Source organism: Eurytemora carolleeae, unplaced genomic scaffold, assembly GCF_000591075.1.
Source record: "Eurytemora carolleeae unplaced genomic scaffold, Eaff_2.0 scaffold342, whole genome shotgun sequence".
NCBI classification, from domain to species: Eukaryota; Metazoa; Arthropoda; class Copepoda; order Calanoida; family Temoridae; genus Eurytemora; species Eurytemora carolleeae.
Window position 1 is genome coordinate 113 of NW_019396284.1, and position 288,358 is coordinate 288,470.

General features: G+C 31.8%; 13 protein-coding genes and 1 long non-coding RNA gene across 22 annotated transcripts in view; 7 read left to right on the forward strand and 7 right to left on the reverse strand.

The window, feature by feature from the left end:
• Nucleotides 1-1,815: 1,815 nt before the first annotated feature.
• LOC111700148 (uncharacterized) lies at nt 1,816-24,098 on the reverse strand. Its single transcript, XM_023470971.1, has 9 exons — nt 23,980-24,098; nt 7,807-7,846; nt 6,750-7,732; nt 6,137-6,187; nt 5,017-5,102; nt 4,586-4,694; nt 4,085-4,149; nt 3,727-3,961; nt 1,816-3,430 (listed from the first exon to the last, which is right to left on the reverse strand). The coding sequence occupies exons 1-9, from the start codon at nt 24,002-24,004 to the stop codon at nt 3,162-3,164; spliced, it is 1,863 nt and encodes a 620-aa protein (XP_023326739.1). The 5' UTR covers nt 24,005-24,098; the 3' UTR covers nt 1,816-3,161.
• Nucleotides 24,099-38,782: 14,684 nt separating this feature from the next.
• On the forward strand, nt 38,783-40,836 carry LOC111700154 (doublesex- and mab-3-related transcription factor 3). Its single transcript, XM_023470978.1, has 2 exons — nt 38,783-39,149; nt 40,162-40,836. The coding sequence occupies exons 1-2, from the start codon at nt 39,109-39,111 to the stop codon at nt 40,727-40,729; spliced, it is 609 nt and encodes a 202-aa protein (XP_023326746.1). The 5' UTR covers nt 38,783-39,108; the 3' UTR covers nt 40,730-40,836.
• A 929-nt stretch (nt 40,837-41,765) lies between these two features.
• Nucleotides 41,766-43,081, forward strand: LOC111700155 (fibroin heavy chain-like). Its single transcript, XM_023470979.1, has 3 exons — nt 41,766-41,988; nt 42,038-42,469; nt 42,519-43,081. The coding sequence occupies exons 1-3, from the start codon at nt 41,766-41,768 to the stop codon at nt 43,079-43,081; spliced, it is 1,218 nt and encodes a 405-aa protein (XP_023326747.1).
• An 18,052-nt stretch (nt 43,082-61,133) lies between these two features.
• LOC111700146 (uncharacterized) lies at nt 61,134-87,802 on the forward strand. Of its 3 annotated transcripts, none has more exons than XM_023470967.1 (31): nt 61,134-61,401; nt 66,274-66,329; nt 67,208-67,389; nt 67,879-68,164; nt 68,305-68,367; nt 68,947-69,135; nt 72,074-72,168; nt 73,901-74,021; nt 74,186-74,262; nt 74,335-74,629; nt 74,913-75,021; nt 75,417-75,507; nt 76,209-76,256; nt 76,621-76,817; nt 77,058-77,232; nt 77,702-77,844; nt 78,242-78,430; nt 78,906-78,961; nt 79,320-79,384; nt 79,927-80,042; nt 80,324-80,446; nt 80,595-80,727; nt 80,958-81,058; nt 82,317-82,402; nt 82,836-82,917; nt 83,799-83,887; nt 84,263-84,312; nt 84,964-85,088; nt 86,177-86,261; nt 86,626-86,710; nt 87,012-87,802. In XM_023470967.1, exons 1-31 carry the CDS (start codon nt 61,386-61,388, stop codon nt 87,126-87,128), a joined length of 3,645 nt encoding a protein of 1,214 aa, XP_023326735.1. In that variant the 5' UTR covers nt 61,134-61,385; the 3' UTR covers nt 87,129-87,802. The 3 variants fall into 3 exon arrangements, 2 of the variants coding, with proteins under 2 accessions (XP_023326735.1, XP_023326734.1); XM_023470966.1 differs by lacking the exon at nt 61,134-61,401 and adding an exon at nt 62,907-64,931; XR_002764924.1 differs by lacking the exons at nt 61,134-61,401; nt 82,836-82,917; nt 84,964-85,088; ... (1 more) ...; nt 86,626-86,710; nt 87,012-87,802 and adding an exon at nt 62,907-64,931.
• A 282-nt stretch (nt 87,803-88,084) lies between these two features.
• LOC111700147 (protein msta) lies at nt 88,085-100,813 on the reverse strand. Its single transcript, XM_023470970.1, has 15 exons — nt 100,783-100,813; nt 100,364-100,492; nt 98,676-98,774; nt 97,241-97,345; nt 95,648-95,725; nt 94,935-95,020; nt 94,296-94,360; nt 94,114-94,212; nt 93,570-93,691; nt 93,253-93,339; nt 92,199-92,287; nt 91,648-91,702; nt 90,498-90,547; nt 89,619-89,718; nt 88,085-88,947 (listed from the first exon to the last, which is right to left on the reverse strand). Exons 2-15 carry the CDS (start codon nt 100,373-100,375, stop codon nt 88,888-88,890), a joined length of 1,107 nt encoding a protein of 368 aa, XP_023326738.1. The 5' UTR covers nt 100,376-100,492; nt 100,783-100,813; the 3' UTR covers nt 88,085-88,887.
• Nucleotides 100,814-104,504: 3,691 nt separating this feature from the next.
• Nucleotides 104,505-114,873, reverse strand: LOC111700158 (SET and MYND domain-containing protein 4). 2 transcript variants are annotated; one of them, XM_023470985.1, is made up of 15 exons: nt 114,812-114,873; nt 113,098-113,450; nt 112,610-112,719; nt 112,447-112,536; nt 111,858-112,102; nt 111,485-111,547; nt 111,066-111,125; nt 110,560-110,664; nt 110,209-110,312; nt 109,443-109,496; nt 108,961-109,055; nt 107,218-107,279; nt 106,779-106,852; nt 106,540-106,625; nt 104,505-105,027 (listed from the first exon to the last, which is right to left on the reverse strand). In XM_023470985.1, the coding sequence occupies exons 1-15, from the start codon at nt 114,870-114,872 to the stop codon at nt 104,916-104,918; spliced, it is 1,674 nt and encodes a 557-aa protein (XP_023326753.1). In that variant the 5' UTR covers nt 114,873; the 3' UTR covers nt 104,505-104,915. The 2 variants fall into 2 exon arrangements, with proteins under 2 accessions (XP_023326753.1, XP_023326752.1); XM_023470984.1 differs by having other exon boundaries at nt 104,506-105,027; nt 111,485-111,571.
• A 3,902-nt stretch (nt 114,874-118,775) lies between these two features.
• On the forward strand, nt 118,776-138,471 carry LOC111700149 (glutamic acid-rich protein). 4 transcript variants are annotated; one of them, XM_023470972.1, is made up of 24 exons: nt 118,778-118,998; nt 119,396-120,166; nt 120,555-120,631; nt 121,110-121,434; nt 122,553-122,698; nt 123,523-123,611; nt 124,311-124,356; nt 124,426-124,475; nt 124,839-124,887; nt 125,487-125,578; nt 127,494-127,614; nt 127,926-127,991; nt 128,882-129,009; nt 129,064-129,124; nt 129,238-129,365; nt 129,779-129,865; nt 130,548-130,631; nt 131,901-131,961; nt 132,333-132,390; nt 132,712-132,830; nt 133,251-133,334; nt 133,991-134,099; nt 136,856-136,956; nt 138,172-138,471. In XM_023470972.1, exons 1-24 carry the CDS (start codon nt 118,812-118,814, stop codon nt 138,247-138,249), a joined length of 3,117 nt encoding a protein of 1,038 aa, XP_023326740.1. In that variant the 5' UTR covers nt 118,778-118,811; the 3' UTR covers nt 138,250-138,471. The 4 variants fall into 4 exon arrangements, with proteins under 4 accessions (XP_023326743.1, XP_023326740.1, XP_023326741.1 ...); XM_023470973.1 differs by having other exon boundaries at nt 118,778-118,986; XM_023470974.1 differs by lacking the exons at nt 136,856-136,956; nt 138,172-138,471 and adding an exon at nt 136,564-136,725.
• Nucleotides 138,472-141,344: 2,873 nt separating this feature from the next.
• Nucleotides 141,345-146,743, reverse strand: LOC111700159 (uncharacterized). Its single transcript, XM_023470986.1, has 7 exons — nt 146,586-146,743; nt 146,032-146,117; nt 144,958-145,033; nt 144,239-144,320; nt 143,898-144,094; nt 142,487-142,630; nt 141,345-141,960 (listed from the first exon to the last, which is right to left on the reverse strand). The coding sequence occupies exons 1-7, from the start codon at nt 146,676-146,678 to the stop codon at nt 141,868-141,870; spliced, it is 771 nt and encodes a 256-aa protein (XP_023326754.1). The 5' UTR covers nt 146,679-146,743; the 3' UTR covers nt 141,345-141,867.
• A 4,729-nt stretch (nt 146,744-151,472) lies between these two features.
• Nucleotides 151,473-191,961, forward strand: LOC111700153 (uncharacterized). The gene is made up of 4 exons (XR_002764925.1): nt 151,473-151,574; nt 151,825-151,898; nt 161,377-161,426; nt 191,870-191,961. It is a non-coding gene; the product is annotated as an uncharacterized LOC111700153 (long non-coding RNA).
• Nucleotides 158,397-179,820, reverse strand: LOC111700152 (uncharacterized). The gene is made up of 21 exons (XM_023470977.1): nt 179,737-179,820; nt 179,280-179,306; nt 178,965-179,038; nt 178,149-178,255; nt 177,100-177,156; nt 175,958-176,088; nt 175,277-175,358; nt 174,869-174,951; nt 173,671-173,778; nt 172,603-172,704; nt 171,381-171,494; nt 170,068-170,125; nt 169,371-169,529; nt 167,395-167,523; nt 166,513-166,603; nt 164,490-164,595; nt 164,186-164,251; nt 162,418-162,484; nt 161,160-161,240; nt 160,493-160,565; nt 158,397-158,604 (listed from the first exon to the last, which is right to left on the reverse strand). The coding sequence occupies exons 1-21, from the start codon at nt 179,769-179,771 to the stop codon at nt 158,462-158,464; spliced, it is 1,893 nt and encodes a 630-aa protein (XP_023326745.1). The 5' UTR covers nt 179,772-179,820; the 3' UTR covers nt 158,397-158,461.
• Nucleotides 191,962-202,467: 10,506 nt separating the features above from the next.
• On the reverse strand, nt 202,468-228,160 carry LOC111700150 (KH domain-containing, RNA-binding, signal transduction-associated protein 3). Its single transcript, XM_023470976.1, has 13 exons — nt 227,661-228,160; nt 225,008-225,071; nt 220,664-220,998; nt 217,216-217,246; nt 217,044-217,122; nt 214,991-215,057; nt 211,576-211,621; nt 210,312-210,399; nt 207,207-207,427; nt 206,410-206,505; nt 205,574-205,664; nt 204,126-204,250; nt 202,468-203,967 (listed from the first exon to the last, which is right to left on the reverse strand). The coding sequence occupies exons 1-13, from the start codon at nt 227,701-227,703 to the stop codon at nt 203,889-203,891; spliced, it is 1,365 nt and encodes a 454-aa protein (XP_023326744.1). The 5' UTR covers nt 227,704-228,160; the 3' UTR covers nt 202,468-203,888.
• Nucleotides 228,161-257,619: 29,459 nt separating this feature from the next.
• Nucleotides 257,620-269,952, forward strand: LOC111700156 (alpha-(1,3)-fucosyltransferase C). The gene is made up of 9 exons (XM_023470981.1): nt 257,620-258,427; nt 259,325-259,561; nt 262,000-262,091; nt 262,278-262,385; nt 265,309-265,504; nt 265,974-266,081; nt 266,669-266,729; nt 269,198-269,275; nt 269,700-269,952. The coding sequence occupies exons 1-9, from the start codon at nt 258,323-258,325 to the stop codon at nt 269,903-269,905; spliced, it is 1,191 nt and encodes a 396-aa protein (XP_023326749.1). The 5' UTR covers nt 257,620-258,322; the 3' UTR covers nt 269,906-269,952.
• Nucleotides 269,953-273,052: 3,100 nt separating this feature from the next.
• LOC111700145 (uncharacterized) lies at nt 273,053-276,197 on the forward strand. 2 transcript variants are annotated; one of them, XM_023470964.1, is made up of 4 exons: nt 273,063-273,219; nt 273,993-274,096; nt 275,394-275,506; nt 275,989-276,197. In XM_023470964.1, the coding sequence occupies exons 1-4, from the start codon at nt 273,119-273,121 to the stop codon at nt 276,064-276,066; spliced, it is 396 nt and encodes a 131-aa protein (XP_023326732.1). In that variant the 5' UTR covers nt 273,063-273,118; the 3' UTR covers nt 276,067-276,197. The 2 variants fall into 2 exon arrangements, with proteins under 2 accessions (XP_023326733.1, XP_023326732.1); XM_023470965.1 differs by lacking the exons at nt 275,394-275,506; nt 275,989-276,197 and adding an exon at nt 274,728-274,861 and having other exon boundaries at nt 273,053-273,219.
• Nucleotides 276,198-283,808: 7,611 nt separating this feature from the next.
• LOC111700157 (putative phospholipase B-like 2) overlaps nt 283,809-288,358 on the reverse strand; it is a gene marked incomplete at its 5' end in the record, with an annotated part of 6,502 nt that continues 1,952 nt past the window's right edge. Inside the window, 8 exon segments of one of the 2 annotated variants that reach the window (XM_023470982.1) lie at nt 283,809-284,221; nt 284,675-284,815; nt 285,023-285,102; nt 286,042-286,108; nt 286,394-286,459; nt 286,636-286,715; nt 287,302-287,503; nt 288,171-288,258. In XM_023470982.1, the coding sequence (XP_023326750.1) occupies nt 284,134-284,221; nt 284,675-284,815; nt 285,023-285,102; nt 286,042-286,108; nt 286,394-286,459; nt 286,636-286,715; nt 287,302-287,503; nt 288,171-288,258 (812 nt within the window). 2 annotated transcript variants of the gene reach the window in all.

A 288,358-nucleotide genomic window follows, 5' to 3' on the forward strand; every position in this document is an offset into this window, starting at 1 on the left:
ACAAAGAAAAAAGGGAAATCAGGTCTAAAGCATTTTCAACCAAACTTTAAAAAGACAGACTGCCAGTTCACGATATATATTTAGTTAAAACTATTATCATCTGTCCAAGAATGGGTGAAGATGTCAGAGTTTGAACAAAGGATGATACTGTAAAGACTAAAGACTACCTGAAGTTCCTTATATAATACGATTACAAGGTCAGGGTAAAATTAAATATTCTGTATGCAGCCTATTTATTAAAATAGTAACAAAAGAAACCAGTTGCAGAGATTCCTAATTAAAAGGAAAGAAATTCACTTAATCATTTTAAAGGTTATAATATTTAAAAAAAACTATTACTGAAGTAAAAGTACCCAGGATTCAATCCTGTAAAAAGGACAGAGTTTGCTCGAAAAATACATCCCGATCGTAATTGCTATGGGGTCGGTACCTCCCGGCTCAGCATGGTTAACAACTGGCTCAATCAAAGAGACACTCAGAAAACTTTCAATACTTTCCTAAAATGATCATCCTAGGTTTTACGTGTCTCATACTTCATATGGAATATATAATCTGAGAAAAACCAAAATTCAAAATATCAAATATAAAAAAAAACACAAAAAAAACAATAATAAACAAACAATTTTGTAAAAATTAAGTTTTAAATGAGCAATTGCTTTGCCATAAAAACACCTGGAAACTCGATATTATCAAATTTTAAATTTGCTTCCAGATAGGTAAAAAATACATCATGACTGGTTGAAATAGATCCACCTATACAAATTGCATTAGTTTGTTTTTTCCAAAGTCCAAAAAAGTGCCTTTGCTAAAAGGGGCACTGGACCCTTTATGCAAATTCCTGACAATAACGAAAACTATTATTAACCTATTGTTTCTATGCACAGTTTATTATTTCTTTGATGGACATTTAAAAAACTCGAAAAAAAATTAATTCAGGCAAGTGCAATTAAGTGGACATTAAGTATTTTCAATAGAGGACAGGAAAACTGGAAAACCTTTGAAATTAGTATCAGGTTCATTAGATAAATTCAGCTTTCAGAGCTGAAAACTTTAGAACGGTAGATACCAAGATTAATGCTTAAACTCCCATGGTTTTACTAGACCGAAGTTTATTTTAAAACGCATTCGATATCCAAGAAAGAAGATAAAAGTTTAACCAATCAGCGTGTCATGTTAAGATGTAATCTTTATTTTTTGAAAAACTGGTTTTGATTTCTGATGTCATATCAACTGAACTAAACATCGATTGAACGAACGTAAGTTTGGGATTAATGTTTATTAAGACTAAAGTTTACAATGACAATAGTCCTAAAATATGTTTTTGTAATAATTTCATGATTAAATTTATATTTGTTTAAATGCTCTAAAAGTCGGCTTGTGAACAACTGACTTAAATTCAATCGGATATTAGTTCAATCGATATAGCATTGTGTCTGTAATTGTTACCAAACGTAAATTAAATTAGAAATATCCAAAAGAGGATTAAGAAGAAAATCATAAGTGTGTACATAGGATAATCAGATTAAGTGATCGTAATTAAGGATAACTCATTCTAAAGTTTTCAGCTCGGGATACATTTTAATTTGAACCACAGAAATAGGGTCGTGACTTTCAGAAGGAGTCCATAGTCTTTGTGTAGAAAAGCAAACGTCTAGACTTAAGTTATGATTTTAAAGGGTGCACACAGACCCACACTTAATAAGTTTTATTCAAGGTATTATTGTAACTTTTTAATTTATACAACATGAAATTTGCATAAAATTGCTTAAATGTCGTCTTTATATTATAACTTTTCTCTGCACATTCAATATATCGTTAAATCTAAAATTTATTAATTGATTTGATTATCACGGTTGAACTGTACAATGTGTAGATACAATGTATATCGGATAATTAAGAAAAGAGTAAAGAAGGTGACTAATCTTTTCTAAGCAGCTGAACACCTATAGTTTGGGTGAGTCATTGATATCAAAGATCGCTGTAAATATTATTTAGACAAAGTTTTCTTGTGCATCAAATTATTTTTACATTTAAAATGTTTCCTTTAAAAACATAAACACAAATTATTATGAAGACTACCCAATTTGTGTTGTGATTTACAAGATTAGATAAAAGTATGTTCTCCTTTTTTAGTAAAAACGTTAAAGAATATTTTCAGCTGCAGGTTCTGCATTTACTATACTTCTAGAAAAATCTATGATAATCATTTTATCATAGATGCAATAGTTAAGCACATTTTAACATAATTGTATCTGAATTAATAAATACGAATAAGAAGCAAAAAACAAAAACTAGAGACATGTATTGTGTGTTTAAAACACTGAAAGCGCATGTGTGTGTACGTGTTCTGCATTGTTGACGTGGAATAATAAAGTCGATGATTTAAATAAATAAACATATATGTAATATATAATATATACATTTTTAAGGCATTTATAATGCAACCATATTCAGTTAAGTTTGTACTGCCTTATTTTCAGCACAAGGCACTTAGAAACAGTTTGGGAAAATTTTGAAATATATTGTTTAAACGTTTTTTTTAATGGAAGTTCTACTTTTTCAAGAAAATGGCTCTATAGAAACCTCATGAGTCATGATTGGTTTATAGTATTCAGAATACTTCTATAAGATCATAAAAATAAGGGCGTATGGGGGGGGGGGTACTGCACAAGTATTTTCTCATTTAAAACAAATTTTGTGCTTTACTATCAATTTGTTTAACAATTTTTGAGAGCGTAGTTTTAAAGTTATAAGAAGCTAAATTTAATGTGCGCTTCGCGCAAAATCTGACCCAATTGTGTAAAATTTCCGTAATTGTAATTTTTATGTTTGCACAAGTTTCCATTCAAATTTCATTGATCAACAATCATCACTGGATAAAAGAAAGACATGATACATTTGTTTTGACTTAAGAAATCTAGAGATGAGGAAAATCGTACTCAGGATCTAAACTGGTTTTCCAAAAACCAAAACACAAATCTAGTCATTGGTAAACCTTTAATATTGATTTTTAACATTGAATATAAAAAATTATGTTTAATGATATTTAGTACTTTTTAATTTTTTCTGAATAAATTCTCCATCTTTTTTCTGCATCGTTTTAGATTCCTTGAATGTTCCTTTACAATTATCACATTCACAAGTGTGGCACTGAGATAGTTTTAGTCGTAAACTTTAAACAAAGAAATCTCATTCTTGTTAACTGTAAGACCGGGATAAGAAAGAAAATGGCGGATTTGCGAGTTTTGCTCTCTACCACGTGGACCGGAAGTTTGCCGCGGCTGTTCACGAGGTCCAAGCAGGGAAAAGCTTGCTCCAGGTCTAGAGGTTTGATACGGTTGTAATCTGTCCGTATACATGTCTACAGGGGGAGATGCAGTCTCTTTAGCTCGCTTGGAGGATGGAGGTATGAATGAAATCCTGTCATTTTCTAAAACATTCACAAATATAAAGATAAATAAATACTTCAGGCAATCTTTTTCATTAATCCAGGTGTGCAAAGCTTTATTAAATAAGTCAACCACCGCCCCACAATATGATAGGAACATTTCTTCAATGTTTTCTAATGATAAATTCAAATTTTTAGAGAAACAAAATTAAATATTATAAAAAAAACTATAAAAACAGGTTAAAGATTACAAGTCTATCGCCGAAAACTCTTAAAATTGTTGGTTAAAAAATTATTTCAATATCACCCATTTAAAACTAATAAAAAGTTAATTTTACCTAGAAAAGTCGAATTTTCCTCTAAATGAGAAGGAAGTTGAGCTTTTGAAGAAGTCAAATGTGAAAATGAACTCGTTGGAGGTGAATTACGTTTAATTGGTGATGTACTAAGGTTTGTACTGATCACTGTTGATGTATTCTGAAGTGTACGATTAACTGGAAATGTACTTTTAACTGGTGACGAACTAGGTACTGAACAGGGTACTGAACTTGGTTCTTCCTTAAGCCCAAATTTCTAAAAATTAAAAATTAATTTAAATTCACAGAATCATAGTTATTATAAACACAAGACATATCATTATGATTTTTTTCGTTTTGTTTAGATTTTACAATTTATTTTCCAAAATTGATTTAATACCTGTTTGTGCAAAATAGTCAACTTATTCGAATATGCACTCACAAAATCCAGGAGAAGTTGGAGCTCTAAAGAAAAAAATCAAAACATTAAAATTTAAGTTGTAAAAAGTCTAAACTTGAAAGAAAACAGCAGGATATAGTTTTGACCAAAAATAACAATTTTTTAGCGGAACTGGGACCTGGTTCATCAAGCCTTTTTGTACTGTGAAAAAGTTAAGATTATCTTTTCAGTCGTTCACAACACAACCATTTTTAAGATTCTATTATTTTTTTTTAAATGGCCAAAAGTCGGAACCTTCGAGAGGAGACTCGTTAAACTTAAACACTTGATCTCGATATCCGAAGTGGTCAATTATATAATTTGAGGATAAATGCAATCAAAGACATCCCTGCAGGGTACGGCAATCAAGGGTTAACGAAGTAATCCTGCATAAAATAGAGATAAATGCTTGATCCTGAGTATCAAGACCTCAGGTCTTTTTACAAACACTTCTACACTTACTTTGATCCTTCTCATCTTCCTTCCGACGTTTCTCTTGAATTATCTGGAGCTTTTTTTCGTTCTTGTTCATCTGGTCTGCTTTCTTCTTTCTACAACTCTGTGCAGCCGACTAGAAAAAAACGTACTTGTAGTCCTGGGCATCGTTTAAAGGACCGATAACTTTCAATATGCAATATTTTACTCTGTCAAAACATCAACAAAAACCATTTTTTCAACGATTGATAAAAGTCTTTTAATGAATCGTTTTGGCTAATTTCTTTATCCGGAGATTTTTTTTACTTAATGTAATATTTTAATGTAATAATAAGAAAACTTAAAGAAAGTTGGATTTAAACAAATTATTTTATGTTTTTCTCGTTAAATTCTTACGTGGTTTTATAATTATTAATTCTAAAGTAAATAAACATTTTTTTATGAACAAATTTACCAACCTTATTTTTCCCTCGTCTTCTCACATCCCGGGCAGTAGTTCGCTGCAAATCCGTCATCTTCTCGTTTTCAAGCTTTTGATTAAATTCTAAAGAAAATAAATTTGATTCTTTAGGATAATAACACAATAACAAATAGAAGCCATCAATAAACATAAAAAATGAAATGAGAAAAAAGCAAACAATTTAGAATCAATTGGATATTTACTCACAAAGAATAATGATCATAATAATGATTTTATAATATTTTTTTCATGCATTTACTGAGTTCCGGCCAATTTCAATAATTTAACAATTTCCATTTTTTCAAATAAATGATAATTCTATTGCAATGACTATCATCAAAAATATTTGGCTTCAGTCTTGACCCGGCATTCAACCTGTTAGCAACCAGCTCTCTCCTCCCTGCCTGGTTTGGCCGCAAACCTGTGTTGGCCCCCAAATCAGCTGAAATGTTGGGAACAACCACTCTACCTGGTCAACCTGTTTCAACTTAACAAATAAACATGGGTTCAATACAGCGGGTCCTGGCTCTATACCAGGAATTTGTGAAGGCCGGTGAATCTGTGGAGCTGAGGTTATGGTCTAGAGGAGGTAAAGAATGTTTTTCCTTCTCCCAAACCCTCGAACTCTAACCCTGATTCTGAGCCTGAAGCTGAACCTGAAACTGAACCTCATCCTCACCCTGAACCTGAACCTAATCTTGTGCCTGTTCCCGAGCCTAAACGAAGACCTACAAAGGCGGAACTAGATTTAGAATTGAGGAAAATTATGAAAATGATGCAAATGTCTCCCTATCCTTACTCTAACCCTGATTCTGAGCCTGAAGCTGAACCTGAAACTGAACCTCATCCTCACTCTGAACCTGAACCTAATCCTGTGCCTGTTCCCGAGCCTAAACGAAGACCTACAAAGGCGGAACTAGATTTAGAATTGAGGAAAATTATGAAAACGATGCAAATGTAATCTTGTAATCTTGTAAATGCAAATGTATATCTTGTAATGTAATGTAAACCTGTTTAAATCTTTAAATGGATTAGCATAAAATAAATATTTAGATCTCAAAAAAAAATATTTGGCAAACGACATTTTTTTCATCTTTTTATTTTAAAAACATTCTTACCGTCCATTGGCAAGTTTATTATTTCCTCTAACGTCAAGAATTCGTCAATACCTAGAAATGAGATTGTTCGTTGACGATAAAAAAGCAATTCTTTTGTTAAAAGGGGGGTATAGGCTGAAAGCTAATCGCTTTAGCTTTTGATCGCAACCCATGAAAGTTATATGAGATGTTCATGTCTCGGGAAATTGATATAAAACTCACACCAAGTCACGCGTCTCGGTCTGTATCATGTGACCAGTACACTGCACTCTCATTGGTGGGAGTTCTTGTGGCGAAATATGGACTAAAAAATAATATTATCAATTATATCTATTAAAAACAAAAATAAAAATTATAAAATAATAATTGGAGAAAACCTGAGTTACTATTAGGGTTCTCCGGAATATCTTCTTTTTCAAATTGGTTTCATATTTGCTGAATAAGATCTGTTCAAACCTATTATTTCTAAACAAAATTTTAAACATATGAATTTTCGTATAAATTTGACACAGTTTTATATCAATTTCTCGAGACAGGAACATCAAATATAACTTTCATGGGTCGCGATCCTTTACAGTCCCTTTAAGGGTCACTTGTAATTACGCGTACAGTCCCTTTAATCCCTTTAATTAACCTGCTTCTCTGATACATTTCAGATCCTTGTTTTCTTTCTTCTTAATCCTTTTCGTTGGTTCAGACCCAATTGAACTCACGGTCTCCGTATCACCAGAACACTGAGGATCATCTGCATTCTCCGGGTACTCATTGGACTGGGAGGCGACACTAGAACTATGGTGAGAAGTATCATTAGATTCATCGCAATCTTGGAGGGATGGTCGGGATAATTCGTCCATTGGTTCTAGATTATGTGATGCTAGTCCTTGATTTCTAGTTTCAGAATACCTAGTACTAGTATCCACTAGTTGACTATACCTCATAATGGTTGAGTCTTCTACCGGAGAACTTTCACAGAGGAGTCGCCTTTCAGGGAGGGTTATGCATAGGTTTCTCTCTTTTGATTGTAAACTGCTAGAGAACGGATCATTTGACGAGATTGATCTGAGTTGAGAAGCAGGGACAAGGCTCACGTTCACATTTCTCATTGGCAAGTAATTATTTATATATTGAAGTGAGCTAATATGGGGGAATTCTTCATCTTTTTTGAAAATTTGTGTTGAACGATTAAAACTTCTTTCATTCAGAAATTTATTTGTTAACTGTGCTTGTGTATTAGTTTGGGAGGTAAATATTTCTTGTCTGTGAGACTGATCTTCTTGTTTTAGAATTGAAGGTTTCCAGTCCATTGTTTCGGGCTCAGGGTTGCTTCTTCTCCGGGCTCTATCAATCCTTAAATCAAGGAGAATATCCTCCTCACCCTTCTGTATTGGGCAGAGGATATCATCAGGATGAGGTTTGTAGTCTATATCCATACTATCCCTAGAGCTGGGGGAGATCGTTCCAGACCAGGATTCATCCAGAGCATTAGATCTGTTCTGCTCCTGGTGCAGCATCGACCTGGAGAGAACGGAGTTGAGTTGATCTAGTCCTCCTGTTGCTCTGGGAGGAGGAGAAGGAGGATCCAACCTCTCTACTTTACTCTCCGCGTGCAATCTCACACTAAAAATAAAAGTCAATTTATATATTATTTATTTTGTCAAAGTTAAATTTTTCTAAATTGTATAAATTCTTACATGGTCTTTTTCCAGTTCCCATTTGAATACATGGCCTTTCCTGCAACACAAGATACAATTAGATTAGATTAGATTAGATTAGGGATTGACAAGGAAATCTTAAGCCCTCTTGAAATAAAGCACGTGGTGCATAGTTTAAAATCTTGATCCTTTACACTAGGGCACACATAGATCCAGATTTTTATAAAAAGTTGCATCAACTTTAAAGACTGGGCCGTTTTTAAAGTATCGCAACGCCTTGGACTTTTATTCTCATTGATTGAGAGCTTACAACCTTTGGATCACACTGGTGGGTGTTGATGTTTTTTTGTCTGGATTAAACTAAAACAAAAATTCAATAACAACTCATTCTGGGATTAAGGTTTATTGAGATGCAATCTTCATATGAAGGGTTGATTACAAGTACGTTTGTAGTTTTTATCACTGTGATAGATGATATTTTGTCAATTACTTCTTTAAAATCTTAAAACAAGTCCTTTAAAGTTCTGAGTTAGTGGGATAAAATTAAAGGAGTTTCAACATTTTTTAAATTGGACCCAGTCTTAAAAAATATATGCAACTCGTCATATCATGATTTATAAGTTGAATTCAAGCATAAGAAATAAAACAGAATGGGATTAATGTTAATCTTGGACAAGACAATGCCTTGCAAGCATCATGAACTGCACAGTGCAATATTTTACAACTGACTATTGTAAAGAAAAAGAAATTAAAAATTGAAATGCAATTAATTTGCGTTATAGTCCTACTGGTACAAATAGCCTTAGAAGGCAATTAACCAGAAACCTAGTAAGCCCATTATATTGTTAAATGTTTAATGTTTCTTTTTAAAAAATTGGGTTTACAATGTCACGTGAAATCAAAGACGACTAAACTAAACATTATTGCATATTTATAATCTATGCAAATCAAATATTCCTTCCATTGTTAACAATAAGATAGACGGGCCGGACATCTTTAAATTAGTGTCAAGGAAAAAATACTTATTCAGCTAATGCTTAATTTAATTATTTTATGTATGGGTGTGTAAGAGGTTAAAGAAACGTAATATAATCTTTAAATTGCTACGTTGAATTGAGACGTTTTTGCAAAATCATTGCAAAATTTTAACTTTTGCACAGTTTTGCAATTTTGCAATTTGCAGTTAACAAATATATACTTGCAAAACCGGGCTCTATCTGGTGTATAATTTATAGGAGTTGTGCAATAAAATAACCTGTTTTTAAAGTTTAGTTAGTTTCTGCCTGGAGCAGTTAAACCAATGTATTTAGTATTTTTAAAGCATTTTTCATCAGGTTTGGCTTGGTGTGTATTTTATATATTAACAAATAATTTTATCACTGCGAAATAACTACATTGTCATGTAGCAAAAATGCTAACATATATCTAATCGTATGATCCTAGCTCAATCTATTTCTTATAGTTTCTGTCTAGTCATTGCATCTATTTTTGGTATCTAGTTCTAGTTTCTATCTAGTACTATATCTAGTATCTAGTTCTAGTTTCTATCTAGTACCATATTTAGTTTCTATCTAGTACTGTATTTAGTATCTAGTTCTAGCGTCTATCTAGTACTATCTTTAGTATCTACTTCTAGTTTCTATCTAGTACTATATTTAGTATTTAGTTCTAGTTTCTATCTAGTACTATATTTAGTATCTAGTTCTAGTTTCTATCTAGTACTATATTTAGTATCTAGTTCTAGTTTCTATCTAGTCCTAGTTTCTATCTAGTTCTAGTTTATATCCAGTCCTAGTTTCTATCTAGTCCTAGTTTATATCTAGTCCTAGTTTCTATTTAGTTCTAGTTTCTATCTTGTCCTAGTTTTTATATAGTCCTAGTTTCTATCTACTCCTAGTTTCTATGTAGTCCTAGTTTCTATCTTGGTCCTGGTTTCTATCTAGTCCTAGTTTCTATCTAGTCATAGTTTCTATCTTGGTCCTAGTTTCTATCTAATACTATTTTGTATCTAGTCATAGTTTCTATCTATTTCTAGTTTCTATCTAGTCCTAGTTTCTATCTAGTCCTAGTTAATATGTAGTCCTAGTTTCTATTTAGTCCTAGTTTCTATCTAGTCCTAGTTTCTATCTTGGTCCTTGTGTCTATCTAGTCCTAGTTTCTGTCTAGTTCTAGTTTCTATCTTGTCCTAGTTTTTATGTAGTCCTAGCCTCTATCAAGTCCTAGTTTCTATCTTGGTCCTAGTTTCTATCTAGTCCTAGTCTCTATCTAGTCCTAGTTTCTATCTTGGTCCTATTTTCTATCTAGTCCTAGTTTCTATTTAGTCCTAGTTTCTATCTAGTCCTAGTTTCTATCTTGGTCCTAGTTTCTATCTAGTTCTAGCTTCTATCCAGTCCTAGTTTCTATCTAGTCATTGTTTCTATCTAGTCCTAGTTTCTATTTAGTCCTAGTTTCTATCTAGTTCTAGTTTCTATCTAGTCCTAGTTTCTATCCAGTTAGTTTCTATCTAGTCCTAGTTTCTATCCAGTCCTAGTTTCTATCTAGTCCTAGTTTCTATCCAGTCCTAGTTTCTATCTAGTTCTAGTTTCTATCTAGTTATAGTTTCTATCTAGTCCTAGTTTCTATCCAGTCCCTAGTTTCTATCTAGTCCTAGTTTCTATTTAGTCCTAGTTTCTATCTAGTCCTAGTTTCTATCCAGTCCTAGTTTCTATCTAGTTCTAGTTTCTATCTAGTTATAGTTTCTATCTAGTCCTAGTTTCTATCCAGCCAAATGAATTTTCAGCTTCTATTTATATTTTTTGGTTTAATTTGGTTCTAGCTATCCAGTGCATGGTTCACCTTTACTTTATTATTTACTCATAGTCATCAATTATTTTGTAAAAGTACACATGTTGCAATTTTTTTTTGCAAGTTAGAATTTAGAACTTAATTCAAATCAAAACCTAAAAAGGGGTATCTTAAAATTATTCAATCAAAATATAAAGTCTCTATTTTAATTGTTTAGATTTAGCATGGAGCATATTTAACCCTTAAGCTGAGTGTACTTAGATAAGCATAATGCAGTAAACACTCGGCTTGCCGAGGCGGGAGGAACGCAAGGTGGTTAAAAGTATATATTTATGCGTAGTTTAATGCTTTATTTTTAGACAAGCAAAATATTATTAAACATTGCACGTCGTTGCAAAAAAATTGCAGAAAATTGAAAAATATAATTTGGCCAAATTTTTATTTCATCCACCCAAGGTGACTAGTCTATTTTTGCAACTGTTGCTACGTGTGCAAATCTAGGTTGCGCTCAACCTATCTATCTATCTATCTATCTATCTATCTATCTATCTATCTATCTATCTATCTATCTATCTATCTATCTATCTATCTATCTTTCTATCTATCTATCTATCTATCTATCTATCTGTCTATAAAAGTACAACACGAATTATCTCGATTAGAGATAGACCTTGCAATATTTGCAATTTTTGCACAAGTAAACAAACAGAAAAACTTGATTTTTTATTGCTTGTTTAATGGGACAACTTTTACATTTAGAAAAGTTTAAAAACTGGTTGGTTCGGCGTCTTTTCTTTAAAATATTCATTTAATTATTAATAAAACTCAAAAATACGTTTACATTCAGGAAATAATAAGTTATTTTTTAATCATAACAAGTCTTTTGTTAGGCAGAAAGTATATATTGAGACATATATCGTACATGGTTTTGTATTAAATAAATGTAATTGAATATGTGAGTATATTGTATAAAGTATATCTATAAATGATTATATACCCCTGGATATTCAGAAAGTATATCTGTAGCAAAAATCGTAGCAATATGTGTTAACTTGAGAATATTAAACATGAGCTACGTAATATGATTAAAACATGCATTGTGATTAGATTAAACTGCGATAATATCTATCCATGTTAATCTATATGTAAATTTGGCTTGTCTGTCGGTTTGTTTGTTTGTTTGTATCCAATAAACGTCAAAACGGCTGAACCGATCGGGCCCAAATTTTTTGTGAGACATCACGTGATCACAGGAAAGGTTTATGAATGATAAAAATTTTAGAAAATGTGTTTTAAAGGTTTTTAATTTTGTAAATAAATTTAAATTATTGAAAATCCGCGAATTTTTTTTTAAAATTCGCAAAATTTTTTCTTCTTTGTTTTAGAATGTAAACAAAAAGAATATGTTCACAATTTAAATAGAAGATGGGCGCGAAGCGCCCTAAAAGCCAAGAAAGAAGGGCGCGAAGCGCCTTGAATTTCTAGTCCTTTAAATATTCATTCAAATACATGCAAGGTAGAATTTGTACAAGCTCGGTACAGCAATATTCTTACGTCACAAGTGTCAAATCAGTCATTATGTCTGACAAAATTATCAATAATAGTGATGATTTTAAATTAAATACTTCTTTAGCAGTAAAATAAGTCAGAAAATTTTGCTTTCCTGTTATATTTTACACTTGTGATGTCGTGTATAATTGGTCCATTTCTCTGTTGTCACCTATTGTACTTGATAATCTATTTGCGTACATTGCATAAAATGAGATGTGCGAACTGGAAGTTGTTGTTAAAGAAGAGATACTTAAGTTCATCGGGAGTGCCCACAAATATAATGCTAAAATTTGGAAAATCACCCGATTGACTCTTCATGGCAAACAGTCCAAAATAAAGATGTGAAACAGATGCTGGGGTCCTGTATCACGGGACCAGCTAGGAGAGAGATAGTATATCTATATTCACCCTGTATATGTATAAAGTATATCTACATTTACCCTGTATATGTATAAAATATATCTATATTTACCCTGTATATATATAAAGTATATCTACATTTACCCTGTATATGTATAAAGTATATCTATATTTACCCTGTATATGTATAGAGTATATCTATATTTACCTTGTATATGTAAAAAGTATATCTATATTTACCCTGTATATGTATAAAGTATATCTATATTTACCCTGTATACGTATAGAGTATATCTATATTTACCCTGCATATGTATAAAGTATATCTATATTTACCCTGTATATGTAAAAAGTATATCTATATTTACCCTGTATATGTATAAAGTATATCTACATTTACCCTGTATATGTATAAAGTATATCTACATTTACCCTGTAAATGTATAAAGTATATCTATATTTACCCTGTATATGTATAAAGTATATCTATATTTACCCTGTATATGTATAAAGTATATACATATTTATCACCTATATGTATAAAGTAAATCTATATTTGTCTCTTATATGAATGAAGTATAACTATATTTACCCTGAATATGAATGAAGTATATCTATATTTACCCTATATGTGTATAAAGTATATCTATATTTACCCTGTATATGTATAAAGTATATCTATATTTACCCTGTATATGTATAAAGTATATCTATATTTACCCTGTATATGTATAAAGTATATCTATATTTACCCTGTATATGTATAAAGTATATCCATATTTACCTTGTATATGTATAAAGTATATCTATATTTACCCTGTATGTGTATATAGTATATATACACCCCTGGAAACGCATAAAATGCATTGCCTTAAGGAACAATTTATCATGTGTCAAACTTTCGCCACACTTGGTAGTTATATATAATATATAGTTATATGTACACATACAAATATATATACCTTTCCTGCCTTTAGAGTACTGAAAGTACAAATTATCTATATATTGCTTGTGACTCTATATTACCACAAGAACACCTTGTCCGATTTGCCTTAAATCGGACATTTTGGAACTCGGGAATGTTATTTGCTTGGTTTAAAAAATGTGAAGGTGATTTCGTTGATTTTTATTGAGAACTAGCAGGGAAACCCGGCTTTTCTGTAAACTAAACTTTCCCTATAGTCAATCCACTCAAATTAGAATTTTCAAACCAAGCCAAGAAAATTCCTGTGGTTATATCGAGTTTATCAATCAAATTTTTAAGTAAATTGGTCCATGGTTTTATAAGTTATGATCGGACATCCAAACAAAGAGAGGCAAACAAAGATTACTAATTTATATATTCTGTAACCATGTAACTAGTATGAGCTCAATAGCTCGGAATAAGGATAGGTCCATTGATGCAACCCCTTCAGTCCTCATATGGAACTGAGCTAAGCTCACATTGCAAGTAGTCCGGCCTACAAGCATGGCAGTTTGTTAGCTCTTTGTATAAAGTTATAGGTCGGACAAACAGTGGGGCAGATGATAAATTGCCTCGTGTATAACGTGTAGAAATATTTGTCTGTTAGAAAATGCCAGCCCAGAAAACATTCTTTGAACGCATGTTTGAACTTGTTGAAAACCGAAGCCACCGTTGCCCCGGAATTCTACTTTAAATTAAAGCCAATAGGCATGAACCACAGCTTGGAAGGAGAAAATATAATTAGTTGTCACAAAGAATCGGAAGAGAGAAGATAAAGTTGTCCTATGTGGTAAATGAAAGGTGGAGAGTCCGCCGTCAGAGGGAAGAGGTGGATTGTTCAAACCTCTCCTTCACCAAGAGTTCTCCGTTTCCTGAGTTCCCGAGGGGAAAGATTCCTGACAAGGAAGTAGAACTTGTGTCTAAACAAAATTCGGACGGTGATTGACTTCTCACGGATAGAAATCTCATAGTCTTCAACTGTTGTTCCACCAGCACGAAGCAGAGACTCCTCAGCATAGATCCCATTATACCTTTCTCGACTTATTACGTACAGACTACAGTGTGTCTTGTATGTATGTCCCCACCATATAGTCCTAGCGATAAAACAGATAAACCAAGGAGTGAGATAAGACTCATGAGAGCCACTTTTAAATGTAACAATAAAATTTTAGCTCGCAGAAAAAGCTGGTTTCTCAAGCTTTGAAAGTTCCTTTATTAAATGAAAACAATTTTCAAAACTTGATTAGTGTTTAAAATGACCTGTGGCCGAATTCAAAGAATTTGAGCGGCGGTTTAAATTTAAGCCGCGGTTTAAATATGGTTGGTTCCACTTAAAATTGTATCAAATGTTTCAAGATTTAAGCCGGCGCTTGATTTAAACCGGGTTTTGGCGAATTTAAACCGCAGCTCAAATTCTTTAAATTCCATCTCTGATAAATTAAAACTAAAATTCTATTAAATTTCATATTTTTATAATTGTTAAAATAAGTTGTGCCGTGTAAAATTGTTAAAGATTAAAGATGATCTGAAAACCATCTCTCAGCGTCTTTTTAAATAGGACACCCTGCATATTTCATTCTATTCGGTTGTTACACGTGGTTTGATGCTAATCTCAGCCCACGTAAAACTAAAATAAAATTAGCCAGATCGAAAATACAAATCAAAATCAGCTGTTAGACAACGACCTCAAGTCAGAATTTTTGCGTTGAAAATCTCGAGATCAAGCATTTATCTCCATCTTTTGCAGCCCTTCGGAATAATAAAGTTCCTCTTCGATACCCCAACTTTCATTGCGGGATCACACATTAAGCCACAAATTCAAAAGTGTCCACATAGGATATCAAGATCAAGTGTACAAGATTAACAATACTCCCTCCCAAAATTCTGACCCTTGAATAAAGTTTGTTTTCTCAACAAGTATCTTGAATTTTATTTTAAAACAAGACATCGATGTGAATTCTGTAGATCTAATTAGAGGTTTGCACTGTTAAAATGTCCTCAAACTGTGTATTAAATGCAATTTGTACATGATGCATTCTGCGGTTTTCAAAGTGTTATCTGGTATTTTTTTATCTTAATTTGGTTTATTGTATCTTGAGCATTCAAGGTTTATACACTTCAGACATACTTTTTCTTAATTTCCATCGTTTAGCTATAGGTTCTTCCCTCTTGTACCTCTCATTTCTTGTGAATAAAATTTAGCTGTGCATTCAAGTCTGTCTTAAAGGTAGACTCCCCCCCCCTCCTGGCATGCTAATACTTGGCATATAATACGAAACAAAAATTTGCTGTGAAATCTGTTTACCGATATAAAAACAGGTTTGGGACGTTTTTCAAGTTATATTACAGTACTTCACATAGAATCCGTCCTAATAAGCATGATACTCGTATTTGCAAGTATTCTGCAATGCATGCAATGTTTGTTATAGAAGGCCTATCCTGAAAATTAAAGTCATAAATACAATCTCACTGGAAAAATTGCCTAAGAGAATGCTTAAAGGGACTGCGAAAAGAAACTATTTAAAGTCACTACATTTGTTTCAAGCGGGCCGTTCATTTGAAGAGCTGCACCACACCCTGTCTTAAAAACTGATGAGAATCTTCATAAGCAGGCTTAATCTATGTGCCCCCCCCCCTAACTCTCCCCATCTAGACATCTCTGTCTGGAAAGGAGTCCCAAAATGCAATAGTGCATTTAGTTGTGAAATGTCTGTTTAATTTGATAGGGTGTCCCACAAACAATGAATCACTTATACTTCATTTACAGGGTGTCCCACAATATACTTCATTTACAGGGTGTCCCACAATCACTAGATCAATCATAATCATTTTACAGTGCATGTCCCACGTGCATTTCCTTATAAATACTTTCCCCAAATTGATCCAGACTGCTACGAAAAGTTGCATCACAACAAAAAGTTGCATTGGCCTTTGATTTTACCTGATACTTTTTTGTAGCCCTAAACATGTAAATTTTATATTGTAAGGCATTTGTAAATAGAGTTTTTAAGAAGTAACTGATTTATGGCCTATGTATGTTGTCCTAAACTTATATGTATTGTCCTAAACTCCACATTCCCTCATTCATTTATGGAAGGTGTAATGTATAAACATTGGTTTAATTTAATATATTTCAATCCTACAGGGTGCCTCTAACCAAATCTGCAATCTGCATGTCACATGTATATATCCTTATGCTGAGTTTGCTTATATAATCACAAGCAATGATTGGTGGTTTTCTCCCAATAGACCTCGTGTGTCCCAGTAGACTCCGGGTGTCTTAATAGACCAGGGTGTCCCAATAGACCTCGGGTTTCCCAATAGACCTCGGGTGTCCCAGTATAAATATGATTTTGCCTATATGTGTTCGCACGTAATTAATCGTTTCACGGACATCTAATTTTTACAAGAAAACTTAAATATTACAAGCTCCAGGATGAATTTTGCTATTTAATGGTCGATAAGATTCATAAAATGGTTGGACATTAACCAGGAATTTAGTACAGGGTGTGCCAGGGTTTATGGACAGCATGAGTTAGATAAATCTTCGTTTTCTAGCTTCACCTCTCCTGTCTGCAGGGGACAAGTGTAAAAGAAATTGCCTGTCATTTGTCTCACTCTAGATGAGAATGCAAACGTACTGTTTTACGAACAACGGGATTTTAAAATTATCCTTTATCTTTTTTCGAGGGTATGCATGCATGCTCTGAACATTAAACAGCCATTTTGAATTTCACATAAACTTAAAGTAATGGCCTAACAATTTTTGAGGTCTTCCGGGCCCTAACAATTCTTTTCAGGCCCAGGCCCAGGCTTTATCTATCGATCTTTACATCTCCAGATTTCACTTCATTTGCTGCACCTTCAAGCAGTGCCTAGTTTCCGGGAAAATATCCGGATCTATGGTTCCGGATTCTAATTTATTCTAATATCCGGATCTATGGTTCCGGATTCTAATTTATTCTAATATCCGGATCTATGGTTCCGGATTCTAATATTCTAATATCCGGATCTATGTTTCCGGATTCTAACAACTCCTGCCTGATCACTAAATGGTAAATCAAGTTTCTGCATACAAATTTGCAACTAAAAAAGAGGAATATTTAAAAATATTGTCTATGTTAAAAGAAATCCTTTTCTCTTTTAGTTTCCATGTTTTGGCATTACCCCCCCCCCCTTTTCCTCCTTATAACAGCAAATTAGAGGTCCTGACACAAGAATTTTACTTTAGACCAAATTTTCACATAAAAAGTACAAGAACGTGAATTTTTCATACTTTGCTGTTTGATTAACGTTTAAAACATTTATGTATATTAAACCTTTTACACTTTTTTAAAGGAATTTAGAATGGTGTAGATAACATCTTGAAAATGTACTTAGAATGTACTTAGCCCTAATAAGTCTCAATGACCCTCACCCTCCGGCCCTCCTCCCTTCTTCCAGTCTAGCTCGCATTTTAAAACAAAGATAATGCCTGCTAAATTATGGTATAGCTGAGATTAGTTAGGCCTGTTGACTGTATCCAGGCCTTTACAGCTGATGCCTGATTTTGTGCAAATAATTAAACAGCAACAACTGCACTAAATCTGCATAAATGCAAATATTAAGTACGGATGATTAAAATAAACATGAACTGTAAAATAAACAGAGATTGCAGAAAGAGCAAAATCCGAAAAATTTTCCTTTTAACAAAATGCATGTATAGACTGTACAGTGTACATTGTACATTGTACATATAAATTATATCTAAAGGAATTGAGTTTTAAAATCCATATATTTTTTAACCAAAATTTTTTAACCTTTAATATTTCAACCTTAGATTATTTGATTAAACAGAATTCATAGTTTGAAATATCAAAGGTCTACGACATTAAGCTGCAAAGATATAGGGATTAGAGAATCAGAGCTAGTGGCTAGGATTTAAGCTGAAAACCTCCTAATACGCGTGATTTCTATAAAAATAAATATTAAAATCTAAAATTGTTAAAAAATAGAAGTTCTGACAAATTTCCTAGTTCAATAATCGTAAATTAATGTTTAGAATGTTTAAAACTTTAGGTTTAAAACTCCTGTACTCTTGCCTGTTTTTTTTTGGGATTGAAAAGTATTCTTTAATGTTTTAAAAGATTAATTGTTGAGACAAATCAAAATCATGAGACTGTTTATTTTTTCCAAACACCTCTTTTGTATATATTATTAAAGATGCAAATTAAACAAGATATTTTGCATTTTTTAAAAGAGAAAAAACAATCGCCACTAATTCTTATTTTTTAACCATTTAATCTTAAAATTTAAAATAAAAAGTTTTTCACAATCAGAAAGCAAAGATATAGGGATTAGCAAATTATGGTTTGTGAGGAAAGTTTAGTTTCTTTGGATTGAAAATTTCATAAAAAAATTGTATATACTCTACTTTAAATGTTTGATCTCTGCAAAAAAGTATTGTTCTTGTTTGTAAAAACTCTTTGCATCTTTATTTTCTAACTCCAGTGTCTGCAGAAACATTTTGTAATGAGAAAAGCAAAACAGGAGTTAAGTTGCAAAATATTGCCACAGTAATGCAAAAACTAGGACTAAAAGACGGAAGCAAGGTTGCTAAAATTTCAGTGCCAAATATTTCTAAATCTTGCGGACTTAAGGGTGTACGATATGATCAGTTTAAGGTACATGCATGTAGGCCTGAAAGAAATACTTTCAGAGAAAGTTTATATCTATTTATGTCATTGTAATGGATTTTGTGAAGTGCGAAAAACATTTTTTAACACGATACCCATTTCAATAACATATTTAATTTTATTCAGTTTTACTCAAATTATTTAAAGCAGGTCGATAAAGTTACCTAATCACCCTGTTCTAGGGTAATTAAGTAACTTTATAACCCTACAATGAGACAAATTAGGTATGAAGTTTGAAATTTTAATAGCAGGGTGAAAAAGTTGCTTTTTCTCCCTGTTGTAGGACAATAAAGTCACCCTACAACCATAGAGAATAGAATATATATATTCTCTTTGCCTACAACGGGAAATATTAGGTGTAATAAATTCCATCAAAATTGAATAAAATCTTTATTTATCTATTTGCAAACTATAAGTTGTTAAATCTTACACTAAATTAATCCTTTAGGATGGGAATACAAATTTAATACTTATTTTACCTTATTTCAAATAAATTGATATAAAAAATTAGATTAAAAAATAGAAATGAATTTCTTGAATTTATTCATCCTTTATAAAGATTAACGTAGATAACATTTGACAGCTGCAATTTAAATTATGGATCATAAAGCTGTTTAAAAATATATAAAAAAAATATGTTTCTAGAGAGAAATAGTTTGCAAGATTTTTATGAATATTATTATTATTATTATTTTTATTATTATCATTCATTTTTTTAAATACTTTTTGAAAATCATATTGACTTTCACTTATATAAAAAAATTAGCATTTTTTGTTTGAAAACATTTTTTTGTATTATTTTCGGACGGCCCATTAATTCTACAGAACATGTGTGTTTTCTGGACATACCAACTTTATAGTTTCTTCAGTACTAAAATATATCGTTGCCATCCATTTAGAGCCAATTCAACCCTTTTTATTCGTGACATATATACCGGTGTAAAATCATGCCAATTTCTGTCCTTTTGAGACCTGGATTTGTAAACAGCTGATATCAGAAAAGTATTCGCGTGAATAAAAGTTTGGTTTATCACATTATCACTTACGCAAAAACCGATGAGAAGTTTGACTATTATTTCCTTTAAGCTTAAGATAAAACAATTAGAAAGATATAATCTAAAGTCAAGGCGTTGAGACACTTTACAGTTGACCCAGTCTTGAAAATTAAATCAACTTTTCTTGGGATATTAAACATCGTGTCCTGTATTAAACATCGTGTCCTGTATTAAACATCGTGTCCTGTATTAAACATCGTGTCCCGTATTTGAAAAAAAATCTTCTTTACGTTTTGCTTTACACACCAAAACATAAAAAAACGATTTTGAAAATATATTTTCTTTTTTATAATTTGGTAGTTAGTGACCGCAAATGTTGAAAAACTTGATTCAAGATCAAGATATTAAAGTATGCTAAATAATGTTGGAACATTTTAAACAAGGATATTTCATAAAAAGACATCTAAAAATAGGACATAGGACACTTCATAGACGCAGCATTTCATATCTAAACTAAATTAAATTCATAGAAATTATTTCATACGCCATGAAATGTTTGTATCATTAAATTTTCGATCTAAAAAAAATTTCATTTTTGAAATATTCAATTTTTAAAATATTGCATCTATGAAATATTCCTTTCATGAAATATTCCTTTAATGAAATATTCCTTTAATGAAATATTCCTTTAATGAAATATTCCTTTTATGAAATATTCCTTTCATGAAATATTCCTTTAATGAAATATTCCTTTAATGAAATATTCCTTTAATGAAATATTCCTTTAATGAAATATTTCTTAAATGAAATATTCCTTTCATGAAATATTCCTTTCATAAAATATTCCTTTAATGAAATATTCCTTTAATGAAATATTCCTTTAATGACATATTCCTTTAATGAAATATTCCTTTAATGAAATATTCCTTTCATGAAATATTCCTTTAATGAAATATTCCTTTAATGAAATATTTCTTTAATGAAATATTCCTTTCATGAAATATTCCTTTCATGAAATATTCCTTTAATGAAATATTCCTTTAATGAAATATTCTTTTAATGAAATATTCCTTTAATGAAATATTCCTTTAATGAAATATTCCTTTCATGAAATATTCCTTTCATGAAATATTCCTTTAATGAAATATTCCTTTAATGAAATATTCCTTTAATTAAATATTCCTTTCATGAAATATTCCTTTCATGAAATATTCCTTTTAATGAAATATCAATTGCTAAAGGAAATCAGATCAAGAAATAATTGAATCGAGAAATAGTTAATTCTAGAAATAGTTTAATAGAGAATTTGTTGAATCTAGAAAAAGTTGAATTTAGAAATAAAATTGAAACCAGAAATAGTTCAATCTAGAAATAGTTTAATCTAGAAATAGTTCAATCTAGAAATAGTTCAATCTAGAAATAGTTGAATCTAGAAATAGTTAAATCTAGAAATAGTTGAATATAGAAATAGTTGAATATAGAAATAGTTGAATCTAGTAAAAGTTAATTCTAGAAATAGTTGATTCTAGAAATAGAAAAATCAAGAAATAGTTAAATCTAGAAATGGTTGAATCAAAAAATAGTTAAATCAAGAATTAGTTGAACCTAGCTAAATCTTATTTTTATTTTTATTTATATTAACTGCTTTAATGTCTTTAACTAACAAAAGTCTCCATATGAATTGTAGATGTTTTCATATCCCTGTGTATATGAAGTTATAATCTCTGTTTGTTTTACCGATCCTAACTCAGGAACCTCTAGACCGATTTGCCTCTAACATTAATTGGGGAACTCGGGAGGCCCATAGGAATGTTCTTAGTTTGGTTTTAAGATACTACGTTGAGTGGGTCGACTTTAATAGCGAAAAGTAATTGAGTTTTTGCCTCAAACTCGCATTTTCTAACCTCTATATCTATGCAACCTGATGATTATTGATATTTCAAACTTAGACTATTTGATCAAACAGAATTAATAGTTTGAAATATCAAAGGTTTAGAAAACGGGTTGGAAAGGTATAGGAATTAGAAAATCAGAGTTTGTGGCAAAAACTCAATTCCTTTAGTTTCCTGGTAAAAATCGTTCAAGTGCGGGTAAACGGTGGAAGTAACTTTTAGTAACCTTGGCAGCGCTGGGTTCCCAAGCTAGTAGTAAATAATTATGAAATATTATAACCTTATACCAGATTTTTCAGAAAGGGAGAGTCGTAGTAATTTAAATTTAATTAGCATGCTCAATTCACAACGGCAATTTAAAACCTGAATCTGATTTACATATAATATGAGAGATACCGTAATTTTTCAGGCTTAAAAACTGCCTAATTCTAATAATTTCTCGATTGTTTCTGAAGAAGAAATGCGCAAGTGTGAATACCTTTTTCTCTACTGTTTGAGATATCAACTAAGGTATTTAATTCATATACTTGATCAGACAAAGCGTATACCTAAAAACGTATACCTATGTGGATCGTACATGTCACTTCGCCAGTTAAGAGTCGATTGAAATAACGGTTTATGTCCCTTTAAGGTGTTTAGAATAAAAAATCTTAAATGTTTAGAAACCATCTTGGAGATACAACTCATGCAAGTTGAATTGACGAGAACTGAAACCGTAAAATGTGAATATCAGATCTCAGAATTTATCAAACAATTGAACCTAAAATCGTGACCAGAAAACCCCACATCACGTAATTTATAAATATTTTATGTATTATGTTTCCATAGGGCGTATATACTTTATCAGGGCTAGATGAAAAAATGTTAGAATTTCATTTTGTAATTTAAGATTTGAAATATCTTTGTAATAAGATTTGAACTTAACCAATATAACTAATGAATATCAACGTAATTTTAAGTGAATTTTCATTAAAGAATTGCCATCAGAGATTCTCAACAAGGTGTAGAATTTAGATATCAACGCGCTTTTTTATAAGGTAAATATATTGTTGTTTTGGTATTAGCTGACTGTGATTCTTAATAAAAACAAAAAATCTCCTTCCGAAATTTTGAAGGAATTGTCCATTACAAAATTCGATAATATGATTAAAGAATTTGATAATATAGGAATTAGTCATTGTTTTATATAAAAGGAGTAACAAATGGGCCGGCGAAAGTATACAATTGAAAAAATAATTCACCTTATTTTTTAAAAGCAATAATATTCTTATCTGAATAAGGGAGGTCCAAAAATCGTTCTCTAGGAAGTTATCCGATATTCTAATAGTTGGTTATATCAAACAACAACTTTAATACCAACATTTTAATCAAATTCTCCTCAAATTGACAATTAAGTAAAATTATTTCTGTTCAAAAGTTATTATTATAAAGCTAATAAATTGCATGGCACTGGTTCAAAAGTTTTGTGAGTAATTCCCAGTAATTACAAGCTAAGTTGTTTTTGCAATTTAAATCTGATAAATTCAACATGGTTAAAAAGCTTTAAAAAGTTTAATAGCATGCCTCAATGGCAAATACTCTTTTGCAAAACTGTAATAATACTTTCATCAAGATTGTATCGTCATAGTCACAAATTGCATGATTTAATTAAATGTAAAAATAACAAGTTATGTTGATTTTTACAGAACTATTACTAAATATGTATACTCGAACATTAAATGATCAGATTAAAAAAGACAACTTCTACATTAAATCATATTTTTTTAAATAGTTAATTCTGAAATGTTTATATTGTGTGTAGTGTCCCTGGTCCCTAATACTAGGTCTGTCTTTAGATCCTTTGACTTGTGGAAAATTTAGCTTAGTTGTATATTACTGCACAAAATATCTACTTGAATCGTTATAATTTCACATTATATTCAACAGACAAATCCACATTTTAAACATTAATGATCCATAAAAAACATAGTTAAAAAAATTAATCAACTTACGTTTTTCTGAAGGTGAATCCTTCATTATTTTCTCACAATTTTCGAGCTGTGTATTGTTCACTGCTAAGGCTATAGTAGAAATATATTTGATCCTAAGAGCAGCGACGTGCCAGTACGGTGGAAACCGGCCCGTACCGTGCAATTCCTTCAACTCAATTTTGCATTAGCAAATGGAACAAAGAGCGTGGTTCAGAATTTTGAAAGGAGTATTTTTCGTACTTTGAAAATAAATACTTTTTAAAGCCTGTAAAGTATAAAACCGTTTTTACGACGAAAATTTTAAAATTTAGATTAGATGTTTAAAAAAGAGACCAGAAAATGTCTAAACTCTGCAAACTTTTGCAGTTCCCGGCCACGGAAATATGCTTAGTCAGTCTCCCGCTTGCACTGCTTAGAGTCAAGAGGATTGCGGTTTATATTTTTTGAACATTACATGTTTGAATCTAGAATATTAAAATCAAATATCTATAAACTTAGCTTGTTTGGGTGTCTGTTTGTTTGTATCCAATAAACGTCAAAACGGCAGAACCGATCAGGCCCTTTTGTGTGGGACCTCAAGTGACCCATGGGGAGGTTTATAAATGATCAAAATTTAAAAAATTCGTGTTTAAAAGTTTTTTATTTTTGTAAAATTTTGAGAATGCGCGAAAAAATATTTGAAATCTGCAAAAAAAAAAAATTTTGTTTTGTTTTATACTGTACAAAGAGAAGTTCCTCACAGATAAAGCCACGATTAAAAGTTGAAATAAAAGATGGGCACGAAGTGCCCAAAAAGCCTAGTATATATATATATATATATATATATATAATTCAGTTTTTAAACTTCACATCTTATTAAAAAATAATTATACTAAACATAATGTTTCACGTCTCATGACGATCCTCAGTTGTCAAAATTCTTTGAACAACAATGTATATATATATATGAATTAATATTTGTCTGGTTTAAGTGACCAAATTTAATCCTAATAATATTTTGTATGTTTTGATCTGAAAATTAACTTTTTAATCAGCCAAGGAACTGAGTTCTTGTAACAAACTCTGATTTTCTATTATCTCATATTTTTGCAAACCAATATTGTAGAACTAAGATATTAAAAAAAAAAAAATCAAAAATGGTTTTTTAACTTTTTTATCGTTTGAGCTACAGATCTAAAATGTGTCAAATTAGATCTAAAATGTGTATAGAATTAGATCTAAAATGTGTCAAATTTAAATATTTGTAAAAAAGTTAGACCATTAAAGTTACAGGTTTAATTTTTTTAAAGAAATAAACTTGAAAAGTTTGAATTGGGTCATGTATTACAGTCCCCTATCTCATCTCTAAGGGCAAAATTATAGAGGGATTGAGGGATGGAAAACACCTTCCCCCCCATTTATAAAAGCCAAAAAAAAATAGAAAAATATGGAAAAGGTTTAGACAAAATTTTGAAAATTTTAGTTGCAGGGAAAAAAACTAGATATGTTGCCCTCAAAAAAGTTAAAAATATTTCCATTGATTTTCTCAGAATTCGGTTTAAGATTTTTTATGTAAAAAATTTGGAGCAAAAAATGTGTACTGCAGTAAACATGAACTTTGTAACAGAGAGATACATTGTTTCAAAAGTAAGTTCAGTTTTAGGTTGCGGAAATACATTCTACTGTCTATTGTAATATAATCCTACACGAAAATTGTTTGTCCAGTAAAAAAACAATTCTTGTTTCAAAATCTTTTGGAAAGTTCATAAAAAAAACTATGCTTTTTTTAAAGTTTGTCCAAACAATCTTAAGTTTCTGTATCAGGGGCGGATACAGGATTTAAGGGGGGTGCTAGATTTTATTCGGAAAAAAGACATGCCGCAGGCAAAAATTTTGTTTCAGATAGATATTATTCCTGTTTTGTACTAGGTTTTCTTTCCCTTAAGTGCTATTGAGGAGCTATTCTGAAATCTCAGGGGGGTGGCTACGCCTCCCCTGAATCCGTCAGGGGGGTGTGAAGGTCCCAGTAGGTCCTGCCACCCCCCCTGTATCCACCCCTGCTCAGTATGTAAGCTGACCATGTCAAAATAATTGAGAATAATAGTTTGATATTTTCCAAGTGTTTGGAGACTGGCAAATTTGTTGTGAACATTTCTGGAAGGGGCAAAATGCTGCCACAAGAACCTTTTCTCCAGAAATTGACCAAAGCAAGTCAAGAAGGTTTGATAATTTGAGGAAATTCCTCACTTTTGTTACCTGGCTGAGCTAAAAACAGTTAATTGATGTACAAAGTATACAATCGTCAAACTAACATGTATGTATGTGGGTTTGGTGAAAATTTATTCCAAGAAATTTTTAATTTTCTGAAGTGTTCAAAATATATTCCTGAAAGGAATTGAATCTTTTTAACAAAATCAAATATTTAAACCCCAATATATCTTTGAACCCGATGTTGTAAACCTTTGATATTTCAAACTCTGATTATTTGATTTAACAGAATTCATAGTTTGAAATATCTAAGGTCTACAACATTTGGTTCCAAAGATATAGTGATTAGAAAATCAGAGTTTGTGGCAAAGACTCATTTCCTTTGGCCGTATCTTTGAAAAACAAAAATGATAAGTTGTGGCATCCGCACAAAATATTATTTAGTGTCCGAAATTTTCTTGATTTTTGTGATCAATCTACATTTAACTGTTTTTACAATAAAATCTATATGTCTAACTATTTATATTTTTTCTGAAGTTTGACTCGACAATGTAGAGGGAGAATCCGCCAGTCTCTATCAAACTTTATGACCCGGACTGCCTTAGCTAGACTGCGTCTTCAGGCAGCCCAGCCCGAGGACTGCAAGTCCTGCAAGTTGTCTCAACCCGTTTCTTTCTACACACAGATCCAAGCAAATATATGCCGGGCTCAGAGACAAACTAGTTTTAAGATCAAATCAGATTGAAAAGAGAAAATGGTGTTCTTTGTTTGTATTACTTTGTATCTCCCTTTCTTTGTTCATGTCTGAGTCTGAAGCTGCAGACATGCTGTAACTATGTATATATAATATCCCCTCTCAATCTCAACTTTCAAAACTCTAGTACCCCCCCTCCCCTTTCCCAACTTATCTTATATAAGACGTAATTTCAACCCCCACCCATTGAAAAAAATATAAAGAATCCTAAACCCATCGCTCCTCCCCCCCCCCCCATTCGTCCAAAAAATATTAACATTCTCCCCTTTTCTTGTCTGAGTTTGAAGAAGTACGAAGCTGCACTTTTACAAAGACGACATTTAAAATAATCCTCTCACCACCTGGTATTTCAGCATAAACTGAAATAGCCTAACAATTTGTATCTATTTTCTTTATAGATTTTCTATGAACACAATCAGTAGTTTTTTGTAAAGTCCTGTATATCGTCATCGATTTTTGCATAATTTTATCAGATGAAGGTGAGGGGGGGGGGCTTCAAGTAGAGTATTAATTAATGGTACACAGGCCTACAGGGCATAGAATATAGTAGGAATAATTGGACATGTAAGGAAGTGGTGGGTCTCAAAAGTACGAACGAGCACCCAGTTCCCATCGTTTCAAATATCTGAGTATTTATTGTATTTACTTTGTAATAACTTGGAATAATTAGGATTCTTGATACAGATGCATATACACATAGATTTTTGATACAGATATATATACACAAATCCAGATCTACACACATGAATTCTTGATACAGATACACAAATGCAGATATATAAAAACATGGATTCTTGGTACAGATACACAGTATTGATATTCATATAGAATGTGATAAAGATACACACTTATAGATTTACAGATACGGATACCCATATATAGATTTCCGACACAGATTAGCATAACGATTCTTAATACACATAGAATGTGAAATAAATAGACGTATAGATTTATATATACAGATATACATATAGATTTCAGATACAGATAAGCTTAACGATTCTTGATACAGATACACATATATATTTCAGATATAGAACAGCATATAGATTCTTGATACAGACACACAAATAGATTTCAGATACAGATAAGCATAAAAGATTCTTGATACAGACACACAAAAATAGATAAGCTTTTTCCGTTGGCTATCTAGATTTTCTTAAAGGGAGTGTTCGCGAAAAATACCCTCATAATACCCCCTTTCAGTTTTCGCGAACACTCCCTTTAATACAGATAAACATAAATTTAGATTTGAGTAATGTAATAGATTCTATGTGTATCTTTTTGTAAGGCTTATTTTTTCCTTGTCACAGATATATCTGAAATAGATTTTTAGATTTTTTCTAATACAGATATCGGTAGATTTTTCTTATTAGACTGATATAATTAGATTCTTAATTTTTTAGACATAAACATTTTTCTCTACTATGTGATAGCAGAATAAGAAACATTGATTCATTCAAGATAACAATGTGTTGTATTTTTTTTACTTTTAAAATATAAGTTTGCTTTTCGTGTCCTACTCTTTATTTTGTGACCACATTAGAATTCAATTAATCCTTTATCTGATCAATAATTTAGAAAATATCTTCGTTTTTCTAGATTGCTTTAATTGCGACAATTTCCTTCATATTGTTTCTGAAGTAGCAACGCGCAAGGTACTTTTTAGAGAAACCATAAGTTTAAAAAATCCACTTTCAATGAGAAGATGATTGATATCTCAGCCGTTCTTAATCATACAGAGCTTTAGAGGGGTTACCGTCACATGGCATTACGACAGTCCCTGAAAGAACTCACAAAAGAATATAAATTGTATAAATTGAATAAAGGGTGCAGGAAGTTTTAAAGGTCGCATAATTCTTGTCTTACAGTTAAGTGCAATAGTTTGCATAAATGCAGAAATTGTGCATATATATTATGGTTGATAAGACTAAAGTAGACACAGAGATAAGGAAATTATCAAGAATTTTATAAACAGAAGGTATCAAGTTTTAGATAAAAAAAAATTTTGAAACACGCAGAAACTAGCTTTCATAACCTTTCATCATAACCTGAAAACTTTGAAAATTTTGCACATTTTGAAAATATACGTAGTACGTACACAACTGCATGCAAGCACTCACGAAAAAAATCGATAAGAATTTTGTCAATTAATTAGTTGTTTGAAACTGAAACTAGAAACCAACGCAATATATGTTCTAAAATGTAACTGTATAACTGTAACTGTAACTGTATAACTATAAAATGAGGTAGTGATGTAAAATCAAAAGATAAAGCGTTAAAGTCAAGGAAACTGATGCTAAGGACTTGAGCCTTTGTCACCAAATCATATTCTGTAATCCCTGTATCTTTGTAACCTGATTCGATACTTCCAACTTAGATTATTTTATCATATATAATTCATTGTTTGAAATATCTAAGGTCTACGCCATTGAGTTGCAAAGCTAAAGGGATTAAAAGATAGAGTTTGTACCAAAGACTTAATTCCTTTTCCTAGCTGTCTGGATCTATGTGAACGGTACCCTTAAAACCTTTATTTGATCTCTAAACTTAACTTCCCTTTTAAGCTTGAACATTGTCTCTTTCTGATCATAACTCCATTGTTTCTAAAGCAAGAAATGTAGAAGTAACTTTTGCAGGAAAACCATGAATGAAAGTAAACAGATTAAAAATATATATATAATTCTATACCACACAACACTATAGTTTCAGTATCAGTAAATATTTCCATTTACTGATAGCGCAGATTGAAGGATCATAACTCTAATTGAATAATGAGATAGATAGAAAAATAGATGTTACCGCCATACTATTTCTATTGGTTCAGAATAGACAACAAACACATGACTGAACCCTAATTGGATCAGGCGCTAATGGACTCGGCATACAAGTGTGTCTGGGCAATATGCGTAATATTAGGGTTAAAGAGAAGCAGGAATATGTGTCAAATGCATTTTTCCCTTGTCTATAATTGGAATTAGAAAATAAATTCACTGCTCTTTTTCAAAATTTTGTTTAAAAAGATCAATGTTAAAAAATGTCAAGATTTTTTTTTAATTTTGAAATTGTTGGTGTCCACCGCCACTAAAATTGTTACAGACTGCAAATAAAGTTCTTAAATAATGTTTGCTTTGAATTTATATTTTTTTAAATTAACTCTGAAGGTTTACTGTATATCTTTTCAGTTTTAACAAATATGGACAAGTTGGAAATAAGTGTTTTTTTAATTATATATTTGTATTTTAGGGTTGGTAGGTCGTTGGAGGGGGGGGGGAGGAATCTTTTCTTTTTCCTACACTTAAAAAAAATTGATCTGAGACTTTTAAATGCTTACATCATAAATACATTATCATTAATACATGCCGAAATAAATCTCTGTTTAGACCAATTTTTGGTTTTTAGATTTAAATAATGTTTAGTTTTTTTTTATGACAAATGGAAGCAGACTGCAAGTTTTGCATTGATGTCAGCTACATAATTAAATGTCACCGAATAAGTCCGGCCTAGCTAGAAGGAGGGGTAAAAAGTTGTTACAAAGTGTTACAATGCCTTGTTCTTAATTTGATCTGTCTTAGACTATAATTGTACGTTTTTAAATCATAGAGCAATTTTCGGTTTAAGAAGTAATTGGCAAAATTCTCAAAGATTTTGCGTAAAAATAGATTGCAACCTTTAGATAATTTTAACAGAGGGATGGAAAAAATATGATTATAAGGATAGCCGGAGTTTGTATGGCCTTGACCCAAATCCTACACCTCTTATAACCCAAATCTTGTTTATCTCGTTTATGTGTGTGGTGTGAGACGTTAGATTTATTATGCCGCCATGGAACATTCATTCTTAACCAATGGGAGCTCGAAAATCAGTTCATTTGCCGCCAGCTGAAGAGAATTAATTATCACAAAAAAATGTATAATTAAGATTACATTTGTGAAAAAAGAAATTTTTTTAATTATTTGCTTATTATTATTATTGCTTATTTGCTTATTTGCTTATTTGCTTCCGATAAACTTTGATCTCATTGCGCGCAAGAAGAACGTTTTTAGTGTCTTTGTACGCGAAGTATTCAATGTCTAAAAATTAGCAAGACACGTCAAATTAAAGTAAATTTCATATACAACTAAAATATTAAATTTTTTACTCAAAACTTTTCTCATTGATGTTTTATAATAGTTGTGCATACAATCTAAACTAGAAAATCTACACGGTCGACACAAAGTCGCATTATTAATTCCCCGCATGAATTGGACTTTCTGTGAAACGTAATTATAATTAACACTCACTAACCCTATTATTATATTTATAGTTATAGTTATAGTTATAGTTATAGTTATAGTTATTATTATAGTTATAGTTATAGTTATAGTTATAGTTAACACTCACTTAACCCTATCCAGACCTTCTCCTCTTGTCTTGTTTGCATTGTTACATTGAGTATTTAATTAGTTCGTTTTGATTTGTACAACATTATGACTGCTTAGCTCATTTTGTTTTAAATTAAAAGCACATATACGTGTGAAAAAAGGTGTGTATAATTACACACTTTACAAAGTTGTAATGTATAATTTTATAATATTTAAAAATATCTATTTTTTACTCTTGCAAAATAACAATTGCAATGCCATTTTTCTTAAAGGGATCAATGTTAAAATTATGTTTGCTTATATCTTTACTCAGAAAAACGAACGAGGTTGTGTGATGTTTTGGAGTAATTTTCTTGATAGCCAAAATTGGTTATTAGTCTCTACGAAAACTTAGAAATGATATAAATAAGGATTCCTGGGGGGGCCCTCCTATACCCCCTGCTCCCCACTCCACCTTCCTCAAACCTGTAGTATAATTTTTCCCAGTGCATTTTGATAATAGCACGCACCCCTGACCCTTTAGTAAAAGTAAATTAAACCTAAAGTCTGACCGCGTCAACCTTGTTGCACCGGCTAGTCCTATTGAGTGTCTGCTTTATTAACCCAATGTCCATATATATGCGGTACAGTACAAACTGCAGGACCGGAAAGATTGACCCGGCTCGGAAATTCAAATGTACTACGGCTGCAATCTAAACAGATCTTCTGTAACATCAAAATTGACATGCAGTAAAAAAGTATTTTTAAAACATGTTAATCATATATGGCCATGTATCTATAGATGCGTGAGAGGCCGCTGCTGCATATTTTTACTTGGATTTTTTCTTCATATTTTGAAAATTGTCGGGTTTTGATAAATTCTACGTTTTTCAATATGGATCTTTTAGTATATTCAACTTTAAAAGTCACAAAAATCAGTTTCCGTTATTGTAATGTAGCAATGTTAAATGGTAAAAATCGTTAAAAAAATCAATTTATTTTCATTTAGATATTACAACCTATTAGAAAAAAATCGATGATTATAGGTTGTAATATCTGAATGATTTCTTTGGAAATAAACTTTCTGAATTTGTTCTTCGGTAAGAGTAGTTTTTAACAATTTTCTCCTTTCAGACGCAACAGAAAGAAGTAAGATTAGTAGCAATCACCATCGAATATTTTTGACGTAAGCCTATACCCCCTTTCATTTTTCGCGAACACACCCTTTAAAACAGAATATCGTCAGTATCGGAGACCCGGTTTCATGAATGGGGTCAGGCAGTTTTGTAGATATTAATATTTTAGTGAAGAAATATTGTTTCATATGGTTTCTTTACATTCTCTTTTTGTTTTCTGATTTGTTAAAGTAAAACCTACGCAAATGTATAGTCCCAAGAGCTTCATTCAACAATACTCTCTTAAATATGAGGCTCATGTCACCCACAACTATTTCATGTTAGGTGTCGACAAGGTTGTAATGCAAGGAAAGTTAATTGCAGTTGCGTATACTCTGCGTACATATTGGAACCAGTTCTCTCTGGGTGGAATTTGTAAACAAGAATAGATGCATCAGTGTTCATTTAGTATCCGAGGAGGTTAAAAGCATTAAATTTTGATAATTTTGATAGTTCACATAGTAGTTTCATATGACCTGAATATTTTATTGATTTTTTATGTGAAAGATGGATCGATCCCTTGTCAGGCTTCGACATCCCTCTTGTGTTTACATTACCGCCCAGAGAAATTACACTGTAGTACAAAAGATGCCTACAATGCATTACAACCTTGGGTTCAGATTAAGATACGTTATAATTAATCACGCAACCTTGAACACCTGGACAAAGGAGAGAGAGGGATCAGGATTACATGTAACTTTTTAAGCTCTCACGTGAAAAAATCGACGAGAATTTGACAATTACGTCTTTAAACTAGTTTCAAAACGCATATGAAGTGAGTTAAAATAAAAGCCAAAGACAGTTAAAGTTCGACCCAGTCTTGAAAATTGATGCAATATTTCTTAGATGAAATAAAGCTCTCTTAGTCCAGCGTGAATTGGTATCTTTGTCTGAATTAAATCAAATAAGAGTTTACGAATTTAAAGAAAACTGATATATTTGTTTACCCCCGGCTAGTCTACCGTTTATACAAGCTAGACGATAAAACATTAGACAAAAACTTGTTCAGAGAAGAAACCTTTTCTAATCAAGTTAAACCTTAGAACAGTAGCATACAAAGCATACTTTTTATACACTCATCACCACTCCTCACTTTCTATCTGTTTATCTATCTATCTAACTATCTATCTATGTACATATCTATCTATTTATCTAGCTATATATCTATCTATCGATCTATTTATCTATCTATTTATCTATCATCTATCTTTCTATATGTTTATCTATCTTTCTGATAATCTATAAATCTATTTATCTACCTATCTATATATCTATTGATCCGTCTATCTATCTATCTATCTATCTATCTATCTATCTATCTTCCTATCTCTCTATCTATCTATCTATCTATCTTTCTATCTATTTTTTTTATCTATCTATCTATCTATCTATCTATCTATCTATCTATCTATTAATAATCTATATATCTATCTATCTATCTATCTATCTATCTATCTATCTATCTATCTATCTATCTATCTATCTATCTATCTATCTTTCTATCTATCTGTCTATTTATCTATCTATCTTTCTATCTATCTATCTATCTATCTATCTATCTATCTATCTATCTATCTATCTATCTATCTATCTATCTATCTATCTATCTATCTATCTATCTATCTACCATCAAAAATGTATTTTACATCTAATCGAGCTGTAATCATGATTCTTATGAATCTAGTGACATTTGTTGACGATATCCGATTCCAAAAGATTTAAAAATATATATATTTTTAATTGAGACTTAATTGTTACTCCTAGAACATTACTTCTTACTAATCTTGTCAGCCCTAAAAGTATTTTAATTTTACCAAGATAATAAAATTATAATAGTCTACAGAATTTCAATTTTAACAATATATTATTAAAGAACAGCCATATAACCATATGGGGTGCAGAGCCGCGATGAGCCCCGCGAAATCACATCCATGCCGAGCAAATCCGTCTTCGTGCCTCTTGCTACGTCTCCAAGCCCACAAACTTCAAATATTAATTCAATTCATTTTAACTTGTTTTTTGGAGAAAAGTTTACACAAAGCATACAATAAAAGCACAAAATTAATTGCTTCACAGAAACTAATTTGTTTTTGTGAATTGGTTCTAATATAGTTTAATTCGTACAAAATACTCTTGTAAAATAATATAAATATTTTCTATCGTTTTAAAAACTGGAATAGTTATTCACAAGTTAAGGAATTTGTGAAATTAGAAGCCGTAATCTTAATTAAAATAGACTTTTCAAAACAAATTGTTCATGTATCATTAAAACAATTTTATTATGTTAAAATTATTTGATTTTTGTGGATGTAAAAGCCAAATATCTTTTATTGGAGACGAAAATGCAAGGTATGTAGACAGAATTGCGGAAGTTTGGAGAGGTAGCGAGAGGCGCAGAAACGGTTTCGCGGGGCTTGGGCTGCACCCCCTCCATTCCATGTAAATAATAATGAGATGCCTTAAACATTAAAAAAAGATAATTAATATTTCAGTCTAAAGTTTAAACCAAATGTTATGATTTTTTTGAGCGTTTTATTTAGAAACGTTTTATGAGATTACTCTACCCTACTCTACTCTACTCTACCCTACTCTACTCTACTCTACTATACTCTACTCTACTCTACTCTACTCTATTCTACTCTACTCTACTCAACTCTATTCTACTCTACTCTACTCTACTCTACTCAACTCTATTCTACTCTACTCTACTCTACTCTACTCTACTCTACAGGGTTTACATATTTACACTAATATTTACGTTGTTTATTTAGTCAATATGGAGCCCACAAACTATATTATATATATGCTTTTATTTATATTGATATATTGTATATTCGTAAACTCAGTAGATATATGTACTTTAGAATCTAAAATGCATAATATCAATTTAGGGGGCCTGCTCCTTTTTGTTGAACCAAATATAAACGCGATATTGTTTGATGACTTATTGACAAGCTCTGATTTTTGTAATCTCTAATTCTGTGCAACACGGTACCGTAGACTTTTGATATAACAAACTATTAATTCTTATAGATCAAATATTCTAAAGTTGAAATATTAAAGGCTAGGTGGCAGCAATATAGGGATTAGACATTTTGATTTTGTGACAAAAACTTAATTCACCTTTTTAAGCTCAATTTCAAGTGACCCTCCAGGCAAAGATGGCCAATTCCGATTCACAACGATACCCATGCATAAAACCGTAGTCTGATCCAAAATGTAGAAGATAACTTTGTTTTTTTTTACTCGTAAAGTGCTTCATTCGATAATTTCTCCATTTCTCAATTAATTGACCGGACAAAAGATTTTAAGGTTTGTAAATCAGGCATTGCCATCTTTACATAGAGGGTCACTTGAAATTACGCTTACAGTCCCTTTAGTTATGTGTTCAATTTACTACTTCTACTTTTTAAACCTTGCACCATAATTTCCTTCTTGTCTCTGCAGTTTTAATCTGGAAATCACTTTAGTAGAAACCTCTCAATTGAAAGTTGTTAGTTATTTCAACAATATGTATATTTCCATAATTGTATGATCTGACAAAGGTTGAAAGAGTGATATTGTGCACCAAGCATGAAATTTTCTAAATGAAAGGCCACTCGAGAATACCACTCGAGAATATGTTGAGAGTGAGAAATAAAATGAATGTAAAAATTTTTTATATGTACTTAGGTAAAGCCACTTTTTTATCTGCATTCTTTCAGATTTTAGTGTAGAAAACAATTTTGGCAGCACTTTAATCTGATTTCAGTTCAACATTTCTAACGATATACTAACCATCAAAATCGAAAAAAAAATTTGTTAAAAATCACAAGAAATTAAATAAACAAAAAGATTATTTCAAAAAAAATTGGGCTGTCAGATGGACAAAAGGGAGAGGAACTGCAGATCATGACAAACAAAACAAACTGTTTAGATGTATGTGTATAAAGCGGTGGTGGGGGTCGAGCTAATTAACGAACTTTTACGTAAATCGGGGGGAGGGGAGAGTGGGGGCAGCTTAGGGGTATTTAAATCTTTTTAAGAATTGGACATAAACAATACTCTTTTTTTAAAAATAAAATACTAAAATTGTGAATATTTTCTTGAGAAAGGTTTACATAGAGAAATTATTACTGCAGCGATTTTTTTTGGTTTAAAAGTCCAATTGTGCCAAGGTTATAATACAAGAAAAGTTATTTCAGAGGTGTACGCATCTTTTGTACGCAATGTACTGTCTCTGGGCGGTAATGTAAACACAAGACGGATGTCACAGCTTGACATGGGATCCATCTTTCACATAAAAATCAATGACATATTCTGGTCATAGGAAACTGTTATGTGAATTATCAAAATTTTAAAAATTCAATGCTTTTATCCTCCTCGGATACTAATTACGAACACTAATGCATCTATTCTTGTTTACGAATATGTTCGGAGAGTATACGCAACTGCAATTAACTTTCCTTGCATTATAACATTTAATTGTGCAGTCTAATAATTAGTAAAATTAAATATTTGTTCAATATTTAAGAACTCATTATAAACGAATCGTATAATATTGTTTTATTGATATATTTTCTCTCCGATATTTGGTGTATTTTGTGCTGTGCATACGGAGTGTGGTGTGTATATTAACCACTGATATGTTTAGTTTAAATTCATGGTTTGTTTGATAATGAAGATTGAATACAGTGATCTGGGTGTAACCTGATACTAGATACACTTCATCCTCAGCTGCAATTCTTCCATCTTTCCATCCTTTCATACTTTAATCCCTCCACTCTCTTCGATCTTTCTATTCTCTTCCATCCTTCTATTATCTTCAATCCTTTCATTCTCTTCAATCCTTCCATTCTCTTCAATCCTTCCATTCTCTTCAATCCTTTTATTCTCTTTAATTCTTTTCATTCTCTAGTCAATCCTTGTCTTATCTACCATTCTTCCATTTTCTTTCTTCAGTCATTTAATTTTCTTCAATTCTCTTCCATCCTTTCATTTTCTCCAATCTTTCATTATCTTCAATTCTATCGTTCTCTTTAATCCTTCCTCTTTCTTCCTTTTTCTTCAATCGTACTATTCTCTTCAATCCTTCCATCCATGTACTCTTCAATCCTTCTATTCTCGTCAATCCTTCCAATCTCTTCCAATCTTCCATTATCTTCAATCCTTCCTTTCTCTTCATTACTTCCATTCTCTTCAATCCTTTCATTCTCTCCAAAATCCTTCCATTCTCTACAATCATTCCATTCTCTTCAATTCTTCCATTCTATTCAATCCTACCATTCGCTTCAAAACCTTCCATTATCTGTAAACCATTCCTTCTCTTCAATCTTTTATTTTTCCTCCATCCTTAAATTCTCTTCCATTCTCTTTAATCCTTCCATTCTATTCAATCACGCCATTCTCTTCAATTCGTTCATCTCAAAGAAAATGATAATTTTTATGCGAAATAACTAGCACAACTTTTAGACCTCGCAGTTACTCTAGTTAGGATGTTAGCTCAAGTATAGAGAGAAGCAAATGAAATGAGTTTTTGCTACAAACTCTAAAGTTATGATTCATTTATCTTTGCAATCTGATGGCGGAAACCTTTTGCATTTAAAACTTGTATTACACTGCAAATCAAGATGTGCACGATCTCGCACAAAAATCGAGCAGTATTTTGCAAACTACTCCTTTTAAACTTTGGCTAGAAACAGACACGTATCATTTTATAATGTATATATGTCTAGTTCCGAAACAGACGCGTATCATTTTATAATGTATATATGTCTAGTTCCGAAACAGACGCGTATCATTTTATAATGTATATATGTCTAGTTCCGAAACAGACACGTATCATTTTATAATGTATATATGTCTAGTTCCGAAACAGACACGTATCATTTTATAATGTATATATGTCTAGTTCCGAAACAGACACGTATCATTTTATAATGCATATATGTCTAGTTCCGAAACTTCAAAGTCGCGACTGATGATGGTTTTGATGACTAAGTTTCAGTGTTGTCTATATCTTAGTGCTTATTTGATCTCACAGTTTGAAATATCTATAAGGTCAAATTTGAATGTTTATATATATTTGGTTGCGTCGTGTCTCAAATAAATTCAAACTGTTCATATCAATTGCTATTATGATTATAAACATGTCAGATATTAATCTGCTTTGATTTTACGAAAACTCTAAATTTTGAATGTAAAGATCAAGATTCCATGCAATAAATCGATATTTGCAAAGGGATCGAATAATTAAGATCAGTCGCTTTTATGAGCATTTAAACCAAATTCCTGACTGCCTTCAGGGCCGGAGGGGGATGAAAGGGAAGGGGATGGCGATATCTATAGAGGGAATCGCTAGCTAGCTAGGGGAGGGTAAGGGAGAGAGAAGGGGGATGAAAGGGGAGAGGCCAAAGATAAAGTATGGGTGGTGTACTGTATAGATAGTTTATTCAAGTGAGGGATGAATTCTGTTCCATCCCTGGACTAAATACACATAAATATACCCAAAAGCAACAAACTAACTTACTCAACTATAATTGAATCCTATTCTGTAACACCCGGTCATTGGACACACAGATACTTGAGTAAACAGAGTAGACCAATCAGAGGAGAGCAGCGGCAGGGTTTCACCCAATAGGAGAGGAGAACTGAGCGCCTGGTAGTATCCTAGAAGTATCTTGAGTTATCAGTCTGTAGGGAGTATCAAGGGATGATGCACGGTGAGGGTTCAAGAAGACCTAAGTGTGCTAGGTATGTAATTAATAATTTATATTTTTTTGTTTCAACCAACTTGATTGTCTTCCATTAAAAAAGGTAGTTTTGAAAGAAAATATTTTGTTCCAACTTCTTGAATTGATGGAACAAAAGTTTCTATTTATCTTAAAGGGAAAAATTAAAGGCGGTATAAGCTTACGGCGAAAAATAAGCAAAAAAAATAAGAAAAATAACTAATCTTACTTTTATCTGTTGCGTCTATCACGAGAAAAATGTTCAGAACATGCCGAAGAACGCAGCGTCCTTTCAAATTTAGAAAGTTGTAATATTCGACTCTGATCGTAAAATAATCAATTTAATTCCATAAAAAAACATTCAGATATTACAACCAATAATCATCGATTATTTTTCGACGTATTTTAGAACATTCCATGAATGTTCTAAAATCCAGCGCCAGCGAAATATCATTTAAAAAAGACAAACTCAAAAATATTATGAAGTATTAACTATATACGAATACGTCGAAAAATAATCGATAACTATTGGTTGTAATATCTGAATGATTTGTTTGGAATTAAATTTATTATTTTACGATCCGATTGAATTTTGCAACTTTCTGAATTTGTATGGACGCTACGTTCTTCAAGATGAGTCGTTTTTAACAATTTTCTCCTGATAGACGCAACAAGTAAGATTAGTAGTGATCAAAAGCGCTTATTTTTCGCCGTAAGCTTACACCCCCTTTCATTTTTCGCGAACACTCCCTTTAATGGCACTGTTTTAAATAGTTTTCCATGACTAATTTTCAGCAGTAACGGTCTGTAAATCTGAGCCAAAGCAAAAATTAGGAAGATTTCCATGTTTTTCTATTTAAAATATATATTATATAAAATAGTGACTTGAAGAATTATTTAGCAGAGGTAAAGAAGAACATTAGTAGAGTTTATCTTCCTCTTATTTACTCAGCTAGCTTAAGATTTTTTAAAGGATACGATTTTTATCTTACATTTTATCCCGAAAAATAGTTTAGATTTGTTTCTATTTTCAGATGCCGGAACCATGGATTTATCTCCTGGTTGAAGGGACACAAACGCCAGTGTGAGTTTAGAGATTGTTCCTGCGCCAAATGTAATCTGATCGCAGAGCGCCAGCGCGTCATGGCAGCTCAAGTTGCGCTTAAACGTCAGCAAGCTGCAGAGGATGCCATAGCCATTGGGATACGGGCTGTCACAACAGGAGAGAATATGTCAGCGCTGCCACAAGGTCCTATTATAGGGCTGCCAAGGTTAGCAGATCGTGAAACCAACGCTGACAGAAGAATACGAGATGTGGAAGAGTTTTCAAAGAGTAAACGGAAACTAGATTTAGAGGACTCCCATGAGACGTATCTCCCCCGCCTCCCCTCTCCTCCTCCCCCTCCCCAACCCTCAATATTTCGACCTCCAGGATTAGAGGACGATCCTCCAACTATGGATAAGATGTCCGTATGGAGGTTACTCCAGTATCCAGTAATGTATCGGCATCATCATCATCTTTCTTCTCCATATCTTCCTTTCCTTTCACCTTCATCTCTCTCCCTCTCATACCCTCCACTTGAATACTCAAAGAAACTTTAAATCATTTTAATTTTATTTTAACTTATACATATATGTTAACTATATTGATTAAACGAAATTTTAAGTGACCCACCTGCAAAGATGGCAATGTCAGATTCAGAACCGTATCCTTGAAACCTTTATCTGATTAATAATGTTGAAGATAATGTTGTTTTTCTAGGTTTAAAAGTGTTTATATTCTGATAATTCCTATATATTCTCCTGCACTAGAAATGCGCAAGTCACTTTTGCAGAGAACCCACAAATAAAAATTAACGGTTTAAAGTAACAAGAGTATTGATATCTAATTCATACTTGATCAGATAAAGCATGGAGGGTCACTTGAAATTACGCTTACAGTCCCTTTAAATTAATGTTGAATGTTCTCCACCCTACTCGAGTATAGAGACCAACAAAACAATCATCATAACTTCTGATTAAAAATGTTGATATTATGAATTCACTGTTTAACTCCAAACTTAGAATTTTGCACAAAACAGTTTACGTACGTATTTATCAGGAATATAAGACTAATAATTGATATTCAAGAAACAATAGTTTTTACCAATAATGCAACATTACGACAATTAATCTATAACATTTAAAATCATGTCGCCAACTATTATGTCATTTCAATGGATTAATTCTCGGAAATAATATATATTTTATCGCTTTTCATTGAAAATATGACTTAGAATGATCTACGACACACAAATTTAAAACGGAATCAAAAGTGTTTTAAGTTTTATTAATAATTTTTGTTTTATTAAATTAGTTTTTAATCAAAACGTTCAATTAAAAATATGTAATATTGTCAAGCAAATATGTTTTATATACAGCAGTTAAAGTTATCTAACTTAATCAGTTTGGTAAACTTCACTTCCTCAACATTGTGCAATAATTGATAAATGTATATTAGTGTTTTTTTTCACATATTATTCTAGTCTTAATAAATGTATTTTATATTCAAAATTATTCTGATTTTATGCTAAACAAGAGACAGATTCAGCTGGTATCGACGTTGATATTGAAGCTTATCTTAAAGGTCGTATTAAAGATGGTATTGAAGCTGGTATTAAAGCTAGCTGGTATTGAAGCTGGCATTGAAACTCGTATTAAATCTGGTTATAAAGCTGATATTGAAGCAGGCATTAAAGCTGGTATTGTAGCTAGTATTGAGGCTAGTATTAAAGCTGGTATTGAAGCTGGTATTGAAGTTGGTATTGAAGCAAGCATTGAAGCTGGTATTGTAGCTAGTATTGAAGCTGGTATTGAAGCTGGTATTTTAAGATGGTATTAAAAATGGTATTGAAGCTGGCATTGAAGCAGGTATTGAAGCTAGTATTGAAGCTGGTATTGAAGGTGGTATTAAGGCTGGGATTGAAACTGGTATTGAAGTTGGTATTGAAGCTAGTATTGAAGCTGGTATTGAAGTTGGTATTGTAGCTAGTATTAAAGCTAGTATTGAAGCTGATATTGTGGCTAGTATTGAAGCTGGTATTGTAGCTAGTATTGAAGCTGGTATTGTGGCTAATATTGAAGCTGGCATTGAAGCTTTTATTGTAGATATTATTCAAGCTGGTATTGGAGCTGGTATTGAAGCTGGTATTAAAGCTGATATAAAAACTGGTATTGTAGCTTGTATTGAAGCTGGTATTGAAGCAGGTATTGAAGCTGGTATTGTAGCTAGTATTGAGGCTGGCATCAAAGCTGGTATTGAAACTATTATTGAAGCTGGTATTGAAGCTGGTATTAAAGTTGGTATTTTAAGATGGTATTGACACTGGTATTGAAGCTGACATTGAAGCAGGTATTGGAGCTGATATTAAAGCTGGTATTGGAACTGGTATTGTAGCTAGTATGGAAGCTGGTATTGAAGCAGGTATTGAAGCAGGTATTGAAGCTGGTATTGAAATCGGTATTGTAGCTAGTATTGAAGCTAGTATTAACGCTGGTATAGAAGCTGGTATTGAAATCGGTATTGTAGCTAGTATTGAAGCTAGTATTAAAGCTGGTATTGAAGCTGGTATTGAAGCTGGCATTGAAGCTCGTATTAAATCTGGTTATAAAGCTGGTATTGAAGCAGGCATTGAAGCTAGTATTGTAGCTAGTATTGAAGCTGGCATTGAAGCAGGTATTGAAGCTAGTATTGAAGCTGGCATTGAAGCTGGTATTAAGGCTGGGATTGAAGCTGGTATTGAAGTTGGTATTGAAGCTAGTATTGAAGCTGGTATTGAAGTTGATATTGTAGCTAGTATTGAAGTTAGTATTGAAGCTGGTATTGTGGCTAGAATTGAAGCTGGTATTGAAGCTGGTATTGTAGCTAGTATTGAAGCTGGTATTGTGACTAGTATTAGGATATTAGGATATTAGGATGGATACTAGGATACTAGGATACTAGGATACTAGGATACTAGGATACTATAGGATTCTAGGATGGATACTATGATACTATGATACAAGGATGGATACTATGATACTGTGATACTAGGATGGATACTAGGATACTAGGATACTAGGAAGGATACTAAGATAATATGATGGATACTAGGATACTAGGATACTAGGATGCTAGGATGGATACAAGGATATTGGGATGGATACCTGGATAGTTGGATACTATTATGGATACTATGATACTATGATACTAGGATGGATACTAGGATACTAGGATGGATACTAAGATAATAGGATGGATACTAGGATTCTAGGATACTAGGATGCTAGGATGGATACAAGGACATTGGGATGGATACTAGGATAATAGGATGGATACTAGGATACTAGGATACTAGGATGGATACAAGGATATTGGGATGGATACTATATGACTGTGAGAACTGTATTCAAATATTGGATAAACAGAGAAAACTGATATTTCGACGGACAGGGGTTAAACCTTACATACGGATAGATAGATAGATAGTTACTAGATAGACAGATAGCTAGATACTAGTTAGACAGTCGGAAGATATTAAGAAAACAAAATTAATACACAACTGTTTTTCTAAGGTTGTCTCAATTAACTAACATATGTTATTTAAGGATATTGTCTGTAAATGTATATTATATACGTTGAGTGCAGAAGAGTAGCTAGCTAGATACAGGCCCAGGGTGAGATTTATAATGTAAAAATAAAGGATCCAACTTTTAAAGGTTCGGAGTTTCTGATCAATGCTTGAAATTGACCTTGCAGAAATTAACTATTGAGGCAACGCGAAAAAAGATTTTCCTACTTTTTTCAACATACTTTTGTTTTTGGATCGATAATGGTCTTTTTCTTTGGATGGGTAGCGTTTCTTCTTTTGGTTTTTAAAAAGGTGTGAATCAACAACAATTAGTACTAAAGATCCCGAGGGGGGGGGGGGCATTTCCCCCTTCAAGCCCGAGAATATCATCCCCCGGCTAAAATCATAAATGTAAACACCAGTTCTTTCATAGTTCCTTTAATTTTCCTGTTTAATCGATCATAATATCTGAACGCCTTAATCTATGATACAGGGTGTCCCACGAGACATGACAGTTGGTGAATAGTTTAGAATGTTTAGATATTAAAAACTTTTTGCAGTTCATTTCTTTTAAAAAATGTTTTACTCAAATATATTTTACGTTAAAACCAATTTACTATGATATTATTTGGTGTCAAATAACTTAATAAATTACGGAAGAAAACATTCTAAACAATATAAAGTAGCAATATCTGTTTGTTTGGCTGCTTATGCACGAACCTCTTGACTGATTTCTCTCAAATTTTGATTGGATAAGTGGGTCAACCAACGGAAATATTCTTGTCTAGTTCTAAGTTTCTAGATTCTAAGTTGAGTTGGTTGACCTTAGAGAAAGTGTAGTTACCAGGCAAAGCTGAGTTTTATATCTAGTATTTAAATATGTTTTTCTAACTTATTTTGATTCCAATGATTAAAATTTTAGTCTGAATTCCTTTTGAGGTAAATAATCCAACTAGCAAATATATAATCTTCAGCAGTAAGTAGTGGATGAATTTCAAAAGACTGTTGTAGACAATGTGGTCAAGGGTCTATATATATATATATATAAAGCAGATATTATATAATTTTGTTTGCCAGGGAGAGGAACTAACAAACACCAAGAAATGCAGACAAACATATATCATAAAAAGGAGTCTTAAAGGGAGTGTTCGCGAAAAATGAAAGTGGTTATAGGCTTACAGTGAAAAATAAGCGCTTTTGATCGCTGCAAAAGGAAAAAATTGTTAAAAACACTCACACCGATAGCGTCCATACAAGTTCAGAAAGTTGCATTTAACAACTCGGATCGTAAACAAACCAATTTAATTCCAAACAAATCATTCAGATATTACAACCAATAATCATCGATAATTTTTCGACGCATACGTATAAAGTTGATATTTTATAATAATTTTTTATTTATCATGATCTGAGAGTTACTTTTAAAAACATTTATTATTGTTTCTTGTACTTTTGATAATGAAGACGACATTTTCATATTTTCCAGGAATGTTCGAAAATCCAGCGCCAGCGAAATATTATTAAAAAAAAATATTATGAAATATTAACTATACGAATGCGTCGAAAAATAATCGATGACGACTGTTTGTAATATCTGAATGATTTGTTTGGAATTAAATTGATTATTTTACGATCCGAGTTGAATGTTGCAACTTTCTGAATTTGTATGAACACTACGTTTTTCGGTATGAGCCGTTTTTAACAATTTTCTCCTTATAGACTTACAGATAGAAATAAGATTATAGCGATCAAAAGCGCTTATTTTTCACCGTAAGCCTATATACCCCCTTTCATTTTTCGCATTAATGAAGGTACTTATACAGAGGGGAGGGGATTATACAGAGGGGAGGGGATTATACAGAGGGGAGGGGACTTATACGCTTCACGCAATTATTTAACTAAAAGAATCAGGGGTTTCGATTGCGCAATTGAAATGAATATTTCTAACAAAATCAAAAAAAAGATTATAAAAACTTACAAAATATGGAAGACATTTTTGTGCAGTTGCCAAATAAAAAGATACGACTTCGTCACTTCAGAGACGACTGTTAAAGGTCCTCATTAAAGTCTCATGCTCAGATATTGTGTTGAACCTCTTTTTTAGTTTTTAAATAGTTGAAGAAGTGTTCTATTCAGATCATCTGTTTCATCTGTTTAATGAGACTATTTGCGTAATTTCAAGTGACCCTTAATATTTTAAAACAGTACCGGACCCTTCAAATTTTTGGAGAATTTCAGTTTTTCAAGCCAAGAATTTTCAACTGCAGTTCTGTATTGAAGTCACTAGCAGATTTATGCAGCAGAGACAAGGAAAAAATGCGTGTAACACATGCGGCTGTGTGTATAATTTTATTTTATCATTCTCAATTCATCAAATTCCAAATATTGTCTGGCATATATTATTAAACAATGAGCCAAACATGGGAAATTTATAATTTTCGACAATTATTACACCAGGAGTGACAAAAATTAATAATTTATGATTTTTTTATTGTCATGCATTAACCCCCCCCCTCTCTCTCTGTAAATAACCATCAAAGAACAAATTTCTGGGACGACGACATTTAAACTCAACTTTTCGGAAGTTCAACCTGGTATTTCAATTATTAAGAAAGAAGACACATAATAATGATATGATATGAATGTATTGTATACATTAACATTACAATAACAAGGAGCAATAAAATGTTTAACAATCAGATTTTATAGATTCAACACTTTATGTTCTTGTAAGAATATTTATAAAATAAAATGATTATTATTTAGTATCATGATTTACAGAGCGTCCCATACCACCATATAAGATTATCTCTGCAAGTTTTAAACCCAAAATACCCGAAAAACCTAGCATTCAAGAATACTCTTACATTAGCCTTAATCAATTTTTTTAATTGATTCCTTCTTCTTAAATTTTCTGATTATTTCCGAAAACCGTAATTTAGACCGATTGACGATCTAATATGATATGGGACACCCTGTAGAGCAAATAGATTATCAAGTACAGGGTGTCCCAAAAACATGGGAATTAAGTAACGAATTGGAAATCGTCTTTGTTATGAATTAGCATTGTAATACCTAATTTCAAAAGCCATAATATTAATATGTCTGCTAGAGTTAATTTTATGAAAAGGGTAAAAGACTGTAAAGATGTGTCTAGAATGTCTCGGGTCTCTGCAAGATGAACAGTGAAGATGGACAAGTTTACTCTGTTTGTATACTGTAATTTTCTTGTTTTACTAAGTATAACCGTATACAGTCAAAACATAAACAAACAAAATGTGAACATAGCAGACGAAACTCTAACAGATTACAGCTTTCTCAGTAGGTATCACTATACTAAATCAAAGAATTATTTAAAAAGACGATATCGAATTCGTTACTGAATTCCCATGTTTTTTTTGGGACACCCTGTACAATAGGTGGCAACAGAGAAATGCACATTGTACTAAAGCATTTTTATCTATTTGATTTAGAGTAAATTAATTTTTTTAACTATTTCAGCTGTTTTTTTCTGCTTCTTAATCTTTTTAACATAATTCGGGAACAATTTATTATTCTCCTCCTAAAAAATAATATTTATTGACTAATAAGACACTGTAGAACAAAATTCCAGTGGTTTAAAATGAATTGATGAGATTAAAAGAGGAGGGGGTAAATTACACGACCCCCCCCCCCGGCCCCCATTCTAAAAACTGAACCAATATACAAAAATATTTATTGTAAAAATAATACATTCCGAAAAATGCATTGATTTCATTAATACTCAACCATAGATTTGTTTAATTTAGAAAAATAATTAAATAAAAATTATGATATTTGAAAAATTCTTTCTTTCATGACGTAAACAATCTTTATATTTATTATTTTTTGTTCGAAAAATTACCTGGCAGCACTCCAGTATACAAAGCTGGGTTAGAGATTCAAACGGTAGAAGTTGTTTGGTCCGACCGTCGCCATGTTGGATAAATCCTAGCCGTAGCTCATCCGTTTCATACTCATCAGATTCGGCAGATTCATCCCTCTCTACCTTCTCTTCTTCTCTCTCAGGTCTCTAATGATAAAATTATTATTTTAATTTCATGTCGCCAGGGGCGTTTTTTAGGAATTTGTCCGTGGGAAGCATGGGGGGTTAGTTTTTTCTTCTTATTGGGGGTTCAATACCAGTTGTGACCCAAAACCCCCATGAAAACCATAATTTCACTGATCCAGGTGGGGGGTTGGGTTGAGCCCCCATTGCCCCCCCCCTAAATACGCCTCTGCATGTCACACTTCTATTCCAATCTCAAAATGGAGCATCTTGTCCGACAAAAGACCACCAAAAATACAATTTTCCCCCTTTCTGCTATTCTGGTTCAAAATGCATGAGTATTGATGTGTGAAGAAAAATTATAGTCACTGATTTCTGCACAACATTTATTAGGATGTGTCTATATAAGTCGCTAAATACCGTAAATGTTTGTATTTCGATATCTTTAAAATTGTTAGATTTAAGGTTAAAAAAGTTCAAACACTTTGAAAAAAAACCGCATTGTCAATAAATGATTAGTTTAGATTTAGTAACAACGTCCACAAGCCCCGGTTTTTACAAAATAAATGTTAAAGTTGTTTGTGAATTAAAAAAATTGTGATTCATATTTAATGGGTAAAGTATTAGAAAAATTTAACCCTCCTATTTTTAAAGAGAAATATAGTGATAAAACCTCAATGTTCTGTTACCGGGTAGATCTGTTGTATTCCTCTAATTCTTTCCATTAACTCAACTGGTAGATTATACGATCTAAATATGGATTAACTCAACTGGTAGATTATACGATCTAAATATAGATTAACTCAACTGGTAGATTATACGATCTAAATCAAGATTAACTCAACTGGTAGATTATACGATCTAAATATAGATTAACTCAACTGGTAGATTATACGATCTAAATATAGATTAACTCAACTGGTAGATTACACGATCTAAATATAGATAAAGATAACATCTACTTATTAATTCGTTTCTTTAAATTTAATTTGTATGCCAACACATCTTAAAAGCAATATTCCATATAAAACAATTACCAGAGGAATCTCTTGAAATTATCAAAATTTACAGAAATATCAGGTGCCCAGCTTTATTAAAAAAAATTGTATTTTGAAATTTTCATTTATTTTAAAGATATTAATTTTTTATTTATTTTGAACGGTTGATAGACCATAATTATACTTTGACTTTTAAGTGATTAATCAATATTCAATATCAAAGACGATCTGACGTTAATGAGCACATCAAATGTGCGTGTACGGTAGGCCCCCTTGAAACTGTGGAATAGGAAGACGACATTTAAAAATTGACATGTGTAATGGAAGCTTATATACAGTCTTTTGTCATTGGTCAATTCAATATCATAACTTGAGTCTAACAGTCGTCTTCCTATTCCATAGTTTTTAAAGTTCCACTGTATGTACATGAATTGTTTACGTACACTGTTGTATTTCTGAATATTTGGCTTCCTGTGCTCTCCCCACTACAGATCTTACAGTACAATGGTCCTAAAGGAATTGAGTCTATGCCACAAACTCTAATTTTCTAATCTCATATCTTTGCAACCCAATTTCATAGACATTAGATATTTCAAAGTATGAAATCTGTTACATCAAATAGTTTAAGTTTAAAATATCAATTAGGTCAATGTCATCAGATACTGGAAAAAGAGAGATTAGAAAATTATAATTTGCGGTAAAGACTCAATTCAATTGCTTTTATATTAATAATTATAAAAAATTATAAAACAGAGTAACGTTCCAATGGTAAATCGTGTTGTTTTTGTAACAGCATGCCTTATTTTAAATGAGGATTTGCGTAAATAACCCCTCGCTGGATCAACCAATCCATATCTTTTACCGTCGATGCGATTAGGTTAAATCTTCTTGGATATCCTGATGGATTAAAACGATTAGATAAAATATTCTTGGATATCCTGATGGATTAAAGCGATTAGATAAAATATTCTTGGATATCCTGATGGATTGAAGCGATTAGATTAAATATTCTTGGATATCCTGATGGATTGAAGCGATTAGATTAAATCTTCTTGGATATCCTGATGGACTGAAGCGATTCGATTAAATCTTCTTCGATATCCTGATGGATTGAAGCGATTAGATTAAATATTCTTGGATATCCTGATGGATTGAAGCCATTAGATTAAATATTCTTGGATATCCTGATGGATTGAAGCGATTAGATAAAATATTCTTGGATATCCTGATGGATTGAAGCGATTAGATAAAATATTCTTGGATATCCTGATGGATTGAAGCGATTAGATTAAATCTTCTTGGATATCCTGATGGATTGAAGCAAGCAAAACACTATTTCACACACAAGTTTTCACCTCTATTTTAATATAAAACCAAATTAAAACTTAAAGGTGCACCTTTCCCAATTGAATTTTTTTTTCGCTATTATGTCATCTTCATCGTCATTAATAATTCGTTCACTGAATTAAAACTTTTTACACCTGTTTGTAGCCTTGTACAGCTTGGCATACTGGACTCCAACTCATCCTTAACATTTATACATGTACATTTTACATTCTGAATACGTTCCAAGGTTCTTTGTGGTTAATTTTAAAAACTATCCTTGTCGAGAGCTTTGAATTAAAGGTATTTTTGGGGCATTTTTACATTCTGAATAAGTTCTTATGAGTGAGTGAGTGAGTGAGTGAGTGAGTGAGGTGGTGAGTGAATTTTCCCCTTCATTTTCAAAAGTAATAAATGTGGCATATTATTCCAGACACAATTTTTCAAATTTCACCTTCAATAAACCTTCCCTAGGCCCTGAGGTCATATGAGTTGACACAAAAAAACTTTGGTCCAATCGGTTTAGCCGTTTTGACGTTTATTGAATTCAAAAAGATTAGAATAGAAGAGAAATAAGACTAATTTTTTCTGTCTCTTTGAGCCTGAAAAGAAGTTCAAAGTACAATTCATGTAAATGTTCACAAATTATTGGCAGCACATCACAAAAATACATTATTATGATTCCTGAACTGAAAACTTGAAAATGGGATATCTTTAATCCCAATTAGTTAATTAATCAGAGCTGGGAACTTTTGAATGGTGGATATCGGGATTAATGCTTGATCCACTCTTTTTCTTTATCTCCAGATTAAATAATGCTTGTTCTCCTCTTGTTATAAATATCCAGATTAAATAAGGCTTGTTCTCCTCTTGTTATAAATATCCAGATTAAATAATGCTTGTTCTCCTCTTGTTATAAATATCCAGATTAAATAATGCTTGTTCTCCTCTTGTTATTAATCTCCAGATTAATTAATCGATCGGTGTCCGAATTTAATGAATTTGAGCCGCGACAAAAATCCCCCAAAAACCGGTTTCAATTGAGCGCCAGCTTAAATCTTGAAGAAATGAATACAATTTCAAGTGAAACCAACCATATTTGAGCCGCGGCTGAAATTTAAGTTGCAGCTCAAATTCTTCAAATTCGGCCTCGGGATTAAGGATACCCCAATTCTAAAGTTTTGAGCTCTGGAGATTAATAACAAGAGAAGAACAAGCATTATTTAATCTGGATATTAAGAAAAAGAGGAGATCAAGCATTGATTTCGATATCCACCATTCTATGCAGACATATCCATTACAATTTCTTCTTTTTTAAGTTTATGAAAATAGAGATTAGAAAATCAGAGTTTATGAACTCGGGAATGTCAAGTAAATCTGAAATTCAACTCTGCAGGAATGCATACAGGTTGTCAGAAAATCGATTTATAGAAAATTAAATAATTTTAAAGAAATTATTTTTCTACACAAAGATGCTCTAGGGCCCAAAAGAATGTATAGCAAAAATGTGTGAAGTACACCTGCAGTATGAAATAGGTACAACAAAATGGCGGTTTTTACAATTTTTTCGACTTAATTTCACTCTATACTATCTATTCCATATTCTTTATGGTTCTAGATTCACAAGAACACATCTGAAACAAGGGTTTAACATTTGAGAGGTTGTGTGATTCTTTTTCTGTAAATTTTTAGATTACATTTGTAGGTTCTGATGTCAAAGGTTTTTACTTATAATATTCTATATGTAAATAAACCCCCCTATATGTAAATAAACCCCCCTATAAAAGTTGCATGATACGAGCCGGTACTTCGGCCACGTACTGTATATATACATTTAGTTGTACTACCCAGTCTGGACTACCCATTGCAGTGTATCGAGTCGACCAAGCACGTTTTATGCAATAAATGTAGCCTGGCAAGATAGATATTAAGAGGTATTTTCTTTTAAAAATATACGTTAAATTTACATACAGGGTGTCCCACGAAACATGACAGTATGCAGGACGACTTGGATGTCGTCTTGATTTTTGATATAATTTGCTGCGTTTATTTGTCAACCTAATTTTAGAAGTAAATTTCGAGAGATAATAATCACAAAATTTCCCTTGTCCTGCCATTTATATCCTGATGGATTGAAGCGATTAGATTAAATATTCTTGGATATTCAACTGGTAGATTATACGATCTAAATATAGATTATATCTCCGGTAATATTGAAAGCACAAAAAACGCAGACCACTTTTTGGAAATGCCAGGGCTAGGAGAATTATGTGATAATTGTTTCAAGAATCATACATGTTAAAGTAGATAGAAGACTAAATGTCACAAATAAATTCAAATACCAAAGACGACTTTCAAGTCGTCTTCCTATTGTCATGTTTCGTGGGACACCCTGTATATAATATCAAAATGATATTCGACTTTTACCTGTTTTTTAAGAACATGTTTGAGAATATTGTCCACAGCATCTATATAATCCTCCTCATTGTACACAATACTCAACTGCAGTAAATACAAAATTATAGAAAAAAAAACATATTTACAATTTTTTTTAGCTTTTACAAACATTAGATGAGAACTGTCTTCAGTATAGTACAATACTGGTATGAGTTCAAACATATCACCTGAGAACTGATCACAGTATAGTACTACAGACTGGTTCAAACATATTACCTGAGAACTGAAACTACAGTACTTAAGACCGGTTCAAACATATTACCTGAAAACTGACTACAGTACAGTACAACAGACAGGTTCAAACATATTAGCTGAAAACTGACTGCAGTACAGTACAACAGACCGGTTCAAACACATTACCTGAGAACTGACTACAGTACAGCACTCTGACCGGTTTAAACTAAGCAGACTGCTAAAGTCAAATGTTGATCTAAAAAGAAGGATATTATCAGGAAGTTTTACTTTTCATTAAATTCATTTTTAGCACAGAAAGATAAAGATGTATTTATCATTTTAAAATGTTACCATGCAAATGAAAAAACATACCACACATTGAAATCTATATATTCTTAAAGTACAGTAATCTCTATTTGTAATGGTGTTTGATGGTTTGTTTTAATGTCTAATCATAACTTAGGAACAACTTGATTGATTTGCCTCAGTTTTTGATTGGGGAACTTGGTAGAACCACGAAAAAAGTCTTAGTTTTGATTAAGCATTTTAAGTTCAGTGGGTTGACTTGTATATGGAAAACTTCAAAGCTGGTTTCCCAAACTAGTATTCTGAGACGACGGAACAGAATTTAGTCAATCTTTTTATTTAAACTTATGTTTATGGATTGTATCTATATATGACAAGGAGGCCATATTTCCCGTGCATTGAAGCGCATCTGAGTAACCAACCTCATCATACAACCTTGGTTCTACCTGATTTTCCGGCTTCTAAGTGGAGAGGCATAAATATTTACGGTTCTCTCTGTATCCTTTCTAAACTGTAGATAAAATACAAAGAGATGTATTTTCTGTTTTATTTTTATTTATTTTACAAAAACCAACCTCATTTTCATTGTCGGATTTTAGTAGATGGACCCTTAAATTAGTAGCATCCCTACTCATTATACTACCCTGGATAATACTGTATTAGTAGATTATAGCTATGATTAGTAGTATCCCTACTCATTATACGACCCTTGATAATACTGTTCTAGTAATTTTAGTAGTAGCATTTTCACTCTTTACAAAACCTTAAATTGAATTGAATAAGTAGCTGACGAAGTAGTATTTTTACTCCTCTCTGTAGCATCAACAAAAGTTCTTAACTCATCTACAAAAACGAATGCTATATAAATTATTCCTATTTTTATTAAACCTTTTTCTGATCTAACGATAATATTACACAAAAATAGAAAATTACTTTACAATCCATTTCTTTCCTTTTTCTTACCCTGTAAGAAAGTTTGTCGTCTGACATTTCAAAAAAATCTAAAATAATGAACTTAAAAAATATTTTTAATGTAAAAAGGAACTGAGTTTTTGCCACAAATTCTGATTTTAGAATCCCAATATCTTTGCAGTCTGATGGTGCAAGCCTTTGATGTTTCAAACTATCATTTTTTTGATCTAAAAGAATTCATGGTTCGACATTAAATTACAAAGAAATAGGAACTAGAAAATCAGAGCTTGTGGCAAAAACTCAATTCCTTTGTCACCAAAATTGCTTCTATTTTCAGTGCTAACCCCAAATTTTTCACAGACTTAGTCCAACATTTTTTGTTTCAGGTTGAATGATATTTTTTAGAATACAAAATCATCTCTTTTTTTACAAAATTTCCCGAATTAACAGATGATGGTTGGTATAACGAAAACAGTAACGAACTGATCTCTATAAATATACTTCCAAATTTGTATCAATAACCCGGTACTCCAGTACTGGACAAATTTTACAACAATTCAACGTAAAAAGAAATATTAAAAAATTAAATAAATTTTTAAACATTTCTGAACATATTTTTAGGTTGAGAACGGTAGTCTGTCAGTGTATTTGAGGCGTTTATGTTCTTTGTAGTATTGTACTGTGTACATGATATATTTAGATAAATACACATTCCCCCCCCCCTTCCCCCCATCACACCTCCACCTCCATTCAACAGAACAAATATTCCCTCCTCACGTCTTTAAATAGCTTGGTAAATACCTTTTCATAATGAGAACTGTATTTCTTATTAGAAGTGTTCCTAAAAAGAATTCTGTATTCAATAATAAAATTCTCATAAGAGCTGTACACTTAATAATAACTGTATTCTTAATGTGAAATGTATTCCGAATGAGAACTGTATTTCTTATTAAAAGTATTCCTAAAAAGAATTCTGTATTCTATAATAAGAAATATTCCTCATAAGAGCTGTATTCCTGATAATAACTGTATTCTTAATGTGAAATGTATTCCGAATGAGAACTGTATTTCTAATTAGAAGTATTCCTAAAAAGAATTCTGTATTCTATAATAAGAACTATTCCTCATAAGAGCTGTATTCCTAATAATAACTGTATTCTTAATGTGAAAAGTATTCCTAATGAGAACTGTATTCCTAACGACAACTGTATTCCTAATAAGAACCGTTTTTAAGGCAGCTAGAGAAAATTGTACCGTTTAATAAAAGACGATAAAATGGGGCAGAAAAATATATGAACCATATCTTTCTATGAACTGTATACCAAATTAAACTTTATTCTTAGTAAGGACTTTATTCCTAATTTGAATTGTATTCCTAAAAAATAATTAATACTACTAACATAAACTCTATTCCTAATGCAAACTGTATTCCTGATTAGCCTTTTATTCCAAGAAGAATAATATTCCTCAGAAGAAAACAACTTTAAAGCTGCATGCTAGAGAGAGTTGTGTTATACATACAGTACATCAGCCTATAATTCATACAATACAATTTGACAATAAAACAAATTAACCATCTCCTTCTAGGAACTGTATTGTTAATTAGAACTTAATTCCTAACATAAACTCTATTCCTAATGCGAACTGTATTCCTAATTAACACTTTATTCCAAAAAGAATAATATTCCTAAGAAGAGCTGTACTCCTAGGAAGAACTTTAATTATCAGGACAGTTGTATTTTAAAAAGAACTGTATTCTTAATGTAACTATTTATTGTAATAACTGTAAAAACTTGAAGGCTGCTAGAGAGAGTGTGTACAGTACATCATCCTATATTGGACAATACAATTAATTAATCAATAAAACAAATAAACCATCTCCTTCTAGGAACTGTATTCTTAATTAGAACTGTATTCGTTGTAAGGAATTCATTCCTAATTTGAATTGTATTCCTAATTTGAATTTTATTCCTAATTAAAACTTAATTCCTAACATAAACTCTATTCCTAATGTGAACTGTATTCCTAATTAGTACTTTATACCAATACTATAATATTCCTAATTGGAACTGTAATTCTAATATTAACAGCATTTTTAATAAGAACTGTATTCGTAATAAAAACAACAATGATAAAAGTAAAATGCACAGGGATTCTCTTTAAAAATACGGGGACTGCAGTCAATTTTAAGATGTGATCATTCCACAATGATTTTTAAAATTTCTCAGTGATTCATTTTTGCAATAAGATTAACATTATTGTAAAACTACAGGAATTTATCTATTCTATTCTTTACTGCAGTCCATATATGAAAGTTAATAGTGATTACGCGAGCCTGAAATGATGCACTCTAGTTGCATGTTTAAGGGCTTCAGGCTTAATAATCAATTTAGAGATGGGCACGTTTTGTAGATCTAGGTTTACATCGTAGAACTTATTTTTTTATCGGTAATTTGGTCTGAATTGAAAACTTCTAAATAAATAGATTTCGAGTTAACCCTATAAAGGCTGGGGGGTCTGAATCTATGTATATCTGTGGGGGCGGTTGGTGCCCCCCCCCTAGAAAAAGGCCTTAGAGAATAGGTATAGGGTTGAAATGCATGTGCATAGCCCAATTTGCCAATGCCAGCTTATTGAAGAAAAAATTAGACCGCTAACTTCAACAGTTTGGGCGCTTGGGTGGGTTGAAAAAAACGCCAAAAAAGGGTCAGACAAGTGAAAACAATTTTTTTTCAAAGTGATGTGACACATGTTTCTATATCCATTTTTTAAGGTTATTTCAAAAATATAAATTTTAGATCTGTAGCTTTAGTCACAAAAAAGTTATAGGCTATTTTAGATTTTTTTTTTACAAAGACCGGACTTTTTCTCATTTCACATGCATTTGTCTCAAATCTAACATAGTTTAAAACCTTCTTTTAGAGTGGAAGACATGAAATAAAACAGTAAATTAAAGAAAAGAAAGATCACGCTTTAAAATTTCCCAGCTCTGGCAATACGACTTTTTAAAAATATTACATTTTTACTGAGCAAATAATTTAAAAGAGCAAAATTTTTACAGGAATCGATTCGAAGGTCTGTCATCATGTATAATATTAAAGGACGGACTGTTTTTTTGAATCTGCTGAAACCATCCCAAGGGCGACAGATAACAAATTCATCGCGTACCCTGAGAAAAATTCCAAGAGCGAAATATTTGGAATTCCGTGATTTTTCTCCCGAAAGGTTCAATTACGAACTAAATTATGGCGCTGACGAGGTGTTATTATAAAACTTGTTTATCTAACGTCTGCAACATTCTGAACTATGTAGGAAATTATTTTATTGTATTTGTAACCCCTATCTACAGTGCTTAAAAATCCGCACAATTTTATTCACACTTTAAATAGTTCTGATAAGAGACAAAGACAAAAGAAAATGTTTTTCTAATTCTTCCATCAGAGAATAAAGACAGCCATTGTTGAGCGCGAAAATGCCGCGTTTAACTATGCACTGTGCGCACTGGGAAAGCGTGGGCTGTTTCTCAGGGTTTTAAACCATTGATGAAAAAATTTACGTAATGGCACTCTGTAGATGGAGTAAGGTTCAGTTGTAGATCTATCTCAAGGGGTTTACATCTTTTCATTGAATATTATTAAATCTACATTGTCAGAAATAAACTACCAATTTCTTCCCGATATCGAAATAACCTAAACATTTCGAAAGTTATCTTCAAAGACACGAATAGAATATTAGAGGTATGAACGTTATATGACATATCACTGTTCACATTTCGAAGAAAATATTCATAATTTTGAAATGATTCGGTAATTTGATATTAATAAAAAAGGAGAGTTTTTTTCTAACAATGTCTAATAGGCACAACTCAGGGAGTGGACGTTCATTTANAAGAATAAAGGAAATGAGTTTTTACCACAAGCTCAAATTTTTCAATACTCATATCTTTGCAACCCGATGTCGTATACTTTTGATGTTTCAAACTATTAATTTTGTTAGATCAAAGAATCTGAGTTTGAAATATTTAAGTATCAGGTTTCAAAGAAAAAGTGATAGAAAATTTGAGTTTGTGGTAAAAACTGAGTTCCTATAATAATAATAATATTTTAAGATAAAAGTGAATTATCTCCAGTGATACTATCGTGCATATTAAAGCGTGAAGCGACAGAACTTTAAAAAACAGGTTTTATATCTTTCATCATTTTTTAAAATTCTTATTTTTTGACAGTTTTTATCGAATCCTTTGTTTGACCCCACTCTGTAACATTAACCAAAATGAAAAAAGTATATATTTAGATACAAATTGCAAAATTTAAAATCTAAGTCGGATCATATTGAAATTTTCTAGAACTAAAATTCTTTTTAGTTCTAAAGCTCTTGTATCCGAAACTAATTGAACCACCTTTCGAAGCCTTTTAACGAAATATGTTCACCCTTTAAACTAATACGTTTAAGAAAAGAGTTACTAATACAAACTTACTCCCTTATAGCACCGCCAGTTTTTCATCACTGAAATTATGTTAGATATTATAATTTAGATATTATAAAGTTTTACAGTTTTTCTTATTTAGGGCCGCTTAAAATTAGTCTTTTTTTCAATTGGGTTTCCGATAAGGCCCAAATTTTTGTGGTAACTTACTTGATCCCAGCAAAGGTTTATGGCCGGTTAAAAAAAGACATTCAAAAATCTGCTAATGCAGGCAGAAGTTTATGTGAAAGGAAATGAGTTTTTGCCGCAAACTCAAATTTCTTTACACCTACAACTTTGCAACCCCATGTACACTGTAGTTTCAGTAGTAGTAAATATTTCCATTTACTGTTTAGCGCCGATTTAAGGATTCATAACTCTAATTGGATGATGAGATAGATAGAAAGATAGATGTTACTGCCATGCTATTTCTATTGGTTCAGAATTTACACAAAATACATTACTGAACCGTGATTGGATCAGGTGCTAATGGAATTAGCAGACAAGTGTGTGTAGACCTTCGATATTTCCAACTATGAATTCTTCAAGATCAAATAGTTTAAGTTTAAAATATGAAATGTAAACACCATATTCAGATTGAAAAGATGCAGGGATTAGAAAAATTTGAGGTAAAACTCAGTTCCTTTATTATTGTAGTTTTGTCATGAAAAAAAATGTACGAAGAAAAAAGGCTTTCAGACTCAACGAAGAGCTGAATTTAATAATCAAAAGATGGGCACGAAACCCCTGTAAGTCTAGCATAATATATTTTATGTAAATTACATTTTTGTTCAATGCAAAGAATAATCTGGGAGTGTAATCCTGACTCTAATTGCTGCTCTACTTTCTCACCAGTCCATTAATTTTACTCAATTTTTTGCATTCTCTTTGCGTAGGCGTCAGCATAACAGATTCATTGCTTTCTATCTTTCTATCATTAAGGTTAGATGCACTATTCTGCAGAGCACAAACCAAGTATTAACAAACATTGTTATCCAGGCATTAGAGGACAATGACAGATTTGATGCATAAAGAAAATTACATCGAGCATTAAATGATTAAGATTTGAAATTCAGATTTCAACGCCATCATTTTCGGTTTCTGATAATAGTTTTGTGTCAACATTTTCTGGATTTTTTTTTTTTGGGGGGGGGGCAGACATTTTTCTGTAACAAAATTACATTGGGACATTTTTTAACTTTAACAATCTTAGGGAAAGTTAATAGCAATAGTCTATTTTGTCTAGATAGGAAATCAAAGAAATAAGCAACCCACTTCCTCATGCTCCTATAGGCCTAATAGTTTTTTTACGGTTCAGTCGTTATAAATGCATATTACATGCATACATGTCAACATATATATTTCTTTTTAAAATTCGGTGATGGTGATGGACCAAACCTCTGTAGAGTAAAAAAGTAGATGTTAGTTCCACATTTATTGAAAATATATTTCGGTTTGGGTTGACCCTCGTCAGTTTAACGATATAATAACCATCAAAATCGATAAAAAATTTGTAAAAATTTGTAAAAAAAATCACAAGAAAATAAACAAACAAAAAAGATTATTCAAAATTAAAAATTTGGGGTGTCTATTTTAAATATTATTGCTTGGTATTCCCTGTTTAAGGAAGTATGTGTAGTGTTACCCCCCCCCCTCCCCCTCCTTCCTAACTAATGAGTGATCCCCCCTCAAAGAATTCTGTTTAAAGGGAAGTCTTAAAGTGGGGTTTTTAATCTTCGAGTGGGGTCATGATGATGCCACCGGGAATGTTTAGATTTTCTTTAATATGACAATTGAATTGTACAGGGATATATTTATCATTATTCAAAGGGATTTTTTAAACGTACATTTATTGCTTCTAGATATAAATACATAATGAATATCGAGTGTATTAAAGGAAAGGAAGATGAGTAGGTCTTCTCTCTGGTTCCAGAATCCGACGCTTCCGATTTGAGGATTTTAAAATCCCCTTTCGGAGATTTCATTCTCTACACTGAAGACTCTATTTCTCTTTCATGTATAGCATGTCCGATTTACAGAGATACCAATAGAATCTTTGTCTGGTTGTGGGGTTTCTAATTTTGTAGAAGTGATTTGTGGTTTTCTTTTGAGAAAAATGGAGAAATTGTGAGAATTAAACACTTTTTATGCTTTAAAAACGACGATATCTTCCTTATCAGTGATCAGAGAAAGTTCCTTCAAGGAATTAATAGTTTAACACAGAATTTTTTATATTAAAGTACATTTTGTAAAATAGATTTTTAAAGTGAGGGAAAATTAGACACCGTATCGTATGTCATTAAGGACAAAAAATAGTTTTAATCTTTGTGACAGAAACAATCTCAAGAACTGACGAGGGTCAACTCAGACGGAAATTTTTTTCTATAAATGTGGAACTAACATCTAGGTTTGGTCCATCACCATCACCGAATTTTAAATTAGTTTTAATTGAGGTATATAGGACAATTGTGAATGTATAGTGTAAACATAACTACATTTGGAGTTTTGTAAAATTGAGACTTCTCCCCAGGTTTTATCCCTACCCTGTATTTATGATCATTGAATATATTTGAGAATTATCTGTGGTATTGACAGAAGGCGTTTAAATAATAGGTTTACTATGAAATATTTACATAATCATAAATTTCATCATTGCTAAATTGTCTCACTGGAAAAAGAGTTGCCTCGGATAATAATGATAATGATTCATCGGCTCAACACTCCCAGGTTTAGGAGAGGGTCCTTAAACAGTCTTTTAAAGGGTTTACTAGCTTCATCATCTGTCAGAGCTGATGTTTTTTTTAATGTACATAAAGGGTTATTCACTGAGAGTAAGACTTCAGAGACGACTGTGCAGAATTCGTTTAATACCCTTGTTCCATTCATTGATTTGTTAACTTGTTTCTTTCTTTGGTGTCAAATAATTTAGTTTACCATCGATTTTTTTTTTGATTTTTCAGAGATATTCTTTCCTATACTCACTCCTATACCTAGTATTTTAGAACTAATGGAGGACAATAATGGTAGGCCATTCAAAACTCATATAATTCATACAGTAACAACCAGAAAACTCTGTAATAGAAAGACGACTTTTTTACTCAAGTTATGAATTTTAATAGTCCGATGAACATGAGACACATTAATTGTGCAGTGTACCAAGGCTAATTTTCATTAATGTGATTTAATAAGTTAAATAAGTAAAATATTGCTTTGTATCAACATCAAGTTCACTTTAGTATTTTTTTATTGTCGTCTTCATATTCTACAGTTTTCTGGTTCTTACTGTTTAATAATCAATAATCGATGGTTGATGGTTCGATACGATCGATTTTTGGAAAGTTGATAGTTGATAAATGATGATGGTGAAAGGTTGATTTCTAATAGTTTATAGTCGATGATTGGTAGTTTAAATATCGCTGATATTTGAAAGTTAAGGGTTAATGGTTGATAGTTGATTGAAAATTTTAGTTGATGTCTGATAGTTTACAGTTTATATGGATGATATTGGATGGTTTATAGTAAATGCTGATTGGTTTAAAGTTAATGTTAATTGTTAGGTAATGGTTGATAATTGATAATTGGTAGTTTATAATCGATAGCCTATGGTTGATATTTGACAATCAAGGGTTAATGGTAGATAGCTGATGATTGAGGGCTTGTTAAAGATCATTGATTGATGATTAGTAGTTGACAAGTTGACAACGGTTGACAAATTATTGATTAAGATGAATAAAGGTTAAAAGTTTTCCTATTCTTCTAAAATACTAAAGGGTGAATGCATAGAAAGTATTTTATTGACTCAAAGCAACAATTAGTACGCAGTACGCAGTACGCACCTTTAAAATGTTAATTCATTGAAAACCCTAAAATTCCCTAATTCAATCTGAAGAGTGAGACACGGAGATGCATTATGCAATTCTTACCCCAGGTGTCCAAAGTGCATACTCCAAACTGCACTTACTAATGCATCTGCAATGTCGGAACAGGATGCATTTAGATAAATCTGGAAAATTTGCCACAACAGGGTTGTTCCCAGAAACAGACACCAATTTTTATGATACATACAAAATTGTTGTCTTAACTTAAATTCTTTGGATGAAACCTGTTGGTTATGTAACGTGGAGAGTTGTTAAATAATTCAATTTTGAAAAAGAAGATAATTAAACGTGAAAAAATGTGTTTTTAAAGAATCCTCAATCTAGCTGCAAATCCAGGAAAGGAAAAAATTGTTTTTTTTCTCATTCATGAGTTAACTGAGCCGGGAATGGGAATAATTGTAACTGTCTTAAAAGTTTGTTGAGAGAGAAAAAATGAATTATAATTTCAACTTATATTTAAAAATATCAGATATAAAGGTGTAGCTTAAAGAGACCGTGGACTTAATTTCACATGATCTCAATTGTAAGTGCTTTTTTAAAGGGCGGGGGGATTTCTACTTGACAGAATTTACAAAACTAAACATTTTATAATCTATAAAACCGATGGGATGCAGGTATAAAAGGTATATTTCTGAATCGGGAAAATTGTTTCTCAGATAATATAAACCCTGTACTGTTCTAAACCATTGTTTCTCAGATAATGTAAACCCTGTACTGTTCTAACCCATTGTATCTCAGATAATTTAAACCCTGTACTGTTCTAAACCATTGTTTCTCAGATAATGTAAACCCTGTACTGTTCTTAACCATTGTTTCTCAGACAATGTTAACCCTGTACTGTTCTAAACCATTGTTTCTCAGATAATGTAAACCCTGTACTGTTCTAAACCATTGTTTCTCAGATAATGTAAACCCTGTACTGTTCTCACCCATTGTTTCTCAGATGATGTAAACCCTGTACTGTTCTAAACCATTGTTTCTTAGATAATGTAAACCCTGTACTGTTCTAAACCATTATTTCTCAGATACTGTACACCCATGTACTGTTCTAAACCATTGTTTCTCAGATAATGTAAACCCTGTACTGTTTTAAACCATTGTTTCTCAGATAATGTAAACCCATGTACTGTTCTAAACCATTGTTCTCAGATAATGTAAACCCTGTACTGTTCTAAACCATTGTTTCTCAGATAATGTAAACCTTGTACTGTTTTAAACCATTGTTTCTCAGATAATGTAAACCCTGTACTGTTTTAAACCATTGTTTCTCATATAATGTATCCCTGTACTGTCCTAAACGATTGTTTCTCATATAATGTAAACCCTGTACTGTTCTAAACCATTGTTTCTCATATAATGTAAACCCTGTACTGTTCTAAACCATTTTTTCTCATATAATGTAAACCCTGTACTGCTCTAAAACATTGTTTCTCAGATAATGTAAACCCTGTACTGTTCTAAACCATTGTTTCTCAGATAATGTAAACCCATGTACTGTTCTAAACCATTGTTTCTCAGATAATGTAAACCCTGCACTGTTCTAAACCATTGTTTCTAAGATAATGTAAACCCTGTACTGTTCTAAAACATTAATGGGACTTTTCAATCGATAATTACAATAGAATTGCAATCCCATTTTGCACTCATATCTAACGAATTAGAAAAGAAATTTTAAATACGACGGACAGAACCACATGTCTATACTAGAATAGAAATATATTCTCTGGTTTTAAAATAATTTCTCTTGTTAGGAGACAAAACATTCTTGAATAAATTTCACATTAGTTTGAATAGGTTTAGCAATTAAAAAATCTAGACACTCCTTTTCTAAAATATTTTTCAAAAAGATAAACGTAAAATAAGGTTTAGTTGATTAAAGATGATGGGATAGGAAAGGTAGATCACAAAGCTTATACAAAATCTTGTAATAATTCAAGGGACTGTTGTGTAAATTTCAAATGAATCTCCATTTAAAATTGGGCATGCACGATTAACAATTTGGTAGCCTTTTAAACTTCTTTCTGAGATATTGGCGTTTCTGTAAGATTGAAATGTTTTTAATTCTCTCAATATCCTCCTTTTTTAAAAAAAATCTCAATTGAAGATAATCAATTTTAAAAAAGATATAAAAGAATATCTCACTTATACGTGTTCAGACAAAGCTTTTTAAAGGCAACGTTGTAAATTGAAAATGCCATTCTTAAATTAAATGGGAGTAAATCCCCTGTATCTCCCCTCCCCTTGGTCAAATTGGTTACGCCTGTGATCCGACCCGAACGAACCCCGTCTTGGCGCAAACCACAACAGATATGACTCATCTATCCATCTATCTAACCATTTAAATTCAACTTATTCAATTCGAAATCATCAGAAATTTTTTACTTCTGAAATAAAGTTGTTTTTGTAGTTTTTTTAGCAATGTCAAAAAGCGTATATTTGGTGATTAATTTGTATCTTTGCCGCGTATGATGTATGTATGGCATCAGTGTGTACTCAGGTATAATCAGTTGTAAGTTGGTAGTGCCGGTGTTAACATTCCACAAAGTGCTCTGTGCGTTCTACGCAAAATATCTGTGCGTTCTGCACTGTATAGTGTATACGCATATTTTTCAACATGGCGAGATCTAAAAATATTGTTTTTAGTGAAGAAACTAATCCGGAAGCGATTAAGATTGGTAAATATAGAAGATTGTGTTTATTTTTATTTTGATAGATATTCACATTTTTATTTGTTTTTAAAGATTTTGTGGTTTAAGCAACATTATTAACGGTAAAACCAATAATATTTAAGCTGTTTATCTTTGCAAGTTGGCTTGCCAGACTGCTTGCCTTGTGGAGATTCTTGCTTGTAATTGTAAATGAAAGGGACTGTAAACGTAATTTTATGTGACCTTCATGCAAGAATGGCAATGCCCGATTCACAACGGTACCCTTGAAACCTTTTTCTGGTCATTAATGGGAAAATGTCGTCGTTTTTCTAGATTTAAAGGTCTTTATTTTCTGATAATTCCTGTATTTTTATAAAATTATAAACATAGATATCTTATTCATATCTACCTGATCAGACAAAGTATTTAAGGGTAACGCGCGTTGTGAATCTGGTATTGCCAACTTTGAATTGAGGGTCCCTTAACATTACGCTTACGGTCCCTTTAAGTAAAAACAGTTTAAAGTTTACATATTTAAAATGAATTGAAAAATACTAAATATTAGATAATATTTTATAATTACTGGTTTAAATTGAGTGGGTGGTCACCTTTCTGTTAGATGCACTTTAATAAAAAAGTCTTTAATGCACTTTGTTAATACCATTGACAAAGCATTTACAGTTCAAATGAATTAAAATTATCGTTTTATTTAAATCTTACATTTTTTCAATCATAACTCTTCTTATTAAAGAGCTATTGAGAAATATTTAAAATTTCTAGTATGCGACCAAATTGTGCTTCTTTTATCTGTGTGCGTAGTGCGTGTTAGATCACAAACCCGTACCAGTAATTTCGCATACATTTGTGCAGTTTCTCCTTCTGTCTTGTGGAATGTGATTTGCTCAGATTTATTAAAGACAACTTAAACTTGTATAATTATGAAATATTACCACACATGCGGTTTTTTAGGTCTTCTGAAAATTATTTTGTCTTCCTTTTTGCAATTTCTGTCATATCCTACTTGACTAATTTTAAACTTTAAAAAGAGGCAAAATGAGCAATCTCCTGTTGGAAAAGAAAAAACCCCTTAATCAAATATTAGAAATCTCCTGACTAAGTTTTTTTGAGAAAAATAAATTAAATTTTGAGGCCAATTCGTTTCATGCTAATACATCATGATACATTGTGCATAATTTTACATCTTTAAGTTGGGTTGGGCGAAACAAGAAAAATACTTTCTTTTTGTGGTTTTGCTTTGGTATTCTCAAGCACATAGAAACATAAGAGATTAAAGGTCAAGCATGCACTGAGCTTGGTTTAAATTTTAAACAACTTTTTATGAATTGATTTTTTAAATTAATATTTTTAGAATTGTACCCTGACACCAATGAAGATGAAGAAGTTGAATTAAAAAATAAACTTCAGGTATAATGAAATCAAGAATTTAATAATATTGAAATTGTGTCATTAGAAAACGTACGATGCCTGGCTAAAGCTTTAAAACCTGAAACCACCATGATCACTGCAAGTTTTTATTTTTACTTAAACTCTTTTCTTAATGAGTCATCCTCCCAGCAATATATCTCAAAGAAAATTAGGAAGATTATACAATTACACGCCTACGCCGAAAAGTATTTATGGCGTACAAAAGCAATAATCGTAACTTGCCTCAGGGTTATTGTGAACGAAAAACCCCTAAATCTTGAAAAGACGACATCTAGTGTTCTATCTGTTTTTGTTATTAATCTATGCGCTAAGCTATATGCTTTTTAGCGATGTAAAATGTCTGAAATCAGAGTAAACTCCTGCATATTGCAACATTTTATGAAATGGTTTTTGTGTTTTGGTCACGTGATCACGAAATATTTTTTGTCCAATCTTTTAAGTACTCGCATATCTTTCTATCATTAGTTTATCTTTAGTTAAACATCCTTTCGCAGAGAGCTTAACCTAATCAAAGATAGAATTTAATGAATTTGAACCATGTCGCTGAAATACTTTCTACATATGTGATCTGTGGTGATGATGTGGAGTTTACATCTGTAGAACATGGTTAAATCCTGAATCACCTAGTTCAAATTCATTAAATCCAGTTCCTGTAAGAAAGAATATTTTACGTTACATACAGGGTGTCCCACAATATATGAAAGTTGATAAAATCTTTGAAAATGATTTGTTTTAAAACTTTCAGTTATTGGTAAGTTTTATAATGTTGTGTACCTTTAACACTTTTGCCGATAAACCTTTTTTTATTCACACTTTTTTATTAGAAAGCTATCAAAGACGATCAAAAATTAATTTAGGTTCCAGCAGTTCGACACCTCAGTTGGAGAGAATCCTTAACAGTCCCTTTAGATGTCCTTCTACCTAGCCCTACCAGTCCTACTGGTCCTTCAGGCCCTTTAGACGAGGAGATACGGACATCTTGGAACAGACAGGGTACATCTGTTTATACGGCTTGTATACAGTGTCCTTGTACATCCAGGTATAGTGCACTACAATGTTTCCAGATGGAGGGGGGGGGGGGTAATGTTTATTATTTAGAAGAACTTCTATAGACGAAACTTTTAACCAGATAAATTTGCTTTTCTCATACTTCCACATAAAATCAAAACTAAAGGAGCTACGAGGTCACAAAGTCATATTACTAATGTCGCACAAATTTTACATTCTGTATAAAGTTACAGTGTAATGTAAAATATCGCATTATCTCCATTATCTTCATCTCATGACCATAAAATGCTTCGATGCTTTTGAGTTTAAATCGACTTAAACTTAAAGGCTATTTATTATCAAGTATAGTTTTTAAAAAATGTTGTTTTTATAAAAATACATTAATTATTTTTCCTACAGCATTAATATTTAGGTTTTAGATATTTTCAGACAAGCTTATATAAATATCTGGTTCGGAAAATAACTGCATATCAAAAATTTTTGTAAAATGTGTCATTTTCTTAAAAAGATAATTTTCTAGACCCTCGAACAATAGCAAGAGAAGACGAAGAAATATGTCCGAAGATTCTCAAAATTCCAACAAATCTCTGAGAGTCCAGTTTGATACAAATTCTGAGGAACGTAGAGAAGACAGAAGAAATGAGAGAAGAGGAGCAGATGAAGTGGACGGGCAGGGAAGAAGCTCTGACAGACAGAAAAGAAGCTCGGAAGGATTTGACCGGGAAGCGAGAATATCCGAGAGATATGACCGGAAGGTTGGAGAAAGTGACAGAAGAATAATTCAACAGGACTACAGAGAGCTTCAGGTAAAATTAGTGTTGTCTTTTCTTGTTATAAAACGGTCAAACAAAACCGAAGCATTGTAAATCAAGGAATTTAATCGCTGTCTAAAAATGTTTTTTTTCTGGTAAGATTTAAAAATTTTATTGTGTTTACTATCATATAGGTGGCAGAGCTAAGCGAAAAGATGGATAAAGGGTCTGAAACCTGGTGCTTTTCTTGTAAAAAGGTAGGCATTACTTTTCCTCCATCTTATATTTATAATTGCTCCTCCAACTTGTGTTTAAAATTGATTTTCATCTTGTATTTATAATTCATCCTTCATATTGTATTTATAATTGATCCTCAATCTTGTATTTATAATTGATCCTCAAACTTGTAATTACAATTGATTTTCATCTTGTATTTATGATTGATCCTCCATCTTGTATTTATAATTGATCCTCCATCTTGTATTTATAATTGATCCTCAAACTTGTAATTACAATTGATTTTCATCTTGTATTTATGATTAATCCTCCATCTTGTATTTACAATTGATTCTCATCTTGTATTTATAATTGATCCTCCATCTAGTATTTATAATTGATCCTCCATCTTGTATTTATAACGAATCCTCCATCTTGTATTTAAAATTGTTCCTCAAACTTGTAATTACAATTGATTTTCATCTTGTATTTATAATTGATCCTACATCTTGTATTTACAATTGATTTTCATCTTGTATTATAATTGATATTCCATCTTGTATTTATAATTGATCCTCCATCTTGTATTTATTATTGATCCTCCATTTTGTTTTGTACAGGCTGTACACGATGAACCTGATGGAATTATGTCAAAGAGCAAATCTTCCAACTTAGAACTAACACAGGACAAACTACTAAGAAGAGAAGGACTGCAAGTAGAGGAAAGAAGTGGGAAAAGGGGGAATTCGCGTAAATCTAGCTTCACGGCCCCGATTATAGATGCATTTATCAGGCTCATATTTCTAAAGGTAAACTATTGGCTATCAATTTAAAATGATGATGACCCTAGGTTTATTGAGTTTTTAAAATTCTTTACTCATTTTAGGGCCGCCCATACTTTTCCAATTATCCTTTCAACCCAGTTCAGTGAACGTTAAAAAGTGTAACCAATTGAATCTTCTGCAGGCCTTATATCACCTTTGCGGTTTAATTTTATCATCACGGCAATCTAATCAATTTTATACCCCACCCCCTCCCCCCTCCGGCACATCTTATTCTTTGTTGCATTTCTGGTTCGTACGTAGGCGTATTTCATATTAGGGCGTGTCTATTTTTTGCTAATCTTCCCAAAACTAGGTCAAGATTAGGGTTTTTTTTTTAATTACAAAATTCCTACCATTTTTGAATAAATTCTCTACAAAATAACAAATCCAGTTTTGGAACCTCACTAGTACAGGAGACATTAGACTAATTCAGCTGGCCCATTTCTAACACTGAGTGTGAGAAATGGGCATACATTGAAAGATTGGGTTTTTAAGATCCCGGCCCATCGAGAGTAAAAGTCGTTAATAAAAACATGCATGTTACGTTTTGAATTTTTGAACATATCCTGAATTAGAATCATTGTCGCGTTTTCAAGACAAAACCTGATTTTGCGTTTTTTTAGTGTAATCCACAATTCAAAACAAAACTCATTATGATTATTCACTGAAAACAAAAATTATCTTATGAAGACTAAATAAACTGCTGAATAATTTCTAGAATCTAAGTTTCCACATTTGTAAGAGAAAATAGATGATTTATTTTCCAGCATTCTAAACAAACAATTTCCAGCATTTCTTTCTAATTTGTGACCGGATGTATTTGCCTTCCATATACTTTGTACTTAAGCTGAAAATCAAAACTAAATTATCTGGTTTCGCGTGATTAAATATAAATTGTTGCATAAAAAAAGCTTTTCATAAAGGAATGATTATTTTTCCAGGAAAAGAGAAGAAAATCAATATTTTTGTTTCACCCTTTATTTGAGCATTTTTCCTCTTGATCTATTCATGAACACTAAATTAAATTATTCTTGGTTCAATGAAAAAAACAAAAAGATTAAAAAAACAAAGTTAGAAAAGTTTAGATATTGTTTCTTTGTTCTGACCAATACACAAAGAATGTGCATTTAGCAGCTCTTTCATCCTAATTTTATTGATATCTGTTCATTATAAAATAATTTTTTGTTTTGTTTAAATCGCAGTTATACTTCTAGACACAATTTTTACTCTAACTGAATAGGCATTAGATATGCACATTGCACTCCCAAAATGAGATTAGAACTTCTTGTTATTGAGTTGGAAATATTTAATGAGATATTAGAACGTCTTGTTATTGAGTTTGAAATATTTAATGAGATATTAGAACTTCTTGTTATTGAGTTTGAAATATTTAATGAGATATTAGAACTTCTAGAACTTCTTGTTATTGAGTTTAAAATATTTTGTTGACGTCTAAAGTCAAGATTAAGTTTTATCAAAAGAAATGCAGTTTTAGCACATTTAAATCAGTTATTTAATAACTAAAAAAAAATAATTCTGAAAACGTATCTACCCCCAAAGTAGGAGTTTTGAACTTCGAATTTGCGCTCAAACTCAGGATTTGCAGATCTTTAAAAAATTTAATATGTCTAAAATGAATCCGAAAGAAGTTTGCCACAACACTGCATACTCAGTTCAACTACCTTACATAGCTGGTCACTCCCTTTAAATCTGATTAAGTTGGAAGCACTGACTCAAAAAGACAGTTTTCGGATATTTTGATTACAATTTTTAGTTTTTAAAACGAAAAGCTAAGATAAGAGTGTTAATAAGAATAAGGGTGCCCCACAATCTTCTAAAAAACATTTTATTCGTACATATATATATATATATATATATGAATAACATAAAAAATATATATATATTTTTAAAAAATGTTAAGTTTAAATACTGATATATATATATCAAGGTCTGCCTGTAAGTTAGGCCTGGATTAAAGGTTGATGGTAGATCACATATCTAGGATTCAGTTTATATATTGATAAGGATTGTAACTCTATATATACACATACCTATACACATACATGTGTATGCATATACAACTTTTTATCAAAATATAAAAAATGAAATGTATCATTCACTCTCAGAATATTTGAAAAATCATTGAATCCAGAGAGGGTTTAAATTGACATGACATTCCATTGCGAAGAGATGGTTTTAATTAGGGTTTCCACCGGAATTCCGGGTTACGGTTTACGTACGGAAATGATCCGGAAATTTTTTCCATTTCCATTATGGAAAAGGTTCCGGAAATCCGGAATTCCGGAACGATTTTTTCTCGTAAATTGGAAATTTCCGGAACGTTGTTCCGGAATTACGGAATAGTCCGGAAATCCGGAACTTCCGGAAATTTCCGGAATGTTCCGAAATTTCGTTCCGGAAAGTTTTCGGAAAAATCGTTCCGGAATTTTCCAGAACAAGGTACCAGAATTACATGAAAGCCTATTAAACCTATGTAAAGACAACAGTTTCCAATTGACATGACATTTCTTTGTAAAGAGATGGTTTTAAAGGGACTGTTCATAGTTTTAAGTGAGCACTCCATTTATTAATTGGCATGTCCGACTTACAACGGTATCCTTGAAAGCTTTGTCTGATCAGAACGAAGGACTTATCCATGAACAAATGGGTTATTTTAACAAATGTTTCTTTGTAATAGTAACTTGCAGATTTCACGCTACAGAAAAATTGAAGCTCTGAAAATGACGATTTCTTCCCCAATATTGATCAAATAATGATTTAAAGGGTACCATTGTGAATGGTGCATGTTCCTCTTTAAATGAAGGGTTACTTGAAATACCAACGACAGTTCCTTTAACAAAATTACCTCGAGAACCTGCAAGGTATCTTTCAATAATTTAATTTAATTAATTTATTTAATTAGATTCTATTTGTTGATATTGGTATCAGTCTGGGGGATGTAGTCATGGATTTTATACAAGCTATTAATCTTATCCTAGAGGGACCTAGCTCTGTCAGGTATAGTTTTTTATACAAGCTATTAATCTTATCCTAGAGGGACCTAGCTCTGTCAGGTATAGTTTTTATACAAGCTATTAATCTTATCCTAGAGGGACCTAGCTCTGTCAGGTATAGTTTTTTACAAGCTATTAATCTTATCCTAGAGGGACCTAACTCTGTTAGGTATAGTTTTATACAAGCTATTAATCTTATCCTAGAGGGACCAACTCTGTCAGGTATAGTTTTATACAAGCTATTAATCTTATCCTAGAGGGACCTAACTCTGTCAGGTATAGTTTTACAAGCTATTAATCTTATCCTAGAGGGACCTAACTCTGTCAGGTATAGTTTTATACAAGCTATTAATCTTATCCTAGAGGGACCTAGCTCTGTCAGGTATAGTTTTATACAAGCTATTAATCTTATCCTAGAGGGACCTAACTCTGTCAGGTATAGTTTTATACAAGCTATTAATCTTATCCTAGAGGGACCTAGCTCTGTCAGGTATAGTTTTATACAAGCTATTAATCTTATCCTAGATGGACCTAGCTCTGTCAGGTATAGTTTTTCAGAAACATCTTTGATAAAACTTGAAAAACTCCCCAAGCCAAAAAAATGCATGGCTTTAAGCTTTACGCACTTACTAAATTTTGGGGTTTTAATAATATAACAATAATGTTGACAATTTCAATATTCAGATAAAGTAATTTTCTTTCGACAAATTGTTGAATAGGAACTGCGCCTCATGCCATGATTTTGATAATCCAATATACATGAAACAATTGTTCAGTGTCCACAGACGTATTTCACTCAATAAATTGATTTCCCAGTTACCAGTTAAACTACTGTGTTTTCAACATCATCATATGCACAAAGGATAGGCTTAAACAATGTTACGTAAAAGTAAATTCAACCTAATGCCTGACCGCGTCAACCCTGTTGCACCGGCTAGTCCTATGGAGTGTCTGTTTTATTAACCCAATGTCTGGACCGGATAGGTTGACCCGGCTCGGAAATTCAAATGTACTACGGCTGCCCGTGCGTTGTATTGTATACACTATTTATACAAACATAGAACATTTGTTTTATTATTTGACCTATTTTGTGTTATGAAATAAACGCTATTGAAGGGACTGAAAGTGTAATTTCAAGAGACCATCCAAATGTAAACATGAAAATGCCTGATTCACAGCGATAAGCTTAAAACCTTTATCTGATCAATAATGTTGAATAATATTGTCGTTTTTATAGTTTATAACGTGTTTTAATTTAATAATTTGCATACAGTTAAACCCTAAATGAACCATACATCGAAAGAACTTATCAAATGTCGTCTCGACAATTTTTCAATGGGTTTTATACTATTTTACGTAATCCTCAGTATTTGCGAAAGTAAATAAGTAGCCATGAATATGCAGGAACAGTTTTAAAGAGCTCCATATAATCATTTTATTAAAAAACTAAATATCTGCAATATTCCATTATCAGAAAGTGAAGAATACGACATTTGATAATTTCTTTCGATGTATGGCTTATGTAGGGTTTAACTGTATGCTTTCCTGCAATAGAAATGCGCAAGTCTCTTTTGCAAAGAAACCACAATTAAAAACAATCAGCTTTCTAAATTATAAATGTTGATATCAGACAAAGCTTTTCAGTTTTCCGTTTTGAATCAGCATGGCCATCTTTTATTGGAGGGTCACTTTAAATTACAATTCTAGTCCCTTTGAACATATAATATTATTTCTAGTTTCCCGTATGGAATATGTTTGCTTGTAACCTGCTGGATTCCTAGTATATCTGTTCCATTACACTTAGGCCTAGGCACTTACAAGGATATTTTCAAAACAAGGGGAACCTTTGAAGCTCTGGTATTATTATTATTATTATTATTATTTTATTATTATATTTGTTGTTGTTATTATTATTATTATTATTATTTTTTTTGACTGCAATAATTATTATTATCATTATTATTTTGCAGATATCATTTATCATAATTATTATTAGTTATAAAATTTTTAATTATAACTAGGTTTTGATTCTGTTGTATATCTGTTTGTTCCCCCTTATTCCAACCCTATGCTATATCCTACTACTGATCACTCCAAGGTATTTTTTTTTAGACTAAAGCAAAAAAAAAAATGAAAAAATGTTTTATTCCAATGATTTTTTTCAATTAAGGAGTTCCTGGGAACAGCGGCGACGGTATCGTGAAGTTGAAAGAAAGGCACATGAGATAAAATCCATCACTGCGTCTATTGAGGCGCCATTGCAGCTGATAATTATCCTTTATTTAATGTTACGGGGCATTCTTACACTACCGTGGAACGAGTCCACGTCGTCTTCCTGTATAGAGGATAATCTGGGCAGAGTAGCTTGCCTTCCCTCAATACCAATGCTAGCGATCACATTTTCAATCTTGTCAATTATAAAATCAATGTTTGATCTTAACATTCATCCTCTTCTAGCTAATCAGGTTAATAAAAACACTTTAATTGAAAAGAATTTGATTACTCGCTACAAATTAATTTTCTAATCCCAATATCTTTGAAAACTGATGGTGCAAACCTTTTGTATTTCAAACTATTTGATCGAGCAGAATTTAAATTTTGAAATAAGATTTCAACGATAAAATAACATTTAGGCGAGTAAACATTTGCTTTCTGTTTTTTTTATTTAAGAAAAATGTATTTTTGCTTTTCAAATAAGCGATGAGAATTTTTTTTCAGTCCAAAAAAATGCTAATAATTTGCTTTTAGGAATGTGGTTTAGGTTTCCTAAACTCATCTCTTCAGCTATTTCTGTGTTATCTTCCATTTTCCCTCTCCAACATTATATTTAGAATATTTGCATATTCGTTTATACTAGGTAGGTACAATTATTTTAATAGACACTAGCTCAAGTGCCGGCTTTTACCCGTTAGACAAATTTTCGAATTAATTTTAGCAAAGCATGAGTTTCCACAAACAATTTCCACAAATTTGGTCCAGCCGTTTGGTCAGCTATAGCTAACATAAAAATATAAATATATGAATCAAGAGCTTTATTATACATACAGATTTCTTTAATTTACTATTTTTTTTGCCTCCTTTTAGAGGAAGAGACATGCATGGCTTGTTAACGTAGTTGAAATAAAACTGTACACAGTATTGCAGAGAATATATTATAGTTTTCATTTAATACCGATGAAACGTTTTTTTGCGGTGCATATTTTCTGTGCAAAATGGAAAAATACGATAAAATTCTGAATTTATATTATTCAGTTTACTTGGATTACTGGTCCTGTATACCTTTCACTATCCTACTACTCTGTAACCTTGTAACGTTTGGATTCTCATTTACTAGACTTTACAGGTAAATATTTAAATATTCCTTGATAAAAGGGGAAGGGGGCCCGTCCTTTTAGTCCCTTTTAAGTTTTATGAAACTATTGTGTACCTTATCATTCTTAATCACTTCGTCGTGAAATAAACGTGCTAAAGCTCAGGACAAAATTAAATCCAAAAAGGCTTGAACCTTCTCGATAAAGAGATAATTTCTGTCCAAAGACTGCGAACCAAAATAACAGTGTTATAAATAGTTATTATGAACTACCCCAAACCTAAATTTCATTTTACAAAATTTGATGAATGATGCTGCTAATTGTTGAATTTGGCTCCGATACTCCAACAGTGATGAAGTCTTTGCCTCAAACTCTGAATTTCTAATCCCTATATCTTTTCAAGCAAATAGACCTTAGATATTTCAATTCCGTTGGATCGAATAATCTGAGTTTGAAACATCAAAGGTTTACATCGTCGGATTTAAAAGATAAAGGATTAGAAAAATTGAGCATGTGGCAAAAACTTAATTCCATTTGTTAGATGAAACTTTTACATTCCTTATATAGTGCTGTCATCACATTTTTTTTATAATTCAACAATCTTTAATCTTACCTTATAGTTTTTTTTTAATATATTTTATTAAAAACGAAACAGCCACTACAAAGTAGAATAGAGAAAAAGTCAAATTGTGATCGAAAGTCCTAGTTTTCTGTTAAATCCGAGTGCGTTTAGATCAACTTCTGGCAGTAGACCGTCAGGGACTCCAGAAAGAGAAATTAGGTAAAGTAAAAATTTTAATGCAAAAATAATAATGTCGTTAATATCTAAATCATGGAAGATTGATACAGTGAAACCCTTAATAACGAATACATCGAAAGAATTCATCAAATGTCGTATTCTTCACTTTCTGATAATGGAATGTTGCAGATATTTAGTTTTTTAATTAAATGATTATATGGAACTCTTTAAAACTGTTCTTGCATATTCATGGATATTTATTTATTTTCGCTAATACTAAAATTTACGTAGTATAGTATAATACTCATTGAAAAATTGTCAAGACGACATTTGATAAATTCTTCCGATGTATTCGTTATTAGGGGGTCTCACTGTATAAAGTTTCAGCCTTTAACTATTTTATTAGATTGGCTTATTTTACATCTGGGTTCAACACTGTGGATAATCAGCAACATGAGGAGATAGGTTGGAACCAGACTATACTCAACGCAGTACCTGGAGAAGAAATAGGTTGGGATCGAACCATCCTAGCTCCGCAAAATCTTAAATCTTTCAATACTGCAGATTTGGTCAAGAATTCGGATTCTAGAAAGGATAAAGATGGTAGGTCCGAAATTATATTGTATATCTATAAAATTACTTTAGCATTCAATTCAATGATTTCATTACAAGGTTTTCCAGCAAACTAAGCTGTAAATTTTAAAAGAGGATAACCATATCACATTCATCAAATCCATAATCCAGAACTTAGATTGGTTTATTGTGATTTAAAGGTTGCAATTATTTCATAGCAGACTGAATCTTTGTAAGCTGTGATAAATTTTAAATTCTTTTAACTTTAAGGTTCTCCTTCCCCGAAGTCCTTAAAGATGCAAGGATCAGAGATAAGTAAGAATATATTTGTATTCTCTGAACCCGGCAGTCCATGTATTGAAGGACCGGATGAGAAGGATGGAATCCGTCCTGATGGTCCTCTACAGCTCTTCAATAGATACATCTCTCAGATTAGTTATGCCAGGTGATTATTAAATATTATTTTTGAAAACTATTGTTTTCATTTGAAATTAACAAACTTATTTGTCGACTATTCAGTCTTATAGAAAACCAACAGACAGACTCCACTTGAGATTGTCGCAACGCCTTTCACTTTGGTTTAACTTACTCTTACTTTTTTGTAGCCCTTGACATATTTATTTAAAAAATGCAACGAGTTTGTTTCACTAGAAGTAATTGTCAAAATACTGCTCGATTTTTTAGTGAGAGCGTACACATCTTGGTTTGCAGTGCCCTCTAGCTTTCAGTTTATGTAGTAAACCTAATTTATTAAGTTGCATAATTTAAATAAAAAAACTTAAAATGTTCTCTCCGGAAAAAAATGAGCTCTCATTGAAAACATGTAGAATTTCTATCAGTCAAGTCAGGGATTAAAACTATAAATTTTAACTTGTAAATTGAGGTTTATAATTAACCATACTTTTAAAATTCAGGAGTGAGAATTCGTCCCTCCCTCGCGCGATTAACGAGACAAACACGTCAATATTTTTCAATTCTCTTTCCGGTCTATTCTTCCCATCCTGCCATTCTCATATCAAACCATTCTGCTCAACCCTCCAACCTCTTCCAGCAATAGGTAAACAAGTTTTAAATCTAAATAATTTTGTTCTTCTAAAAAACTTGTATCTAACATCAAAATATATTATTCCAATTTCAAATTTAATCATTCGAAGTGGAAAACAAGTATTTAATTAAATAAAATAAAATAAAATAAAATAAAACAAAATAAAATAAAATGCTATAGAATTAAAAAAGTAAATGAATCTCGAACTTTTAATAAAAGTTTATATAAGTGTAATTTGGACAGGAATTTATGAATTGCGAGAAGTCGTTGAACTACGTACCGCCAGTTCAAATCATGAATCGCCGCTTCACTCTCCATTTAATCGTTAACTTTGAATCGGTGATTTATGGATTTAAAACGTCGGTTGGTAATTCATTAAATTAGGTCTCTGATATTTTTTCTCATTTAGACCCTGAGATAAATATAAAAAGTTTGCTGTCCTGGCAGAATAGAGTTTTAGGACGTCAAGTCCTCCTGTACAACTCCGTCCTACTCCTGGTCCTAGTCCTGGTCTGGATTCTGGTCACATTCACCGAGTTCAACTACAACAGCAATGTGTTGGACCCTTTTTGGTTTTCTATAGTTTTCTCAATACTAGGTGAATATATCTAGCTTTCTGGTTTACTATAGTTTTCTCAATACTAGGTGAATATATCTAGTTTTCTGGTTTTCTATAGTTTCTCAACATTAGGTGAATATATCTAGCTTTCTGTCCGTTATTATTAATTAAAACAGTGCTTTTTTAGGGTTTGCGCATAGAAAAAGAGATAAAACAAAGACGACATTCAAAAGAAAGAAAACACATTCATTCCCCCCACCCCGCAAATTAACAGTTTTGTTCTTAGTTCAGCAAGATGTGACTTTCGATCCCAATTTGACCCATCAAACATAAATTTTCCGCTTTTTGCTGTGTACATTTTTTTACAAATTTAAATAAAAAAATATCAAAAGACAGCTCTGCAAATTTAAAGATTGTTGAATACAAATTAAAGACACCCTTCCTACTTATTCCAACTCCTTGAAAATGAATTTTTTAACTGTCAACTTTGTTGGCTGTATTGTCTACTGTTTAGTATGTATGTGGTTGCTAACTGTTCTTCTATCTTATGAGCTCAAACATCCACTGAAGGTAAAAATATTTAAAAATCTTTTTTAATGTATGAGGCAATGCATTTACCATTTGCCATTATTAACCTTTTTTAAACTGTACTGGGAGGGGGTGTCTCCCACTAACAACAACAACTAGCTTTATAATCCCAATCTCTGAAATTGTTGAATTGTAGAACTACTGTCAAGTGAACAAGACAAGCTACTGTAGAATACTGTATTTCATAGAATATACAATGAGTTCATATAGTAAGGTGGATTGTTCTAGAACCAGGCTGCAGTACACACAGTACTGCAGTATGCAGATCAGGGGCTCCACAGAATATCAATTTAGAATTTTAACAGACAAAATCATAATATAAAATAAAATTCTTCTCCAGGATACGCTTTGGAGCCTGTTCTCTCCTCTCTGCTCGGATTCGGAAGAAAATTCGGAAAAAAATAGGTTTGAAAAAAAAATATAAAAATTATAATTTTAACATAAGAAAATAATGAATATTTGTTGCATTATCGTTAATATTGTCAAATAAAACCAAAAAACTAATCATGAGTTTAATTTTAAATAGTTGAACTTTCTGTTTTAACTTTACTTACTATATACAACTGTGACACGATAGTCGTTTTCATTCTATTTATTATGAAAAGGTTTGTATTGGAATTTGTAAGATGAATGGATAAATTTCTGATAGTTTTCCACGCACGCTTAGAAATAAATCAGTTATAAATTACAATATCCTTTGCAACATAACAAATAACTTGACATACATCTTTTCACAGTTGAATCTTTGCCACAAATTCTGATTTTATAATCTCTATATCATTGAAACCCAATGTTGTAGACCTTAGATATTTCAAACTATAATTTCTGTTAAATCATTTAGCCTATGTTTGAAATATCAAGGGTTTACAGTTACACCATCATGTTGCGAATATACATTTATGGATTAGACGATTTGAGTTCGTGTCAAAGACTTCATCTCTGTTTAGGAATGATGTAGCTGAACGCGCTGGGTTTGGAATAAGTAGTTCACTAACAGGACGGGTTGGAATATTCTTTATCCTCTCCGCACTTCTAGCTCTTCCCCCACTTATAGCTCTTGTAGGTAGGAGTCAATATATTTAGTTTGTATATATGCCTCCTTAATATGTTACTTGGATAGAAACATTTGTTTGCTGGACCTCATGTGACACTAAGGGAGGTCAAAAAACAGAAAATTGTGTGTCACTTTTTATTTAAATTGCTCCCCAGTAATTTACATTATTTAACTGTCAGACAATCTTCTGATTGTTTAAACTCCCCATTTTTTTTTCATCAAATGTTTAAGTAAAGAAATAAGAAAAAATCATAAATTGTTTGGTCAAAAAAACAATTTTTATCATTTAGGTTTCAAGTTAAACAATTCAACGCAGCCGTATATATTCTTATTGCAAGACGACTCAACACAAGTAGATCTAGGAATCCTTGCCGCGTTTCCAGTTCACGATACAGGAAGACGACAATTCATAGGTAATTTATCCGCCATTTTGGGTTTAAACACGTGGTTTTGATTCTGCAATCAAAAGGTTTGAACTTGACGTTAAAAAAGAAGATATTATTTACTATTTACCAATTAAAATTTAAAAAATCGTTTTTAATCATTTAATGATAATTTTAGTGGGACGAGTAGAGACTAGTTGTAGTATAGACGAAAACTCTGATTTCACCGGACGAATTCTAGTTGTAAACTCTAGTAGTCCTCTTTGTAGAATTCTTCTCAGTAGGACACATTTCTATAATATCACTCAGAGGTAAAGTTTTAAAACATTTCTATGTTTCTCAAAAACGTATAAATGGCTTTACTAAATGTTCAACAATTTTGCGCGGAATCATGAAAATGTATTATTGTTTATAGCTAAAAATATATTGAAAACGAAATAAGCAACAAAAATCCATTTTTGTTTTTAAAAAAAAGATTTGAATAAGAAATTCACGTCAAAAAATGGAAACAAAGCTCTCTGAATGTCAAATTATATTTCAGCACTGGATCATCTGGTATTGTGATACTAGACTCAACACCAGTCAATAGATGGAGGGTATCCTCTCCATACAATATCAACTCTTCAAAATATCAACAAACTTGTAAGTTTTTCTCTTAATTCAAGATTATAAACAACTAACGAAGTTCCCGGCGTTGTCCGTGGAATTTTTAAAATTTCGGATTTAGATTTCTATGTCACCCCCGATGACCCTTGAGTTTCCTGAAAAAAATTTCATCCAATTCGGTCCAGCCGTTTGACCAGCCAGAGCTAAAATAAGAAATAAAAAAGATCTTCAATTACTTTACCGTCGAGCATAAAAAAGTAAGATTAGATTTCATTTTATTATTCAGTTCATTATTTCACACAATAAAGTTTGATTTCAAAAAACCAAGAAAAAAAAACAGTGCTATGATTCACACACAACTAAAGTTTTAGTAATTGTGAATTGGTGGTAATAAGTTTAGGTCCACACTGTATGATTAGGTCCACACAGGACAAATTTCTTACTTTTATTTTAAAGTAGGGAGCGGTCACAGTATCTCACTATTTCACTGACCAGAATTTTCTAGTTTTACGAAACACTAAACAGAATGGAATAGTTTATCTCTGACGTAATCTCCACATTCTTCGTGGATTTTTTTTTTCAATTTCTTGGCGGCGTACGTCTTAAAGGGACTGTAGGCGTGATTTCAATATATTTAAATTAGCAATGTTACCCTTAAACCCTTCGTATTATCTAGAATATAGAGATGTCCAGATTTCTAATGTATTCTTTATAAAAGGGATTTGAGAATATTTTCTAAAGCAATAAAGAAAGAAATTAAACACTTTTCTAGCTGTAAAACTTCCACTTATTTTAACAGATAAAGGTTTAAAGGGTACAGCTGTGAATTAGACATGCCCGTGTTTAAATGAAGGGTGACCTAAAATATCTACGTCAGTCTCTTCATTTAATGATATTGTACTTACTTAATAGGAACTTGATTTTTTTTTTTGGGGATAATAATATTCACAATTGATCTTGAATATTTTGAAAATTTATAGGATTTGAAATGTCATTTTATAAAAATATTTTTTTAAATTTTAAAGTCTCCTCTCAGTGATCAGGTTTTGTTTCTTCTTCTGAGTCTTCTTTATGAACTTAACTGATCTAAAGTACTCTTGGGCGCACCTTCAAGTCTAGTTTGTAAATCACAGTGTACCACACTGTTTTGTCTTGTAAACCTAGTTGGCAGATAAATACAATAATTACATCAAATACAGGGACTCTCCCTTACACAGTTTTAATCAACTCTTTTGCATTTTTTTGTTGCAAAATTGTATTTTTCATTTTCTACTTTTAATTATTATCTGTATAGATGGAGTAGAAAATATCCCTGTTTTAATGGTCCGGGAACCTGATTGGAGAAAATATGATGCTTTTCTACAAAATAAGAACAACAAGGGAGGCATTTTATTTAAAAGAAACTATAAACAAATTGAGCCGAAAAAAAAAATTTTTGTGGCGTACTTCACTTAGATTAACTTGATATGTTTCAGGCAAGAACTCAGTTCCTAGCTTTACGTATGAAAAAAAACAATGATTTTATCTATATATACTTTTTTATTTTATCAATATTATATTCAACTTTATTTTATTTTTAGATTGAAGTCCAAATTTTTTATGTTGAGAGAATTTCCAAAACCATTCGCGCTCGAGAGCTTATTCTAAAAATTGGGTTTCTCAACAACCATATATTGCTTAAAGAAGGTTTTACCCAATCTTTATTTTTACCCTTTTTTCAGAGAATACCATTCCAATTAAAATCTTGGTCTTTATATGTCAATCTCAATAAAGAGATTCATTTTTAAAAGTTAAATGTTTCTATTCCTGGCAGATATCAATAGTGTACGAGGAATCAGTTCCAGACTTTAAGAAATTATTTTCCTGTAGCAGGAGAAAGGATTTGAACCTAGGAGGTCAAAAATATTAAAAATTTATATATTTTTAAATGTCGGGCATTGCTATTTTTTGCCTAAAAAGAACATAAATCACTCTGTACTTATTGTTTAGTGTTCACAGAAATTATTTTGGCAAACTTTATCTGTTTTTGGAATTCTTCATTATTCAATTTTGTTATGTCATTGAAACCATTTGAACAAATGTACAGTGTCCACTGTTTAGTAAAAAAGTCAAAAACTAATGTTTTAGTAAAAAGCTTTTGCAAAATAGTCAAAAAAAAAACTGCGCATGGTATAGCGTTATGTTAAAATTCGTTTGAAGGTTTAACATTTTTTTCTCTCGATACTTACATAGTTGCATGCAGATTTTTTAGACTTGCTTGCAGAATAATTGCAATACTGCAAATTACAATTACATTGATGGTATACCTTCTAAAACATCTAACCAAGAGAATCACAATTTTTATCCTGCTTGCCACTGCCAAGCCTTATCAAAGGAATTTATGATTCAGCTAAAACCATTTTCTACGCACAAAACGTGAAATTATATTTTGAAAAAAAGGATCGTCAATGGTTTGTTCTCATGAGCAGTAGCTGAATACACATTCTTCAGATTCCTCAACTTTATTAGATTTTATTATTTATTACGTAAATTAGTGATGTAATTAACGAGGCATGAGTAATGAGTTCATATTTAAAGTGACTGTAGACATAATTTAAAGTGCCCCTATACTTAATCTAATGAGTTGCATTTCCCATCACAATGATACACTTAAATTAAACCTTTTTTTGTGAATTGTACTTCTTATGTTATATCCTTAAAACCTATAATTATTGTTGTGTGCATTCTGAATTTAAATTGAAAAAACATTTTGAATATTTTTCTTTTTATTGTTTAGGTGAATACAGTTTTGGTGTAGAGGGACCCTGTTCTGGTGGAAAATATTTATCTAACAACGGATCCATTCTTGAGAATATTTGTGTAAAGGTAAGTAAAGAAAATTTTCTTGAAATTGATTTTTTCGTTTAATTTAACTCTAAAAGAAGTAAAATCTAAAGAATAAGGACAAAGCGGTTACGTCTACGTTCAATATACTGACTTTTGAAAAATAAAAATAAAATAAGAATTAATTTCTGTTTGTTTGTCTGTTTGCATGTCCGATTATTATACCTACTTATGAACCCAGAGACCAATTTTGACTGGGGAAATTGGGATAACCACGGGAATGTTCTTAGCTTGGTTTAAAGATTCTAAGCTGAGGTGCATTTTTCAGGGAAAACTCAGGCAAAGCTGGGTTCCCAAGTCAGTTTATAGAATAGAATTTGAGTAACGAAAATGAAATGAAAATTTATTTTATTTTAGGGAGAATGTACACAGTATGGTCGACGATGTATTTCTTCATTTTTCTCAAAGTAAGAAACCTCATTTACAAGATAAAATATCTTGGAAAGAAATTGAGTCTTTGCCACAAACTATGATTTCATAAACCCTTTATCTTTGCAACACAATGTGTTTGTTTTTAACTTTGTGACAGAAAAAATCTCAAGAACTGACGAGGGTCAACCCAGACCGAAATATATTTTCAATAAATGTGGAACTAACATCTACTTTTTTCACTCTACAGAGGTTTGGTCCATCACCATCACCGAATTTTAAATAATTTCTTATTATGAATTTAATTATATCAAATAAATATCAAAAGTTTCACAATCAGGTTGTAAAGATTTAGGGATAAGAAAATTTGAGTCTGTTAGCAAAGACTCAATTCCTTTCAATGCTATTTTTAACTAATATTTAACATAAGAGTAATATTAACGTGCTCAATTGCATCGGGGCCTTTTTTATCTTGGTATATATTTTTATAGTTTATTTTCCGTTTATCCTTTTAAAATTCATCAGTAATTTTAGAAAATCCTCCAAAATATATCCAATATTTATGTTTAAATAAAATATAGATCTCTGTAAAGAATCGTTGGGACACTTTTAAATTGTCGACTTACTCAATAATACAGAACACAGAGGAACTCAACTCATGGTCAGAAATAAAAACATTATTTATTTAGGTTTGAAGATTTGACCCTGACCTTAGAATGTCGCGCTGAAGATATGAGAGGTTTAGATCTGTTGTTCAAACTCCAGGGTCAAACCATAGATACTACATCTATACTTACCCTAACTAAACCACAAGGTAAACTTCAGGGTCAAACCATAGATACTACAGCTGTACTTACCCTAACTAAACCGCAAGGTAAACTTCAGGGTCAAACCATAGATACTACATCTGTACTTACCCTAACTAAACCACAAGGTAAACTTCAGGGTCAAACCATAGATACAACATCTGTACTTACCCTAACTAAACCACAAGGTAAACTTCAGGGTCAAACCATAGATACTACAACTATACTTACCCTAACTAAACCACAAGGTAAACTCCAGGGTCAAACCATAGATACTACATCTTACCCTAACTAAACCACAAGGTAAACTCCTGTGTAAACCATAGATACAACCTATACTTACCCTAACTAAACCACAAGGTAAACTCCAGGGTCAAACCATAGATACTACATCTGTACTTACCCTAACTAAACCACAAGGTAGACTCCAGGGTCAAACCATAGATACTACATCTGTACTTACCCTAACTAAACCACAAGGTAAACTCCAGGGTCAAACCATTGATACTACATCTATACTTACCCTAGCTAAACCAAAAGGTAAACTCCAGGGTCAAACCATAAATACTACAACTATACTTACCCTAACTAAACCACAAGGTAAACTCCAGGGTCAAACCATAGATACTACATCTATACTTACCCTAACTAAACCACAAGGTAAACTTCAGGGTCAAACCATAGATACTACATTTGTACTTACGCTAACTAAACCACAAGGTAAACTTCAGGGTAAACCATTGATACAACATTTATACTTACCCTAACTAAACCACAAGGTAAACTCCTGTGTAAACCAGAGATACAAACATCTGTACTTACACTAACTAAACCACAAGGTAAACTCTAGGGTAAACCAGAGATACAAAATCTGTACTTACCCTAACTAAACCACAAGGTAAACTCCTGTGTAAACCATAGATACAACATATGTACTTACCATAACTAAACCACAAGGTAAACTCCAGGGTAAACCATTGATACAACATCAACTGCACTTGCCCTGACTAAACCTTGTCGAATATTTTAAAATACCTCTAAACCGGTATTTATATATTTTCAAAAAATCCACATTTAATTTTTTTTTCAATTTAAGGATTGGATGAGAACTATTGTTGTAGAAGTAGTGAGTATAACAGCACATTCCTTCAAGTATACCAGGAACAAAGCTGTTTTACCAGGTTAATAATAATTTTTTATCTCCACTTTACAGGGAAGTCATTTTTTTAGTTTTCTAAACTATTCAGAGCTGGGAACTCTTCCATTGTGGGTATCGAGATCAATGCTTGATTTTGATCTTTTATATTCAGAATAATTTAATATTACTCGATATCCTACATGGTAATTTTACCTAGTCAGGGATTGAAGAGAGGAGGAGGAATAACTAAAATGAAGATATTTTGAAAAGATCGTAGTTTTTATAAATCCTCAAATCAAAAGTGCCCAAATGGATATCGAAATCAAGCAATCAAAATTATAATATCCGACATAAAAGTTCCCAGCTCCGTTCAATATGTGACTCTCAATTATTCTAAATTTGTTTAGCTGGCGTGAAGTTGACCTTCGTGCTGTACAGGGTTGCCAGTGGACGGATTGGATGAAAACTAAGTGTACTGCAGCTGGTGTAAATGTAAGATTTTATTAATACAATGAAAACGACTTTTCTATTTGATTTTTGAATTCTAGGAAGCTTTTTTTAAATTGCAAGCTTGCAAAAAAAGAGAAGCTGTTAATTGACAACTTCTTTTTGTTCCACGACGTGAATCCATAATGTTGAGAGATTGGTAAAAATCAAAATTGAAATCGAATTTCGTCGTTGTATTGATATATACGACGATGAATCGACTAAAAATATGACAGATTTTGATAAAAAAAATAGTTATTTTATATTTTTGTTAAACTTTTTGAAACATACCAGGAATTGTTTTAAGGTTGTACGGTACTGTCTTGTTGAGTACAGTTGTGTGATAAAAGAGTACTACAGTACACGAGGTTGTACAAGCGATGAACAAATTCAGCATTGTCAAACTAATCAAAACAAATGCTAACATATAATTATTTTTTTCTTTCAAAAATCAAAATTTTTTTGATTTTTATATAGTAAACAAGATAATTTTTAAGAAATATTATGAGATGCCATTTACCCATTGTCAGAATATCTATCAAGTATATAATGTTCTTTATTCATTACTTTCATATAATTGTTAACATGTAGTAAATTTATGTAAACAATTGCTTAATATCAGACAACATTTTGAAATGTTACTTATTTTTTACATGCAAGTAATATTTCTTTTGATTTTTACAGTTTTGATTTTAAACCAAACATTAATTAACAATCCAAAAACGTAAATGTAGAGTACAAAATAACAAATTTTGCTTATAGTTGAAAAATTTCACGGAAAGAGTGTTTTGAAGAGAGTCCTTTAAAAAAGTCATAATTTTTATAATAATGTTTTTGCATAGAAGGTTTTTGCTGAAGTCAAAGACGTGAAAAATGGAATGAAATCAAAAATAGTTACGATCCCCCCCCCCCAAAAAAAAAAACATATTTACATAATCTATTTCAAAAATATTCCTTACTGCACGTCGTTGGTTTTAAAATTCAGTATATGTGATCTCAACCAAACCTGTGATATTTAAACCTGTTTTTTGCATAACATAAATTTAGTAGAATATTTATCTTCTGGTGATAACATAAATAAACATATTTTTTTCTGCAGTAAACTTGATTTCCTCTCACCAAAAAATGGCAAGCTAGAATAAATTAAATTAAAAAAAAGATTGACAGCTTTATATGTAATAATTGAAGAAAATGAAATAGATTGATCCAAAGTGCAGACTGGTAAAACTGCTGTATAATAAAATCAAATACACATCAGGGTGTGCAAATGTCATCTTTCACAGTTTTATGAGTCTCACTGTATCTCTCCGTCTCGTATAGTTATTTTAAAACAAAATGATATTTATTTTGAAAAAGTTTAAAAACAATAAAATATGATACTATTCAAATATTAGGTTTTCAGGATTGTACAAAAAATCTGATCATTAAATGTTTTAACTTGACCAAATATTGGTTATTTCACATTGAGAACCAAATTTAACATGTGTATACATCCAACAAACATAAATGCAAAAGCAAAAATTGGCTTGATTTGTAAGTTATACTTTAATATAGCTTTATTTTCTTAGAGAAATATCAGCTTCGCCCACGGTAAGTATTATTGCTATATAGCACTTTCAATTTCATTACTTCTGTAAATTATCTTGAAATCATGATAAACAAAATCAACATTTAGATCAGCATAATTCTTTAATGGGTTTTTGAATGAGAGGCAAGAATAAAAGTATTTTTTTCTAATTTTAGCCTGAAAAAGACATTATTTCAACAATTATGCTAACCTTTGGAGAAAATAGTAGAAACTCATACCGGAACAGTTAATAAACAAAATATCAAATTTGTTTATCACAATTGTAAGAAAATTCATAGATATTTTAAAAGCTCTATCTCTATATTTGACTATTGGGAAAAACTGAAATGTTCTTTTTTGCCTTTATTTCTCTATACTCACGTACAGATCTATTCAATGTACATAACCTACAAATCAAGCCAATTGGTTACTTTTGTAGTTTTCTTCTTGGATGTACATGTATAAGATTTATCTATGTGAATTAACTAATAGTTGGTCAAGTATAACAATAAACAATAGTCGGATCTTTGTACAATTTGATAAACCAAAAAAATTATGAGCAAATTCTTCTAAGTATTGAATTTTATAACAATTTGAGTATTGATCGATTGATTGATTAGAACTGGCATCCAACTGTCTTCATGAATCCTTCTAACTGAGTCAACGTATCACGAGCCTAAAATGTTTAATTTTCAATAAACCACAGTGGCACAATCAATAGGGAACGCTTAACACTAATAAATTTTAGTCTCTGCGGGATTCGCAAAATGTGGGGTTTCGTTTCAGCAATTTAAAAAATAATGACGATATTTATCCACGTCCAGATTCCGGTTTTTCAAAAACAACACAATTTATTGAATGTTTAATATCCCAGTCCATTTTAGAGGAAGTAAGACCACATTTTTGAAAGCTCAAAAAACGTTCTTATGACTTTGTCAATTATTAAATATAGGAAATTAAGTATTGGATTAGTTTGCGTAAGGGGAAAAAAGTACAACGCTTTTTAAATCCGATATTTTGAGTTATTACTATATTTGTTTTTGTCAGCTTCAAGCATGTAAAAAAAGCTAAGAGTTGTTTAAACCCTTGGGTTTTATAAATGTACTATCAGAAACCGATCCATTTAAAGGGGAACATTACCGATTCACAACGGTTCCCTTTAAACCTTTATCTGATCAATATTGTGGAAGATATCGTTGTTTTTCCAGCTTGAACAGTATTTATCTTTGACAATTTTCTACATTGTTTGTTTATCTCATTCATTTTCAAAGGTACCGTAATGAATCGGACATGCCACTCTATAAATGGAGGATCACACGAAATATTTCTTTTTAAATGTATTTCTACCTGTAACAGGAGTTGACCTTCAGGAAGAAGATCATTTCCTTCCTCCTTCAACAGTTCAATAGCTTTCAGTACAGAGCTATGTGGTTCCTTCAGACGTTCCCTGAACGATTTAGATTTTAATCTACAGTGAGAGCCAGAAAACCATGGAATAAAAAGACGACATTAACGAAAAATTAAGCGCATGCGTATCTGATGTTGTTTGTTACAAAACAAATAAAGTTTTACTAGACATTTAATAAATCACTAATTTAGTGAAGTGTGCCTGTTTACACTGCACAATTGCTGTGTCTCATGCTCAAAATACTTCTATAACTTATTTGTAAAAGTCGTCTTCCTATTTCAGAGTTTTCTGGAACAAAACTTTGTTGGAAATCTTAACTTTCTTTTTGAAAGTTCTGAATATTCAGATTAGTGAAGAAATTTTTCGTAGTTTTACCGAGTTCCCAAACCAAAAATTTGAAGCCTGCATAGAAAAATAGTTTTTAATGAAATTTGTATCACAAATGATGAAGAACTTAGAATCAGAACATTTTTAGTTATATAGCTCGTCTATTAAGAAATTTAAACGACTCAAAGTAACGAATTAGTATTAGTATTTGTAATATTTGAAATCGGGTTTTTAAACCACTGTGCACTAGTCAATGATGTTTGCAAGGTGTCCCAGTCCTCTCACCATTTTCTGCATTGGCTTTGTTTCTTTCATTACTCCTTTAGAAACCTCGTTGAAAATGTGTATCAGACTTTTGGCACACCTCATCAAATCTTATTAAAGATTAAATATTAAAAAAAATTTTCTCTTTTCATGTGAGTTTATTAATACCAATCATCTAAAATGTCTTTGTGGAAGACGACATTAGGGTCCAGCCCAATTATTTTTACCTGAATTCCTCTGTAGAAAGCTTTCCAGTTTCCCAACTTCTTTTAGCAAGCTAAACAATAATACCCAATGCAGGTTCATTCTCGCGTTTTTTTTATTATTTTGTAACTTAAGTTCATGTCTCGAGAAATTGATGTAAAACTGTGTCAAAATTATACCAAAACTCATATATGTGAGATTTGGTATAAGATTCTAAGTTTTAAACAGATCATATTCAGCAAATACACAACCAATCTGAAAACGACGATATCCCAGAGGAGCCTTAAAAATTCAGGTTTGCTCTTTTTATAATTTGAATTTAATAATTTTTAATACATATAATTGATAATAGAGTTGACATATCAATTATATTACCAATTATATCTAGAACTGAAAAGTGATTAAATTAAAATCATAAAAAGAGCCAACCTAAGTTTTTCAAGTTTCAGCCTATACCCTCTTTCATTTTTCCTTTACAATCCCTGTAAAGATGAAAAATAATGATTTTCGAAAAAGAAATTTACATGTTTACTCAACTGAAAACTCAAATTCATTTAAAGTACCGTCATGACTTTCAAGCAGCTAGAATATAGTGTTTAGTATAAAAAAATACAGCGTACAGACGGTAAAACGGGACAGTACACAAAATATACCGTCCTGACTTTCAGGGAGCTAGAATATAGTGTTTAGTATAAATAAATACAGCGTACAGATGGTTAAACGGGACAGTACACAAGATATACCGTCCTGACTTTCAAGCAGCTAGAATATAGTGTTTAGCATAAATAAATACAGCGTACAGACGGTAAAACGGGACAGTACACAAGATATACCATCCTGACCTTCAGGGAGCTAGAATATAGTGTTTAGTATAAATAAATACAGCGTACAGACGGTAAAACGGGACGGTACACAAAATATACCGTCCTGACTTTCAAACAGCTAGAATATAGTGTTTAGTATAAATAAATACAGCGTACAGACGGTAAAACGGGACAGTACACAAAATATACCATCCTGAAGCTATGAAATTTATTTTTTTGTCTTAAGCATGATATTTTATGATAGATACACCGTACAAGAAATGATATAGAAAAGAAAGGAAAAAAATATATTCTAAATGTCGTCCTTAAAGTCTTATTTATGTGTAACCCTGTATATTGTATGTCCAACCTGTAGTTGAGGAAGATGAAGTTCAAAGTGTGCTGCTGCACTGTAAACTTCCAACCTAAAACAAGTTAATAAGTTAATCATATATAAAATGAAATCACAAAATATTCTAATAAGAGAAAAAAAATGAAAAACCCTATTTTGAAAATATTTTGAAAAATTTTTAGTGAAGGAATTGCAACAAACTCTGACTTGCTAATCCCTATATCTTTGCAACCCAATCTCATAGACCTTAGATTATTTAAATTATGTTAGATCAACTAATCAAAGTTTGAAATATAAAAGGTTTTCATCGTTAGGTAGCAAACATATAAGGATTATAAAATTTGAGTTTGTGACAAAGGCTTAATTCCTTTCCTTTATCACAGAAACTGAGTTCTTTCCAAAAATTCAAATTTTCTTATCAACCTTTTATATATAAAATTTAGACTATTTGGTCAAAAAAAGAATTTATAAGTTGCATCATAGGTCTATTTCAACGGATTGAAAAAATATAGAGATTTAAAAATCAGAGTTTGTGGCAAGAACTCAGTTCTTTTTTTTTGATTATTGACCTGATCATATGAGGATCTATTTTACTCAAGATCTCTAGATTCTCTTTACATAGATCAATCTTTCGGTTCAGTTGTTCCTCAGTCATATCCTAAAACAATTCATTTTTGATTTATAATATTAAAACTAAATCTTATTTTTTGTTTTTAATTCAAAAAACTTTAGACTCTTCAAACCGATTTTTAATAACGTTTAATTCCGTTTTTAACAAGCAAGTTTAAAAATGTTATTTTTCTTCGCCATTAGAAAAATTATTGTGAATTCAGTCTATTTTTAAATTATTTTACTTTAACTACCTTTAAACTAATACCTCTGGGCTTCTTGGCAGGATTTCATCAATATTTCTGTTTGGTTGTGTTTACCTGGATTAGATATCCCTCTGTTCTACCATACATCTGGAGTAGGTTGCGTTTACCTGGATACAGGTCTACCATACATCTGGACTAGGTTGTGTTTATCTGGATACAGGTTTACCATACATCTGGAGAAGGTTGTGTTTACCTGGATACAGGTCTACCATACATCTGGAGTAGGTTGTGTTTACCTGGATACAGGTTTACCATACATCTGGAGAAGGTTGTGTTTACCTGGATACAGGTCTACCATACATCTGGAGAAGGTTGTGTTTACCTGGATACAGTTCTACAAAACATCTGGAGTAGGTTGTGTTTACCTGGATACAGTTCTACAATACATCTGGAGAAGGTTGTGTTTACCTAGATACAGTTCTATCATACATCGGAGAAGGTTGTGTTTACCTGGATAAGATATCCATCTGTTCTACAATACAAATGGAGAAGGTTGTGCTTACCTGGATACAGTTCTACCATACATCTGGAGAAGGTTGTGTTTACCTAGATACAGTTCTACCAAACATCTGGAGAAGATTGTGTTTACCTGGATACGATATCCCTCTGTTCTACCATACATCTGGAGAAGGTTGTGTTTACCTGGATAAGATATTCCTCTGTTCTACCATACATCTGGAGAAGGTTCTGTTTACCTGGATAAGATATCCCTCAGTTCTACCTTACATCTGGAGAAGGTTCTGTTTACCTGGATAAGATATCCCTCAGTTCTGCCATACATCTGGAGAAGGTTGTGCTTAGCTGTCACCATATGGTAATGATTAGGATGCAGCTCCTAAAATACAGACAAACAAAATGAAAATTCAAGAAAAGTTAAAACATTTTAAAAAATTTTAGTTATTTAAACTGAACTACATTTTAGTAAGTCAGACTTATTTTTAAATTAAAGTTAATGTTTGTTATGGGGCAGAGTAAATTGTTTATGCTCCAAACTTATTTCACTCAAGTATGATTTTCTAATATTGGTCAAATAATTTGGCGCATTTTTAAGATTTATTTCTGTACCTTAGAATGTGACTCAATAAACTGTTCAATATCATCAACAATTCCCTTGGTTTGAATCATCTCTAACTCTTGTCCAATCTTAGTGAGCTCTATCTTAACTTCCTGGGCAGTCTTCACTTTTCCTAAACATTATTTCAGATAATTCAGGTAGTTATAAGTTCAAAATCCTTTTCACAACTGTCCCTTTTTTGAGGAAGATAACTTTGTTTTTCTATCCTAAAATGACATTTTTTAAGATAACAAGGACACCTTCATAATTGTGCTCAAAAGATACCGCCGTGAATCCGACATGCCCCGCTAAAATATGTTTTAAAACGCAATTTGAATTTAGAAGCTAAAAAAAAGTGGTTAAAAAATCTAGTTTAAAACCAAACTAGCTGTATTCCACTGTTTTAATAGAACTTCAAACAGTTTCTGTAAACCGACCTGTTTTTTCACAGATCCAGTCTGGTTCTGTAAACCGATCTGTTTTTTCACAGATCCAGTCTGATTCTGTAAACCGACCTGTTTTTTTCACAGATCCAATCTAATTCTGTAAACCGACCTGTTTTTTCACAGATCCAGTCGGATTCTGAGTTGAGGGGATCTTCCGGAAGCATTGGATGACCGTTATCGAGAAGAGTTGAAAAGTTGGTTCCAAACTCTGAAAATACATAAAAAATCCTTGCTTGTTTAATTAATGAATTAAAGTTAAAAAATTAAATCTTTTAAGAACACTTGTCTCACCTGTTGGATCCGCACACCTCTTGCATGTACACCAAAACTGTTTATACAGATGAAGATGATCACGCCTTCACAAATAAAATGTAAGCACAAAACCAAATTTTAAATCAATTGCAAAAAAATACTAATTTAAAGGGACTGGTGTTGTTATTCAAAGTAAGTCACGACTTTGTTCCGCGTTGCATTATTATATAAAAACCATTTTTGTTGTGTTCTAGTTAAAAAAGTTAATTATTAAGATTACTAGTCTTGAGAATTCCAAAAGGTGGTTTGCCATATTTTCACTTTCAAATTTGAAAGAGATATTAATAAATCTGTTAAAATTTTAATTCATCTAATAACAACGAAATCTAACAAAAAAACAGGCCACATTTTCAAAAGCTCAAAAGACGTTATTTAGATACACTATTTGTCATTTTTCAACTATCGGAAATCAAATCACTTAATTCCCATGTGTATTGGGACACCCGGTGTAGATTGAAAAAGTCTTTTTATCTTCAAATCACTTAAAGAATTGATATAAATAGTGGATGATCATATTAATTAAAATGATTAAATAATATTAACCCCAAGAAAGTATAGTTTAAAACATAAACGTTTAAAAATGATTTGTTTTAATATTTTTATCTTATGAAAGTTTACCTAGCAATGGTTCCCCAGAGTGCATGAGTGTACATAGTTGAAATATGCTCTCCTTCAGCAATATCACGGCCTGCTACTACAGTTATCTAATACAAGTACATAATATAGATATGTACAATGTACAGTACACTATAAGCAATATCACGGCCTGCTACTAAAGTTATCTAATACAAGTACATAATATACATATGTACACTGTACAGTACATGTTCAGCAATATCACGGCCTGCTACTACAGTTATCTAGTAAAAGTACATAATAGATATATGTACACTGTACAGTACACTTTCAGCAATATTAATGCCTGCTAGTACACAAGTACACAATAGAGATATGTACACTGTACAGTTAATTTTCAGCAATATCACGGCCTGCTACTACAGTTATCTAGACACGAGTACATGATAGAGATATGTACACTGTACAGTGAATTTTCAGCAATATCACGGCCTGCTACTACAGTTATCTAGACACAAGTACATAATAGATATATGTACACTGTACATCAAACTCTCAGCGATATTACGGTCTGCTACTACAGTTATATCAACACAAGTAGATAGAAGATATATTTTGCATAATTTCGTGCAAACTTGCTTGCAAAGTAACTTTCGGGCGGAATTCCACTGTTTTGCGCAAAAATTTATTTGGCAGACTGCAAGCGCAAAAGATGCAAAATTCTTTTAAAAAAATAGTATGAATAAAAAATTTACCATGAAATCCTTTGCAAAATTTAATTTCACATTTGGTTGGCAATTATGCTCCATGAGACATGCAGTTGCATACACAGCCTACAAATAGATAAAAACATTAGATTTTCCATATAATTAGAAAAAAATGTTAATTGCGTACAAACACATTGCGTAATGCGGAGACATGTTTCGTTAACAAGCAGAAATATTTGAATTTAACGAATATTCCGTTAACGAAGAGGAAATTCTTTACAAACTAAGTGTTAGAAACATTAAAAAGGAACTGGTTCTTAAAAAAACCGGCCGATATTGTTAATTGTATGCCCGACCTAAAACATTAAAAAGGAACTGGTTCTTAAAAAAACCGGCCAATATTGTTAATTGTATGCCCGACCTAAAACATTAAAAAGGAACGGGTTCTTAAAAAAAACGGCCAATATTGTTAATTGTATGCCCGACCTAAAACATTAAAAAGAAACTGGTTCTTAAAAAACCGGCCAATATTGTTAATTGTATGCCCGACCTAAACATTAAAAAGGAACTGGTTCTTAAAAAAACAGCCAATATTGTTAATTGTATGCCCGACCTAAAACATTAAAAAGGAACGGGTTCTTAAATAAAACGGCCAATATTGTTAATTGTATGCCCGACCTAAAACAAAAATAAAATACGTATTTTATAAAAAAAAATCCTGTAATAATTTAATAAAATTTAACTATATGGAAAAGAAAATTCCTGAAAACAAACCGTTATTTAATGGACCTTTTCGTTATCTAATTTAACTAATCAATAACTCGAAACAATGAAACAATATCAAATATAATTTTTTATTTAATTTTGATTTTGCTAATATTTTCCTCTAAAACTAGTAAAATCTACAAAGCGGAAGGGGAGGGGTTTTGTCCCCCCCCCCCCCACCGAGGTAGACTAGAAACCATCTGCAGTGCTGTAAAGGGTAATGAGATGACAGAATTAGAAGGAGGAGAAGGTTCTTAATGAAAGGTGGAGGAGGGGGTGTAGTGTATAGATACAGAGAAAATGGTATTTTTGAAAATGAAGGAACTCATTTTTTGTCACAAACTCAAATGTTCTAATCCCTAAACCTTTGCAACCTAGTGGTGTACACTTTTAATGTTTCAAACTTGGAGTATTTGATCTAACAGAATTCATAGTTTGAAATGTCTACATAATTTCTATGAAAAAAGTTTAAAAGATAAAAAAAAACATCTGAAGAACCCTTTTTTAGTCATATTTTTTTATACATCAAACATTTTTTAGTGTTTTTGTTTTTCGAATCTGAATTCTGCAATTAGATTTCTATTTATTTGCTTACTGTCCAATTTTTAAGAAAGAACATTTTTAAAAAAAACTCTTTCATATCAGTCAGGCACGGGCAGCCGTAGTACATTTGAATTTCCGAGCCGGGTCAACCTTTCCGGTCCCAGTTTGTACTGTACCGAGCTCTTTGGACAGGACTAGACAAGGTTGACGCGGTCAAACTTTATGCTTCAAATAGGTTGAACTTACTTTAAGTAACGGGGCAGAGGGGCGTGCAGGGGATATAAATATTGAATGAAATAAATATAGAAAATAAGAAATACAGATAAAGAATACCTCTACATCAGTGAATGCAAGCCTAATCTCTTTCTTATTAGTATCCAGGATACCAACTATAGTCTGGATTGTTTCATCAGAAAAATCATACTCAGGACAAATTGCCTAAATATAATCATGCTTAGAATATATTGCCTAAATATATGTTCATAAACAGGACAGATTGCCTAAATATTTAATAATACTAAAGTTACATTGCCTAAATATATATTTATACGTGGGACAAATTGCCTAAATATAGTAATGCTTTGGACAGATTGCCTGAATATATAATCATACTCAGGATATATTCCTTAAATATATAATCATACTCAGGACAGATTGTCTAAATATATAATCATATTCAGAACAGATTGCCTAAACATATATTCATACTCAGGACAGATTGCCTAAATATATAATCATACTCAGGACAGATTGCCTAAATATATTTTCATAATGAGGACAGATTTCCTAAATATATATTCATACTCAGGACAGATTGCCTAAATATATAATCATACTCAGGACAGATTGCCTAAATATATATTATTACTTAGGACAGACTGCCTAAATATATAATCATATTCAGGACAGATTGCATAAATATATATTCACACTCAGGGCAGATTGCCTAAATATATAATCATATTCAGGACAGATTTTCTAAATATATAATCACACTCAGGGCAGATTGCCTAAATATATATTCACACTCAGGGCAGATTGCCCTGAAAATATAATCATATTCAGAACAGATTGCCTAATATATAATCATATTCAGGACAGATTGCCTAAATATATAATCATACTCAGGACAGGTTGCCATATCATACTCAGGGCAGATTGCCTGAATATATAATCATATTCAGAACAGATTGCCTAAATATATAATAATACTCAAGACAGGTTGCCTAAATATATAATCATATTCAGGACAGATTGCCTAAATATATAAACATACTCAGGACAGATTGCCGAAATATATATTCATACTCAGGACAGATTGTCTAAATATATATTCATACTCAGGACAGATTGCCGAAACATATAATCATACTGAGGACAGATTGCTTAAATATATATTCATACTCAGGACAGATTGCCTAAATATATATTCATATTCAGGACATATTGCCTAAATATATATTCATACTCAGGACAGATTGCCTAAATATATATCCATACTCAGGACAGATTGCCTAAATATATATTCATACTTAGGACAGATTTTCTAAATATATATCCATACTCAGGACAGATTGCCTAAATATATATTCCTACTCAGGACAGATTGCCTAAATATATAAACATACTCAGGACAGATTGCCTAAATATATATATTTATACTTGATAGGACAGATTGCCTAAATATAATCATGCGATTATACAATTTTATGCAGAAGTGTTAAATTTGTATAATATCAACATATTTATAAACTAATTATTTTTTTACCTCGAATACCATAATTCCTAGAGTTTTCTTGAGAACATCCACAATCCGCTCTTGTACTTTCTCCCAAACAATTGTACCTCTTCTATCTTCTATATGACTCTAAACATATAAAGATTAAGAACATGTTCTTGTACTTTCTCCCAAACAACTGTACCCCTTCTATCCTCTATATGAATCTAAACATATAAAGATTAAAAATATGTTCTTGTACTTTCTCCCAAACAATTGTACCCCTTCTATCCTTTATATGACTCTAAACATATAAAGATGAAGAATATGTTCTTGTACTTTCTCCCAAACGATTGTTACCCTTCTATCCTCTATATGACTCTAAACATATAAAGATTAAAAATATGTTCCTGTACTTTCTCCCAAACAATTGTACCCCTTCAATCCTTTATATGACTGTAAACATATAAAGATCAAAAATATGTTCTTGTACTTTCTCCCAAACAATTGTACCCCTTCTATCCTCTTAATGACTCTAAGCATAAAAAGATTAAGAACATGTTCCTGTACTTTCTCCCAAACAATTGTACCCCTTCTATTCTCTATATGACTCTAAACATATAAAGATTAAGAATATGTTCTTGTACTGTCTCCCAAACAATTGTACCCCTTCTATCCTCTATATGACTCTAAACATATAAAGATTAAGAATATGTTCTTGTACTGTCTCCCAAACAATTGTACCCCTTCTATCCTCTATATGACTCTAAACATATAAAGATTAAGAATATGTTCTTGTACTGTCTCCCAAACAATTTTACCTGGTGTTTCCATATGCAGAATATTTTTTTTATTTAATTTCTGGAAAGTTTGACAAAATTATGTTAAAAATTGTAAATTATGATATTTTACACATTTACTGCTTAATCTAGCAGAACTTTTACTCTATAAAGTCAACGGACATCAGGTTGCAAAGATATAAGGATGAAAAATTATAGTTTGAGGAGAGTAATCAGCTCAGGTAAAAAATTATTGTTAGTCTTATAATTACCAATCTCTTATTATCCAAATATTTAACCAATCCCTTAGAAATTAAAGTTTATCATTTCTTTGGAGCAGATTCTTTACCTGCATAGACATTAACGTTTTAAATTTGTTTGAAGCAGCATATTTACGTGCATAGACATTAACGTTTTAAATTTGTTTGGAGCAGCTTATTTACCTGCATAGACATTAAAGTTTTAAATTTGTTTGGAGCAGCGTATTTACCTGCATAGACATTAACGTTTTAAATTGGTTTGGAGCAGCATATTTACGTGCATAGACATTAACGTTTTACATTTGCTTGGAGCAGCTTATTTACCTGCATAGACATTAAATTTTTAAATTTGTTTGGAGCAGCTTATTTACCTGCATAGACATTAGCGTTTCAAATTTGTTTGGAGCAGCGTATTTCCCTGCATAGATATTAACATTTTAAATTTGTTTGGAGCAGCGTATTTACCTGCATAGACATTAAAGTTTTAAATTTGTTTGGAGCAGCGTATTTACCTGCATAGACATTAAATTTTTAAATTTGTTTGGAGCAGCTTATTTACCTGCATAGACATTAGCGTTTTAAATTTGGTTGGAGCAGCGTATTTCCCTGCATAGACATTAAAGTTTTAAATTTGTTAGGAGCAGCTTATTTACCTGCATAGACATTAAAGTTTTAAATTTGTTTGGAGCAGCGTATTTACCTGCATAGACATTAACGTTTTAAATTTGTTTGGAGCAGCTTTCTGGAGCAGAAGAGCTTTAAGAACCAGGATACCTTCGTACAGATAATTCGGCTCAGTGTACGAGTCTATCTCAAACTTTGCATCACACTGCAGAAAATCTTATGTTAATCTCTACTATTTTTTTCCTTTTTTTCTTCAAAAATCTACTCTTTAAAGGAACTGAAAATATACCACAAACTCTAAATTTTTAATCGCAATAACTGATGGTGTATACTGTATATCTTTAATATTTCAAGCTTTGAAATTTGATATAACAGAATTTATGTTATAATGTTTTATCAAAAATAATACTTTCCCGAAGAATAACATTTTCTTGCATTGGAAAAAATACTATTATTATTTTTGGTTTGCTTGATATTTAGATTAACAAGATATTCCTGTGCTGGGACCAAAACTTCAGGATTATGCTGAACAAGACTGGCGGGGTGACACTAGCTGGTCCAACGACTAAGGGTAGCTCAGAGAATATCACTTCACCAGCCTTGATACAATTATTTTAGGAGATATTATTATATCACGCGGATTTAACGGTTCGGTCTTTATTCAAGAACTATGACTTCCGAACATAATTTGTCCAATTTTTAGATTTTTTCTTTTATAATTGTTTTGTTTAAATATTGTTGAATAATAGAGCCGGCCACATGTGATTGAATTCAACTAAATTAGTAATTTTACCTTGAAAATCAAAACTTTATATGAACAGCAAATTACTTACTGTAAACCTATGGTATGTATTGTACAGGGTACGATAGGATAAGGGTTATTTGCCTATTCGACCTGAGCTGAAAACTTTAGAATTGTGGATATCGAGATCAATGCTTAATCTCCTCTTTTATTAATCTAAAGACTAATTTAATCTTACTTTGATACCAGAAAATTTTCTAAAATGCAACCAATCAGGCGTCGATTGTAGAAACTAAACAGCCAATCAGAAACAGAGAAATTTCAAAATTTTGGCGCGTGATAAATTTAAAAACTCTTATTGGTTCGAAGAAATCAGGATTAGGAGTATACAATACAAAAGTGTTTAGCTCTGGCACTAGTTTCAGTAGAAGTACATATTTCCATTTACTGTTATAGCGCCGATATAAGGATTTATCTCTAATTGGATAATAAGATAGATAGAAGGATAGATGTTACCGCCATGCAGTTTCTATTGGTTCAGAATAGACACCAAACACATGACTGAACCCTGATTTTATCAGGCGCTAATGGACTCGGCATACTAGAGTGCTGGGCGTATTAGGACTATTTTGGAAATAGTTATATCAAAACAATGAAAAAAAATTAAAACTAAAATTAGAATTTTCCTATTTAGCAAAACTAACCTTTATCTTGGTGCTTGCAACCAGATAATTCCCCAGGTCTGGAGAATTGCAAATCTAAAAAAGGAAAAATATTTTCTTTGCAGATTTGTATATTTAAATGTTATAGGACCGAAAACTTTAGACGCAAAAAGTTGGATTTGAGCTGAAATCTTTCTTGTGCTGATCTAAAACAATTGCTAATTAGGGTTTTAACTGATTTTTTAAAATATATTTTGCATCATTCATAATTATATACTATTCTAAAGTGAGTGTTCGTGAAAATAAAAAGGGGTTTCATTTAATTTTAAGATTAATAAGGAACTTAGTCTTTGCCACAAAACTAAAATTTTCCAATCCCTATATCTTTGCAACCTAATAATATAAACCTATGATATTTTAAACTTAGATTATTTGGTCTAACAGAATCCATTGTTTGAAATATCCAATGCAAAGATATAGGGATAAGAAAATCAGAATTTGTGGAAAAGCCTCAATTCCTTTCTATGAACTTTTAACAAGCATGGTTTTCCTTTTTTTGGTTTATGACCTAAAAACAATTTAAGACAAATAATATTATAACTGGGCTACTATTCTGGAGTTATTTCAAAAGTTATAAAGTTATTTTTGCACTAAAAACTTCTAAAGCTTTGTTGACAAAAAAAGTGAAAGCAATCTCAGCTGATACAGCATGCACTGGGTGTTTATTTATCCATTTATACAGGGGCATGTCGGATTCACAGTTTGAGGTAGTGCATTCCAAGGTAGTGCATTTTAAGGTAGTGCATTTTAAGGTAGTGCATTCCAAGGTAGTGCGTTCCAAGGTAGTGCATTCTAAGGTAGTGCATTCCAAGGTTGTGCATTCCAAGGAAGTGCATTCCAAGGTAGTGCATTCCAAGGTAGTGCATTCCAAGGTAGTGCATTCCAAGGTAGTGCATTCCAAGGTAGTGCATTCCAAGGAAGTGCATTCCAAGGTAGTGCATTCCAAGGTAGTGCATTCCAAGGTAGTGCATTCCAAGCAGCTTTAAGCTTACCTTGTATTTTAAAGCTTTACAAACAGGTTTATGTAACTTCCAGTGCTTCTTCTGACAATCTTTATTACAGTAATAAACCTAGAGATTTTATTATTATTATTATTTTATTATTATTATTATTTGTTATTATTATTATTATTATTATTATTATACTTATTTTTTGTATTGCCTGTTTGCATCCAGTACACTTGGTAGTAGCAGCATTGTTGCAATGTTCACAGCTGCCAGCATCGTCAGGTAGCTCCTCAAGAACTCCCATTTTATATCTGAAATATACAATCTGCAAAACCAATTTCCTTTTTGTTAGTTTTCATCTCAGGTTTATTAGTTTGCTTTGTTTTAACTTAACTTCTAAAATTTGATGCATTTCTACCATTTAGGCAGGAGCTACAGGAGGGCCGAGGGAGGTAATCAAAGGAAAAGTAAGGAAAAAGAAATATACATATATATATATATATATAATTCCGCTCTCTCAAGGTTCAAACCTGGTTTTAAATTAGGAAAAATAGATTCTGGTTCTATTCTAGGGTATAAATCTAATTCTGATTCTATTATAGGATATATATATAAATCTGGCTCTATACTAGAAAATATTTCTCTAATTTTGGTTCAATGATAGGAAATATATCTAATTCTGGTTCTATACAAGGATATATTTATGTAAGTATGGTTTAATGATAGGAAATATATTTAATTCTGGTTCTATACTAGGATATATTTATCTAATTATGGTTTAATGATAGGAAATATATCTAATTCTGGTTCTATACTAGGATATATTTATGTAATTATTGTTTAATTATGGGAAATATATCTAATTCTGGTTCTAGGATATATTTATCTAATTATGGTTTAATGCGAGGAAATATATATAATTCTGGTTCTATACTAGGATATATTTATCTAATTATGGTTCAATGATAGGAAATATATCTAATTCTGGTTCTATACTAGGATATATTTATGTAAGTATCGTTCAATGATAGGATATATTTATCTAATTATGGTTCAATGATAGGAAATATATCTAATTCTGGTTCTATACTAGGATATATTTATGTAAGTATCGTTCAATGATGGGAAATATATCTAATTCTGGTTCTATACTAGGATATATTTATGTAAGTATCGTTCAATGATGGGAAATATATCTAATTCTGGTTCTATACTATGATATATTTATGTAAGTATCGTTCAATGATGGGAAATATATCTAATTCTGGTTCTATACTAGGATATATTTATGTAAGTATCGTTCAATGATGGGAAATATATCTAATTCTGGTTCTATACTAGGATATATTTATGTAAGTATCGTTCAATGATAGGAAATATATCTAATTCTGGTTCTATACTAGGATATATATATGTAAGTATCGTTCAATGATGGGAAATATATCTAATTCTGGTTCTATACTAGGATATATTTATCTAATTATGGTTTAATTATGGGAAATATATCTAATTCTGGTTCTAGGATATATTTATCTAATTATGGTTTAATGATAGGAAATATATATAATTCTGGTTCTAGGATATATTTATCTAATTATGCTTCAATGATAGGAAATATATCTAATTCTTGTTCTATACTAGGATATATATGGTTCAAAAAAAATTCGTGGATTTTCAAGAATTTAAATTTTTAACAAAATTAAAAACCTTTAAAACACATTTTTAAAAAATTTTTATCATTCGTAAACTTTCCCTGTGGTCACGTGATGTCCCACAAAAAATTTGGGCCTGATCGGTTCAGCCGTTTTGACGTTTATTGGATACAAACAAACAAACAGACACCCAGACAGACAAGCTAAATTTACATATAGATTTCAATCTTCCGTGAAATAAACTTTAGTTTGACTTTTGTGAATCATTAGGTTTTAAATATTTATTGATATTTTCTTTTTGATGAACATTCTACGTGAACAATTTAAATGTTAAAATTAAAGTTAAAGTGGGAATGGGGGAGGTAGATAGTATGGTATTAAAAGGACATAATATATGCCATAAGATAATCATTTCATTTCATTTATCTATATACTGTAGGGATTTTATAGTTATCATTTGAAATAAACACTATTTTTGATTTTTTGTACTTTTCAAAATCAATAAAAAGTCAAGCAGTCTTTTACGTTAAAGAAATGTTTCAATCAATAATTTGAATGAATATTTTTAGAAGAATAATTCAAGCTTTGGCTTGAAAGCCTTTGATTTTCTGCCGAATAGAATCCAGGCATATCTAACCAGGCTTATCATACCCACCACAAGCAGGGCATGCGGACTTCTGATCAAACAAATCAATCAAATTTCAAAACTAACCAATCGATTAGATCAAATTGAAAAGATAATTGATCAAAATGTAAAAATATCTAATAAATTGAATTAAGTTTGAAATCAATCAATTAACCACGCTACTAACCGATTAACAGATGAAATTGTTTTTAATCTATAATCAATCAATATCAAAATAATACCGCAACCTTACTGATAATTTTGCAAACACTTGAATGTGAATGTGAATTACAATACAGCGAGCTTTAGTCATTTGCCATGTGACTGGTAATTATATTAGATAATATTTTGGATATTTTATTACCATGGGTACTGAGCTGGGAACTTTTGAATGGTGGATATCGGGATTAATGCTTGATCCACTCCTTTTCTTAATCTCAAGACTAAATAATGTTTGTTCTCCTTTTATTATTAATCTCAAGATTAATTAACCAATCTGGATTAAGGATATCACAATCTTAAGTTTTTAGCTCTGGTCTCCAACTTATGCAATGTGAACAATGTCCGGTTGATTTATAGTAAATTCTTTAGTTTACTTTTCAGACACCAAGTTGTGTTAGTGTAAGATAAAGGAGTTTAGTAAACTTTTTAAATTTATCATTCTTTCTTTCATAAACCGTCACCAGCTACGGGCTAACATACAGTTCCATTTATAAGATTAATAACAGTTCAAAATAATTTGTTTTTCCCCTTTCAATCTTTTTTGACAAATAGCTTCATTCATATAAAAAGGCTCTGTTTTAAAAAAAATTATAAATTATTCAAAAAAGATATTTCTGTGAGAAATTTTAAAGTCGGATAAGTAATAAAACATGCTTTACCAATTTTTTTTTTAGATTCATATGAGCACACTATTTTTCATATTATACAGAGTCGGAAAGAGCATATAATCAAACTTACTCAACATGTGACCAAAAGATACCCTGTACTTAACAAAAATGCTGTAAGCCCACATAAAAATACATGTTTGTGCTGTTTCACATAAAGTGAATTAGAAGAGTAATTGCGTATTAAGATCAAGTAATTAGAATCAATGGAAATTTGTCTGAGAGTAAATGATTCATTTTACATTCCAGTTCATTACACGTACCATGTATCGGGCCGAATTTCAACCACCCAGAGAAAGTTATATAGTTCGAATACATACTGTAGAAGGCAAAACTGGATAGTACGCCAAATAAATTATCCCCTTCTAGTGAAATTTATATGGCTATTACACTACACTGTATATCCACCAAAACCGAACTTCTTCATAAGTATTTCTGATTTGAAAAGGCAGTTTAACTTCCTTGTGGGTTGATTTATTTCTCTTTAATGAAGTTCAGGTTAGGGCAGGTAAAATAATACTTTTAACATAAAATCTACTTAGAAATGGTTATACCATTTGATGACCTCGGATTTTTCTTACTCCAGGAATACTATTTATTTAAATGGTTTAATAGAATTGGTTCTTTGATTTATTAGTTGATTAATTAATTAAAATTTGGGATTGATTGGTTGATTCCTGATGTTGTCTGAGATAAGCTTTAATCTATCTTTGGTAATAGCCAGGGCTTGTTTTAGATTCTTGTTCTGCAAACACTCAGATATCTAAAAATCGAAAGTTGTCTTCATTATATTGATATAATCGCCTACCTCCATATTCAAAAATAAAACGAATATTTCTCCCAAATTATGAGTATTTTGAGTGCCATGAGTATAAAGCACGTGCACTGCGCAGTGCCGCTGAAAATATGACTTTACCTGATCACGAAACCTCGAGTTCTGATTATCCAATAGAGTCAGCTGTTCAACCGTCAAGGGGGATTTCAACTTTTCTAGAATATTCCAAATGTGTTCTTTTCATCTCAATTCATTGCAAAAAAGTACAATAACTTTTCAACTTTTATTCTTAAAGAAACTGTCTTTGTAATTTCTAGCAACACGTAAAAATAAAGGGGGGGCATGCCCGATTCACAACGGTACCCTTTAACGTTATCTAATCAATAATGAATCTTGAGAAGTGTTTAGGGCTAACAATTGCATCCACAATTTCAGAAATAGAAATCCGTCATTTTTTATAGAGAAACTACAATTGAAGAGAACAATACAAAGCCATTAAAGGTACCATTGATAATCAAACATGCCACTTATCTGAAAGCGTCATTTGTATAGAGTTTCAGATCGTCATCTTTTTTCATACCTGGCGAAGTGTTCAAAAACGTAGTCTCTGAGAGTAGTTCAGCTGAAGTTGGATAATCAAACCTGAAAACATATAATTATATTATATAATAATAAAACTTATAGGAATTTTGAACACAAGAATTTCTTCAAAATTCAAAAAGCTTTAAATGAATGCATTGGTAATATGTTTTTGTTTTGCTTTTAAATTAAAGCATTTAGGACGGAGGCTCCAAATTATCGGATGCAAAGCACTCATGAAAAAAGTAATATACCACTCCTTGCTAAGTCCATTAGCGCCTGATCCAATCAGGGTTTAGTCATGTGTTTGTTGTCTATTCTGAACCAATTAAAATAGTATGACGGAAAAATCTATCTTTCTATCTATCTCATTATTCAATTAGAGTTATGAATCCTTCAATCAGCGCTATTATTAAATGGAAATATTTACTTCTACTGAAACTATAGTGACTTATATAAATTAATCTGAATTCTTGAAAATGGAACAATTCTTTGCCCACCTTTTACCGCTCAAAGATATCAAGCCTTGAGGAATCTTGTGGATTTAAATACATTTTAAATATAATATGTGTAATGTTTAAAAAATACAATTTCTTAATTTCAAATTAATTGTTTATCATATTGGATGGAGAGTATTTATAAAATAAAGGAATTGATTCTTTGCCACGAACTCAAATTCTATAAATGACGCAAATTTAAATTTTTTTTATACTGTGATTATTTGATCTACTAATATTAATAGTTTGAAATATGGGCTTCCACATTGGGTTGCAAAGGTATAGGAATCATGACTCACTTCCTATACACTTTCAACGGGTTTGCTGGTAAAAACGCGATGGTAATTCTATTTGGACACAAATTTAATCTTATTTGTCGCTAACGTTGTTGCACTTACTACAAAATGTACCAGAAAGTAAAAAAACCTGCAGCAGTATACTTGAATGAAACTTGAGAAATATCTACAATATGTAGATTTGGAAATATGAACTAATGCGGGCATGCGTAACGTAAATGGCGACATTTGCAATATCTAAAATAAAAAGAAAATAGGAAAAAATGCAATTTTTCTTTTCGCAACAGTCAGCAACATTTCTAGAATGTATGAAATATATTCTAACACAAAAAGTTTTGCAGTTAAACTATAAAGTTTTAGAGATGCACAACTTCTCAGTACAATCGATGCAGAAATGAATGCTGGAAATATGATCGTTAGAAACAAATTTACAAGATAAATGTAATTTTTTTAATTATGGTTTCCAAAGCAAGTGGATTTTACTTGTGCGCAATGGCGAGTCCTTTAGCGCAAGTGAATTTAATTTCGCGCAATTCCGTAATAATTGTGCACAATAAACGCAAAGGAGTTGCGTGCAATTGTGCGCTTTAGCTCGCAATTCCGTCAAACTTTCTTGGCGTTCAAACTTCAAAATGACTGTTGCCAAACATAACATGACTTATGGAACACTCTACTTTAGTTTCAATGTTACTTACCAGTATGAACAAACTATTTTATTTGATTTTTTATCAGAAATTTAAAAGATTTTTGATTCTTTTAAGAACTTTTTCTTCTTTAGTAAAATATTTTGAAATTATGTGAAATTTACTTTAGTTTAATGTAATGGTGAAGATGTAGCATGATATGTTGGAAAGCCAATTATTTTAAGCACTCTTTGCTTCTTCTTCAGTTTGAAAATTTTAACAGGAAAACGCGATGAAGTAAATTTTATGAAAAATTTGAATTACTTACTGACAAGCCAGACATGTGCAGATAAAGTTATATTTCTTCTCCAGTTTCTCTTGTCTTTCTCCTTTATCTGTATCTGCATAGTATCCGTAGTACACCTACAGCACACACAAACTAAATAACTTGACAAAACTGAAACGCTAAAAATATGTTATGAAAAATATAGGTGAAAAACTATCGGGCAGAAATATGCCCTGTTGAAAAATCTTACGATGTTCTGATAAAAAAAATAATCATAAATCGTTTTTAAGACTCAAAATAAAAATCAATCCTTTAAATGTGCGATTTAAAAAAGTCCCCAACGGAAAATTCTAAATTATTTGTTATATATTATTTGTTATATGATGAAATCATCTTGAATTTTGCCTTATTTTTTCGTGGAATAAATATTTAAATTAGGACTTATAAAACGCCTTTGACGATTGTATTTTTTGTGAATAATTGGAAATTAATGATTTCTAAAAAACTCATGTTTTTTATCCAACCTGTGTTATCTCCTCTCCTTCTTCAATACAGCGTGAAGTTATAGTTAACTGTTCCTAGGCCGGCAACAAAATGCAAATAATTATATATACAAGATGTAATTTAAGAACGGCATTAGAATTTTGATGGTCGTAAGCATTTATATATATATTATGTAATTGTGGAATAGAAAGATGAAATTCACAGTACTATTTAAGATGTAGAGCAAATAGTTTTAACAATAGCTTAAAAATCAGCTTATTTGGAGAAATGGGTCTGTTGCACTGCACAATTACTGTGTCTCATATTCATTTGGACTATTTAAATGTATTAGTAATTAATAATCACATAACTGTATGAATACTTGGCTTAAATATACCACAATTATATAAGGATCACATGAATGTATGATTACCTGTCCTACATCTACCACAAATGTATTAGGATCACATGAATGTATGAATACCTGTCCTACATCTACCACAAATGTATTATGATCACATGAATGTATGAATACCTGTCCTACATCTACCCCAAATGTATTAGGATCACATGAATGTATGAATACTTGTCCTACATATACCACAAATGTATTATGATCACATAAATGTACTAATACCTGTCCTACATAAACCACAAATGTATTATAATCTCATGTTTGTATGAAAACCTGTCATATATCTACTTCAAATGTACATATACCACACATGTATTATGATCACATGAATGTATGAATACCTACCCAACATGTACCACAACTATATTAGGATGACAAGAAGGTATGAATACCTGTCCTACATCTACCACAAATGTATTAGGATCACAGGAATGGTTAAAGGTTGAAGCCACATCTGGAAACAAAGCTAGTCCAACCATACTCATGGAGCTAGCATCTAAAATAAAAAAATACTGGATATTATTGCAACACATAAAAATGAATAATGACATTTTTTATCATCTTTTAATCTGAATTTCTAATGTTGTATAGATCTTTCACATTTACAACTAGGTGTCGTATAGACCCTTCACTATGAATTTTGTAAACAAATCTAGATTTGTACTATTAAAGGTTAACACCATGAAGTTGCAATTTTTTAAATCTTTTCAGGACAAAAAAATGGGACTGTTTATAGAAATGACCTGTGTTTGAGGATTCAAGTTGGAATGTAGCATGACAGTTAGGAATAATAATCCCCAGGTATTGGATGCAAAGGTGTAGGTAGTCACTTGATATAACAGATTCCTCTTTATTAATATATATTCAAAACTAAAGCTAATTAATAACTGTCACACGCAGTATCTATATGTATTTTTTACGACATAGATTTTAAAAACAGAATAAAAAGAGAAAAAGATGATTTGATCACTTAAACTTTTCTGGCGCTAAGCTTTGAAATCTTTAGATAATAATAGTGTACATTACTATTTGATTCATGGCATCTGGGAAATCATTAAAGAATGCATTTAAATATTTTAAACTTTGAACTGGTTATAAAGGCATGAGATAGCAAAATCTCATAAGTTCAAGTTTGAAGAATCATTTTATTTGACAAAAAGTTTCTGCCTACTTTTCCAAATAAACAAATTGAAATGTCAAAGTTTCTGAAAAGATAATTTTGATCAAATTATTTGAATATATTTAATTCCTGAATACCCAGATACAAGAATCCAATGCAGTAAAGTAAGACCAGAACTCAGTAGATCCTCTACAGTAAACAAAACGTTAAGAAAGGGATAGTTTAATATATTAGACAATGGATTTATGGATTTATTCTGCAGAGCCAATGAAGGGAATTGTAGACTTAAAACTTTTAAACTAAAAATGTAAAATGATGATATCTTCCTTATTGTTTCTCAGATAAAGATTTTAATAATCCTCCGTTTAAAAATGGCAAACTTTGAAATGGAAATCCACTTGTAACTACGTCAGAGTTCCTTCCGAAAAAGCTAATCGTTGATAACTTATAAAAGGTTTATTTGATAAATCAATATAATCGGTGATTACTGTTAATTTTATTATAACAGAAAATTGTTTGGACCAAACGAAAAAATGTGGAATTTTTACCTTGATTCATAGAATCTATATGTTCTTGAAGATTGTGGATCTTGTTATAGGTTTCCTTTAATTCTTCGGAATGTATTTCAACAGTTTCTGTGTAATATTCAGAATATCAATTGTACTGCAGTATCCGGGAGAAATATAAACAAACAAACAAATTAAACTTCTTTGTACATAAAAGATCATATCGGAACTTCGTTTCAGAATAAACATATTTAGCTTTTTTAACATTAATACACTTCTTTAAAAGTTTGAAGATTGGCCCCAATAATAGAACAAAACACGATTGAATTAAGATTGAAGAAACCATGGTTACTCCAGGGCAAAAAATGATCATTTAAAAAGAATGAAAAATATTACAAAGAAATTTCTGGAATACCCTTTGGTCCTGTACTAATCACTAGTTCAGTTTCTTCTATTTTGTTTAATACTTCTCTTTCATGTGCTCTTTTTTGTACATCTTCATGTACTTGGTTATGTACTAGTTTGTCATCTTCTTGTACTTGAATATGTACTGGTTTGCCATCTTCTTGTACTTGATTATGTACTGGTTCGTCTCCTGGCTCCTTCAGTAGGCCTGCTAGAACCCCTGCGTGCTGGTCAGGACTCACACCGGTTATTAAACTAAAATTATAAACCGATTAAACAACAATTAGAAATCAGATATTAAACTCAAATAAAAAACCTGTTATTGAACTAGAATAAAAACCTGACCTAAAAGTTAACTAAAAGTTAGAAGCTAACTGACCTAAAAACTAACTAAAGGTTAGAAGCTAACTGACCTAAAAACTTACTGCAGGTAAGAAGCTAACTGTCCTAAAAGCTAGCTGAAGGTTTTAAGCTGCCTGACCTAAAAGCTAGCCTAAAGTTTGTAGCTAACTGACCTAAAAGAGAGCTGAAGGTTTGAAGCTAACTGACCTAAAAGCTATCAGACCTGAAAGCTAGCTGAAGGTTTGAAGCTAACTGACCTGAAAGCTAGCTGAAGGTTTGAGGCTAACTGACATTCTTTAACTCCAACAACATCTAATATTCCAGAACATACCAGCTGGCATTCAAATCTAAACACTAAAGTAGATAGGTTACAGTAATCGACTAATTTTAAACAAAAATCGAATATTTGGTATGTTCTACCTATTCCTAGGTTTATTGAAGCATGCCAGGGAACAGTAAATGGCTGGACAGTCTGTGCAGGGATAGGGTACCATGGTGTAGTTTTGGCAAATCCAGCAGTGTGTATTTATCTAAAGAGTGTATCATGTCAAATAATAGTAAAATTTGCATTAGTTTAAAATGTTCTCAATCACCATGTTTTCAATCATGCAGTGCAGAAAGGATAAATAAGTTTCGAATTTCTCATCTGCAACTAGAATTTGCATTTTTTTTTATACTTGGATGTAAAATAGAGTACAATTTTTTTCATGAACGATTTATAATGGTCCATTTAAACCATGATGTGCCAAAAGATGTGTGAAAGAAATGAGAATAAATTGTGAAGTAGATAAATGTAAGCAAGTTTATGTTGTGAATCACAGACGGTATTCTTTAAACTAAGGTTTACTTGAAACTATGGATCGATAGATCCTTTTAATTTGTGTACATATCTATTTTTTAAAGTTTACCTTCGGAATATAAAGAACTGAAGCTGCAGCTTCCTCTTGTGCTACGAGAGTACCTGGAGCTAACCTAGTTCTAGATATTGCACATCTTCCCTTACCCTCAACCTTCTCAACCCTGACACTCCCACAAAGGGAGGAGAACTCAGGGTGTCTCGTGTCTAGTTCATACCCGGAGAAGGAGTATGGTTTGGGTTGAGTATCAGGAAGGGATTGCAGATATGTAATCTTAGTCTGGATTTCTTTCCTCATCTTTATTCTCAAGTCTGGAGTAAGGTTTGAGGTTTGGATTGAGCTGAGAAGGTTTTGAAGAGAGAGAATTGCATTCTTCCAATCTTTCATGTTCTCATATACTCCAGCTAGATAATATACAGGTCAATTAAATCTTACTTAGATCCTAGTGAGTCCCAAAAATAACTTTTTTTTAACTTACATATATGTACTCTAAAATTGATCATAAATATCAACATATACTTTTTATAAACATTACTATTTAAAAAGTCAGCTAATTTTGAAATTTCAAAAAATTTTAAAATACAAGGATTAGAATATTTAAGTTTTTGGCAAGACCAAGAACTTGGTTTCTTCGTTATAGCCAGTGGCGTAAATACGGGGGGTTATCGGGTAATTACCCCCCCCCCGAATTTGTTTTTAAAAAAAGGTTGATTTTAAAGTTGAATAAATTAAAAAGTAATTGAATTTTTGCAACAAACTCGGATTTTCTAATCATTATATCTTTTTATCCCTATGTAGTAGACCTTTAATATTTCAAACTATGAATTCTGTTAGATCAAATAATCAATGTTTGAAATATTAAAGGTTTAAATCATCCGGTTACAGAAATATAGAGATTAGAAAATTTGAGTTTGTGACAAAAACTCAATTTCTTTGCACGAAAATAATTTAAATGTGAAGATACTTCAGATAATTCAGATTTTAAGTCAACTTATACTCTAAATGATTTCCTAAAGTAATATTTATTAATGTCATCATAATTAGATGTTTTTTAATAGAAAAAACGGGTATGGGCAATGAAAAATACATTTTTACTTCTAAATAATGTCATTTCTATATTAGATTTACTTAAGATATTAACATACTACATTGACAAGAAAATTTTAGAAATTGAAATTAGAATAAAAACAAAGACAATATTTTTTCAAAGTTTTGCAGAGTAGCTTTTCTAAAGATTTAAGAAAGTAAAATCTTTTTCCTCTTAGAGTAAAACTATTTTTACGTTACTTAAAATAAATTCAATTTTTCTACAGATCTTTGTAGTTAATGTAAAATGAATGACTATAATGAAGGATATAAAACAAGGTGAAAGCTGAAAGGTAGGAAATGAAGCCTTTATTTGATGGAGTTTGTAAATGCCAGAAATGAGTGGAAAATGCAAATCAAACCCAACTAAAACCAATAATTTGATTTACATCATGATATTTTTCTAGGGAGGAATAAAAAAATTCTAGGGGGGGTAAAAAATATTCGGCGCGCTTCGTGCGCCACATTACAAAAATTTACCCCACCCCCTACAGAATCCTTATTTACGCCCCTGGTTATAACGCTTTAGTTTTCTTTAAGGGAAAACAATATTTCCGTAAATATGATTTAAACTATTTATTTAAAATTTAATTTAACAAATTCTGTTCAAGAATCATGACTAGCGAAAGTAGAAGAATAACAATTGAAAAGTTTGTTTTCATAACAATGTTTTGTTTACCTAGTCGTTGGTGAATCTTAAACCGGTTTTCCTCAGGGTAACCGTACAATAAGCATAGCATCAAATCCTAGAATAAAATCTCTGGAATATTGCAGAAGATTAAGTTTACTGAGGACCACTGCTCTGTTAGCCAAACACATTGATAATATTTTAGATCCGGAATTCTCCTAAAAATACTGAATTATAAGAATCCGATTTTTTTAGACTTTTAATTTTATTATTATAATCATCATTATTATTATGAAATTACCGCTTTAATATCAGAAGGTTTTGCAATAATATACAGGAAGGCTTGAAAGACCTCAAGTTATGATATTTATTTTTTTAAAATAAAATTTAAACTGTTTGCTATATCATTTTCCGTCAAGGATGCATATGATCAAAGATTTAAAACAAAAACAAAATCTTTTTGGAAATTGAAAAATGAATAAATTTTAATTCTATTCTGAAGTGTTCAAGCAAGTAATATGACAATTATATAACAATGTGTTTGCGTAATTACACTAAATGTGTGTTTCTTCAAAAAACAAGAATAACGAAAAATGTTAAAGAATATTTATCTTGTAAATAAACTTATAAGTGTTAAGTTGGCAAAGTGTAAGAAAATTAAATGATTTTAAAATTGTTTATTTTAAAATTTGCTGACTTTATGCCAAATTTTGACCCCGAGAAAAAATATCTGCAAAAAACAAACCAAAAACAAACGTGTTTAAACAATCACTTTTTTGCGATTTTTTCCTTTTTATTTTAGGATAAATTATATAGAAAATATTTTAGTACAAGCAAACTGTACATGTCAAAATAATACAGTTCCGAAGTATGGGGCACACGGGCAGCCGTAGCCCGTTCCCGTAGTACATTTGAATTTTCCGAGCCGGGTCAACCTTTCAGGTCTCAGTTTGTACTGTACATAGCTCTAGGAACATGACTAGCCGGTGCAACATGGTTGAAACAGTCAGACTTTATGCTTCATTTAGGTTGAATTTACTTTTACTAAAGGGGTAGAGGAGCGTGGATATTTTATTATATATGTGTTAAAAAAAGAAAAGGATTAACAACCCTTACCGATTCTGGGTGTGGAGCTAACTTTATTGATTGATTATAGAACTGAAGTGCTTCAACCAGTTTTCCTTCCTTCATCTTCTTGTTTCCCTCATCCTTCAACCCTTCACTAAACCTACTATCCTAAAAAGATTCACTATTGACCAGGGTTTAAAGTGGAGTAGTAGTCGTCTTTGTCCGATCTCTTGGTAGTGATAGCTGATAACATTTTGATAATAAATGTAGCTTATGTGTATATAGAAATTTTGTCACGTTAATCTATATGTATACTTTGTTTCTTAGTCTCTCTGTCTGTCTGTTTCTTTGTGTCACCTATACGTCAAAACGGCTAAACCGATTGGGTTCCAAATTTTTTTTCTTTGGTACCTCACAAAACCCCAGAGAAGGTATATGGATGCTCAAAATTACAAAAATTTGTGTCCGAAAGTTTTTGGTCTTTGTAAAAGTTTGAAAATGAGCGAAAATTAGTAAATCCGCAAACGTTTCAAATTTAGTTTCATGCGATTTACTAGAAGATATTAGAAATCCCCGGACAACGCCGTAAAAATTTGTTAATACCAAAAAAATGTACATCTGTACATAAATCTGTAAATAATAATAAGAATCCATATTGTAATATTAAACAGATTAACCAGTCAAATATTACATATTGTACTATGCGCATATATAGTATATATGCGCATAGTATATATGCGCGCATGTATAAATAAGTAAATGTTAAATGGGAAGAGATGTTTATATAAATAAATGCATTAACCATCATTATATAAAGTATGTAATGCGCGGAAGTTCGTTCATTTAATAATTAAAAAATAGGACAAAATAGTTATTTTTACTTTGCTTCAAAAAAGCATAATTCAAGTAGGAAGAGAATTAAAAACATATTTATCCATAAAACTGGTTTTGATTTTGCCTCAGAATATATTGTTTGTAAAAAGTCGTATAAATAGTTGATTATGAAAACAATATGCCAGTTTTTATCATCAAACCATGGAAACAACATGCCAGTTTTTATCATCAAACCATGGAAACAATTTGCCAGTTTTTATCATCAAACCATGGAAAACCATGGAAACAACATGCCAGTTTTAATCATCAAACCATGGAAACAACATGCCAGTTTTTATCATCAAACCATGGAAACAACATGCCAGTTTTTATCATCAAACCATGGAAACAACATGCCAGTTTTTATCATCAAAACATGGAAACAACATGCCAGTTTTTAATATCAAACCATGGAAACAATTTGCCAGTTTTTATCATCAAACCATGGAAACAAAACGTAAAAGGAACTGATTACTCGCCTGAAACTCTAAAACGTTAATTCCTCCATCTGCGTAACCTGATGGTGAATGCCTTTTATATTTAAAAACTTTGATTATTTAATCTTGTAAAGTTTATAGTTTGAAATATTAAAGACCCTAAACGACATCAGGTTGCAGAGATATAAGTATATGAGGCGAGTTATCAGTTCCTTTCCTGATTTATGCTTTTGCGATTTCGGAGTTGAGTTTCTTGATTTGAAATTTAAACTCATAATTCTGACCTTACAGTCAAGTTTCTGCTGCGACCTGGAGCGAAGGATATCTTGTATCTCCGGTAGAGAGAGGAGAAACTCAACCTTACTCCGGAGATCCAACCCGTCCCACTCTAATCTATACTGGAGTAGAACTTCTTTAAACTTGGCTCTAGTTCCAACAAAGCTAGTTTCACTTTCCATTCTTCTAGAACCTTCTGCAATATTATGCAAAAACAAATGTTTTTCTTAAATTTTATTTTTAAATGTTGTTCAACTCCACTATTTGTTAATTTACTTTAGAGAGATCCATTTTTTTTTAATTCTAAAAAATCTTTTAATTCTTGCGGTTTTTCAAGAAACATCTAGAATGTTCTTAAGCATGAATGTTTACATAAACCTGAAACTCTTGTAAATGTGTAAAAAACATTGAATCCTTGAAGAAAGGAGCAGTTTGCACAAAGTTTTGATTTAACAAGACTAAACTCGAATACATAATATAAACTCTGCAGGGTTTGGACTGGGAGGAGAAAACAGAAGAAAGGTGGAGAATTTAGAAGGTTTAAAAGGGGATATAGTTTCTGGACCCCTGCCAATACTACAGGGGGATACAGGAGATTCTCACGAGGGATATTTCAGGGGGGGGGAGATATATTGCAAAACGACTAAAAGATTATAGCGAACAATCAAGAGCAGATAAAAATGGAATAAAAATGTAGAGTAGGTTAAAATACATTTATAAGAGCCTTTTAAAAACTGTACCATCTAACTACACACACAAATTACAATAAAAACGATATTCTATGCTTATTTTTCTCTACAATATACTCAACACACTCAATACAGAATGTTTAAACTAAGTTAAGAACATTCCCGTGGTTCTAACGAGTTCCCCAATACAAATTTCAGACAAATCAGTCGAGGGGTTTCTGTGTTATGATCGTACATGCAAACAAACAAACCAAGATTACTACTTTATTTATAGATAAAATACAAAGTAAATTTTAAACTTTAAAACATTAAGAAAGGTTATCTGTGCTGTGGGTTGCACTAAACAACCCAAATTAAAATGTATTGCACTAATACACAGTAAGGTTTGACGCAGTTTCTAGAATTTATAGATCCTTCCAACATTTTTATATTGGGTGTCATCTCCCGTATAATAGAGCAAACCCTGCACTGTAACATAGGTGCTTAAATTAACCCCCGGTATATTGACAATTGTAAGTGAAAGCAGGAAACAAGTATTTTTCAGATTCAACAAAATTTAAATTTTTTGTTATTTTTAAATTATGCCGTTCTTTAAAAATGCTAAAATATAGATAAATAAATGCTAGATCTACAAAACTACCCCCCCCCCCTCTGAATTTCTAAGTTTATACTCCGCATTTTCTCCGTGTGATTATAGGTATAAACAAGATGGGAAAGAAGACGAAATCCTCAGAGTTTGTCTCCTGTGTTTCCTGTTTCTACTGCAGTAAAGTCTCCTTCGAGTCCAATGATTCAGCTGCATATGCTGCTCATCTCCGTGCTGCTCATAATATTGTGAAGAATGTAGAAGCTCTTCTCAGGCTGACAAAACAGCTCCAAGGAGGTGATAGTAGCGGTAAATATATTAAACTATTACCTAAAATTTTGTTGTCGGTGATTTTTACCTTAATGTGCCTTGCACCCCCCTTTTATCTATAAAAGGGCATCCTCTTAATACTATCTATCTAATATTAAAATCACGGTTGGTTCCTCTTCTCCAGAAGAATGAAAAATTATTTGTGGCAATTTAGTATTTTTACCAGAACATTAATTTACAGGTTGTGCAGATTCGACACATTTGTAATATTTTCAAAAACTATGAAGTAAATAGTGTGCTTACACCATACCTAAATCAATTAGTATCAAAGCAACTCTTAAAATAAAATAAAATAAAGCAAATATACTTGGTTTAAAAAGGTGAAATGGCAATCATGTATAAAAATGGAGAAAGAAGTTGGATTTTCTTTCTTTAGATGAAGAACAGGGGAAAGCTCAAGAACAGGAGAGTGTTCCTGATCCAGTTCAGATCCAAACTGAGATCCAAGCTGTTCAGCAGGTTCAAGCTGACCAGCAAGTCAAAGCTGTTCTAGCTATTACCAAACCTAAGGTTGATGTAGATAATGGAGAACTATTCCAAGAAGTTGGAAAATCAAAAAAGAAAAATAAGAGAAGAACTAGTCAGCCTGTAATAGATACTAAAGAGGTTGAGAAAAATGATACTGAAGAGTCATTAAAAGAAAGCAAAGCCAAATCTCCCGAAAGAGAAATGAAAGAAAAGGAAACCCCGGCCCAAGTGCATGCCAAGAAAAATGAAAAACCTTCGAACCTCGAAATGAAAGAAAATGTGACAGCGGATAATGAAAAGGATTCTGCAGTAAAAAAAGAAAAGAAAAAGAAGGAAAAATCACCGAAAAAAGAAACAAAAGATAATGTTCTGGAAGTTAAAGAGAAAGAAAATCCTAAAAAGAAGGAATCTAAGAAAAAGGAAATCAAAGAAATTGAAAAGACAATTCCTGAAATAGAACATCTTCCAAAGAAGGAAACCAAGAAAAAAGAAAATAAACCAGAAAGGGAAGAAGAGAAAGATGAAAATAATCCTAAAAATATCTCCCCTGAACCTGAGAATAAAGGAGCTGAAAAAATAGCGGAGTTAACCAAAGCAAAACAGGGGAAAGCTAAAAATAACAAAAAGAAAGGAAAAAATGAAAAGCCCGGTATTCCTCAAGGAGGTGTTTCTGATATAGGTAATGTTTATAGTTTTTGTTTTTAATCTTTTGTTATTTAATTTAATATTAGTCCAAAGACAACAATTGATAATAATTAATTGTTTAAAGAAAAATTATAAATGTAAGATCACCTGAAATTACGTTTACAGTCCCTTTAAGGGGAGAGAGATCAGCTAGATATGGTAGTTGAGCGTGCTGTATTGTAAATAAAGACTTTTGGGTTCATTTGAATATACCAATGAGCCATTTTTACTCTGGACAATTTTTCAATAAGAGCGTAAAGTCGTTTGTAATATTTATCCAGTTGTTTCAGTCAGCAGAAGAAACGTTTTTCTATACAATATTGCACTTTCAGTTCAACTACCATGTCCAGCCAGTCTCTCCCTTTAGTCAGATTTATATTTAGCGTGTGGCGCAGTATCGGGAATAGTAGAGAAGGAGGCCATGAAGGAGGTTGACAATATCCTAGATCAATGGTTCAAGGCAAACATATAAAAAATGAATATTTTTTGGGGGATACAATAAATAATAAAGGGGGTGTGGGAAAATAGCTGGGTGGGTGGAGAATAAAAAGGGGCGGGATAAAGGATTAGATTAAGGATTAGAAAAAAGTAGATTTCCTATTCAGAAGATTCCATTAATACACGAATCAATGGATATCTTAAAAAGGGGATTAAGAATAAAAGGGGCTAAGAATATGGGATAAAAGGTAGGGTGTTTTTTTAGAATAAAAATTTCCTATTGAGAAGATTCCATCAAAACACAAATTGGATGATATCTGTAATGAACCAAGTTGGTTCCACAATATATTTCTAGACATCTTTTCTACCTAAACTCAAGTTTGAGCTTTGGCGGTTTTTAATAATCTTTTTGAGGCCTTTTTTGTGAAAACACTGAAACTTTTACAAAAAAGTTTTTTTGAAAAAAAACTTTAATTCAAATATATATGTTTGCTCAAAAGGGAGGTAGGGAGGAGGTTGATGATGATGATGACATTCCTGATGATCTTCCTGACATTGATGATGCCCCTGAAATAAAACCAAAACCACAATCAAAGTCAAAATTAGTTCTAAACCCGAACACTGAGTCAAAGCCAAAAGCCGAAACAAAGCCTAAAATGGCAACTAAAGCAAAGGAAGAACCTGAACCAATTTTGATCCCGGAAACTAAAATTAAAACAGCCAAAAATCTCGGAAGTAAAAAGGTTGAATCTCGTATAGAAGAACTTCCGGATGATGTGGAAGTTCTTCCGGAGATATCAAAACCAAACCAAACTTCAAACACAGGTAAAAATACTTTATTATTTCATATAACTGAAACTAAAATAAATTCTTTAACAATAAATGAATATTTAAAACAATTTTCCTGAAAATTTTTTCCAAATAAATGTTTCCCCAAACATAAAATATTTTCTATCACAAAACATATTCTTCTATGGCTGCAACATATTACAAATTACAATGTTTTGTAAATGAAAAGAATCAGGCGAAAAATAAACATTTTGTGGCATGAAAAACTTCTACGAAATTTAAAAATGGTTACAAAAACCTTTTTTTTTGGTAGAAATGAAAATTTTTGAAACCGTTTGTGGTAAATCATTTACCTCAGTAAAGTTGTTGTTGAGGAAATAATGTCTGTGGAAACATTTTGCTGAGGAAATGTTGTCTGTGGAAACATTTCGATGAGGAAATGTTGTCTGTGTTTAACATTTCGCTGAGGAAATGTTGTCCGTCGAAACATTTCGCTAAGGAACTGTTGTCTGTGGAAACATAATGCTGAGGAAATGTTGTCTGTGGAAAAATTTCGCTGAGGAAATGTTGTCAGTGGAACATTTTGCTGAGGAAATGTTTCCACTGACAACATTTCCCTGAGAAAATGTTGTCTGTGGAAAAAATTTTGCTGAGAAAATGTTGTCTGTGGAAACATATCGCTGAGGAAATATTGTCTGTGGAAACATTTTACTGAGGAAATGTTGTCAGCGGAAACATTTTTCTGAGAAAATGTTGTCTGTGGAAACATTTCGCTGAGGAAATGTTGTCTGTGGAAACATTTTGCTGAGGACATGTTGTCTGCGGAAACATTTCGCTGAGGAAATGTTGTCTGTGGAAACATTTCGCTAAAGAAATATCTTGTGGGAAAACACTTGACGGAGGAAACATTTTTGTGGGGAAACATTTTCCTGCGGAAATGTTTTAAATGTTTTGGGGAAACATTTTACTGGGGAAATATTGTGTTCGGAAAGATTTGTTCAAGGCAATACATTGTTGGAAAACATTTGAAAGAGGAAATATTTTTGTTAGGAAGCATTCAGCTTCAGCAGAGAAATTGGTCGAACGGAAACATTTTCCTGTTAAAAAAATATTTTTCGGGAAATTTGTTTGGAATACCATTTGTTTGTTTTTAGACCGAACTGATCTGGATGAGGTGAATGATATCCTTGATGAATGGTTTGCCAGTGAAGGGTTGGATGAAGATGAGAATGATGAGAAAATTACTGAAATCACAGAACCTGAACCTGAACCAGTTGTTGAGGAGGAAATCATTGAAAAGGTTAAGATTAATAAATGAGGGTGCGTCGCAAAAATTGGAAACGGAATTAAATTGATACTTTTTAAATATCATTATTTAGTAATTCAAACATTAATGCTGTACCTTACCGCAATTATTTAGAATTATTTTTTTTGCATCAAAGAATACACTTTCAAATTATCAATAGCCAAATATTAAAATCTTTGACTTGTACAAACATTTAAAAAAGTAACAAATCATGCCTAAACCATCTTATTTTTTTATTATACCATGATATCAACCCTAAACAGGCTGGGGGGAGGGGGCGTTCGGCGTAGTTTTTTTGTCCTAGCACTCTCATTTTTGACACGATCACCATGACATTTGGTGACTTGTAATGATTAGTAATTTAAAAATTTTTTTGTTTATTTTTTTTAAATTTATGTGGTAGGGTACAGGGCGGAAAAAAGTCCGATCTGTGAAAAAAAATCAAAAATACCCATAACTTTTTTTGTGACTAAGTTACAGATCTAAAAACTATGTTTTTGAAAAGCCCTTCAAAAATGCGTGTAGAAACATGTGTCACACTTGGAGATTTGTTTAAAACAAAATAAATATTTTTTTTCCTTTTTTTGACCCTTTTTAGGCATTTTTTTCAACCCTTTATAGCACCCGAACTATTATTGTTAACGGTATAATCTTTTTTCTATGACCTGGCCATGAAAAACTAGGCTATGCACATGCATTTCAATCCTATACCTATTCTCTAATGCCCCCCTATACTTAGATTCAGACCCCCCAGCCTTTATAGGGTTAAAAAAACAAGATTTTGTTTTAACTGTAATTATATTTCGAATGTCTCCTAGGATCAGGTTCCTTGCGGAGATTGCGTTGTTTGTGGTAGACTGGCTAAAGCAGCATGCTCGGGGTGTAAACATGTATTCTACTGTACAAGGTTAGTTTCTGTTTGCTCAGGGAGTGAAAACAGGTATTTTGGTGCACAAGGTTAGTGTACTGCATTCTCGGGGTGTAAACATGTATTCTACTGTACAAGGTTAGTTTCTGTATACTCGGGGTGTAAACATGTATTCTACAGTACAAGGTTAATTTCTGTATGCTCTGGGTGTAAACATGTATTCTACTGTACAAGGTTAGTTTACTGTATGCTCTGGGTGTAAACATGTATTCTACTGTACAAGGTTAGTTTCTGTATGCTCGGGGTCTAAACATGTATTTTACTGTACAAGGTTAGTTTGCTGTATGCTCGGGGTCTAAACATGTATTCTACTGTACAAGGTTAGTTTCTGTATGCTCGGGGTGTAAACAGGTATTCTACTGCACAAGGTTAGTTTACTGTATGCTTGGGGTGTAAACATGTATTCTACTGTACAAGGATAGTTTACTGTATATGCTCTGGGTGTAAACAGGTATTCTACTGTACAAGGTTAGTGTACTGCATGCTCTAAATTCTACTGTACAATTCAGTGCTCTGTATGCTCAAAATTAAACAAATTAATGATATATCATTTCTGGTCAAGATTAAAAAATAATATTTTGATGTCAAATTTCAAGCGTAAAGTTAAAGTTAAACTAGGCTTTGCTTTTTTATTAATCTTATTTCAAGAATCATGTTTTAATTTAATTTCTTTCCTAGAGAACATCAAAAGAAGGATTGGACAAGTCACAAGGATTCCTGCAAGGTAATTTTCTCAAAAAAAATTTAAAATTAAACATTTCTTAAGAAATTAAAGATTATATTTTTTTGTCAGGAATTCTTCAAACTTCCTTACAGAGTAGAACGAAGTAAAAAGTTAGGAAGGTAAACATGTTTTGTATGCATTATAATAATTTCAAATGGACCAGAGGTCTGATTTTTTTTATGCACTGTAAAAATATGAAATGGACCAGAGGTCTGATTTTTTGTATGCACTGTAATAATATGAAATGGACCAGAGGTCTGTTTTTTTGTAAGAGTTAGAGTTAATCTACAATGCATGAAACAGATTAACAAAGTGCAAAACCATATATTCGGAGTCTCTCCTTGCCAAAAATACGATCACTGTTTACTAAACTTCAAATAATTTAAGTGCATCCGTCAGAGTTAACAGAATGGCATATATTTTAATGATTCAGATTATAAAAATTCAAGATTTAAATTTTTTTTTTAACTAAAATTTGTTAGGTTTCTTGCAGCCACAAAGGATTTGGCTGAGGGGGAGCTCATTTTACAGGTTATATCTTAACCAGTGTCGATGACTTAAACAACAAATTTTATGTAGTAAATCTAAATGTTTTTTGAACTCATGTTACCAATCCAATTATCAATTGTTGACATGAAATAGTTTTTGAAAATCTTATTTCCAAATCCAATGATTGGTAATTGTTCAAAAATATTTATTAATCGCATGAAAAGGATAAAGTACTTTTCTCAGACCCCCCCCCATTTTTAGGATTTGATATTTCAGATAGTTTTAGTTTTATTTATCAAACTCTTCAAATCTCAATATCTGTTGGGCATGATAAATTGGTGTAATTGGTATTTTCCCAAAGACATTTTCCCAAGGGCGACTTCCCAAGTGGAAACTTCCCAAATGCGCAATTTGTAAAGCGGCAACTTCCCAAAGGCAGGTTAGGCCATCTGAGGCGCCACAGGCTGCAATGAAGGCCAAGAGCTACGGCTAGGATGTGCCAGAACCTACTAGGAGGCCGAGCGCTGCGGTAAGGATAGTCTTGGAAGTTTCAACGTGGGAAATTGCACATTTGGGAAGTTGCAACTTGGAAAAATACCCTTGGGAAGTTTGAATCCTTATGAAAAATTCTGTATTTTTAGGAAAGTCCTATGGTGATAGGACCAAGGCAGTTAACCAAACCAGTATGCCTCGGATGCCATAAAGAGATTGCTTCATCATCAGAAATGATCAAGTAACAATTATTACCTCCTCTTTATAGTCAGCCAAGATTCAAATTCTTGACCGGCATGTTGTTAACTATTGTATCATGCTAGGTGTATCCGATGTAACTGGCCGGTATGTAGTTAACAATTGTATCATGCTAGGTGTATCCGATGTAACTGGCCGGTACGTAGTTAACTATTGTATCATGCTAGGTGTATCCGATGTAACTGACCGGTATGTTGTTAACTATTGTATCATGCTAGGTGTATTTGATGTAACTGGCTGGAATGTAGTTAACTATTTTATCATGATAGGTGTATCCGATGTAACTGGCCGGTATGTAGTTAACTATTGTATCATGCTAGGTGTATCCGATGTAACTCGCTGGTATGTAGTTAACTATTGTATCATTCTAGGTGTATCCGATGTAACTGGCCGGTATGTAGTTAACTATTGTATCATGCTAGGCTAGGTGTATCCGATGTAACTGGCCGGTATGTAGTTAACAATTGTATCATGCTAGGTGTATCCGATGTAACTGGCCGGTATGTAGTTAACTATTGTATCCTGCTAGGTGTATCCGATGTAACTGGCTGGTATGTAGTTAACTATTGTATCATGCTAGGTGTATCCGATGTAACTGGCTGGCATGTAGTTAACAATTGTATCATGCAAGGTGTATCCGATGTAACTGGCTGGTATGCAGTTAACAATTGTATCATGCTAGGTGTATCCGATGTAACTGGCTGGTTTGTAGTTGACTATTGTATCATGCTAGGTGTATCCGATGTAACTGGCTGGTATGTAGTTAACAATTGAATCATGCTAGGTGTATTCAATGTAACCGGCTGGTATGTTGTTAACTATTGTATCATCCTAGGTGTATCCGATGTAACTGGCTGGTATGTCGTTAACTATTGTATCATGCTAGGTGTATCCGATATAACTGGCTAGTATGTAGTTAACTACTGTATCATGATAGGTGTATCCGATGTAACTGGCCGGTATGTAGTTAACTATTGTATCATGCTAGGTGTATTCGATGTAAGTGGCTGGTATGTAGTTAACTATTGTATCGTGGTAGATGTATCCGATGTAATTGGCTGGTATTTAGTTAACTATTATGACATGCTAGGTGTATCCGATGTAACTGGCAGGTATGTCGTTAACTATTGTATTAGTATTCGATGTAAGTGGCTGGTATGTAGTTAACTATTGTATCGTGGTAGATGTATCCGATGTAATTGGCTGGTATTTAGTTAACTATTATGACATGCTAGGTGTATCCGATGTAACTGGCAGGTATGTCGTTAACTATTGTATTATGCTAGGTGTATCCGATGTAACCGGCTGGTATGTAGTTAACTATTTTGTCATGCTAGGTGTATCCGATGTAACTGGCTGGTACGTAGTTAACTATTGTATTATGCTAGGTGTATCCGATGTAACTAGCTGGTATGTAGTTAACTATTATGTCATGCTAGGTGTATCCGATGTAACCGGCTGGTATGTAGTTAACTATTGTATTATGCTAGGTGTATCCGATGTAACTGGCTAGTATGTAGTTAACTATTTTGTCATGCTAGGTGTATCCGATGTAACTGGCCGTTATGTAGTTAACTATTGTATCATGCTAGGTGTATTCGATGTAAGTGGCTGGTATGCAGTTAACTATTGTATCGTGCTAGGTGTATCCGATGTAATTGGCTGGTATTTAGTTAACTATTATGACATGCTAGGTGTATCCGATGTAACTGGCAGGTATGTCGTTAACTATTGTATTATGCTAGGTGTATCCGATGTAACCGGCTGGTATGTAGTTAGCTATTGTATCATGCTAGGTGTATCCGATGTAACTGGCTGGTATGTAGTTAACTATTTTGTCATGCTAGGTGTATCCGATGTAACTGGCCGGTATGTAGTTAACTATTGTGACATGCTAGGTGTATCCGATGTAACTGGCCAGTATGTAGCTTGAAGTGCCAGGACAGTCCTCAGCATGATCCCGAGTGCAGGGCTACCAAGGCAGCAGGCAGTAAAGTTAACGTTGAGGTTTTCAATCAGGTAGATTTATGAAAATTAAAAAAGTGATTTTAAAAATATTTATTCAAATAAGAATGTTATGTTTGACCCTTTCTCTGCTGCAGCTGTACTTTAAACTATTGAATGTATTTGCTCTGGGTTGGGACTCAAAATGCAACCTTCCCCCCTTTTTTAAATCTAGTGTGATATTTTCAAATAAAACTAATGACAAATTTGTAGAAATTAAACACCCTGTGCAGCAAGAAAAGGTGCCAAGATTCTTAGATTTGTTGTAGTTCAACCAACCTTTGCAGAATCAAACTTTTTTATTTTACTTTTTCAAATTATTTTAGACGAACATGATGTATGCCTGCATAACTGTTATCAGAGCTTTAGCTCTACAGGATGGACCTAAAAAGGTAACAAGGAGATTAAGAAAAGCTCTGATGGGAAAGTTTAAAACACTTTCTTTGCTGATATTTATTTAGAAAACAACAGAACATCATATGTTGTGAAATATTATGCAAATTCAAATTTAAGATAAGATAAGATAAGATAAGATAACGTTTATTGCTAACATAAATGTATCTGTATACAGATAGAGTTTACAATCACAAAATTGATGATTATATTAACAGTACAAGTATAAAGCAATTAGGTGGAAAATAGCTCTTGGCTGTTTTGATTATTTTTTTCACCTAATGTTAGTAATAATGGCTTTTCACTTTCAAACGCTTCTCGAATTAGCATTTCTATTTGTAAAAAATTCAGTTTTTATAAAATGTACAAATTTACAATGTCAATAACATTGTTGCTTTGATGCCGAACATTACAAAATATTCTTTAACAATATTTCCTTTAAATTTTTTCTCTAAAATATGGAAAGACTATGTAAAGTTTGACTCTCATCTATCTTTAAAATATGGGAAGACTATGTAAAGTTTGACTTCCATCTACCTTTAAGATATGGGAAGACTATGTAAAGTTTGACTCCCATCTATTTTTACGATATGGGAAGACTATGTAAAGTTTGACTCCCATCTATCTTTAAGATATGGGGAGACTATGTAAAGTTTGACTCCCATCTATCTTTAAGATATAGGAAGACTATGTAAAGTTTGACTTCCATCTACCTTTAAGATATGGGAATAATATTTAAAGTTTGACTCCCATCTATCTTTAAGATATGGGAAGAATATTTAAAGTTTGAATCCCATCTATTTTTAAGATATGGGAAGACTATGTAAAGTTTGACTCCCATCTATCCTTCAGATATGGGAAGAAAGTTTGACTCCCATCTATTTTTAAGGTATGGGAAGACTATGTAAAGTTTGACTCCCATCTGGATGAGAGAATAAAAACTCCTATTTATAATAAAGTGAACAAGGAAAAGGTTGTCTTCTTCATGCACCATTATCTTGGCATCAAACGATATAGGTAACTTAAAAATATACAAAAGATATACTTTATTTAAAAAAAAACTTTTTTTAGTGATTTAGAGATCTTGGAGGCCTCAGGAAAACTGGATACAAATTGCTTTGAAATTAGACAAGTATATATAAAATCTAATTTTACTTTTGTTTTGGCCGTGACGTAAATTTAAATCGATTTTGAAATATTTTTTTTTTGGCTGTATCATGACTTCTAAATTTCTTTATTTTTAAGAATGGACAGAATCTTCGAGCCATGTACCGGACTGCTTGTATAATATCTCATGATTGTACACCAAATACAAGGCACACTTTCTCTCCAGATAACTCCATCAATATCTACACTACTAGGAAAATAGAGAAGTAAGTAAAAAGAACAGGCCTCCAAACATTAAACAAACAACTTAACTATGCGCCACCTATATTGATATAATGTTCAGGGGCAGTATTATCAGCACCTCCTATATTGATAACAATTTTAGGGACAGTAATATTAGCGCCACCTGTATTAATAGATTGTTCAGGGTCAGCATTATTAGCGCCACCTATATTAATAAAATGTCCAGGGCAGTATTATCAGCCCTGTCTATATCAATAAAATGTTCAAGGCAGTATTATCAGCCCAAACTTTATTAATAAAATGTTCAGGGCAGTTTTATCAGCGCCCCCTAAATTAATAGATTGTTCTGAAGGAGTAATATCAGCGCCACCTATAATATTATTAAATTGTTCAGAGGCAGTATTATCAGCGCCAGCTAATATCATACATTGTTTAGGGGCAGTATTATCAGCGCCACATATACGAACACACTTTGGCCAACCTTGCAAAGAAGAGAACACCTTAACATGAGTAAATGCTTTTGGTAAGTAGAATAGAATCTGGGACGGAATTTTATGAACTTGAACTGCCTAACGCCGGTTTCAACCTTATTTATCTGAATTGTTTGGATACTTCTCTAATGCGATCGAGTTCAAGTTTTTGCAGAATCGAAATCACTTGCCAAAACTGAGAGCTTTTGATTGAGATGGAAAAATAACTAAAATCATTGAAACTGATCTTTAGAAATGCAAATATTGGAATACAAAAATTTGCCTAGCTCTAGTTGATCAAATCTTCGAAAAACGTTGTTAATTTAGAGATAATATTTAAGTATTGGGGTTGATTAATTGATAATCCTAAAAAAGTGCAAACACGTTAAAACATATTTAATAGGTGCATACATTTTTTAAAACATATTTGAAAAGTCTAAGTCTGAAACTTAAGAGCGTATCGTTGAAAGAATCTTCCAAGTTTCTTTTTTGGGGACAACGCGTTTGCGTATATTTAAATTTAAGAAATCAGAAAACGAAAGAGAATGCAAAGAACCCACTTGAAATAATATTTCTTAACAAAATCATTGGTATCGACTAAACTGCCTGACCCCATTCTTGAAACCAGGTTTCCGATACTCTGTCTTAAGTTTCAGACTCTGTTGGTGTTAAATTAAAGTTTTCAAAAATAAAAAATATCTTGTTTTATGTTCGCACAATACGTTATGAATACAGGTGCAGTTGCCGTCGTTGTCGAGATCCAACTGAGCTAGGTTCCTACCTATCTGCTATTAGATGTTCAAGATGTCTGGGATTCAGGTTTTAGATTTGTATTCTCATTTTTATTCATTGTAAAGTATTTAATGGAGTCACGGAAAATAATCTACATTGAAGAGTATTCCATCTGTAACGACATATTATCAAACATATTTTGATTTCTGAATTTCAAAACATGTAAAACATAACGTACTTTTATATTTAGAATACATAATCAAACAAAAAAGTGTAAAATAGAAACACGAAAATTTTTCAAATTTTCAAAAGCATGTTGTGAAATTGGAATTTTTGTGTGGATATTGTTAAGCTTTGAACGCTTGATCTCAATGTCCAATGTGAGCACTTTTGAATTTTGAGGACCGATGCTTGATCCTTTAACTAAATCTATCCCTGCAGGGTATGACCATCACAGAATATCGAAGCTTGGGAATTAAATTAATCCGTAGATTTGTATAATATGGAGATTAATACTTGATCTCGAAATTATGAACATTTTTAAAAACATATACATTGCAAATTACATATATATTTATCATTTATATTTGTCTAAAGCAAAATTACATTAAACAATATAAAAGTTTACAAACTAATACTCCTTTCTCTGAATATCGCATTTTATAATTGATAGGGTTTGCCAAAAAACAGGTGCAATACAAGACTTTTAGCATGAGTATAGTTTAGCTATTCAGAGGTGGTTTTCAGAAAAGGGGTTTCTTGGTCCCAGTCTAGTGTTTTTCGTTTTCTAAAAATGTGGTATGATGACAGTACTGCAAGGCTTGATAGATTTTCACACATTGCTTTGAAACTAACACTGGGTTTGCAGAACTTATGCAGTTTCTTTAAAATCGCCTTATCTGATGGTGAGATATATCCTCTTGAGCCGATTTCAAAAGGATGAACAGACACATCCCTAGTTGTTATATCTGTGATAAAATGTTCATACTTGTTCATCTTTTGAGCGTTGGCATTTTTGATATTTGTTTCCAATGGGACAGTAAGCTCAAAAATATCCATCAAAAAATCCTTCGAAACATTTCTTCGAAACATTAAAAGCATCGATTCCATAAATTGTTTTTAGAATTTACTTTAAATAAAAAGTGTTCAGTTCTTTCTATGAATTGGTCCTAAAATCAAAAATGTGATATTTTTGCCAGTTTTTGTTTCATTTTTAACATTCTAGTGTAACGTAATCCCAGATAAAACCTATTTTGCACATTTTCATTTGTTCCTCACTGCTCCCAGAATTTAGATTATTTCATCTCGGGCCAATTCAGGAAGAGAGTAAAGTCATATATTAAATATTTTCTGCAGGGATAACGTTCAGAATAATGATCTTCAGTACATCACTCCAACCAATCCTTTAAACCCAGAGGTGCGCATATTCAGAATTTTATTTTTATTTTATAAAATATTTTATAGGATTCATGTTATCGAGAATTTATAAATAATATTGAAGCATCGGAGGGAAAATTAGATTTATATGTTTATAGTATGTGTTCTTTTTGTCAAATTTAGAGGTTATAAAAAACTTATTTCTAAATAGAATAATTAGAATAAAAATCAATCAAAATAATCATAAAGAGGGGAGGGGAGTGTTGAAAAATATTGGGGTTGAAGAAAAGGAGGAAAATTTGTTCACAAAATACTTATTAAATATGATTGTAAAAAATAAAAAATAAAACATTTATTTTTCTTCAAGTAAATTTTAATTTTGTTTAATAAATTCTTTCTATTGTTGTTTAGTCTCTTTGGAAATGCAGTAAGTGCACTAACATTCAGAAAGCAAGTCAGATCAAGTCAGGTTAGTAAGCCTTTAGAGAGTTTTAAAATAATTAAATGCTTTTCTTATTTCAGCCACGTAGAAACAAAACAAATTTGAACAATTCTAAACAAAACTTGGAAGAGATTTTTTTTTTAAACCAAAAATTTTGATCAATAAAATTAAATACTGTAGATTAGATATCCATAGAACTGAGGTTTTGTCAAATTCGCTAATGTCTATTTGTAAAATTACAAAATTAAACTATTTGATCTAACATAATTCAAACAATGGGTTGTAAAGAGTGACATAAGGACTAAAAATTCTGACATGTGACATGATGAACTTACTTCCTTTGGTTAGGCAATGCAAGTGTTAGCAATGAACTGTCTCAAGTAAACAAAGGAAGCTGTGAAGCTCTTCTTAAATTCCTTCACGCTCAAGAACCGGTTCTTGGTCCAAACAATCACCACGTGGTCGAGGTAGGTATTCTAAGAATTAATTGCGCCAAAGGACATTTAGGAATATTTGATATAGGGTTTTACCAATTTTGTGAATCTAATGCCAAAAAAGAGGGTTTCCATTTTTTCGGACCAATTAAATTTTGTTCTGAAAAGGTGTTAAGGACTCACTGAAAACCGTAGATTTTACTGATCCAGGTAGTGGTGGTGGTATGGGGGGGGGGGGGGGGGGGGGGGGGGGGGGTGCGCAGCCCCCATAGCCCCCATCTAAGAACGCCTCTTACTAGCATAATTGTTAAGGTTTATTTCAAGGTTTCCACCTGTGTTAAACAAGTAATGTAAAATTTACGACTTTTCAAACATTTGTTTAAAATGCAAGTTTTAGAAAAGGTTTAATTGAACCATTTTCAAAATGTACTTTTAATCCATTGATTCGTTTAGGTTAAGTACACTATTGTTTCTATCCTGGGGAACCGGAAACCCTACATGCTCTCAGACCTCAGCATGGAGCTACTGCAGATTAAGGTAATAATGGAAACTGTAATCATGAACTTAAATTATGCAGGTTAAAAAATGTACAGAATGTATGTCGGAATTTTTCCAGGGGTGCAGGGAGGTCAAACTTTTTTAGCATTCCAGGGAATATACCCTTTTTGGAACGGGGGGGGGGTCCTCTATACTCAGTACCCACCCTTACTCACTCCGTATACCTACGAGGTCAGTCAAAACTGTTCACAAATTAAAGATAATTTGAAAGTATAAAAGTTCGTTTTTATAAATCAAATAAACATACAGAAATATCATGATCTCGATTATTATAAACGCATGGTACTAAGATTATAATTCCTAAACTATAGTGAGCTGAACGTGGAATCCATTAAACTCAACTTGAACTCAAGTCTTTTTAAATTAAAACTTTTATTAACTCTGATTAAGTAATTTACAGAAATTCAGATGTCAATAAACATTACTAATGAACTACATCAGATATTAAAACTAATATGAAACTTCTGATTCTAGTTCAGAATTTACAATACTATTCTCTGCTAAGTAAAGCAGATACATTAGACGTATTTTTGGATCTGCTATACTTAACTTTACTTAGAACTAGTGTTTTATCAAGGAAACGTGAACTGTAACGTGCAGATCTAAAAGAACCAGTACTGTAATATTATATATAGGAAAGGTTTTGCCGTGAACTGTTGAATATAGCAGATCTAATAGAACCCGGATATTCAAGATGGCGGGGTCAGCTATTGCTTGAACTGCAGATGGCGATAGTGGCACTTGGTATGTTTTTACATCCCACTTTATTTTAAAATTTAATCAATATCGTGAAGTGGTTTAACTAGATAGACTAAGCTAACACACTTCCCTTGAGCGCCGGTAAAAGTCCAAGAAAAGTTCAACTAATTCCATCCAGTTCAACTACTTCATGTTAGTTTTTTGTTTGCTCATAGGTAGTTTTTTCATTTAAAATGAATCAAAAAGATAACGTAATTTGTTACCCCTATTAAAATCAACATGCCATGATCTTGTAAACTTCATTAAAGTGTAGTATTTTCTTAAAGTACCAGTTCTTGAACTGATTCTTTCTCTTCTTGGTTTTCCAAAGATCTTGTCTTCTGGTTTTCTCTCTCCAAATTCCAGTATATGATTCACTTCCTGTTCTGAACAGGACTTTGGCACTTCCTGTTAACACTTTCCGTGCTAAAATTTACGGCATGGTTCAACCCATTTGACTAACTGTGTTTCACTTCCAGTAATGCTAAAAACTCTTCATTACTCAGTGAGACTTCAATCCTAGCTTTATCTTCATTACTCAACAGCCTATCTATATAAACCACATCTTCTGTTCTCTCCACCAGAACTTTCTCTTCATCACTCAACATGGTTTCCACTATATCCAACCAATTTAAGTAGACTTGGTCCTTTTTCCTTTTCAACCATAGCTTTATCTTCTTCATTTTATTCCAGATATACTCAATCTTTTCTCTGTAATCCGTCATGACTTTTTCTTTATCATCCATCTCATTCACATGGTTTAAGATTATCTTTTTCCAACCCGACATAACTTTCTTTCCTAGTTTGCGGGCATGCTTCCGGTTTCCTGGAAATTTTTTTTTAAATTCAGTATAATTCTTTTTCACGTCATTAACATCAATTAATTCCAGGGTTTCCTGATTTTCCAATATTGTCCAAACCCTCCATCTGGAATCTTGCCTCTCATTTCCACAATCACGTTATATCTGTTCTTCTTTTGCTGAACTATTGCAGGAAAATGGTTCCCTGTTTGTATTTCCTGTTTCCCATATCTTATCAGCTCTCTTGCTGTTTTCTACTGTATCAAAACTATCTGTACATGTAGTTTTTAACTCATTTCTATCCTAGGATAGTTGGCGGTCTTGTACTGCCTTACCCTTGTTTTAATCTCCATCAACTCTTCTTCATACAGTTCCATGAGCATCTCATTCTTTAATTCTACCAGGCTCCTATTATCTGGAGCGTATGCTTGTATCCATAAACTCAGCTTGTCAGTATAATTGTCTCTGGTATCTTCATCATGTTCCTGGCTCCTGGATAGGTATTCCTATTTTTTTTTTCTGGCATAACCTCAGCCTCTCTGCAGTATCTTTGCCACTTTCCTGTTTCCTATCTAGGTATACCTGTTTCCAACATAACTTCATCTTGTCAGTCTGATATTCTCTGATATCTTCACCATTTTCCTGTTTCCTGTCTCTAGGTATTCCTGTTTCCAGCCTTCATCATATTCTTCTTATTTGAATCTTTTCATCGTTTCTGCAAAACACTCTCCTGTTTTATATCTCTCTAATGATACTCATGTTTGGTAAAACTGCACAATCTCTCTACTAGCTGATCATGTGATGCATTGAAACTAGAATCTTTTTTACATCTTTATTTACTATTAAGCAGAGGAATTTCCAGCACTATTCGAACATTATTTCTGAATTTCCATTATATTTGGGAGCACTCTCAATGAAATCCTGTATTCTTTCTTCTATAACAGCTTCAACGTCACATATTTCATCGTACCTATCCACGGTTGCTTTCCCAGTTCCCACTAGCCCCCTGTAGATTCTCCAATGTTTTCAAATTTTCATCTTTTTTCTGACCTCTCAACTCCATTTGTTCCACTCTCTTCCTCAGGGCTTCCAATTCTTTGTGTTGAAGGTTTCCACTCTCTCTCTTACGGTTTCATTCATGTCTGGTCTTCTGATATCTGATTCTTTTCTAGTTATTCTAGGTTATAATCTAAAATTGTTCACTGTTACACTCTGGTACACGTTACATTCTTGTACTCTGTTCGTTCTGGTAGCACTCCTTGTTGCTGCACTGTTACTGTTTCTTCTTGACACAGTTTCTCCTACTATCAGTTAAACCAAGTAATCATTGTACTTTTCTTCCTTGGAGTGGCATTTTACTAGGGTTCCTTATTCTCGCCGCTGCTACCACTTTTGTAGTTAATGCCCTATACTCTAATAAATCATTTTAAACCCGTATCAATCCAGGTAAAACTCAATCCCTCTTGTTGGTCATACGAGGGATAAGAACTAATCAGTTTAATACAACTTTCCTATCAATGTCAATCCGGACAAAAACTGAGGCAAGAATGATAAGTAAGGGTAAAGCTAAATAGAAATATATAACTATATTGTCAAGCTGCTGGTCAAGCAGAAGCAGGGATGATAAGTAAGGGTAAAGCTAAAGAGAAATATATAACTATATTGTCAAGCTGCTGGTCAAGCTGAAGAAGGGATGATAAGTAAGAGTAAAGCTAAAGAGAAATATATAATTATATTTACAAGCTGCTGGTCAAGCTGAGGCAAGAATGATAAGTAAGGGTAAAGCTAAAGAGAAATATATAACTATATTGTCAAGCTGCTGGTAAAGCTGAAGCTGGGATGATAAGTAAGGGTAAAGCTAAAGAGAAATATATAATTATACTGTCAAGCTGCTGGTCAAGCTGAAGCAGGGATGATAAGTAAGGATAAACCTAAAGAGAAATATATAATTATATTGCCTAGCTGCTGGTCAAGCTGAAGCAGGGATGATAAGTAAGAGTAAAGCTAAAGAGAAAGCTGAAGAAGGCTTACAAACTCTCACCCTGGCCTCTTCAATTCTTCAGGTATGATAATCAATCAATAAAGAAAGTATTTGCAATGATATTCAAAACAAAAAAAAACAGAATACAAAAAATGGTGGAATAAAAAATTGTAAATCTTTTGATTTTCATTTAAACCGACTAAAAAATGTTCTATTTTAATCAAAATGAAACCTTTTGTTTTTAATCGCACAAATCATTTCTCTTTTGTTGTTCTTTTTTTTCCGCCAAACTAATTATTTTAAACTTTCAGTTGAAAAAATTTTTGCCTTTTCATTTTAGTGTCCAACTGAGTATTTTTTGCTTCCTATTAAACCTAATTTTTTCCTCGGGATGAATAAAAGAAAACTTTCTGAGTTAGTTCATTGTATTAAATTAAGTTAGTGTTTCTTTAAACTCTTTAATACAATATTGTAGTATATTTAGTACATTGTATTACACAATACACATTATATGCTGGACATGGTGATGGACCTATGGTGTCCGAATTTAATGAATTTATGCTGCGTCTCAAATCCCCCCAAAACCGGTTTTAATTAAAAGCCGGCTTAAATTTTGAAAAATTTAAAACAATTTAACGTTTAACCAAACATACTTGAGCCGTGGCTTAAATTTGGCCTCAGGTTCTTCTTTTTTTGGTTAATTTATTGTTCATATTTTCTTTCAGAGTCAACATTTAGCATCGTGTAATTACAACAAATGTATTTAAATTGTGTTTTCTAAATATTATTTTTCTTACACTATACTATGTCAAATTTTAGCCCTAGTAGAAGTTATATGCAAAAAACGACCCAAAAACGACCCCAAAACGATGTAAAAACAATGCAAAAACGACCCAAAAACAATGCAAATACGACCCTAAAACGATGCAAAAGCGAACCAAAAACGGCCCAAAAACGATGCAAAAGCGAACGTGTCGTAACGATCATTTTCAAATAGTTTTGTACTTTTTATTTATTTAGGTCAAAGAATTGGTGAGTTCATTAAAATCAAAATTAAACATAATACACTTTTATTATTTTTTTTTAAACGATTAACAACACTAGAGCCTGTACACCCTTAAATAGATCAATGAATTTAAAAGGGAACTTGCCTTCATTTCGCTCTTTTTTTTAAGAAGAAAATAAACTAAGGATTGTTGTATGTCTGAAAATATTACAAATAAATTTTTTTATCGGTATTTCAAGTTAAAAGGAAGATTTAACACGATAATAATATTGATTGGTATTTTGCTTTTAGGTTGAACCTGAAATGAAGGAAACTTTGATGGATAGAATACAATCAGTTTCTGATCTTCTTGCTAGCTGGGAGGAATAATCTTCTAACTAGCTGAGAGGAATATGCTTCTAACTAGCTGGGAGGAATAATCTTCTAGTAAGCTGGGAGGAATAATCTTCTAACTAGCTGGGAGGAATACTCTTCCAGCAAGCTAGCAGGAACTATCTTCGTTTTTGTTTTTTGATTTTATTTTTATTTATTAATGTTATATTAATTTCTTTACTCCTTTTATTCTAATAAATGATAAATTAGCAATGGTTATTATTTTTTCACGTTAAATTTGATAATGTTGAAAGTAGACCAAAGAATTCAGCTCAACTTTTATTTTATAATCCTTAAATCTTGGCAACCTAATCTTGTAGGCCTTTGATAATTAAAACTATAAATTCTTTTAAATGAAGTATTTAATGTTTGAAATATCAAGGGTTTGAAGCATATTAGGATTGGAATATTAAAGTTAGAGGAAATTTTTTAATCCTTCTCTTTTTTGAGTATTGAGAACCTAACATATTGATTGATAAAGATTTTAAATTTTTTAACAAATATTAAGTGACTTGTTTCCATCTCTTACTTCTAAAATGTTTTTTTTTCATTTAACAAACAGCTAGATTAATATTGTTTCTATAATTGTCCACTGTATCTTTGATTGTCCACTGTATCTTTGATTGTCCACTGTGTCTATAATTATCCACTGTGTCTGTGATTGTCCACTGTATCTTTGATTGTCCACTGTGTCTATAATTATCCACTGTGTCTTTGATTGTCCACTGTATCTTTGATTGTCCACTGTGTCTATAATTATCCACTGTGTCTATAATTATCCACTGTGTCTATAATTATCCACTGTGTCTATAATTGTCCACGGTGTCTATAATTGTCAACTGTATCTATGATTGTCCACTGTGTCTATAATTGTCAACTGTATCTAAAATTGTCCACAGTGTCTTTATTTATCCACTGTGTCTATTGTCAATTGTGTCTATAATTTACCTATAATTGTCCACTGCATCTATAATTGTCACCTGTGTCTATAATTGTCTATTGTTAACTGTCTATTATTGTCTACTGTTCACTGTCTCTAGTTGTCCAATGTCTGTGGATATCTGCTGTTCATTGTATAATGTCTATAAATGTCCACGGTCCACTGTTGAGGAAAAAAGGACTCAAGACAGATAAAATTTAGACCCAATCTGACAGAAATGTTTCAAATCAATATCTAGCTGTGTAACTAACTATACAGAGGTCGGAATTTATCTCTGGAATATCATTAATCTTAAACCCTTCATCTGGATATTCAATGCGGACACTTTCTAATTTGAGGATATATGCTGGATCCCCAGCTAAAGTTATACACATCAAGAGAATGACCAGACGAGTTATAGAAAAGGAATTGAATAAATCCGTAGGTCTGCATGCGTAAGATGGAGATTATAATGCTTGATCCCAAGATTCACAAGTTCTGACTTCTTTGCATTTAGCTTTATCTGTGAATTTAAATTAAAACTGAGTAGAGCACAATTTATTTCAAAATCCTGTAGCTAGCCATGATACTTCTTCATACTTTTCACAAGAGCAATATGCAATATTTGTTTGTCCACCAGTCTACCTGTCTATCTGTTACCTGCCTACAGTATTCTACCTGTTTACCATTCATGTTTACCTGTCTACATGTTTACCTGTCTACCTGGTTACCGGTCTATCTATAAACCTGTCTACCTGTCTACAAATCTACCTATCTACCCGTATACCTGTCTATCTGGATGTTTCTTATTGGAAATGACACAGGTTCCTCTTGGTAATACCACTGGTTCCTCTTAGATATGAAACAGGTTCTTCTTGGAGATGAAACAGGTTTCTTTTGGAGATGAAACCTTGGTTTCTTTGGAGAAGACACAGGTTCCTCTTGGATATGACACAGGTTCCTCTTAGATATGAAACAGGTTCCTCTTGAAGATGAAATAGGTTCCTCTTGGAGATGAAACAGGTTCCTCTTGGAGATGACACAGGTTCCTCTTGGAGATGAACTCCTCTTAGAGATAACATAGGTTCCTCCTGGAGATGAAACAGGTTCCTCTTGGAGATGACAGAGGTTCCTCTTAGAGGTGACACAGGTTCCTTTCGGAGATGAAACAGGTTCCTCTTTGAGATGACACAGGTTCCTCTTTGAAATGACACAAGTTCCTCTTGGAGATGACACAGGTTTCACTTGGAGATGAAACAGGTTCCTATTGGAGATGAAACAGGTTCCTCTTGGAGATTAATTCCTCTTAGAGATAACATAGGTTCCTCCTGGAGATGAAACAGGTTCCTCTTTGAGATGACACAGGTTGAGATAACATAGGTTCCTCCTGGAGATGAAACAGGTTCCTCTTTGAGATGACACAGGTTCCTCTTTGAGATGACACAAGTTCCTCTTGGAGATGACACAGGTTTCACTTGGAGATGAAACAGGTTCCTTTTGGAGATGAAACAGGTTCCTCTTGGAGATTAATTCCTCTTAGAGATAACATAGGTTCCTCCTGGAGATGAAACAGGTTCCTCTTGGAGATGAAACAGGTTCCTCTTTGAGATGACACAGGTTCCTCTTTGAGATGACACAAGTTCCTCTTGGAGATGACACAAGTTCCTCTTGGAGATGTGTCAGGTTATTCTATTATTTGGCACAGGATCTGCTCAGACGGTTTCTATCCACCTCGAAGCACGTTTAACCTAAGACGATGACTACTTCTTCAGGTCAAAAAAAAACCTGCTGTGCCATCAAGGTAGAGAGTGATTCAATTTCTATAAGTAGGTTCTTAGAATATTTGAATAATAAAGCGAATAACATTTATTTACTAAAGTTCATTTAAACTAAGCCTCCATGGGTGATTCCAACCAAACAACAACGAAAATCAATTTATATTCAAAAATTTCAATTTTGATTAATATTTATTTTTTATTTTTTAACATAACAGTTAAAGTAAGTTACTTAATTTCTTTTAGAAATATAAAAACTACTGTAGAAACTCAAAGAATGAGACTTTTTAACAAAAAATCAGAAGATAAAATTAGATCGTGTCTGCATTGAATATGTTTCTTTAAAAATTATGATAAGGAAGAAATATCTATATATTTAGTCATAGATTAATAACAATAAAATAAAACACTAGATGTCGTCTTTTCAATATTTAGGGGGTTTTCGTTTACAAAACCCCTAAGGTAGAAGCCCAAAGGAGCAACACGCATGACAGAGAGATAACATGCGCGTAACTCCTTTGGGCTTCTGTCTCAGGGTTATTGGGAACGAAAACCCCTAAATCTTGAAAAGACGACAACTAATTTTCTATCTGTATTGATATTAATCTATGTATTTAGTGTACAGATGTTAAAAAACACGAAATGAAGATGTAAGATGTATCTTAACAATTGTCTCTGAAATTTCATTCTTTCTGTAAGCCCTGTATTATGATAAATAATATTTAGAAACACATAATTACATTAAAACATAGAGTGATAAAGTTTTCTTTTCTAAAGTTAGTTATTCAAAACTTTTCTAGAAAGTTGCAACAAACTGAATTAAACTAATTAATTTTGTCTCTAGAGTTAATTTAACTCCCTGTACTATATACAGAACCAATAGGAGTCAAGATGAATACATCTTGCTTTCTGATTGGTTCATTATGAGTTTATGACTATCCTGCCCCTTACTGGATGAACTGGTTCTTCTCTGAGACTTGAAATGTCGTCTTCCTCGCACAACCAAACCTTGTCCTAAAAACAGTAATTAATCTTTATTTGAGATAAAAAGCTCTACAATTAAACTCTGTATTTGATTCAATCTAGTTTGGAAGCATTTCCCAATAATTACTGAGCAAAGCAATCGAGTCTTTGCTACAGACTCAAATTTTCTTTTCCCGTTATCTTTGCAACCTGATTCTGTAAATTTTTGAAATTTCATACTTAAACTACTTGACTTAACAAAACTCTTTAGTTTGAAATAACTATAAGGTCTGCGACATCGCAAAGACAGGACTTGGAAAATCACAGTTTGTGACAAAGATTCAATTTCTTTGTTGAAAATATTGGTTTAGGAAAAGAAGAAAAAAATTTTTTTTTATCACGCTAAAACTTTTAAGTTGACCAAACTGCTGTTAAAAGCTTGCCAACAATAAGATGGAAAGTTATATGGATTTTTAATTTGAAATAAACCAAAACAGAAGTCTACATTTATTAGGCAGACAAATTAGTTAAATACACAGAAACCTGTGGAATAGGAGGACGACATTCTTGAGCTTACCTGAGCGATGTCTTTCTTACAGTGAGAGCTCAACCTGGCGGCAGCCACCACAACAAGGAGCAGGAACAGGTTTACAAGAGTAGTTACAATAATCACCACCAGGGTGTGTTCAGAGTTAGAACAAGCAACCAGCGTGTGGTAATCCTGTACAAGAGTAGTTACAATAATCACCACCAAGGTGTGTTCAGAGATAGAACAAGCAACCAGCGTGTGGTAATCCTGTACAAGAGTAGTTACAATAATCACCACCAAGGTGTGTTCAAAGTTAGACCAAGCAACCAGTGTGTGGTAATCCTGTACAAGAGTAAACAAAAATCACTCCAGGGTGTGCTCAGAGTTTAAACAAGTAGCCAGCTTGAGGTAATCCTGTACAAGAGCAGTTACAGTAATCACCAACAGAGTGTTTTCAGAATCAAAACAAACAACCAACTTGTGGTAAGCCTGTACTAGAGTAGATACAATAATCACTTGCACCATTTTGTGCTCAGAGTTAGAACAAATACTCAGCTTGTGGTAATCCTGTACTGTAATTCATTTAGCTAATTTTAAATCAACAACAGAGAATTTTTGAGAAATAATATTTTGGTGAATTTTGATTGTGTACAAATACTATATAATGTATCTACACCTTTTATATTTTGATTTGGCTTCTTTGTTTGTTTGTTGTATTCAATAAACGTCAAATCTACAAATGATTACTAACAAATTTGCAAAATTTTGAGAAAAAATGCTCTATTGAAAAGCAACATTTAACCGCTTAAATTTTTTTAAAGATAGGGACGCGAACCGTCCTAAAAGCCTAGTTTTGTTTTATATACCCTTTGATACATTTGTATGTTTTGATAGAATCACTTTGTTTAAAAACAGAGAGCTATCTGTTTGTCAGGATTTTGTTGCAGAAAAACAAAATTCGACTTTCAAGATTAGTCAAGTATTAATTAGGATAATTTGTATACTTGAATATTAGAATCGTTTAGACCACGTCCAAAGCATGCATATGTAGATCGTAGATATTTCAATATTGGACAAAAACTTATTCGAAATTGAATATTTACTTACTTCAAAATAGTGATATGCAAAAGTTGGTTAATTTTTGAGGATTTTTTAACGTTTGAAAGGTTTTAAAAATTGTATAAAATTTGACAAATTTCAAAATTGATTATTTTAAACATTTGCTTTTTTTACTTCTATGCCAAATTTTGACCCTACAAGAAGAAATATTTGTCAAAAAAATTAATGTCAACCGAACGTGTAAAACGAACATTCTTTAACGAGGATAAAAAGATTACAAAATTAAAAAAATTTTTAAAAGAAACCAGTTTGGCAATGTTAAAAGTTTTATTAAAAGTTTTTATAAATCGAAAATTTAACAACCCTACTTGTTAAGTCTTATGATTGGGTTTATACTAACCTTGTAATTGAGTTGTGTTATATTCTCGTTGTGTATGAGTGGTTGGTGTTGAGAAATATTTATCTGTTTAGTATTCAAGTCTGGTGGATTCGTGCAGTTTAGAAACTGCGTACTAAAGTACTTCTCTGATACACAGTAGAGCTCTAGAACCTGAAGAACTAGAGAACTCGAGGGACCGAGCTCCTTCACCTTTTCACCTTGAATATTCATGCTTAACATCCAAAATATATTCTTTAAGGAGCTAAAGACGTAATTTCAAGTAAGCCTCATTTTATAGCATATATGGCATAATGGCATGATCTAATGATTTAATAAATATTTATTCTGGATATTTTTAATTCCTAGATGACTGACAGTACGCCCCTCCTTGTCTGCTTGTATCAAGGCTTCTTCAATATCTTCTTCTTTTCTTCTTTCAATATCCTAGAATCATGTACAGTGATACCCATACAATACTGGATTAGGAAGACGAAATTTTGAATCCATTTAAGCAATCTTGTGTGTTTTTAGCAAGAGCTTGAATCATGGATCATGCATGGTCATAAAACTATTTAGCAGCATAACTTATAGGTCTAACATTCGTTTCCTTATGGCACATTTTAATAGGTCTTACTCCTGCAGGAGAGGGATGTATTGCAGATATAATTTATAAAAGAGCGGAATTCGTTTTCAAAAGAGAAAGAACAAAGACGATATTCGTTATTCTCAGTACATAATATATAAGTATATCTGCACTGCATGTAATTTTTTTTGTCTGGGAATTAAGAGCTAATCCAAAACGAATTTTTTGGTTAGTTTGTTTTATGATAGGTTCCAAACTAAAAAGATCGCTCTGTTAAATGTAAAATGGTGCAGGAAATGAGTTTTTGCCTCAATCTCTAATTTTTTCCTCCCAATATCTTTGCAACCATATGTAGTAGACCTTTGATATTTCAAACTATAAATTTTGTCATATCAAATAGTCTAAGTTTGAAATACACCATCAGGTTAAAAGATATGGGGATTAGAAATTATAGTTTGTGGCAAAACTTAAGTCCTGTTTAATTTCTAAATTTGTAACCTCAGCAGTTTTATTAAATTCATCTAGACTTCTTTTTACTCTGGTTTTCTCTTGTGGTTCTGTACTAGCTAAAGATCTAAATAATAATAATATAATAATTGAATTCATCATTCGTTATTAATCTTTATATCTTAAATATCTGTTTATATGGAATTGAGTCTTTGTCACAAACTATGATTTTCTAATCTCTATATCTTTGTAATCCAATGCCGTAGACCTTAGATACTTCAAACTATGAAATATCAAAGGTTTACACCATCAGGTGGAAAAAATATAGGTATTAGAAAATCAGAGATTGTTACAAAGACTCAATTTCTAGTTTTTTAAAAATTGATAAAAAAGGTTTTAAATAACGGTTTAAACCGTTATTTAAATTTTGAGTGACACTCCATTACCTATTAAGAAAGATACCCTTACAAGCTTTAACTCAGGTATGACATAGAATGAATTTGATAATCATTAACCCTAAACAGGCTTTGTTTGTCCTAGCACTTTTGTTTTGACGCTATCACCGTGAAATTTTGTGACTTTCAATGGATAGATATTTAAAGGATTTTTTAATGCATACCGGGCAGAGAACAGGGCGGTAAAAATCTCGGTCTGTGAAAAAAATAAACTTAAATATCCCATAACTTTTTTTGTGACTAAAACTACAGGTTTAAAAACTTAATTTTTGATATTTGTTTAAAACAAAACAAAAATAATTCTTTTCATTTTTCTGACCATTTTTTTTTGCATTCTTTTCAACTCTCCCTCGTACCCAAACTATTAAAGTTATCGGTCTAATTTTTTTTCAATAGGCAGGCCTTGAAAAATTGGGCTATTCTCTAAGGCCTTTTTTTTGGGGGGGGCGTCCCCTCAGACCCCACATAGGGTTAGGGGACTTGCGCATTTTTCTGCAGATACAATTGGAGAAAATTATCAGAATTAAACACTTCTGAAGCAAGAAAATCGACGATATCTTCCAGGATAAAAGTTTAATGGGTACCTTTGTGATTCGGGCAGGCCGCTTTATTTAAAATGGAGGGAACTTGAAATTATACCGACGATCCCTTTAATAGAATGAAATCTTACCGAACATAGTCAGAAACTCGTTTTACAATATTTTTTCCTTCAAGACCGAGAGGTTTCGGTTCATTTTTTGCCCCACGCTTGTGGGCCTAAAAATACAATTTAATTTGAGATTTACCATAATTAAGTTAATTAAATTTAATTCGTTATTTAAGTATTTTCAACCAATATGAGACTGAAAAAAACACTATAAAAATGTAATTTATAACAATAATTTTTTACAAGCCTACAAATGTCTAAAAGAATGACTCTGAAGAACGAAAATATCAAAAAAATAAACTATAAATAAAAAAATGTACAGAATTATGAAGATAAAGAAAATATAACTCTAAGAACCAGAATTATTTATGACCTAATTTAAAAATAAAATTCTAAATTTTAATTTTATCTAAAATACATGAAAATTTAAGAGGAACTTAAAAATCATAAAATCTTTATGATCATAATTTGTTTCACAAGTGTTTCAGCATCCTAAATATAAAGCAAGATGCATTTTATGACAGTTAAATTTGAAAAGTATTAATTTTAACTGATTTAATTAAAAGTATTCAACTAACCTCAACAGTTAAGAGTAGAATAAGCAAAGCTGCTACTCCAGCAGCTCCCGCAAAAAGTCCCAATATTTGCTGCTTCGTTTCAAACTTTCCCATACTTCTTACTGCTCACTTCTCAACCATGTTATATATCTATTATAAAAAATAATTTCGTGAAAAAGGCTAGTTGACTAGCTAACAATAGTACTATGAGTTATGACGAATACAGCGCTAATGATGATGTCGTCTTCGTCACTTCCTATGTTTATTGGAACCCACAAATGATGAGACTTACGACTGTACGGAATTTATTTAGTCTTACAATTATACTTTCGAATACTGTAAAATTGTTAGTTGAAATCAACTATTATTACATTAAAAGATTTTTTTTCAAGCAGAAAACCCAATTTCAAATCAATTGTTGAATATAAAGCGTTTTAAGGTCGCCATTAAAGTCACATCCTGTCATCTTGTGTGGGTACTCCCTAGCTGTATGTATCTAGGTTATCACTCTACTAAGCTATATACATTCTGTTATATATAGAAAACATTTGTTCAGATTTATAGATTATCATTTTACTCACGTTAACTTAAAGCTAGTTTTGTTTTAGTTCACGTTAAACTATGGTTAACTAAATTTTTGTTGGAAATCTTTATGTTTTTAACGTATTCTATAAAAAAAGACACGGTGATTCAAGGGCTATAAACACTTGCGCAAAAGTTGATGATTTTTTTCAATTACTTCTTTAAAACTAAAGCTGACAAAAAACTGCTTTGTTCTTAAATTTTCATGTCTGGGACTACAATTAGAAAGTATAGGTGAGTTGTGACACTTCAAAGGCGGCCTAGTCTAATAGTTGGAATTTTTCATTGTAGTCTAGATATATGTGAAGAGTTACTTATGAAAAGAAAAGATTTAATTTTTTTTTTGCGACCGAACATGTTTGTTTTTGCCACTCTTGGATAAAAAATGTTTTATAATTTAATTTTTTTGTAAATTTTTGTGTTGGGTATATAATTTAAAACAACACTTATCTGCCAAAGGATCCCTGAATAATGCATTTATAAATGTATAAACAAGTTTTAAAAATGTATATTTTTTTAAAAAATAAGAAATTTTAAAATTTTTTTTAAAAGGGAGCAGTTACGAAAGTGCAAAGTTCTTTAGGTTGTCTAAAATCAACTCTGTTGAGGTTGAAGCATAGAGAATAGAATTAGAGAGGAATTAAAAGAATCTCTCGGTATGAATTTTTTCAGTCCCTTTCAGCCTGAAAGGGACATCAAAGTGTACAAATCATGTAAATGTTCACAAATTATATGCAGTAGAGTACATTAATACAGTATGTTGCCTATACTATCCATTTCAATTTCGAATTTTTTAAACTGTTAAATAAACTTTATAATGAATTAGGTGAATAAAAACATCATTTGATTTATAGTTATAACGGAAAATCATCGTTTGTAAAATGGAAGGCATAGAGTCTAAGTGAAATGATCATTGGTCAATTATGAAGCCAGCCTATTTCATAATTTGGTTTTCTTTTAATAATTTTAGATTTTCTATAAAATGATATTCCAGGGCCCAACAGGTTATAAAGCATAAATATGTGAAGTACACCTGCAGTATGGAAACAGTACAACAAAATGGCCGTTTTACACTTTTTTCCATTAAATTCCTCTCTATATATTCTATTCTCTATGATTAAATAGTACAAAAACAATATATTGCATTTCATGTTTTGGCTTATTTCAGGGTATAATCACGCTTGGTAAACTTTAGTAACTCTTAGATCTTGAATTATATTTAACGATAAATTCATATGTAACAAAAATGATTCAACATAGAAGCAAAACTTCATCAATTTTTCGTAGTGTTTAAAGGGGCTGTAAAGGAAAAATTAAAGGGGTATAGGATGAAACCTGAGAATCTCAGGCGTTGAATGATACATATTAGACATCTATCTGATGTTCCTGTCTCGAGAAATTGATATAAAATTGTGTCAAATTTATACGAAAATTCACATATATGCAATTTTGTATAAAAGTTGTAGTATTAAGCAGATCATATTCAACAAATACAAAACCAATCTGAAAACGATTACATCCAACAGGAGCCTGAGAATCTCAGGTTTTCTCCTATCATAATTTTTTATTTTAGATTTTGCATTTTGAATAAATATAATTGATAATATTTTTACATATGCGTATTACGTCATCAGAACTTCAGCCATTGACAGTGCAGTATTGCTGTCACGTGATACAGACAGAAATCACGTGACCAGTTCTGGTGACGTAATACAGACTATACGGATTAAATATAAATTTGACACAGTTTTATATCAATTTCTCGAGACAGGAATATCAGATAGATGTCTTACATGTATCGTTCAACGCCTGAGATTATCAGGTTTCATACTATACCCCCTTTCATTTTTCCTTTACAGTCCCTTTAATACTGTTTAATACAGTATATTTTGAACTATGGATTTTTCTAGTATTTTTTTAATTCTTTTCCGAGTCCTTGAATTATATTTAATAAAATATTCATGATAAATAAAATAAAATAAAATAAAGTTATATATTCAAAACTGAAAGCAAGAGGTGAATCATCTGTTTAAACTTTGGATCGTAAAAATATATTTTTAGATTAAGTACAAATCTGAATGTACCAATCATGTAGCTGTAATTGACAATACCAAAAATTATACATTGTACAAGATGATAATTATTTTAGACTAAACACATATGATTACTAGACTGTATTTAGATAGGGGTACCCTGTTCGTACAAATCTATTATGTATGTATGTATAATGTATAACAATATTTGTAATTGTAGCAACTAAAGGACTCATAATCTGATCAACAATGTGAATGATTATGTAATTAATTATACAACTAATCAAAATCATTACATAGATACTATAGAATTTAATTAAAATTGGACTCTCAAAAATAAATACTACTTTAAACGACTGATTGAACAGATCAATGTAATAAATAACAAGAGGTTTAAATGAGAAAAAAGATTGCAAGACATTCTTTTACTCCTTACAGTCTACAATCTATGAAAAATTTACGATGTCAATGTATACAATGTACAATGTGCATACAATGTGCCAACAACTTCATACAAAAGTAAACTGTAATACACAAAATGAATAATACAACATGTTTCATAAGGAACACTTGACTACTGTTAGCCTGAACCCGCACCTGTATTGATAATTATCGATTTTCTCGCAATCTAGATGTTTCCACATATGTTTACATTATCTAAAAGTAATAAATCTATTTATAAATTTGGCTTGTCTTGGTGTTTGTCTGTCTGTTTGTTTGTTTGTATCCAATAAACGTCAAAACGACTGAACCGATCGGGCCCAAATTTTTTGTGAGACATCACGTGACCACAGGGAAGGTTTATGAATGATAAAAATAAAAAATGTGTTTTAAAGGTATTTAATTTTGTAAAAAAAATTTTATTCTTGAAATTCCGCGAATTTTTTTTTTAAAAATCCGCAAAATTTTTTTCTTCTTTGTTTTAATATGTATACAAAGATAACATGTTCACAATTTAAATAGAAGATGCCTAGTAGATATAAATAGAATAACAACAATATGTAGTTTGAGGGTTGGATCAAAATCTCTGAACTTCTCCAGACTTCAGGAGCATTCGGAGTGTTACGCACTGTTAGAAAAAAAAATTGTTGTGCTTGTCTTGCTTTGAAAGAAACCGATAAATATTTATAAAATGTTCATTTATCAAAATTGGAGGCAAATTGGTCAAGGGGTGTTTGAGTTTTTATTGGAAATACACACATAAATACAGAGATTACTTTTTTATTAATTTTTATTAATTTTGAATCTATTTCTAAAAAATGTCTTCGCTCTTATAAATATGTCGGCTATAGCTAACCAAACTGCTGGACCCAATTGATTGACATTTTTTTAGGAAACCCATGGTGCCCTGGGGATAATATGATACTATATATATGGGTAAAAAAATTATATAAATATTGTTTTATGTGGATTTTTTCAATTTAAATTTAAATTTCAACTTTTAGAGTTTAGTTGCGATTTGCAACCTGTGGATCACTATGAATTGTAAGCCAAGAAAATATTATTATAAAATCTATGTAATTTCTATAATGTTACAGCCAGTTTTGCAAAAATGATCATTATTTTATCGAATAAATATTATATAGATGAAAAATGTTATAAAAGAAAAATAGAGCAAAATGAAAAATGCACATTTTCTCCAATAGAGGGGGTGGGGGGGGGGAATTGGGAGGGGGGAGTGAATTCTACCTCTAACTATATTTGGCAGAAGAAGAGACTAATCTAACTTTATCCATTATCTGAATGTTCTAGATGTATTATCTAATTAATGAACTTTATTCTAAAATCTAAACTACTTCAACTCAATATTATATACAGCTCATACACCCCTACCTCGCTAAACCTTGAATTATGGCGTTTGCAAAGGTGCAATTAAAGGTACATTGATAAATATATAAAATTATATGATGGTTATACAAATTGACTTTTCAAATCTCATAAAAAATACAAAAAATGTAATAAATGTTTATAATTATTTTGTTAGCTTTCTGTTTGTTTTTACACATGTGCGAACACAGCAGTAGAGAATTAGGCAAGTTTATTTGCAAATTTCTTCAAAATTAGATTTCTCGTACTCCAGTTTTCTCCCTCCCTACTCCTTCCCTACACCCTCCAATGCTCCCTCCCGCTTGTTCCCTCCCTTATTCCTCCCAAACCCCCGTTTTTTCCTCCCTTCTTCCTACCGGAATTCCTCTTTCTTCCTTTATTCTCCCTCCCTACTTCATCCCTTTGTCCTCCATTTGTCCTCCCTTCTCCCTTCCTTCTCCAGTAGTCCCGCTTCCTCCCTCCCTACTCCACACAATCCATGGATTAAACTCAATTATTCATTTACTCCACTTCTCCCTCCACCAATCTTCAATTGGTGGGATTGGTTTGGATTTGTCTATACCAGGGAGTAAGGGATAGAAGGGAGATATAACTGACGCGGTTCGCCCTACCATATGATTATACATGCTTTGTAGACGGTACTCCATTTGAATAAGAAGTATTTGTCTGATGTACAAAATACCGCGTATACAATAACCTATTCTGAATATTTTTTATACAAATGGAGTACTCGTCTGCAAAGCATGCATAATCATATGGTAGGGCGAACCGCGTCAGTTATATCTCCCTTCTATTCCTTACTCCCTGGTCTCTACTAGGTTCCCAGGGTTACCCAGTATCCACATGGGATGAGACTTTAGTGACGGCTTTACATTTCTCAACAAACAACAAGGTTACTATTATAGATGGGGATCGTTTTTTGAAGAACCAAATTTTTGAGAACAAACTACGTTTTTCGTGAAAAAAGATTTCGTTCAGCAAAATTGATCGTCCAGAGAAATGAAAAAATGATCGTTTTTTTAAACGAACGATTTAAAATCGTCCGAACGAACTTTTGGAACAAAGTTTTTTTTAAATAATAGTTTTTAACTGAACAAACGATTTTTTTGGAACATATTTTTGGAAAAACGATAGTTTTTTTACTGAACGAACGATTTTGTTAAGCAAACTATTCTACTAAATGAACGATTTTACTGAACGATCGTTCACTGAGAAAACGAACAATGTAGATGAAAAATGAACAATAATCTTGAGAACGAACTAACTAACTTTTTTAGAACGATTGAAAAAAGGAACGAAATGGGTCGTTTATGAACGATAAACAAACAAAATGATAAAAAGTCTTACGTGCCCATCTCTAATTACTGTTGCAGCACTGAAAACTCCGGTTCAGTAAGGGGCTGAGTTTCAGGTTATTAGAGCAAGTTGTACAGTATACAGCCGGACTATTTAGGGTAAAACGGGACTGTACATTAAATGAATCATCCCCTTCTGGAGAGATTAATATAGCCGGGCCGGATTCTAAAAGTAAGAACAAAAACTGAATAAATTCTGCACAGTCGCCTCTGATGTATAGATAAGTATAGATATATATATAGACATGTATGTTTCACAAGACAAAGATATTCTGACCTAATAATTATAAGTATATTATAAGTAAGTATTATAATCGTATAGTAGTTTTTAGCAAAATATTAAGATATTAATCGATGTTTATACAAATTTTAAAACTATTTTCTGAATGTAATTTGAACATATTTCTTATAATGTTTCGATAATTTTGCACGCACAAGAAAAGTCACAGTAATACAAAGGCTGCAATTGCTTTCACGCAAAATGGATGAGAATTATCTAAACTAAATTGTAAGTTCTATAATGTACATGTATACTACTACAGTCATAACCAGAAAACTCTAAAATGAGAAAGATGACTTAATAACAATACTAGAGTGTATTTGATGTTTTTATAAAGCAAATATAGTTTTACTAAACACTTATTAAATCACAAATCAAGTGAAATTGGTCTGTTTACACTGAATAATTTTTGTTTCCCGTGCTCATTGGACTATCTAAAGATATAATTTAAGTTTAAAAGTCGTCTTCCTATTCAAGAGTTTTCTGGTTATTACTGTAAAAAACTAAGTTATTGATGTAAATTCAAAGGTCAAGGAGACACTTCAAAGTCAGCCCAGTCTTAAAACTGATGCAAATTTTCATAGCAGTCATGGATCTGCGTATAAAAAATAAAAAACCGTACAATCACGAGAAAAACTGGCGCGAACATTGAGTTAATAAAGAAGTACAGAGAGTATTAGATTTTACAGAAAGACATTTTTAGATTAAGTAAACAATTCTTATATAATGTCTCAAAACTCTACTTCAGTTAATAAATTAAAATCTGGTCTCAATCTCAAAATATTCCAATTCTTGACCATGGGATAAGAAAAATAGTTAATTATAACTTGGTATTATAGTGACAGATCTGTAAACCTTTCTCAGCTCTGTCTGGAGGTTTCTTGTGAGTGTTCAATTCTCTTCCAACTCTTATTTTTCTTTCTCAGAGAAACCTAATTAAAACTTGGCAGTTTGTCTTTCTTTTTCAATTCTCAAATATAGAAACACCCCCCGCCTTCTCCTTTCCTTCTTCAAACTCCATCAAACTTTTCTGCATTCATATGCAACGTCTGAACCGTGAATAGATTTTTAACCTTCTCATCAATTATCAAACAAGAGGTTTATTCTTAAAAGTAGATTAATCCTTACGTACTACGTAGATAACAGAAAAATGAAGCGGAAATGCTCTTATCCATCTTAGAGCCTATGATTCATTCTCAGGAATTAGCCACAATTATTCAATGTCATGAAATATAAAAAAGAAAAAGCAACCGTTGTTGCAGCCGTGTCGGATAAAATAAAATTGAATTTAATCTATTTTTTTCTATTGGAATGTTACCATGTTGGATATGGAATGTTACCATTTTTTAAAGAGTTTCATGAAAGTCTGGACAAAGGATTCGGATGCGTTGCATACACCTAGGGAAACAATTTTTCTTGATTTAAAAAATGAAATTTTTCACATTTTCAATATGAATTAAAAAGTTCTTTATATAAATATATTATTTTCTTTTCTGCTTTCATTTTTTGTGAAAATATTTGTTACTGCATAATCACTTCAAACTAGATAGAAGGACACGGTGAAATTTATGTGATATTACTGGTACAACGTTTAGACCTTGTTGCTGGTTTTCATTCTAAGCACACTTATAAAAAAGTTTATCCGGTCACATTTTAGAAATTCAAAACATATTGGTCTTTTCAATACTTCATGAAAAAGCGGAGTTCAGCTTGAAAACAAATTATATATCAATCTAGCATGCAATTTACTTTATAGTTTGAAGTGAAACTTTTGTCATTCTAAGGATGGGTTGGGGGGGTTAGCCCTAAACAGGCTGTAGCTTTTCTGTCCTAGTACTCTCATTTTTGACACAGTGGAATGCTTTGACTTTTAATGAATAGTAATTGAAAGGATTTTTTGTTAAATATTTTTTTTTATACATAGGTTAGGGTACAGGGCGGAAAAAAGTCTGGTCTGCATGAAAAAAGTCTAAAAGAGCCCATAACTTTTTTTGTGTCTAAAGCTACGTACAGATTTAAAAACTATATTTTTAAAAAGCCCTTGAAAAATGTAGAAAAGTAGCACACTTTGATATTTGTTTAAAACAAAAAAATATTTTGTTCATTTTTTTACCCTTTTTAGACATTTTTTTAACCCTCCCAAGCACCCAAACTATTTAAGTTATCAGTCTAATTTTTTTTCTATGAGCTGGCCTTGAAAAAATGGGCTATGAACATGCATTTCAACCTATTCTCTTTTTCTACAGGGGGGGGGGGCACCAAACGCCCCCCCAAGGGCTATACATAGATTCAGACCCTCCAGACTATATAGGGTTAAGGATTCTCTTCATTTGTTTTCTAAACCTCATCGAAAAAAATATTTACATTGTTTTCTTAAACCCCTAGATTCATTCTTTATATCTCTGTTAATTCCCTCTGAACAAAGATAAATCTAACAAAACTTTCTTTTTGTAAACTTTAAAAAGTTGAGTGTATTTAACAAAAGAAAATTCTTGTTTTAGAATATATTTATAAAATTCTACCCTTTTCCACCTCCTCCCCCCCCCCCCCCTCCCCACCATATCATTGATTGAATCAAGGCTCAAAGAAGGATTTTCTCGCACATTAAGATATCATCTTTTAAATAATTGAAATTTGTAAAGGACATTTTTTTGTTTTGTTTTTGAAAATGTAATTTGATATCGGAAAAGACATTCTTACATTTATCTTTAAAGTATTAAAAACTAGCATTTATTATAATTTAATCTTATTTGTTTAAAGAGAATATGATAATTTTAGATTTTATTGGCCTAAAAAAAACGTTTAAATAGTGTCTATGCAAAGGTATCATACCTTGGCGCTGGAATTCATAGATATCTTTGAAAAGTAAGACTAATACTGATGAATAGCTGATAGGCTCATTAGTTTAACATGAATTCTGCTAGATCGAATAATCTATGATTGAGTGATTGACATATCAAAGGTTGAAAAGAGAATTTGAGTTTGTGGCAAAGACTCAATTCTTTTAAAAGTTGTTACAGTTAATATGAAGATCAAGCGTGGTAAATTAGCGCCTACGGACAATTTTCATATTTATCTGTATAAAATATAAATTTCTGTTTGTAAGTTCGATCAAAACTCAAAATCGATTTGTTTCAAATTTTGATTTGGGAACTTGTTGGGGGTGTTCTTTGCTTGGTTTATCAATTCTAACTTGAGATGGTCAAGTTGTATAGGGAAAGTGTGTACTTCCAGGCAAAGCTGTGTTCCCAAGCAAATTTGATCATAGTATAACGATTGTATCCCATTACCTTCCCCCCCCCCTTCTCTTGAAGAGAACAGTGCATATAGCAGTTATTATTTGTTTTCATCTAAACCATTAGATAATATAATTGTGGATGATTACTACCCCATGGGAAACATGATTATGAGAACACAGCACAATAAACCCCTAGGAGGCATCAAACTATATTAAATACGGAGTTGAACCAGATACAACTAGAATATTACAATATACATTGCTTGTCTGGTTGGGTTTATGTATTATGTATGTATTTGCCTTTATAAGGAGCCTTCTGTTCTATTCTATTTTAATTTTTTTTTTTTACACATTTATACATTAATACTACACTATACCTAACTTATAAATGTTCAGTATTCAGAAGAATACTTAAAATGAAGTCCTCTGACAACTAGTTAATTGTAGGGTTTTAAGATAAATTTAATGGTACAAAAAATCTAACCTTTCCGGGTCTAAGGTAAAATATTTACAAAGAGAATGACATATTTTGTGGTGTACATCCTAAAAAGCTGAGTATTTTAGTTTTGCCCCTGTATTACTATATAAATTCTCATCTAATAATTCCGTATTCCCATCTGTCTAACAATTGCTCTTAAAACACCATATAATGGTCTAAACTGAACAAATAAACTATAAGACATAAAGTGTTTTTCTTCAAAGCTCCAAAAATGGTAGGATATCATGGGAAGCATTGAAAATATTATCTTGAGCATAAAACGATGAAAAACGATGAAAAATGATCAAAAATCGTGCTTAATTTCTGGTACGTTGCCAATTATTGAGTGAAACATACAAGCTAGACAATCCTGCAAGAGTGCAAAACATACAGCCTTACTGCAGAATCCAACCTTAGGATTTATTTTATTTGAATCAGTTTAGACCTTTAAATGGTAATTGACAAAAAAAACAGGATTGCAGAATTATTATATGAGTATTTTTATAAGAAGAGAGGGGCAAAACCATGATAATCAATAATCTTTTAAGGCTTTAAACCAAATAATTCGTTCTCTTTATTAATCTGTTACATAAGGTGCCTGAGAGAACCGTGAAAGGTTAGATTTTTTGTTCAATTTAATTTAACTTAAAAACCTACATTTGACTAGTGACAAACAATCTGATCAAAAACACGCAGTTAATACAAATATAGATAAATCAAACTAAATTAATTTTTGACATTTTTAATTTCCTCTCTGTCAAACTCAGTGGATAAAGGGGGGAATATCAATGGTTCGACCTGAGCAACCAAAGATTGGACAAAAACAAACTTTTGCTTAGAAAAACAAAACTAAAGGGACTGAAAGCGTAATTTCAAGTGACCCCCTGCAATCTGTATGCAAAGATTGCAATAATAAAACAATTTCTAATACCAATTATTTTGAAAATATCGAAAATAAATGTTGGGGTATTCTTTCCCACTTGGGATTTTCGGGGTCCTGGGATTCCCCTCCTCCCCCCCACCCCAAAGGGGAGGGTCCCAGGGACCAAAGAAACCCAAAGTGGGAAAAATTGGAATACTGTAATACTATTAAAATAATATTGTACAGGTTTATTTAATAGAAAAAGAGGAACTATGGGACAGTTTTTACATGGCAGTTCTAGGGTCACTGGTAAGTATTGTTTTGTGGCAGTCTCATGTCTAGGTCCCAATTGATAATACCAAAGCGACTAATTTTCTAAATAAATCTAAATCACTGTTCAAACCATTTTTCTCGTTTAGGCTTTACTTGTTTCACTTTCAGAACCCCTTTAAAAATAGGAACTACTGCATGAAAACATTCTCGGCAAAAATTATTTTTTTGTGATTACAAAGCTGGTTTTTGAAAAGGAATTGAGTTTTTGCCACCTAACTCTGCTTTTCTAATCCCTACATCTTTGCAACCCGAAATCAGAGACCAATATAATATTCCAAAATATAAATTTTGTTGGATCAAATATTGGTCTAAACTTGAAACATCAAAGCTTTACACTTTCTGTTTGCCAAAATAAAGGGATAAGAAAATTTGAGTTTGTCGCAAAAACTCAATTCCTTTACATGATGAAGGGTTTGCACAATTTTTCTTTAAATATATGTTTTCCTATTTTGATATTTTGATATTGAAATACTTTATTTTCTCTGTTCAAACTTGAAATGTCATTTGTGTGAAAGAGTATATTTTAAACCGGACTAAAGAGTTTTGACAGAAGATACTTTTGACTAACTTAGCAACAACACCTCCCGCCTTTATTAAAATAAAGTAAATTCCACGTAAAATTAAAATCTTATATGTTCTCAATCAGAACTTCTCGTATTGTTAATATATTGAGAAGAACAAACATGTTTTGAATTTTTAAAATATAACCGGATACATTTGCTATTCTCATGCTTGTGCATAAAAAAGAGGTACGAGGTCACAAAGTAGTAGCAGATTTCACCTTCTTCTGTCTAGTTGACATGGTTACCTGCATTCCCTGTTTATCCTATATGTTTTAAAGATATTGAATTTTCATATTTATTGATATAATCCAATACAATGCATTTCCCACAAGTTTTGTTTGTCCCACTAAGATGGAAAGGGACAGCAAGCAGCATCGTTGTTAGTAAGACTCTGACAATGATTGAATGTGTCCCCGCTGTCCCAAAACCTCTTAATGCTCATCAGTTGGTCCAGGTTCTGCCCCCAGTACAGACGTCTCCAATCACTTCCTTAACATTTTGAGTCGTTAAAGGGACTGTAAGCGATATTTCACGTGGCCCTTCATTCAAAGATGGCACAGGTCGATTATAACCATATAATATATAACAATATCTTCCACATTATTGATCAGAATAATTTAATTAAAACATTTGAAGATTCTTTTTTGCTCAGAATTGAAAATGTTTATTTGGTTTAGTACTAGCTCAGAAGACTGAACTTTTGTATCGTTAATCCGTCCAGAAAGAACAAAACTGTATATTTTGTGGTCTATATCTAGGTCATGGGGATTAAGTTTTTACATTCAGAATATCTCAGATCTCTGGCAACCTGAAATGCGCATCACATTTAAAAGTTTTGACCTCATGGAACTTTGTAATCTCTCTAAATACCATTGTTTGAAGGTTGGTTGTCTATCCTAAACTTTTAAAGTTCCAAATAGTTTTAAGACATTAGAGTTTACAATACACGTTTCTAACAGAAAACTTCCCTGCAGTCAAATCGGTCCAATCGTTGCATGATCCGAGCCAGTACATAGATGCAGTCACATCGGTCCAATCGTTGCATGATCCGAGCCAGTACATAGATGCAGTCACATCGGTCCAATCGTTGTATGATCCGAGCCAGTACATAGATGCAGTCACATCGGTCCAATCCCGAGCCAGTACATAGATGCAGTCACATCGGTCCAATCGTTGTATGATCCGAACCAGTACATAGATGCAGTCACATCGGTCCAATCGTTGTATGATCCGAGCCAGTACATAGATGCAGTCACATCGGTCCAATAATTGTATGATCCGAGCCAGTACATAGATGCAGTCACATCGGTCCAATCGTTGTATGATCCGAGCCAGTACATAGATGCAGTCACATCGGTCCAATAATTGTATGATCCGAGCCAGTACATAGATGCAGTCACATCGGTCCAATCGTTGCATGATCCGAGCCAGTACATAGAATTTCGTGTAGATGACAACTCGTACCGGTGGGTCTAGGCTACACAGTGTGTGCAGTAGACTATAAAATTTAATGTAGTTGTCAACTCGTACCGGTGGGTCTAGGCTACACAGTGTGTACAGTAGACTAGACCTCTTCTATAATTAATAATTAAACAGTAAACTACTACAAACCATATGGTTACAGGAAAAAGTAAGCTGAATGTCCATGAAAGGGTGGCAATGGCCAACCTTCAACTGTACCTTTGAAACCTTAATCTTATCATTAATGTGTAAGATATTGTCGTTTTTTTCTAGCGTTAAAAAGGTTCAATACTGATAATTCTTATAGGTTGTTTTTACAGTTCATTTGATGGGATTTTTTTTAAAAAATTGATAATGATCATATTTTATCAATACACAAAATAAACTAATATTTTCACAAAAAGTATTTTATTATTCTAGCCCAACATGGACATCTTTAGACAACAAGATTGGGGTACAGATGTATTTTGAATTGGGTTGTATATTTTCAAAAAGATAAACCAAAGGCTAGGGGGAGGGGGGGTTTGACACCCTCCTCCCCTAGCTTGTTTGATGGTTAGGGTAAAAGTTAAATGTGTCTTAATCTTAATATTTGACAAAAACAAAAATTATTTTTTACACTTTTTCGAGCTTTTTACTGGGATTTTTTAAAGCCTTTCTAGCTCCAAAACTATAAAAGTTAGCGGTCTAATTTTATTTCAATGAGTTGGTCTAGAAAAATTAAGCAATGAACTTAAATTGCAATTCTATGCCTTTACTCTACGGCCTTTTTCTCCGGCTATACATAGTGTCAGACCCCTAGCCTTTATAGGGTTAATACTCAAATCAATACGTAGTTGAACCACTTTAGTCGTTTAACCTAGTCTATATGGTTCAACTACTTCTCGCTATTAATAAAATTTGGTCCCAGGTTTACCTGACTTCGAGCAGCTAGGGAAATTGTAGTATTTACTGTAAGTTTGTCCTTGCAGCCGGGATTCTATTTTACTCTGAAATATTTGCATTTATCATTCATTTGGGGATAAATCCAATATTTGCACAGTAATGTTTTGTGGACTCCAAAATTAAACTTTAAATATTGTGATTTTTAAAATACAAAAAAAATTTCCAATTTGTTACAAAAAAGGTCAATTATTCCATACTTTACATTCTAGCTTAAATAAAAAATAAATACAATTTTAATAATAGAAAGCTCTTCAATCATAAGGCATTGAGTTTTTGGCACAAACTCTAATTTTCTAATCCTTATCACTTAGATATTTCCGACTAAATTCAAATAGTTAACTTTGAAATATCAAAAGGATTACACCATGCGAGGTTGCAAAATAGGCGTTTGTGGAAAAAACTCAATTCATTTGGAATTAAATGACATAAAGTAAATCTAGAAAGATATGGTGTCAATTTTTTCCAAGACACTTAATATTACATTAAAAGTTCCTTTAAAGATTAGAAAATTAGAGCCAGAGCTGCTTCATCATTTAATAACCCATGCAATCAAAATGGAATTACTTTAAGCAAAGTTAGGCAGTATAATACATTTAAGAAAACGATATAATCCTTTATAGTTAGTTTTTAGTAATTACCCTTATTCCATTTACAACATCAGTACATGAGGTGGAGGAGGGGGGGAACATACAGGTTAGGTTTATCTCAACAGTATTACCCTTTGCATAGAATCAAAGATTTGTGATTTATAGAATTAAATATTTTCATAATTAAACTTCAAGTTTACATGTGAAAGTAAAATAAATCTTAAAAAGTAACAGATTACTAGCATCAAACTAAATTTTTCAATTCTAGATGTTCAGCTGCACTAGATGGTCAAGAAGACAAAGTTTGAAATATCCAAGGTAACTATTCGGGTAGGGAATAGAAATTAGAAAATTCAAGATTCTTACGAATAATCAGTACTAAATACACAAGTTTCAGAACTTTTTTTCTTGAAGTTAGATTAAAGCTTAGTTAAATTTGTTTGAGTAAAATGTGTATTTTCAGCTCTCCCTTTAAGTGATATATTATCATTACCGTGTTTAATAAAAACTCGTAAATGTCCATAAATTGTTTATTTTGTAAATAAATCTATACTCGTAATTCGTTATCCGCATCCTAACTACGCTTGTTTATTCTAAGAAAACCTATCGGTCCATGTGCTATAAAACCCACCATTACTTTTTGAAGGAATTGAGTCTTTGTCACAAACTCTGATTTTCTAATTCCTATATCTTTGCAGTCCAATGTTGTAGACATTTGACATTTGACCTCTGTTAGATCTAATAATATAAGCTTGAAATTTGACATTGGGTTCAAAGGATATAGGGATTAGCAAAACAGAATTTGTGGCAAGGACTCAACTCCTTAGTTGAACGAGATCCTTTGTCTCATGTAATAGAACAGAGTGTCATCTCGAATTGTACCTTGTAAGATAAAACCTTGAGTTCGAGATTGAGTTGTATCTGTACAGTAACTATTGAGTTGTATCTGTACAGTACATATTGAGGGATACAAACAAGAGCGTCATATCGAGATTGATACAGACTTAATATTATAGCTGAGAGTCAGCACCTGTGTTGTATCTGTTTGATACATATTTAGACAATTGTTGGAGTAAGGCATTTCTACAACTGAACTATGTCTACCGGGGTACCCTGTATATTCCTTTCGCCATCAATTAATCATATTTAGATAAGTTTCAATATAAAAAAACCGTGATTAACTATAAAGTTTAATTAGATATTACATCTCTACAATGGCCATTGAGATATAAAAATATCCATTTTCTTTTATTGAGTTCTTAAGATTAGCATCAGGGAAGGATTAGATTTGTCTTTAATCCATGATTCCCTGATTTTCATCCGTCCTGATAGATATGGGATTGTTAACAGATATCCTTGGTTTTCCTAGTCTATTCCTGAACACAATAATTCTTAATTTAAACATCAAAGGCGCCGAGATTGAAATTATAGAGAAGAGGAAATGTAACTGACAGGGTGTCAAAAAATAATGCTTAATATGTAAATGGAACACTGTATTCAGTAAAAAAAGCAATGTTAGGTAAGGTAAGGGAAGGATCTGAAAACCCCCGTCTTGGAGAGCCCACTCCACTGAACTCCAACATATCCATGGGATTTAAAGCATTAACACAATTCTTTGCTTGATAATTTGCGTTTTACCCCCGAAATAAATTGCGCATTTACTTTTAAAAATTAATAATTTTCAATGTTTGAACATAGACAACAATACAGATACAGATCACCATGCTACATGATTCCATTAAGAGCTCTCTGCCCAGTGGCTAATATTTAAAGGGATTATTCCCTTCTCAATTTCTTAATTAAAAAATAAATCTCATAAACGCTCTCAACCTAAGGGGATGTTATGTTACCATTTAAAAGTGGTATGAAATAAAGGAAATCTAAAGCCTGAAACTGATATGAGTAAATCTACTGAGTATTTGAAAAAACGTATTTAAAACTAAAAATGAACAAATTGATCCCATTTTCTCCTTCTAACGATAAATATTTGTCCACGTTGGCGACTTATCATCCGCCCCACTTTCTGTCCGACCTACAGCTATATACAAAAGAGCTAATACGTTGTCCTGTTTACAGGCCGGACTACTTGCAATCCAAGCTTAGCTCCGGGTCCTATTCCGATCTTTAATATCTTTATTTAGTCCTCTCTTTAAAATTTGTCTGTAATATCTTGCTGTAATCCCTGACATCTTTTCCAGGAAAATGCTAATAAATATTTTGATATTTTCAGTTTATCAATCTAACTTGTGCTTGGACAAAATTATGTACAATTGCGACCTAACAGTATTTGAAGTATTTTGGAATTAGAAAATCCAACGTCTAACCACTCGAAAATATCATGAGGGCCAATTGACAAATAATAATAAAAATAACAATAATGATAATTACAGTAACAATAATAATAATAATAATAATAATAATTTTAATAATAATAATCTTGTCTGCCTGAGCTCTTCTGCTCTCCTTCTCTTCTCCCTGTTTCTTGTCTAAGGATTCCTGTCTTTTGCTATCATCATATTTNCCCCCGCAATGATCTTTATATTCCCAATACTAACGATAACTCGGAAGTTGGATGTTACTTAGTTTGGCTTCTAGTTCCGGTTCATTATTGCTTAATGATTATATAGTTGGAGGGGCTCAACTGTATAATTATATTACAGGGTGGGTTAAATGAATTGCAGTTTCAAACGAAGATGGTTAAAAATAGGAAAATATTTCTCAAAAATCTTGATTTCCAGAATTTTCCAATATAAAACCTCAACTCAAGTTTTACGTGCACGAGGAATTGAAATTGGTATACAACTGGAGTGCAGTTACATTGTTTTCTTTGTAGTTTTAAATCACTAAAGAAATTTATCATACTCGCCAAAGACTCTAATCCTTACATCTTTGTAACCTTATGTCGTAGACCACCTATAATGTTTCAAATGATCCATAATAAGCTTGAACAGTATATTATTATTGTCAAATGTTTAAATTCCATAGGTTTACACCATTAGGTTTCAAAGACATTAGGTCTCAAAGATATAGGGATTAGAAAATTAGTTTTTGAAAAAGTAAAAGAATATTCCACATACCTGAAATGAAGCATCCAGAAGCAGAAACTGCAGTCTTTCCTCAGAAATTCAAGAAAAAGACCTCGTCTGTAAAGTTAAAGAAAAAAATATCTTTAGTTTAATCCTAAGGTATGTGTATATGTTCTTGAAAACACCCCCCCCCATACCATCTCCAGGGTTTAGGGAATTTTTTGTATTTCATTCATTCCCCCAAATCTTCAAAAATCCCTCCGGAAAGGGATAATTCCTGTAAATATGTACTTCTGTTTTTTTCTTGATTCATATTTTTTGTAAATTAAACTAGATATTTTAAAATTGCGTAAACCTGAGTCCAACAAATCCATCATTGATAAAGTCTGGAGAGAAGGATCTAGTTGATGCCAGGGATCCATAGTTCAAGGATATAGAGGACCAGACACCAGCCTTCCATGCTATATATATATATATAGTTCAAGGATATAGAGGACCAGACACCAGCCTTCCATGCTATATATATATATAGTTCAAGGATACAGAGGACCAGACACCAGCCTTCCATGCTATATATATATAGTTCAATAATATATAGAGGACCAGACACAAGCCTTCCATGCTATATATATATAGTTCAACGATATGTAGGACCAGACACCAGCCTTCCATGCTATATATATATAAAGTTCAATGATATAGAGGACCAGACACCAGCCTTCCATGCTATATATATAGTTCAATGATATAGAGGACCAGACACCAGCCTTCCATGCTATATATATATATATATATATATAGTTAAAGGATATAGAGAACCAGGCACCAGCCTTCCATGCTATATATATTTATATAGTTCAATGATACAGAGGACCAGACACCAGCCTTTTATGCTATATATATATATATAGTTCAAGGATATAGAGGACCAGACACCAGCCTTCCATGCTATATATATATATATAAAGTTCAAGGATATAGAGGACCAGACACCAGCCTTCCACATATCAAAGGGAGCGTTCGCAAAAAATGAAAGGGGGTATATATAACTGATTTCGAATTTAATTAATATTATGCATTATCAGCTATATGTGAATGTATCGATTTGAATTCGAAAATTGTAGGTTGTAATGTACGAATGAGTCGTTTCAAATTTAATTTAATTATTTACGAACTTAGTGGAGTATTGCAACTTTGTGAATTAGTATGGGTCCTGCGCTCTTAGGTATAAGATATGCTTAACCATTTTCTCCTTATAGACGCTTAATTCAGATAATAGTAAAAAAGTCAACCTGAGTCTAAAACTAAAGAATGCGCGAATTTTAAGTTCGAGGTTAAAAATTCTGTAAAATAATGAATAGCTTCTTAAATATTAAACTTTCTCAATTTCAAATTTGAATTTCCCGGGAAAATCTGAACCAATCAGAGAAAAGGATTTACGGAGAATATTACATCACCATCGCTAATCAGCTGATTACGTAACCGAAAACAAAACATATTTCGAGTTACAACCGTATTTTGGGTTTACATGCAAAAATTAATTAATCTGAAACGTGAAATTTCTTTAACAAGGTTTTCACTTTTAGATATATCGTAAAGTTGAATGCCACTTTCTCAGCTGAATGATGATTGAATAATAGACAAATAGGGAAAATACAGGATTTCAAGATTTTAACCCTGTGTTTAAATTTTAACTCGTCGATTTCGGCGAGTTAAATATTTAACTACAGGGTTAAATATTTAACCTCACGGTTAAAGTTCAGGTTTAAATTAAGTCAGAAGTGGCATTTAACCATGAACTTAAAATTTAAGTCAAAACTTTTTGTTCTTTAGTTTTAGACTCTGTACCCCCTTTCATTTTTCGCAAACACTCCTTGTGAATGGTGTGTCCAATTTAGTTGTAGAGCCGAAAATTTATTATTTTCAATTGTGAGCTCTCTATAAAAGTGACTTTTTGATCTATGCTTTAAAAAAGCTGAAGTAAACACAATGAAATTCGATTCAATTTTCAAATAGATGTGTTAAGGCCACCGTTGATATTCCAATCTTTGAAATGAAGGTTAACGTCTACAATTCCTATAAGGACGTCAAGAAAAAGAGAATCTAAAATCATGTGAATGTGATTTTGGACAAATTTTCTTTTATATTCTAATAATTCAAAAAAAATATATCTTATCATAGGGTTTTTTTTAATGTTTTGATAATATTAATTGTAAAGATAAATGAAATTAAAATTACACATTAATCTTCGATTTCATGTAAAGTTTTGTTTTGTACATCTTCTAAATTTTTTACTTGCTCCCCCAAATCCCAATTTATAGATCTATGCATGGATCCAATGATACTTTGGGACGAAGTAAACACTTTGGTATTCTTACATTCTTGCTCCTTTTCTATTTCTTCATACAAGAGATTTGCTATACGATCAAATACAAAATGGACTCCACCCGTCACAGAACCGGGTTGTATCTAGAAACAGAAATCGTAGAAATTTAAATAATTCTTTTTGTAAATATTTCGTTCTTTGTAATTATTCTTATTCTGAAAATTTGATTTTGCCATTTTTAAGTTATTCATTGAATAAAAAAGCTAAACCAAAATCAATATCGCTATTATTTTGGTTATTACTGTAAACTAAACTAAACGATCATTATGTATTTATAATACATTATTTCAAATTGATAAAATTATCTACAAAAACGCCATCCCCCCCGCCCCCGCCTCTTACATACCTTATTTATAAAAAATTTTAAAAGATTGCTGAATTATATCTAGAAGATCCCAGCCCTACTTGATCTTGATAATATTATCTACAAAAACACCCCCCCCCATAAACCTTATTTATTGCTAAAACATTAATAATATTATCTACTAGAACATCCACCACTTTATATACCTGATTTATTGCTAAAACATTGACAAAATTATATACAAGAATATCCACCCCTCTTATATACCTGATTTATTGCTAAAACATTGACAATATTATCTACAAGAATATCCACCCCCCTTATAAACCTGATTTATTGCTAAAACATTGACAATATCATCTATCAGAATATCCACCCCTCTTGTATACTTGATTTATTGCTAAAACATTGACAATATTATTTACAAGAATATCCACCCCCTTATATACCTGATTTATTGCTAAAACATTGACAATATTATCTACAAGAATATCCACCCCTCTTATAAACCTGATTTATTGCTAAAACATTAACAATATTATCTACAAGAATATCCACCCCCTTATATACCTGATTTATTGCTAAAACATTGACAATATTATCTACAAGAATATCCACCCCCTGATCTTTTAAGTATTTTGCGGCAGATGCAGCTGATGTAGTTCTTCCAGCCCCGAGGGTTATGTCAGTGACCATAATCTAAAATTGAAAAGACAATATAAGATTTTAGAATTAATTTCAAAAAAGGAACCAAACCAGACAGGAGAGATTAAGGCAGTACTAGACAGTTATCTCCTAATAGACTTGAGTTCAAAACCACATATTTCAATAGTTTAGAGATGATAGAAAACAGCAAGAGAGCAGACAAAATGTGGGAAACAAGTAACAGCAACATAGATAGACAGGATGCAGCAAGAGTGTCATAGAGTTGGATGAAGTTAACCATGCGGAAAGAAAGAATGCTGATATTTCTGATAGTTTAAAAATCAAGAGTTTAAATCTTGAATACCCTGGAAACTAGAAGTATCCTGAAAAAATACAAGGAATAGTGATGGGTTGGGAAAAAATCCTGAGTCTACATGTATAAGATTTGGGAATAACGATGAAGACAAAGTCCAGGCACATAGGGAAGACATCTACCTGAGGTGGCTGGACAGAGTGGAAAACTCGATGAGTGAAAAAGAGAGAAAGAGTGGGTGGATCGTAAAGAAGATCTGATTTACATAGATAGATTAGTGAGGACAAAGCCAAGATTATACCCTTACTGAGTGATGAGGAGTTTTTAACATCTATGAAAGTTAAACACGCTTCGTTCAAAAGATGAAATAAGGGGAATCATGCAATAAATCTCAACACGGGACTGGTAATACAACAAGAAGTGAAAGAGTATTGCTTAAAACAAGACGTGAGTTCTATACTGGAAGTCAGAGAAAGAAAACCGAAAGTCGAATATAAGGCCAGAGAAGAATAATTCAAGAAAATAATCCTATTCTATCAAACAATATCTAAACTGCACGCGTGAAGAGACAAGAAGAGAAGAATAAACAGAATTATGCTGATTTTAGAATCATTGCCGAGAGTTCTTCATTTGTCAAATTATTCCAATCTTTTAAAATTTTGAAATTTTTGAAGAACATAATAGAAGTTTTTGTTTTTGAATAGCTTATCAAAATTTCATGAAAGAGATGAATGGAAACTGTGTAAACCCGAGCTTACTGAAACCTATTTATAGAAAACTGAGACTAACATGGGAGATGGGAGACCAGACCCATCAAATTGTGCAAACTGGGTAAATACTGTTCTGGGGGGCATTGAACTATTCAGGCTAAGATCCCCAGGCAACATTTTAATGGCAAAGATTAAATTTATTCCCAAGAAATGTTCTCTAAACTACCACAGGAGTTTTTATAGAGTTATAAAGCTTTGTTTTATACATAAAAAATTAGAAATGTTCCTTTGAAAAAAATTACAAAATATATAATTTACAGAAAACTATTGAAAGGAAATATTTCTGTTAAATAAAAACGAATAGTGGTTTGTCATTAGAAATACAAAACAGACTTTGAACAATTTTTAAGATAATGTTTGAACAATGTGCAAAGGAAAGAATGAAAATATTTTCAAAATTATTGTTTTTAAGAAACTTTAATACTTTTTGAAACCAATCAAAATATTTTACTTAAATCAAAAAGTTTATCATTAAATTATCTTTTCAGTGCAGTAACACTTCCACTAACAGCCGTCGCGCTTCATGAAAATAGAAATGAAATACATAGAGATGGCATCATTTAATTTATTATAGTTAAGTTATGGTTTGTCGTATCCCGTTTCAGTTTTCCCAAACACGCCCTTTAACTGCCGACGTAATTTTGATTTCATGTGACTGTTAATAAAAGAGTTGCAGGTCTGATTCAAAGGGGAACTTTTAAATCTTCGAGAAAGAACATTAAAAGTATTGTCGTTTTTCTTAAAATTTTTAAAAAAGTAATGAAAACTGACAATTTTTTCTATGCCTCTGCTGGAGACAAAGTGAGATATTTATTTACCTGAACTGGAAAGGTCGATTTCCGATTGCTAAATTTTAGAGCTTGCATGGCTCCTGGGAATGCAAGCATGATGGGTGAGAGGATAGGCCGGGACCAGAATCCAATTTTTGAAATTTGATGGTTCACCATAAAACTGTACTTTTTAGTGCTAGACATAGCCTTCAAAATAAAAATATTTAAGAAGAAAGGATTTTGTTTTTACAAAAACTCAAACTTTTTGATTCTAAAATTCCAATATCTTTGCACCCTTTAAAATTTAAATTTTTCAATCTAACAGAATTCTTAATTTAAAATATGAAAGGTGTATGGCAATAGGTTTAAAAATGTAGTACAATTGTGGCTCAAAGAAATTCACTCTGTATGTCACAAACTCTAATGTGTATCTCTTTGCAATCAAATGTCAATTAACTTAGATTCTTTTTTAAAGCTATGAATTCTTGTTAGATCAAAAAAAAATTAGTTTGAAACAATAAAGGTTTACACAATCAGGATGCATGCAAAGATACATGAATTTTAGAAAATTTGAGTTTGTGGCAAAAACAAATTTTCTTTGCTTGTAGTTTACGTGGAATTGTGATTTGAAATATTTTATAAATCCTTTTTAATGCAAATAATAATGCATAAGGCTAAAAAAAACTAGCAAGAGTATCAAACATAAAATTAAAAAGTTATTTGAATAAAAAATTTCTTGATCCACCTTCATCATCTTTTCTACTTCATCCTCTGTCTCCATCCAAGCAAGTATAATAGCAGGTCTGGATAATAAATATTTTAAATGTGGAAATAAATTCTATAACTTGACTTGATACAAAAACAATAGAAAATGTCCGACAATAATAATTTTGTAAGGTATTCGAGAAAGTAGATTTATCCACAAAAAAAAAGATAAAAAAGAAGACTTTATTGAATTTTCATGGTTCCTTTCTTCCTTTCTTTTCAAAATCATTTATTCAAGGAACTACATCATAGGATTTAAATTAAAATCACATTCTTTGTTAGTGATCTATCAAAGTATTTTACGCTTTAGAGGTTTTTGCATCTTTTTTTTTTAAATTTCCTACTTATTTTATGTGCGCCCATTTGAAGAACATCAGTTACAATTTTACAAAAAAAAAGATCCGCAGTTCAAAACGAGTGGGTCGTTTTTAAAAACGATAGTTTTTTTCTGAAAACGAAACGATCGGTTTTAAAAACGATTGAAAAACGAAAAAAACGATCGTTTAACGATCGCTTTCAAAGACGGTTAACACCAGCTAAATTATCATACAAAGAAGAATAAGACCTAACCAATAAATAAATAACTACAGGGGACTCAGACAACTACGAAAAAGGAAGACGATATTTGAACAATCTTATGTTTATGCTACAGGGTGTCCCACGAAACATGACAATAGCAAGACGACTTGAAAGTCGTCTTTGGTATTTGAATTTATTTGTGACATTTAGTCTTCTATCTACTTAAACATGTATGATTCTTGAAACAACTATAACATAATTCTCCTAGCCCTGGAATTTCCAAAAAGTGGTCTGCGTTTTTTGTGCTTTTAATATTACCGGAGATATAAAGAGTTTGGTTCAGATTTCAATTTTGTTAAATAAAAGCAAAATTGTCGAAATCTGAACGAAATTCTTCATATCTCGGGCAATATTGAAAGCACAAAAAAGGCAGACCACATTTTGGAAATGGCAGGACAAGGGAAATTTTGTGATTATTATCTCTAGAAATTTACTTCTAAAATTATATTGACAAATAAACGCAGCAAATTATATTAAAAATCAAGACGACATTCAAGTCGTCCTGCATACTGTCATGTTTCGTGGGACACCCTGTATAGTGTCAATACAAATTGCTTTAACACAGAAATGAAAATCGACTTCTTGGGTAAAATAGGTCTGTACACTGCACAACTCCTTTGGTTAAAGTTTATTGGATTATGTAAGATCATAACTTGACTTTAACCATCACCTTCTTATTCCATAGTGTTAAGAGTCTCACATTGTGTTTATCACCTTGTTTCTGGTTCTTTATGAATTGTATAAAGGAACTCCGTAACTATTGCTAAACTACTCCCAGCTCCTCGTAGACCAAAGAATAGGTTGTTTGCAGCTGTATGCTGGACAACCCTGAAAAGGAAGTGAAAGGAACTGAATTCTTTCTACAAACTCTGATTTTATAATTTCTATATCTTTGCAACCCGATGTTGAAGACCTTAGATTTGTCAAACTGTGAATTCTGTTAATAATACCATAGGTTTACTCTATCACATTGCAAAGACAAAGGGATTAGGCAATTTGAGTATGTGGCAAAAACTTAATTCCTTTGCACCTTTTAAATTCAAGAGTTTTGCGCTTTCTTGCATATGAAAATTTTCGCACAAACTAAGTTTTTGCGCAAATTGAACGCCAAACATTTTTTGCATCACAAGATAGCAAGTTCCTTCAAAACAGAAATGCACACTTCAACAATGCTATGGACAAAGATTAAAGATTTAAAATGACACTGACAATGAAAAAAAGTCATAAGTATGGAGTATGAAGAAAAAAAGCTTTTTAGTATGAAATGAAACGAAAACCAATATATGCATCAGAAACATCAAAAGTAAACTATATTTTCTAGTTTTCCTATTTTTGAATTAAGTATAATTATGGTCAGTATTCTGAAGTATTTATTTAAAACTACTTCCCATCAATTTTGGAAAGTGCATTTGCATTATATACTAAATGCACAAACTGCATCTAGTGCTGAGGTGCAGGTGTATATAGAGCAGCACAGAAAACAAGGAACAAAACATAATTGCAAAATTTCCTACAAAAGCATAGACATTAAACAGATCTGATGGATTGTATTAAAAATGTCAAATGTGACCCTCCATGCTCAGATCGCAACGACTGTTTAACGACGATGCCCTCAAAACCTGTATTTGATCAATAATGTGGAACATGAATATTGACGTTTTTAGAATTTAAAATTTAAAATTCTGAAAACTACAAAGTGTTTTCTTGCAGGAGAAGACACAAATTAGTTTTGTAAAAAAACACAATTAAAATTATACCCTAAAATTGAACATTTGACCGGTCAAGGATTTGAGATATCCTTAATTTTTGAGAAAACAATTGATTATCATCAATTGTGTTCTAACATAGAATTGTATAAGTGAAATGTATTCTTGTGAATCGGATATGAATATAGAGGATCACTTGAAATACCAGTCCCTTAAAGCTTATGACAAACCTTCCATCAGCAAAGACAGTTTTGTCCGGAGTTACTGTAACAAGGTTTCCATCTGATAGAACTGCTTTCATCTCTATAATACCCTCGGCACCATATCCATATCTAGCCAAAACAAAAAAAATTATAAGAATGATTTTTTTCAGAAATTGTCAAAATTGCTTCAAACTCATTTATTCGTATCTTAACTCTAACAAAATCAAGGGTAGTGATTCTTTCCGGCCTTTACGAACAATTTACATGATTACAATTTTTATATTCTAGCTGCCATGTATACAGTCTGAACAGTAGGTTATCTTTAGGTTGAATAATTATATTCCATGCATATTATTAAAATTTGAAATTTTGTGTTTTGATTTCAATCACTTACTTGCATTATTCATAAATTCGATATATAACGAAACCTCTCATACCTACATAGTTCACATACATTTTTTAGTTGGGCTGAAACACTTCTGGGCCGAGCGTTGCTGCCAAGTGATCAAAATTTTCTATGGTTAATCAATAAAGTTTGTTCTTTAATGAAAGTGATTTGCTTAATAATAATATTTTTAAACATTTCTGCTGAGCTCGATTATCACTTAAAATAAAATGAAACTTAAAGTGTTCAATTTGGTTCAATTTTTTGTTTGTTTCGATGATCAAATGTCTGAATATTAAATATAAAGGAATCGAATGTTATTAGGATTTTTTCATCAAATGTTTTAGTAAAAGGGACAATTTGGCAAACACGTCCGTCGCGCTTATACATTCGATGGAAAAAGGTTGATACTTTTCTAATTTAGCATAACCTATACTCACTGTCAATTCAACATACACTTCCTTTTAATGATGAATTCCATAATTTGATGTTGTTGTATAATATCACGGGCAGCCGTAGTACATTTGAATTTCCGAGCCGCGTCAACTTTTCCGGTCCCAGTTTGTACTGTATCGCCCGGACATTGGGTAAATAAAGCAGACACTGAGTAGGACTAGTCGGTGCAACAAGGTTGACGCAGCCAGACTTTAGGTTGAACTTACTTTTACTAATGGGTCTGAGGTGCGTGATATGTTTATTGTTTATATTACTTGTTATAAGTCCCCAGCCAGTTAACCCCTCCTCCTAGTAGATATCCTCCTACTCCAACACTACGGCATTGTCCATGGGGGTAGCTATACACCTCAGGGTCTATAGATCTAAACAGTTTTATGCTTGGTGAGTCCAAAAAACGAGCTTTGCGTCAAATATGTTTTGCTACATTTTTTGTGAAAACTTTTTTTCTTCCGAGATGGATTAGAAAATTTAAATTCGAGTAATCCAAAGTTTCATAAAAATCTGATAATAAATAAATTAGTTATTCAAAAAAATCCGCGAAAAACATCAGTACAAATCGATCTGAGCTGGGAAATTTTGATTGGGATATCAATAATCCTCTTGTGCTTGATGCACTCTTTTTCTTAATCTCTAGATTAAATATTGCTTATTGTCACCATGAATTTAATCTCCAGATTAATTACCAGATCGGGATTAAGGATATCACATTCTAAAGTTTTCAGCTCAGAGCTGGGAACTTTAGAATGGTGGATATCAGATCAAGGCTTGATCCTCTTTTTAATCTCGAGACTAACCTAATCTTGCACCTGTATTTGATTTTTGATTTTGAAATTTTGCGTTCCATTTAAGATTAATATACAAAAATAGGTGGAACTCTCTAATTTTGTACAACCGGTTTGTGTTTTTCTATAATATATCCAAAAAAGAGTGGATTAAGCGAGAAATTAAAAGCATTTATTAATCTAGAGATTAAAAAAAGAATGGATCAAGAATTAATCCAGATATCCACCATCCAAAAGTTCCCAGCTCTGCTCAAATATTCAAAGATTACAATAAAATTTCTTTTTCAAACAACTTTATTATTCAAAATTTTGTTCATAAGAGAGTGTATTTGTAAACAGTAAATATATTTTTTATTTTTTTTGCGATTTGTTTTAGATTTGCACATACAATTGTTCGCGGATTTTTGTCATATCTCTTTTATTTGTCAATCGATTATTAGTCTGAAATTTTGGAACAGAACAGCCAAAATTTTTTCCAATCAAAAAATTGAACTTTTTACCAAAAAATAAGTTTTTTTGATGAAACTATTTTTTGTATGGACTCCACGTTGAATTAAAGTAAATTTCATATTAGATTGAAATCTTACATTTTTTAGCAATAAATTCTCCTAGCAATAAACAATAAAAAGTCCAAATTTTAATTTTGAATTTAAGAATTTTTTCTTTCGACCTCAAAACGTTCCCCCAAATAGCTCCGGTCCCAAGCCAGGCTGCCTTCCCTGTTTCACTTCTGGTTGTATCAAAAAGTTTAATCTGAAACATTATCTCAAATTGTTCAATTCTCAACTTTTCTAATTTTCTAAATGATGTCATGTATTCCAGTGATAACCAGAAAACAATGGAATAGGAAGACGACATTATAGCAATATTTTTAAAATGTATTTGATGCAGTTACAAAGCAAATAGTTTTACTATAGATACTTATTAAATCAAGTTATTGATTAATGGGCCTGTTAACACCGCACAATTGCTATGTGTTCATGCTCATTGGACTTATAAAGTTGTAGCATGATTCTCAAAGTCGTCTTTATATTCCAGAGTTTTCTGGTTCTCACTGTAATGAATATAACGTTTTTACCCGGTTAAAGTTTGTCATGATAATATGAACACTGTCCTGCTTCAGGCTGTTGCATGTGTAACTGTGCCCTCCACTTCGCACACTTAATTCAAACATTTTTAAAGAGACAGCTTTGACAAAATTTTAAGTGCCTCTCCATGTTAAAATGTCATTCTTGATTAAAGGGTTCCGTTATTTAAGTCAATGATGACATCGTGTCTGATCAAGGATGTCAAGAAGACATCCTTTTTTTATGAATAATGAATTGACCAGTTGTGGTTTATCTAGGAGACAGTGGTAATGCTACAAAAGCCACGTTTTAGGCTAGAAAAATGATGATATCTATCAGATTGCTACTAGCCTGGGAAATATAGCATATACTTATATTTATGGTTAAAAAAATGAGTCTTTATCACAAACCCAGATTTTCTAATCCCTATATCTTTGCAACCCAAAGTCGTAGACCTTAGATATTTCAAACTATAAATTCTGTTTAATCAAATAATCTAAGTTTGAAATATCAAATATTTACACTATGAGATTGCAAAGATACAAGGACTGGGAAATTTGAGTGTGTGGCAAAGACTCAATTCCATTATTTTTTTCCACAGATATTTAAACCATTTAAATTGAACAAGTTTTTTTCCGACATATCCCTAGTAATTTATACAGGTAAAGAATATCAGATGAATGTAAATATACCTGATGGTGTCACCAAAAGATTTAGCAGTTTTCAGAATAAATGCGACATCTTCCGGTGTATTTGGAAATACAATTGCTTTGGGTTTAGCTGTGCAAGCAGCATTGAACACTTTCCTGTAATGCTCATATTCCTAGACCAACAAGAAATGTAAGTTTTATTAAAGAAAATTTCATATTTCATTTCAAATCGGTCTACACCATTACAGGAACTTCGATTTCTAATTATAGGAACTCTGATTTCTAATCCCTATATCTCTGAAACCTAATGCCGTTGACTTTTGATATGTCAAGCTATGAATTTTGTTAAACAAAAAAATCTAAGTTTGAAATATAAAAGCTTTACACCATCACTTTTTTTAGAAATTTGAGTTTGTGGCAAAAATTCAGTTCCTTATGCAGCAGACCAACTTGATCTTTACAAAAATACTTTGATAAGAAATATATATATCATATAAGCTATAAAGATTTAAAACGGGTGGCTGAAAGGATTTAAACAGGACTAAAGCCGGGTATCTTATACCCGGTCTCAACAGTTGGTTAACAATTATCGTAACTTTTTCATAGTTCGCCGCCGCGCAATCAGCATCTTTCAGGTTCTCAATTAACTCAGGGACTGTAAACGTAGTTTCGACTATCCCTCCATTGACAGCGTAGCATGTCAGATTCACAACAGTATCATTAAAACCTTTCTCAAAACACATGTTACTTAGATCTCCGTGTTTTATTTGTTTGTGTTTATTTTCATTTGTGGTTTATCGGCAAAAATGACTTGCTAATTTTTTGCTTCAGAACATGAGAATCGAGCATGCCCTTTTTTTGAATTGAGGTTCTGCACATAAAATTACGAGGACAGTCCCTTTAACAAGAGATTTTTTTAAAGATAATAGATAATACCATTTCACGTAATAAAAGAGTGTTTGCCTCTATAAATTATCTATTTGTGGCGGAAAACGATTCTATTCCGAGCCGGATATAGAGACGCGGCAAGAGAAGCAGATAATTCCACGTCATCTCAGTATATATAATTTTTGATATTTTAAATTTGCAAATCAGTTTATAGTTAGTTAATACAGTTGTTTATTTCACCTCGGATGAGCGTAGCTAAATAATAATTAATTAATTAATAATTAATAAATAATTACCGAAGATGCTTGTGTAAGAACTCTAAAAGATCCAGCGTTAAGAGCAGCCGCTAACGCCTATTGATTTTTATGCAGATTTTTCATAGGTCTTGGTTTCAAATTTTTTTCTTAAACAATCTTTACCTTTTTAACATATTTTGACATAGCTCACTGTATAATAAAAAGTCCTTGTTCGAAGTTAGTAAGATTTAACTTCATAACCATTTCCACACATAAGATGAAGATTTATAGTATTTACGGTTTAATTGGACTATAATTTAAATATTAAAATATAAATCGTTTACGCTATTTTCAACGGATTTTGAATCAGACATCAAAATATGAGTTAAGATATTCTGATACCCACATAAATGCACTTCGTTGGGCTTGTTTTAAGTGAGCTGAAGAAGAAGTTTGACTAAATGCGGATAGCTAAACTACTTCCCACTGTAATTTAAGAGTCTCAGACTCTCGATCAAGCAAAAATCGACTAGAATGTTATCTATTACTTCTAAAATACCAAAGATAACAAGATATGCTTTATAATGCTCATTAATGTGCATGTAAAGGGCTACACAAAATCATTTAAGTGAGTTAGAGCGGTAAAATCAAAGCCCAAGGCGTTGCGACACTTCAAAGTCAACCCTATCTTAAAATTTGATGAGACTTTTTACAATCCAATCTAGGGGAAAGAAATTATTTAATCTATAAAACATATTGTGTTCTTATAGTTTGTTAGATTGCTTGGATGCAATTTATCTTAAAACAATTTAAATCACATGAGTCGTGACACAATTTTGGTTTCAAATTTTTTCAATTCACTCAAAAAATTGGGGTGTAATTGCTTGTACTGTCTGTATGCAAGAAAAAAACTGATAAAAAGTTTTTAAAAAATATCACTATCGATCGTTCCAAATGCTTGTCAGGGGCGTATTCAGGAATTTGTCCAGGGGGGGGGCTTAATTTTTTTTCTCTTTCCAGGGGGGGCTTAGCCGCCATAGCCCCCCCTGAATACGCCTCTGAATATTTAAATAATTGAGTTGAATATTTTGTAGAAAATCTGTTAATTCCTGGGTATTCTTTGAAACTGTTGATGTACAAGTTGACCCAGTTTGAGAACAGCTGATAGTGCCACATACTCTAAACCATCCACACTTATATTCACACAAACTCTCACCTAGACAGTAAACACTGACATGCATCATGGAATGACTAGAGAGAGAAGTAGTTGAACTATGTATACTTAGTTGAACCATGTAATCTTTGTTGGACCACTTACTAGAGGCTGACTTAAATATAAAATTATGTAGTTACATTTCTTTTTTGATATATATATAAATTTCTCTCTAAATGCATTCAGAATAGATGAAAAATGTTATACACATTTATTTGCAGTTTAAGTGTTAAAACGACTATGCAATTGCATTTTATAATAATTTTCTTATTGTGATACAAATCTATAACACTTAATACGTTTTTGGGAAAGGTAAAATAAGGCAATAGGTATATAAGTCAAACTTTTAGTCTTAAGTGCGGGGGATGTGTTAATTAGAAAAGCCAGAAAATTTGAGCTTCCTAGCTTGAATGCTTTTTGAGTTATCGCAGCAAAAAAAAATATAGGGGAGGGTCAATTTGACCCCCCCCCCCCCCGATTGGGTCAGATACGGCTAAGATAATTATTAGGTTGCACAAACTTAAACGCACTTATGAGGAAGCACCAATATTAACGCACTGATAAAATAGCACAACAGGGGACGAATTATAGTGTGACATACATGATACAGGGTGAGACAGGGTGACATTTAAAAATGTTTTGAAGAAGGCAATTTTTTACTCATTTACATCCTACCATGTAGCTTCATAAACATATTATATGTTATACTCACAAGGTTTGTCGTTGCAGTAGGCAGCACAATGTTTGATTAGTTCTGTGTGGGCACAAGAACAAAAAAATCGATCCCTAAAAACTTTCTACTTTTAAAATGTCCTGTAATGAAAAGTTGGTGACTTGTTCATCTATATTCATATTTTTAAATTTAAATACTTTTTCAGATTATGCATTTTTTCCCCAACTATTCCTTTTCAAATCTGACCCAGAAAATTGAATTTGCATATTTAGAGAGAAACTGATGTATCGCTCTCTCCCTCAAGCTTTTCTCTTCTAGTAAAAATTTGAAATACTATTTTTTGTTAAAACTTACAATTGAGATTTTGTTTCATCAGGGAGCCTAAAATTGATATCTTTATTATTAGACATAAATTTAATATATCCTTCATTAAAAAAGTTAAATCCCCGATTCCTCGATTACAACGGTAAATCTTAAAAACGAAGCTTAACAATTGTACAAGAATACCGTGGTGATTTCAAGAATACCGTGGTGATTTCAAGAATACCGTAGTGATTTCAAGAATACCGTGGTGATTTTATGAAAAGTAATTCTGACAATTTACTTTCCTCAACTGCATAAATCCCATAGCTTCTTTAAATTATAGAGAACTGCAAATAAACATCTTCAATTCTTTTTTTATGTATTAGCTAAAGCGTACCGTTGTGATTCGGGACATGTAACTCTTTCAAGGAAGACTTAGTATTAGGTCGACAAACAAAATTATTTTTTTTTCTTGAAAAAAATTGTTTAATTTATTAAAGATATTTTCCATAAAAGTAGTGTAAGAAGGAGTATAGGCAACATGCTCTCTATCCGTTAAACACTTGAACTAAACTTAAACCTCGAACATTCTCTTCCACGTTTTGTCAACTTTAAAGAAGGTGCAAAAACATCCATATTTAACAATTTTAGTGTTTGTTTAAAAACATATTTTTAAATTCTATAGAATTTTTTGTTCCTATTGTTAAGCTGTATTTACTAAACAAACTAGAAAAATGTTTTATAACCTTGAAAAGTATATTTGTTTTAAAAAGGGATTTTTAAGTTCAGTAGATCCCATTAAACTGTGTAATAAGAAGACGACCGTAAGTTAATGTTCATGATACTGGGTAAAACGGCACCAAATATAAACACATATCATTACGTTTATGACATTTTCCTATTCCACAGTTTTAAGAGTTCCACTATATTGTATAGTTTACATAAGAATAAAACATTAGTAACAACTGGTAGCTTTAAAAGTCCAAAATAGATACCATCGGTTTTTTAACCCAATTCCTGCTGGCGGGATGGGGGGGGGGGTCCCCCCCACCCTGTAGTTTTTTTACATAACTCAAAAAGTATTGGTCTGAGGCTGTTGAAATTTTCTGACTTTTCCTACATTCCCAAAGCCCTCCTTTTAGGCCTAAAACTGGGCTTTAATACTGACTGCCTGAGTCCTCAGGCACACTACCTGAATGACTGCTTTTTCCTGTAACAAACTAAATATTTGTTTTTGGAAAGCCTTTGACATAAGGAAAGAATTGCACAAGTTCTGCAACAAAAAAAATTGCATATTTGAAATGGCATGGTCAAGGGCTTTTCAAAAATGTATAATTTTTCGTTTTTTGGACAAATTTTTTTTTGAAAACATGTTTACAATGTAACTGGATTTTGCGATAAAAAATTCAATTCAAAAAGTAGAGCACAAGAGTTTCAATGATGTATCATTTGTCATATTTGGACATCAAACATGGGATTTAGAGGGGGGGGGGGGTAAAATTGACCCCCCCCCCCAGCATATCCTGGTTTTCAAGTAATTAACGAATGAGACAGGTAACAACTTAAAGGTTAGATATTGCTGATCATTGTTTAACGGTCAATAATTAAAGAACTATTTTTCTAATGAATAAAAATAAAAATACATCATCGTTTTCAAAATCAAAAACATCTAGAGATAATATCATTTTAATTAATTACTTTTATTAACATTATTAATAATGATATTCTCAATGGTACCATTATTTGATCAATAATCATAATCATAATGATCAATAGAAAATAATCAGTTTTCCAAGTTATGAATGCTGATGGAAGGCTGCTTAAAATTACAACACAATATGAACTATAGGTTATCTTTTTATGTCTTTTATCTACATATACATACTTTGCATGTGTGGGTGTCTCTTTGTCCGTTTGTATTCAATAAACATCAAAACGGCGGAACCGATCGGGCCCAAAGTTTGTGTGGGACCTCGCATGATCCCAGGAAACTTTTATAAATGCTCAGAATTACAAAAAAATTGTCTCCAAACATTTTAAAGTTCAAAAAATTTAAAAAATCCACGAATAAAAAATATTATGAAATCCGTGAACTTTTTTAAATTAATGTTTATTATTGTTCAAAGAGAAGATGCTCACAGATAAAGCCACAATTTATAGTTAAAATAGTAGGTGGCTAAAAAGCCTTATAGTTATGTGAAAGGAATTGAGTTTTAGCCACAAACTCTGATTTTCTAATACCTACATCTTTGCAACATGATGATATTAACCTTATATATTTCAAACTTAGATTATTTGATCTAACAAAATTTATACGACATTGGGTTGCAAAGATATTGGGATTAGCAAACCAAAGTTTATGGCAAAGACTAAAAATTATTCCTTTTTCTTGGATAAGTTCAACATTAAATCATCATATTAAATATGGGGAAAAAATCATAACATGTAAAGACGACAAAAACAGGAAATCCGGGAAATCTTTTTAGAAGAATCTGTTTTTCACAGAACATTTAGATATAAATGTGCTTACATTTGTTTAAATTATCAAATAAAACCACTATTTAACCCTATTCCCGCTGGGGGGGGGGTCAATTTGAACCCCCCCTGTAATTTTTTTTACATAACTCAAAAAGTATTGGTCTGAGGCTGTTGAAATTTTCTGACTTTTCTTACATACCCAAAGCCCTCCCTTTAGGCCTAAAACCGGGCTTTAATACTAACTGCCTGAGTCCTCAGGCACACTGCCTGAATGACTGCTCTTGCCTGTAGCAAACTAAATCTTTGTTTTGACCCACTTTCACTTGTCAGATTTTGATAAAATTTAGCTTTTTGGAAAGCCTATGACATAAGGAAACGGATTCACAAGTTTTGCGAAAAAAAAATTGCAAATTTTTTGCAAACAACCTGTCAAAGGAAATTTGCACATTTTTAGTTTTTCTTGATTAAAAATCAGGTTATTTAAAATTTTGCAAAAATTTTTGCATATTTGAAATGGCATGGTCAAGGGCTTTTCAAAAATGTATAATTTGTCATTTTTTGGACAAATTTTTTTTTGCAAACATTTTTACTATAAAACTGGATTTTGCGATAAAAAATTCAATTTTCGCAAATTTGCAAATTTTTGCAGATTCTAAAAGTAGAGCACAAGAGCTTTCTAATGATGTATCATTTGTCATATTTGGACATAAAACATGGGATTTAGAGGGGGGGGTCAAATTGACCCCCCCCCAACATATCCTGGTTTTCAAGTACCCCAGCGGAGATAGGGTTAACCTAACGGAATAAAATAATTCAAAAGTTGTGATTCAAAAACAGCATTACAAAAACCCAACTTAAGATATAAACGAATTGATTAAATGCCTCAAACTCAATATTTTTCTTATCATATGATGGTTTACATCATTGATATTTCAAACTTTGGCAATTCAATCTATATCAATATTAATATTCTGAACTTTGAAATTAGGCCACAAAGATATATGGATTAAAGATTAAGGTGAAAAAAACAGTTTCGTGTACAAATATTTTTCTTTTAAATAAATATTTTTCTACGGTATAATGTACCCGGCAGGTGTAACCTTGAATTTGATAGACTTACTTTATTCATTCCTAACTCCTAAGGGATAATTGTAAAAGTGTATTTTTAATCGAAATACTATATACTGTATAGTGCTACTGTAATACGTAATTCAAATCTGAAGAATTTAAGAAAAATTTTCAGTACTTACAATTACAAAAAAATACGTACTTTATGGAAAGGTTATCGACCATTTCTTCCCTTACTTTTAACAACGTGCATGCGCAAGTCTCTTTCGGATGAACCAAAATAAAAAATATTCAGTTTTCAATGAAGATGCAATTTTTTGATTTTTCCCAGAAATTTCTTTCAAATTAATGATACCATATAAAGAAAACATTCATTCCTAACTCCTAAGGGATACTTATAAAAGTGTATTTTTAATCGAAATACTATATACTGTATATAGTGCTACTGCAATACGTAATTCAAATCTGAAGAATTTAAGGAAACTTCAATATTTACAATTGAACAAAAAACGTACTTTATGAAAAGGTTATCGACCATTTCTTCCATTACTTTTAACAAAGTGCATGCACAATTCTCTTTTAGATAAACCAAAATAAAAAATATTCAATTTTTATTGAAAAGATGCGTTTTTTAATTTTTCCCAGAAAATTCTTTCAAAATTATGAAAACCATATAAAGAAAACATACTGCATTCTTGACTAATCAAAGTTTTTCAGGGTACCGTTGTGAATCATACTAATCAGGGTACCGTTGTGAATCATACTAATCAGGGTACCGTTGTGAATCATACTAATCAGGGTACCGTTGTGAATCATATTAATCAGGGTACCGTTGTGAATCATACTAATCAGGGTACTGTTGTGAATCATACTAATCAGGGTACCGTTGTGAATCATACTAATCAGGGTACCGTTGTGAATCATACTAATCAGGGTACCGTTGTGAATCATAATAATCAGGATACCGTTGTGAATCATACTAATCAGGGTACCGTTGTGAATCATACTACTCAGGGTACCGTTGTGAATCATACTAATCAGGGTACCGTTGTGAATCATACTAATCAGGGTACTATTGTGAATCATACTAATCAGGGTACCGTTGTGAATCAACACAGGGAGCCTCTTGACTCCTTTATGATGATGACGCAGATACTCAGATAGCAGCAGACGCTCTTACCCGAAGGGTTCCCAGTTCATCATGCATTCCAGGGACAACATAATCGCTCATAGCCAGCATGACAAGCCGCGATCTCTGCCTACTAGGTTGGATAAGTCCTGTTGTTCAAGATCCTGTTGATCTGCTTCACCAACATGAAGATCTACATCACTCCCATGAAGTACCCACAACATTCATCATTAATTCCTTTGTTAATTTCTAAATCAACCAATTTTAACTCCGCCTTAAATGCAAATATTTCAAAACACTTTCGTTTTAAATAAATGTTAGAAATATCCATTTTAGATCTCTTTATTTTATTATAGTGACTTTTCAAGTCAACAATATTACATCTAGCTTTATTTAGAATAAAATTTATCTTCTGCCCAGTCTCAAAAAGTTTTTTTTTATTTTTTGTTGTTTTGCAAAGAAAAATTAAATGAGCAGCTGAATGAAGGAATTCTGATAGTCGTCTTTAAATGTTTACACTTCGTGTGTTACCTTGTAATAAAATTAATGAATTTCTTATCAAAAGACATATTTAAATATTTTTAAAATACTTTTTTATTACGACGTCTACGTCCGTTTCCCAGTTAAAAATGTTTAAAAAACGTAACTTTAAACCTGAATCACAAAGAAGAGAAAAATATTTAAATTCACTCAATGAACATATCTTTCCTGCATTGTTTCAATAAATTATAATTTCTAAATATTTTTTTTTGCTGAGCACAGGCCTCTGCACTGTGCTGGGCTTTCATTTTGTTTTATGTAAAGTTTTGGAAGATAAATGTACCCTCATGAACAGAAAAGAATATTAAAAGGGACTGTTCATAAACAAAAAGAATATTAAAATGGACTGTTCATGAACAGAACAGAATATTAAAAGGGACTGTTCATGAACAGAACAGAATAATAAAATGGACTTGTTCATAAACAGAACAGAATATTAAAATGGACTGTTCATGAACAGAACAGAATATTAAAAGGAACTGTTCATGAACAAAACAGAATATTAAAAGGGACTGTTCATGAACAGAACAGAATATTAAAAGGGACTGTTCATAAACAAACAGAATATTAAAAGGAACTGTTCATGAACAGAACAGAATATTAAAAGGGACTGTTTATGAACAGAACAGAAAATTAAATAAATAAAAAATTTGAAATTACCATTTTTAGCCCAAATAAATAAAATTTAGCATGTGCCCAGGCCCCACGAATAAAGTTGAATTTGGCATTGTGTCAGTAGCAAGCTAAATTTAATTAAAAGACTTGTATGCTGCTCCTAATTCATATATATATACGGAGCAGTGGTTTAAACTTAAACAGATGAAGAGGATACCAGGAGAAAATTCCTATTCAGGGATCCTTTCAACTTTTAATTAAAACAATATTTTAATTCAAATATTATTCAATATCATTCAGTCAGTATTAGACATGAATAAAGGAATTGAGTCTTTGCCACAAACTACAAATTTCTAATCCTTATACCTTTTCAACCTGATGGTGTAAACCTTTGATATTGCAAAATTAAATTTGATCCATCAGAATTTATAGAAATAACTAAAGTTAATGAAAAGATATAGGGATTTGAAAATCAAAGTTTCGGCAAAGAATCTTTCTTTCTGAAATTGTATTTATAAAATTAACATCTAAAAATCAAACTCAAGGTGACTATTTTGTAAATAAAAATCATGTTTTTAGTTGCAGCTTACAAATCAATTTCTGATGGATGTCTTTAAAAAAATGTAATCATCTTTTCTAATCGATTGAAAGGAGCAGCTTTATTGCCACAAACTTAAAATTTATAATCCCTATATCTTTGTAATCTTAGGGTGTAAACCCTTGATATTTTAAACTTATTTAAAACTTATTTTAAACTTGAATTTATAATTTAAAAAACCAATGGTCTACAACATTGGGTTGCACAAACAGAATGTAAGGATTGAAAAATCAGAGTTTGTGGCAAAAACTAAGTTCCTTTATGACGTTTCTGAAATTCAAACACGTGGATTCTTGTAAAAATGCACAATTTTTTGACAGTTCAGTAAATACTTATTCAAATTAGAATACCCATTAATAAATTTGTGTCACTCTAAATTAAATATTAGTGAACCTGACTGAAAACAGGTCAGCCCAATATAGAAGACAAATTCATATTTAACCCCAGTAAACAAATTATGAAAATTTACTACAACAAATATAGAATCAAACTTATAAAATGTTAGGATGCAGCATATTTTGAAAATTGTGTCCCTTATTGACTTTTAAAATGAAAAAAAAACTAATTTTGAAAAAAATCTATTTGAAAAAAATTTTTAGAGTTATTTTTTGGGTACCCATGGGTCTTCTCAACCAAAAAATCAGTCCATTCGGTCCAGCCGTTTGGCCAGCTATAGCTGACATATATATATATGAGCGAAGAGCGTTATTATATATAAATATTAATCAATTATAGGCGGAAAAAGCTTTATTGACCTTCTTAAAAATAGTAATTTATCAAATGTTTGTTGAAAAATATTTTAAAGTTTCATATTTTGCTGGTTNTGGAATGCGGGGGAGGGGAGATTCATTTCCATAAATATATACACATATTTTCATATTTGACATATTATCTATTTAGAAATATTTCTCATGACTTTCCCGTTTACATTGGAAAATTTAAATTGGAAGGAAAAAGACTGATTTCTAGAGTATAGAAGATATATAGAGTCAACACAAAAATGTGGTCATTTGGTTCAGCAGTTGGTAGTAAATAATCCAGCAATGTAAAAAAAAAGGATTTCGCATTTAGATAAATGTGTTTAAGAGTCGATTCAAGTGATCTTTCAATCACAGAGGAGCATCAACGACATCATTGAAACCTTTATCGGATATTAATACATGAAATAAAATTGATGTTTTTCTAGGATTTTAATTCAGATAATTCAGAAATATCTTCTTGAAGTAAACATCCCTTTTGTGTGAGAGACCAAATTTGAAAATTATCAACAATATCTAATTCATACTTGATCAGGAAAATGTTTTTAAGGTACCATTGTGTCGTCTTTGCATGAAGGCTCACTTATAATTATGCTTTTTTATGCATTTTTTCATTCGAAACTTTTTGTTCTGAATAGTTCAGACATTTTTTTAAAGTGTTTTCAGATCTAAAGAGATAAGGTACATAGACATGTTCTAAAATATTAAATGTCAGAAAAAAAAGTGAAGCATGTCTAAAGGATGATGGATTGGATGGATCTAGGTTGATTTATATTTTCAATTTACATAAAACATCATATATATTTAATATTCAACCTCCAAGGTATACAATCAATCTCAAGAAGTAAAGGAATCGATTCTTTTCCACAATCTCAAATTCTTTAATCCCCATATCTTTGCAACTTGGTGTTAACTTTGGGTTGTAAAGTTAAAGAAATTATAAAAGAGGAGTTTGCTGCTAACACTCACTCATATGGTGATGATTTACATTATAAGGGTTTCTCAAACCTGTAACTATCTAGGTGCAACTCACTTTACTATCAATGTCAAACCGGACACGATCTATCTTTACCAGGATGTCGATGTCTCAACTCGGACACAATCTCTAAACTCTCTGAACTATCAATACCTCAATTTGGACATGATTTTTTAAACTATCAATGTCTGAACTCGGAAATAATCTTGTAAACTGTCAATGCCTCAACTATGACACGACCTTGAGCTATCAATGCCTCAACTCGGACACGATCTTGAGCAATTAATGCCTCAACTCGGATATAATCTCGTAAACTATCAATGCCTCAACTAGGACACGATCTCGAGCTATCACTGCCTCAACTCCGACACGATCTGTAAACTATCAATTACAAACCAATGGGAACGATCTCGCGAGCTATCGATGTCCACACGAACACTAGCTTGTAACTGTCAATGCCAAACCTATGGACATGATCACTCAACTCATTTGTTAAAACAAAGAACACTTACTCTTTCGCAGTAATCAATACGGAGTCTGTATATCAACTAGTGTGTATTTAGATAGCTATGTTACAGATCAATAATATACGTATTTACAAGATTAGCGCAGATATATATAAATTGAATAAATGTTGAAAAAAAAGTTTCAACAAGTCGGTGGTTGTGAGGGTAGTTTGAAATAAAAAACAAATTCCCCACTACCCTCACTACCACCGACTTGTTGAAACTTTTTTTTCAACATTTATACAAGAATTTGTTAGAGATGGTGCTTTGTGCTCATTATCTCAAGACCTCTAAATTTATACCTGTCTGCATATTTATATATATATTATCGTTGAGTTAATCACAGTATACAGGTTTTGACGTATTTACAGACGTAGCTAGGCTAGGTTAATCATGCATTACAAGTTTTGCGTAGTTAATGATAAGCACATTTAGATTTACAGACAATGTACAACGTATCTATCTAGATATCTTGTCGGGTTAACAAATATGTAATATATAACGTAATATATCTAGGTATGTTCAGGTTAACAAGTATGGGGATTGTTGTATTTATTACACAATATCATATTTATGGCCTAAGTCTAAACATAAAGAATAAAATCTGTCGTATATATCTAGTTCTAGAAATGAGAAACAAACAGTTCTATTTCCTTACCCTCTACCCTTACCCCCTTCCCTTACCCCCTTCCCTTACCCCCTTCCCTTACCCTCTACCCNCCCTACACCCTACACCCTACACCCTACACCCTACACCCTACACCCTACACCCTTACCCTCTTCCTTTACCCCCTTCCCTTACCCTCTTCACTTACCCCCTACTCCTTTCATCCCTCCTCAAAACTCTAATTCACAAATTTTCTAAACTTATATCTTTGCAACCCAATGTCGAAGATCAATTTATCTTAGTAAGAAATATCAATGTAAGTGACTTACCATCAGGTTGCGAAAGTAAAAGAAAACTTTAACGTAAAGCGAAATTTAAAGCGACACTTCAACAAAGATTACAATGCACGATTCACAACAATACCCGTGAAACCATTATCGGATCAATAAATTAAAAATATGGTAGTTTTTTCTAGTTTTAAAATGTTTAATTCTATATGTTTTTCTGCATTAGAAATGGTCAAGAACCCGCAATTTTAAAAAAATTAGTTTACAAATCTTTGCGAATTACAATCTTTTCATGAAGGACTTTTTAAAATGCGCTTACAGTGCCTTTGAGGCGAGTAAATACAATTCTTTTCATAACAAAAATATTCCTTTTTTCACATCAGATGAAATGTATAAAGCAAATAATATATTATCATTATATTCCTCCGAATCAGACTTAGAGGTTTGGGTCACTTTTATCCCCTCCCATTCCTCCCCTCCTCCCATCCCCCCCTCTTCACCCTCCCCCAAATGTTGATAAAAAAGTTTCAACAAGTCGGTGGTAGTGAGGGTAGTGGGGAATTGAAAAAAAAAATCTTGAATAAATGTTGATAAAAAAGTTTTAACAAGTCGGTGGTAGTGAGGGTAGTTAAAATTTAAAAAAAATTCTTGAAAAAAATGTTGAAATATTGATTTTAAAGACGGAGGTATTCTTGAATAAATGTTGATAAAAAAGTTTTAACAAGTCGGATGGTAGTGAGGGTAGTTAAAATTAAAAAAAAATCTTGAAAAAAAAGTTGATATATAGATTCTTAAAAAGTCGGAGGTAGCGAGGGTAGTGGGGAACTGAAAGATATGTTCTTGAATAAATGTTGATAAAAAAGTTTCAACAAGTCGGTGGTAGTGAGGGTAGTATGTTTATCTCTGTATTTACTGATCATCAATCGTGTTCTGTAATATACCAAATGCATGAGGCAGGACGGCTTGGGAGAAATGAATGGGAAGAAATTCTCTCTTTTCTGCTCTATAACATAAACTTGTAATCACATATATGTGAAAGAAACAAAAAAAGTACACAGCAGGGGTACAACTATACAAATAGTTTAGCCCTATCCCTCTGTTGAGCTCTTTTTGTCTAATGTAGAAGGGCCTTAGAGTTGAGAGTTGAGATACATTTTTGAAAAACCCTTGAGTTTTACTTCAATAACCTGCAAAACAAATTGAAAATTTTAAAGAAAAGTAGATTTATCGCGTAATCTAAAAAAATCAACAAAAAAATTGTAAATATTTAAAAAGTTTGCATTCAAGAAAAAGTGGAAATGTTCAAATTTCCTGGAGAGGCGTCTGTGCAAAAAGCTATGGTAAAATTAATTAGCCATCAGGCAGTATGCCTGAGTACATAGGCAGAAGATGTTTGCCTAAAGTTTGGGGCATGTGTTGGTTAGAAAAGTAAAAAAATGATCTGCCCCAGATCAATACTTTTTGAGTGAACATTAGCCCGTAGGAACTGTTAAACGTACGTGTTATTTTGATAAAAATAGATATAATTCTAATATACAGAGTAAAAAACTGCAAATTGAATTTCAAGCCAGAATTAGATTCTATTGGATTTTTCAAGCCATAATACAATTCCTTCTTTTAAATATTTCTCTGCTTAAGGATTTCCAATGATTTAAAAAAATCCTTAGTTTATTAATTTACCTAGAATTTTGATCAAGTCTGGGATCATCATTAAAATGCTATATATCCGCGGAGACCCCAGATTTTCTCTGACCCCCCCCCCCCCCCCCCCCCCGATTTTACACCATACTCCTACTTCTCCCTGTTGAACTCAACGTCTCTATTCTCCCTTCCCTTTCCTTCCCTACCCTATCCTTTCCCTACCCATCCCTACTCTCCCCTACCCTATATGTTTCGCAAAAACAGACTTACCTACCCTCCCCCATCCTTCCCTAACCTCCCTAGAGATATGGTGAATATTGTATATTTAATAATCCAAATCAAACCTGACTCTATCTATACAATATGTCCGGTCTTCTATTGTTCATCATCAAACAAATATTTATATTTTATACACAGAAGTAAATCTGGTATGCTATTCATAAACTGGGGTTTGCTACGCTGTCCGGATACAGGGTTCCACAAAGGTTGAGACTTTTATGCCGACCAACAGCTCCTAAACATTAAAATCCAACGTTATGTTGTTAACAAATGAGCTGACTAATTTTATCCAAAAAGATGCAAGATCTCAGCTTCAGGAAAAAGTGAATATAAAAACGAATTAATTCTGAACAGTAGAATCTGAACTCTTGTGGGTTGGTAACCCTGTGGATTTATTTATTTCTTCCTCTGACGATTGTGTTTAGTTTGTTTTCTGTAGGTTTATGCGTTATATATATTAAACGTTACAATTTATTGTAAAACATCAACTGTACATCTGGAGAAAGTAAAAACAAATCACAATAAATCGTTGCTACTTTTTTCTTTAAGAATTCTTATATAAAGTTTGAATGATTTGTTGAGAAAAAGTACTTCTGTCTATTTATATATTGATATTAAAGTTAGCATCACAAAAAAAATGTTTGAGGAGAAAAAGATAAAAGACCTTCAAAAAGAGAGGCATTGGGAATATTTCCCTCAATTCTTAAAAAAATGTCAAATATTTGTTTTTAAAATTTTGAGTTAATGGGTAGTAGATTGTTAGTCTTTTTCGACGACAAAAATAAATCTTAAAATTTTTAAAATGTGTGTATTCGTCTATTGAATTTTTGCTGCAAACCAATGTCATCTAGATGCAAAGATATAGGGTTTAAAAAATTAGATTGGGTCAAAAACTCAGTTCCTTTTTTATCTAGAAAACAAACAGTGGGATGATTGTTGTCTTTAGTTTTTCATTTAATTGTAAAATGTTACTAGAGATTTTATTATTTGGCAAAGTTAAATAGTTTCAAAGTAAATGCACTCCACTGTTTTTAATGAAATTTTGAATTACAAAAAAGTTTGAATAGTATTTTTAAAAGTAGAAAAACGAAGAAAAATCCTTTAATGATATAAAAACTAACACAAATCTGTTTTTCATCTTGGATTTCCTTATTTTTAGAAATGGTTGATTCCTGGCAAGGTTTACTGTTTCGGATGGATACTGTAGGTTCTTATCTAAAGGATGGAAGAAGATGCCAACATATACTTCTAGGCTGCCAGGTAATCCATCAATATGGAATAATCGGTTCAGATACAGATACAGATTCAGATACAGATACAGATACAGATACAGATACAGATACAGATACAGATACAGATACAGATACAGATACAGATACAGATACAGATACAGATATAGATACAGATACAGATACAGATAAAAATACAGATTCAGATATCTGTTTGGTTCTAAATGGATTGAGCTGTATAAACATATTCCTTTATGTATGTATAGAAAGTTATACATCCATCAAGCTGATATCTGTGAGTTTTCTATCCTATGGTTTAGAACTAGTGTATGCTACTATAGTCTGATAAAAAGGAAATACTTGTCCCCATAAAGGAAGGGGGGTCTGTAACTGTATAGCTAGGAGGGGAAGCGCAATCTCCCCACCCATAGAAAAAAGGCCTTCGAGTAAAGGTTGCCGGCCATGCATAATTATTGTTTATAAACTCCTGACTTTATCAGTGCAGATGCTTTAGGAAGGTTTTAAAAAGTTTTGTCTAAAAAAAGGGTCGGTAAAACGTAAATTTGATTTTTGATAAATGACAATATGTGACACAGGGTTAAAAATCCATTGATGGTCCCTTTTCTAGTATCAATTTTAGCTGTTAACAGTTGCTCTTCAATCTTCAATAATTCGTAAAGCGTATTTTGCAGAAATTGTTCTGTCTAAATTTTCGCATTTTTTTCTGGCAATTCATCCTTAACCATCCATACACCTTCCCTGAGGTCATATATGCCTTGTTTATTGGATACAAACATATCGACATGCAAGCCAAATGTATTGACTCAATTGAGTTTTTGCCATAAACTCTGTATTAAATTCTATAAATTCCTATATCTTTGCAACCCAATATGGTAGATCTTAGGTATTTCAAACTATAAATTATTTTTGATCAAATAATCTAATTTTGAAGTACCAAATTCAACAGGTGCAAAGATATAAGACGTATAAATTTGAGTTTGTGGCAAAGACTCAATTCCTTTATAAAATAAATTCTGAAAAGCTCATAAATGTACAATCATGAATTGAAGTAATATAAGGTAGCATAAGGTGAATATGAATAATAAATACAATTTCATGAATATTATTCATGAATAACTATTCTAAACTGCAAATTCTCTTCTATACAGTCCTGATGCATATCTCTTTATCAATGAAAGATTTAGAAATTCTCAAGAAGCTTTTACTATATTCGTCTGCTTTCAAAATGGAAGAAAAAAATAAGAGGAAAAATTAACCGAGATAAAATGAAAACAATGATGGAAATTAACATTGGCAGCGAACTTGATTGTATATTGAGATGCCAGAACACCAATTTCCGTTGGGCATATATTTTTGTATTCTCTCCTCCCACCCTCCAGGGCTAGAGTACATTATAAAAATGGATAATCATCGTTTCTCTCCGTCTAATCTTAATGTAATGAAGCCAACCTCAACAAAGCTTTCGGTGCGTTCGGCAGCAAACTCCAGTACACTGACCGAAGAATGGAGAGTGGAATGTAATATATTTGTTTATTGAGAGGAAAACATGATGGAGACTCAGATCAGGCTGTATGAATAGATTCAACTGAGGGGCCAAGAACAATTGTAAAATTTGAAAAACTAAAATATGCTAACTAAGTATACACTATTATTTTGGTTCGCAGTGCTAAAATTTTGTTAGACGGAAGTTTTCTTTTTATCGAGAGGGCTCAAGCCTTTTTAGAATATATTTTGTCCCAAGCAATTTAGCGAGAAATTTCGAGGGACACGGTGCTATAGATATACAGCTAATTTAATTTATAGCACGGTGCTATAAATATACAGCTAATTTAATTTATAGCACAGTGCTATAAATATACAGCTCATTTTATTTATAGCACGTCAAAAATAAAATCTACCATGAAGTGAGTATGAATGCTAAAGTTACACAAGAGTGTCATAAAAAATAAATCCCATCCTCTTCTCTTATACATTTTTTCCAAAAGCTTTTATCTTATTAATTCAAGTTATCTAGTTCCTTTCATGTGATGAGAATTGTTTTTTTTCTTGCTGACTAGTGTTTTTGATGAATTCTTAAAGAAATGATTAAACAATATCTTAATTAGGATTCTAAAAAAATGTTTTACTTGAATATAAACTAAATTTTTAACGAAGAGGAGGCAGTTTATACAATAAAGGGACTGCAGTTAACTTTTATATCCAATAATCTTTCTTCTAAAAGAGCTTTTTTAGTATTTAAAGCATGTACTTCATATTTAGAATATGACCAGATACTAAAACCCCTCAACAATTTGTCTGAATCTAAACTGAGTAGAGAATCTGGCGAATAGGAACAATACACTCCAGGATCTTATACAGGGTAGACGTTAGAGCTTAGCTCCGTTTATCCAACTAAGGCCTGGGGACTTGTACTTCATGGACAGCTCTCAGAATGATATATCTTACCAGAGCTGAAAACTTTTGAATGGAATATCCTTTATCCCGATCGGTTAATTAATCTGGAGATTAATAACAAGAGGAGAACAAAGCTACTTGATGAAGACAGCTCTCCGTTACCTTGTTGTAGAAGCAGCAGAACCAGATGATTCTGAGAACGGAATCACCGCTCATTGTGGAACAGCTCTTCACAGACCTGTTGTGGAACCACAAGCGGAACTAGAGGATTCTGTGAACGGAGACGCCACTCATTGTGGAACAGCTCTTCACAGATCCATAGTAGAAACAGTTGAGGAACAAGAGATCTTCATTTTTCCTTTACAGCCCCTTTGATTAAACTAATTGTGAATCCAATTAAAAGTTTCAGATGGGATTTTTTTTAAAAGCCTTACACTTATCCTTTTTCTTAAGCACTAATATAATAATACAATAAGTTTACCAATCAAATAATGATTTCATTAAACTGTTATATTTATGAACAAGAAATAAGATTTTATGACTTTATTTTTTTAGATTCTTATTAATTTAACAATCAACGAATTCTTTGAAATTAACATTTTTGTTTTCATTGTTTTAAGACGGATCTTTTGGCACTCTATCGAGACACCAATGAGGAAAATACAACATAGTCTATATATCTGAGGTTTACACCCTCAGGTTTCAAAGATAAAGGGATTAAAAATAAAATTTTTGCAAAAGTTGAGTTCCTTTAATGTGTTTTTAACAATTTAAGGACAAAACAAATATGAATGTGTTTGTAATCGTAAAAGCACATAATACATCCGAAGCCATTGTTTTCGCATCATTTATTTCAGAGATATGTTTCCTAACGAGAATATATATATATTATCCTATCCATGGACTTAGGAAACTAGATTAAAATAATATGCATTATAATCCATTAACTAAGGAAATTAGATTAATTACATCCATCATAATCAATAGAAACTAGATTAAATACACTCATCATCATCAATGGAAACTAGATTAAATACACTCATCATCATCAATGGAAACTAGATTAAATACATCCATCATCATCAATGGAAACTAGATTAAATACATCCATCATCATCAATGGAAACTAGATTAAATACACTCATCATCATCAATGGAAACTAGACTAAATACATCCATCATCATCAATGGAAACTAGATTAAATACATCTATCATCATCAATGGAAACTAGATCAAATACATTCATCATCATCAATGGAAACTAGATTAAATACATTCATCATCATCAATGGAAACTAGATTAAATAAATAATAAATTTTCCCCCCTGGCCGCCCTCCCCCCTGTATACGCCCTTGCAATGTTCTCAATTGCTTGTGTTATCTGTTTTCATCAATACTATGATATCTGTTAAAAAAAAATTAGGGAACTTAAATAAATGTACATAACCTAAGGTAACTACAACACAAGGCTTTAGCCACCCACCTGTCCTTTCTTATGATTGCTCCTTGGCCTGAAACCTATCCTTGGTTTTATTTCTCCATGATGTACCCAACCATGCATAGTTTATTACAGAGATGATATGTATTGGGTGTATTATGATGGTGTAAGGAAGGGGGGGGGAGGCATGATGGTAAACGTATAAAATCTATACCCAACTCTATCCATGATTAGTAAAAGCAGGGATTTAGCCGCAACAACACTTTGCCAGGGAAAAGATAAACAGAAAGTTTTAAAAGCACAAAAGCTGAACACAAAAGAAAACAATGAAAACTTTTCTTTTGTCACGCCTGCCAGTTTCTCTTCACGTATTGTCATCTCTCTAGAAACCACCCTTCTCTCTTTCAATGTAAGGGGATAGGGTGTGTGTACATAATCTTACTGTGACGTGTTATGTACTGTTAGGAACTAGTTTTAACAAAAATTTCAAACAAAAAGATAATATATATATAGATACGCTGGCAGGTAGAAACCTCCTTCCTAAATTGCTTGTAGCAGACAACTAATTTTTGTCCCTCTGAGATAATGTGCAAGGAGAGACATCTATAGCAAATTGATTACTTTCTTTAATCCTTTCTCCCCCTGCTGCCATCTGTAGGAAATACGCATTTGTGTTATATAAACATACAGTAAGCGTATTGCATCCTGTATAGTTCAAGTGTTGCTATCTGGACCTGTTTGACCAATAAAATTAGATTTCTAGGTAACACAAACATACAGTACGCGTTTTGTTTATGTTATGATCAGATCAGTTGTACTTTGTCCTAGATTCGATGTACTTTTAAAGTAATAATTTTTATTTAAATTGCGTTAATTTACGTATTCCATTCAGTACAACTTGCACATTTTAACTTTGCTAGTCAAATTCCTACCTCAGTTTTATTTGCATTGATTAACTTGTTTCATTAAGTACAATATGCAGTATACATTGTTGATACTATAGTACGCATTTAGTGTTATCACGCATAAACAAAGTGATAAATTAGCAACAATCCAGAGGATAAAATGCCATGCGTACGACAGAGATGGTGCTGTTTGCACCTTTTCTCAAGACCTCAAAATTTATACCTGCCAGCGTATCTATATATATATTATCTTTGATTTTTTCCTTAAAAGGTTGCTAATACGTGACAGTCAAATGTGCGCAAACCCTATACCCCATTACAGCTGATCACCTTGACATGACTCTTTTTCCCTTCCCCACCACCCTCCCCCCCTCCTTTGATCAAAAGAAGATATTTAGAAGACCCCCTGAGTACCATCTCCTGGCCCATGTACTAATGCATTAAATATTGAAGATTTATTAATCCAAAGAGAAAAGACGAATATCATAAAAGAAGATACATTGACTACCCAAACATGAAAAAAATATATATTGAACAAATACAAGATATTTTTACTGAAATTATTTCAAATTATGTTATCTAATAAAACATAGAGTTCTCTGGAAAGCTTGGATTCTCCTTCGAGAAAGCTATTTTTTTCATCTTTAACTACACTTGTCGGAGAGATATTGAGGAAAAACTAGCAAATGTTTTGAATTTCTAATATGTAACCGTATACATTAGTTTATCTCATACTGGTGAATAAAAACATAACTAGAGGAACTACAAGTTCACAAAGTTGTACCAGTAATATCGGATGAATTTTACCTTTTATTTCTGTCTAGTTTACAGTGTTAACAACCATGAGATGTTTAACGTAAGATACAAAAATTTCCCCCGAATTTGGTTGGATTGCTATCTATCCGAAGTTGTTTACTCCTAAACCTGCAGTATATTTATTATCAAGATGTCTTTGATATTCATATAGCCTATACTTGGGCGGACATATTATATACTTAGATTGATAAAGAGTAGTACTATAAATGTATAGTAACGTATGCTACTGAAGATTTATCTTTTCTTATTCTTTAGACTACACACTATTTGATGAAAACTATTGGAGGTATAAAGAAAAAAAGAAGAGATTATGAAAAGAATTTGGGAATCTAACTTTTGAACTGTTTTATTTTGCAAAACCGTGAGGAATCTAATTAATAACCTCTTTATTTGTTAAGCCCAAAACGTTATGATGCAATTTAAAAAAAAGATTATTATGTTTTTTAATGAGAGTTAATGAGAGTTAATAAACAAAAACAAAAAAAAGTTCATACGAAAGTAATGGTTACGACTTTGAATTTTGCATTAACCTACGTTTTTTTGAAATTCCAGTTTTTTAGGGAACCCCTTCTTATTTCATATTTTAAGATTTTAACCCAGACCCCGTTCCTTCCTATTCCAAAATATATGTATATTATGGTAATTCATCTTACGTTGTCTCTGAGCATATGTGATAAGTAAGATTACAAGCAAAGGAAAGAATTCCAAACTTTGATTTGTTTCAAAAGTGTCGTTAAATGTATTATGAGAAAGATTAAGTAAGAAAGTATGATGAGTAAGATTAAGTAAGAAAGTATGATGAGTAAAATTAAGTAAGAAAGTATGATGAGTAAGATTAAGTAAGAAGTATGATGAGTAAGATTAAGTAAGAATGAAGATGTATGATGACTAAGATTAAGTAAGATTGAAGATGTATGATGAGTAAGATTAAGTAAGAATGAAGATGTATGATGAGTAAGATTAAGTAAGAATGAGGATATATATGATGAGTAAGATTAAGTAAGAATGAAGATGTATGATGAGTAAGATTAAGTAAGAATGAGGATATATATGATGAGTAAGATTAAGTAAGAATGAAGATATATGATGAGTAAGATTAAGTAAGAATGAGGATATATATGATGAGTAAGATTAAGTAAGAATGAAGATGTATGATGATTAAGATTAAGTAAGAATGAAGATGTATGATGAGTAAGATTAAGTAAGAATGAAGATGTATGATGAGTAAGATTAAGTAAGAATGAGGATATATATGATGAGTAAGATTAAGTAAGAATGAGAATGAATTTTACTAAGTATACTGCAGGGAATAAGGATGGAACAAGATACAGGACTAATGATTCCTGCATCCTCTAACTCAAACATGTTTCAACTCTAGATTAGTTATACAGGCCAGCTGTCAGAAATATGATTTTTCTTTCTTTTTTCGTTTTTTTTATCATGCATTCTTTAAGAAGCATTTTAACATTAAAGTATGGAGTTTTCAATAAACTTAGAATTAATACTACAAATTAACCCCAAATTGATCTAAATTTAACCCTAAACACTGTGGACTCAGGGTCAATTTGAATTCGAACCGGACCGACCTCTTATGTGAAGCGCGACAAGTACCACCCGAACCTACCGGCATGGTTTTAATTGTGCCAGCGCAACCAATACCCGGCCTAGTACAAGAGGATTTGACCTATCCACTATATAGCTTAGTTTAGGGGGTAAACAGTCCATCTAAACAGAGACAGTAAAATCCTGGATCTAAAGGATTCGAGAAATTTGGAATATTTACTTTAAAGTAACTGAGAACTTGCTTAAAGCCCTAATTGTCTATTCCAAAAATATCTTTGCAACATGATATTGCTTTTTTAAAATATTGAAAGTTAGAAATATCAAACATTTACAGTTACACCTTTTGGTGGCAAAGATAGAGATTAGAAACTTAGGATTTGAGGCAAGTAATCAATTCCTCTCATGTCTTCAAGACATATACCCTAAAATATATCCTTGTAGATATTTCATTTTCCGATTCACAATGGTGATTAAGACCTTTATCACATCACATTAAAGTGGAAAATATGTTTGTGTGTCTAGGTAAAAGTAAATAATCAGTATCCGAATTTAATGAATTTAAGCCGCGTCTCAAATCCCGTAAAATCCGGTTTAAATTGAGCGCCGGCTTAAATCTTAAAACATTTAATACAAATTCAAGTGGAAACAACAAAATTTGGGCCACAGCTTAAATTTAATCCGCGGCTCAAATTCTTTAAATTCGGCCTCAGTTTTCAAAATTATAAACATTGATAAATAATTCATTCTTGAACAGATCATGCATTTAAGGGTACCGTTGTGAATAGAACATTGCCATCTTTGCATTTAACATCCCTTTAAATTGTGATTGAAGTCCGTTTAACACCTATTTTAACATCCGTAAAGGAAATAGAAAGCCTATTGAGGACTATATAAGATTCAATAGAAAACCTACTGAAGACTATATGATATTCAATAGAAAACCTATTGAGGGTTATATAAGATTTAAAAGAAAACCTATTGAGGACTATATAAGATTCAATAGAAAACCTATTGAGGGCTATATAAGATTCAATAGAAAACCTATTGAGGGCTATATAAGATTCAATAGAAAACCTATTGAGTACTATACAAGGTTCAAAACCTATTGAGGACTTTATAATATTCAATAGAACGTGAATTGGGATGTATTTATGAGATTGCAAATTTCGACGGATTTGGAAGATTTAATATTCCCTCTCTCTCACTTCATGATACTTATTTAGAGATGGGGAGGGGGGGGGTTCATATAATTTGATATAATATGGGTAGATACTTCGCCCCCCCCCCCTTCCTCCTTTATTACTCGTTCTTTAGTGTTGGGCATTCCACTTCATCGTTGTTTACATATTTACAAAAATGTTAAAAACATTTTATTCCTTAAAATTTTAGATTATGCTAATTTTTCAACAGATAATAACCAATACAAATTTTGCATAGGGCAATTATCGTAAAAATAAACTTTTGGATCCTTCAGTTTTGGAATATTTTTAACTTTCAGATTTTGTGAATTTTTTTTTGGATGTCTTACGTGCACAGTAAACATCAAATTTTTCCTGTATAAAAATTTGTTTAAAAATCGCTGAAGTTAAAAAAGCACAATAAAGATATCTGATTTTTTATAAGTCAATTAATGACAACTTTACTGCACAAAATATTCACAAGATTTACAACAGATTTCTTTATGTGTTTTGCATTATTTAAATTTGCCCAAAGAAGTTGTAGATATATGAACTTTTACTATTGTTCAAAATGATCAAAGTTTTACCAAACTGCCTTTGGTACGCTGAAATCTTAAAAGATTTGTTGTGAGCCTTATTCCTTGATTTATGATCAATACGGAGATGTTTATGTTGAATAACTAGATTAGTTTGGACTTCTTTATCTACATAAATTACATTAATTAGTATCCGCCTACTTGTTTGTTAGTCGGTTTGTATACAATAAACTTTAAAACGGCTGAACCGATCGGACCCAAAGTTCTTGTGGTAACTTACGTAACCTTAGAGAAAGGATCATAAAACTGACAGGTCAGAAAATTGGCTTCAAAGTCTTTTATTTTTCTATTTTGGGAAATCAGGAAAACCTGATACTTTTTGTATCTATAATTTGTTCAAAATGTTTTTAAAAGCCGGCAGGAGACGGAAGGAAGGTGGGTCATTATATTCTTTTCTATTTGATAAAGGTTGATATTTATAAAGGAATTGAGTCTTTGCCACAAACTCTGCATTTATAATCCCTATAGCTCTGGAACCCAATTTTGTAAATCTTTTATATTTTAAACTTTTATTATTTGATCTAACAGAATTCATAATTTGAAATATATAAGGTCTACGACATTAGAATCCAAAGATATGGGGTTTAGAAAAGCAGACTTTGTGGCTCAAGACTCAATTTCTTTACATGTAAACTATACCTGGCTAAACGGCAGGAGCTAATTGGCTTACATTTCCTGGCGGGAGCTCATGGGTTTCCCGTGGGTGCAGGGTTAAATTATTCAACATTTTTGTCCAAGGTTTCTTTTTATTCCACGCTCAACACCGGACTCTTCATCTAGTTGTCAAACCTTTATATTTAACAAGCTTTTTTATTTCAATTGTTTACTACATAAAACTACGGTTATTTACAATATATACATGCACTTTCGATATCAATATTTACAATGATAATATTCATAAACAGACATTTAATTTCATAAGATTATTGTGCATTGATAACTTTGGGTTCAATAAATTAAAAAAAAATTAAAAAAAAAAAAACATTAGTTTAGTGCATAAGAGATGTTAGAATATTAACTTAGAATGCATTAAATAGTTTTTTAACAAATCAACAACAATATTAAAATATAATTAAAATATAATTAAAATATAACTCAAAATTAAATTTAATTTTAGATGTTTCTGTTACTCATATAATTTACAATTAATTCATGGTTTTAAACTGTACAACATGCTGCTAAAATATAGTTTAAGTGAGAAAATATTCTATTTATTTCACAATGAAATATATTCCATTACAAATCTTGTATAATTTTGGTCCGAATTACCATTTATATGACATGTTCCACTATACACATAGCTTATACAATACATACAGACCCAGGGGGGGGGGGGGTAAACATACATTTAGATACAGTGGTCTCCACAAAAAATGAAATTTTAAAGACGACAATATGGAGTTAATTTAATTTAGACTGTATTTAAGGCAGAAGACCAAAGCAATTCTTTATAAAAATTGACTCTTTGTCACAAATACCAATTTTCTAATTTTTATATCTCTACAACCAGATATTTCACAATAAAATTGTTTGATATAACAGAAGTCATAGTTTGAAATATCTAAGGTCTACAACATTGGGTTGCAAAGATATAGGGATTTAAAAAATTACAGTTTGTGGCAAAGACTCAATTCCTTAGTTTTAGTTCGTCTTTAAAGTCTTATCCTAATTGTGGGTAACCCTGTATGAAAAATGAACACATTGTTTGGATATCTTATTTCTGAGCTTTATCAAGGTGGAGAGGGGGGGGGGGTCACACTTTAAAATGTCCAAATAGGATGAACATATCACTGCAGGTTAAATGTCTAAAATCAGATATTAGGTGGGCTGCATGGGCTATACAGTATACATACACAATGATAATAATATAAATTTAACCCACGGTAAATAGACATGCATACATTTAATACATTCTGTATGTTTGAAGCACAGTAGGCCGTTACAGTAAAAACATGATATCACATGGGCAGACACAGAACTGCAACAAATATGGTTTAAAAACAACTAGATCTACGTGTACAGTTTACACTATGCAATGTGCACAATTGAAGTTCAATAACGAAATTCTTCCATGGGGGGGGGGGGTAAGTTGGAATCTAAAAATAAAGTAGGAGAATTTTCAAAATATAGATCATTAGCTTTTAAGATCCATTAACCTTAATATATTTATTATCGGGATAGAGCAATAGTTGCATGGGACCCAAAAGCCTCACTTGTAGCTTATTATAAAGACCTTGTCATTTACAGCGTTATATATAACTTTGGAGATCATATTTCACCTAAAATATGGTACAGGGTACAGGCTTTTTAGACCACGCCATTAATAAACAGCTTTAAATAAAAATATAGTTTTCATGTAAATTAAGAAAAAAATGTTGTTTGATAGATCAACGCAATGGAATGGACATTTTTTCCTGCTAATTTTAATTTTGATTGAGTTGGTTCAGCTTTATATATAGAGTTAGCTAACGTTTCAGGGTTAAATCATATTAAGGACCTTTTTGGGACTTAGATTATGGTTTGGATTGGTAACTGTAAACTCAAGGATGCAAGGATTAAGGCTCTGAATGGACCCTGATGCAAAGTTGTAAACTCAATTATACCAAGATTAAGGTTTGGACTGGACCAATATCAGGAACAATCAACAACAAAGTAAGGGTTGACTTAATGAATTTAGGATGATTACGGACTATAGTAAACATAGCCTGTGGGGAAACTAAGATTTAAGTTTGGATTGAATACTGTTGACTTAACAAACCTAAGTTAAAGGATTGGATGGGAGTGGACCCTAAGGAAAGAAAACTAGGATTAAAAATTGGATTGAATACTGTTGACTTCAAGAATCTGAGATTAAGGATTGGATTGGACCCTAAAAACACATAAAACTAAGACATTTTGGATTGAATACTTTTGACATAAAGAATCTGAGGTTAAGGATTGAATTGAACCCTAAACACAAAAGAAAACTGGGCTAAAAGTTTGGATTGAATACTTAATGAATCTAAGAGTAAGGTTTGGATTGTTTATAATTTTATAATTATGGTTTAGTGTAGGGTTGAACTCGAAGCTTTGATGTTTCTAGAGAACTGCTAGATTTCAAGGTAGAATTAGAAAACCTGAAATAATTTATAATTTAATGTATGTATATATTTTAGGTATTTCCTTTTTTTTTAATTTCAGGATACATTTAGTACTTTTAATCAAATTAAGTTTAAAGTCAACTCAACTTAAATAATTCAAGAATATATCTGAACTCAACTTAAAAATGACTTACTGGTCTTGTTGTGTAGTAATTGGTGTTGAGTCCATGGCTAAACCTGTTCCTGACACCATGTACGGAGTCATGTACCCGTTAGTGGAGCCTACAGGCAGACCGGTAATCACAGGACCCAGCCCACCCTGTACAGACAAGTTATTACAATGATTTTTTTATAAACGCTTCGTGGACTCCCACGCCACTTCTTCTTAAAATAGCTAAATATGACCTTTTCTGAAATGATCACGGGAGGTTGCTGTCTTTAAGAAGAAAGGGCGCACAATAGAGTATCAAGAGGAGTATTGACTTGTACAAAACCCAGTTACCCCCCTGACCCCCTTAATTACCCAACTGTAGGGCGGTGGTATAAAATTTACTATGGGAGAATTTGGCCGATTAAACAAAAAGGACAATGATTGTTGTTTTATGTACAGGGTGTTTCGTCAAAAATTACAATTGAGAGATTCTTAAACACGACTTATATGATTTTCAGCAAGGGACATCAGAAAATGTAACTTTTTTACACAATCTTTTTTATTGCAGCAAAGCATTGTTATTTGATAATCTGGAAGTCTCGCATTTTTTTTTGGGGGGGGGGGACTGACTGTTTCCTATAAGCATAATAACAACTTTGCCCTACATGTTCAATCTATTTTTTTAGTAAAAATCTTTTTATCAAAAAAAATATTTTTCCATAAAGCAAGTTTTATCATGGTTATTTGATTTATTTTTGCAACCTTTTGTTTTCATTTATATTATTATCTATACTCTTTTTAGAAAATTGGATTTATATATTTCTTTATTCTAATACCAGAGCAATTGTGTAATTAAGTAAAACCAACATTTTAATTTTAAGATTGTAAGATATCTAAAGTAAAAAGTTGAAAATCTAAAATTGGATTTGTGAATTAAGGTCAAAAACCACAACGAAGCATCTTGAAAACAACATCATTAAATTGGAAATCTTGAGCAGATATGTTTATAGATTTTAATTCCTAACTCTAAAACTAGACTTTAGGCCAATTCGCACCCCAGAAGCAATTTTAGCTTTAATATATTGCTTTTCAAACCTCCATTTTGACTTTTTCATCATAAAACTATCAAAATAGGAAATTTTCTGATTTTAGTGAAGGATAAAAAAATTCAGAAAATAAAATTTGGACCCAATAAGGTTAGTTTTTTTTGTATAAATACCTGATGAGAGGCTTGGAATGGTAGACCCTGAGTCCTGAGACCCAGTAGAGCTGATTGTATAAGTACCTGATGAGAGGATTGGAATGGCAGACCCTGAGTCCTGAGACCCAGTAGAGCTGAGTGTATAAGTAAGTACCTGATGAGAGGATTGGAATGGTAGACCCTGAGTCCTGAGACCCAGTAGAGCTGATTGTATAAGTACCTGATGAGAGGATTGGAATGGAAGACCCTGAGTCCTGAGACCCAGTAGAGCTGATTGTTTAAGTAAGTACCTGATGAGAGGATTGGAATGGTAGACCCTGAGTCCTGAGACCCAGTAGAGCTGAAGTTTGATTTAGGTTCTCTATCACTTCTCCATTTGTACTGAGTCAGGCAAACATTTATACAGTTGTTCACTTCATTCAACTTTACATATTATCTCAGGTTTCAATTTGAAAGTTCATTAACTAATATGCTTCTAGTAGATGGAGCAGTTAGTTGGCAAATGGAATTCCGACTTTAAACCACGAGGGCGGAGAAGGAGGAGAGGGGGGGGGGCGAGGAGGGTAAAAAAATTGTTAATTTATTTCAGCACTATTTCACGCAGAAGTTCGCAGAAAAGGAAGTTGAGTCTTTGCCACAAATTCTGATTTTCTAATACTTTATCTTTGCAACCCAATGTCGAATACCTCAAATATTCCAAACTATGAATTAGGTTAAATCAAATAATCTAAGTTTAGAATATTAAAGGTTTTCATCATAAGGTTGCAAAGATATAGGGTTTAAAAATTTTGAGATTGTGGTAAAGACTCAAATCCTTTCCACAGCAAATTAGCTCTTTCTGAAAAACCTAGTTCAAAGTATTAAAAATTTTCAAAATTCCGGTTTTTCTGAATCACTATGAAAACCAAGACAGATTTAGACATTTGTCTCTTAGGAACATCTTTAAGAGTTAGAAAGGGTGAAATGTGATGCTACGTTAAAATAATAAGGTATCATGAATAATGTATATTTCTAAAAGGATCCAATTAAAAAAGCTTAAGCAGGAAGAGAATGATGATTACGATATCTAAAATTGATTTCAGCCAATTTTAAGAAGCAGTTTTGATTATTTGAATAAATTTTGTTCCTGATTATTTCCATTTCCCGCATTTGTTCTTGTCTGATCTCGTCATTACTGTCAGGGATCAAGTATTTTCGAACTTCCGTCAGAGCATACGCAATCCTATATGGATTCATATTACATCCTTACATCATTGCACTTCGAGTTCGAGGCCACTTTATAATTGTTTATTTCGTAATCATTTCATCGATTATTTTTTCCTTAAAATTGATAGAATACTAAAATATGCATTCAGATCATTTGCCATTACAAGGTGACCCGTTATACATTGGAATAGAGTAAAGATGTTTTGTGAAGCCAGAGCTGAGAACCCCTGTATTGAGAATATTGAGATTAATGCTTGAACTTTATCTTTTGTAAATTTGCAGATTAATCTAATTATTATAGGATATCCTGCAGGGTATTATAGGATCCTCAAATTATCGAGATCGAGTGATCGGGATTAATAGCATCCAGCACAAAAATTCACTGAGCAAGGAACTTTAGAATACTGGATATCGAGATTAATGCTTAATCCTCTCTTTTTCTTAATCTCGAGACTAACTTAATCTTGTACTTGTCGCGTACCAGAAGCCGGTATATTTGAAATTTTGCGCGTCATTTAAGATATATATACAGAAACGGGAAGGACTCTTAATTTTAAAAAACCGGTTTTTGATTTTTCTGTACTTTATCCAAAAAAGAGTGGATTAAGCAAGAAATCAAAAGTGTCCACATTAGATATTCGGATTAAGCAGTCAGGATTAATGGTATCCCATTCTAAAGTTCCCAGCTCTACTTAGATCCCTGAGCTTGAAGTTTACCTGGCGTGTGCTTCAGCAGGCGGAGCAAAGGCTGTTATCTCAACATGTAAATCCTCTTGAAGATGTTGATATTTAGGATCAGCTGATAATCTTAAATCTTCTTCCTTCTGTTTATCCCTCATACTTCCTCTACCCAGCACAGCCATCTTGGTCATAGTGTCCTCCTGCAACCTCTTCATGGAGTTACCCTTTGGACCCAGCAGCTTACCAACAAAATTAAACTAAACACAATATTGTTTTTATCAACTTTTATCAATTTTCATTGGTTTACCATTCGAATCGAAAAATACGGTTCGTATCCCAGCTAGCTGTGACTTTCTATAACAATTTAACCTATTAAACATAAAAAAAAATACGGTCCGTAATCCCAGCTATCTGTCACTTTCTATAACAATTTAACATATTAAACATAAAATACGGTCCATATCCCAGCTGGCTGTGACTTTCTATAACAATTTAACCTATTATACATAAAAAATTCGCAAACATTGTTGTTATGCGTTTAAATAACAAAGCATAAAACAACTCCTTAAATTAAAAGATTATTGAATTATTTACCAAAACACGATTAAAATTAAATAGAAGTGCCCGGATGTATCTCGCCCTGGTTAGTCCAGGGTGTTACTATACAAATAATGAAATATAGAATACCAATATAATTTACCCACTTATTGAAAACCCCGGTTAACTTGAAGGAATGCCACGGCAACTAGACAGAGGGAGAAAGTAAATCTACATCATTGGTACGACTTTGTGACCTGCTAGTTTTTCTAGCATTGATTTTACGCTCAAGTATGAGAAAGCAAAACTTTTTTGCTCTTCTCGATAGATCTTTCTTAAAAGAAGTTATCCTACATGCAATTTAGTTTAGTTTGCCGTGATGCATTTGGACTGACTTTTATGCCGCTAGAGCAAGTTATAAATGATACATGTACACTATAATCAAGAAAAAAAATATTTATAGCTCCTTGACTCCTATAACTTTAGATAGAAAAATTTATAATTGCCTACTTGAAAAATTTAAGTGCACTCGCTACCGTAAAAAAATCAAATATGTTCTAAAAATTTAAAAATTAAATAACTTTTTTCGATGTTTTTGATAATAAATAAAATAGTGTTCATTTTTTCTATAAAAACTTTGATCATAAGAACTAAAATTTTCTGTAATAGAAATTTAAATTTTAATCAAACTTTTTGATGCCGTTTTGGGGTTCGGTTAAAGTGAGATAGGTAGAAAAATTATTTTATAAACTTTTGCAAAGCTAGAGGGCAGTAGGCAAACTTTAGAGAACAACAAATGAGAAATAGGTAATCTCTTTTCCTCAACTTCTAAATTCTTTAAAATTTTCTTTTACCAAATATAACAATCTATGCATATTGCATAAAAAGCATATTATTTTAAGGGATATACAAATGGCGTAAACATTAAATTAAACAGATTGTGTCAGCAATGGATAATAATATGATAATAATAATTATAATAATAATAATAATAACAATAGACTGCCCTTTCCCCACTTTTTAATTGATTTTGGTGCAAATTTTTTAATTAAAAAGTTTGAATTATGTGTCTATCTATCTATGCGAATATTTAGCTATAAAACTGTATTCACTATCAACTAATGGCGGGGTTTTCATAATATTTTCCTAAAGTTTTAAATGTGCTCCAAACTTTACATATTGAAAGTAGTTAAATGAAAATGACGGTGGGGAGTGGGTTCAACCAGTTAGGGAGAAAACTACAGGAATTTGCCACAAACTCAAAATTTATAATCTTTAATTCTTTGCAACATTATCGTGTAAACCTTTCATATTTCAAACTAATATTATTTGAACTAACAGAACTCATAATCTAAAATATTAAAGGTCCAAGAGATATAGTGATTAGAAAATCAGATTTGTTGCAAAGACTCAATTCTTTTGTTAGACTTTGTTTTAGAATATTTTTCTTTATTTTTGTTTTTAAAAGTATTTTTTATTTAAATATTGATGGACGTGGAAAAAGCAATTGAAAGAGGCAGAAATAAAAGTGTTTTAAAAGCCTTTATATGTATATGATAAAGCTCTTCGCTCATATTTATATTTATTATTTATATATTTATATGTTCGCCATAGCTATTTAAACGGCTGGAGCAAATTGGCTGACATTTTTTTAAGGAAACCATAGGTATCCCGGTAAAAAAATGAAATCTATTTTTCAATTGAAATTTTGTCCTTCAAAACTTGAGATCTATTTTTTTCAACGTGTTTTTAAAATTCAACGGGCAACCCCGGGCACTTTAGCTAATATCCATCTAGGTATAGTATCAGGAACATATAAATATATATATATAAAGAAATATTGATTACATTATCTGTGTGTGAAATATTGGTGTCAGATTTGCAGTGTAAGCAACGTTCAAAACTGTCATGAGAGTGATTTAAACACTTACTCTTACAAGGTGTCACATAAACCAGTTATATTATATACAGGGTGTCAAATAAACCAGCTATATCATATACAGGGTGTCACATAAACCAGTTATTTCATATACAGGGTGTCACATAAACCAATTATATCATATACATGGTGTCACATAAACCAATTATATCATATACGTGGTGTGATGGTGTCACATAAACCAGTTATATTATATACAGGGTGTCACATAAACCAGTTATATAATATACAGGGTGTCACATAAACCAGTTATATCATATACATGGTATGATGGTGTCACATAAACCAGTTATATCATATACAGGGTGTCAAATAACTAAGGACTATAAGGTATATTATTATATACAAGATGTCACAAAAAAGATATAAAATTGACAATGTGTGTATAGATGATGTAAGATATGTCTTATATAAAAGGTAGACAATATGATGATTTATTTGGTCTTGCTTAAAAGTCTAATGTCCCGGAATTTTTAAGAGCCTATGATATACGAGTTGTGGCAAATTATGGGTTAATATTGAGAGCATTTCAAATATCAAAATAGTTTTATACACTTTCTTTTAAGTAGAAAAAAGTAGTCTGAATGTCTATTTCTGTTAAAAATAAGAAAAAATGTAAAACCCACAAATCTGATCTTTTTGACCGAAAAAAATGTAAATCATACCTTTGGATGTTCTCTAACAGGTATGAGGGCTCGGACTGTTAGTCTTATCGGTCTCTCGCGGTAAATATCAAAGTATTTAACAGGCTCCCTAGAAAATATTCTTTAAACGGAATTCAGTTTTTGTCACAAACTCTGATATTAATATCACTATATATTTGCATTTCAATACCGGAGCTAGACCATAGATGTTTTAAGCTATGAATTATTTTAGATCAAATAATAATAGTTTGAAATATCAAAGCTTTGCACCATCAGGTTGCAAAGATAAAGCGATTTGAAAATAAGAATTTGTGGCAAAAACGCAGTTCCTTACAGAATTAAAAAAAAACCAGCAGCAATCAATAATAAATAAGTTCGAACTGTTAGTAATTGTAGTATTTTTTGTAACACAGGGGGTGTTAGGATTTTAAAAAATTTGCCCCCCCCCTTTTCCCTTTCAAACAATAAGTATAAGGAATAAGATAATAAAATTACTGTAGGTTAATTGTCTATTTTGACGACAATAATTGAAATGAGGTTTAAATTGTAAAAAAAGATTATTACTCAAAAGTGTGAGCAGGGTGAAAGCTTCTAGGTCCATAATAATGAGTTTTGACGTCATCAAGCTTTTACAGTTTTTAATTCAATAGGAAACCCCATTAGCTTAAATAAAGTTAAAAATATTAGACCACCAAAATTTAGAAGAAAGAATGGCTAAAACAACATCCAGCATAATAGTTTTTTGGCATTGTATTTTATGTATGCATAGGTTTGATGAAAATAAAAACAGGATCCAAAAACGAGTGTTTTAACGACTTTTAGATAACAATTTCTGGACATTTTACAATTTTCATATTATTGAAGCGGTATTTTATCCAAAGCTATATATAAATTTAGCTTGTCTGTCTGTCTGTTTGTATCCAATAAACGTCAAAACGGCTAAACCAGTCAGGCCCAAATTTTGTGTGGGACCTCACGTAGCCCCAGGGAAGGTTTTTGGCCAATCAGACTTTATATATGTAATCTTAAAATATTTTTATCTTAAATTATTTAATTTTGTAAAATTTTGATAATGCGCGAAAAAATATTATAAAATCTGCAAATTAAAAAAAAATTATACTGTACAAAGAGAAAGAAGATGCTCACAGATAAAGCCACAATTAAAAGTTTAGAAAGAAGATGGGCGTAAAGCGCCCTAAAAGCTTAGTAATTATAAATACCAACCCATATATAATTAAAATCTTACATTTTTTTCTCGTTAAACCCCTACTTTGATTAAACTAACCTAAAGCCTGTATTTTTGTTTCCTCCAGACTGAATACAGGCTATCTCTGAAAAAAATTCAAAAGATTAAATTTACAATAATAAAACTATGCTTCAAGTGAGACAAATTCATCCCTTCGACATGCATAATCTTTTAATTAGCACACTCTATAAAAACTTTTACTTTTAAATAATTTTAGTTTGTTAGACTATCATAAAACTTGAATAGACTCTTATAAAACCTTTAAAATCACTTTGAACTAGACAGAAGGAGAAGGTCACATGAACAAATGTATGACTCTAGTTTTGAGTATCAGAAAAGAAAATTTTTCCTGTTACAGCCTAGGAATCCAAAACAGTTTTTCTGTTACATCCTAGAAATCCAAAATAGTTTTCCTGTTCCATCCTATAGAAATCCTAAACAGATATGTTCGTCTCAATGTACGCCAAGGATCGAAAACACAAAGGGTTAAAAGTTCCTTGCAATTACATATTACTCTAATTAGACGTCAAATGTCTAGATCAAAATATCAAAATTCTAAAATCATAAGTTTGTTTTTTAAATATAAAAACCTTTTGCTATTCTTTTAATTTTCTTTAATTTTGATTAGCAGGTAGAACAACTCTGAAAAGTGTTTAATATTTTAGAATCAAGAATCATTTAGTTAAAAACTCTTGATGATGCACTATTGTTTTAAGTGAAATATATTTTTAAGAAAACTGAATAATTTTAGTGACAGTAAGATTAGGATTTGGATACAAATACGATATAAAGTGTATAGCGAGAAAATATTGATATGTGTAACTTAAAAAAAAATTAATAAAATTTCTGAATAAAAGGTTATTATGTGGCATAGACATGAAAAAGTTAAAAACTGCAGAAAACCATGAATAAAATGTATCCGCATCAGTCTTCTATGTATTAAGTCTCATTCATTGTCTGTAACCCAGTTTATGTTTAATAGATGCTACTTATCATATATGTTTAATGTATTGTGTATTATGTATAATATGACCCACACGGTGATTCAGAAACTAATGATAAGAGTCATTAAGATACACATTAAATTGTATTCCATTGAATATGCTTATCATCAAGATGAATAGCTTAATCAGATGTAATTTGATGACATTTAAAAAACAAAAACAAACATTTTTCCACGATACACATGGTTAGCTCTGAGTTGGGAACTCTTGTTTTATGGATTTCGAGATCAATGCTTGATCTTGATCTTTTGTATATCTACAACTAAATTTATTCTTAATTCAAATATCCTGTAACCAGCAAATCTGAAGCCAGGGAATTTTGCGTTCAATCAATGAGAGAACAGAGATATTGCGGTATCCAAATCATCTGATATATTAAGCAGATTATGCGTAGAATTCAGAAGTGCTTACTGTGGATATCAAAAACCAAGCGATCAAAATTATGAGTATTAAACTTTTGTCTGGTAAATATCTAGATCAATGCTTGATCTAGATCTTTTGTTAATCTGCAGATTAATTTAATATCTATAGTTAACTAGCGTAAATAAATGCTAAAAAACCCATAATTTTCAATATTACATTCAAATATGACATGTTATTTCAAATTGGCAGATTTTGTGTCTAATAAATTTTGAACAAAAATTTGGTTAGTTAGACTAAATTTGAAGTTTAAATGGATAGAGTTGAAATACAAAATATTCTGATAAATTATGCAGAATTTGTTATAAAATTTGTCTTGCGAGAACGTTTTATGTATGCAAAATTTGGCAAAAATTCTCTTAATTTTTATTAATTTTCCCATTTGTATTCTATAGTATATGTTAGCTTTCATCGTGGTTACAGTTAGAATTCAGCTTGGATTTCATTGGGATTTCTTTATTCTTGAAAATATTTGTTACCGGGTCTCTCTCTCTCTCTTCAATATCAGGAGAAAGGGTTAAATTTGATTAATTCGAGGGGTGTTTTCAGATTTTAACAAAACTTTTTCTTAGACAAAAAAACCAAGACAGAGGGGTGGGGATGAAAATTTTTTCCCCTCCTCCCCTTCTGACATCATCAGCTTCGTTGTAATTTTTCCTTCACCTACGACAGATTTAGAAATCTTAATCAATTAAAATATTTACTAACGAGATGATTATCCCCTGCAATGGTTGTTACAAGGTGGAGTGCCCGGCGGTGTTCAGGTTTTTATTATAATCTTAGTTTGCTTCCACCGTTTACCTACGCTTGGTATTAAATCATGAGTTTAGCTTAGATCGAGGCGTTGCCCGTGGAATTTAAAAAATTTCCACAAGAAATTAGCCTATGCTATCCCATGGGTTTCATAAAGAAATAATTTGGTCCAACTGTGTCGCCAGCCATAGGTAACATATGTACAAATATATAAACGAGTGAAGAGCTTTATTATATAACAGAAGATGTGACAATGTTTTATTCAGAAAGATCCAGAAAGCTGTGAAAATTATGCATAAAATTTCGTGACCGGGTTGACTTTTATGTTGGTTTACCTTGTTAATCACTAATACTTTTTGTAACCTTAGATAATGCACAATAGTTTAACAAGCTTAGAATTGAAGTAAAAAATCTGAATATAACATTTCATAACGTATTTTCTAAATTTTGTCAGTATTTTTTTTTATATTATTTATTTATTTTTTACAACTTGTTAGTACTAAAATGATATTGAAAAGTGAAAAGCAAGAAATCGTTTTAACACAATTTATTTTCTAAATGAATGATTCTCTAATTAATTCCAAGTCTAATAGTTTTCAACGTGGACAGAAAGTTAAATTTAATGAAAGTATAGGTTTTTTTTCTTTTCCTTGACTTTTCTCTTAACATTTTAATTCACGCTGAACTATTTTTTTTATTATTAAAACTGAAATTTCACGCCTGGATCAAGTTAAAATAAAGGAATAAAATAAATCTTTTATGTTTTCAATCTTAACTTCTATTACTGAAGCTATTTTAAAAAAAAGATACTTTGAATCTCTAATATATATAACCGAATAAATTCTAATATGTAACCGGATAAATTCTAATATGTAACCGGATAAATTCTAATATGTAACCAGATAAATTCTAATATGTAACCGGATAAATTCTAATATTGTAACCGGATAAATTCTAATATGTAAATGGATAAATTCTAATATGTAACCGGATAAATTCTAATATGTAACCGGATAAATTCTAATATGTAAATGGATAAATTCTAATATGTAACCGGATAAATTCTAATATTGTAACCGGATAAATTCTAATATGTAAATGGATAAATTCTAATATGTAACCGGATAAATTCTAAAATGTAACTGGATAAATTTCATTTTCTAATAAAACCAAAACTGGAGACGCTAGGAGGTCACAAAGTCGTACCAGCAATATCGCATACATTTTACCGTCACCTTCGGTTGACAATCCTAGAGATATATTGAAAATAAACTTACCATTTTCTAGAAGCTTTATCGCATGTGATTTAGATTCTGTATTGGATTCCATCGTCTCTTTCTCGGCCTGAAAATAATAATTCAAACTAACTTTTGTTTTCTTTATAAATATAAATTAAGGGGAAACTTTTCAAAACTTGTATTTTTGTTGAAATTCATGAAACAGAAGAAACTTTTTTCAGTCGATTTAATTTCATCCATTCATTTCAAATATCTATCCATCTATCATTCTATCTATCTATCTCTCTATCTATCTATCCTTCTATCTATCTATCTTTTTACCATCATTAAATAAAGTTTACAGCAGTCTCAACTCATCAAAATTCAGCCGAAATTCAATGAATTTACATTTAATTTATAAAGTAAAGAAAGTTCGGTAGAACGGAAGGAATTTTTAAAAGTTCAAAGTGTTCCAAGATTAATGAATCTTTTCACAAGGAGGGGGCCCTTTCATGATAGATGGATACAAGGGGGGGATTTATGAAAAAAGTAGTGAGGAGATCCGAGATAGGTTTATTTGATGCAAGTTAGTGTGCATTATAGTTATATGTATTTATCTTTAATGTTCATTGTGTAATAAAACCAACACTAAACACAAACTTTCTAATCTAATTTTCTAATCCCATTATCTTTCCAACCTGATGCCGTAGCCTTTTGATATTTAGAATCAGTTGATTCAAACAGAAGTTTAAAATATCACTATTAAACGAAAAAAAGTTTGATTTTATTTGGATTAGAAAATTAGAGTTGGTACCTCGAGTATTCAAGGAATTCAAGGAAGAAAGGGTGACTTTTAGAGATAATTTATGAACCCTCAAAATGTCCAAAGATATGGGTTAGGACTGGGCAACGTTCTGTTACAGAACGATAGTTTTGGAAAATTGACGACAAATTCTGCTAAAGAACGAAAACAAGATTATTTGTAAATCGTTAGTCAACGAAATAAACTGTTCATGAAAAAAGGACAAAAAATAAAAAAATAACGAAATGAACTGACTGAAAGAAGTTCGGTTAATAAACGAACGTCCGTCCGGTTAATATTTCTAACTATTAACGAACAGATTGAAAAGTGTCGACCGTACCCCGCCCATGGAGGGGCCGGGGGGGTGGGGACTTCTTTTTGGATTTATATACCCGGGATAAGCATTAAGCAGCCTCCGCGTCGTGTAACAATGTAATATTTTTCTGAATATTGTTCCTTCTTTATTCTTCATGGTTCGTTATTATCCTCAGCCTCAAATATATACAGATATAGGGGGGAACCCGAAACTTTAGACAGAGTTTTAAATTGAAACCCAGTATCGATTACCCGGTTTTATGACTGAATTCAGAGCCCAAAACTTAGGACAAGGTATCGTTATAAAACCCAGTTTTGAAACCCGGATTGTACGAATGGGATTAAACAGTTTTGTGATCAATATCAATATTTTTCTTATCCATTATTTTTATCCATTAAAACCCGAGAACGGAAACTCGAGAGTTTCGTTCAACGATACTCTTTTAAACTTTGGGCTCAAGTGGATGAGGTACTGTGCGGTTAGGTAAAACTGTACAATCTAATAAAACATACAGAATATATATTTTTTAGGATGTTTGTAAGGAAAGGGACCGGTTAGCATTGATTACTGATCTCTTAGAAATATCAGATTTGTCATCAAGCTTTCTATACTTCCTAGAACACAACCCCAATCCAGGAAAAGAGAAAAAATAGAAAACGGAAATTTTAAAAATCCTTGAAGTTTCTTCTCAGAAAATCGATATTTCCCATTTCCTCAACTTTTCATTTGTTCAAACAAAAGAAAGATTTTATCTTCTTCTTTAGGGAAATTCTAATATCTGATTTTACCATCAGTGTAAAGTTAAGTTCTCCGACTAAAAAAGAGAGATCAAGAGTTTTGCTATGATTTTGATATGACATTTAACTTTACAACATTTTTGATACGGTATACGTTTTATATCAAAACTAATCAAATATTTTTTTCCAATGCTATTTCTTTATTGAATTTATTTACTTGCAATCATAATAAAATATTTAATAATAATCAATGCTGACCTGAAGCTCTTTAAGGTACTGTATGTTTATTTCTTCAATCATAGAACTGTTAGATTCACAAGGAGAGGAGGGATAGTTACTAAAAACATAATCATTTTAAAGTGAGATTCATTGTTTTCCAGAATAATAAAATATTTCAGAATTTTCTTATATTTTTATTTAATAAATTTACCTGGAATCTTTTGAATCTAGCGTGAATTCTCCTAAAACATAAAAAAAATAATTTTTTTATATTAATTTTAATTCAATTCATACTTTAGCTTATTCATTCTTCGCCCACTCTTTTTTTCTCAAGTTTCAACTGAGAATAAATTAAAATTTTCATTTATTTTTTCCTGACTGAATGTAAAACCCCTTTGTCAAACGTCAAATATTCCATGTCAAACAAATCTTTTTATTTCGTCCTGTATTGTGTATTTTGACATTTCTACTTGATGACCAAAATGTATAACTGCAGTGTAATGTTTCGGAGTTAGGCATCATACATTTGCCAATTTATAAAATCTAGGAAAGGAAAGAATAGAATAGAAAATCCTTAGAAATGGATTGCATTTGGCTTTCGAAACCTTTTTAACAGATTTTCAACTTTTTCCCATCCGGTGTTCAAACAAAATCCTTTTCATGGATGCTTGGGGAAAAGTTTTTTATATTCTTTCTCATAAAAATGATATTGGTTTGTAAAAACGATTTTTAACTAAAACATCGAATCTTAAAAACATTATTTATGTTTGTAATTCGCCTATATAATGGATTCTTTAGCTGTACAGTGAGAAACAGAAACTCTGGAATAGGATGTCGACTTTTAGACATAAGCTGTGAATTTAAATAGTCCAATATAAACATGAGGCACAGCAATTGTGCAGTGTATACAGACCCATTTTACTTTACAAGTTGTTTAAATAACTTACTAGTAAAGATATTTGGTTAGTACATTTGAATTTCCGTGCCGGGTCAACCTTTCTGGTCCCAGTTTGTACTGTACCGGACAGACATTGGGTTAATGAAGCAGACAATCAACAGGACTAGTTGGTGCAACAAGGTTTTTCCCGAATTTTTCAGACATTTTTTCAAAAACTTTGTGTTAGGTCCATGTGGGGTGTCTAAAGTCATTAACATTTAGGTCTCCATGAAAAAAATCAGAGAGAAATCTCTATAGTAATAAAGTCAGTAGGCCTCTTTGGCCTTCAGGAGAGGGAAAATGCGGGAAAAGGGGGGTAAATGGTATAAGGAGAGGAAGAAATGCATTATGAAATCCAGAATTGAGTTTCCCGACCCAATGTTGATGACTTTAGACACCCCAAATGGACCTAACACAAAGTTTTTGAAAAAATGTCTGAAAAATGCGGGAAAAATTAAGGGAAAAGTTATTTTTCCCCCACTTTGTTTTTGATTGAAAAACTAGATCACAATTCAGGCATGCATGCCAAAAATCAGAGAGAACGGCCCCGGCCCCGGCAGGTTGAATTTGAATATGAAAACTTTTCAATTTATTTCTTTTGTGAGTTTAATCCGATGGGATATTGTGTCCATTTGCATATCTGTCTTTTTGCCCTTATTGTGATACATAGATTACAAGTATGAAAAATGGATAACATGTGAAGCAAATAGAGAAGTTATGAATTTTAAAAAAAATGAAGAAAACTATTTATTTTTTTAGTTAATTGATTTTAAGTTTTTTTTTGCATCCGAGAATCTTAACTTTCAAATCAAACCTCCCCTCTCCTCCCCTAGCACTCTAGATTTAAATCAGATTTTACGGTTATTTAGTCATTGTATTCCAGCACTTTATTCTGCTTTTATTTGTCACAATTCTATCTTGTTTTTTGATGTTTTTACCGATGGCCAAACAGTTTCATTAAAAAAAGTTAAATTCCGATTTAATTTTTTTTTTACTTCAATCGATTTTACTTGCTTCACATTTGCTTCCCTTTCTGTTTTTAAATTTAAAATTTTTTCATTTACTTTTTTCTTTTCCATTTTGTTGTCATTTTTTTATTTGGTTTTCATATTATTGTTCTTTTCTCTCCTCATTGTTTACTTTCTTTCTGCTTTCCTTTTCATTATCTTTATTGCTGTTGCTTTCATGATTTGAGTCATATACCATACTTCAAGTTGAGAAATGAAAGCACATAAGAACAAGAAATTGTAAGAAGTAGGAAAGGAGCAGAAAAAGATGAAGGTTTTGAGACTTAACCAACCATATGGATAATTAGACGAAACAAAACAAAATTGAAGAATCAAATAAAAAGTATAGTGCATAGAAATTACAGGTATAATAAATAGATTAAAAGTATGGAAAATAAATAACATGTGATGCAAATAGATTGTGATACTGTGATACATAGATTACAAGCATGGAAAATGGATAACATGTGAAGCAAATAGATTGTGATACTGTGATACATAGATTACAAGTATGGAAAATAAATAACATGTGAAGCAAATAGATTGTGATACTGTGATACATAGATTACAAGTATGGAAAATGGATAAGAAGTCGTGCAGTAAACTGATTAGACTTATGTAATAAATAGATTATAAATGTTGTAAATAGATTTATGTATGAGGCATTGAAAAAAGTAAAAGTCTAGCAAACAGAACAAAATTGAGGATAATAGATTGAAACTGTGATAGAATAAAATATCAAATAGTGGTAATCTATTTTTTCTATTACTTCTTTAAAGTAGTGCTTACCCCCCCCCCCCCCCCNGTGTCTATATTTTATATCCTATATTCTATAGTATTGCATGTTCTACCAAACTTGTTGTTTAACAAACTTTAGGTTTCTATCAAACAAGTCTAACTATCTAAACATCTAACTAACAAACTTACTATCTATCTAACTATCTAACCATATAACTAACAAACTTACTATCTATCTAACTAGCTCACTAGCTTACTATATAACTATCTAACTACATAACCATCTAACTATCTTACTATCTAACCATCTAACCATTTATTCATCTAACCATCTAACTATCTAACCATCTAACCATCTAACCATCTAACCATCTAACCATCTAACCATCTAATTATCTAACTATCTAACTATCTAACCATCTAAGCATCTAACCATCTAACCATCTAACCATCTAACCATCTAACCATATAACCATCTAATAATCTATCCATCTAACCATCTAACCATCTAATCATCTAATCATCTAACCGTCTAACCGTCTAACCATCTAACCATCTAACCATCAAACCAACTAACCATCTAACCATCTAACCATCTGGCCATCTACCATCTAACCATCTAACCATCTAACCATCTAACCATCTAACCATCTAAACATCTAACCATCCAACAATCTATCCATCTAACCATCTAACCATCTGATTATTATAACCATCTAACCATCTAACCGTCTAACCATCTAACCATCTAACCATCTAACCATTTAACCATCTAACCATCTAACGATCTGGCCATCTAACCATCTAACCATCTAACCATCTAACCATCTAACCATCTAACCATCTAACCATCTAACATCTAACCATCTAACAATCTAACCATCTAACCATCTAACTATCTAACCAGCAAACCATCTGGCCATATAACCATCTAACCATCTCATTAACTAACTATCTAAGTTTGAGCTATGTATCACCTGGTGAGCTAGTTACAGTAGCTGGTATTGGTCCGCCACTAACAGATGATGAAACAGCTGTTGAACAAACAGCTGAAGAGCCAAGCTTAGAAGACACCAACTGGGGCGTACTCACAAGGTGTGCCTGGGACGTCATCTGTGCAACAGCTGACGACAGATGAGATTGTGATGTTAGCTGTGCCACCGCTGACGACAGATGAGATTGTGATGTTAACTGTGCCACCGCCGAAGACAGCTGAGATTGTGAAGTCAGCTGTGCAACGGCTGACGACAGCTGATTGACCTGCATAGCGGCTGATTGCCACGGGTAGGCATAGGCTGCAGGACCAGGCATACTGAACAAAAAATTAAATAATATAAATTCAACTTGATCTTTTAACTTAACTTAAAATTTAAGGTTTTTTCCACTGTTTTAAGAAATATTAATCAATTTTCTTTATGTACAGTAAAAGCATTTTAAGGTTTTGTAAGATTTTTTATTATGTTAATACCTAAACTTGATAACGTAAAATATCAGTTCACCATAATAAGTTGCTTTTATAATGTCTGTTTAAAAGACATCGTTTTCCCCTTCTAGCTGATTTGTTGAATGAGATGAAACTTCAATTTAGAATTTGCATAGGTTCGGCCCCGGCCCCGGCAGGTTGAATTTGAATATGAAAACTTTTCAATTTATTTCTTTTGTGAGTTTAATCCGATGGGATATTGTGTCCATTTGCAATAAATAACATGTGAAGCAAATAGATTGTGATACTGTGATACANTTATATATTCCACAGAATAAGATATTTTTGTATAAAGGAGGAATTGAGACACCTAAATGAATATAGTTACTGTAAAGATCAACGTGTCAAACATTTTAACATGATTTTAATGATTGGTACCCATGCTTTCAATATTTGGCTTCAGCAAAAAAATATATGTTTCAGAATCATATAAAAGTTCAAATCATTTCGAGTTCGAATTAAGAAATGAAGCTGACCAAGAAGTAAATTTATAATCTGAGGTCAATTCCAAAAGTTTTATGGGTCTCTCTGTATTATGATTCCTAGATTAAAGAATTACCAATGGTTAAACGTGAAGGAGTGTCCAGCTCCTAACCCTGCCCAATAAATTCAATTTAAAAGAGGGAGATTCCGGGGGAATAAATGTTAATGGTCTAATTCATTCCTTGGCCAACATGAACCCACATCCTCACACAGATTCTAGTTTAAACCTAGACCTACAGATTCTAGTTTAAACCTATACCTGCAGATTCTAGTTTAAACCTATACCTGCAGATTCTAGTTTAAACCTATACCTGCAGATTCTAGTTTAAACCTATACCTGCAGATTCTAGTTTAAACCTATACCTGCAGATTCTAGTTTAAACCTATACCTGCAGATTCTAGTTTAAACCTATACCTGCAGATTCTAGTTTAAACCTAAACCTGCAGATTTAACCACAAAATATCAAGAGGAAACACTTTTTGATCTTAAAATGACTAAAGGCAAAATTTCAAGTGACCTTCCATTTAAAGAGGTGAATATCTAATTCACAACGGTACCCTTAAAACCTTTGACTGATCAAAGATGTCAGACTCTCTTTAATGAAAATTACTTTTACCGTAAATTGGTTGATATTTTCAAGGAACGCTAGATAACGAATCAGCTGAAAAAAATACAGTTTTACTTTCGTAAAGATAGTTTGCTATGATATTTCTATAGCAATGCTATCTCGTGATATGAAAAGAAAACATCATAATTTTGGTAATGCATCATAATAAACACATAGTGATATGAAATTCATCATAAGAAACAAGTTTATCATGACATATAAAGACATCTTATGATATTGAATATAGTTTTTTAACAAATTATGATGTAGAATTATCGATATCTTTATGCAATTTAAATTTGCAATTGAAAAATGAAAAAAAAATCTGATTCAGGCAGACTGTAGACAGATTAGGTAAGATTATGGAAACAGATCTGCATAACTCTCTTTGTTGTTTTAGACTCTAAGTTTTAATCTTGAATAAAATTAGTTTTGATTCTAATTATATCCCTACGAAAATATTACAATCAATGTGACGAGAAAACTTAAAACATTTTGTCCGTAAGGGAACAGATTAAATTATATATCTACATATGCAGTTAGAATATTTGTACGTGCTTAAGAGAGCATGTATTTGAATTTTTCTTTATTTTTACGACCTAATTTAATTCTACGTTTTTTCAGAGGTTTTTTTGCAATCTTGCATGCCATTACAGGCAAAATTGTCATAAGTTTACAAGAAAGATTATCGAAAGCAAAAGTTCTAGGACACCCTGTAGAGTTTATATCCTAGAATCTAGAGTTCTAGGACACCCTGCAGAGTGTATATATCTTAGAGTTCAGAGTTCTAGGACACTCTGTAGAGTGTATATCCTAGAATCTAGAGTTTTAGGACACCCTGTAGAGTGAATATGTCTTAGAGTTCAGAGTTCTAGGACACTCTGTAGAGTTTATATCCTAGAGTCTAGCAATCTAGGACACCCTGTCAAGTTTATGCCATAGAGTCTGAGGTTCTAAGACACCCTTTAGTGTGTAAATCCTAGTGTCTAGAGTTCTAAGAAACCCTGTAGACAGTAGATCCTAAAGTATAGATATCCCTGAAGAGCATACGCTCTAGAATCTTTAAGTTTATATGACACCCTGTATAGTAAAGTCCTAGAATCTAACGTTCTAGGACACCCTTTAGAGTGTATATACTAGAGCCTAGAGTTCTTGGACACCTTGTAAGTTTCAAATTCTATGAAGTCTTTAAATCTGGTACACCCTGTAGCGTGAAGGTCACAGAGTCTATAAATCTGGTACACCCTGTAAAGTGTAGAATGAAGAGCTTGAAGTCTAGACAATTTTATCCCTTTATTCAATCTTCTATATCTATATTTAAACGATTCGAAAAAGGTGCAAAAAACATTTCAAAATCTGAATAATAATAAAACATTTTCAAATTTAACGCTTCAGTGTTCCAACTATTTTCTAAAGAAACATCAGCTATGATTTGATAAGTTGATCCTTTAAGTTTACTGTTCTATACAAGACAGAGTAATTTTCTCATAACTATATAGACCGTACAATAAAAGTTACATCAGTAACTTTTCCTTCCAAATAAAAGATCGATTATCAATACTCCCCCCTAGCCGGATAAAAAGCTTTATATATTTCCTCAAGTCAGATATCTGTAATGCAGAGATACAGTGGCCATTAGAATTAAATTTTTTGATGCCACATGAAAACCCAGAACATATAAATTTACTTCTAAAGAGCAAATAAAATATAATTTACATCGTCTACTTTATTTTGTTGACCACTTTACTTAATTAGGCAAAGACACAATTTGAAAAATGAAGAACAAGGCATAGAAGATTTTTATCGAAAATTTTAAATTCGGAATTTAACCTTTTGACTTGTGAGTAGTTTACACTGACAAAGCTTTAATCTTAACTGCACAGTAAAGTATCTAATAGATGCTCACCGATTAGAAATAAGTAGCTTCTAGCTGTTTCTAGTCTAGTATAATTCTACAATTATACTAATAAATGGGATTTCTACCGCCCATCTGGGACTAATTTCAGAAAAGGGAAACTTTCCATTTAAAGAAAATTAAACTTGGAAAAATTCAAAAAGATTATATTAATTATAATATTTTGTAAGAAATGAAAAGTCAGATTCAAATCTGTTTGACCTGAAATGCAGCTTCTATAAATATTCTATAAATATATTGTTTTAATTTTGAAAAAACACCATTGAAAACAAAAAATATGAAAAATCTTGAAATTGGCTGCCATAACGCTTTTCTGTAATGGCGGAAGGAATGTTTACCTGGAATGGGCTAAACTAAAGTTTACATGGAATGAGCTAAACTAAAATTTACCTGGAATGGGCTGAACTAAAGTTTACCTGGAATGGGCTGGACTAAAATTTACCTGGAATGGACTGAACTAAAATTTACCTGGAATGGGCTGGACTAAAGCTTAAAGGAACGGGCTGAACTAAAAATTTACCTGGAATGGGTTGGAATAAAGCTTAAAGTAACGGGCTGAACTAAAAATTTACCTGGAACGGGCTGAACTAGAATTTACCTGGAAGGGGCTGAAGGAAGGTTTACCTGGAATGGGCTGAACTAAAGTTTACCTGGAATGGGCTGAACTAAAGTTTACCTGGAATGGGCTGAACTAAAATTTACTTGGAATGGGCTGGACTAAAATTTACCTGGAATGGACTGAACTAAAATTTACCTGGAATGGGTTGGACTAAAGTTTACATGGAATGGACTGAATTAATGTTTACCTGGAATGGACTGAATTAATGTTTACCTGGATTGTGCTGTATTATAGCCTTGAGTAAGGTTCTGCAGAAGAAGAGGGTTATAGACCCCGCCTACTTATTAGACAAAATATTCAACTCAAATGTTTAGTTTAATACTAACATTTAACAACTGACCTTTTCCGAACATTCTCTTAGTCGATATTTTTATACTGAATTTAACATAAAAATGAAAAACGGAGAGGAAAAGGGTTGTTTTTACAATTTTGATATTTGTACACGATAAACATTTATGCATGAGCTTAAAATCTGTAAGAAAAACTCCTACCGATAATGATATTGTTTTCCCATTGTTTCTCTAGTTTACGATCTGCATGGGATAGCATGCTAATGATCTTAACAAGGAGATGACATGCACAAGATGGGGGGATAGGGGGGAAGGGAGGAAGAGAGGAGGGTAGGGAGAGATCTATCCAAGACAGAAAAAAGGACAGAAAAGAATAGAATATGAAGGGGGGCCCCGGGGGAGGGGGGGGTTGCGTTCAAGTGAAATAGGGAGGGATATATCATAAAAATAATAAGAGATAGGACTTAGGAGGGAGTGATTTAGGAGGCGGGCAAAAACATGAAGAAGGGAGAGGAGAAGGGTAATAATGTGAAGGTTAAAGGGAATACAGAATTAAGGCGGGCAATAATAACAAGGTGAGAGGGATACAGGAGGGGGGTATAATATGAAGATGGTAGGGATACAGGAGGTGGGCAATGATGTGAAGCAGGGACTGATACAGGAAACGCGGGTAATAATTTGAAGCAAGGAGGGAAAATGCGGCGGGTAATAATGTGAAGCAAGGAGGGATAATAATGTCAGGAAGGGAGGGACATGTCATTTTGTAACAAATTCTCTGCGGTCAACATGTTGTCAAAACAAATATGAAAACAAATTCTTTCAGGAGGATATATTTGTAATTTCAGTAATTAATAGTTCATATGGAAATACCTTTCTGCATTCTTTTCAATTTTAAATGATTTAATCTGTTAAGGGGGGGGGGGAAATATTTCAAGTAATCCAGTATTGAAGAGTAAGACCAATTAAACTACAATGTTTTCCACTAAAAATGTCGTCTTCTTAAAGTATTTGCCCCGGAATTTATTAATAAACCTTTATTTACAGGAATAATTCTCGATACGTCGATATCAATGATACATCTGGTATTTTCAAAATGTGGATTGCCTTATTGTGCGCTCAAATTATCGCAGGAATGCAGATTTTTGTTTAAATTTAAATTTATAAAAAAAAACAGTAATTACATTTTGGAAATCGTTTTTTATACACACTTTCTACTTTCTACTGCAATTATCAAAATTATACACTGTTAGGGACAATATAGCTACCACATTATTGATCAGATAAAGGTTTATGAAGGGTACCGTTGTGTATCGGGCAATGCCCCTCTTTTAATGGTAGATCACTTTAAAATACGATCCAGTCTCTTAAAAAAGTATAATGTTGAAATCAATGACGACGTTTGGTATTTACAATCTCTTCAAGTAAACTAGATAAATTTGTTAAAAAATTATTTAGTCTTTATATTTACAATCTCTTCCAGTAAACTAGATACAATTGTTAAAAAATTATTTAGCCTTTATATTTACAATCTCTTCCAGTAAACTAGATAAATTTGTAAAAAATTATTTATCCTTTATATTTACAATCTCTTCCAGTAAACTAGATACATTTGTTAAAAATTATTTATCCTTTATGTATGTATGTCACCTTGTCAAATAGTTTAATTATATCTGACACATCTTGACGGCAAGGCTCAAAACTGCTCTGGTTTTTACCCTCCATGAAAAAGTTGACGTTTTTGAATTGTAAATTGTGAAAGTATGTTTGCAGAGAACCGGGCAGGTAATGAAACTAATCTGAGTAGTTCATCAGCCGGATATTTCAGAACATTTAGGACAGCAAAATACGTGGGGCGGAGGGGGGGGGGTTGCAAATCTTAAATTTTCGCAATTTTTCAAAATTGCCGATTTTTTAATCATGAATTGCAAAAACACCCCTGCGACCTGCGTGCTGCAACGCCTAACGAAATTACAAAATCTTTGTTCGAAGTTATGAATAAAATGTTTGTAATTTTGAAATGCTTTCGTTAAGTTCGATATTTTTAACAAAGTGTTCGGTTTTCGTCTAACAGTCCGTCTGTGTCAAGTTAAAGTCTAATGTATCAGTCTCAATTTTGCACAAAGTAATAAAATTAATTTTGTCTCGAAAAGTGGCAGCAGATTGAATTCTTTGTAAAATCAAGAAAACAAATATTTAAACCTTTTTATGTTGTTTTTAACATAAATATACCTGATATCGAAATATTTGATAATTAACTTGACATTTTCAAATTTTTAGAAGTAGAGAACAACCAAGTATTTCAGATGTAAAATACAGCAAATCAATTGATTAGCAAGGACTTTTTTCGCAGTTTTACATTAAAGAAACTGTTAACGGAATTTCAAGTGGCTTCATGGAAAGTAGTAAACCCACGGTTGAAAATAATCAGTTGTAAAATTTATAAACATTAATGTTTAATTCATAAGTCATTAAACAAAACAAAGCTTTTAAGGATACCATTGTGAATCGTACATTGCCATCTTTGCACTTTAAAAGCTTTTAAATTCTAAAATAGTTTTTAAATTGAATATATTTTCCTAGCATATTAGAATACGGGTTGATGTAAGAGTGAACAACCATCTATAGTTTTAAACCATTCTTCACTTGAAAATTTATTCACAATTTATTTTTGGATTTTGGTAGATTTTCGGTTATTAGTTCATCACTGTTAGTATCTATCGCTTTATGTGATATGGTACGGTTTCTAGCTCTAGGTATAGGTTAGGTCTGAATATCCTTAGCTCCAGGTAAAGGTTAGTTCTGAATATCCCTAGCTCCAGGTATAGGTTAGGTCTGAATATCCCTAGCTCCAGGTATAGGTTAGTTCTGAATATCTCTAGCTCCGGGTATAGATCAGGTTAAGGATAGATGCTCCTAGCTCCAGGTATAGATAAAGACTGAGGATAAATACTCCGTCCCGACTCAAGGTTTAAGAGAACTGAGAGATTAAAACCTCCCGGCTCCGGTGTGTTCCTCTCCACCTCTCTACACCGTAGAAGGAGTCCGGAGCCATGGTCACCAAACATAGACAAACCTTCAACCGTTTTCCATCAAATCTTCTTCAATCAATCAATTAGGCTCGCCTTGTCCAAAATCAAATTAAATGGGAATCTCATTAAAAATTTAATTTAGTTGTAAAGAAAATTCAACAAAGGAAAAACTAAATTCTATTTTCTTAAAAATTCTCAAATACAATTGTGAAGATCAAAATAAATATAATTGTTAAAGTGAATGGAATTGTTTCAGCTTAAAACTGATCCTTTCCCGTCCACTTTAAATCCTTCACTAATCCATCATTCTTAACTGCACAGGGGATACAAAGAAATAGGGATCCATTGTTATTTAAGGGACTGTTGCATAATTTGATGTAATTTCAAATAATCCTCCATTAATTCTCAATTGTTCAATAGCAACTAATAGCTTCTCAATTATTCAAAAGCAACTAATAGCTTCTCAACTATTCAATAGCAACTAAGAGCTTCTCAATTATACAATAGCAACTAATAGCTTCTCAATTGGTCAATAGCAACCAATAGCTTCTCAATTATTCAATAGCAATCAATAGCTTCTCAACTATTCAATAGCAACTAATAGCTTCTCAACTATTCAATAGCAACTAATAGCTTCTCAATTATTCAATAGCAACTAATAGCTTCTCTACTATTCAATAGCAACTAATAGCTTCNCGTTTAAGGGAATGAAAACAGGCCAAATATCTCTCTAATAAACTATAATGTGTGATACGGTAAAATATAGTTTTTCATTAATTTTTATCCTTATTGAGTTTTGTATGCCAAAAAATTTCGCCTGCAGCGCGCCCCTTAGTTAGCTATTTATGATATTTATAATTTTTGTGCCCCCTCTTATAGAAATTCCTAGCTATGGGCCTGTAATTTTTTACAAATATTTTCGTAATTTTTAAATAAAATATATTGTAAAACATTATTTTTTAAACCGGATTGATTGAACCTATATCTGAACCAGTATGTTCCTAAAATCCAATATTTAACTTGATTATTCAATAAATCTAAATTCAAGTTTCATCAAACCGTTGATTGAGTTACATTCAGTATTATAACTTACCGTTGTAACAAACTTTGTTTCTATCTTATTCTACATTTTTCATTGCAAATGTATATTCTCTTATTGATAATTTGAAATACAACTTTTCATATAACATTATGAACATTAAAAAAACGAACACTATTAAAAATATCAGTTAGTTTCATTAATTTGCATGTTTTAAATTGATTTAAAGACATGGGTTTTTGAATGTAAAGTTCTGTATTTTTAAAATTTAACCCCCAAAACCGTTCCTTAAATAGGAGTACAGCTCTCGTTGACCAACTAAACAACCGTTAACGGTGAAGGCATGCAGTTAATGAATATTTGAAATATTTAACATTAATCTCGTATAAAACCCTAGATATTTTTTGTATGCCCTTCTCCTTGTTTTGACCTGATGATCTTTTGTCTTGATCTAATGATTTTCTGTTCTGACATGATCACTAAGGGTGAAGATTTTTCACAAATTTTAGAGGAATCATTTTCAAGTAGAAATCACTAATGTATTTTTTAATTCTAGAAAACATTTACAAAAGGTATTTGTCGCTAAAATGAAAATTGACCATCGCAAATAGTCTTTTGTGATAACAAAAACGCAAGTAAGAGTGTTTTTTGTTTCTTCTTAAAATATGTCGATTTTTTCAACAAAACATCCGTCTTTCCAAGCCATATTCAACGGAAAAAAAATCGTTTTACAAAATAATGAAAAATGGCCAAGTTCTAACTGAAAAACTAGGAAAAACAGCTGATTTTGTGACTTCCCCAATTTTTTCCACTTTAATTCTCCTAGAGAACGCACGTTTTTAAATATTTTTACAAACCCTTTGCTGCGTTGAATTAGGTTTTGCAGTACAGATCTTTATATACCCATATCGACATATTTGGAAAAAATGAAAAATCACTTGTAAAACCGGGGTTTCAGCCACAAATAGATATTTGCGATAGTAAGTTTTAATTTTTTCGAAAAATGCTTTTTGTAAGTGCTGATTGAATTTACTACTTAATTTGGTTTTCATGAAAATGTTTCACCCTAACTGACCACGTCCTGTTTTGACCAAATGAAAAATTCCAATATTCTGACTCAACATTCTCCTGTTTGGACCTAAAAATCTTCTGTTTTTATCTAATAATCATCTGTTTTAATCTATTGATGTTCTGTTTTGAGTTAATGATCTTCGGTTTTACTCTCATGATCTTCTGCTTTTATCTAATAATCTTCTGTTTTAATCTAAAGATCTTCTGTTTTAATCTAATGATCACCGGTTTTAATCTAATGATTCTCTGTTTTAATCTAATGATCTTCTGTTTTGACCTACTGATCCCCTATTTGATGTTTTTCATTATTTCCCCTTGAAACTGTATTGATGTGACAGTACTGCAGCAACTTGATACTTCTGAACAAAGATAGTGTTCAATTCTGATATTTAATTTAGTACAGAGCTACCCACAAGCTATGATAATATAAAGATGAATTGAAACCTTCCAATATGACTTTCCCACGTTTAAATTAAGTCTTTTCCCTTGAAAGTGACCTGCAATGGCTTGTTCAATGATTTGTCACAGAAAGAAAAAAGTTTCCAGTTCCACGGAATCATAATTATAAACTGACAGTATAAATTCCGAACAGTCGTCTCTGAATTCTCATTCTTTTTGGTTAACCCTGTAGTTCCACCACAGTTAACTCAATATAAAGCATACAGGGTTGTAAAGTACAGATTATGAAACTTCTTTTTTTTTAAATATTGTTTATGTCCAACTCTTTAAAATGTTTTAATATCCCACTTTTAAACAGCCCCCTCTCCTCGTTTTATATTTATTATTTACTCTATGAAGTTTGGAGCATCACCATTTCATCAATACAGAATTTTTAATCTTCTTTGAAAATTCTTGAATTTAAAAAATAATTAGAAAGTTTATGATGTTTACAAGATTCTGTATCTATGTGTGTATTTCTAAGAAAATCTTGAAAATATATATATTTACATGTGCTGGATTTAGAACAAAACTTACTGAATTTATATCAAAATGGGTTAAACTTAAACTAGATCGTATACAAACCTAAATCAAGATCTCTATTACAAAAATCTACTAAATTCATATCAATTAACGTACTAAAGATCCATGCAAAAAAAGGAATCGGCAATCAAGCACTCTCAAGGGGACTGTAAACGTATTTTCAAATTCAAAAATTAAATAAGTTAAATTTATAATGGTGTCGTTGTCTACTTTTTATATTTATTTGCTGTAAAACTGACTTGCAGATTTGTGCAGCAGAAATTATAAAGTGTAAACAGTTTCAAGCCGGGTATTGTTGTGAATCGTTTAAGTTACGCTTTAAAGGGACAGACCGGCTGTGCAAGGTTGTTAAACTGAGTATGCAGTGTTGTGGACAAATTCTTTAGGATTAATTTTAGACATATAAAACGTTTCCTCGATCTATAATTACTGAGTTTGAACGAAAAGTCGACGTTCAAAATTATGAAATTGGGATGGTTCGTTTTTAGAATCGGCCTTTTAGAATTATTAAATAACGACGACGAAAAATATAGTGAAAATTCTATAGTACACTGATTAGTTGTTATAGAACATATTTCTTAAAAGAAATTTGTCGATAAATCGAAGTTAGAATTAATTATTTCCTTTTTCATCATTATATTGAATTTCTTATTTTCTATGAATTTGTTCGTAGATTTCTTCAAATTCTTCAAATGTCGTCTTTTTAATAAAAATTCCAGAAAATCTGCAGAAAATCTTTGTGTTTAAAGAGAGATTATAGAAAATAATAATTAAATAAGATTTCTTATTTTCGATGATAAGAGTTAGTTTTTATTTTCTCAATCTGTTCCTAAACAACCAATTACTGTAGAATTTTGTTTACATTTTTTGTCGTCGTTATTCAATAATTTAAATTTAAATTAAATTCTGAAAACGCAAAAGTACGATTTTGAACGTAGATTTTGCGCTCAAACTCAGGATTTACAGATCCTAAAAAATGTGTCCATAACACTGCATACTGAGTTTAGCTACCTTACATAGCCGGTCTGTTCCTTTAAATTGAGGTGATCTTGAAGTTTGGTTCTTAAAACTTTTTTAATGGACAAACTATTATTTTGTTAATCTTATTTATTCAAGATTAAAAGGCTTCTATTTCCTTAAAAATTAGAAATGATCTTTATGTGATGTTAACATTTACCAGATTATTTCTGCCATGAATTACTAAATGAGATTCTTCTATGTCGTTGTAATCCCTATTATGCTAATCCAAGATAAGAGATATGCTGCATATGTATATATATATATATATATATATAGAACTGGAATAATATATATACCCCCATTAAGCAAGATTAGCTCAGACCTAATTAGTCACTCAGAGTCAGAATTCTACATTTGAATATAACTCACTGGAATAATCTGCCCAACTTTAGAAAAATAGAAGATGGATATTTTTTAATTGGAGGTAATAAATTGAACTAGGTTCGGATGGTTCAACTAAATTTTTCGGTATTCTTTTTTGGCTGAAAAAAACCCAGCACAATTACTGGTTTTAATTTAGTTTTTGAGTCAGTACTTGAACCGTATTTAAAAAATTCCAACTCCTAAAATTAACTCTTAACGCATTGAATAATAATTTTTTTTCAAAGTATTTTATAAAATTTAAAAATCTTACAAAAATAATTTTTTTTTGACAAGTGACATTAGAAGTTTTAACTTGTATCGCAAAAAAAAAGATGAATTGTTTCTGGCACTTTTTGTTTAACGTTTAGGTAAGCAAACGTTGATTATACAGAACAAATTTTTAAAGTTCATTCGATCAAAATATTCTTAACTTGGCTTTTGGGATGCTTCGCTCCCATGCTTTATTTTAACTTTTAAGTGTGGCTCTATCTTTGAGCAGCTTTTCTCTATACAACAAAAAAAATAATTTTAAATTCACAAAAATCAATAAACCTTTCTGGGGTCATGCGACACCCCAAACCATATATGGGTCTGATCGGTTAAGCCGTTTTGATTTAATGGATACAAACAAACAAACAGACATCCAGACAAGCAAAGTATAAACATAGATGTAAAAAAGGAAGATCTAAGAAAAGAAAAAGATTATATGTTTTCATTTCTTCCATTTTTGGCAGAGTTCTTTAGAATCATAGCCATTCTTGTTGCTAGAAAATATTTGCACACAAAATATTGCACATTTTTGTGTAACCATTAGAACCTTTAAAACAAGCAAACATGAAGACGCCGATTGAGTAAAATCTTCGTTCAAATGAAAAAGTCGCTAAAAGTTTTGACTTGTAATAAAATGAATTGAATAAACACTAAAAAAGAACCAGAAAATGTGATAGAATTGCAATGAAAAAAACAAGAAATAAGATAAACAAATATGTTATAAATGAATCAGGTTTTATTTTATTTGTCGTGTGTTTTTACTTTGTTTACTTTAATGAATAAAACTATTGACAAGGAAGCTCTTTCGAGGTAAGAATTTTATTCTTTATTCGTAATTTTATGTAACCTTCCATGCAAAGATATCAATTCCAGATTTACACCTTTGAAACCTTACTCTAATAAAAAATGTGAAAGATACAATCGTTTTTCTGAATCGAAAATTGTCATATCTGTGACTTTCTCCATGGCTTCTTATTAGCAAGAAACGCACAAGTACCACTTTTGCAGAGAAACCGCAAATGAAAATAAACAGTTGCAAGAAACAAAAACATTGATATAAAATGTGAACTTGATCAGACAAAGAATTTAAGGGTACCGTTGTAAATCAGGCAATGCCATTTTTGCCTGTGGGGTCGCTTTTAATTACGCTCACGCTTAAGATAAGGATTGACATAGATAGCGTGGCTCGGGGGGTAGAATGGATTGAGCAAACCTCATTCCTTTTCTCTCATTAGAGTTCTAACAATAAACTTGGTTGTGTGGAAAGGAAGTGAACCATCTCCTTACCATTATATTAGAGTAAAAAGAACAGTTTACACGCTACAATAAGTAAAAGAGTTTCATGAGGTCTTAAAGAAAAGGGCTGCATACACTGTACATTTTACAGTGTACAACAAGAAAGCTTCAGATAGCTTCATACTATGAGAAAATGGCAGTATACTCTGTAAGTATATTGTACAAAGTACAAAAAGAATCTGAAAGAGTGCTTTATTCTAGAACAAAATGGTAGAATACTTTGTACATTTTACTAGAAGAAAAGGGCAGTAAATAAAATACATTGAAGAAGTGCTTTATGCTGGATCAAAAGTGTAGTATAAATTGTACAATTTACAGTGTACAATAAGAAAGCCTAAAGTGTGTTTATAATAGAAGAAAAGAGCAGTACACATTGCACATTTTACAGTGTACAATAAGGGAGTGTGCTTTATACTAGATGAAAATGGTAGTATACATTGTACATTTTACAGTGTACAATAAGGGAGTGTGCTTTATACTAGATGAAAATGGTAGTATACATTGTACATTTTACAGTGTACAATAAGGGAGTGTGCTTTATACTAGATGAAAATGGTAGTATACATTGTACATTTTATAGTGTCCAATAAGAATGAATGCTTTCACGGTTCACAGTTCACATTAAGAAAAAGTGCGTTATGCTATTAAGGGCAAAATGAATTGTATTTTTTACAGTGCACAATAAGAGAGAGTATTGTATACTAGAAGATAAGGGCAGTATATAATGTACATTTTACAGTGTATACTTTAAAGAGAGAGAGAATTATGCTTGGAAAAAGGGCAGATTGCATTGTACATGTTATAATAAAAAAGGGTAGTATTCGTTTTAATTGAAAGTGTACAATGATGCTAGGAGAAAAGGGTTGTATACACTGTATATTTAACAGTGTACATTAAGAAGGAGTGATTTATACTAGAAGAAAAGTTAAGTATACATTGTACACTGCAGTGTACAATAAGAAAGCTGAAAGAGTGCTTTATACTAGAAGAAAATGTCAGAATACTAGGTGCATTGTTTTGCACAATAGAATAGCTCGTAGAGTCCTATTAACAGTTTACTAGAAGAAAATGGCAGTATACTCTGTATGTACATTAAGAAAGCTGTAAAATTGCTTTATACTATGAGAAATGGGCATTAGTATACATTGTTTATTTTACAGTGTACACTAAGAAAGATTCTATACTAGAATGAAAGAGAATTTGATTTATACTAGAGTATGAAAAAGGGCAGTATACAATGTACATTTTACAGTGTAGAATAAGAAAGAGTTATTTATACCAAAGATTTTTGTAATATAAAGAGTAGGCATTGGGATTTTTACGCAAAACCCGACGTCTCAATTGGGTTCAATAAGAAGCCATAGAATGTCGTCTTTTTTTTAATTTAAAAAGATTTTAGGACTTTTTAAGTATTTCCATCACCAAAAACTTGCGTTTTTTACGTAATTTGCCGTTAGAAATGTATAACTTTATTATCTTTTTAGATAAACTTTATCTTAAAACAGATTCCAATGTAATTAGTTTTTAAAAAATTGGCTACTTAAAACCAAAGTTTTTTCGGCCTTGCTCACGGTAATGGCCTAAAATTCTGCTTTAGACTATTACAAAACTATACTGCAATTGTACAGAGGAAAAAAATAGAATTAATTGTAAACACTGCAGTACACTGTAAATTAGAAAGAAGTTTTTCTAAAAATACAGAGCACAGTTCGATAAATCAAAAATTGTTTATAATTTGAACCACAAACTTCCGGTCTTTCATTGATGGTCTACTTTTTGCTCATTTTTTTTTTAATCTTTATGAATCAATCCTAGTTTCCAAGCCAAGCTTTTTATCCAAACATTGTAATGTCAAAGTGTCTAAAGCAGCAATTTTGCCAATGAAAAGTTTTAAATTCAAACTTGAAATTTATATTTAATATATTAAAGTTCTATAAACTATATTCAAGACATTTTCTAGAACATTTGTGTTCCAAGAAATCTTTTTATTGCAATTTTAAAAAAGAAAGACTTTTTATTAAATCTGTTTTGCAAAACCAAAAACAAACAAAAAATACTGACAATGATACTTTAGATATTTCTACTGAAATTTTTAAACTAAAAAGTATTATTTTGTCTCATATTTTTTGGTCTATTATTTTTCCTAATAAAATTGACAATGTTGTCTTCTTTTACTTTTTACTTAACAAAAAAAATTTTAAAAGAATAATAAAACTTTTTAAATCAATGGACCGAATTGTGATCAAAAGTTAAAAACTGCTTAGAAAAGGACCGAACTGTTAGATCATTGTAGACGTTGTTTTTTTATTTTATCTTGCTAATTCATCATTCCTGACATTTTCGAAACAATTTCGAGGATTTACTTATTTGATGTTAAATTATTTGTTATCTTCATTTTACAGGAATTACTTTGTTACAAATATTCACGTCTAACTGAAGTAAATATTAAGTGTTTTAATCATAACTTTGAGATTGAAGAGCAAAATTTGTTGCGAATTTCAAAGTGCAACCGGAAAATTTGCATTGTAAACTGAAAATTAGGGAATCAACGAGGTCGCAAAAACGTTTCGATAAATTTGCAGAAAGGAATTTGGTTTTTGCTACAAATTGTGTAATCCCTGTATCATCCAACCTGGAGGTTTAAACATTTTATATTTCTAATTTAGATTATATACGATCTAAAAGAATTCATAGTTTAATATACATATGGTCTCCAAAATTGGGGTGAAAATGAGAGTTTGTGGCAAAGACTCAATTGACCTCTGACCTTTTCCTTCCATCTAGTTCAGCAGTTTGAACATAAAATTTGACTTGATAACGAATTATTCTTAATACTTTTTTATTCATTAAATGCTTCATTAAATACTGTATTTTTATTAGCATTGTATACTTTATGTATACTTTTTTCTCCGAGAAGTGAATACTTGGATCTACATAATAAATACTAGCCAACAAGGGTGTAATGCAAGGAAAGTTAATTGCGGTTGCGTATACTCTGTGTACATACTGAAACCAGTTCTCTCTGGGCGGAATTTGTAAACAAGAATAGATGCATCAGTGTTCGTTTAGTATCCGAGGAGGTTAAAAGCATTAAATTTGATAATTTTGATAATTCACATAATAGTTTCCTATAATGACCTGAATATTGATTTTTTATGTGAAAGATGGATCCCATGTCAGGCTGTAACATCCGTCTTGTGTTTACATTACCGCCCAGAGACAGTACACTGCAGTACAAAAGATGCGTACACTTCTGAAATAACTTTCCTTGCATTACATCCTTGCTATAGCCAACGAGTATATAACGAGTATTTTTACATTTTATGAAACACATTTTATAAATATGTAAAGTAAATTCTTTATTTTTCGAGTAAAGGATGTTTCTCCAAGTTTGTTTATGGTTTGTTATTGTGAATATTGAAAACACTTTATTTGAGAAATATAATATTTTCCCCAAATACAAAATGTCTTCTCACGTTCTGCACAATGTCATTTCATTTTGTTACGTAAATCCATGGAATCTTATTTTTAATATTTAATGGTAAAAAAAGAAGCAATTTTTTCGCTAGAAATGGATGTTTTATTACAAATTAACTAAATACAATTATTATATGAATCTTTCTAAGAATGGATGTAATATTGAACTAAAATGGTTGGAATTATTAAACTATTAAATACTGAAAGATTGACGAAACTTGGACTTTTCTAAAAATATCGATTTTTCTTTGATAATTTATAATGTATGTGTAAAACATTAACAAGAGAATTATTACAGGGAATGGCTGGGAAAGCTAAGAGCTAAAATTGATTATGTTAAAATATAAAGGAATTGAGCAACAAACTTATGTTTTAACCCCTAAATAATTTGAATGTTGTAGACCTTCGATGAAATGTTAGATCAGATAATCTAAGTTTGATACACCAAAGGTTTACACCATTGGTTGCAAAGATTTCGGGATTAGAAAATTTGAGGTTGAGGCAAAAACTTAGTTCTGTCAGAATTAAAAATATTTCAAAAGTATCTTACGTAATTACTCATGGTCTCAAATAATTTAAACATTTCAGGAATACAATTATTCCACTTCTAGATTTTGATTCAAGAAAAGTATTAAAGGTTGTAAAATGTAAAATCTATTTTTGTTGACTAATAAAAAGAACAAAATCAGTTTTGCGTCCAGGGGAACACGTTTCAGAGGAAAGAAACGGGATAAGGATGTAAATCTACTGAACATTATAAATTCTCTAACTGGAGGGAAGATATAAATGAAAAAGGTCTCCATCTGACTTTCAAGGGGAGAGATATTATACGTCAAAGCATTTATGGATACATTCAAAACCAACTGAATATCCAAGCAGTTCCCACCTCCGAAACCATCTCCCCTAGTCCTAGAATTAAGCACAATCGATGCTGCAGAACCTCTTGAAACCATGGAACCTGAGAACCCTAGTCCTGAAATAAAGGTTACCATAAGCTCAATTACTGCTGCAGAACCTGCAGAACCTCTTGAAGCCCTGGAACCTGAGAACCCTAGTCCTGAAATAAAGGTTACCATAAGCACAATTACTGCAGCAGAACCTCTTGAAGCCCTGGAACCTGAGAACCCTAGTCCTGAAATAAAGGTTACCACAAGCTCAATTACTGCTGCAGAACCTGCAGAACCTCTTGAAGCTCTGGAACCTGAGAACCCTAGTCCTGAAATAAAGGTTGACATAAGCACAATTACTGCTGCAGAACCTCTTGAAGCCCTGGAACCTGAGAACCCTAGTCATGAAATAAAGGTTACCATAAGCACAATTACTACTGTAGAACCTGCAGAACCTCTTGAAGCCCTGGAACCTGAGAACCCTAGTCCTGAAATGAAGGTTACCATATGCACAATTACTGCTGCAGAACCTGCAGAACCTCTTGAAGCCCTGGAACCTGAAACCCTTAGTCCTGAAATAAAGGTTACCATAAGCACAATTACTGCTGCAGAACCTGCAGAACCTCTTGAAGCCCTGGAACCTGAGAACCCTAAAGGACTATAGTCCTGAAATAAAGGTTACCATAAGCTCAATTACTGCTGCAGAACCTGCAGAACCTCTTGAAGCCCTGGAACCTGAGAACCCTAGTCCTGAAATAAAGGTTACCATAAGCTCAATTACTGCTGCAGAACCTGCAGAACCTCTTGAAGCCCTGGAACCTGAGAACCCTAGTCCTGAAATAAAGGTTACCATAAGCACAATTACTGCAGCAGAACCTCTTGAAGCCCTGGAACCTGAGAACCCTAGTCCTGAAATAAAGGTTACCACAAGCTCAATTACTGCAGAACCTGCAGAACCTCTTGAAGCCCTGGAACCTGAGAACCCTAGTCCTGAAATAAAGGTTACCACAAGCTCAATTACTGCTGCAGAACCTCTTGAAGCTCTGGAACCTAAGAATTCTTCTCAATTCGGCTCCACCTACAACGAACAGCATATCCAGCAGCATCTATGCTACTGCATGAAATGTGGAAACTGCATTTCTCTGCTAATATGCGCAAGTGCCATATATAAAACTATAATCTGATAAACATGCAACCTTTGCTCGCTATAACCAGTTTACATTGCTGATAAATTTATTTTATTTCATTAAGCTAAATGTAAAATCGCTTCTGTAATGAAAACTTCATAATAAACATAAGTTCCTGATTTTTGTTGAGTCTGTAGTAAACTTTGACATCTAATATAATTGATCGTAGCGTGTTAGATAAGAGTAAATTTTTGTGTTGCATTTCCTTAAAAGTTTTGTAACGAATCAAATATCTCTTTTTATATATATTTTTATATAAATGTATATATATAATATAAATGAAGGTATCAGATTGAAATATGAAACTCCCTCTGAAACCATATGACACAGAAAACCAATATTTAACTACATTATTCAATAAATCCATTCTCTACTATATATATCTGACCAAATTCAAAATTAAATAATTTTCGTATGAGAAAGTTTTGTTTTGAAGGTATTTGTTTAAAACCCCCAATTCTAAAAGCATTATCATGATTCATTTATTTCATGAACTCAAAAAGGCAATTTCTCCTGTTTACTCAACAAAATATTTTTTTCTGACTTTTTCATGATAAAAACATGTTTTTACTTTGTTCAGCTTAACCCTATCCCTGCTGGGGTACTTGAAAACCAGGATACGCTGGGGGGGGTCAATTTTCCCCCCCCCCCCTCTAAATCCCATGTTTTATGTCCAAATATGACAAATGATACATCATTAGAAAGCTCTTGTGCTCTACTTTTATAATCTGCAAAAAAATGTGCAAATTTGCAAAAATTGAAATTTTTATCGCAAAATCCAGTTTTATAGTAAAAATGTTTGCAAAAAAAATTTGTCCAAAAAATGACAAATTATACATTTTTGAAAAGCCCTTGACCATGCCATTTCAAATATACTAAAAAATTTGCAAAATTTTAAATAACCTGATTTTTAATCAAGAAAAACTAAAAATGTGCAAATTTCCTTTGACAGGTTGTTTGCAAAAAATTTGCAATTTTTTTTTCGCAAAACTTGTGCAATCCGTTTACTTATGTCATAGGCTTTCTAAAAAGCTAAATTTTATCAAAATCTGACAAGTGAAAGTGGGTCAAAACAAAGATTTAGTTTGTTACAGGCAAAAGCAGTCATTCAGGCAGTGTGCCTGAGGACTCAGGCAGTTAGTATTAAAGCCCGGTTTTAGGCCTAAAGGGAGGGCTTTGGGTATGTAAGAAAAGTCAGAAAATTTCAACAGCCTCAGACCAATACTTTTTGAGTTATGTAAAAAAAACTACAGGGGGGGTCAAATTGACCCCCCCCCCCAGCAGGAATAGGGTTAACGAATATTTGCATTTAAACATGCATTGTCAGCATAAAAATGAAAATTTTCAGTTTATTATGAAAATGCACAAAGACAAGAAACTTAATAAACCCCCCGCTGAAAGTTTTTTAGTTTAAAGGGATTGCTCCCAATTTTGAAGAGTGCTTTGTATATTCCATCGGCCAAACCCAAACTTACTCTAAAGTATTTCCGATTTGAAAAAGACTGTTAATAACATTCTTGTGTGTTAATTGAGAATTTCTAAACAGTTCCATATATTATTCAATTTTAAACAATATTTTGGTATATTTATGATTACTAATAATGTAATGAACAGCAAGAAATAGTTAAACTTCTCAGGCGTAGTTCAACCACTTTTCTGGTGTGACTGTTTAAACTGATAAAAAGTTAGTTGAACCACGTCTCCACGGTTCAATCTCGATTTTCGCTATTTATTTATTCTGCTCTGGTCTCTCTGGTCTCAGTGTAATGCAAGAGGTATAAATTGCAATTGTTTTATTCCATTGCAAATTCTTCAACTACTTATCCGTTTCAGTGACCCCCCCCCCAAAAAAAACAAAAGTCTTATAACATCTTTTTATCTCTTAAACTAAATACTTTTTATTATTTATTCCGAATAATTGCCCAAAAATGTAACAAAAAAATTATCTTTATGTTTTTGATATTTCTTATTTTCAGTTTGATATGTATCTTTTTAAATTGTATATATATTATATGTGTAGTGTGTCTAGCATGGGTAGGAAAGTTATAATGAAAAGGTGAAAATGACGTCCAAATGAATTATTATTCTTGTTTTGTGTGCCTCTCTTACCAATTCATCTCTTTTGACATTTTGAAAACATTTTGGGGATTTCTAACATTTAGGTTTACACCTTACATTGCAGAACTTGCTAATACAGAATAAGCCTATGCTCAACTTTTTGTTTTAAAACTAATAAAAGGTTTGCAAAAAGTCAACACTGACTTTTTATTTTTAAGGATTTTGTCTTGTAAGATCAACATTTTTCATAAAAAATATTTCACTGACTTGTTGCAGAGGCCATTTTAATCATATCTTGCTAAATTTCTCAAAAATCTACTATTAAAAGTAAGATATAAATCATAGTATGGTGTATTTTAAAGTTTTTTGTAACAAATATTTTCAATTACTTGAAATTACATTATCTTTTGAATATAGATTATATAACATCTTACGATCTACACTATTACCATTTCTTAGCTTTAGTGTTTACTAAACACATGTATGTCGCGAACCGAAAAGTACGGCCATTTTCTTGCTCTGATTTGTTAAAAAAAATCACGAGATATCTCCATTTTACTGTTTGGATACTGGCTTTTTGTTAATCTTTAACAGTGCTCTTTCAATGAATTAATAAAAAATCATATTTTTTCTTAATCAGCTTCTTGATGATTTTCCTAAAAACACTTAATAATGAATTTATTTTTTTTAAAGACGATTATTTTTTATTCCCCACATTAATTTTTATTCTAGAAAATTCACTTTTCTTAAAGGTACTGTTAGTGTAATTATAAGTGTGGAAAAAATCACAATGCCAGATTCACAACGTTATCCTTATCTAAACAATAGAAATAAAAATACTAGTTTCCTTTATTATCAAGTTTTAGAAATTAAAGTCCAAAGTCCTCTCCTCGCTTCACCTTCTGAAAATAGAAGGTCTCCTAAAAATACGTACTTACAACCCCTTTTAACATAAGGAACAGTATTATCTCCTGAATCTCATAGTCTTTTATTGTTGAAAATTGTGCAAGAGGGGGGCATTGTGTAATATATTGCACAAATAATGCACAATGTTAAAATTTCTGTATCCATCCCCTAGCCAAGGGTTCCCTAAAAAATGTCAGCCAATTTGGTCCAGCCGTTTGGGTAGCAAAAGCTAACATTATGTATAAGAGCGAAAGGCTTTAGTATGCAGGTTGTAAGCTTAATATTTTTTATCAGGATAAAGATACTGAACAAAACTTTACCATTTCTCGTTAACTTACTAATTTTCTGTTTGTTGTTTTACAGAAACTAGAAAAGAAAGTTAAAAAGGAGGTCAAAGTGAAAGAAAACAAATATGTGTTTATGTAGCGTAAACACTTTTGTCTTGGTCACCCCTGATTTTTTTCTGCTATAAAATGATAATTCATTAAAAAATATTTTAAATTTTTAAGAAAAAAATACTTCTTTTTGTAAAAATTTCCTTTTATTTATGTTGTTTATGAATTTTACAGAAACAAATTTTCGGGATGATAAAAAAAATCGAAGCAACATTTTTTAAGTGTTTCAATTTTTCAAGATAGAAATAAACAAAAAAAAGTAACAAAGAATCAACGAAAGAAACAAAGAAAAAAAGAAAAAAGAAAGAAAAATGAAAGAAAAAAAAAATATAAAAAGAGAGAAAAAAAGACAAAAACATTAGAAATGAAGATACAAAGAATAAAAGAAAGAAAATGAATATGTTAATTTTGGTTATCTCAATCTTCTGCTTTTCATTTCTACCATCTGTGGAATATTTTGTATTTTGAGGGTTCATGGACATTATCATGATTAATTTATCATCCAATCCTTAGAAACCCGAAAAAAAATCAAGGAATGCTTTTTTATCTGATGGTTTAGTAGTGAGTATTATTCTTATGTTTGAATGATATAGATTATCTGTGAGTTTAATGTTTCTAATTTTACAACATTTCAGGCATAGATAATATCATGATTAAAGTTTAAGTTTTGCCTTCGATAAAAGAGTCTAATCCTTAGAAATAAAGTAAAATTTATACATTAGACTATTTAGATGGTTAGGAACATATTTCTCAAAAGAAATTTGTCAATGTATCAATGTTAGAATCAATTATTTTCATCATTTTATTGAATTTCTTATTTTCTATGAATTTGTTCGCAGATTTCTGCAAATTCTTCAAATGTCGTCATTTCAATAAAAAATCCAGAAAATATGCAGAAAATCTTTGTGAATAATGAGAGATTATAGAAGCATTTATTTAATAAGATTACTTATTTTCGATGATAAGAGTTAATTTTTATTTTCTCAACCTGTTCCTAAACATCTAATTAGTTTAATGTAGAATTTGTTTATATTTTTTGTCGTCGTTATTTAATAGTTTTAAAAAAACCGATTCTGAAAACGTACCCACCACAAATTCATGATTTTGAACGTAGACTTTGCGCTCAAACTCAGTAAATATACGTCGTAGAAAAGTTAAAAAAATTGTCCACAATACTGCATATTCAGTTCAACCACCATACATTGCGGGTCACTCCCTTTAAACAAAAATAAATAAAATGTTTACCAACTTCGTCATAAAATCTAAAACTAGGAAACTAGTTCTTAATAGTTCTAAAGTGTGCATGTCAGGACCACAAAATGGACAAGAGCCATGTGAAGTAAAATCAGAGACAAAGGTGTATGCGATCAACACAATCTTGAAAAGGATAAGAGACAGTGAAGTAAAATCAGAGACAAAGGTGTATGCGATCAACACAATCTTGAAAATTTGTCAAGGCAGTCTGAATCTATGTGAGAGAGGTTGGGGTCTTTGGAACATGTTTTATAAGAAGAAAAGTTAAGGACAAATTCTGGTGCAGTTGGTAAACCAGCACTGCAGTGGGTATTAACATATCAGTATAATGACTGGAGTAACGGAACAGAACATATAAATTCAAGACACTGCACTGGAACAATTTAACCCCAGAAAGAATTAAAGAAAATAAAAAGCATGGCATGGTCATTTTAAAGGAAGAAGAAAAGTGTCAAATTACTAGAGCGACTTTGTGACCTTGTAGCTTCAGTTTCTATTTTACGTACAATTGTAAGAGAAAACTAAATGTATTCGGTTACATATTAGAAATTTAAAACATATTTGTTCTTCAAATTATCTCTTCAATATAAGAGAAGGTAATTTTGAAAACCTACAAGATTTTAATCTAACGTAAATTTTCCTTTTATTTGATGTGAAGACATCGCTTCACATTCATCACATCTAAAAAATGTTCTACGTTTCAGGATTACGTTGAACATATTTGATTATATAACATTATTTTCATTATTATTCTTATTATTATTGCAATGATTAGTATTACAAAATAGTGCCTTGTAATGTTTTTAAATAACCATAAATATGAATTATTAAGTTTTACGACCCAGTTGAAAAGAGTTCAATAGGTTTGAGGTTCTCTTCGAGAAAGTTAATAACATAATAAACAGCAAATGGATCGCAGCAAACTCTTATTTTTTAATTCTGATGTCTTCTTGCAACCGATTTATTAAAATCAATTTTTGAATTATCAACCATCATGTTGCAGCTATAAGTTACATGTTTCCAAATCAAATTGTTTACAAAGTTATTGACTATACATCCTGCACCCGGGGGCTGGCTTGTTTCCTGCTAAACGAGCCAATTTCCATTTTCCTAAAACTTTTAAATTTACATAGAAGAGAAGTTACTGAAATTCAGATTTAAATGGAAACTGAATTTAAATACGGAGAAGATTGAGCTGAGAGGGAACATCAAGGGAATAAATTGAAAGAAATCTTCTGTCAAAATAAACCAATAAATTCAATTTGTCGAGAAAACCAAATTGAGGATTTAAAGTTTATTTTCTATTTGGCTGTTTTTTATTTTAACCGAACTTAATCAAATTAAAGAACTGATCGGGATAAAGTTTTGTGTGGCAACTGGTCGAAATTGAGAAATTTTGTCCAGAGCAAAAATGTGGATATTTGTTATTTTTGAAAATGCACCAATCTAAACATATTTATGAAAATATGTTTTTAATCGGAAAACGATGAAAAAGTCAGAACTTAAATTAAGCAACCGTCAAAAACTGAAAGTGATACTGGAAAAAGCTATAAGCAAAGTTAAAATAAAATGTGTAATCATAATTAACTTTTAAAGTGGCGTTTTTACCTGTTCCCCATTTCTGATTTAAATGGAATTTATAAATTCGCCTTTTTACGCTTTTCTAATTTTTCGTTTACCGTTTTTTCATTCTCCTTTTCCTAATCATTTCCCCCCCCCCCCTACTTCACTGCCCCCCAACACTAATTTTATAGTTTTTATAGTTCTTTAGATCGCATTCTGTTCGATCAAAGAGTCAATTTTGTTTGCTTTTTTTGTCGTCGTTAAAAAATCAAAATTAAAATCAAAAATCAAAAAAGAACAATTCAGAAAACGTATCCACCCAAAAATACTATTTTGAACGTCGACTTTGCGCTCAAACTCAGGATTTACAGATTTTTAAAAAGTGTTAATGCCTCAAATGAATCCTAAAGAATTTGTCCACAACACTCAGTTTAACTACTTCACATAGCCGGTCTGTCCCTTTAAACCAAATACGAATTATTGAATTTCTATACTTCTTTTTCTTACAATCTTTAAATAAAAAGATTGAACATTCTAACATTTGAATTCTCCTAATAAATGTTGAATAGGGTTTGCAGATTTGAAATGTATGTTATAGAAGAGGTTTGTAGACGGATAAAATGATCTTTTATACAGGATATATATTGCTCTGCAGGATATAGAGGTGCCAATAAAATAATAAGGGTGAACATAAGGTTATACAGTTACTACCATTCCTTCCACCCAGGAAATGAAGGAAATGGAATAAGTTGAGTAAAGGATAAGTTGAGTATAGGATAAGTTAAGTGCAGGAAATAGAATAAGTTTTTTAAAAGAGATTTTTTTGTCCCCAGGACATGATCGGGTTGTTACGATCAAATCTCGGAATTTTTTCTATTGCGAAAGTTTGGTGTTGTCTGGGTTTTATGAGTGTAGGATAAGTTGAGTGAAGGAAATGGAATAAGTTAAGTATAGGATAAGTTAAGTGAATAATAAGTTGAGTGTAGGATAAGTTGAGTGAATGATAAGTTGAGTGTAGGATAAGTGAAGTGTAGAATAAGTTGAGTGTAGGATAAGTTGAGTGTAGGATAATTTGAGTGTAGGATAAGTTGAGTGAATGATAAGTTGAGTGTAGGATAAATTGAGTGTAGGATAAGTTGAGTGTTGGATAAGTTGAGTGTAGGATAAGTTGAGTATAGGATAAGTTGAGTGTAGGATAAGTTGAGTGTAGGATAAGTTGAGTGTAGGATAAGTGAAGTGTAGAATAAGTTGAGTTTAGGATAAGTTTAGTGTAGGCTAAGTTGAGTGTAGGATGAGTTGAGTGTATGATAAGTTGAGTGTAGGATAAGTTGAGTGTAAGATAAGTTAGATGTAGGATAAGTTGAGTGTAGGATAAGTTAAGTATAGGATACGTTGAGTGTATGATAAGTTAAGTGAAGAATAAGTTTATTGTAGGACAAGTTTAGTGTAGGATAAGTTGAGTGTAGGATTAGTAGAGTGTAGGATAAGTTAAGTGTAGGATAAGTTGAGTGTAGGATAAGTTGAGTGTAGGATAAGTTGAGTGTAGGATAAGTTGAGTGTAGGATAAGTTAAGTGTAGGATACGTTAAGTGTATGATAAGTTAAGTGAAGGATAAGATTATTGCGGGACAAGTTAAGTGTAGGATAAGTTGAGTGTAGGATTAGTGGAGTGTAGGATAAGTTAAGTGTAGGAAAAGTTGAGTGTGGATAAGTTGAGTGTAGGATAAGTTGAGTGTAGGATAAGTTAAGTGTAGGATAAGTTGAGTGTAGGTTAAGTTAAGTGTAGGATAAGTTGAGTATAGGATAAGTTAAGTGTAGGATAAGTTGAGTGCAGGATAAGTTAAGTATAGGAAAAGTTGAGTGTTGGATAAGTTGAATGTAGGATAAGTTGAGTATAGAAAAAGTTGAGTGTTGGATGAATGGAAAATGTTTATCTAAACTTTGTCCAAGGTTTACGCATCATTAATCTTTACTTTTAGTTTTAACTACGCACACAAACAAATAGTTTGCGTCAATAACACGTTAGAATACAAGGAGAATACAAGGAGAATATAAGGAGAATACAAGGAGAACACAAGGAGAATACAAGGTGAATATAAGGAGAATACAAGGACAATATATGGAGAATACAAGGACAATACAAGGAGAATACGAGGAGAAAATAAGGAGAATACAAGGAGAATATAAGTAGAATACAAGGAGAATACAAGGAGAAAACAAGGAGAATACAAGGAGAATACGAGGAGAATACAAGGAGAATATAAGGAGAAAACAAGGAGAATATAAGTAGAATACAAGGAGAATTCAAGGAGAATACAAGAAGAATACAAGGAGAATACGAGGAGAATACAAGGAGAATATAAGGAATATACAAGGAGAATATACAGAGAATACAAGGAGAACATAAGGAGAATACAGGAGAATACAAGGAGAATACAAGGTGAATACCAAGAGAATACAAGGAGATTATAAGGAGAATATAAGGAGAATATAAGGTGAATGTAAGGTCAATACAAGGAGAATATAAGGAGAATACAAGGAAAATATATGGAGAATATAAGAAGAATACAAGGAGAATATAAGGAGAACATAAGGAGAATATAAGGAGAACACAAGGAGAATATAAGGAGAATACAAGGAGAATACAAGGAGAATATAAGGAGAATATAAGGAGAATATAAGAATAATATAAGGAGAATACAAGGAGAATATAAGGAGAATACAAGGAGAATACAAGGAGAATATAAGGAGAATATAAGGAGAATATAAGAACAATATAAGGTGAATACAAGGAGAATATAAGGAGAATACAAGGAAAATATATGGAGAATATAAGAAGAATACAAGGAGAATATAAGGAGAACATAAGGAGAATATAAGGAGAACATTAGGAGAATATAAGGAGAATACAAGGAGAATACAAGGAGAATATAAGGAGAACATAAGGAGAACATAAGAATAATATAAGGAGAATACAGGAGAATATAAGGAGAATACAAAGAGAATATATGGAGAATATAAGGAGAATATAAGGAGAACATAAGGAGAACATAAGGAGAACATAAGGAGAATATAAGGACTAAGGAGAACATAAGGAGAATATAAGGAGAATACAAGGAGAATACAAGGAGAATATAAGAAGAATATAAGGAGAATATAAGGAGAATATAAGGAGAATATAAGGAGAAGATAAGGAGAATATAAGGAGAATACAAGGAGAATACAAGGAGAATACAAGGAGAAAACAAGAAGAAACCAAGGAGAATATAAGGAGAATGTAAGAGGAATACAAGGAGAATACAGGAGAATATAAGGAGAATACAAAAATAATATATGGAGAATATAAGGAGAATATAAGGAGAATACAAGGAGAATATAAGGAGAATACAAGGAGAATATATGGAGAATGCAAGGAGAAAACAAGGAGAATATAAGAAGAATACAAGAAGAATATATGGAGAATATAATGAGAATACAAGGAGAATACAAGATGAATACAAGGAGAATATAAGGAGAATACAAAGAGAATATATGGAGAATACAAAAATAATATATGGAGAATATAAGGAGAATATAAGGAGAATACAAGGAGAATATAAGGAGAATACAATGAGAATATATGGAGAATGCAAGGAGAATACAAGGAGAATATAAGGAGAATACAAGGAGAATATATGGAGAATATAAGGAGAATACAAGGAGAATACAAGATGAATAAAAGGAGAATACAAAGAAAATACAAGGAGAATACAAGGAGAATTCAAGGAGAATACAAAGAAAATATATGGAGAATACAAGGAGAATACAAAGAAAATATAAGGAGAATACAAGGAGAATACAAGGAGAATACAGGAGAATATAAGGAGAATACAAAGAAAATATAAGGAGAATACAAGGAGAATATATGGAGAAAACAAGGAGAATAAAACGAGAATACAAGGAGAATATAAGAAGTGAATATTAGGAGAATACAAGGAGAATGTAAGGAGAATATAAGGAGAATATAAGGAGAATATATGGTGAATACAAGGAGAATATAAGGAGAATACAAGAAGAATATTAGAGAATATAAGGAGAATACAAGGAGAATATAAGGAGAATATAAGGAGAATACAAGGAGATTACAAGGTGAATACAAGGAGAATACAAGGAGAATATAAGGAGAATATAAGGAGAATATAAGGATAATATAAGGCGAATGTAAGGTGAATACAAGGAGAATATAAGGAGAATACAAGGAGAATATATGGAGAATATAAGGAGAATACAAGGAGAAAATAAAGAGAACATAAGGAGAATATAAGGAAAACATATGGAGAATGTAAGAAGAATACAAGGAGAAAACAAGAAGAAAACAAGGAGAATATAAGGAGAATACAAGGTGAATACAAGGAGAATACAAAAAGAATACAAGGAGAATATAAGGAGAATACAAGCAGAACAAAGGAGAATACAAGGAGAATACAAGGAGAATATAAGGAGAATACAAGGAGAATACAAAAAGAATACAAGGAGAATATAAGGAGAATACAAGGAGAATACAAGGAGAATACAAGGAGAATATAAGGAGAATACAAGGAGAAAAAAGAAGTGAATATAAGGAGAATATAAGGAGAATATATGGAGAATACAAGGAAAATATAAGGAGAATACAAGGAGAATAATAGGAGAATATAAGGAGAATATAAGGAGAATATACGGAGAATACAAGGAGAATATATGGAGAATGTAAGGAGAATACAAGGAGAAAACAAGGAGAACATAAGGAGAATAGGAGGAGAATACAAGGAGAATATAAGGAGAATACAAGGATAATACAAGGAGAATACAAGGAGAATACAAGGAGAACGCAAGGACAATACAAGGAGAATTCCAGGAAAATGTAACGAAAATGTAAATAGAATATAAGAAGTAAATGTGGTTTAGAATGAGAATAAATAAATAAATCTCGAATCTGATTAAGCTAAGCAAACTCCTCTGAATCCTGAATCTACTTACAATAATGTTTATTGTCAGATTTCTCAACACTCTAAATAATCATTCCTCTTTCTTGACGTCAAATGTACAGTGTACATTGTATACAATGTTGTACATGAGAGATTTAGGCCGCCCTTAATCCTGTGATATATTTTATCTATATAATAAAACAAGACACTATAGCCTGCCAAAGGGTAATATAGGCTAAAAATTCAAAATATATTTTTTTCAATTCCACGGGTAACGCCGGGCACTTCAGCTAGTATCATATACATCTACTACATTTTTATTTGTTAATGTGATATAAACGTGAGGTTTTTATGAGTATTGTGTAATCCCTGATTCTAATTGTTACATTCCAAGATTTATAATCTGTTATAATCTGTCACAGATATAGATTTCACAATATTATTCCAATTTCCCTGTAAATTTTATAAACCCATTTTCATCCTTATATGTATTTGTTATTTTATTCTAATTTGTTGAAGTATACATAGTTTATTTAAAAGATTTAAATATTTATGATAAAAAGCTAGATTATCCAAACCACATACTTACAACATTAACAAAACAAGAGCCCAGCATGGGGAGAAACAAGAGCCCAGCAAGGGGAGAAATTATGAGGAATAGTTTTGGAAGAAAGTTGGTTTTTTTATTTAGTTGTAAAATATGTAGAAAGTTGCCATAAAACCAGTAGACTTTGAAGACTAAGGAATATAATGGATACAAATTTTGGAATAATTTAAGATAAATAATGAGCACGTTCTTTTGTTCTAATCAAAATAATGTTTTTTTCTTTAGAATGGAATCCTATTTTCGAGAAATGGAAGCCTTTGAACACTAGAAATGAGATAAACTCATTGTTTGCTCGCTAAGTTTTGTGAAAAAAATCCCAAGATAATAAAAAATGCGCGCGTTTTTATCTCAAAAGACAATAAATTGTGTACGACTATTTTTTGTGAATAACCGAATCTCTAATTGGTAAAATTCTCAAAAAATTAAGTAATAAGATATCGGTTAGTCTTCCTTCAAAAGAATGGGGTTAACTATTTAAAAGTTCTCATCATAGATTAGAAACCAGCTTAATTGTGAGTTAAAATCTATAATTGCCTTTTGCGATACGATAGGGGGACGCATCATTCATTTTTGTTCATTAGAACATTTAACAATCATTAACAGCTAATCATGATAAAAATATAGAACAATTAAAATATATTAAAACATACATATAGACTAGAAAAAATTATACAAAAAATTGTAAATGAAAAAAAACGGGCGAGGAGAGAAAAATAAAAGTAAAATAAACAAAATAAGAAAAATTCTAGAAAGCAGGAGTAGAGGAAGAACGAGGAACTCAGCAATTAATAAAATAAACAAAATATGGAAAATTCTAGAAAGCAGGAGTAGAGGAAGAACGAGGAACTCAGCAATAAATATGGAAAATTCTAGAAAGCAGAAGTAGAGGAAGAACGAGGAACACAACAATAAATATGGAAAATTCTAGAAAGCAGGAGTAGAGGAAGAACGAGGAACTCAGCAATTAATAAAATAAACAAAATATGGAAAATTCTAGAAAGCAGGAGTAGAGAAAGAACGAGGAACTCAGCAATAAATATGGAAAATTCTAGAAAGCAGGAGTAGAGGAAGAACGAGCGCCACCCCACTCATAGAACCTTATCTAGGTTCTACTCGCGGCTGCTGTCTCACTTCCTCCAACACTCCAGGATGGCACCACTTTATGTTTTTAAATTGTGATCTTTGCATTGTCCATGTCTCTTGTCCTTTCTTGTGTCATATCTATAGTGGTGTTTATATTCCAGATAAATGCCAAGAAGATCCTAAAGGCCTTCCTGCGTTATTATCGTATCGATTCCTGGATTCCGGATTGTGGCTCCATCTCTCTCTCTCTCTCTATCTCCTGGATACCGATCCTGAGCGTTCTCGTTCTCCTGCAGTCCGAGACAGACCAGGCGGTTTATCTACTCCTTTCCTCCTCCGCTGTTCTTATCCTAGAAGCAACCAGGCGATCCTCGCATGGACGGAAATAGGAGGACCACTCAGACCGGAGCAGATACACAGGTGTGTAACTTGTGGAGGAACTGAGCAATTAATAAAATAAACAAAATATGAAAATTCCAGAAAGCAGGAGTAGAGGAAGTACGAGGAACTCAGCAATTAATAAAATAAAAGAGAGAAATAGGATGGAATGAGGATAGATTTGTGCACAAATAAGACGTAAGAGAAAAATAGCAATAGAATTAAAGAAAAGAGGAAAAAGAAAAAGAAATGGATGAAAATCAATACAAGAGGACAAAGAAAAGGAAATGGATGAAAATTAATTCAAAAAGACAAAGAAACGGAAATGGATGAAAATCGATACAAGAGGACAAAGAAAAGGAAATGGATGAAAATAAATACAAGAGGACAAAAAAAAAAGGAAATGGATGAAAATTAATTCAAAAAGACAAAGAAAAGGAGATAAATGAAAATATATACAAGAGGAAAAAGAAAAGGAAATGGATGAAAATAAATACAAGAGGACACAGAAAAGGAAATGGATGAAAATAAATACAAGAGGACAAAGAAAAGGAAATAGATGAAAATAAAAACAAGAGGACAAAGAAAAGGAAATGGACGAAAATAAATACAAGAGGACAAAGAAAAAGAAATGGAAACAAATCAATACAAGAGGACAAAGAAAAGGAAATGGATGAAAATAAATACAAGAGGACAAAGAAAAGGAAATGGATGAAAATAAATACTAGAGGACAAAGAAAAGGAAATGGAAGAAAATCAATACAAGAGGACAAAGAAAAAGAAATGGAAGAAAATCAATACAAGAGGACAAAGAAAAGGAAAGGAATGAAATTAAATACAAAAGAACAAAGAAAAGGCCTGGTTGAAAACGAATACAAAAGGACAAAGAAAAGGCCTGGATGAAAATGAATGAAAAAGAAAAAGATGGGAAAAGAACAAAGGATAAAAAAGGAATAAAGGAAGAATATAGGATATGTGTAATATGTTGATATAGAGTGTGTGCTGAATAGTACATATACATGTATACAATGATTGTGCATATTACAGGGAGTTAAATAAAAAACGATCCCAAACAGTTATTTTTTAGAATTTCTTGTTTTAACCTAAACAGTAAACACTTTAAAAAATTGAAAGAAAAAACTGTATAATTTAAAATTTGGACATTTTTTTGAGTTTTTTTGTACTCTCTTCATCTAGAGTTCTATAGACCTCTGAGATACAATCTATAAAGAGTATCTTGAGCTCTAATAGTACAAACATAGTAGACACAGAGCAAACAGACCGGGTCCTACTTCAACCTTACTCCGGTATACCCTAGAGATAGGATTAAGGATACGAGGGAAGGAAGGGGAAATTAGAAATACATATTACACAGGTTTATTCGTCTTAGATTGAAAAAAGAGTCATGCGAAGCGTCTTTCGTCTATAGTTGGAAGCGTCCCAATAAACATAGAATCATATTTAGAATTATTTAGTAAATGTTAAACAAAACTGTATGAATATATATTCAAAAATATGGTTGTCCTTCTTTAAGTCTTGAAACATGAAGAAAATATTCAAACTTGAATTTTATAATTCCTAAATATTTCAATTCAAATGATGTAAACCTTTGATATTTCAAACTTAGAATATTTAATCTTACAGAATTCGTAGCTTAAATATCTAAGGTCTCATTGGGTTGCAAATATATAGGGAACAGAAAATTAGAGATTTTTGCAAAGACTCAATTCCTTTGTATAGCGTTAAGAATTTTTACATGCTCTGTAGAACTTTTTGAGGCACAACACTGGCTGACCACATATTTGAAACCAAAAATGTTGTTTAATGTTATAAATGTTGTTTAATGTTATAAATGTTGTTTAATGTTATAAATGTTGTTTAATGTTATAAATGTTGTTTATTGTTATAAATGTTGTTTATTGTTATAAATGTTGTTTGATGTTATAAATGTTGTTTAGCTTGAAATATCTAAGGTCTACAACAATGCGTTGTTAGGATTAAAGGATTTAAAAACCAGAGTTTGTGGCAAAGACTCAATTCCTTTGAGAATTTTTAATAGTTTTAGGATCTAAGATTTTAACTATTGGAACTGAAAAAGACATAAACTGTGTCTCGAATTCAAATTTTAACCTCTAACTCTTGTTCATGTAAAAACATTAGGATGATTAAAGGCATGGAAATTTAATTACCAGTAATCATATTTTTATATGTTTTAGTACGAAGTATAGCCCGGACATATTCTTGTCAAACCCTGGTAGTCCTCATCTCATGGACTAACCCTCCGGTCTCACGATAAACTAATGGTTCTGGTTAATGTCCCCTCAGTCTTACTTTTAGAAACCCATTTAATCATCCATTATTTGTGGATATTTCGTATTTTTTATATCATACTTGTTGTTCAGGTATATATTATGAACATTTAGATATATAATATCTCGTACGCAATTATATTGACGGATTTTGAATTAGAGAGTATAAAATATAACTGATATAAGACAGGATGCATGTTACGTCAAACTGAAGTACATGTTATTAATATTTGTTTTAGATCCTAACTCCTCTTATTTAAGAGATATTGAGAAGATAAAAATGTTTAAAATTTCTATTATATGGAACCGGATAAATTTTCTTTTCTAATGTTTGTGTGAAAAATCAAAACTCAAGGAGCTACGATGATACAAAGCCGTAACACTAATACTAATTCTCCCTTTGTCTAGTTCAGTGTGATGTAGTAAGTTTAACGTGTACCCTACCCTATATACTATTATTAATACACCGAGCTTATGCATCTACTTTGCACGACCTGAGGTGTACTTCATGAACTGTTTGAAATGTATGATTAAACTATGGTTGCAGGTAGGACGGAACAGGTTACTTGGATCTATGCTCTCTCTAGTCTGTATATTCTAGTTCACAGGTCTGGGGTAAACCCGGCTTCAGTTCGAATTGCGATTCTAAAGTTACAACCAAATACAAGTTACCAAATGACCAAAATCAATGATTTGAAAAGGTCGCTGAATTATTTAACGCCGGTTCATATCTTGAATCACCGACTCAAATCCTCATAAATATTCAAATTGGCGATTCAAATTTATTTGAACCAGAAGTAAGGTAGTTCAGAAAACTAGTTCAAATTCATTAGATTCGGTCCCAATATAAAGTTATATAAACCTACACTACAGGGTTACCAAGAATGAGACGAATTTGCTGAAATAAAGATATCCTTAATTTTCTTTCTTAGATCGTTTAAAATCATGGTTTTAATTAGTGTCGGGGTTGAAAGGGAAGTAGGGGGGGGGGTTTCACAGTCTAAGTTCTTTTAAATTTAAATTTACTAGTGCCGTTAACCATTATTCTAAAAGTTAAAGTGTTCATAGTTTAAGAATTGTGGTTATTGGAAAACCTTACACACTCTTCATAAATTCTGATTTCATATTCTTTGCCTGAAGTGAAATCATTATAAATCAAATAATGTGCATAATATTTATTTTTAAGAAAAAAATGAGATTTTTCAAAGATTTATTACACAAGATGGGAAGTTAAAAATATATAAAATTAAAACTTCGAATTTAAGAAAATACCATAAGAGCAATGTTTGACTGGGTACAAGAAACCAAAATTTTAATAAAAATTGTTTTTTTAATTGACAATTTTGTTGAAATCTAAAATAGCATAAGGATTAGAAAGAACTATCTATGTTTTTAAATAAGGATTAAGTCATAAGAAAAATCTTATTCACCCCGGTCCTTTCCTGCCTTAGAAAGAACTGTCAGCGTAAGAATTAAACTCTGTCAATTTCCCACATTGTCTGTGCTGCATAAATCCTAAAGTCTTTTTGAAGAAAACACACAATTGAAAATTAATAATTTTCAGATAGAAAAAAAAGGCAATATTCATGAGTTTAGGTCAGACTTATGGTTAAATGATACCGTTGTGAATCCAGTTGCGACTCTTTTTAAAATTGAGATTACTTCAATTCTCTGATATAGTTGATTGTGGATGTTTTGTATGTAACCCTTTAAGCTGATGTTTTAAAAGTGAAAAGTATATTAACATTATATATCAGAATCCATCTTTGGATTAATTTCTTCCTTGCGAGAGTTTCTTTAGCTCCAGGACTATAAAGAATATGAATATTTTCCCTCCAGGATGAATTCCAGAATAAAATATATAATCTTAACTTTAGGTCTAGTAATTCTGCTTATTCTACTTCAAAGCCAATTCAAGGCAAGTTTTATTTAACTTAACTACGGGATAAAATCATAAAACTATATTTGTTTACAATAAAACGAGCCTGAATACTCAGACCGAACTTTTATTTTTAAGTTTTTAACCTGATAAAAATGCTAACCGATCAAATAGTAAAAGTGTGGAAAGGTTTACGACATCGGGTTTCAAAGATATAAAGGCAAGGGTAATTATAGGAATACAAACTCTTTTAACTTTTATTTTTCAACTTTAAGAATTTTTATGAGCTTACGTATAGACAGATAGGCTGTTCAGCTTCTTCCATTGTTGACTCTTTTATATCTTTGTAACCCAAAGTCGTAGAACTTTTAAATGTCAAACTATGAATTAGGTTACACCAAATTAATTCACGGTAGCTAGCACCATGATCGAGCAGAACAATTGTGTGACCAATCAGGATATGGATTTTTTTATTAAAAATGATTTTCTAAAACTTATATCTCGAAACAATAATAATGTATACAATTGTGTTTGTAGGTACAGATCAACCCGTCAATTTCTTCCTATGAGATTATTACAGAGGAGCAATCTGCAGAGAACTTAATAGAACAAGATGAAAACTTGGAAACATAGTTGAGAACTTAATAGAACAAGATGAAAACTTGGAACATAATTAAGAACATTATAGTTATTGATGTGAACTTGGAAACATAATTGAAAACTTAATAGAACAAGATGAAAACTTGGAACATAGTTGAGAACTTCATAGTTATTGATATGAACAATTAGAGACATGATAGAATAGAGGACGTGATAGTTAGTAAATACCAGCATGGGAACATACTGGAGGACGGAATAATTAGTGATTTAAAGCTGGTGACAAAATAAAGAACGTGATAGTGATTTAAACATAAGTGAGAACTTGATACTTAATAATTTGAACTTGGAGGCTTAAACAAGAAAGTGAGAAATGGTGAAATAAACTGGAATAAAATTTAGATAATGATAAAGAGAGGTATAAACTCAGAGACATATATATACCGAGGACGTATTAATAGCTATGTGATATTAGCTTTGATTATACATAATAAAGGAAGCGATAATCAGTGATGATATGAACTGCAAACCAAAGCTTAAATGACAAATCACACCAAGACCTCATCAGTACATGAATATGCTTTCTCACATTCACTCTGGGCCCTTATTTCTTCGTATTTAGAGTTGTAAAATTATATATTAAGATGTATACTAAAATCAAATACCTGGTTTTAACTCTTGTTCTAGCAGCCTGCATTCTTCTAGTCCGAAGACAACCTGAATTGAGTATCATTAATTCTCAATATGAGGTAAAACAAATTGTAAACTGTTCTTTTATCGATCATATCACGGTTAGGGGAAAGGGGTCCACCCCCACCCCCATGCTTTTTGGTTTAAACATATGGCTATAAGGGAGGTTGGAGTCGGTGTTTTAAAAAAAATCAGAAACAGTAAATAATTATTTTATTAATTAATCTACAGATCTAAAATTAATTATTTGAAAAGCGCTTGTGTGTCACATACATATCACATATTAATATTTGTCAAAAGTAAAAATGAGTATTTTTTTATAGCCTACCTTGCACCATAACCATTAAGAATAGAGGTCTAATTTTTTATAGCCTACCTTGCACCTTAACCATTAAGAATAGAGGTCTAATTTTTTATAGCCTACCTTGCACCATAACCATTAAGAATAGAGGTCTAATTTTTTATAGCCTACCTTGCACCATAACCATTAAGAATAGAGGTCTAATTTTTTATAGCCTACCTTGCACCATAACCATTAAGAATAGAGGTCTAATTTTGAAAATATCGTCTAGGGAAATGTATCACACACCCCTTTCTCAACTTAAAGGGCAATATCAAAGGGAGGGGTGGAACATCACCCCCCCCCCACATCTATATCAGACAAAAATATCCAAATCGGGAGAGGGTTAATCTTTTAATCATGGGGAATCTAAAACGAATGAATTAATTACAAATAAATATTGTAACCCTAATCTAGGCGAGAAAGTTTTAAGAAGAATATTTTCTCCCAATTTTTTTTTAAATATAAAATTAGCACAAAAATAGTCTTTTCTTCAAAACAGATTGCAGAGTTTGAATTCAAGTAGCTCAATCCATATACATTCAACAACTCCGTGTTTATTGAGTCTAAAAATCGTCTTCATATTCCACAGTATTAAGGTTCTGTATATTTATAGATGGCTAAGAAATCAGTTACACCTTCACCCTCTCATCTTAAACCACAGAAACCCCTAATAAACACCTCGGCAAAAGAAACTCTGGAAAAGTTGTCTGGACCAGGGAAGAAAGCCGGAAAAAAGGATTTGCCAAAACGAATTCTATTCTGGAACGATTTCTATGGAAGCCGGAACTACGGGTTCTGCTGTGGAAGGAATCCGTTCCGTAAAGCTAAATGTCCGGTCTGGAACTGTCAGGTAAACAGATTTGTTCAAAATATCATTTTTTTGGTTGATTCGATTATTTTTTGCCAAATTTATTTTCTTATATTATTGTATACATAGCTCGAGAACCAAGCATTGTTTAAACCCAGCTAAGAACATTATATCGTGGTTCTACCTAGTTCTCCAATAGGCAAAGGATTTTTGTAAGTTATTCTTGGAAATCCAAACAGACAAACATAAACTACTACTTTATATAGATATATTTAGATGATCAAATACATTTCCTCAGTCTGTTTGTTCTAAATACACATGAAGGTTCAACAATTGTCCAGTCAATTTTTGTTTCATGATTTGAGATATTTATCAATAAACACAAGAAAATCGGTCAAATGCACAAAAATGTTTGAATAAAGGTGTCTGTAATAGTAATTCCATGTAGATCAAAATTAAGATCTAAATTCCTTATCAAATTACTCTCCTGTCCGTACAAAGAGAATAGAATATATAGAGAGGAATTTACTAGAAAAAAGTGTAAAACGGCCATTTTGTTGTACTGTTTCCATACTGCAGGTGTACTTCAGATATTTATGCTATACAACCTGTTGAGCCCTGGATTATCATTTAATAGAAAATCTAAAATTATTGTTAAAAGAAACCCAAATTATGAAATAGGCTGGTTTCATAATTGACCAAAAATCATTTCACATAGACTCTATGCCTTCCACTTTACAAACGATGATTTTCCGTTATAATTATAAATCAAATGATGTTTTTATTCACCTAATTCATTAAAAAGTTTATTTAACAGTTTAAAAAATTCGAAATTGAAATTAATAGTCTAGGGAGCATACTGTATTAATGTACTCTACTGCATATAATTTGTGAACATTTACATGATTTGTACACTTTGAACTCCCTTTCAGGCTGAAAGGGACTGAAAAAATTCATACCGAGAGATTCTTTTAATTCCTCTCTATATATTCTATTCTCTGTGTCCGTATTTAAAAGTATAATATGGAAGCAAATTTTGGAATAATTTAGAAGATAAAAATATTTTCAAAGATTCATGTTATTCAGTAAATTATGATAATGAGTTTTGTTCTAAATTGTTGAATTTTTTAATTATGGAATGTTTCTAAAATTGGTTTATGTTCCAAAACGCGTCCAAGATTGCATGGTATTCGTGATATGTGCAAAAAAGGAAAACCTTGAATTGTTTCTAAAATTATACGTTTTTTTATTGAAAATGGACACTCACGCACAGTTTTAATTTTAGAAAAGAAGTAAATAGCGAATTATTTGGATAAGTATAAGTTCTCTTAAAATTCAGTGATGGTGATGGACCAAACCTCTATAGAGTAAAAAGTAGATGTTCCACATTTATTGAAAATATATTTCGGTCTCGTCAGTTCTAGCGATAATAACCATCAAAATCGATAAAAAATTTAAATAGTTAAAAACCACAAGAAAATAAACAAACAAAAAGTTTTAAAAACAAAAATTTGGCTGTAAAATGGACATAAGGGAAACGAACTCAGATGAGATGGAAAAAAGATAATTTGCGAATATTCACTTTAAAAATTTTTTAAATGTTTAGATGTATGTGTATAGAGTGGTGGTGGGGGTCGATCTAATTAACGAACTTTCACGTAAATCAGGGGGAGGGGGGCGGCTTGTTTAAGGAGGGGTATTTAAACCTTTTAAAGAATTGGATATAAACAATACTCTTTTTTAAAAAGTTCTCGTCGTACTAAATAATATGTTGGAAATAGCTTCTTTAATCAATATACACTCTCGACACAGGAACGAGTTACAGTGATAACCAGAAAACAATGGAAACATTATGGCAATACTTAAATGTAATTGATGTTGTTTAAAAGAAAATTATTTTACTCGACACTTATTACATCACTAATTTAGGGAAATGGGTCTGTTTACGCTGCATCTTTGCTGTCTCTCATGCTCATTGACCTTTTTAAAGTTATAACTTATTTCAAAAAGTCGTCTTCCTATTTCAGAGTTTTCTGGTTATCACTGTACTAAAACGTTGATCATAATATTTGTGCCCATGCAAACCCGGCACTCAATTTCAGGTTTGGAACATAAGCCCGGTTTGGAACTTTCTTCCCCTGCAAAGGGATTAGACAATCAGAGTTTGTGACAAAGATTCAATTCCTGTCTAGAAAATTTCGGAAAGTTTATAGATGAATCATTTTACGCATTAATGTGCGAAAAAAAGTTCCTTAGTCTACAGTGATTTAGTAATAGGACTTTCCATAAATAATACTTAAACGTAAATATTCAAAATTTAAAGTTTTTTTCCTTCAGCATGCGAATATATTGTCCGAAATGGAAAACAAGCAAAGGATTTTTCAAGCATAAAATTGTAAATTTTCTCAAACATGAAGATTTGCAAGCTTGAAGATGAGGGGATTGGACAACAAAATAAAGATTGAAAAAATATTATTTAGACAACAAAATTTCGAAATGAAAGCTTGGAGACAATAGATGCAATTGTGTTCCATCAAAGAAAGTTAAAAACTGACGACTTGCCAGCAAAAAGGTAGGCAGCTCAGCTCAGCTCATGATTTTTGAACCAAACCAAATCAAATTTTATTATTCTCCTAAATGCAAATGGACTTGTCATGTCTTGGCAAATAAAACAAAGTTGTGCACGTTTAAATTCTATTACGAGAGTAGAGGGGGGATTGAAGGTTTCAAAAAATTCTAATATTGTTAATTTTGTCAGGTTCCCCAGCCAACAGTACGTTTTCTTATCCCTTGAATCTCCGAGTTATAAAGAGAAAATTGTTTACAAACAATGGAACCAGTTCTTTAATCTAACCATGACGTACAGGTGGGTTTCTTACAATAATAATTAATTAATTAATAAATGCGCAAATTATCTTATATCTTTTCATTTAATATCATGAATATTCGTAATTTAACTTTAAAATTGTTAAACTAAACTTTAAATTTATCTTTAAATCTTTACCCTTTTTGATCAAATCTTGTCGCAAACGTAACTTTGCTTTTTAATCTTTTTCTAAATTTTCAATCTCTAATTATACTTATTTGATAAATTAAAAATCTGTGTGGTAAATAAAATTTCCTTAAAATTTTAATTTTTCTTATCTGCTCATTCTCTTTTTCAAATCCCATTATTTTGATAATCGTGAAAAGTATGGAATGGACAAGTTTGTTCATAATAGTTCATACTATATTGAAGTGCCAGGCGGTTTTGAAGAAAAAAAATAGTTTACTATTATAATGCGATATTTAAACAAATCATTATTTAGACCTAAACATTACTATATTTTTTTTCATATTTTATCTCCTAAATCTATATAATGAAGACCAATTTATTTTTTTTAAACAATATAAAAAATTGCTATTTTTCCAAAAGGTTATTTTAGATTTATCATTTAATTGCAACATTCATAAGGTTTAAATATCAGAGTTGCTGCTGAAAAAAAATCCTGGAAAATAAAGAAAAAATTTCAAATATGAGAGTGAAATCTTAAGTTTTAAGCTACAATGCAAGGATTTAATGCAAGAAAAGTTATTTCAGAGGTGTCCGCATCTTTTGTACTGCAGTATACTGTCACTGGGCGGTAATGTAAACACAAGACGGATGTCGAAGCCTGACATGGGATCCATCTTTCACATAAATAATCAATGAAATATTCTGGTCATAGCAAACTAGTATGTCAATTATCAAAATTATCAAAATTCAATGCTTTTAACCTCCTTGGATACTAAACGAACACTGAGGCATCTATTCTTGTTTACAAATTCCGCCCAGAGAGAACTGGTTTCAATATGTACGCAGAGTTTACGGAACTGCAATTAACTTTCCTTGCATTACATTCTTGAGAATGAGGAACTCCTTAACTGCTCAACAGTTGAATCATTTTTCGAAGTGTCTTCTTTATACACAAGATTTTGCGCTTAGAATTAGGTTGTATCCTATATATCTGATATTGGAGCGTGCAAAGTGCAGTCAGCTAGATATCTATTTATCTAGAACTATGCCCCTTAAACCTCTTACAAGAATAGAGAAGAGAAATCTGAACTAAATGAAGTGCAATATCCCATATTTTATCCAAGCTGTTTAGTATGTCCTAGGGGGGGGGGAATGAGGGAGGGGGTGCAGAGCCACCATGAGCCATGCAAAATGACCTCCGGGGGCCTCCTGATACGCAGAATTTTCTCCATACCGCACGAAACCATCTCCGTACGCATATCTCTGGCTATGTCTCCTTACTTCTGCCATTTCGTTTCCCACGCCCCGCACTTTAATTATATTTTTTTAAACAAATTTTGTATGTATTATGTATTATAAAAAACTATTAAAATATTGATATTGTATAAAAACAGGTTTTTGGTTGATGTAAAAACCAAATATTTTAAAATGGAGACCAAATTGCGGGGCTTGGATGTCATTCTGCGTATCAGAAGGCTCCAAAGGCCATTTCGCGGGGTTCTTGGCGGCCCTGCACCACCTTCTTTGAGGAACTGGGTTGGATATATATTTCTATCTATCTATCTATCTATCTAGTATCCACTGCTGGAAGAGAAACATCAAATTCTTCAAATATCTCAACATAAAATATTCTTCTTCTCATTTTCCATATTACATTCTACCCACACAAAACATACATATATTGCAAGAAGTGAGGTTTAACCACAAGAGGGGTTTAGCCATGAATTTACAAAGATTAAGATAGAACCTACATGATATGCATGGTTGCAAAGGAATTGAGTCTTTGCCACAAACTCTGATTTTCTAATCACTATATCTTTGGAACCAAATGTTGCATACCTTAGATATTTCGAACTATGAATTCTGTTAGATCAAATAATCTGAGTTTGAAATATCAAAGGTTTACAACATCGAGTTCTAAAGATATTGTGGTTTAAATATTTGATTTTGTTCCAAAGACTCAATTCCTTTGCAAAAAAATTATATCAAATGAACTGAGTTTTTTCACAAACTCTAATTTTCTAGCTCCTTTAACTTTGCAACCTTTGATGTTTCAAACTATACTACTTCTAAAGGTCTTAAGTTTTAATCATCAAAGGTTAACAACATCGGGTTGCAAAGCTATAAGGATTTTAAAATTTGAGTTTGTGGCAAAAGCTCAATTCCCTTTCACTTAGTCTCTGTTTTTTTGTTTATGCTTTTAATTAAACAAAAATGAACTGATTTGATAGGATCACAAAAATTTAAACTTACAGAGTGAAATTTAGCTTTGATAGAATCTTGAAAAAATTCAAAATATCTATGGGGTGCACCATGAGGTTGCAAAGAAATAGAGATTATGAAGATTTAATTAGTGGCAAGTAATCATCTCCCTTGTAGAACAGAAGAGAAAGGTTTTAACAGAGCAAAGCGCACATAGATCCAGACTACTATAAAAAGTTGCATCATGTTTAAGTTTAGGCTGCGTGGGTCAACTCTAAAGTGTCGCAACACCTTGGCTTTTATTTCACGTCATCAACCACACTTAATTTTTTTTTGTGGCCAGACAATATGTACATTAGAACTATAAAGATCTTGCATCATTTTCAGATTAAAAAACATATCGAAAAAATGTTTTTGTTTGAGCTTGCAATCTTTGATTCACTGTGAACCAACTTTTCAGATTAATTAATTATCTTTCATTTAGATTTATAAATGAGCGTTGATAAAAACGTGAACAAAATAAAAGAATGTTTTTGGGAATTCCTAAAATTCAAGTTATGAATGAAAATAATACTTGCTGTTACATTTACAGGCTTGATTCTGATGTACCCATGCCATATGGAACTGTAGTGAAGACGACATCGAGAAACAAAACAGCTTTTGGATTGGAAATCCTCGAAGAGAAAACCGGTTTGGCGGCCTGGTTCGTCTCACACTGTAATACAGTTTCCCAGCGAGAACTAGTTGTAAAGAAACTTATGAAGCATCTACCTGACAACAGTGTACATGTAAGATACTGGCTATTTAAAAAATATTATAATAATATTCAAAATGTCTGCAAAATTGAAAATAATCTTTTTGTAATACCTTTCAGAAAAAACAGCTGTTGGTGTATTATAATTTACAAATATTAAAAACTTAAATTTTGCAGCTGCCCATTTCGCCTAGTCATATAAATGTTAAAATGAGCCTAAGAGGTGTTTATGATATTTTTGTATCTAAAAAGTCGTATGAAAATACGGTTTATCTGCATTCGCAATGAAGAGAGATATCAAAGCGGTTTAAAAAAACTGTAGAAAAGAAATAGTACAGGTGGGTTTAAATTTTCGTGACCTGACCCTTTAAAAATGTAATATTTATATTTATGGTTCATGTGGTACATTGAAATGTAATATTTAGATTTATGGTTCATGTGGTACATTGAAATGTAATATTTAGATTTATGGTTCATGTGGTACATTGAAATGTAATATTTAGATTTATGGTTCATGTGGTACATTGAAATGTAATGATAAAGAGGAATGCTGGAAAATGGTTTCCAAGTCCTACAAATTCTACTTTTCTCTAGAAAACTCAATATGTAAGGTTGGTAATTTAAATACTATTGTTTTCTCTATTGTGACGTTTCTAGTTATTTCAATTACACTTGCTGTGTCATATAATGTTTGACCTGTAGAATAATGTTCATATCAAAGTTTTTTATAGTTTCTCTGCGTCCTAACATTGTTACACTATCTGAGAATGAACAAAACAAATTTTAGACACCATTGACTTGATTTTTAAGCGCTAATTTTGAAATTCTTTTTTGTGTTGATTATCAAAATTTGAGTTAGAAAATACTAAGGTTTATAAAAACCGATCCCTACGAATTTTGCTCAGAAATTTGTTTAAAAGTAGCTGGTAGAATTTCTGCGTCGCAATTACCAAAACACAAAGGCCAAATTTAAAATTATTCAGCTTGAAAAAACTAAAGACAAGAATAAATAAAAATCCTGACCAAACCCATCAATAGGACCTCACAAGTAAGTTGCGTAAATCTTTTTAAGTTGCCTAAAGCGAAACTTTTAACCTACGGATCGTGAATTTCAGAGCAAAAATGCTGACTAAAAATTAAATAACAAATAAAATATTTTTTCCGAAAAATGGTAGAATGAAGTAATTTTTCAATTTAGGATTATGTGACAGAGAAACTTTTTGAAGCTATGAAGTATAACGTAATCCCTGTGGTTTTAGGTGAAAATTAACATAGAAAACCCTAAACAAATAATCATATTGATACTTTTGAGATAAAAAAGAACAATTCAAAATTTTAAATGTCATTAAAGATTTAACTTGTATCTGATTTATTTCTAAAACTATGGCAAGAGGTCAAAACTTTTGTTTTGTAAGTCCCGAATGAGACCTACAGACAACTAGTTTTGTAAGTTCCGAATGAGACCTACGGACAACTAGTTTTGTAAGTTCCGAATGAGACCAACGGACTAGTTTTGTAAGTCTCGAATGAAACCTAAGGACAACTAGTTTTGTAAGTTCCGAATGAGACCTACGGAAAACTAGTTTTGTAAGTTCCGAAAGAGACCTACGGACAAATAGTTTTGTAAGTCCAAAATGAGACCTACAGACAACCAGTTGTGTAAGTTCCGAATGAGACCTCCGGACAACTAGTTTTGTTAGTTCCGAATGAGACCTACGGACATCTAGGTTTGTAAATTCCGAATGAGACCTACAGACAACTAGTTTTGTAAGTTCTGAATGAGACCTCAGCTGACAACTAGTGTTGTAAGTTTCGAAGGATACCTATGACCAACTAGTTTTTAAAGTCCCAAATGAGACCTACGGACAACTAGTTTTGTAATTCCCGAATGAGATCTACGGAGAACTAGATTTATAAGTCCAGAATGAGACCTACGGACAACTAGTTTTGTAAGTTCTGAATGAGACCTACGGACAACTAGTTTTGTAAGTCCTGAATGAGACCTACGGACAACTAGTTTTGTAAGTCCCAAATGGGATCTACGGAGAACAAGTTTTGTAAGTCCAGAATGAGACCTATACGGCCAACTAGTTTTTAAAGTCCTGAATGAGACCTACGGACAACTAGTTTTGTAAGTCCTGAATCAGACCTACAGCTGATATCATAATTGAACATATACAAGTGGATATTCAAGGGATGTAAATAGCTCTAATTTAACGATAGGTTTGACCCTGGAAATTTAAAATATTAAATTGGGTATTAAGATCAAGGGTTGAAGAAGAGCTCTATTTTACACAAAAATTTTTGAAAATAAAAAAAATGATAAAGAGATAAAAATTAATATTACATTCTGTTTTGAAGAGCATCGTTGTGAATAATGAGTTCTTGAAATTAAGTATACAGTCACTTTAAAAATTCTATCTAAAGACTACATATTTTGTGATATTAAAAAACATTAAAAAGGCATTTTTTATGTGGTTTTATGTAAATAACAACAAGAAAAATACCACATAAAAATAAATTAATATATTTGTGGAAATTTACATTTATTTAATGGCTATAATGGAAAACTCTTCAATTTATCAAAATGATTGAAAATGAATATTTTATTAGTAGATTTGGTTTAACAGTACGAAGACATTATTGGGACACTGGCGTTGATTTTTAAATTATATAATTTTTTATTTTTATATTTATTTGTATCCAAAAAACACCAAAACGTCTGAACCGATTTGGTCCAAATTGAAAAGTTGTACTCCCAAAAATCTTGAAATTTCTTAACAATTGAATACTTGCCGATAAGATTCGAAAAAATCTGCAAAATCTTTATAAAATTTTTGTTTTTCAATGTCTGATGAAATATGATTAAGGAATTAGATAAGTGCACACACTAAGATCTGTCGTTGGTATTTTCATATTTCTAATTTCATCATCGGAATGTTTTGAAGTTTTACAAAACCCTCTGAAAATAGAAAAATGGTAAATTGCTTTCGAATTAAAAATGAACCACCCCCCCCCTCTCTCTCTGCATTAGCACAATCAGAAAAAGATTAATTGCTCACATAAATATCCAAAAATAACTAAAACCTGAAATCAAACAAGCCGAATACTTTATTAATGAGAAACCCTAATTTAATATTCTCCTGGTGAAACGTCAGCAGAGGAGAAAACAATTAATTTGAAAAGGACCAAATATATAATTTTCTAATGATATTGATCAATAAAATTATCTATTTGTGACAAACTTTAATATTAAAAATAGAAAAACATATAAAAGAAGTACAAAGGTCTTTGATTCTATTGTTTAATTTCTAAATCTTTCTTAACGGGGTAAAAAATTTTGGTTTATAAGGAAAACTTCAAACAAACAGTTTACTTTTACTCCGACAAATATCTTTCCAAATACCGGTAAATTTTCAAGGGATTTTTACGATTTTAACGTTTCTGAACTCAGTGTTCTTAATTTAAGTTACAATGACTTGATTTACATAAAGAAAGGAAAAATCTGAATCAGTTTGAAAATTATAAAAAAAATTCTCAAATCTGTTTTTAAAATGTTTCACAGAAAACTTAGGAACTGGTGCAAGTTGGATTTGATCATTCTAATTTTTAAAAAAATGGCTAAATATAGTTATACCCTTAGGTAAGGGGAGATCAAGAGAAAATGGATGGAGAGGAGTTAAGATATGTCTGAATATATTTGTATGCAGTTCTGATACTTTCCTAGGTGGTGCAGATTATGCTGATATGTTACCTCCCAAATCCTTTATTAACGTTGAGGACTTCAAGTCTATTAAAGAACTGGGTAAGAAAGCTTTTTATTGATAATCATTACAGATAAAAAAAAAGTCATAACTGTTCTAAAGTATTTTTGGATGAGGGTTTTCAGCAAGAAAAAAAGGAATTGAGTCTTTGCAAAAGATTCAAAGTTTTCAATCTTATAATCTTTGCAATCTACTTGTGTAAATCTTTGGTATTTCAAACTTAAAATATTTAAATATCTAAAATCTCTCAGGAAACATTTAAACCGACTATATATATGCTCCTCCGATGGCGAAGATGTCCGGGTATATAAATCTGGACTTTTGATGGACATCCACATGTCAAAGACTAAATGTTTGCAGGGCTACGACATTGGGTTGCAAAGATATAGGGATTATAAAGTCTGAGTTAGTTGAAAATATTTTCATTTCTAGAAAAAATCAAATTTGGTTTGTATGTTTATTTAGGGGAATATTTAACGTTCCTGGACAGAACCCCGGACGAGTATCTCAAGTATTTTAAATGGAAGACGAGCCACGAAGTTTTGAATTCAAAAAAAGATATAAATGCGGCATTCTGTCGACTCTGCGCTAAACTCCACGAGGATCCTAAACATAAAAGTATAGGAGATCTTGAGGACTGGTGGGTTACTCAATCCAAATGTAGAAATTAAAATGTATATTGTCTATTTTGTTTTTTAAATAAAAAAAATATCCAGAATTCGACAATAAATGTTTAAAATATATCTCAGAAGAAAAGACCATATTGAAAAATTCTTGTTTATCGAATTTTTTAACGGCAAAAAATTTAGGAGAAGAGGTCAGTTTGTTTTCTGGGTTTTTCTGTTTATTTTAAGTACACAATTTGCATAGCATTTATCAATAACAATTGAATTATACCTAAATATCCCTCATAAACAAACTCTTCCTTTAAAGTCCTTTAAACTTCCCCCTCCTCTCGCCTCTAAATCCCCATTTGTCCATGTTTCCCTTCCTCTCTCCCCTCCTATATATTGTTCCGTCTAATCCCAAGAGGGGATGATAATCCGAAACTCTGGTTTGAAGTAGGGCAGGGCGTAATCACGTTTTTTGTAGTTAACAGTATTTTAGTTTGGGAAAGAAAAAGAAGAATACACCCCACAAAATATAACATTATATAGTCCTTATGTATCTCATTTCTGATTTTATTGACCTTTGATATTTTAAACTGAATTCAGCTGGAGGAAAGTAGTCTTTAGTTTATTTTCGAATATATTAGAACTGTTTTGAGATTGTTCAAAGATTTTTTGGTTGATGTTTTGGGTTCCTTTTGGGATGTTTTGAGAGTGGTTTGGGAATTTTGATATGTTTTGAGAGTGGTTTCGGAATTTAGGGATATTTTGAGAGTGGTTTGGGAATTTTGGGATGTTTTGAGAGTGGTTTTAGAATTTTGGGACTTTTTTAGAGTGGTTTGGGAATTTCGGAAAGTTTTGAGATCAGTATAGGAATGTTATGAGATTTTTATGTGAATGTCATTGGTTTTAGAATATTTCAAGATTGTTTCTGGAATATTTAAGAATTATTATCAGATTTTATGGTAAAATATTGAAAATATATGATATAGATTTTGGCTTGGATTAGGACTGGGAATGCATTGAGAACATTTTGGGATTTTCCAGATTGTTTTGCAAATGTTTGGAACGTTTTGATAACGCAATAATTCAAAACTGTGAACTAAATAAGAAACGTGCCCAGCCCTAGTTTAAACAGTCTTGTTCTGCTTAGCATAAATTAGGCTCAATCCAGCTATATACTATAAAATATATAGAAGTTATGCCATTGCTTTGATAAAAGAAATATATACTAATATACTTACTTTCCTAGTCTTAATATAACTTATTTGATTTGAATTATTGGTTGTCTCTATAAAACGTTATTAAATTGTAGCAAAAAATTTGCGACGTCTTTTATAATAAACTCAACCAGTAACATCAATCAAACGCCACTATTAAAAATTAAATATCATAATTAATCATTAAATACCTAAAATGGTAATCTATGAGTCGATATACACACAAATGTTTGGCTAAAATGTTTGGAATATTTCATAAGTGTATAAGTGTGTGTATGTACACATTGCATGTAGTCTAATTTGATCTAATTTGACATGAAGTGGGGGGGGGGGGGCATTGAACATTGAACATTCAATAAAACATTGATTATGTACAGAAGACAATGATTGTAAGGTAGAGAACCATGGTAAACTACTGAATAAATAATGAAAATAGTTTCACCTTGTTTACTGGTCAGTTCCCAATCCAACCCTCAGACAAACAACAAGAAAATTTTTTTTCTAGTTGATTTTTAACATTCAACCCTGAACGGGTTGGAAGAAAAACGAAATATATTTTAAGGCCTAAATAAAACACATACAACAAACTCTAACATTGTGCATTGTGCAAAAAGTATGTTTTTGATTTGTCCCGTCAGCCAGGACATTTACTTGTTTATATGTGGAAAGATATTTTTTCTTTGAGGGACAAAATGAAAATTATACGTTCAAAAGACTTACCTTTAAAGTTGATCCTGTCATCAGATATCTTTTGTAATTATTCTGTCCTCAAATCTAGTCTTTCTCGCAGGAACTGAGTTTTTGCCACAAACTCAAATTTTATCATCCCTATGTCCTGAGTCCAAAATGAATTTGAGCCGCGTCTAAAATCCGCCAAAAACCGGCTTCAATTGAGCGCTGGCTTAAATCTTGAAACAGTGAATATGATTTTAAGTAGAACCAACCATATTTGAGCCACGGCTTAAATTTAAGTCGCGGCTCAAATTCTTTAAATTCGGCCTCTGATGGTGTCAATCTTGAACTTAGAATATTTGATCATGCAGAATACATTGCTTGAAATATTAAAGCTGCACGGCATTGGGTTGCAAGATTAGGGATAAAAAATATTAGAGTTTGTGGTAAGAACTCAGTTCATTTGTTTGTAATTACCAATGTAAATTTTACATTGGACCAAACCAACGTTTTCCGGTCCTAACTTCCTATATTTACCATTTAGAGTTATTTGAATTGTAATGTTTAATTCAGAGATGGCATTGGCTTTTCAACATGCCTTGTATCGACTCATGTATTTAGAAATTACGAAGATATTAAAAATTCAGAAAATCTGGATGAAACAGGGTTGCCCACAAACTGACGAGAATTTAATGGAGACCTTAAACTTTTAATATAAAACGGGCTAAAGGTTTTAATTTGTCTGTTGCCTTATTTATTGGCTTAAAATGACATAAAAAATGAGTTCACTACGAAAGGAACACACCAAGAATTTAAAACATATAAGACTTTAAGATTTCCATAAGGTAGTCTCTGAAGTCTTATCCTTTGTAGGAAAACCTGTATTTGGAAATAAAAAACATTTCTCATTACGATTTAGGTGTTAAAGAGGCAGCCCACATTTTAAAAATCTCATTGAGGTTTGATGCACTGGGTGACTTAATTTTAATTTTTAAACCACATTCTAAAATGTTATACTTCAATAGGAATATACAAATTTTAAAATAAATACAAATATCAACTTTTTAAAATGTATTCAGTTGAATCAATAATTAAGTTGATTTGAATAGTTTAAGAGAATATCAATATTGACTAATGTTGGGTTTAAGGATTTGAATATTTTAAGAGAATATCAATATTGAATAATGTTGAGTTTAAGGATATGAATATTTTAAGAGAATATCAATAGTGAATAATGTTGGGTTTAAGGATTTGAATAGTTTAAGAGAATATCAATATTGAATAATGTTGGGTTTAAGGATTTAAATAGTTTAAGAGAATATCAATATTGAATAATGTTGGGTTTCAGGATTTAAATAGTTTAAGAGAATATCAATATTGAATAATGTTGGGTTTAAGACTGGTTTCAGTTCTCTGCCTCCTGCTAGCAGTAGATCTCAGTATGCAGCAAGCAAGCACTAATGCGCCACCTGCATCAGGCCTTAAGTAATTAAAATATTTATTTTTAAATTAAAAGCACTGATTTTAATAACTGGACCCATATTACATTGTTGCATGTTCATTGGACAATTTCTTTTTAAATCAAAACTTGAGACAAACAGTTCAGTCGTCTTCCTATTCCACCAAATAATGGGTCTTACTGTGTTTATTTATGTTGAAGACTTGAAAATTTATTTAATGGAGTGATATCAAGACCTTTTTCTTTTGCCATCACATTATAAAGGGAATTTTCTCTGCGCTGTTTTTTATATGAAAATAGGGGTTATTACATGTGTTACATGTTTATATATAGATTATATTTTATAATATTTATCTTTTTTAGAAAACGTTTTAACGGATTTCGAAAAATGTGAGTGGTGCGCGGCATTCTTAGATAGTTGCGCAAGCGACAAGAGAAATAATCAAATTCTAAACAAATTAATTAAAAAATATTATAAAACATAAACTATATACAAATGTGGCGAAAGATAATCGATGACTATAGGTTGTAATATCTGAATGATTTGTTTGAAATTAAATTGATTTTTTACGGTCTAAGTCATATGTTGCAATTTTCTGAATTTGTATGGGCACTAAGTTATTCGGTATGAGACGTCTTTAACAATTTTCTCCTTATAAACGCAACAGATAGAAGTAGAATTAGTAGCGATCAAAAGCGCTTTTTTATCGCATTAAGCCTATACCCCCTTTCATTTTTCGCGAACACTCCCTTTAAAGGGATATCTAAATAACTTCAAAACCTAATTATTTTACTTAAGGTGTTTCCAATGCGGAGGCAAGGATAACAAGTGTGACTCTATGGAAAGTTTAGGAGCTGAGGTGACTTGTAAAGCTGGATCATATACCTGCCTTGTCGCCAAAAGTAAGTCAATCTAAAAAAATTTATATAGGTTAATGTTCTAGAATGTATAGGTATAAGCACCTATAACGTTAACGTTGAACGTTCACGTTTTAAAGAATATACCCAAACGTTACCTATTACTGTAACGTAACATACAAAAATGACATTTTACGTTACATTACATGATCGTTAACATCTCTAGATACCCATTTCTAAAGCTGAGTGAAGGGAAACTCCCGGTAACAGTGTTTGTATACTCCTTGCTAGTGTATTATGCGGTTTATGGAAACTTAGTTTCCCGCTGTAAAAAAAAGAATATCTACGAAATGCTTGATCAGACAAAAGTTTCAAGGGTACCGATTTAAATCAGACATGCCATATATTTAAAAATATAAATATAAATGTAAATAAAAAGTTACTTTAAATAACGTTTACAGTCCCTTTAGTGGTTTTGTATTTATAAATCTATGTCAGTCAAAAGTAAGAGGTTTCTTGATATATGGATTATGGATGGCTCTACTTTAACTTTTAAACTGGACTTTCAACAAAAATGGACTCATTGAATATATCATATTAAGGTTCTGATGCTGTTTATAGACGGTGTGGTAACCCTGCTGAAGTAAACCCTGAATGCTAAGTTTATCATATTAAGGTTCTGATGCTGTATATAGACGGTGTGGTAACCCTGTTGAAGTGAACCTTAAGTGCTTAATGTATTATAATAAGGATCTGATTCTGTATATAGACGGTGTGCTAACCCTGCTGAAGTAAACCCTGAGTGCTAAGTGTATCATATTAAGAATCTGATGCTGTTTATAGACGATGTTGAAACCCTGCTGAAGTAAACCCTAAGTGCTAAGTGTATCATATTAAGGTTCTGATGCTGTATATAGACAGTGTGGTAATCCAACTGAAGTAAACCCTGAGTGCTAAGTGTATCATAATAAGGTTTTGATGCTGTATATAGACGGTGTGGTAACCCTGCTGAATTGAACCCTGAATGCTAAGTATATCATATTAAGGTTCTGATGCTGTATATAGACGGTGTGGTAACCCTGTTGAAGTGAACCTTAAGTGCTTAATGTATTATAATAAGGTTCTGATGCTGTATATAGACGGTGTGCTAACCCTGCTGAAGTAAACCCTGAGTGCTAAGTGTATCATATTAAGGTTCTGATGCTGTTTATAGACAGTGTGGTAATCCAACTGAAGTAAACCCTGAATGCTAAGTTTATCATATTAAGGATCTGATGCTGTATATAGACGGTGTGGTAAGCCTGCTGAAATAACCCTTGAGTGCTAAGTATATCATATTAAGGTTCCGATGCTGTATATAGACGGTGTGGTAACCCTGCTGAAGTAAACCCTGAGTGCACTAAGATTGCAGTTGGAACCCTGTCTGTAGCTGATGCTGAGGCCTGCTGGTGTGAGGTATTATTACAGGATTATGGATGCTGAAATAACTCCTGTTCACTTGATGTACCAGGCCGACTATGAGGCAACTTAAGCCAGTTTTACAGCAAAATCGAATTGTGCAGCACCAGACGAGTCTGCATCCCGTTATTTATAAATATCCATTTCTGCACTTTTAATTTCAAAATTAAATAAAATTGTCAAATTATTGAAAATCCAAAATTCAAAAAAAAATTGGGCAATTTTATCTTTAATTCTAGTTTTTTAAGTCCTTTTTAATTGCTTATTTGACAAAAATTATTAATAAATACTAAGAATGTAAATTATTGATTAAAACCCAGAAAATCTTGATAAAAATGTGGCAAAAATTGTTTTATATTTCAGCAAATTCTTCAATTTCAAAACTCGTGAAAACTCCATTTTTTCTTGCAAGTTTTTGCCGAGTTTAGGCTAGATAAAATCTGGAAATTTGAACCTACTTTGAAATATTTTGATTTTAGGAGGATCTGTGTAATGGAAGCATGAAGGTTACTGGAATATCTGCACTTCTCCTAGTTTTTATCATCAAACTAGTTTAATTATACTTTTCATCTCAAACTTCTCGTAAAACAATTGAGTCTTTTCCGCGAACACTTATTTTCTAATTCCCTTATCTTTGCAACCCAATATCGCAGACCTTAAGTGTGTCAAACTATGAAATATGTTTGATTAAATAAACTATGTTTGAAATTTCAAAGAAGTACACCATCAGGTTTAGAAGATACAGGGATAATAAATATTGAGTTTGTTGCAAAGACTCAATTTCTTTCTGCCGAATATTTTAACAAAAGTGGCTTTGCACATAAAAGTAATATTTAACCATAAAAAAATATGCACGATATTTAATTAAAGATATCACTGTTAATCTAAAGTACGTAAAAACAAAAAAGAATGTATAATCTTTGCCTGCACTGAGTTTTTAATACATTGAACTGAATAAATAGATATTACAAATACATTTTGAATTGGCAGAAACAAAAAAAGGATTTCGCAATATTTATAGTATTTGGTTCCCCCCAAAACAAAGTGTAAAGAAAATGTTCTATGATTAGAGTAAAAAAATTAAATTATGTTGGTGTAAAGTTTATCTCCGAATAGTTTTATGCAAAGAGTTTTGTTCAAACAATCAAATAAATAATGATTAAGAAACTGTTTTAATCAAAAATATTATATCATTTATTTTTCATGTTTAAAAATAGTTTGAGTTGCAATTAGGTTTTAGACTTCGAAAAGAAATGATGGATATTTGTGTAAAAAATTAGACTTCAAATAAAATATTTCAAAATCTATTTGTTTTCAAATTTTAATCTAAAGAGAGCTAAATGAATTTAATTCAAAAAGTATTAGGGAGCCTGAAGTCAGAACAATTTTGTGTTATACATCTCAGGATTAAACATTGATCCCCCTTAAGCAGTTAAGCTTAATTCCTATTCAATGCCCCGTGGTTAGTGATGTGCCAATTAGTTAGTTCGTTAATGGGTAGTTTTCTTCCACAAATATTCTTTTAGAGTCAAAATTGAAAAGAGAAAATGTTTTTCAAATCAAAAACCTAAACATTTGTTCTTCTCCCACTATGTCAATGTTTGACTGTGAGAGAAAATGTATGCAAAATACGACCCAAAAACTATTAAAAAACAATGCAAGAACGAACATGATTTAAAAATCGATTTTGGATCTTTTTTTCCATAAGGATATTGCAAAAAAAAATTTAACATATTACAGTTTGGACATTTGGGAAGTTTATTAAATTTTTTTTTTAACTGATCCAAACGATTAAAAACACTAGAAGGAGCGGTGACCAGTAACCATACCCTTCAGAGTAACAAATTTATTTAAAAGATCAAGTTTAGAAATTACATCGCGAAATCAAGAGTTCAAGATTATCGATACTCAGTAACTTCACACATAAGTTCTGACCTCTGAGATGGAATTTAAAGAACTAGCCTTATAGGGTGCTTCGCGCCCATCTTCTAAATTAATTGTGAACATGTTCTTTTTGTGTACATCGTAAAACAAAACAAAAATAATTTGCGGACTTTCGCAAAAAATTTCGTGGATTTTCAAAATTTTCAAAAATTTAATTGAGATCGAATTTTAATGGAGACAAATATTTGAAATTTTGATCATTCATAAACCATCCCTGGGGTCCCTAGATGTCCCACAAAAAATTTGGGCCCGATCGGTTCAGCCGTTTTGACGTTTATTGGATACAAACAAACAAACAGACACCCAGACAGACAAGCCAAATTTATATATAGATTTGAGCCGCGGTTTAAATCCGCCAAAACCTGGTTTTAATTTAGCGCCGGCTTAAATCTTGAAACATTTGATACAATTTTAAGTGGAACCAACCATATTTAACTTGTAGGGTTTCCAGTCGTAATTTCGTTACGCGTAATTACGCGTAACGAAACGTAACACTTTCTTTCACTTACGCAGGAGCATTACGCGTAATTACGCATTTATTACGTTTACGAAAGAAAGTCTAGTTTCGCGTAATTAATGCGTAATTACGCGAAATTACGTATTACGTAACAATTCCGTAATAAATAAAGTACATATTAATTCTCAGAAATAATTATAGCGGGACTTTGATTTTGCGAAATTACGTCGTAGAAATTACGCGAAATTACGCCGTAATTACGCGTAATTATAGTTTTTTTTTATTTCTCATAATCATTACGAAATTTCGCGAAATTACGTTGTAAAAATTACGCGAAATTACGCCGTAATTTCGCGAAATGGATATTTCCCCAATTACGCGTAATCCTGCGAAATTACACGAAATGAAAATTATTACGCGTAACTGCACGTAATTACGCGTAAGAGAATAATCTATTACGTTGGAAACCCTTTATTTAAGCCGCGTCTTAAATTTAAACCAACGCTCAAATTCTTTAAATTCGGCCACTGGTTACTTCATGTCATGTTATAAACTCCCTTCAGGGTGTAAAATATAACTTTTATTTTACAGTTGTCACATGTGCTCATGTCTGGCTACATTTGTACATTTTTTTGAAACGTTTCGTTAGGAAGTGACGACGATCGTTTTTCTAAAAAGTTCGTTTTTAAAAAAGGTCGTTTTAAAAACGATCGTTTTTATAAAACTCGTCGTTTCGTTAACGATCGTTAACGACGATTCTTCGTTAACGATCGTCAACGACAACCCTTCGTTAACGATGATCTTTTGTTAACGAACGTTAACGATGACCCTTTTTTACGATCGTTAACGACGACACTTCTTCAACAATCGTTAACGAAGAGAGGTAACCGACATGAAGGGCATCTTTACTTATTATTGAGTAGTTTTTTAAGAAAATATGAAGAAGTTTTAGCTCCCCCACAACTGTTTAATTTTGTATAAGACGACATTCAATGTTGCATGTAATTTTTTTTCAAATACGGTATTTTTTCCAAAAACGACCGTTTTTATTAAGTTTGTCGTTTTTAAAAACGAAACAAAAACGATCGTTTAACGATCTTTTTAAAAAACTATTAACAACCCTTTGTATAAACGTGGTGGGGCGACTCTACACTGGGCACATATACTATACAGTACATATTGTACCGGCTCTACACTGGATACATATACTATACAGTACATATTGTACCGGCTCGGATCAAGCAACTTTTAAACTATTAAATCGAACATCTCTGTCCCTCAAAATGTCCAGGGCACTTCTTAAAAAATTAATTCATTTGCCAATTATAATTACACAAACGACATCTAATACAAATTCCGCAGTTTTTCTAGTTCTCACTTTGTTTTATCCGTTGAATTTTGTCAACCCATGCCAATCAAAACAAATATGTAGTTAAGTGATTTATAATTCAACATGAGTTGAACCTCTTTATTTACTTAAATCGATCAACTTATTAATAATGAAACTAGGTTGACCAATCCAACTGTACAAATAGAAAATGATATAAATGTGAGGATTTTATAAATTTCAAATTTCAAAGTTTTTCATGATAAGAGATTTGAATAAAATCTCGAAAAATGAAGATTTAAATTTTTTTGAGAATATTTGAATACCTGGCATTTTATGCAAAACTTCATCTCTCTGCTTTTGTTTGATAAAGTTATGAGAGTTCAAGGTTGATTTATGATCTAGATTCTGTATAGATATATACAGGGTGATGGAATATATAATTAAAACAAATATTTAAAAAGTTTTTTTTGAAAATAAACAGAAAATGGCATCATTAACACATATTAAACAAAGGAATTTAGTCTTTGACACAAACTCTGAACTAGAACGCTGAAACTTCTTCACTTTTCAACATCATTAAAAAACATCATGAAAAAATGTTGGCAACATTTTTTTTAATGCAAATGTGGATGAGTATAGCAGGCCGGGAGGGAAGTGTGGATGAGTATAGCAGGTCGGGAGGGAAGTGTGGATGAGTATAGCAGGCCGGGAGGAAAGTGTGGATGAGTATAGCAGGCCGGGAGGGATGGGTGGATGAGTATAGCAGGCCGGGAGAGAAGTGTGGATGAGTATAGCATGCCGGGAGGGAAGTGTGGATGAGTATAGCAGGTCGGGAGGGAAGTGTGGATGAGTATATCAGGCCGGGAGGGATGGGTGGATGAGTATAAAAATGAAGAAAAGTTTAATGTTGATAAATATACTCTATAGAATGTTTAATATTCTACAGCATAAATCTTCCAAGGGTAGTTTAAAACTTATTTTATGATAGGTTAATGGCACTCTGCCGCCATTCTTCTTAAACCAAACCAAATCCTTACAGACAGAATATTCTAGAAGCTCTTCAGTGATCAGTGAAATGGGGTTTTATCTGTTATACAGGTATTACGTATATAAAAGTTGTTTTCTTGAAAAGTTTAAAATTAAAGTTTAAAATCTTTTTTTCAATCATAAATTTCATAGATTTTATCCCGTTACACGTTTTATCTGACGAATTTTTATCAAAAGCTATATTTTCCAGAAAAAAGTATGTGTTTCCATTTAGAAAAACATTATACAAAACATTATTGTTGTATATGAATAAAAATTCTAAAAGGAGATATATTTCACTCCAAAAAGACCAAACTACAAAAGACTCATTCATCCGATATTAAACGATCTACGAAACATATTATTTATTAAACGCAAAAATACAAACTGCCGATAACTATTGATAAAATATTATTGAAGATGAGAAGACAGAGCTGCAGATCTCGTATTGTTTCAGATACTTCAAGCTGAGATGGTTAATCACCAACTAACTCTCCTCTCCGGTATAAGTTGACCTCACGGGTTCAGCTTGGAATTCCCCGCTTTATCCCTGGGTCAATGTCCGTTCCACTGGAACTGTTCTAAATCAAGAACACAAAGAACGGAACGAAATGGAACGATTGGAAAAAGAGCGAACGATTCAGCTGAAGGCCATCGTTCTAGAATAAAGATTTTAAAAAAGTATGAACACTCCCAGCCTAGCAAACCCCAAGGGGAAACATAAAGTATAATTCTCTCAGTGTATCATCATTAAAGATAATTGGGAAAAGAATAAAGTATAAAATATGTTAAACAAGAAAATTAAATATTATTATGATGTTTTAAATACAATATAAAATTCAACTTATCAACAGATTTTTCAGACATTTCTTATGGTTATTCATATCTATGGATGGAATGCAAACCTTCACCTTCGATTCAGATTTCTTTGGGAGCCATTTTTTATCTATTTTATGTAGATTTTTTACATTTTCTTCTGATCATTTTAGATATACGGTTAACTACTAAATATCTACAATTTGAGTATCTTATTTTGATAGATTTAATAGACAGTCACAACTCACAACTAAATTAAGTCAACTTGTCCAGTTTTTTGTGAGTTGTTCATCTAACCATTCATTAGATTTAAGAAAATGTTTTTATTTGTTTTTTTTTGTTAATAATCCACAAAATAGAAACAGAAAAATCTGCAATCTTATTCTTGTTGAATTATTTAGTGTACAAAAAAATGTTCAAAAGCAACGGTTAAAGATTTATATTCTAACAAGAAAAAGGAACACAAAACGCTTTGGAACTCTTATATATCTATATATATATAAAGATATATATTTATATATTAAAGATACATCTCTCTTAGATTGTGAAACATCTCTCAAAATAGAACCATTGTTGTAGCACTATATACTTTATGTATCTAGGAGAAAGAGTAAATAAATGGTACAATAAACTATTCTAAATGAGCCAAAACATTGGAAATGGTTTTCAGATATATAGGAGGATATTCAACCACTCACTTTACTACAATATATAACATTAAAGAAACTTAAGGGGGAGGGCAAGGGGGGACGAGGGTTAGGCAAAAGAAAAAACGTAGAACAAATTATTTGGTGTCGCCGAAGCTAGATATAAGTCTTGTAAAGCACTTTTTAAAGGACAAGATTCAAAGGAAAGAACAAACTCTAATTTTTCTGCAGACCTTTTATATTTCAAACTATCAAATTTGCTAAATCAAATAGTAAAAATTGGAGTTTTGAAATATAACTGTTTACAACATAAGGTTACGAAGCTATAGTGATTTGAAAGTCATAGTTTGAGCAAGACTTCAGTTTTAAAAAGTTGATTATTGTCGTCGATAATTTCCAAAATGGCCATTTCTGTATCCTTAGAAACCGCGCGCCGCCGAGAATTAACCCTTATACTTAATATTAGTGGACATTTGATCGATCACCATTTGAGAACAAACTCAAAACATGAAAAATTGACAAATTAAACTTAAAGGAATTCATTCATATTGATAGTTACCATGCTCCATTGACTAAAGAATACCCTGTAAAAATTAACCTTTAGACAAAAAAATTAAAAAATTCCATCTAAAAAAACATTTGTTTAGCTACCATTTTTAAATAATATTCAAAAATTAAAAATAATTTTTAATTTTTGACAGGAAAAAAAGAGAGAACCAGATAACCAGATAAGTCTCACTGAACATTTACCGTAAACTCTAATTTTCTAATCTTTATATTTTTGCAATGTTGAAGAGCTTTGTTTTCTAAAGCTTAAGGGATTTGAGAACTAGATTTAATAAGTAACAAAACATATTTCTGGTTTTAACTAATTTTATTCAATTATTTTTTTAAAAACGTTAAATCCTAGAAAATGTAAAAAGATATAAATAAGAATTATTCTGAAGTTAGTCCGGAAATTGATCAAATAAATATTGATTCTAAATAGAGTTTATAAGATTGCATCGGCTACAAATTGAGAAATGCCGGAAGTTTTCTAGCCCCCTACCCATTCGAATCAGGCAAACTTTTTTCTACCAGCCCCCCCCCCTCACCCTCCACTTTTTTCTACCAGCCCCCCCCTCACCCTCCACTTTTTTCTACCAGCCCCCCCCCTTTTTTCGCTTAGTTTTCAAGTTTCACTTACGCTAATGACAAAGTGCATAAAATAAAACTTACAAGCAAAGTTGAATTAGCTTCAGATTTGAATTCAACCTTGTACACTCAGAATCAGATAACATGGCTCATCAATGAAGACAGGGTCGACTTTAAAGTGTTGCAACGCCTTGAGGCTTTGATTTTACCATTAGAACTCTCTTTTACTTTTCTGTAGTCATTTTCATGTACATTTTAGCACTATAAACTGCTTGGTGATAGTTTTAGTTTTAAAGAAGTAATTGGCAAAATTCTCGTCGATTTTTGCTTCAGAGCTTGAGAACATTAAATCACAGTGTGTTTTGCTTGCCGTAGCACCTAGAGATAGGAGCGACCCATTTCGTACGTTTAATTTTTCGAAAAACATTGATTTAGTTTGATCTCAAAATTATCGTTAATTTTCCATCAATTTTGTTAGTTTTTTCACTGAAAGATTGTTCAATAAAATCGTGTAAAACTTTTTTTTTTACTTAATTTTGTTAGACAAAATTTATTGTACAGTAAAACACTTGTTTAAAAATGTTGTTTCAAAAAAATGTTCGTTCATTACAAAAACTACCGTTTATTTCAAAATCTGTCGGAAAATTTGTTTGTCAAGATCGTTCTAGTTTGTAAAAAATTATTTTTTTAAATTTTTTTTTCGTTAAAAAAATTGTTTGATCAAAGTGATTCATCCATCGTTCGGTTTCTCATGAACGACACCATTGTTCATCACAAAAACAAAAACAATGCCCATTCCTAAATAGTGAATTAAGGGTTAACCGAAAACCCACTTTCTCCCTAAAAAGTCTATAAAGAGGCAAACAAGTTTTATTAAAAATTTATTCTTTACAAGTTTGCTTTCGTTACTTTATGCAAAAGTTTGCACTCTGACAGATATTGAAGTTATTTTAATAAAAATTTTATTTTTATAAATTAACTCATTTATTTAACAATTGAGAAAATTTCTTTAGCAAAGACAACGTCTATTAGTTCCATGTAACCGCGACAATAGTTCCATGTAACCTCTACATTAGTTCCATGTAACCTCGACATTAGTTTCATGTAACCTCGACATTAGTTCCATGTAACCTCGACATTAGTTCCATGTAACCTCGACATTAGTTCCATGTAACCTCGACACTAGTTCCATGTAACCTCGACATTAGTTCCATGTAACCTCGACATTAGTTCCATATAACCACGACATTAGTTCCATGTAACCTCGACATTAGTTCCATGTAACCTCGACAGGATCAAATTGCCAGAGGTCAGGTTGACCGACATGTGGAGTATCCTTGAAATCCTGCTCAGACCATCTAAACAATTCAAGATTATGAGTTTCAAATAATTTTAAATATGACACAAAATTTATTGTATATAAAATACAATTAATAAGAAATCAGGGGTGTAAACTGTAAACAGCTGTGAATTTCTCCAGGGGGGCTTGTTTTATTTCCAGAGGGGGCTCGGCAGCCCCTGGAAACCTTTAAACATTTCAGACACTTTTTTAGAAATGAAAGATGTTACTTGATTCGGGGAGAAAAAATAAATGTAGCTGCAAATTGCAACTCGATCTTCTAAACCACTTGATATTTACAAAAGAAACTGAGTTCTTTCAAAGTTAAACCATTTGTTCTCGCAGAAGCGGCAGAATTCATAATTTGTGGAAAAAAACTCAATTCCTTCGAAGATTTGTTAGGATAAAAATTTGAGATACACTTTCAATGCAATTTGAATTTCAATAAAATATCTTGATCAGCTGGTGTTACCTGAAAGGCGGAAGTGGATCCCACGTGGGTCCGCCCTGTGCAATCAGCTGATAGTTTTGCGCCATTTTGTACGAGGTCAACTTCATGTCAGTTCCCCCATGACTTCTATGGCTCAGGGCTGGGAAAGGATAAGTTCCGTTTCTAAATTATCATGTCTGAGGGTGGATTCTATATTTTCTCTGTAATTTATTCAAATTTATTCAAAATACATCAAGAACAGAATACATAAGGTTTATATTCAACTTTATCCAATCTTATAAGTTTTCCGTTTAAAATTTGAAAAAAAAATGATAAAACTTGGCATTTCCGCATCTTTGTTATTTTTTTGCTTACAACTTTAATCCTTACAGTGGGTTGAGATCATTCCTAGCAGATATAGAGTTCTCAGCACTATAGGGAGGACTGCAATCACAAACAGATAAAGGATCCTAAAACATAAATTTTAGTTGTAAACTCAAAAGTTCTACATCGAACACATTTAATTTGCTTTTTTTTAATGTTCGATCCTAGGGCAAAAATTCTGTTTCAAGATCTTTGCAACCTGATGGTTTAAACTTTTGATATTTCAAATTTTCGTAATTTGATCTAACAGATTTCATAGTTTCAAGTTTCTCAGGTCGACGTATTGGGTTGCCAAATCAGAGTTTGAAGCAAAGATTCAAATTCTTTCTTTAACGTGAAACATCACAAAATTGAATACCTCAAAGCAAACTTAAAGGGAGTGTTCGCGAAAAATGAAAGGGGGTATAGGCTTAATGCGATAAAAAAGCGCTTTTGATCGCTACTAATCTTACTGCTATCTGTTGCGTCTATAAGAAGAAAGTTGTTAAAAACGACTCACATTGATTCAGCCTCCTTATAAACAGTCTCATCAATTTTAAAGACAGGGCTGACTTTGAAGTGTCGCAACGCCCTAAGCTTAGATTTTACCGCTCTAACTCACTTATGCTTTTCTGTAGCCCTTTACATGTACATTTTAGCACTGTAAAGCACTTCTTGTTAGATTTGGTTTTTAAGAAGAAATTGGCAAAATTCTCAACGATTTTTGCTAGAGAGCGTGAGACCATTAAATCGCAGTGGACTCACACTGATGAACGCAGCGTCCATACAAATTCGGAAAGATGCAACATTCAACTCGGATCGTAAACAAATCAATTCAATTCCAAACAAATCATTCAGATATTACAACCAATAGTCATCGATTATTTCTATACGCATTTGTATATAGTTAATATTTCATAATATTTTTGATTTTTTTTAAAAATAATTTTCGCTGGCGCTGGATTTTCGAACATTCCTGGAAAATATGAAAATTCAATTACTTCTCCGTGAGAATAAGTAAACCTTTCGTAAAAACTACATTATACCTGGGTATAGTTGTTGTATCTCATTAGTTTAATCATACTGGGGATATCTGTAACTTTTACTGCATCCCTTAACAGAATTAATTTTACAAGGAGTTATTTAGCATGAAAATTCGATTCGAATGACCCATTCGACTTTTTATTAAAGAGTCAAAATAAAAAAGATATAATTTTACTTCCAATAATTTTAATTAACAATGTTTTGTTTACCATAAGTTTATATTGCGGATTAATGCAATAGAAACAAGGAAATATATTGGCACATTGCACTGTCCATCATCCAGAAAAATGTGATGACACTTTAAATAAAGGGTCACTTTAAATAACGTTAACAGTCCCTTTATTTTGTATAAACCTGTGAAAGATTTGAGCTCTTGGAGTTTTCTCGTATGAAAACCAGTCTCCATACTGCTCTACCAATCTATAATTAAATCAGTTTTATACATTAAATGGAATAAAAAGATTAGTAAAATTATAGTTTATAGAATATAAAGATTGAAAATCGTAAGAAATGTTATTACAAAGTTACAAAGTTTTTTTTCTCATTGATTGTTTAGGGGAAGCGGGAGGGGAGTGAATACATATTTTTTTAGTTACCTTTGGTTTCCACTCATATTATAAACATCCTTGAAATACGGGGAATTATAGCTCGGCCAGAATCCCTGGCTTTCAATTATCTAAATTTAGAATATAATAAAACTATAATAATAATAGAATAGAATTGTTAATTACAGAGTTACATGTACTTGTGTCTCAACAAAGCCGACGAAGATATCCTCTTTCTCTTTCTCAAGAAAGGAAGTTAAGAAATTTTACATCTGCTGAGCATAGAAATTAGAAAAGCGACAATATCATTATTACCTAGGGAAAAAATGTGGTTACGATTTTTAGNTTTGTACATGCATCTCATACTTAACACAAGTATTAAGTTGGTCATGTGGCCGCAGCGCCCGGCCCCCTAGCCTGTCCTAGCCACAGAGCTTGGCCCCCTAGCCTGTCCTAGCTGCAGCGCTCGACTCAAAAAGTGTCTTAACCTAACCTAACCCTAAATATATACTAATTTTGTTGGAAATTGTTGAAATTGAAGGCCTGTCCTGGCCGCAGCGCTCGCCCCCTAGCCTATCCTAGCCGCAGCGCAAAATCGTATTTTAGGACAGACCGTTCTGTTGGATAAAAAAAATAAGTTTGACGTCTGCACCATTAGGTTGCAAAGAAAAAGAGATTAGAACATTTGTGTTTGTGAAAAAAACTTAATTCCTTTACCTGAGTAAGATCTTTAGTTTGTATATATCCTGGTATCTGTTCTAGGACCCAGAGAAGATTGGGTTTCAACTCCTTGTCTCCGGGAGTAAACTGGTTGTAATCAACAACCATCCACTGGTTGTTGTAGGTTCCACTATTGTGTATAGAGAATATGTTGGTCCACGATCTGCCATCGGTTGCCAGTCTGTTGGCTACAGTAGATCTAAACATAGTGGTTGCTAGTCTATTGGCTACATTCTAAGCATAGTTGTTGCTAGTCTGTTAGCTACAGTAGCTAGATCTGAACATACCGGTTACTAGTTTATTGGTTACAGTAGATCTAAGCATGTTGGTTGCTAGTCTATTAACTACTGCAGATATAAACATGTTGCTAGTCTATTAACTACAGTTGATATAAACATGTTGCTAGTCTATTAACTACTGCAGATATAAACATGTTGCTATTCTATTAACTACAGTTGATATAAACATGTTGCTAGTCTATTAACTACTGCAGATATAAACATGTTGCTAGTCTATTAACTACAGTTGATATAAACATGTTGCTAGTCTATTAACTATAACAGTTGATATAAACATGTTGCTAGTCTATTAAACACAGTAGATATAAACATGTTGCTTGTTTATCAACTACAGTAGATATAAACATTTTTTCCCGAAAAGGTCAGTAACAAAAAACACAAAGATCAATTATCAATTCGGAAAAATATTGGCTTGATTTTGATTTTATTTCAACATTAAAAAAATTTAGATTTTTCTATAAACATATAAGGAGTTATCAAAATTAGCAAAATATCAATTACTGCTGATCTTTTGGAGGGGGGAGGGGGGGGGTAAAGGAGGATGTTGAAGGGGGGGTTGACAGATACCTGATCCCCTCGAGAACTGAATGAGGGGTGAGCTGAGTCCAAAGATCTGGATTACTGTTTCCAATTGTAGTTTCAAGTACAGTTAACCCTACAGTAGTTCAGTGTAGTGTATAGAATATCAAAGAATGCTCTATAAATCCTTTGTTTCTGAATTCACACTTTAAACTAAACCTAACTAAACTTTAACC

Excerpts from the sequence above, each read along its gene's own strand:
- LOC111700159 (XM_023470986.1), bottom strand. The coding sequence starts at position 146,678 with ATGGGAAAGTTTGAAACGAAGCAGCAAATATTGGGACTTTTTGCGGGA. Across the intron at positions 146,118-146,585 it reads TTCTACTCTTAACTGTTGAG|GCCCACAAGCGTGGGGCAAA; the intron begins GTTAGTTGAATA and ends TTGTATTTTTAG. Across the intron at positions 141,961-142,486 it reads GTAAGAAAGACATCGCTCAG|GACAAGGTTTGGTTGTGCGA; the intron begins GTAAGCTCAAGA and ends TACTGTTTTTAG.
- LOC111700149 (XM_023470972.1), top strand. The coding sequence starts at position 118,812 with ATGGGAAAGAAGACGAAATCCTCAGAGTTTGTCTCCTGTGTTTCCTGT. Across the intron at positions 121,435-122,552 it reads AAACCAAACTTCAAACACAG|ACCGAACTGATCTGGATGAG; the intron begins GTAAAAATACTT and ends GTTTGTTTTTAG. Across the intron at positions 133,335-133,990 it reads TGGAGCTACTGCAGATTAAG|GAAAGGTTTTGCCGTGAACT; the intron begins GTAATAATGGAA and ends TATTATATATAG.
- LOC111700150 (XM_023470976.1), bottom strand. The coding sequence starts at position 227,703 with ATGGTTGTTCACTCTTACATCAACCCGTATTCTAATATGCTAG. Across the intron at positions 206,506-207,206 it reads CCTGCTGAAGCACACGCCAG|GATTGCGTATGCTCTGACGG; the intron begins GTAAACTTCAAG and ends GAATCCATATAG. Across the intron at positions 204,251-205,573 it reads CATTCCAATCCTCTCATCAG|GGTGGGCTGGGTCCTGTGAT; the intron begins GTACTTACTTAA and ends TTGTCTGTACAG.
- LOC111700158 (XM_023470984.1), bottom strand. The coding sequence starts at position 114,872 with ATGCTATGCTTATTGTACGGTTACCCTGAGGAAAACCGGTTTAAGATT. Across the intron at positions 113,451-114,811 it reads TAAGATTCACCAACGACTAG|CTGGAGTATATGAGAACATG; the intron begins GTAAACAAAACA and ends TATATTATCTAG. Across the intron at positions 111,126-111,484 it reads TATAGATTCTATGAATCAAG|AGGATCTACTGAGTTCTGGT; the intron begins GTAAAAATTCCA and ends TGTTTACTGTAG.
- LOC111700148 (XM_023470971.1), bottom strand. The coding sequence starts at position 24,004 with ATGAAGGATTCACCTTCAGAAAAAC. Across the intron at positions 4,695-5,016 it reads GAAGACGAGGGAAAAATAAG|TCGGCTGCACAGAGTTGTAG; the intron begins GTTGGTAAATTT and ends GTTTTTTTCTAG. Across the intron at positions 3,431-3,726 it reads GGAAAATTCGACTTTTCTAG|AAAATGACAGGATTTCATTC; the intron begins GTAAAATTAACT and ends TGAATGTTTTAG.
- LOC111700154 (XM_023470978.1), top strand. The coding sequence starts at position 39,109 with ATGATGCACGGTGAGGGTTCAAGAAGACCTAAGTGTGCTAG. Across the intron at positions 39,150-40,161 it reads AGAAGACCTAAGTGTGCTAG|ATGCCGGAACCATGGATTTA; the intron begins GTATGTAATTAA and ends TTCTATTTTCAG.
- LOC111700152 (XM_023470977.1), bottom strand. The coding sequence starts at position 179,771 with ATGTTGCCTATACTCCTTCTTACACTACTTTTATG. Across the intron at positions 179,307-179,736 it reads CTTCTTACACTACTTTTATG|GCTCCCTGATGAAACAAAAT; the intron begins GAAAATATCTTT and ends TATCAATTTTAG. Across the intron at positions 162,485-164,185 it reads TTCTGGATGCTTCATTTCAG|GAATAGACTAGGAAAACCAA; the intron begins GTATGTGGAATA and ends TATTGTGTTCAG.
- LOC111700145 (XM_023470964.1), top strand. The coding sequence starts at position 273,119 with ATGTTGGGTTTAAGACTGGTTTCAGTTCTCTGCCTCCTGCTAGCAGTA. Across the intron at positions 273,220-273,992 it reads CCACCTGCATCAGGCCTTAA|GTGTTTCCAATGCGGAGGCA; the intron begins GTAATTAAAATA and ends ATTTTACTTAAG. Across the intron at positions 275,507-275,988 it reads CTGAGGCCTGCTGGTGTGAG|GAGGATCTGTGTAATGGAAG; the intron begins GTATTATTACAG and ends TTTTGATTTTAG.
- LOC111700155 (XM_023470979.1), top strand. The coding sequence starts at position 41,766 with ATGGTATTGAAGCTGGTATTAAAGCTAGCTGGTATTGAAGCTGGCATT. Across the intron at positions 41,989-42,037 it reads TGAAGCTGGTATTGAAGCTG|GTATTGAAGCTAGTATTGAA; the intron begins GTATTTTAAGAT and ends GCATTGAAGCAG. Across the intron at positions 42,470-42,518 it reads TGAAGCTGGTATTAAAGTTG|GTATTGGAGCTGATATTAAA; the intron begins GTATTTTAAGAT and ends ACATTGAAGCAG.
- LOC111700146 (XM_023470966.1), top strand. The coding sequence starts at position 64,871 with ATGGCGAGATCTAAAAATATTGTTTTTAGTGAAGAAACTAATCCGGAA. Across the intron at positions 75,022-75,416 it reads TGCATATTCGTTTATACTAG|TTTACTTGGATTACTGGTCC; the intron begins GTAGGTACAATT and ends TATATTATTCAG. Across the intron at positions 82,403-82,835 it reads TACAAAATAAGAACAACAAG|ATATCAATAGTGTACGAGGA; the intron begins GGAGGCATTTTA and ends TATTCCTGGCAG.
- LOC111700156 (XM_023470981.1), top strand. The coding sequence starts at position 258,323 with ATGTATACTAAAATCAAATACCTGGTTTTAACTCTTGTTCTAGCAGCC. Across the intron at positions 262,386-265,308 it reads AATCTAACCATGACGTACAG|GCTTGATTCTGATGTACCCA; the intron begins GTGGGTTTCTTA and ends TTACATTTACAG. Across the intron at positions 269,276-269,699 it reads CAAGTCTATTAAAGAACTGG|GGGAATATTTAACGTTCCTG; the intron begins GTAAGAAAGCTT and ends ATGTTTATTTAG.
- LOC111700147 (XM_023470970.1), bottom strand. Across the intron at positions 93,692-94,113 it reads CTGGATCTGTGAAAAAACAG|GAAAAGTGAAGACTGCCCAG; the intron begins GTCGGTTTACAG and ends AATAATGTTTAG. Across the intron at positions 90,548-91,647 it reads TTCATCTTCCTCAACTACAG|CTTGCTAAAAGAAGTTGGGA; the intron begins GTTGGACATACA and ends ATTATTGTTTAG.